The 288358-nt window shown below is 46.7% G+C and overlaps 1 protein-coding gene across 6 annotated transcripts; it reads left to right on the top strand.

Moving 5' to 3' along the window:
* The first annotated feature begins 132561 nt into the window (after positions 1-132561).
* SAT2 (spermidine/spermine N1-acetyltransferase family member 2) lies at positions 132562-248279 on the top strand. 6 transcript variants are annotated; one of them, XM_085637520.1, is made up of 6 exons: positions 132583-132878; positions 177064-177115; positions 178073-178156; positions 215903-216004; positions 243931-243971; positions 247500-248279. In XM_085637520.1, the coding sequence occupies exons 1-6, from the start codon at positions 132798-132800 to the stop codon at positions 247671-247673; spliced, it is 534 nt and encodes a 177-aa protein (XP_085493646.1). In that variant the 5' UTR covers positions 132583-132797; the 3' UTR covers positions 247674-248279. The 6 variants fall into 6 exon arrangements, with proteins under 6 accessions (XP_085493645.1, XP_085493642.1, XP_085493643.1 ...); XM_085637516.1 differs by lacking the exon at positions 177064-177115 and having other exon boundaries at positions 132566-132878; XM_085637521.1 differs by lacking the exon at positions 215903-216004 and having other exon boundaries at positions 132678-132878.
* The last annotated feature ends 40079 nt before the right edge of the window (positions 248280-288358 follow it).

Genomic DNA, 288358 nt, shown 5'->3' with positions numbered 1-288358 from the left:
GCTTCCAATGGTAATACAAAAAATCAAGTTTGGGAGAATGGATCACTTGTCCTGTGCTATCAGGGTCTGAGATCTTTGGAGTCTGTGTAAGAAAACCCTCATATGAGTACACAGGTCGGTGGCGGTGTATCTTGATTCTCCGCCTTCGTGTACTGTCACAGCATCATTCATTGGGTTTCTTTTTGTTAGGATGCTGTCCTCCACCTGGAGGTAGACCAGCTGATATTACAGTAGCGTCCAGATATCAAAATGGAGAGGGATGTGCAAAGTGCTCATGAGTGGTGAGGTTAAAATTCACTACTTCACTCTAAAAAATGCAGAAAAATTTTAATGAAAATACGAGTGAAGTGAGAAATTAAAATAAGAGTGATGTTATGATAGACAGAGTTAATAGTCTATTACATCAGTGAATAAGAACTGTGAATGAGGTCAACATGTTTCAGCCTTCTCGTGTATTCTTGAGGCTTTCGTCAGGACCAGAAAGTGAAAAGGGGGCCGTTGCGCCGCCTTTTTTTGTGATTAGGTGATCACAATTATATTAATTCCTTTAATGAGTTATTGGCTCTGTAATAAAAATTTTTTTGTAATTATACCCTCTTTACAGCATCAATGATACCATGACCATTTGTCTTATATAATTGATGGGGCTGTAACAGTAATTGTCTTACAATCATTGTGCTTCCAATTGAGCACTTCAACTAGGAAAATTACGCGCTAAAAACAACTGAGCAGTCAAGGAGAGATTGGCTTGTGGGCTACAAGAAGAGAATAGTCATGAAAGTAGTCGGAGATTCTAACTATGATTGTTCTGGTGTGATCACATAGAGTATTCGACTATTAAAATTAATAAACAATTAGACAGTCCGTAAGCGTCTAAATTTTCAAGACGGTAGAGTATGTTTTCCGTAAGTAATGGAGAGCGTACAATTAACCCATGGACATAACTAACTACCAATTGAAATGTTCGCCGATTCTTAAGGGTCAATCTTCCTATATTAGTATAAGTATAATAATTATCTTTTTTACCTTGCCCAATGTCTTGTATGAGCTTCCTCGGGACCTCAGAGATCAAGAAACCTGTTCCTGTAAGGTTAAATGTTATTTAGTTAGATGCTCTTACCGCGTTAGTCTTCTGCCTCGTGGTAGTGAGTAGCAAGGGCTTACCGGTTCTTCATCACGCACTGCTTGTGCTGACTCTGATCGCCGTGTCCCGGTTAACGCGGGGCCGCGTATCGGTCGTTTTTACCTGTTTGGGTTTAGAAACTGAGGAGAGACTCTTATTCCTGCATCTGGTTGGCAGAGCGGTTGGCAAAGGTCTTCGATGTTTAGGAAAGAAGACTCAGGTGCACGATATACATTGGCAAAGGTCATGTTAAAGAGAATTAATTGAATGACTTAAGAAATAGCGTTTAAAGGAGTTATGTTAATGTGAGCGCTATTATTGAGTTTTTTCATTCTTATTCTTTTGGGGAAACTATTCTTTCTAGGTGATAGCGTTAACGGTTTCTTTCAGATTGGCATCTGATTATATCTTTTCATCCAAATTATCACGCCAGTGTATGCCATGGGATAAAATCATTTAACCCTTCAATGTCTGTTTTAAGGCGATGTACCCAGCGCTGTTCTTTTTCGAAAAGGATGCGTTCAGCATTGTTTGTTGTTGCTGTCAGGGTTTCTAGTACTACCCACTTGAGATCTTCTGAATTGTGGTTATGCTCTATGTAGTGTTTACTCATTTTCGTCGTTGCTCTCTTGCAGTTCACATTGCTCTTATGTTCTCCTATGCGGAGTTTAACTTTACGGCATGTCATGCCGATGTACCTCTTTTGGCATGGGCAGGTGATCATGTATATCACGTGGCTAGTATTGCAGTTCGTATGATGTCTCAGGGTCCATGTGAGGTTAGGTAGCAAGTTAAGTTTTTTTGTAGTTGTGGTGAGCTTGCATACAACACATGACCCACATGGGTAATGGCCTGTAATGGGACTCATGTTCCAGAGTGATGTTATGTTCTCTTTTTTCTTGACTGAGGCTGGTCTGGTATGTACTAACTGATCTTTCAAGTTACGTGTTCTTTTGTTGGCAAACCTTGGTTTGGGCCATTGGAGGGTATTTGAGGTTAGAATCCTCCAGTTGCGATTTATTATTTTCTTTACAGTGTTGCTTGACGTGTTGTAAGTCGTGACACATGTTAGAAGGTCTGCAGGTGGTGTTTTAGGTGTTATTTCAAGAAGACTCTCCCTCGCTTGATTGCGTGCTCTCTTTTGGCATTTTTTAATAATTCTGTCGGGGTAATCACGTTGGTGTAGTTTTATTTCCAGAGCTTTAGCTTGGTCTTTGTAGTCTCCAATGGTACTGCAATTACGTCTCAGGCGTAAAAATTGACTGTAAGGTAAGTTACAAACCCACCTCACGGAACAGTATACTCTCCTACAACAGCTTCCATCCCCGGCCCTTAAGGGAGAACTTACCTTACAGTCAATTTTTACGCCTGAGACGTAATTGCAGTACCATTGGAGACTACAAAGACCAAGCTAAAGCTCTGGAAATAAAACTACACCAACGTGATTACCCCGACAGAATTATTAAAAAATGCCAAAAGAGAGCACGCAATCAAGCGAGGGAGAGTCTTCTTGAAATAACATCTAAAACACCACCTGCAGACCTTCTAACATGTGTCACGACTTACAACACGTCAAGCAACACTGTAAAGAAAATAATAAATCGCAACTGGAGGATTCTAACCTCAAATACCCTCCAATGGCCCAAACCAAGGTTTGCCAACAAAAGAACACGTAACTTGAAAGATCAGTTAGTACATACCAGACCAGCCTCAGTCAAGAAAAAAGAGAACATAACATCACTCTGGAACATGAGTCCCATTACAGGCCATTACCCATGTGGGTCATGTGTTGTATGCAAGCTCACCACAACTACAAAAAAACTTAACTTGCTACCTAACCTCACATGGACCCTGAGACATCATACGAACTGCAATACTAGCCACGTGATATACATGATCACCTGCCCATGCCAAAAGAGGTACATCGGCATGACATGCCGTAAAGTTAAACTCCGCATAGGAGAACATAAGAGAGCACGCAATCAAGCGAGGGAGAGTCTTCTTGAAATAACACCTAAAACACCACCTGCAGACCTTCTAACATGTGTCACGACTTACAACACGTCAAGCAACACTGTAAAGAAAATAATAAATCGCAACTGGAGGATTCTAACCTCAAATACCCTCCAATGGCCCAAACCAAGGTTTGCCAACAAAAGAACACGTAACTTGAAAGATCAGTTAGTACATACCAGACCAGCCTCAGTCAAGAAAAAAGAGAACATAACATCACTCTGGAACATGAGTCCCATTACAGGCCATTACCCATGTGGGTCATGTGTTGTATGCAAGCTCACCACAACTACAAAAAAACTTAACTTGCTACCTAACCTCACATGGACCCTGAGACATCATACGAACTGCAATACTAGCCACGTGATATACATGATCACCTGCCCATGCCAAAAGAGGTACATCGGCATGACATGCCGTAAAGTTAAACTCCGCATAGGAGAACATAAGAGCAATGTGAACTGCAAGAGAGCAACGACGAAAATGAGTAAACACTACATAGAGCATAACCACAATTCAGAAGATCTCAAGTGGGTAGTACTAGAAACCCTGACAGCAACAACAAACAATGCTGAACGCATCCTTTTCGAAAAAGAACAGCGCTGGGTACATCGCCTTAAAACAGACATTGAAGGGTTAAATGATTTTATCCCATGGCATACACTGGCGTGATAATTTGGATGAAAAGATATAATCAGATGCCAATCTGAAAGAAACCGTTAACGCTATCACCTAGAAAGAATAGTTTCCCCAAAAGAATAAGAATGAAAAAACTCAATAATAGCGCTCACATTAACATAACTCCTTTAAACGCTATTTCTTAAGTCATTCAATTAATTCTCTTTAACATGACCTTTGCCAATGTATATCGTGCACCTGAGTCTTCTTTCCTAAACATCGAAGACCTTTGCCAACCGCTCTGCCAACCAGATGCAGGAATAAGAGTCTCTCCTCAGTTTCTAAACCCAAACAGGTAAAAACGACCGATACGCGGCCCCGCGTTAACCGGGACACGGCGATCAGAGTCAGCACAAGCAGTGCGTGATGAAGAACCGGTAAGCCCTTGCTACTCACTACCACGAGGCAGAAGACTAACGCGGTAAGAGCATCTAACTAAATAACATTTAACCTTACAGGAACAGGTTTCTTGATCTCTGAGGTCCCGAGGAAGCTCATACAAGACATTGGGCAAGGTAAAAAAGATAATTATTATACTTATACTAATATAGGAAGATTGACCCTTAAGAATCGGCGAACATTTCAATTGGTAGTTAGTTATGTCCATGGGTTAATTGTACGCTCTCCATTACTTACGGAAAACATACTCTACCGTCTTGAAAATTTAGACGCTTACGGACTGTCTAATTGTTTATTAATTTTAATAGTCGAATACTCTATGTGATCACACCAGAACAATCATAGTTAGAATCTCCGACTACTTTCATGACTATTCTCTTCTTGTAGCCCACAAGCCAATCTCTCCTTGACTGCTCAGTTGTTTTTAGCGCGTAATTTTCCTAGTTGAAGTGCTCAATTGGAAGCACAATGATTGTAAGACAATTACTGTTACAGCCCCATCAATTATATAAGACAAATGGTCATGGTATCATTGATGCTGTAAAGAGGGTATAATTACAAAAAAATTTTTATTACAGAGCCAATAACTCATTAAAGGAATTAATATAATTGTGATCACCTAATCACAAAAAAAGGCGGCGCAACGGCCCCCTTTTCACTTTCTGGTCCTGACGAAAGCCTCAAGAATACACGAGAAGGCTGAAACATGTTGACCTCATTCACAGTTCTTATTCACTGATGTAATAGACTATTAACTCTGTCTATCATAACATCACTCTTATTTTAATTTCTCACTTCACTCGTATTTTCATTAAAATTTTTCTGCATTTTTTAGAGTGAAGTAGTGAATTTTAACCTCACCACTCATGAGCACTTTGCACATCCCTCTCCATTTTGATATCTGGACGCTACTGTAATATCAGCTGGTCTACCTCCAGGTGGAGGACAGCATCCTAACAAAAAGAAACCCAATGAATGATGCTGTGACAGTACACGAAGGCGGAGAATCAAGATACACCGCCACCGACCTGTGTACTCATATGAGGGTTTTCTCAGCTATTCATGGCATCATCATGAAAGAATATCTAAGGGGCAATGCAGCCCCAAAAGGACTTTGGGTACAGAACGCCCCTCGCATTTTTCTCACTGACATTGTTTTCCGGAAAGATTGGTCATTAATCTCCTGGAAATGTACCAGAGATTACCTAGTATTGATCATCAAGACCGCGACAAGATTAGTGGAGGCTCTGACTATCAAAATACAAGTAATTGAAGCAAAACTGAAAACAACAGTTCAGATCTCGGTCTACAAAAAGAGACTAGAAGAAATAAACAGAGAAATGAACGAGACAAAGGATTACATAACACAAAATAAGATCCAGAAATTGGGTAAAGACCTTAAACGCTTCTCGACAGAAAGAATGCACCCGTACACGAAGGAAGACTACATTGCTCCAGAACAAAATGAAGATGACTTCATGGGGGATTCTTCAAGCAACAATTCAGATTGGAGTAGCGATGATGGTAATTACCAAAGACGAGGCAGATCCAACTACAAACGGAACCAACGTCAACGAGGAAATAGATGGCAGACCCCTAGATACTTTGAACCACCACAACCGAACTTCCAACCCTACATGTCAAATTTTAATGGCTGGATGAATCCATACTATGCAGGCCCCCCAACAATGGGCCCCATGATGAATATACCAACTCCCCCCCCTCCTTTTTTAGGGAGGCGCCCGAATTCAAGAAGAGGACGAAGAAGGGGAGTCACATGGGACGACCAAGAAAGACAGATGCACACCCGCAGCATGTCGAAGGAACAACCGGGACCGAGCTCAGCAACTCGTTGGTAATAAACCTAACGGACGTAATTCTGACGACCGAAGAACTAAAAGTTCTCAATAAAGGTTTAGGTTTCGTCCCTACACCACCTTTGGACATTTTCAAGACACGCTGCGAAATTGCAGAATTCTGCAGAAAAATCAAGCTGAAAGCATTCTTTATGGATAAGGAAGAACAAACTTCCGAGTATGATACCAACTTGAGACCCAAGTCCACGTTTTGTCCACCAACACATACTGTTCCAGTGGAAATACAAGCCTTCGAACAGGCTGTAATGAAGGAAGTAGAGAACCTTAAAATCAAAGACAATAAACCCTATGTAAACATGAGCAAGAAAGAACAAAAAGCTCTGGAAGACCTACGTAACAACAGTGACTTGGTAATAAAACCAGCCGATAAAGGAGGAGCAATAGTGCTCTTGAGTAAAGAAGGATACAACAAACAATGTTTAGAACTCCTCGCAGATCAGAGATTCTATAAAAAACTCACAACTGATCCAACCACGAGACTGAAGAGAACTATAGATCTAATGGTTGAAGAGGCAGAAGTGAACAACTGGATCTCAAAAAACGAGGCTGATTTTCTAAGAACAGACAACCCAATAGTACCATACTTCTACTCTCTACCAAAAACGCACAAAGAGAGAGTACCCCCACCGGGACGTCCCATTGTTTCCGGTATTGGATCGGTATTGGAACCATTATCACAATTCGCCGACTATTTCCTCAAACCCCTGGTACAAAGCACTGCAACATACCTCAAGGACACACGAGATCTCCTCAACCAACTTGAGGGCTTGATTTACGATGAAACAACCATGTACCTAGTAGGACTTGACGTAGAGAGTCTTTATACTAGTCTACCCCAGAAGAAGACATTAGAGACTCTCGAAAACATTCTGTTCTCAAATACATGGGACTACCACACTCCCAGACATTTTGTACTAGAATGCTGCCGGATGGCACTTACGGAGAACTACTTTGCATATGAAGGGATGTTATTTGGTCAAATCCACGGTACTTCGATGGGTAGTACCTTTGCCCCTAGTGTGGCCGGGCTGTACGTAAGCACCTTTGAGCAACAGTTCATTCAGAATGAGAGCAACCCCTATCAACCACACATACGGTTCTGGCGTCGTTATATCGATCACATAATCATGATATGGGAAGACTCACAAGAGACTCTGAACTCCTTTCTAACATGGATGAATAGCAGGGATGATTGCTTGAAATTCACCTGTACGTCCAACCGGAGAGAACTGGATTTCCTTGACATAACCATCTACACGGTGAACAACACTTTACAGACTAAAACCTATTACAAACCCACCTCACGGAACAGTATACTCTCCTACAACAGCTTCCATCCCCGGCCCTTAAGGGAGAACTTACCTTACAGTCAATTTTTACGCCTGAGACGTAATTGCAGTACCATTGGAGACTACAAAGACCAAGCTAAAGCTCTGGAAATAAAACTACACCAACGTGATTACCCCGACAGAATTATTAAAAAATGCCAAAAGAGAGCACGCAATCAAGCGAGGGAGAGTCTTCTTGAAATAACACCTAAAACACCACCTGCAGACCTTCTAACATGTGTCACGACTTACAACACGTCAAGCAACACTGTAAAGAAAATAATAAATCGCAACTGGAGGATTCTAACCTCAAATACCCTCCAATGGCCCAAACCAAGGTTTGCCAACAAAAGAACACGTAACTTGAAAGATCAGTTAGTACATACCAGACCAGCCTCAGTCAAGAAAAAAGAGAACATAACATCACTCTGGAACATGAGTCCCATTACAGGCCATTACCCATGTGGGTCATGTGTTGTATGCAAGCTCACCACAACTACAAAAAAACTTAACTTGCTACCTAACCTCACATGGACCCTGAGACATCATACGAACTGCAATACTAGCCACGTGATATACATGATCACCTGCCCATGCCAAAAGAGGTACATCGGCATGACATGCCGTAAAGTTAAACTCCGCATAGGAGAACATAAGAGAGCACGCAATCAAGCGAGGGAGAGTCTTCTTGAAATAACACCTAAAACACCACCTGCAGACCTTCTAACATGTGTCACGACTTACAACACGTCAAGCAACACTGTAAAGAAAATAATAAATCGCAACTGGAGGATTCTAACCTCAAATACCCTCCAATGGCCCAAACCAAGGTTTGCCAACAAAAGAACACGTAACTTGAAAGATCAGTTAGTACATACCAGACCAGCCTCAGTCAAGAAAAAAGAGAACATAACATCACTCTGGAACATGAGTCCCATTACAGGCCATTACCCATGTGGGTCATGTGTTGTATGCAAGCTCACCACAACTACAAAAAAACTTAACTTGCTACCTAACCTCACATGGACCCTGAGACATCATACGAACTGCAATACTAGCCACGTGATATACATGATCACCTGCCCATGCCAAAAGAGGTACATCGGCATGACATGCCGTAAAGTTAAACTCCGCATAGGAGAACATAAGAGCAATGTGAACTGCAAGAGAGCAACGACGAAAATGAGTAAACACTACATAGAGCATAACCACAATTCAGAAGATCTCAAGTGGGTAGTACTAGAAACCCTGACAGCAACAACAAACAATGCTGAACGCATCCTTTTCGAAAAAGAACAGCGCTGGGTACATCGCCTTAAAACAGACATTGAAGGGTTAAATGATTTTATCCCATGGCATACACTGGCGTGATAATTTGGATGAAAAGATATAATCAGATGCCAATCTGAAAGAAACCGTTAACGCTATCACCTAGAAAGAATAGTTTCCCCAAAAGAATAAGAATGAAAAAACTCAATAATAGCGCTCACATTAACATAACTCCTTTAAACGCTATTTCTTAAGTCATTCAATTAATTCTCTTTAACATGACCTTTGCCAATGTATATCGTGCACCTGAGTCTTCTTTCCTAAACATCGAAGACCTTTGCCAACCGCTCTGCCAACCAGATGCAGGAATAAGAGTCTCTCCTCAGTTTCTAAACCCAAACAGGTAAAAACGACCGATACGCGGCCCCGCGTTAACCGGGACACGGCGATCAGAGTCAGCACAAGCAGTGCGTGATGAAGAACCGGTAAGCCCTTGCTACTCACTACCACGAGGCAGAAGACTAACGCGGTAAGAGCATCTAACTAAATAACATTTAACCTTACAGGAACAGGTTTCTTGATCTCTGAGGTCCCGAGGAAGCTCATACAAGACATTGGGCAAGGTAAAAAAGATAATTATTATACTTATACTAATATAGGAAGATTGACCCTTAAGAATCGGCGAACATTTCAATTGGTAGTTAGTTATGTCCATGGGTTAATTGTACGCTCTCCATTACTTACGGAAAACATACTCTACCGTCTTGAAAATTTAGACGCTTACGGACTGTCTAATTGTTTATTAATTTTAATAGTCGAATACTCTATGTGATCACACCAGAACAATCATAGTTAGAATCTCCGACTACTTTCATGACTATTCTCTTCTTGTAGCCCACAAGCCAATCTCTCCTTGACTGCTCAGTTGTTTTTAGCGCGTAATTTTCCTAGTTGAAGTGCTCAATTGGAAGCACAATGATTGTAAGACAATTACTGTTACAGCCCCATCAATTATATAAGACAAATGGTCATGGTATCATTGATGCTGTAAAGAGGGTATAATTACAAAAAAATTTTTATTACAGAGCCAATAACTCATTAAAGGAATTAATATAATTGTGATCACCTAATCACAAAAAAAGGCGGCGCAACGGCCCCCTTTTCACTTTCTGGTCCTGACGAAAGCCTCAAGAATACACGAGAAGGCTGAAACATGTTGACCTCATTCACAGTTCTTATTCACTGATGTAATAGACTATTAACTCTGTCTATCATAACATCACTCTTATTTTAATTTCTCACTTCACTCGTATTTTCATTAAAATTTTTCTGCATTTTTTAGAGTGAAGTAGTGAATTTTAACCTCACCACTCATGAGCACTTTGCACATCCCTCTCCATTTTGATATCTGGACGCTACTGTAATATCAGCTGGTCTACCTCCAGGTGGAGGACAGCATCCTAACAAAAAGAAACCCAATGAATGATGCTGTGACAGTACACGAAGGCGGAGAATCAAGATACACCGCCACCGACCTGTGTACTCATATGAGGGTTTTCTCAGCTATTCATGGCATCATCATGAAAGAATATCTAAGGGGCAATGCAGCCCCAAAAGGACTTTGGGTACAGAACGCCCCTCGCATTTTTCTCACTGACATTGTTTTCCGGAAAGATTGGTCATTAATCTCCTGGAAATGTACCAGAGATTACCTAGTATTGATCATCAAGACCGCGACAAGATTAGTGGAGGCTCTGACTATCAAAATACAAGTAATTGAAGCAAAACTGAAAACAACAGTTCAGATCTCGGTCTACAAAAAGAGACTAGAAGAAATAAACAGAGAAATGAACGAGACAAAGGATTACATAACACAAAATAAGATCCAGAAATTGGGTAAAGACCTTAAACGCTTCTCGACAGAAAGAATGCACCCGTACACGAAGGAAGACTACATTGCTCCAGAACAAAATGAAGATGACTTCATGGGGGATTCTTCAAGCAACAATTCAGATTGGAGTAGCGATGATGGTAATTACCAAAGACGAGGCAGATCCAACTACAAACGGAACCAACGTCAACGAGGAAATAGATGGCAGACCCCTAGATACTTTGAACCACCACAACCGAACTTCCAACCCTACATGTCAAATTTTAATGGCTGGATGAATCCATACTATGCAGGCCCCCCAACAATGGGCCCCATGATGAATATACCAACTCCCCCCCCTCCTTTTTTAGGGAGGCGCCCGAATTCAAGAAGAGGACGAAGAAGGGGAGTCACATGGGACGACCAAGAAAGACAGATGCACACCCGCAGCATGTCGAAGGAACAACCGGGACCGAGCTCAGCAACTCGTTGGTAATAAACCTAACGGACGTAATTCTGACGACCGAAGAACTAAAAGTTCTCAATAAAGGTTTAGGTTTCGTCCCTACACCACCTTTGGACATTTTCAAGACACGCTGCGAAATTGCAGAATTCTGCAGAAAAATCAAGCTGAAAGCATTCTTTATGGATAAGGAAGAACAAACTTCCGAGTATGATACCAACTTGAGACCCAAGTCCACGTTTTGTCCACCAACACATACTGTTCCAGTGGAAATACAAGCCTTCGAACAGGCTGTAATGAAGGAAGTAGAGAACCTTAAAATCAAAGACAATAAACCCTATGTAAACATGAGCAAGAAAGAACAAAAAGCTCTGGAAGACCTACGTAACAACAGTGACTTGGTAATAAAACCAGCCGATAAAGGAGGAGCAATAGTGCTCTTGAGTAAAGAAGGATACAACAAACAATGTTTAGAACTCCTCGCAGATCAGAGATTCTATAAAAAACTCACAACTGATCCAACCACGAGACTGAAGAGAACTATAGATCTAATGGTTGAAGAGGCAGAAGTGAACAACTGGATCTCAAAAAACGAGGCTGATTTTCTAAGAACAGACAACCCAATAGTACCATACTTCTACTCTCTACCAAAAACGCACAAAGAGAGAGTACCCCCACCGGGACGTCCCATTGTTTCCGGTATTGGATCGGTATTGGAACCATTATCACAATTCGCCGACTATTTCCTCAAACCCCTGGTACAAAGCACTGCAACATACCTCAAGGACACACGAGATCTCCTCAACCAACTTGAGGGCTTGATTTACGATGAAACAACCATGTACCTAGTAGGACTTGACGTAGAGAGTCTTTATACTAGTCTACCCCAGAAGAAGACATTAGAGACTCTCGAAAACATTCTGTTCTCAAATACATGGGACTACCACACTCCCAGACATTTTGTACTAGAATGCTGCCGGATGGCACTTACGGAGAACTACTTTGCATATGAAGGGATGTTATTTGGTCAAATCCACGGTACTTCGATGGGTAGTACCTTTGCCCCTAGTGTGGCCGGGCTGTACGTAAGCACCTTTGAGCAACAGTTCATTCAGAATGAGAGCAACCCCTATCAACCACACATACGGTTCTGGCGTCGTTATATCGATCACATAATCATGATATGGGAAGACTCACAAGAGACTCTGAACTCCTTTCTAACATGGATGAATAGCAGGGATGATTGCTTGAAATTCACCTGTACGTCCAACCGGAGAGAACTGGATTTCCTTGACATAACCATCTACACGGTGAACAACACTTTACAGACTAAAACCTATTACAAACCCACCTCACGGAACAGTATACTCTCCTACAACAGCTTCCATCCCCGGCCCTTAAGGGAGAACTTACCTTACAGTCAATTTTTACGCCTGAGACGTAATTGCAGTACCATTGGAGACTACAAAGACCAAGCTAAAGCTCTGGAAATAAAACTACACCAACGTGATTACCCCGACAGAATTATTAAAAAATGCCAAAAGAGAGCACGCAATCAAGCGAGGGAGAGTCTTCTTGAAATAACACCTAAAACACCACCTGCAGACCTTCTAACATGTGTCACGACTTACAACACGTCAAGCAACACTGTAAAGAAAATAATAAATCGCAACTGGAGGATTCTAACCTCAAATACCCTCCAATGGCCCAAACCAAGGTTTGCCAACAAAAGAACACGTAACTTGAAAGATCAGTTAGTACATACCAGACCAGCCTCAGTCAAGAAAAAAGAGAACATAACATCACTCTGGAACATGAGTCCCATTACAGGCCATTACCCATGTGGGTCATGTGTTGTATGCAAGCTCACCACAACTACAAAAAAACTTAACTTGCTACCTAACCTCACATGGACCCTGAGACATCATACGAACTGCAATACTAGCCACGTGATATACATGATCACCTGCCCATGCCAAAAGAGGTACATCGGCATGACATGCCGTAAAGTTAAACTCCGCATAGGAGAACATAAGAGCAATGTGAACTGCAAGAGAGCAACGACGAAAATGAGTAAACACTACATAGAGCATAACCACAATTCAGAAGATCTCAAGTGGGTAGTACTAGAAACCCTGACAGCAACAACAAACAATGCTGAACGCATCCTTTTCGAAAAAGAACAGCGCTGGGTACATCGCCTTAAAACAGACATTGAAGGGTTAAATGATTTTATCCCATGGCATACACTGGCGTGATAATTTGGATGAAAAGATATAATCAGATGCCAATCTGAAAGAAACCGTTAACGCTATCACCTAGAAAGAATAGTTTCCCCAAAAGAATAAGAATGAAAAAACTCAATAATAGCGCTCACATTAACATAACTCCTTTAAACGCTATTTCTTAAGTCATTCAATTAATTCTCTTTAACATGACCTTTGCCAATGTATATCGTGCACCTGAGTCTTCTTTCCTAAACATCGAAGACCTTTGCCAACCGCTCTGCCAACCAGATGCAGGAATAAGAGTCTCTCCTCAGTTTCTAAACCCAAACAGGTAAAAACGACCGATACGCGGCCCCGCGTTAACCGGGACACGGCGATCAGAGTCAGCACAAGCAGTGCGTGATGAAGAACCGGTAAGCCCTTGCTACTCACTACCACGAGGCAGAAGACTAACGCGGTAAGAGCATCTAACTAAATAACATTTAACCTTACAGGAACAGGTTTCTTGATCTCTGAGGTCCCGAGGAAGCTCATACAAGACATTGGGCAAGGTAAAAAAGATAATTATTATACTTATACTAATATAGGAAGATTGACCCTTAAGAATCGGCGAACATTTCAATTGGTAGTTAGTTATGTCCATGGGTTAATTGTACGCTCTCCATTACTTACGGAAAACATACTCTACCGTCTTGAAAATTTAGACGCTTACGGACTGTCTAATTGTTTATTAATTTTAATAGTCGAATACTCTATGTGATCACACCAGAACAATCATAGTTAGAATCTCCGACTACTTTCATGACTATTCTCTTCTTGTAGCCCACAAGCCAATCTCTCCTTGACTGCTCAGTTGTTTTTAGCGCGTAATTTTCCTAGTTGAAGTGCTCAATTGGAAGCACAATGATTGTAAGACAATTACTGTTACAGCCCCATCAATTATATAAGACAAATGGTCATGGTATCATTGATGCTGTAAAGAGGGTATAATTACAAAAAAATTTTTATTACAGAGCCAATAACTCATTAAAGGAATTAATATAATTGTGATCACCTAATCACAAAAAAAGGCGGCGCAACGGCCCCCTTTTCACTTTCTGGTCCTGACGAAAGCCTCAAGAATACACGAGAAGGCTGAAACATGTTGACCTCATTCACAGTTCTTATTCACTGATGTAATAGACTATTAACTCTGTCTATCATAACATCACTCTTATTTTAATTTCTCACTTCACTCGTATTTTCATTAAAATTTTTCTGCATTTTTTAGAGTGAAGTAGTGAATTTTAACCTCACCACTCATGAGCACTTTGCACATCCCTCTCCATTTTGATATCTGGACGCTACTGTAATATCAGCTGGTCTACCTCCAGGTGGAGGACAGCATCCTAACAAAAAGAAACCCAATGAATGATGCTGTGACAGTACACGAAGGCGGAGAATCAAGATACACCGCCACCGACCTGTGTACTCATATGAGGGTTTTCTTACACAGACTCCAAAGATCTCAGACCCTGATAGCACAGGACAAGTGATCCATTCTCCCAAACTTGATTTTTTGTATTTGCAGTCAGTACCTGTACCAGCAATTGTGGGTGAGGAACTTACTGAGCTTCAGTCTTACCGTGTGGAGCTCCTGGGTGCTTTACCCCACACTCTCCTTTATTGTTAATGTTGTTTTATATATATGTCTTGCATATCTGTCCTGTGTGTAGTTTATCTGAATGCTATATCACCTCTAAGGACCTGTCTTTTCTGAGCCTTAATGCTCTTATTCTCTTGTACAGAGGTTCCTCTTAGGATTCCCTTTCTCCTTTGACTCGCTGTGTGATCTTGGGCAGCTCTGTACCCAGTATTCTGCCTACTTTGTCTTCCCTGGCACCAATCACTGCCAGAGTCCCTGAACCATGCCAGTGTCCCAGACTGAGTCCTGACAGTAAGAAGCATACCTCATGTATTCGTATTACTTAAAATCAATGTACTGCCAATAACAAGATGTATTATAGCGGTGGAGTCACTGTCCACCGGCCACAACTGATTAAAAGCAACAGAAGGAAGAGGTCACCTTGGGAAAACAAGGAGAGTGTTACAGTACATTCATGTTATTATTTTGCAAATGGCTTTTTCAGTAATTTACAGGGGAGATTTTCCAAACCCTCACACGTCTCTCTAAAAGTAACTAAGTTATAAAACAATTCAGGAGATCCAACTCTTGCTCATTACACCCACCTTCCTACCCTTATTCCACCACACCGTTTTGGACTTGTAATCCTTAAAAAGCATCCATCCAACCCTCGTCATACAAGCCTCAAAATAAATCATTGAAACGCTAAGACACCTGTAGGTCTAGTGATTTGAATAATCCACTCAGCTTAACTGTAATGCACTTGACCCGTAAACCCCAACTCCCAAGATGAAATAAGCAGCAAATTGTAAGAAGGCATACGCTGGCATTTGACCTCTGTCTCTGAACACGGAGCAAATATGACAAGATATAAACAAGATTTAAATGAGTCTTTATTGCTCATTCACTTTCTGAATGAACAGAACACATGTTCCCAGAACGGACCAGTAGGAGCTAAAACTAGGCAGCCCTGTTAAAATCTGATTTAAGGAATGGCATAGTACCAACAGTTCGTTTTTGCACTCTAAACTCTGTCAATCACCATTTTAGGATTAATAGTTCCTCCTACGGAAGAGGTGTGGCGCCGCGGCCAGGACGACTGTCTCCGGAATCTGGGGATCACGGTTCGATCCCCGGCGGCAGATTAGCCCAGCACCATGTGACTCTGGGCAATAGCTTGCTTAATCTTCCCGACGGCCCCCAGCGCCTAGAAACCCTTACGGGTGATTGTTCGTGCTTTACAAATGTGGATTATTATCCTATGTTCTCCTGGACACCACTACTTCTCTTCTTTGCTCTATCACAAATCTGGTGTTTGGGAAGAGTCAGGGAATGAACATTTTTTCTCAGTTCTAGCCACCACCGGCCAGCAAGGTAGAGAGACTCCATGGTCATGAGTGACGGAAGGAGAGAGAATATGGATCAATTTATAAAGCGCACAGAGTGGAGTAAACAGCCCCTTGGCGTTTGATGTACTAAAGCTGAAATATAGATTCATCAGCATTCCTCTCAGGTTCTTATGTATAAACATGATAAAGTTAAACACAGATGTACATTGTTAATGCACTTTCCATACAGATCCAGAATTATAGGGGATGATCAGAGGGCAGGTTTCAGCCCTTTGGGAGAGACTTAAACATTCAGTGTCAGGTCTCACTCAGTGCCAAGCCCTTCGGTGCTTCTCCCTGGAGGCGCATCATATGCCAGTCCTCGCTTGTAGTCAGGTCCGCTGCCCCTTTCTTCATGTAGAAGCCCATGGCCGGTAGATTCCAGTCCAGGACTGCGAGCTGCAGCCAACAGACGTTTTGCTCTACGCAGACCTGCAGGAAGTAAATTAAACTGTTATTTGAGTATTAGCTTGGCATACCTGTCACCTAACTCCTTCACCCTACCTCTGTGCTTCTTCATACACATACATCAACAATCCACAACAATTCCACACTACTCAGCCCCAACCAAATCTATAGATACAATTACTCAATCACACGTTCCCACAATGAAATCACAGTTTCTTTAATCCTCGTTAGAGCCTGTTCTAGGATAGAGCACACAGCCATTTCTGTTCATGCCAAAAAAGCTGGATGAATTATCTATCACTGAAGAAAGTAAAAAAACATTCTACCATCTTTGATTGGCTCATTAGCTATGGTTACACAACACTCACCAGAAACAGATGGGCATTTACCATCATCAATAGGCAACCTGGCCACTGAGAAGACTCGTTTGATTCCACACTACCTTCAATGCCCTATCAGCACACCTCTCACTCCCACCCACACATTCCATGACCTCTCCTACAGAATCTGGATTCTCAATAGGACATCCACTGATGAATTCCTCAACTTCGCAGCCTGCCCATTGACGTTTACGGACTTCAATGTTCCAGGAGACCTAGGGCTAGATGTAGGTAAAGTCAGTTGTGCGGGTCCTTAACAGCGATTTTTACTGAATCGCTATTAAGGACTCGCAAAATGGAATGTATGTAGGAATCGCAAAAATAATTGCGATTCCTTAATATTCCTTAATTGCGAATTGCAAATTGAGATTCGCAATCAAGGAATACCTTCCCATTCATTCCTATGGGCCAAGAGGCCCTTAGGAATGAATGGAATTTGTGCACACAATTTGAAAGTAACCAAGAGGTACTTGCAAATTGCGTGCGCAATTTCAAGGGTGCAAGGATTCATAAAGGAAACACTGTTGCACCCCTGAAATGTGCACGTGTGCACATGTGGCGCACATACATGCCCTAAGGGCATGTATGTGTGTCACATGGCATTATTAAAAAAGTAAAAAAGTGCTTTTTTAAATGAAATCGCAAATTACCACCAACTTGAAGTTGGTGGTAATTTGCGATTCCTTAAGGCAAAATCGCAATTTGCAATGCCTACTAGCATAGCATTTAGGGAATCGCAAATTGCGATTCTCTAAATGCTGCGCACAATAAGGAATCACAATTTTTGCGATTCCTTATTTTGCGAGACGGTATTTGCCTACCTACATTGCACACAGCCAAATTGTGAAATTACACATTTCGACAAATTGTGATCTGCGAAAAGCGAATTTCAGCGTTTGCGATCCCAATTTGGCTTCCTACATCTGGCCCTCTGTTGTTGAAACTGTAAAGTAAGCCTTGCTGGAACCCCTCACCTCTCTAGAACTCACCATACTTGTGACTGCACTCAGTGACTTTAGGCCATGCACTGGATCTCATCCCCTCCACCTCCACGTCTCATGTCAGGGTTTCACACCCATGGCATGGATTGATTGCCATGCTAACCATTTCATTATTTCACACTACAGACCACTGCACAAAGACAGTAAATGTTTTCAAGAGCATCTCAACTAATAATCCAATATCTAGATCAACCAATACATGCAATAACTATCAACTTTAAACATGACCTTATGTCAGTCTCAAAGATTGCACATCTCCCTCTATTAATGAAGACAACAAACCCAAAGCCTTATCCCTTTCAAAGATATAAGCAGCGAACTCTACTAAAAGGGAAGAAATGGAAAAACAATGGTGCAAAATAAAAAGGCAGGAAGATCTTGCTGTGCAGGCAAACACTAAATCAGCAAACGAGAAGCAGATTTCTACTTGAAGACAATTACGTGGGCTAATAATGAATGCAAACCGTAACCAAAACAAGGTGATGGCTGGAATGGTTACATTATTCTCAGCCACTAGCAATTTCTCATGGCCACATTCCAATCCATCATTTTTTGCCCACTATGCCCCTTTAGGCAAAGAGCCACCTTATGCAAATCAGTACCGACTCTGCTCCTCATGGGAACAGTCCACCAGAACCTCCCGGCAAGAACTCCTCCAAAAGGGACCTCAGGCAACCCTCTGCAGGTTTCACTCTACGAGATTTCAAGCCGCCTATGGACAGCATGAGCTTCATAAAAATAGCATATTGTGATGTCTATAACACTTTCTTAGTTTGGTCGTCATGTGTTGTGGACTCATGAGCTTGTTTGCCTCTCTTACATAATACTGTCAAGCAAGATTCTTGTTTTAAAACAACCACTTTCGGTAATAACAAGTCCCCGTTTGACCAGGAAGGAGTCGCCACCTTCTACAACCGGACCTCTTTACTCTCTTTGACATTTTTTCGCCACAGAGTCTGAGTAATTTCACGATTCAGGATACCACCGATTAAAATTAAGAGTAGAGACATCCCAGCGACACTGTCCCCCCTCGCTCTAAGATGTTGAAAGCAAACTCGCTCACAGCTGCATCGGATCTGAGGGTGGAAACTTCTTGGATTGGAACACTTTTTATCTCAGCAAAAGATATCACATAATCAGGGTTCCTCCATTCATGCTCCCCCTTTAGGGTCTTGCCGGCGATGCAGCGCATGCGCTGCTTCGCCTTGGCGAGATCTATAGTTATTACTTTTCTGTACACGGCTTCTCTGGAAGCGGGGTTGGTGTCCGGCCTGTCGCCCTTAGGCCCCGCCCACCTGGACTGGAGATTTGGGTCACGCACGGCGTCTCTTCAGACACGCGTGTCTATTTAAGCGGCAGACATGCACGATGATGTGCATGCGCACGGCGTCTGTTGTGCACAGCGTCTCGTCATCTGCCCATTTTGAACGCGCTCCACCCTCACCACCCACCTCCATTAATGCCTCCAAAGCAACAGGATACTTAGAAGGCGGTCCCCTTTTATCATCCCAGAGAAATAATGATCTTAATGGGAGGTGCCCGAAACACCACTCAACTGCAAAAGGACTGACAAGCCCTACTTGAAGAACGGACGTAATAAAACCAAACAAACACAGTGGCCCCGTTTGACTCGGAGCTAATGCCCTGGGCTGTTGAATGATGTAGGATGAAACTCGTCTCAGCAGTCGCTTCTGAGTCAGCTGTACTTGAGCTCCAGATGGGGCAGACCCCACGTTGCTCTCAGCCTCACAGTCGCTGCGCCCAAAGGTGCTGCTGCCTGTCATAAATCACAGTCCATGCCGCCCGGAGCCTGTCCCCATCAGCAACCGGGCTGATCTAAGCTTTCCAATTTCAATGTTTTCCTGGGCTCGTCCATACTTGACTGCTCAAGTACTCTGGCACCTGTCAAAGGCAGCCACAAGCAGGCTACGGGTGGAGCTCTCTTGGATTGCCCCAAGCCTGCAACTGCCGGGCTCAAGTTGCCTTGGTCTTGTTGTTGCACAGACCCACGGTGCCGGAAATTCGCATCTTGAAAGCAGAGTCACCAAAGCGTACTGGGCAATGGAAGTTACATCATGCACACTTTGTCCCCACAGGTTGCATGATTGCATCAAATGGTAATGGTTGACCTTTTGCATCCCTCGAACATTAACAAGTTCATATTAGCTTGGTGGAAACTACAGAATGTAAACAGGGTCCTTTCACTCCATTTAATTATTCTTGGTGCCGATTTTTGACCTCTATCAACTATGGGTAGCCAGGGAAATATCAATAGTCGCAAGGAGCTTAGTAAGCGTTAGCTCTTGCTGCCCCGTCAACCTCTAATAAACGGGCATTCTTGCCAGCCAGTTAGTGACTATGTGACCAACAAGCGCCATGGATGTATGGGCAAAAAGTGCCACTGTCATCAATATTTTAGGTGACCTCAATACGTTCAAAAGTACCGTCCCTTCTGTAAAGGAGTCTCAGCTGTGTTTACCAACTGCTAAGCGCTGTGTATGCACAACAGCTTCTGGCACTGTTTGTCACTGATGCGCATCATATCCACCCATTTCGGACTGTACAAAGAGCCTAGAATAAACCACTTTTTTCTGGAGTCACCATAGGCCAAGAGGTACTGTTGATACCAGGAAGATATGAACCTAAAATAACAGATATTGAGTGTATGAAACAATAGCTCCTGCTTTTCGTACCCCACAAATTACTTTGAACCAGGAGGCATTATTCCGCTGTACGGCTAGCATGAGTTCACCTGTTGAGACAAGCATTTGCAATGCAATAGGTCTCGCATTTACGTAAGTTTAAGCTATTGGCATTGTAAATGACTATGCCTTTTATTTATATTTTAAAAACAAAAACAAAAGGCATTGTTATTTGCAATGTCAATAGCTCAAACTCGCATAAATGCGAGACCTATTGCATTGTAAATGCTTGTTTTCTCTGAGGCAGGCGTTCTTCAGAGCCCCACAAGCACACCGCCTGTAACTGATGCTTACCCAGCCCACTCCAGGGCGAGAGACTCTCCAGCTACCCTGAGGACAGCAGGTCATCCTCAAACTGGACAGTTCCTCAGACCCGGTCTCATGTGCCCTGAGCTCCTGCCTCCTAGCAGTGCGGTGGGGGATGTTGCACAACCACCACATCTCCACAAAACAAGGAATCTTCAGACTTGGAAACTAGACTCAATCCCATCTCACCACCCTCTGAGCCCAGAAACTTAAACCGCCTCCGAATACCACAAGAAAGCAGTGGAACCAGTTTGTGATTATGTAATCCAAAGTCACCATGTGACCAAATCTTCCTTCTTCAGTAGGGTGACGCTGTGTCCTATTCTCCCACATCTTCAGTCCTTGCAGAGGCTGTAGGCTACCACTGACTTGTTTTTCTCTGCCTAGACTACACCAACACATTCTACCCAGTGGCCCATGTCTTGTTCATAACAGACTCCAGGTCTTCAACAAGGAACCAACAAACAGCTTCCATACTTCATCATTGGTGACCGCCTCACGCCCACTCTTCCAGCTCTTCACTGACATCCGGATGCAAGACATACGTCCTTCATGGCACTCTGCACCAGGCCATCTACTGCGCCGGACCCATCTCTTCATAACGCTTACTCTGCCGCCACCATTTAAAAAGCATTCTCAGATCCAGACTAACCCTGCTTATGACCATCCCTAGGTTCACAAAGTATTGCTTCGGTTGAACATTTTTTTAGTGGTACAGACCACCAAGGCTGGAACCTCTCTCCGAACAAGGATCCTTCAGAACGACCTCATGTTTGCAAAGAGATTGACCATGCTTTCCACCCAAAATCACCCCTACACAGGCCATCCCACACCAAATTCAGATTCATCAAACAAATGATGGAGATGGTGCATAACCACTACAGCTGCTCTCTCACCCCATATCCTTCTGCTTCAAGGACGGTTGAGTCAAAAGTCAAATTTTCATATACAGAAACATCATCTGAAATAAATATCATGTCCTACATATTTATTGTAAAAATATCATCCCATTGGGGCAGGTTTTCTAATATTAACTGTGATGCAGCATTATTTCTGCAAACAATATCTTGTATACAATGTTTAAGTCAAAACATATTCTGACAAAAATGTTCTGGTATCAAACTCCTATATGAAGCTTCACATCTGCAGCAACACAGCTGAATCCCTCCACTAATCAACATGCACAACACCTGTTGGAAGGCGGACCCCGAGGAGTCGGTGAGACCACCAAGGGGGGGGGGGCCCTCACTTGCACGAAGTAGCCGAGCGCCGTCGAGAAGCCTCCTGAGAGATCCTTCTCCTATCACGTACTAGCACAGTAACACCACCACACCGGACTCAAGGAGGTTGTCTCAAGACGAGCAATTCTTTATCAGCATTTAAAGGTTTACGAGATCAATATTTACACGAAAGGGATCGAGGGAGCCACCAAAAGTCTCAGTGTCTCTTTGGAAGGGTAGGGGTAGCGGGACAGTCTTTGGCAGCTTGGGGTTCTCGCCCCGCATTTGCATTAACCACCGCAGGGGCCGGTGGTCGGTCTGGACCCGGAAGTGGGTACCGAAGAGATAGGGCCGGAGCTTCTTAAGGGCCCACACTACAGCGAAGGCTTCACGCTCGATGGTGCTCCATCACTGCTCCCGGGGCAGTAGCCGTCGGCTGATGAAGGCCACTGGTCGGTCGAGTCCCTTTTCATCGGCCTGGGACAGGACGGCCCCGATCCCATACTCGGAGGCGTCCGTCTGCACCACGAACTCCTTGCTGTAGTCGGGGGCCTGCAGCACAGGGGCAGTACACATCGCTGTCTTGAGGGTTTCGAAGGCTGCTTGGCAGCGGGGTGTCCAGTGCACCTTCTTGGGCTGCTTCTTGGACGTGAGCTCTGTGAGGGGGCCAACAAGGCTCCCATAGTCCCGGATGAACCGCCGGTAGTAACCGGTGAGGCCCAGGAAGGCCCGGACAGCTGTCTGGGTAGTAGGGGGTTCCCAGGCCTGGATGGCATCGATTTTTGGCTGGAGAGGGGCCACCTGCCCGCTTCCCACTTGATGGCCCAGGTAGGTCACGGATCCGTGGCCGATCTGGCATTTGCTGGCCTTGATCGTGAGCCCGGCCCGCTGGAGGGCGGCCAGGACGGCTTTGAGGTGAAGGAGGTGCTCCGCCCAGTGGTTGCTGTACACGGCAATGTCATCTAAGTAGGCCGCGCTGAAGGCCTCGAGCCCGGCCAAAACCTTGTTTACAAGTCTTTGGAAAGTGGCCGGGGCGTTCTTCATTCCGAAGGGCATCACCCGAAAGTGGTAATGCCCATCCGGGGTAGAAAAGGCGGATCTTTCTTGGGCGCCGGGGGTGAGCTGGATCTGCCAGTACCCGGCGGTGAGGTCCAGCGTGCTCAGGTAGCGGGCGGCCCCTAAGCGGTCGATGAGTTCGTCGGCCCGGGGTATAGGATGGGCGTCCGTCTTGGTCACCGCATTCAGGGCTCGGTAGTCTACGCAGAATCGTAACTCCGGGGAGTGGCCGGGGGCTGCGGCCTTTGGTACCAGGACGACAGGGCTGGCCCACGGGCTGTCGGAGGGTTCGATGACCCCCAGGGCCAGCATCTTTGCTACTTCGGCCTGGATGCATGCCCGCACTCGGTCGGGTACCCTGTAGGCTCGGTGTCGCACGGGGGGGCTCTCCCCGGTGTCGACGTCGTGGACGCACCAGTGGGTCACCCCCGGGGTGAGGGAGAAGAGGGCTGCGTAGTCCTGCAGCAGTTGTTGACAGTCGTCACGCTGTTCCGGGGTCAGGGAAGAGGCGAGTTGGACACCTTTGATGGATCCGTCATGGACGTTGGACTGCAAGAGGTCGGGCAGGGGCTCGGAGTCGTCCTCGCCCCCCTCGTCGGTCGCCAGTAGCAGGCTCAGTTCGGTCCGGGCAAAGTGGGGTTTGAGCCTGTTAGCATGTAGAACCCGGAGGGGGTTCCGGGGGGACTCCAGGTCGACTAGGTAGGTGACGGGGCTTTTCTTCTCCACTACCTTGAAGGGCCCGGTCCACTTGTCCTGGAGGGCGCCGGGTTCAACCGGGGCCATGACCCACACTCTCTGGCCTGGCTCGAATTCGATGGTAGAGGAGTTCCGATCGTACCACCGCTTCATGTCCTCCTGGCTGGCCTCGAGGTTGGCTTCGGCCATGGCTCGGAACTTGCGGGTCTGGTTTCGGAGGGTCAGGAGGTATCGGTAGACGTCAGGAGGGGCGCCTTGGAGCTTCGTCTCCCAGCCCTCCTTGACCAGGCTGAGCGGTCCGCGGACCGGATGTCCGTACAATAGTTCAAACGGGCTGAACCCCAGAGACTTCTGCGGGACCTCCCGATAGGCAAACAGGAGGCACGGCAGCAGGACATCCCATCTCCGCCTGAGGGGCTCTTCCAGGCCCCGGATCATTCCCTTTAAGGTTCTGTTGAACCGCTCAACCAGTCCGTTCCCCTGAGGGTGATAGGGGGTTGTGAATTTGTACGTGACCCATTGCTGCCACAGGGACCGCATGTATTTGGAAATAAAGTTTGTGCCCCTGTCGCTCACCACTTCGCGGGGAAATCCCACTCGGGAGAAGATCCCCATCAAGGCCCGGCCTACCACGGGGGCCGTTATAGTTCTTAGCGGGACCGCCTCCGGGTACCTGGTGGCGTGGTCCACGAGGACCAGGATGAAGCGGTGGCCCAGGGCGGTCTGGGGGTCCAGGGGCCCCACGATATCGATTCCGACCCGTTCGAACGGGGTGCTGACGGCTGGAAAGGGCTGGAGGGGGGCCTTGACCCGACCCCCCGTCTTCCCGCTGGCTTGGCAGGTCTGGCAGGACCGGCAGTGGTTGTCCACGTCTCTCCACATCCGGGGCCAGTAGAAGTGGGTCACCAGACGGCTGTAAGTTTTGTCTTGCCCCAAGTGTCCGGCGAGGGGCACGTCATGTGCCAGGTTGAGCAGGAACTCCCGGAAGCGGAGGGGGACCACCAACACGCGGCTGGCCCCGAGTTCTGCCACTTTCTGCTCACTGTACAACAGGCCCTCGGCCCAGTAGACCCAGTGGGTGCCGGTCTGGCCCCCGTTGGTTTGTGCAGACGCTTGTTGTCGGACCCCTTCGAGAGAGGGACAGGACTGCTGCTCTTGCTGGAACTGCTCCCGGGTGGAGCCCCCTTCGTGTCGCCATTGTGCCAGTTCTGGTAGGGCGCACGGGGAAGCAATCTCCTCTGGGGAGGATTCACTAGGTCCAGGGTCGGTGTCCGCCTCCCCTTCGCCGCCGGCGGGGGGTGGTGCGAGCCCCTCGGGCTGGGCGGCACCGGGGGCCGAGGACGAGCGGGGGGCCCGGGCGGTCATGGACCAGGTGCTGGCGCAGGCCCATTCGGATAGTCCCAGCATTCGGAGGTGCTCTCGTCGCTCTACTTGAGCCCAGGGGGAACTCTCCAAGTCGTTCCCCAGGAGGCAGTCTACGGGTGCGTCATCGCGGACCGTCACCTTTAGCAGGCCGGTCACCCCTCCCCACTCGAAGGGGACCAGGGCCATCTGGCACAGGCTTTCGCTGTTGTCGGACGTCCGGACGGGGCACAGCACATTGGGTAGGATCTGTTCGGGGGTCACCAGGTGGCAGCGGACAGCGGTGACACTGGCGCCGGTGTCACGAAGGGCTTCGGCCCGTTGTCCATTGACGGTGACCTGCTGCCTGTACTTCTGGGTGTTGCTTGGGATGGGGGTGCGGGGCACCATTTCTCGGCTACCCAGGCAGACCAGGGACATGGCTGCCGGCTCCCATTCGGTGGTCCCTCGGTCGAGGGTTTCTTCTTCCTCTTCTCCCTCTCCCAGGCCGCCGGCCCCTCTTCTTCGGTTCAGGGGGCAGACCAGGTCGCTGGCATAGTGTCCGGTTTGTTGGCAGCCGTAGCATGTTACTGGTGGCCGTGGTCCGGGTCTGGCCGGGGTCGCCCCCCTTCGGGCTAGGCTCGGGGAGAGTTGTTGCTGCGGTGGCCCTCGAGGGGGGCTCCTGGGGGCCCCGGCGGGGGGGTCCCGGTTCCTGTTCGGCCCTCCCCCTCCACCGCGTTGGCGGGGGGGTCCAGTGGGGTTCCTCTGGTACTCCCCCATTGAGTTCCGGGGGACCCGGGAGTTGACCCATCGATCGGCCTCGACGGCGAGTTTTCGTGGGTCGGACATCTTGCTGTCGAGGAGGTGTTGCCTCAGTTCCACGAAGCAATTGTTGGAGAGATGTTCCCACACGATGAGGTCGACCAGCTGCCCGTAGGTGGTGACTTTGCTACCCCTGATCCATCCTTCTAGGGCCCGGCTGAAAAAGTCCACATATTCCACCCAGGTGGTACCCGGGATCTTTTTGCAGTCTCTGAACCGCTGGCGGTACATTTCCGCGGTTAGCCCGTAGCGGGTGAGCAGGGCCTCCTTCATGTGATCGTAGGAGGTCATCACCTCCTCCGGCAGCTGGAGCAGTGTGTCTAGACCCTCACTCAGGAACCGCCCCCACAGGCCGGCGCCCCAGTCCTTTCGGGGCACCCGATGAGAGGTCATGGCCACCTCGTAGGCCTTGAACCATTGTTGGATGTCGTCATTCTTATAGTACTCCTTGACGACCTCTTTCGGGATATGTACCTTGGCAGGCGGTAGGGTGTCTCTAGTACTGGGGGTGTTGGTCCCCCCGTTCTTGGCCTTGATTTCGAGCTCTTTGAGACTTCGCTCGTGCTCCAGGGTCATTTTCTTTTCCTCCAACTCTCGGTGCCGTCTCTTCTCTTCTATCTCCTCTTGAAGCCGTAGCTGCTCTAGGGCCAGTTTCTTTTCCGCCAGCTGGAGTTCGCCGTCCAGCCGCAGTCGTGCGAGCTCTAGTTCGTGGTTCCGGACCTTCTCCCGCTCTCGTATTTCTTCTTCGGAGAGGCCGGTTTCTAGGCTCTTTCTTCCTCCGGTTGCCGGAGTCAGTGCGGTTGATGTGGCCTCAGTCAGGGGCAAGGGACCTTCTTCTTGGGAGTGGCCTGCCTCGGCCTCCAGCCAGGTCCTCAGAGCTTTCTGCATCTCCTCTTTGGTACCTAGGCTGGTGGTTGCAATGCCTTTGTCCTTGCAGAACTGTTTTAATTCTTTGTGCGTATATTCCTCCAACCGTTCGGGCTGGAACTCCATGGTCGCGTTATTTTCCTGGCTGCTCATGATTACTGTTTGACTGGATGGGTAGCTAGTGGGTACTGGCTGGTACGTACTGCGTTCGACTCGGATCCCGTCGCTGGCCACCAAATGTTGGAAGGCGGACCCCGAGGAGTCGGTGAGATCACCAAGGGGGGGGGCCCTCACTTGCACGAAGTAGCCGAGCGCCGTCGAGAAGCCTCCTGAGAGATCCTTCTCCTATCACGTACTAGCACAGTAACACCACCACACCGGACTCAAGGAGGTTGTCTCAAGACGAGCAATTCTTTATCAGCATTTAAAGGTTTACGAGATCAATATTTACACGAAAGGGATCGAGGGATCCACCAAAAGTCTCAGTGTCTCTTTGGAAGGGTAGGGGTAGCGGGACAGTCTTTGGCAGGAGCTCGGTATGAGGGTACCTGGGGCCCAGTTCTTATCCTCAAGCTGGAGGACCTCCGGATCTCGGAGGGGTCGAGCCGCGACGGCGTCAGCAGGGCTCTGGCGTTCAGTTCGTGGGGAGCCGCGATCAGGTCAGCAGGGCTCTCAAGATGGTTTCTGCTCAGCTCGAGCCGCGACGTCGTCAGCAGGGCTCCGAGGGAGGTTTCAGCGAGGTTGGGCCGCGACAGCGTCAGCAGGGCCCCGATGTTCCGGGGGGGCTTCAAGGTGTTCACAAGAAAGAGCCGCGACGCAGTCTGCAGGGCTCATGATAGTTCAAGCAAGAGTTCCTCTCCGTAGGGTCGGCCGCGATTCAATCAGCAGGGCTCTCGACTCCTGGATACAACTGCCGATCTGTGGCGGGGTCGCCCCAGATATAGGTCTGGAGCCCTTTGATGTCCGGACCCTGGCGCCCGGGGGGGGCGGAGAGGCCGGGTGGAGGTGGCCAGACGCCCAGCAGGAGAGGCGCCCGGCCCAAGAGAGTTGCAGGGCGATCACACCTAGGGATGGGAGGACAGTCGGGGGTCTCATCGATACTGTCCTCCGCCGGGGGCGGTGAATGGTTCATGTGGCACCCCCTGGCCAGTTCTTGGTGCCTCGATGTCGGGGCTTCGCCGGGGCCGAGGCCGGGTTGAGCGGGGTCGCGCCGGCTGGCGCACAGAGTCACGTTGATGCCAACAAGATGGCGGAGCCCCGAGGGGTATGCGACCTCGTGCGGCTCGGACTGAGGGGTCTCGGTGCAGTTCGGAAGGGTAGCCCGTGAAGGCCGGGGCGGGGAACGGGCACAATCCACGGGGGTAAGGACCACGCCACGAGGCCGGGTCCAACAACACCCAGTGCCAAACACAAGGGCCTCACTATAAACACACACTCCACCAACGACACACAGCAAGGTGGGCCGCCGCTCGCCCGGCCACCCAGGCCAGCGCTTGGGGCCACACCAGTGTTAGAAGGAAACATCATACTATTGCTATAATACAATAATCAATCGGGATGGAGGGATTTACTTCTGCAACTTTGCTAATGAGTTTCTTGCCCATCCCAGTTCCTGTGAAAACATAAAAAAGATTGGATTAGTGAGAATGATGGTGCAAAGAATTCTGATAACTGTCATGTCTCCACCATCAGCTATCTGGGAGAACCTCCAACATGAGTTAAGCATCCAAACAACCATTGATTGGTGCAAATATCTGGTCATGGGGTCAGGCAGTAATCAGCGCCAAATGGACATATCAGGATAAAATCCAATATCATAAGGTCACGGGGCACACGGATTACAATTATGTGTTACATGTTTTTTACGCAGCACACATTTCACAATGACTTGGCGCCTTAGCACGCGGACTCCCTAACGTGTCTGTGGCCTCAATGTTGCCCACGTATGGATCATACACAGGGCTACATGTCAATGGATCCTGCTCAGTGAGAAAGGCGTGATGTTGGTTATTCCCTGCAGGATGAGGGGAGGGATGGTTATAGGGACCTGCTGGCCAAACCCATACAACGGTGACAAGTTTTTAGGGTTGTCTCTGCAGGATGTACAGCAGTGGGGATTGAAGGTCATATGACCCCTTGTCAATGTCAGCTAATTCATATGTTTGGGGTCTTGGTTGACCTCGGGCTGCACATGGTTATATGAACTGTTCTAGGTGTCAGAGAAGTGTTTGAGTGTGTGTGTGGCACACATCAAGTACATTCCATCGATGAGAGGAGTTAATTTAATTCTAATGTCAAGTTGCTTGGTTGGTCTCTTTGTACCCTTGGCATCTTGCTATCACAGGTGTCCTTGGCAGATGGTGGCTCTGTGTGATGTCTCCATCCAGCCTTAGAAAGAGTATTCTGACAAACACATAAAGATATAAATATTGGGGCACCCAGTGGAATGACTATGGGGGCACCCAGTGGAATGACTATGGGGATACCAGTGGAATGAATATGGGGACACCAGTGGAATGAGGCTTGTAGCCATCTGAGATCATAGTGTGGGGATAAGAAGCCTTTCAGCTCCTCTAGTTTAGACCAAGGAAGAAGACCCAGGCCCAAGTGGCAGGGAGTTCCCTCGGAGATCACTGTACAATGGGACCTCCAGTTACCTTCTGAAGGGGGCACCACACTTCCACCAAGAGTCAAGGCCACCTCAGATGTTCATGTCTTACACAACATCCCCAAGATCAGACCACCGAGAGGAGTCAGAAAGCATCAAAGCTCCCCTAGCCCACAGAGATGCTGCAGCAACCAGACTGTTGGCTCTCACGTGCTGCTAATCAGCCACACGCCACCACCAATCTTGGCTCCTCTATAAACAGGGTTTGGACATTTCCTGTTATTCTTACTGGCGTGTCTGCCTCTGGAAATTGTACATACTGACAAAGTGTGGGCCAGTGGAAAGTCTGGAAACTGGTGACAAAAACCTGGATGTTCTCTGTGCTCTATGATGCAGTGAGTTGTAGCCAGAAGTGAGGGTTAGGTGATTACAGAGGCCAGTCAGCATGGCACTGCTGTTCCAATTTCTGTGTTTAACAAGGATTTCCTGGTAGTGCCTAAATGATGCAAGTCAGGCCTGATAATATGATAAGAGGCCACTAAAACATTACATGTTGATGTACCACCTCTGTCTTTGGTAATAAGTGGAATTAGTTAAACCAGATTAATTCCCTGGCAGTGGCCATTAGCTCAAGAAAGCCAAGTGGTAAGGGGTGGTTTGTCTGCTAAGGTGGAGGAGTGTAGTTCCACTCGCAGAGCATTAAAAAAAATTAAAATGGTAATAACGTTGTTATTATCATTTTATTTTTCTTTGCTACGGTGCTGGTTAGGAGTAGTTTGCACATGCCAAGTTGCATGACAGCTTGGCTGGCCATCTCCGGCCGGCCAAAGAGTCATGCACACTTTGGATCTCCCCCGCAAGGCTGTAATACACAGCCTGGTGAGGAACATACACGGACAAGACAGAAGTCCTCATCCTGGGACCATCACCCTCCGCATGGGACGACTCCTGGTGGCCCCCGGCACTAGGCACCGCACCTGAACCGACGGACTACGCACGCAACTTGGGCGTCATACTGGACTCCTCCCTATCGATGACCAGACAAGTCAACGCCGTCTCCTCAGCTTGCTTCCACAACCTCCGCATGCTCCGAAAGATCTTCCGATGGATCCCGACCGAGACCAGGAAGACGGTCACCCACGCTCTCGTCACCAGCAGACTAGACTACGGAAACACCCTCTACGCCGGTACTACAGCCAAGCTTCAGAAAAGACTTCAGCGTATCCAGAACGCCTCCGCCCGACTCATCCTGGACGTCCCCCGACGCAGCCACATCTCGTGCCACCTGAGAGACCTGCACTGGCTCCCTGTCAACAAGAGGATCACGTTCAGACTCCTCACCCACGCACACAAGTCCCTCCACGACCTAGGCCCAGGGTACCTCAACAGCCGCCTCACCTTCTACACGCCCACCCGCCGGCTACGTTCCGCTAATCTCGCCCTCGCCGTCGTCCCTCGCATCCAGAGAACCACCGCTGGAGGAAGGTCATTCTCCTACCTGGCAGCTAAGACTTGGAACTCCCTACCCGTCCACCTGCGGATGACCCAGGACCACCTGGCCTTCGGGAAACAGCTCAAGACCTGGCTGTTCGAGCAGTAGCAGACCCCCTTCCCCAAGCGCCTTGAGACCCTTACGGGTGAGTAGTGCGCGATATAAGTTCCATGATTGATTGATTGATTGAGACTCCCTGTACCTGTCTGAGCACCAAACTACGGCGCTCAGACCAATCACAACGCTGCATTGCAACATTGTGATTGGCTACGGGGAGCCTGGATTCTTCCTGGTTCGGACCTTACCAAGAAGAGCGGCAACGCGAAGGAGAGACGGCGGCTATTTGAAAGGTCAGTGTTTTTTTATTATTTGGTTTTTTTCAACCCCGACTCGCCACTCACGTTTCCTGCACGCCGCCACTGCAAGTGGTGAGAGTCTCACATCCAGATGGTGATGTTGTACATACACCCAGATAACCTGAAGCAGGTAGTGTTAAGAAGATGGTGGCATTTCTGTGGTTGCAGTCACCCCGAGCGATAGGGTGCTCTGCGACATCCATTGAGCGTCGGCAAAGAGAATCAGTAATTCAGTACTCAGAACCAGTTTGTGTTCGAATATGTACAAAAATTATGGTGCCCGCCTTTCTCCACTTTATAACAGACACTGTTTACAATCTTCGACTTTTGTGTGATAGCCTAATGCATTCTGGTGATCTCTTTTAGTTCCATTGAACTCAATAGAGTAACATACCTGAAATCAGTGATGTGATTTGTAGGGGAAATGTCAGGACTGCATACTGTATTCATTAATGACCTGGAGTGATGTGGTTATAAATATATACTATAGATATGCAGATGTGAAGAGTGTCATATACTATTAATTACCATTCTTGAATGTATACTATAGATATGCAGATGTGAAAATTGTCATATGCTATTCATTGCCATTCTTGAATGTATACTATAGATATGCAGATGTGGAGTGTCCCATGCTATTGATTACCATTCTAGAATAAATGCTATAGTTATGCAGATATGAAGAGTGTCATACGCTATGAATTACCGTTCTGAATATACACTATAGATATGCAGATGTGAAGAGTGTCATACACTATGAATTACCGTTCTGAATATACACTATAAATATGCAGATGTGAAGAGTGTCATATGCTATGAATTACCATTCTGAATATATACTATAGATATGCAGATGTGAACAGTGTCATATGCTATGAATTACCATTCTGAATATATACTATAGATATGCAGATGTGAAGAGTGTCATACGCTATGAATTACCATTCTGAATATACACTAGATATGCAGATGTGAAGAGTGTAATGTGCTATGAATTACCATTCTGAATATATACTATAGATATGCAGATGTGAAGAGTGTCATATGCTATGAATTACCATTCTGACTATACACTATAGATATGCAGATGAGAAGTGTCATGTGCTCCGAATTACCATTCTTGAAAATATACTATAGATATGCAGATGTGAACAGTGTCATATGCTATGAATTACCATTCTTAAATATATACCATAAATATGCAGATGTGAAGTGTCATATGCTATGAATTACCATTCTGACTATACACTATAGATATGCAGATGTGAAGAGTGTGATATGCTCTGAATTACCATTCTTGAAAATATACTATAGATATGCAGATGTGAACAGTGTCATATGCTATGAATTACCATTCTTAAATATATACTATAGATATGCAGATGTGAAGTGTCATGTGCTATGAATTACCATTCTTGAATATATACTATAGATATGCAGATATGAAGAGTGTCATACGCTATGAATTACCATTCTGAATATACACTAGATATGCAGATGTGAAGTGTCATGTGCTATGAATTACCATTCTGAATATAGACTATAGATATGCAGATGTGAAGAGTGTGATATGCTCTGAATTACCATTCTTAAATATATACTATAGATATGCAGATGTGAAGAGTGTCATATGCTATTTATTATCATTCTTAAATATGTACTATAGATATGCAGATGTGGACTGTCCCATGCTATTGATTACCATTCTTGAATAAATGTTATAGCTATGCAGATGTGAAGAGTGTCATGTGCTATGAATTACCATTCTGAATATACAATATAGATATGCAGATGTGAAGAGTGTCATGTGCTATTAGTTACCATTCTTAAATATATACTATAGTTATGCAGATGTGAAGAGTGTCATATGCTATGAATTACCATTCTTAAATATATACTATAGATATGCAGATGTGAAGTGTGTGATATGCTCTGAATTACTATTCTTGAATATATACTATAGATATGCAGATGTGAACAGTGTCATATGCTATGAATTACCATTCTTAAATATATACTATAGATATGCAGATGTGAAGTGTCATGTGCTATGAATTACCATTCTGAATATACACTATAGATATGCAGATGTGAAGAGTGTGATATGCTCTGAATTACCATTCTTAAATATATACTATAGATATGCAGATGTGAAGAGTGTCATATGCTATGAATTACCATTCTGAATAAACACTATAGATATGCAGATGTGAAGTGGCATGTGCTATGAATTACCATTCTGAATATACACTATAGATATGCAGATGTGAAGAGTGTGATATGCTCTGAATTACCATTCTTGAAAATATACTATAGATATGCAGATGTGAAGTGTCATATGCTATGAATTACCATTCTTAAATATATACTATAGATATGCAGATGTGAAGAGTGTCATATGCTATTTATTATCATTCTTAAATATGTACTATAGATATGCAGATGTGGAGTGTCCCATGCTATTGATTACCATTCTTGAATAAATGCTATAGTTATGCAGATGTGAAGAGTGTCATACGCTATGAATTACCATTCTGAATGTATACTATAGATATGCAGATGTGAAGAGTGTGATATGCTCTGAATTACCATTCTTGCATATATACTATAGATATGCAGATGTGAAGAGTGTGATATGCTCTGAATTACCATTCTTGAATGTATACTATAGATATGCAGATGTGAAGAGTGGCATATGCTATTTATTATCATTCTTAAATATGTACTATAGATATGCAGATGTGGACTGTCCCATGCTATTGATTACCATTCTTGAATAAATGCTATAGTTATGCAGATGTGAAGAGTGTCATGTGCTATGAATTACCATTCTGAATATGCACTATAGATATGCAGATGTGAAGTGGCATATGCTATAAATTACCATTCTTACTATACACTATAGATATGCAGATGTGAAGAGTGTCATATGCTATGAATTACCATGCTTGAATATATACTATAGATATGCAGATGTGAAGAGTGTCATATGCTATGAATTACCATTCTGACTTTACACTATAGATATGCAGATGCGAAGTGTCATGTGCTATGAATTACCATTCTTGAATATATACTACAGATATGCAGATGTGAAGAGTGTGATATGCTCCGAATTACTATTCTTGAAAATATACTATAGATATGCAGATGTGAACAGTGTCATATGCTATGAATTACCATTCTCAAATATATACTATAGATATGCAGATGTGAAGTGTCATGTGCTATGAATTACCATTCTTGAATATATACTATAGATATGCAGATGTGAAGAGTGTCATACGCTATGAATTACCATTCTGAATATACACTAGATATGCATATGTGAAGAGTGTGATACGCTATGAATTACCATTCTTGCATATATACTATAGATATGCAGATGTGAAGAGTGTGATATGCTCTGAATTACCATTCTTGAATGTATACTATAGATATGCAGATGTGAAGAGTGGCATATGCTATTTATTATCATTCTTAAATATGTACTATAGATATGCAGATGTGGACTGTCCCATGCTATTGATTACCATTCTTGAATAAATGCTATAGTTATGCAGATGTGAAGAGTGTCATGTGCTATGAATTACCATTCTGAATATACACTATAGATATGCAGATGTGAAGAGTGTCATGTGCTATGAATTACCATTCTGAATATATACTATAGATATGCAGATGTGAACAGTGTCATATGCTATGAATTACCATTCTTGAATATATACTATAGATATGCAGATGTGAAGAGTGTCATGTGCTATTAGTTACCATTCTTGAATACATACCATAAATATGCAGATGTGAAGTGTCATATGCTATGAATTACCATTCTTGAATATATACTATAGATATGCAGATGTGAAGAGTGTCATGTGCTATGAATTACCATTCTTAAATATATACTATAGTTATGCAGATGTGAAGAGTGTCATATGCTATGAATTACCATTCTGAATATATACTATAGATATGCAGATGTGAAGAGTGTCATATGCTATGAATTACCATTCTGAATATACACTATAGATATGCAGATGTGAAGAGTGTCATGTGCTATGAATTACCATTCTGAATATATACTATAGATATGCAGATGTGAACAGTGTCATATGCTATGAATTACCATTCTTGAATATATACTATAGATATGCAGATGTGAAGAGTGTCATGTGCTATTAATTACCATTCTTGAATACATACCATAAATATGCAGAAGTGAAGTGTCATATGCTATAAATTACCATTCTTGATTATATACTATAGATATGCAGATGTGAAGAGTGTCATGTGCTATGAATTACCATTCTGAATATATACTATAGATATGCAGATGTGAACAGTGTCAAATGCTATGAATTACCATTCTGAATATATACTATAGATATGCAGATGTGAAGAGTGTTATGTGCTATGAATTACCATTCTTGAATACATACCATAAATATGCAGATGTGTGTCATATGCTATGAATTACCATTCTTGAATATATACTATAGATATGCAGATTGTAACGCCCTGAACGTCTCAGGATCGTTTAACAGACACGACAATGAGGACGCAACCACTAGTGAAGGGTTAGTTGTTTTAATGAAGGCAAATATAATACAAAGAATAAACAAGTTATAGTCACTGGAATCCTCCAGGCTAAGTACGTTACCAGCCCACAGCACGGATGGTCCTAACCGTCCTCTGCATATAAACCGGTCCCGGCGTATGCCAACAGAGGGCAGAAATGAAATGGCCGACAATGCCAATCGGTAGGCTGTGAGGGGCACGAAGAGTGTTGGGGAGAATCGAGGAGTCAGGGAAACACCCAGCCGGGGTCTCTACCTGAAGGGAGCAGCCGCTCAACCTCTTCCTCAGACTGCACCGGGACGCGGAGTCACCTCCTGGTGATGCGTCACCGATACCCCAATCACAAGCAAGAAGACTGAACCGAGAGCAGCCGCTCGATCGATCCTGTGGACTTCCGAGTCTGTAACGCGGCAAACACCTCCTGGTGTGCGTTACAGCTGGCAGTCCCTGTGTCTCTGGTCGGGCTGGGAGTTACGACTCCAACCAGCAAAAGCGCCACTGCGCTTGGACTCAGCCGAGTCAAAAAGCGAAGCTCAATGGTTGACCGGTAGAGCTTCCGGGTCCTTCACAGGTGACGATGGGGCAAGACACGGCCCAGGGAGTAACGACTCGACCTACCTCCGTTCTTGCCTTACTGGAGCACCACTCCGGAACACTGCTCTTCACGAAGCAGGTACGTCGGTGTGAACACAATATCCGACAGCGTTGTACCTCCCGGTTCCTCCCTTTATAGGGCGTGTTTTCCTTGAGTTATGTAACAGCTCTCCTGTTTACATAAGGGCGTGTTTCCTTGAGTTATGTAACAGCTCTCCTGTTTACATAAGGGCGTGTTTCCCTTGAGTTATGTAACAGCTCTCCTGTTTACATAAGGGCGTGTTTCCCTTGAGTTATGTAACAGCTCTCCTGTTTACATAAGGGCGTGTTTCCCTTGAGTTATGTAACAGCTCTCCTGTTTACATAAGGGCGTGTTTCCCTTGTATGACAGGAATTCTTGACACAGATGTGAAGAGTGTCATGTGCTATGAATTACCATTCTGAATATATACTAAAGATATGCAGATGTGAAGTGTCATGTGCTATGAATTACCATTCTTGAATATATACTATAGATATGCAGATGTGAAGAGTGTCATACGCTATGAATTACCATTCTGAATATACACTAGATATGCAGATGTGAAGTGTCATGTGCTATGAATTACCATTCTGAATATACACTATAGATATGCAGATGTGAAGAGTGTGATACGCTATGAATTACTATTCTTGCATATATACTATAGATATGCAGATGTGAAGAGTGTGATATGCTCTGAATTACCATTCTTGAATGTATACTATAGATATGCAGATGTGAAGAGTGGCATATGCTATTTATTATCATTCTTAAATATGTACTATAGATATGCAGATGTGGAGTGTCCCATGCTATTGATTACCATTCTTGAATAAATGCTATAGTTATGCAGATGCGAAGAGTGTCATACGCTATGAATTACCATTCTGAATGTATACTATAGATATGCAGATGTGAAGAGTGTGATATGCTCTGAATTACCATTCTTGAATGTATACTATAGATATGCAGATGTGAAGAGTGGCATATGCTATTTATTATCATTCTTAAATATGTACTATAGATATGCAGATGTGGACTGTCCCATGCTATTGATTACCATTCTTGAATAAATGCTATAGTTATGCAGATGTGAAGAGTGTCATGTGCTATGAATTACCATTCTGAATATACACTATAGATATGCAGATGTGAAGAGTGTCATGTGCTATGAATTACCATTCTGAATATATACTATAGATATGCAGATGTGAACAGTGTCATATGCTATGAATTACCATTCTTGAATATATACTATAGATATGCAGATGTGAAGAGTGTCATGTGCTATTAATTACCATTCTTGAATACATACCATAAATATGCAGAAGTGAAGTGTCATGTGCTATAAATTATCATTCTTGATTATATACTATAGATATGCAGATGTGAAGAGTGTGATACGCTATGAATTACCATTCTTGCATATATACTATAGATATGCAGATGTGAAGAGTGTGATATGCTCTGAATTACAATTCTTGAATGTATACTATAGATATGCAGATGTGAAGAGTGGCATATGCTATTTATTATCATTCTTAAATATGTACTATAGATATGCAGATGTGGAGTGTCCCATGCTATTGATTACCATTCTTGAATAAATGCTATAGTTATGCAGATGCGAAGAGTGTCATACGCTATGAATTACCATTCTGAATATACACTATAGATATGCAGATGTGAAGAGTGTGATACGCTATGAATTACCATTCTTGCATATATACTATAGATATGCAGATGTGAAGAGTGTGATATGCTCTGAAGTACCATTCTTGAATGTATACTATAGATATGCAGATGTGAAGAGTGGCATATGCTATTTATTATCATTCTTAAATATGTACTATAGATATGCAGATGTGGACTGTCCCATGCTATTGATTACCATTCTTGAATAAATGCTATAGTTATGCAGATGTGAAGAGTGTCATGTGCTATGAATTACCATTCTGAATATACACTATAGATATGCAGATGTGAAGAGTGCCATGTGCTATGAATTACCATTCTGAATATATACTATAGATATGCAGATGTGAACAGTGTCATATGCTATGAATTACCATTCTTGAATATATACTATAGATATGCAGATGTGAAGAGTGTCATGTGCTATTAATTACCATTCTTGAATACATACCATAAATATGCAGAAGTGAAGTGTCATGTGCTATAAATTACCATTCTTGATTATATACTATAGATATGCAGATGTGAAGAGTGTCATGTGCTATGAATTACCATTCTGAATATATACTATAGATATGCAGATGTGAACAGTGTCATATGCTATGAATTACCATTCTGAATATATACTATAGATATGCAGATGTGAAGAGTGTTATGTGCTATGAATTACCATTCTTGAATACATACCATAAATATGCAGATGTGTGTCATATGCTATGAATTACCATTCTTGAATATATACTATAGATATGCAGATGTGAAGAGTGTCATGTGCTATGAATTTCATCAGCCATCGCTCAAAAATCACCTGCCATATTCACAACTTCTCCGATTAAAAAGGATTTCCAGCACCAATGAACTGTATGAGTCCAGTAAAAACATGTGTATTTCCAAATTTAAACAACGGAAATATCCAAGCGACATCCTTGATAAAGCAGTGTTGAAGACAGACAGATCTCCACGACAAATACTCCTCCAACCTAAACGACCCATATCTACACCACAGAGAATGACATTTGTGTCCAAATATTCCACCCAGAGTTTCACCATCAAGAAAACCATACTGAGATACTGGCCCATGTTAAGAACAGAGGCGGACTTCAACAACGTTTTTGAGACACCTCCCAGATTTGCATATCAAAGATCACGCAACCTCAAACAAATTCTTTCCAACACCAGAGATTCTACCACAAGCTCCTACAAAGGTACTCAGCCCTGTCTTAATTGTGGAAATTGCAATTGCATCATCAAGGGAACTACAATCCAACACCCACTACATGGTTACCCTATCAAGCTCAGAGTGACTGCAACCTGCAACAGCCAAAATGTCATTTACTTATTGAAATGCCCATGTGGCCTGGTATATGTGGGAAAAACTGAAAGAAAAATTCGTATTCGGATAAACGAACACAAAAGTAACATAAGAACTCAACAGGCCAAATCACCCATTGCCACTCATTTTCATGAACATCAACATAACATATGTCAACTCCGTTTCCTCATCCTTGAACAGATTCCTGTATTGAAAGGACGAGACAATAACAAATTCCTATTACAGAGAGAAATCTTTTGGATCCACAAACTGAATTCTACCCAGCCGAAGGGTCTTAATGAACGTTACGATTTAGGCTGCTACTTGTAACCCGATCTCCTATACTGTTGAGAAGATGACTGTATATAATCTGTACCTCTGGAATTCATTGTTAACCCATTTACAATCCTTGAAGCGACAACGATTTCCTTTGATGTGATTGACTTTGCTTTTTCCATGTATCATATTACTGTTCATCACGCTTCTTCTATGTGATATTTGCGATTACATTTTATTTCCATGTTATTTCTACTCCATTTTCATTTATCTTTGGCTTTTGCTTAGGACACCTTTTTTACACACAGGAGACATTCACTTGCTTTTCGTTCGTCCGACGAACTACCCATCTGTCTTCCATGTCTATCGTTGTAGTTCACGAACACGTACAATCACTTTCCTTTAACTGAATACGCCCCCTGATCACATGATTACGATCCACGAATCTCACTATCGCCGCAGCACCCGTGAGCGCTCTCTCGTTAAGTGATGTGATCTTGATTCTACAATTCTACCGTAAGTTGATGCCCGACTAACCACTCGCGCTAAAACCGCTTGATAACAGTTTTCTACCCACCCACTCTTGACTCCTGTGGTTTAACGGGTCTAAACCTCACGGATACCGGCAATATCACTCTTGTAACTCACCACCCACCGGGCGCCACAACCTTTGGACAACAGCATGTTTGTCCGTTATTAGGAACCCCTGACTTCACTGACGCGCTTACCAGCCAGCAGCACTACCTTTACCCGCACATTTACGTTAGTACACTTGGTGGTTTGTAAGCAAAGGACACACGTTGCACTTTGTACAAGTTCGCTTGTACTCAGCCTGTTTTTTCACTCTCGTTTCAGAAAACTTTATTGTTCACCATATTTTTTCACACAATCTACGTCTTACTCTTTCATGCTCGTTTAAACTGTGTATCATTCGATAAATGAGTCCTGCTTCCTTGTTTCCTCCACAGTGCCGCCCCTGATGAAGGGCTTGAACGGCCCGAAATGCATTGGGCATTTGATTAATGGATATTTGATAAATGAGTCGAGTTTGACAGAATGATGATAATTCTACGTCTTTGGATGAATGTTATGAATAAACTCAATTGACTCTGAATTACTGTTTCATTGTTTGGAACAAAACCCACGGACAAGGAGAACTTTGATTCTCTCTTTGAGTGCCACGAGTGACACCCTCCTCTCCCAGGAGTGTGCTTACTCAATTTTCATTTGATTCCCAACTCAGGGGGATATACTCGTTGGCACCTACTATTTGATTAATTTATCTACTATTTGATTAATTTATCTACACTGTTTAAACACGGAGTGCGCCCATTTCTGTTTCTTTCTTGATGTGCTATGAATTACCATTCTGAATATATACTAAAGATATGCAGATGAGAAGGGTGTCACGTGTTATGAATTTCCATTGTTGAGTGCGGGGACTGCTGTGACTCCCAAGAGGTAGGTTAGTGGGACAGCCTACGTATCTGCACCCTTGTTTTTGGTTTCTGCTTACAGGAGACTTCCAGTGTGCATCACCTTCCTGCTCACAATCTGGACAAATGCAATGGTTACACCAGTCTGTGATGAAATAGCAAAAGTGCAGAACTACCCAGAACAGGTCACAGAACTGAACAGTTGGTGGCAGAAGCGTCCAGTCAGTGTGCCAAGGTTTCTTTTCTGCAACCAGGGTTGCCACACAAGTGAAATTGAGAAAACCTTTGAGCTTGTGGGCTGGAGTATCCACTAACACGTGTTGCCGGGTTCTGCACCAGAAACCTAAGGACCTCTGCCTTGAACAGCCAAGAGGAGCTGCCTGGACTATACTGAGGAAGCGAGCTTAGCAGCCGCCTATGCTTGACACAGGCAGTGCCCTAGCAAAGGGAGATGCCGATCCAGGCAACTGAAGCCGAGAAGGACCAGAGGTGGGGCAAGACGAAGTCCACTGTGTGCCAGAGTGAGAATTGTGACATTTCAAGTTTAAAATCCGGGATGCCTTCAGGAGCCATGATAGTGTGACTCAATGTATACTCCCAAGATCGGAGAGTATCCGGGAACTTATGTCTACATCCGACCTTACCAAGAAGCCAACTCACTGAGATGGAGAGAAAAGCTGTAGTAGCTAAGAACTCATCTAAGGTGGGCACCTTGCAATTTGGGTGGCGAGTCAGTGTCTGGGCCCAAGAAAGAACTCTCAGGTGCAGAATACATTGAGGTCTCCACGGCTAATGCTGACAAAGGCCTGCCGCACCCTTGATATGTGTTGAGATGGAGATCTTGCTGCTCACAAACACATTGGGCTGGGAAAGGACTGCTGCTCCACCAGAGTCCGCGGCCGCGCAACGCAGACCATATAATCAACGCAAAACACAACATCTGGATATCTGGATGGTGACCAATCTACCTTTATGTATACGGTGATGTAATCTGAGGTTGGCTCTGTGACGTGTAGTATGATAGAGACTACTAAATAAATATATGTTTGGATAAATAAGGATAAATGTAAATCATATCTGTGAAATAAAAATAGTCTTTATAAAGTTAACATAGAGGTCTCAAACCTCACAAGCTGTAAATAAATGGATATCTTCAGAAATTACTGCTTAGGATTCCTTAGTATGGCGATACAGGATCTTTGTCAGCAGACTGGTTGACTAGATAATTCTATGTTTCATGTTTTCAGGTCTCCCATTCAATTAGCCATTTTTAACAGATTTTATTTTACCACAATATTTGATAGACCTAGGTGAAAAGATACAGGCACACAGTGCTGGCTGTATTTTTTTTTATTAAGCAACTGGTAGGATGGCGGCTCAGAAAGAAACTCTTGAACCATCCTAAAACCAGGGTAGACATTCTGCATTATGCTTAAATCATAACTAATATTTCAGAAACACAAGAGCAAGCCATATGTCTCTGCGAACTGGGTATTAGCTATATAGCTTGCAACAATTGTTCACAAGGAACTCATTCTAGGAAAATCACACTTTGGCAAGTTTATACTTTTGCAGAGACTCAATCATAAATCAGAGAGGTAAGTATAGAATTTGATACATTTTCTATACCTAGATCAAATAAATACATGTAGTATTAATCTTTACAAAACAAAGTAGTCCAAGAAGTATGCTGGTCTTACTCACTTCAGCCGAAATAAGTATCATGTTTATTCATTATTACAAAAAAATGTTTTTAAAGAAATTCTAAAACAATGTACACACACCCAGTATACATACAGTACATCAATATCAATTAAAAAACTTGAGACATTTGTTAACCCAGTGAAGTGACTTTAACCAACTTGCATTCAAGCAAAAGTGACTGTATTTTAGGAAGGTTATTGGAAGAAAGGATTACTTTGGATTGTGATTCAATTTGCCAGATCAAGGGCCAGATTCTTTTCAAGAGCTTCAAAAGACTATCTATTTTAGTTGTCGACGACATTTCGATCCAGCTGCGGGTACGGGGGTCGCTTCAGGACAGGGGATGTCTGGGGAACTCAAAGTGCTTGGGTATCTGTATCAGGCGCTGAATCATGGTCATTGAAGTCTCTGAGGTGTCACCGATTGGATTCCCCCATCGGCTCTTTGATTGCAATTCACGATCGCGAGACCTCGCCTTGACAAACCAGAGGTGAGTGTCAACTTTAAGCACCACGTATCCTTGGGTAATTAAACATAAGTTCACTTTGGATATTTCCACTCTAAAGAACAGGCTCTTTTGAGAGTACTATTCTCACACCTTCAACTCTGAGGATAGCAATTTCATGTTGGCTTACACGCGCCTTCTCTCTTCAGCACGAGGCTGACCCCGTGACATGGGAGGTCGCCCCACACTACGTGCCGATCATCGCGTCTATCCATTTAGGCAGTATGCTTGAATCGACCTTGGTGCAGGCGCGAAGACACGTTCCTACAATCAGCTGGGTCAAGCCCCCGGGCCACAACCAATACCAACGCAGGCACCCAAAGAAGGCGTGGCTGACCCAGAAATGCCTCACACTCTGCGGTGATGTGGAGGGGGATATTTAACCGGAACAGCCACACTCATTATCAAGACAAGCAGGGGAGCGGGGCACACAGTAGGTCGCAGTCAGGGACTGATCTTTGATGAAGTAAGTGCTAATTTCTTTACCAACAAGGCATTTGTTATTCAAAAAAGCCTCAACTGAGAATTCCTCTCGCTCTTTCATCCTAATATCAATTTTTCTCAAACAGTGTTTGACCATTTTTCCCCCTACCTACAGTGTGTGACTACAAGGCAGCCCTTTCATACTCCCGTTGGGAGCAGAAGCCATGTTAATGTGGGGTGAGTGCCTCCTACCGCTATAAATAGATTTTGCAAAGTCAAGAATGGAAATAGAACGCGCCATGTGACTGGGTTATGGAACTTGCCAGACTACCCCTAATCAAAAACGTTTTCGGTTTTGAAGACAAGGTCTACCTGCAGTGCCACGGAACATCGATGGGCAGTACTTTTGCCCCCAGCGTGGCCTGCCTGTACATGCGGTGGTTTGAAGATTACATCTGGCCAAATAACCCACACAACAACCAGGTACGCCTCTGGATCAGGTACATTGATGATATATCCTGGCACTCTGGCTGATAAACAGCAGCAGTACTGACTTCTTCAATGAATGGATAAATAAAAGGAACCCCTACCTAAACTTCACTATGGCACACAATAACACATGTGTCTTTGTTGGATGTTAACATCATGGCCGAAGAGGGTAAACTCCGTACTTCACTCTACACCAAACCCACAGATAGAAACAGTCTTCTACACTTTGAGAGTGTGCACCCCAGAGCACTAAGAGAAAACTTGCATGTAGGGCAATTCATGCGCATGAGACGCAACTGCTCTAAGACGGAGGATTATAAGGAGACAGGAAACCTTACCAAGAAACTCCGGGATCGGAATTACCCAATCCAAATAGTAAACAAAGCCAAAAAAGAGTGCGCAACAACCCCAGAGAGAGTCTACTTGAAAAAACAAACAGACCTGAAAAAAAAAAAAACAAATATGAGTCACAAGCTACAACTCAGGTTCCAACCAGATCAAAAGAACCGTATGCAAACACTGGCGCATCCTTACATCAAACAAGTTGACTTGTGAAAAACCATTATTTTCATTCAGAAGAAATCGAAGTAGCAGAGACAGGTTGGCACCAGCAAAACAACATACAGACAGAATACTCTTTGGGATCTACCACTGGTCACGGGCCATTTCCCATGTGGAAATTGCACTGTGTGCCCTTTCACAATGCATACCAAGACCATCGATCTGAGACTCAAAACTCCATGGGAACAGAGAAACCACACAAATTGCAACAGAAATAACGTGGTGTACTTAATCACCTACCCATGTGGTTTGAAATATGTTGGCATGACGACAAGGAAAATAAAAGTGAGCACAGAAGTACGATTAGATGCAGAAGGATTACGACCAAACTCACTGCCCACTTCTTGGATATCAACCATACTGACTCTGATATAAGGTGGACTGTCATAGAAAAAGCGACACAGCACAACAGAGCACACAGAACACTCCTTTTTAAGGAAAAAGATGGGTGTACCGCTTACAAACACACATCAGGGGATTGAATGATGATATAACCTGGAATCAGCTGAACAACGTCAACTGACGTAAATCAGTACACTAAATCGCTTAGGTGACGGTCATAAGATTGCCCTTGTGGTACTTTACCAAATATAAACTGTGGGATGACCGAGCACCTCAGACTTAGTGTTGAAAACCTACTCACAATCCTATATGCATGGAAATTTGTGAACCAAACTGCTAAATTCCCCATAAGGAATAGGACATTTATGTACACTTATCAGAGATATCAGTGACCTGTTCAAAAACCCACGGACCCCTCTTTTTTGAAGTAGTGCCATCTGCTGCACAGCTCCTTACTCAGAGGAGCCTCTGTTCTTTCTCTCCCTCATGTCCCCCACTTATCATTGAAACCAGGTCCCTATATAAAGGCCACGGACCCCTTCGGAGGAACACCCTCAGCCCGGGAAGTTCATAGACTTCAACTTTATCGAAAGGTTAACCTCTTTAATAGGAACTCTCAATGTAGCAAAATATGTATTTAAACAAACACCCGGTACATCCACTGAACATGGGAGTAATATTCTCACAAAGCAAACACAAGGAGATGATGGATGGAGTGCTGAAACTTTTCAAACACTCACCCCCAGTCACAGATCTGGGTTGAATCCATCATCATTCTTTAGCTCACTTTGCCACCCCAGTTCTGACACAGCTAGAAGCAAATCACTCTTGACCCTGTGCCTCATGGGAACAGTCCAGCCCAAACTCCAAGCCATGTCTTCCCTGGACCGGAAAAAAGCATCCTGGGACCGGTTTCAGGCTAACAGCCCTCATCAGCCCGGCTAGCTTGAATCCAGTAGCAAAGTGAGCAAGGGACCCACGTCTGAGCATGCCCTGCCAACTTAGGGCGAACAAAGCAAACACAAGTAATATTCTCACACCTTCAACTCTGAGGATAGAGGAAAAACGCTGAGACCAACAATTTTCACGTTAGCTTGCATGCAGCTTCTCTCTTCAGCACAAGGCTGACCCTGTGACATGGGAGATCGCCCCACACTACATTCCGATCATCGCGTATGTCTATTTAGGCAGTACACTTGAATCGACCTTGGTGCGGGCGCGAGGACACGTTCCTACAATCAGCTGGGTTGAGCCTCCGGGCCACTACCATAACAACCCAGGCACCCAAAGAAGGCGCGGCTGACCCGGAAATGCCTCACACTCCGCGATGATGTGGAGGAGGATATTTAACCGGAACAGCCACACTCATTATCAGGACAAGCAGGGGAGCCGAGCACACAGTAGGTCGCAGTCAGGGACTGACCTTTGACGAAGTATGTGCCAATTTCTTTACCAACAAGGCATTTTTATACAAAAAAGCCTCAAGTGAGAATTCCTCTCCCTCTTTCATCCTAATGGCAATTTTTCTCAAACAGTGTTTGGCCATTTTTTCCCCTACCTACAGTGTGTCACTACAAGGCAGCCCTCTCATGTCCCCGTTGGGAGCAGAAGCCATTTTAATGTGGGGTGAGTGCTACCTACCGCTATAAACAGATTTTGCTCACAATACCTGGATTAATTGGAATAGTAAATTATACTATTCCAACATCCCGCGCCCCCCCTCGCAAGTCGTTGTTATGACTTGCGGCATAATGGTATGCATGGTTACAACGCGGTCATTGTAACAACCGCGTTGTAATTCCTTGTGGGGAAAAAGCACGCGTTAAAAAGAGGTATATTCCATCAGATCAGAACACTGTCCGTTGTACCCTCCCTCAATACCAGCCGCCATCACATTAATTCCTTCCCCAGGGGAACAGCACTGGGAAGCTCTGCAGAAAAAACACGCCTCATTTGGCTTTTAAGCACAATGACTACAATTGTTATTTATGTGTAATAATAAATAAATAAACTAAAATAAAATAAATGCATTTTGTATGTTATTGTCCTTTTATTCCTCTACAGGTAATTCCTTTTAGAAACAGCAGCAAGTATTAGACTTGTTCCAAAATAACTTCTTTAAAATCACACATGCAAGTTGCAGGCCCACTCCTTCTTTTTCACTTACATCTTTGGGGGAAGTGACTTCATCGCATCCCACCCTGACAAAAGCCCCAGATCGTTGTTAGGCCATTAGGAAGGGCTGAGACATGCTGTTGTTCTAGTTAGGGTCATAGGACCATTACATCCTCTAGCCCTACAATTGTGTTTAAACCTTCCCTCCTACTCCACTAATAAAGGATACTTTAGGAGTGGGTGAGGAATTTTCTCTTTAAAGTTACGCCTCCATACACCAAGTCTTCATAACTGCTCCCCGAAATATGGTTGAGCTCACCTTGACCTTTAGGAGTTGGGGTGGGCCCGATGATGAAGCATGTCACTATTGGAATGAGTGAGGGATATATTAAGAAAAGGGTCTCTTTCCTTTCCCACCCACCAAAGTAGGTCAGCGAAAATCTAGCGTAAACATCCCTGGTGTCCTCTACAATTTACTTTCTAGAAGGAACCAGCCTGGTTCCAGAAGGGATACTCTTGTCTTTAGATGATCTTTTGAGTTGTAACCACAAGGAGCCATTGGTTATTATCCCAATCTGGATACAGAGATTACAGGGTGGCGACAAAGGACTGCCCCCTCTTGAACAATAACCCTGCCACCATTGGATATCAGGGTCGTGACCTTGCTAATTAGCAAGAGTGTGAATAATACTGATTCAGTGCCTGATACAGATACCCAAGCACCTCGAGCCCCCAGGAATCCCCTGTCCTGAAGAGATCCCCGTACCCGCAGCTGGGTCGAAACGTCGTCGACAACTAAAATAGATAGTCTTTTGAAGCTCTTGAAAAGAATCTGGTCCTTGATCTGGCAAATTGAATCAGAATTCGAAAGACATCCTTTCCTCCAATAACCTTCCTAAAATATTGTCACTTTTGCTTAAATACAAGTCGGTTATGGTCACTTCACAGGGTTCCCATTGGGAGTTGTCCCCCTGCGCACCACATAGTTTTACCCGTCGGTATATCCAAATAAATACAAACTCCAAACGAAATTTTGAAGAAAATCCTTAGTACTCCATTTCAATTTAAGTTCATTGAAAATGTATTCAACTTATTTCTCATTCCATCCAAAGGATTAATGCAACACATCCCTATGCATTTCGGGCATCACTTCCCCTTCGTCAGGGGAACATTCTGAGGAAATGTAAAAGTATGGGCTAATTAGGATAACATGTCAAGTGCATCTACATCGGAGTCATATAGAACGGAGAGGGGAATGTGAGAATGCCTCTACTAATAATATCTTCATAGCGTATGAAAGGATAGTCCCAAATAACCAAAGAAAATAGTCCCAATTAACCAAGACAACAATGTCCGATTTCAAACAAAACATACAAGAAGCCATAACATGTTCGCCTCACCGAAATCCGTCCGTTAGAGAAAAAAAAAAACGTGTAATAGTTCTACACGATAACACCGTGAATTACACGCAGTTCATCGACCTAAGTATTCAAAATATGCGGGCATAATATGAGAGCATCCACGCTCCGAGTACTTACAATTAGATGGATCAACCACAGGACGCATACGAACACGCGTTCCGAAAACATGTGCAACTTTCACTCAGTGCTCCTCAAATAAAATCACAGTGGTAGTAGAAACAAAAGATGGACTGAACGTGCTGACGCGAAGCGCCATTTTGGATAAGTCATGAGGCTAAACAGTAAAGTAAAGTGGATTGTGATGGCAGACATGATGTAATGAGCAAAACTAATCGAAACAAAACATCATACAAAAAATATGGATCAAATAGTGATGAATAACACCCATAATGTTCCATGAGACTCAAAGTCAAAGGTTTAGAGATAGCACAGAAATTCCATGCGGTCATTAAGCCCTGTAGGCTGCATCGTGCTGAGGAATCTGATCCAGAAGTTTTCGCGCTGCAGCAGTCTGTTTTTGGGGTTCACCCCCTCAACGATGTCCACGTTCTCCAGAACAGTAAATTGCAATTGGGCGACATTGTGTCTACGTTCACAAAAATGGGCGGCCACAGTGGATCTCATGTTTGCAGTGCGAATATTACTCTTATGTTCCAAGATTCTTATTCTTAGCTTGCGTTCAGTGTGTCCAACATAGCAGAGGCCACATGGACACTTGAGTAAATAGATGACATTCATGCTGTTGCATGTGGCGTTGACCCTTAGTTTAATATTGTAACCCTTCATGGGATGATGTAAAGAATTTCCTTTGATTGCGTTGTTACAGTTACTACAGTTGTAACACGGTTGCATACCACGGTATCTGGTGACAACATTGCCCTGCTTGGGCTTGGTTAGTAGTTCTTTTATATTGGGCCCTCTAGTGTGTGCAAAGATGGGAGTTTTTTCAAACAAGCCTTTGAAGTCAGGTTCCTTACTGAGTAAATGCCAATGTCGAAGTACAATTTTTTTGTAAGCGTTGCTGATAATGGAATATTTTGAAACAACGATCATGCGCTTGTTATCCGTTTTTGATCTAGTTTTCAACAGTTCTTCCCTTTTCAGTATTTCACATTTCTGTTCAGCTGCCGTTACCGCCTCCACTGGGTATCCGCGCTCATGAAATATTTGGCACATTTCCCTCATGTGTTTCTGACGTTCATTAAGATCTGAGACGATCCGTTTAACCCTCATTAGTTGCGATAAGGGCAAGTTGTTCTTCAAGTTCTGTCTGTGAAAACTATGATAGTGCAAAGTACTATTGCGGTCAGTAGTTTTTCTGTACAAAGTGGTTTGAATAGAATTGTTCATGATGTAGACCTGTACATCCAGATAGTTCACTATCTTGTTGTCAACGGTCCAAGTGAATTGTATCCGGTCATTGATAGTGTTGCAATGATTCAAAAATTCCAACAGTTTATCCTTTGATCCTGACCATAGCAGGAAAATGTCGTCAATGTACCTGATATACATCTTACCGTGTTCCAACCATAAAGGTAAACTCAAAATGTTGCTCTGTTCAAAATAATGCATAAACAAATTAGCATAGACGGGCGCGGCACCGTTGCCCATAGAAGTTCCGTTCAGTTGCAAGTAGCAAGAATCTTGCCAAGTGAAATAACTCTGGTAAAGTGTGAAATCCAGTAGTTCCATGAGAAAGGGTTGTAAGTCAGTATCAATTTCTCAATTCAAGATTACATGTTCAATAGCCTTTATGCCTAGATTATGCGGGATGGAAGTATACAACGCTTTGACATCAATCGTGCATAGCAGATAATTCTCCTCGGGTGATATTAGAATTTCAGACAATCTGTTGAGAAAGTGTGTAGTGTCTCTGACGTACGTAGGAGTTTTAACCACCAAAGGTTGTAAATGTTTGTCGAGTAATTTACCCACAGGTTCGTGTATGCTCCCCCTTGTGGAGACTATAGGTCTAAATGGAGGTCTTCTTAAATCTTTATGGACCTTCGGAAGCATGTACAATGTCGGTGTCCTTGGATATTCTTGTGTCAAAAAACGTTTGGTTTTGTCAGAGATGATTTTGTTCTGCACAGCTCTCATAAGTATCTCATCTAGAGTGGATTTAAATGCTTCTGTAGGATTAGTTGCCAATGGTGCATAGGTAGAAGTATCAGATATATGCTCGTTGACACTTGCTAAGTAAAAAGTTTGATCCATGATTACTAATGCTCCACCCTTGTCCGCATTCTGGCAAACAATCTCTGAGTTCTCAGCTATCTTTTTGAGTATGCATCTTTCTTTCATGGTAAGATTGTGATGTTTCAATTTCGACTGAAATGGTAGAGCTGCAATATCCTGTTTAACCAAATTTTCATAGGTGTCGATAATTTTATGACTCGTGGGAGCCAAGAAGGTGCTCCGGGAGCGTAAATCTAACAATGTTTTGTCTGGCTGATGTTCTACTGGGTTAGTGTTTTCAAAGTAATGTCTCAGCCTTATGTTCCTCAGGAATTTGAAAAGACTTACTTCCACTTACTTATTTTCTTTGGTTATTTGGGACTATCCTTTCACACGCTATGAAGATATTATTAGTAGAGGCATTCTCACATTCCCCTCTCCGTTCTATATGACTCCGATGTAGATACACTTGACATGTTATCCTAATTAGCCCATACTTTTACATTTCCGCAGAATGTTCCCCTGACGAAGGGCAAGTGATGCCCGAAATGCATAGGGATGTGTTGCATTAATCCTTTGGATGGAATGAGAAATAAGTTGAATACATTTTCAATGAACTTAAATTGAAATGGAGTACTAAAGATTTTCTTCAAAATTTCGTTTGGAGTTTGTATTTATTTGGATATACCGACGGGTAAAACTATGTGGTGCGCAGGGGGACAACTCCCAATGGGAATTGCATTATTGATGTTCAATTGAATCGCTGAGTTGTCCAGACAGCGAAGCCCCAGCTTGCACACAACAACTGTTTGAACTATTTACATATTGATTGACCAAGTGGTGGTGTGTGCCCAAAACTTCATTGCACTTCACAGGGTTCACAAACAGCACAAGTTTTTAATTGATATTGATGTACTGTATGTATACTGCGTGTGTGTACGTTGTTTTAGAATTTCTTTTAAAACTTTTTTTTGTAATAATGAATAAACATGATACTTATTTCGGCTGAAGTAAGTAAGATCAGCATACTTCTTGGGCTACTTTGTTTTGTAAAGATTAATACAACACATATTTATTTGATCTAGGTATAGAAATTCTATACTTACCACTCTGATTTATGATTGAGTCTTTGCAAAAGTATGTACGTGCCAAAGTGTAATTTTCCTGGAATAAATCATAACTAAAACTATGAAAACTGGTACGAGATAACGCTCCCCAGGCACGCAGATGCGGTACAATAAAAGCAACAGAAGTGCTTTGAAATAAGTGTAACTGTGACAAATACAGACCCGCTTGGCATGGTGGAAGCTGGTACATGTGCCCTTGGCTCCCAACCGCCAATCCGCAGCACAAAGTCAATTGTCCAGTGAGGCGACTATCAAACCTCGTGCCCTGACGAAATTGCCACGACAAGGCAAAGGCAATGAAACATGTTGGCCTACTTTGACAAGGTTTGCAACATGCAGTGCTTTTAATTTGAGTAAGCTCACGTTTGTGAATAAAGAGGGCAAATCTAACTGTGAGTCTTATCTCAATTTTAATTGAAGGGACACACTGCCCTGTATAAATCATGGGGTTTATTCTGTTTTGGATGTAGTCAATTTTTCTCTTCCACTCTTTCTGTCTTCTTACTGGACACAATTTTTGTTTTTTCAGTGAGTAAGTAACCGATGATAAACGTGGGCATGCTGGTGAGAACCTGCCGGTAGCCTCCCTGGTGTTGCGTACGTGAGGTGCTTTCTCACTCTTTCACTTATTTTTGTAGGTGTCCTATACTCACATTTTGTGGTTAAGGGTATGTGTTTGCGGATTGTCTTGACTCAGTTCATTTTAGGAAATTTAAATGTTTGGGGGATCTAGGACTGGCCTAAACTGGACAGATTGCCAGATACTGGGTGGAGGTAGAAACCCCCACGATATAAGCCTTTCCTCTGTAAAAAAATGTCTACCCTTTTAAAAGCCAGGTCTTTTGTTGTATAAATAAATCATAACTAAGACAAAGGCCCAACATGCTTCCTCCTGATACACAGACAGCAGCAGAGACAAAAACACAACTCGCACATGGATGTATGACAGTACAACGCGTGTCATTACAACGCGTGCAGTTACATCGCATGCGTTACAACGCATGCGATGTTACAACGCTATGCCATTACAACGCAAGTCTTTACATCGACGTGCGCTAGATGGCGTGCTAACATTAGAAAAGTGTAATTTACTATTCCAACTCCAGTCCACTTAACAGTAGGGAAGGTGTTGGGATAGTAAACTACACTATTTGTAATGTTAGCACGCCATCTAGCGCAAGTCGATGTAAAGACTTGCGTTGTAATGGCATTGCGTTGTAACATCGCATGCGTTGTAACGCATGCGATGTAAAAGCTGCGCGTGGTAAAAACCACGTTGTAATGGCTGTTCCCCCTCGCACATACCAACCCTACACGGGGAGACATACTTACAATGAATATACACATGAAGCAGATCATTTACATGATAAAATCCTGAAATGTCTTGGGAACATTCTCCTGCACAGGGACATACAAGTGCCCATCCCTCGTTCACTCATCACATTAGGCCCATTACTCTGCTCATCAGATTCCCTCACAGGTAAACCGGGCACAAATGGCAGCCTTGTAACGAGATGCAAGCACGCGGAAGAAATCACCTAACTTCAAGACGATAAACGTAGAACTTCTTTGTTGGCACTTGTATCACATTTTTCGAGCAGGATCTAGCCAACACATGTTTTGTCATACGGGAATAACCAATGGCTTCATCAGGGCAGTTAGTAAAGGTGATAAGCATTACTCCAAACTAAATAGTCAGCTGTTGTATTAAAAAGTGCCCTGTATAAACCTTCATGTTAGAGCCTTTTAGTTATGCATTATTGCTGTAGAAAGATATTTAGGTACAGCTCAAGCCAATATCCCTGGTATTAAAGTATGTCATCTGTGATTGTTCGAAGAAACTTCAGTGTCATCTGCAGGGGGGGCGGGATTAGCTCCAGGTGTTGTCGTGTCTCAGTATTTGACACCCCTTCTTTATTCCACCATTTACCATCCTGTATATGCACTACACAATAACTCACAACAACCACGACTAAGAGATGAACACTTGGACTTACCTTTTGGAAGAATGTCAGGTAATTTGGCTCCCACAATGCCATGCTCAGCAACACGCAGCTCACTTCCTTTCTTTTCAACATAAGTAGACTGGGAATTCTCCCTTTTTTGGAGACCTGCTTCATCTTTTGCGCTGGAAAATGGTGAGGAAAATGTGCCCATCCAAGATGTCAACAACATAGGACATGACATTCTTCCTCTCAAAAGCACAAAAGGGCATACAACTCTATATGCGTTGGGTGTAGCCCTAATAGACCCCAAATGCTTCCTCAATTCTTGCAAGCAATCTAAACCAATGATCAAGGACAATTGCAAATTATCTTTAATAACCCTGTTTCATCTCTCAACAAGACCATTGTTCTTGGGATGATACAACTAGGTCCTAATGTGTTTCACCTCCAAAACCTTTGAATTCAAGCGAAAACAAATAGAACCCACTGTCGGTCACAATTTCATCAGGAATTATCTCCCTGGCAAATACAGATTCTAAACACTCAATCACAGCAATACTAGTTACACAATTCACAAATTTGACTTCAGGCCAACAAAAAAAGTAGTTTACCACAACGATGCCATACTTATAATCTCCATTCATTACAAGAAGAGGCCCAATTATATCAAGTAATGACTTGCTCCAGCCTCTCTCAGGGACAAGTACTGCCGACACAGGACTGGGAATGTTAACTAATGGCTCAGGAAATGTATTCATGTACATAATGGTCTACACCCTTCTCTAGACCAGGCCACCAGCAATTCCCTCAAAGTTTTCTTTTTTTCGCAAGCATGCTAATGGGACCGTCATGTGCAAATGAAAGAATGTTGTCCCACGTGCTTGAAGGCACCACTAACAAATTTGAACGCCACATAATGCCATTTACCGCAGACAATTCATTGGAGACATACTGATATTTGGCAATTGCATCATCCATTTCCTAATTCCCAGGCCAGTACTGGGACACACAAACTTTAATTCTCATTAGTAAAGAACCTTTGTTGATAGCCTCCAACCACTTTGATAGGGCACCCTTCATGGAGATGCCTACAGTGAACACCAAGACTTGATCGAAGGAATCCTCAGCATTCCACTAACCAGACTGTGCTAATGGGAAGTGAGAGAAGCACATCTGTAGCTCCTTGAATATACCCAGCATGTTCATTATACTCTAAACAAGTCAACTAATGGCTTGTGGTCTACTTGAACCATGACCTCTGTGCCCCACAGATGATACCTGAAGTAGTCTATGCCTCACCAACAAGCAACGCTTTGAGTCCAATCACACAATGCGATGGTCCCGCTCCCCTAAGACTGCGCAAAGCAAACACAACCACTTCTTTTTCAATCGATTCATTAATAAAGTAACACAACTCCCGACTCACTCTGACTAGCATAAGACACAATGCTACTGGCCATGGCCGGCTTTAGCACTGATGGTGCCCGGTGCGACAATCATTTTTGGCGCCCCCACACCCCATTATCGCCTCCCCAGATTCTCTCACTACCACCGGGCAAAAGTGCCCCTCATTTCTACAATCATAAATTATTGCTAAACAAAGTGTCCCCCACTGAGGTCAGCGCCCCCTCCACAGGTCAGCGCCCTGTGCGGCCGCACCGGCCGCACTGCCCTAAAGCCGGCCCTGCTACTGGCACCCCCAGTGTAAAAAGACTTTCAATGAATAACCTGATCAGCCTCTTGCTTCGCTAAGTAAATTCTTGTTGGTGATCCTCATTGCAGACAAATTGGAAAAAAAAAATTGTAACCTACACTTCTTGTGGGTTTCTCAGCAGCTTTGGCACAAACGTAGCATAAACCGTCAATATTCACATACAAGATTTTAACTGGTGTTTACTCTCAGGACCAGGACGTTTATCAGTTCACTTTACCACACTTTCCTTTGGTTCCACTCATCCAGTAGACAGTTTATACGGCAAATAGTCTTTACTCAAAACCCCAAATTTGCACTTTACGAGTTTTAGAGGGACCCCTTGAACCTTCAAAATTGGAAGACACTTGGTGTATTCTGGAATCATGATCCATCTAGTCTCAAACTGTCGTCTTGGAAAGACATGGCACCAGCTAATCTTTTTTATATATAGACCTAACAACATTTCCCGAAAAACTGCCGAAGCAAAAGCCAACCCAAAAGGCATGTGTTTAAAACTCTATTCCCCTTCGGGAGTATTGACGGGCATAAGATGTTTTGAATTACGAAGGAGACCAATTTGATGACGAGCAGACGCTATATCTAATATGGCGATGATCTTGGCATCCTTCCAGGAAGTCAATGTCTCGGACATGTGGAAGTGGAAGCTTATCGATTCAAATCTTGGAGTTTAAATCCAGGGAATCAAGATACGAGTAGAGATCCATCGCAAACCAACACTACTGGAGCCCAACATTTCTATAACTTCATGAACACAAAAGTGTGTACCAAGTGTAAGATAAAGATTTATTTTGTGCATACAGATACTCGATTTTCCCAACTTGTCCTTGAACAGAGCAGGGCATTTATTGCTCTAGACAGGCACACTCACAGGATACACATCCCAGTCTTTCTTTGGGAGTCTTGCCTGGATTCATTAGGGTCTGACACTATTCCTAGGTTCCTCTGCTCCAAGCAGGCGAACAGACAAGATTCTTTCTCAGCTACACAGAGAACAGCATTAGTTAAGCTGTCATTGGAGTGAATGTCAGAGTGGCACCGAACTCTTCTCTACAGCCACAGGTTTTCCTCCGCAATCAATCGATGGAACAGAAACTCCCCACACTGGGTTAAAGAGCTCCCACTCGTTTTCGACAGTTAGGGTGAGTGAAGGACCTGAGTCAGCTCTAAGTCTCCCTTGGACCCCGAGAATTCCGATCATACAAACGGACATTTAATCCTGTTTGGACTGACCCCATCACTTTACCCCTTGGGACGCACTGTTCCCTTGTGAATGGAATGAGAAACCTTAGGGGGTACAAAAACTTTTCAACACTCGAATCAAAGTCATCAGTCATTATCTGCACCAGACTTGGGAGGCCTGAGCAAAAACTTAATTCAGGGCGCAAAGGATGCTCCTTCCTTGTTTGTGAGGCGCTAGAAGCGCTTGTTTCTAGCAATTAAAACAAGCATTTGCAATGCAATAGGTCTCGCATTTATTGAAGTTGGAGCTATTGGTATTGTAAATAACAAATCCTTTCTATTTAAGTATTCAAAAAGTAATCCCAAAAAAAATGCATTGTTATGTGCAATGCCAATATCTCAAACTCGTGTCAATGCGAGATCTAGTGCGAGATATAGTGCATTGCAAATGGCTGTTTTGAAATGCGAGACCTATTGCAGTGGCACAGATCTGAAAGCGCGCTGTGTGCGCGTTGTACTAAAACACTCACATGAATGGATCGGTTTGGCAGCGTGAAACCTATACAGCGTTTGTTAATATCCACCTTGGGCAGTGCCTGTGTATACCCATGGCGCGCTGTAATGAGCACCGGCACAGAACTGAAAGTGCGCTGTGTGAGCGTTGTACTAAAACACTCACATGAATGGATCGGTTTGGCAGCGTGAAACCTATACAGCGTTTGTCAATAGCCACCTTGGGCAGTGCCTGTGTATACCCATGGTGCGCTGTAATGAGCACCGGCACAGAACTGAAAGTGCGCTGTGTGCGCGTTGTACTGAAACACTCACATGAATGGATCGGTTTTGCAGCGTGAAACCTATACAGCGTTTGTCAATAGCCACCTTGGGCAGTGCTTGTGTATACCCATGGCGCGCTGTAATGAGCACCGGCACGGATCTGAAAGCTCGCTGTGTGCGCGTTGTACTAAAACACTCCCATGAATGGATGTGTTTGGCAGCGTGAAACCTATACAGCGTTTGTTTATAGCCACCTTGGGCAGTGCCTGTGTATACCCATGGCACGCTGTAATGAGCACCGCCACAGAACTGAAAGTGCGCTGTGTGCACGTTGTACTAAAACACTCACATGAATGGATCGGTTTGGCAGCGTGAAACCTATACAGCGTTTGTCAATAGCCACCTTGGGCAGTGCTTGTGTATACCCATGGCGCGCTGTAATGAGCACTGGCACAGATCTGAAAGCGCGCTGTGTGCGCGTTGTACTGAAACACTCACATGAATGGATGTGTTTGGCAGCGTGAAACCTATACAGCGTTTGTTAATAGCCACCTTGGGCAGTGCCTGTGTATACCCATGGCGCGCTGTAATGAGCACCGGCACAGAACTGAAAGTGCGCTGTGTGCGCGTTGTACTAAACCACTCACATGAATGGATCGGTTTGGTAGCGTGAAACCTATACAGCGTTTGTCAATAGCCACCTTGGGCAGTGCCTGTGTAGACCCATGGCGCGCTGTAATGAGCACCGGCACAGAACTGAAAGTGCGCTGTGTGCGCGTTGTACTGAAACACTCACATGAATGGATCGGTTTTGCAGCGTGAAACCTATACAGCGTTTCTTAATAGCCACCTTGGGCAGTGCCTGTGTATACCCATGGCGCGCTGTAATGAACACCGGCACAGAACTGAAAGTGCGCTGTGTGCACGTTGTACTAAAACACTCACATAAATGGATCAGTTTGGCAGCGTGAAACCTATACAGCGTTTGTCAATAGCCACCTTGGGCAGTGCTTGTGTATACCCATGGCGCGCTGTAATGAGCACCGGCACAGATCTGAAAGTGCGCTGTGTGCGCGTTGTACTAAAACACTCACATGAATGGATCGGTTTGGCAGCGTGAAACCTATACAGCGTTTGTCAATAGCCACCTTGGGCAGTGCCTGTGTATACCCATGGCGCGCTGTAATGAGCACCGGCACAGAACTGAAAGTGCGCTGTGTGCGCGTTGTACTGAAAGACTCACATGAATGGATCGCTTTTGCAGCGTGAAACCTATACAGCGTTTGTCAATAGCCACCTTGGGCAGTGCTTGTGTATACCCATGGCGCGCTGTAATGAGCACCGACACAGATCTGAAAGCGCGCTGTGTGCGCGTTGTACAAAAACGCTCCCATGAATGGATGTGTTTGGCAGCGTGAAACCTATACAGCGTTCGTTAATAGCCACCTCGGGCAGTGCCTGTGTATACCCATGGCGCGCTGTAATGAGCACCGGCACAGAACTGAAAGTGCGCTGTGTGCGCGTTGTACTAAAACACTCACATGAATGGATCGGTTTGGCAGCGTGAAACCTATACAGCGTTTGTCAATAGACACCTTGGGCAGTGCTTGTATATACCCATGGCGCGCTGTAATGAGCACCGGCACAGATCTGAAAGCGCGCTGTGTGCGCGTTGTACTAAAACACTCACATGATTGGATGTGTTTGGCAGCGTGAAACCTATACAGCGTTTGTTAATAGCCACCTTGGGCAGTGCCTGTGTATACCCATGGCGCGCTGTAATGAGCACCGGCACAGAACTGAAAGTGCGCTGTGTGCGCGTTGTACTAAAACACTCACATGAATGGATCGGTTTGGCAGCGTGAAACCTATACAGCGTTTGTCAATAGCCACCTTGGGCAGTGCCTGTGTATACCCATGGCGCGCTGTAATCAGCACCGGCACAGAACTGAAAGTGCGCTGTGTACGCGTTGTACTCAAACACTCACATGAATGTATCGGTTTGGCAGCGGTTGAGGGGGGGCTTGCTTAATGAGACAGTGTGAGGAGACATAGCCTGAAATATGATGTTGGTGCCATTCCGATAATAAACGGAGCCCATTAAAGTTTTAAACTTGTGCCTTTCCATTTTTTGGGAGGGTGGGGGAGGATGGGGGAGTTTGTGCTGAATATGCCAGTGCGACTTTGTATTCTCCACAGTTCACGGGGCCCACAGGCTAGAGTGCAATGGGCTGTAAGTCTGTAAGCAATAGAATGTGTACATTTCTGTGTTAGAACTGTGGCTACACGCAAAACTGTGCACGTGCTCTGTATATCAATGTATTGTTTTTTGGGTAGCGGCTTGAAACCCATTCAGTGTTTGTCATTAGCCACCTTGGGCAACGGCTGTGTATACCCATGGCGCGCTGTAATTCGCACCGGCACAGAACTAAAAGTGCGCTGTGTGCGCGTTGTACTAAAACACTCACATGAATGGATCGGTTTGGCAGCGTGAAACCTATACAGCGTTTGTCAATAGCCACCTTGGGCAGTGCTTGTGTATACCCATGGCGCGCTCTAATGAGCACCGGCACAGATCTGAAAGTGCGCTGTGTGCGCGTTGTACTAAAACACTCACATGAATGGATCGGTTTGGCAGCGTGAAACCTATACAGTGTTTGTTAATAGCCACCTTGGGCAGTGCCTGTGTATACCCATGGCGCGCTGTAATGAGCACCGCCACAGAACTGAAAGTGCGCTGTGTGCGCGTTGTACTAAAACACTCACATGAATGGATCGGTTTGGCAGCGTGAAACCTATACAGCGTTTGTCAATAGCCACCTTGGGCAGTGCTTGTGTATACCCATGGCGCGCTGTAATGAGCACTGGCACAGATCTGAAAGCGCGCTGTGTGCGCGTTGTACTGAAACACTCACATGAATGGATGTGTTTGGCAGCGTGAAACCTATACAGCATTTGTTAATAGCCACCTTGGGCAGTGCCTGTGTATACCCATGGCGCGCTGTAATGAGCACCGGCACAGAACTGAAAGTGCGCTGTGTGCGCGTTGTACTAAACCACTCACATGAATGGATCGGTTTGGCAGCGTGAAACCTATACAGCGTTTGTCAATAGCCACCTTGGGCAGTGCCTGTGTATACCCATGGCGCGCTGTAATGAGCACCGGCACAGAACTGAAAGTGCGCTGTGTGCGCGTTGTACTGAAAGACTCACATGAATGGATCGCTTTTGCAGCGTGAAACCTATACAGCGTTTGTCAATAGCCACCTTGGGCAGTGCTTGTGTATACCCATGGCGCGCTGTAATGAGCACCGACACAGATCTGAAAGCGCGCTGTGTGCGCGTTGTACAAAAACGCTCCCATGAATGGATGTGTTTGGCAGAGTGAAACCTATACAGCGTTCGTTAATAGCCACCTTGGGCAGTGCCTGTGTATACCCATGGCGCGCTGTAATGAGCACCGGCACAGAACTGAAAGTGCGCTGTGTGCGCGTTGTACTAAAACACTCACATGAATGGATCGGTTTGGCAGCGTGAAACCTATACAGCGTTTGTCAATAGCCACCTTGGGCAGTGCCTGTGTATACCCATGGCGCGCTGTAATGAACACCGGCACAGAACTGAAAGTGCGCTGTGTGCGCGTTGTACTAAAACACTCACATGAATGGATCGGTTTGGCAGCGTGAAACCTATACAGCGTTTGTCAATAGCCACCTTGGGCAGTGCTTGTGTATACCCATGGCGCGCTGTAATGAGCACAGGCACAGATCTGAAAGCGCGCTGTGTGCGCGTTGTACTAAAACACTCACATGAATGGATGTGTTTGGCAGCGTGAAACCTATACAGCGTTTGTTAATAGCCACCTTGGGCAGTGCCTGTGTATACCCATGGCGCGCTGTAATGAGCACCGGCACAGAACTGAAAGTGCGCTGTGTGCGCGTTGTACTAAAACACTCACATGAATGGATCGGTTTGGCAGCGTGAAACCTATACAGCGTTTGTCAATAGCCACCTTGGGCAGTGCCTGTGTATACCCATGGCGCGCTGTAATGAGCACCGGCACAGAACTGAAAGTGCGCTGTGTGCGCGTTGTACTGAAAGACTCACATGAATGGATCGCTTTTGCAGCGTGAAACCTATACAGCGTTTGTCAATAGCCACCTTGGGCAGTGCTTGTGTATACCCATGGCGCGCTGTAATGAGCACCGACACAGATCTGAAAGCGCGCTGTGTGCGCGTTGTACAAAAACGCTCCCATGAATGGATGTGTTTGGCAGCGTGAAACCTATACAGCGTTCGTTAATAGCCACCTTGGGCAGTGCCTGTGTATACCCATGGCGCGCTGTAATGAGCACCGGCACAGAACTGAAAGTGCGCTGTGTGCGCGTTGTACTAAAACACTCACATGAATGGATCGGTTTGGCAGCGTGAAACCTATACAGCGTTTGTCAATAGCCACCTTGGGCAGTGCTTGTGTATACCCATGGCGCGCTGTAATGAGCACCGGCACAGATCTGAAAGCGCGCTGTGTGCGCGTTGTACTAAAACACTCACATGAATGGATGTGTTTGGCAGCGTGAAACCTATACAGCGTTTGTTAATAGCCACCTTGGGCAGTGCCTGTGTATACCCATGGCGCGCTGTAATGAGCACCGGCACAGAACTGAAAGTGCGCTGTGTGCGCGTTGTACTAAAACACTCACATGAATGGATCGGTTTGGCAGCGTGAAACCTATACAGCGTTTGTCAATAGCCACCTTGGGCAGTGCCTGTGTATACCCATGGCGCGCTGTAATCAGCACTGGCACAGAACTGAAAGTGCGCTGTGTACGCGTTGTACTCAAACACTCACATGAATGTATCGGTTTGGCAGCGGCTGAGGGGGGGGCTTGCTTAATGAGACAGTGTGAGGAGCCATAGCCAGAAATATGATGTTGGTGCCATTCCGATAATAAACGGAGCCCATTAAAGTTTTAAACTTGTGCCTTTCCATTTTTTGGGAGGGTGGGGGAGGATGGGGGAGTTTGTGCTGAATATGCGAGTGCGACTTTGTATTCTCCACAGTTCACGGGGCCCACAGGCTAGAGTGCAATGGGCTGTAAGTCTGTAAGCAATAGAATGTGTACATTTCTGTGTTAGAACTGTGGCTACACGCAAAACTGTGCACGTGCTCTGTATATCAATGTATTGTTTTTTGGGTAGCGGCTTGAAACCCATTCAGTGTTTGTCAATAGCCACCTTGGGCAACGGCTGTGTATACCCATGGCGCGCTGTAATTCGCACCGGCACAGAACTGAAAGTGCGCTGTGTGCGCGTTGTACTAAAACACTCCCATGAATGGATGTGTTTGGCAGCGTGAAACCTATACAGCGTTTGTTAATAGCCACCTTGGGCAATGCCTGTGTATACCCATGGCGCGCTGTAATGAGCACCGGCACAGAACTAAAAGTGCGCTGTGTGCGCGTTGTACTAAAACACTCACATGAATGGATCGGTTTGGCAGCGTGAAACCTATACAGCGTTTGTCAATAGCCACCTTGGGCAGTGCCTGTGTATACCCATGGCGCGCTGTAATCAGCACCGGCACAGAACTGAAAGTGCGCTGTGTACGCGTTGTACTCAAACACTCACATGAATGTATCGGTTTGGCAGCGGTTGAGGGGGGGCTTGCTTAATGAGACAGTGTGAGGAGACATAGCCTGAAATATGATGTTGGTGCCATTCCGATAATAAACGGAGCCCATTAAAGTTTTAAACTTGTGCCTTTCCATTTTTTGGGAGGGTGGGGGAGGATGGGGGAGTTTGTGCTGAATATGCCAGTGCGACTTTGTATTCTCCACAGTTCACGGGGCCCACAGGCTAGAGTGCAATGGGCTGTAAGTCTGTAAGCAATAGAATGTGTACATTTCTGTGTTAGAACTGTGGCTACACGCAAAACTGTGCACGTGCTCTGTATATCAATGTATTGTTTTTTGGGTAGCGGCTTGAAACCCATTCAGTGTTTGTCATTAGCCACCTTGGGCAACGGCTGTGTATACCCATGGCGCGCTGTAATTCGCACCGGCACAGAACTAAAAGTGCGCTGTGTGCGCGTTGTACTAAAACACTCACATGAATGGATCGGTTTGGCAGCGTGAAACCTATACAGCGTTTGTCAATAGCCACCTTGGGCAGTGCTTGTGTATACCCATGGCGCGCTCTAATGAGCACCGGCACAGATCTGAAAGTGCGCTGTGTGCGCGTTGTACTAAAACACTCACATGAATGGATCGGTTTGGCAGCGTGAAACCTATACAGTGTTTGTTAATAGCCACCTTGGGCAGTGCCTGTGTATACCCATGGCGCGCTGTAATGAGCACCGCCACAGAACTGAAAGTGCGCTGTGTGCGCGTTGTACTAAAACACTCACATGAATGGATCGGTTTGGCAGCGTGAAACCTATACAGCGTTTGTCAATAGCCACCTTGGGCAGTGCTTGTGTATACCCATGGCGCGCTGTAATGAGCACTGGCACAGATCTGAAAGCGCGCTGTGTGCGCGTTGTACTGAAACACTCACATGAATGGATGTGTTTGGCAGCGTGAAACCTATACAGCGTTTGTTAATAGCCACCTTGGGCAGTGCCTGTGTATACCCATGGCGCGCTGTAATGAGCACCGGCACAGAACTGAAAGTGCGCTGTGTGCGCGTTGTACTAAACCACTCACATGAATGGATCGGTTTGGTAGCGTGAAACCTATACAGCGTTTGTCAATAGCCACCTTGGGCAGTGCCTGTGTAGACCCATGGCGCGCTGTAATGAGCACCGGCACAGAACTGAAAGTGCGCTGTGTGCGCGTTGTACTGAAACACTCACATGAATGGATCGGTTTTGCAGCGTGAAACCTATACAGCGTTTCTTAATAGCCACCTTGGGCAGTGCCTGTGTATACCCATGGCGCGCTGTAATGAACACCGGCACAGAACTGAAAGTGCGCTGTGTGCACGTTGTACTAAAACACTCACATAAATGGATCAGTTTGGCAGCGTGAAACCTATACAGCGTTTGTCAATAGCCACCTTGGGCAGTGCTTGTGTATACCCATGGCGCGCTGTAATGAGCACCGGCACAGATCTGAAAGTGCGCTGTGTGCGCGTTGTACTAAAACACTCACATGAATGGATCGGTTTGGCAGCGTGAAACCTATACAGCGTTTGTCAATAGCCACCTTGGGCAGTGCCTGTGTATACCCATGGCGCGCTGTAATGAGCACCGGCACAGAACTGAAAGTGCGCTGTGTGCGCGTTGTACTGAAAGACTCACATGAATGGATCGCTTTTGCAGCGTGAAACCTATACAGCGTTTGTCAATAGCCACCTTGGGCAGTGCTTGTGTATACCCATGGCGCGCTGTAATGAGCACCGACACAGATCTGAAAGCGCGCTGTGTGCGCGTTGTACAAAAACGCTCCCATGAATGGATGTGTTTGGCAGCGTGAAACCTATACAGCGTTCGTTAATAGCCACCTCGGGCAGTGCCTGTGTATACCCATGGCGCGCTGTAATGAGCACCGGCACAGAACTGAAAGTGCGCTGTGTGCGCGTTGTACTAAAACACTCACATGAATGGATCGGTTTGGCAGCGTGAAACCTATACAGCGTTTGTCAATAGACACCTTGGGCAGTGCTTGTATATACCCATGGCGCGCTGTAATGAGCACCGGCACAGATCTGAAAGCGCGCTGTGTGCGCGTTGTACTAAAACACTCACATGATTGGATGTGTTTGGCAGCGTGAAACCTATACAGCGTTTGTTAATAGCCACCTTGGGCAGTGCCTGTGTATACCCATGGCGCGCTGTAATGAGCACCGGCACAGAACTGAAAGTGCGCTGTGTGCGCGTTGTACTAAAACACTCACATGAATGGATCGGTTTGGCAGCGTGAAACCTATACAGCGTTTGTCAATAGCCACCTTGGGCAGTGCCTGTGTATACCCATGGCGCGCTGTAATCAGCACCGGCACAGAACTGAAAGTGCGCTGTGTACGCGTTGTACTCAAACACTCACATGAATGTATCGGTTTGGCAGCGGTTGAGGGGGGGCTTGCTTAATGAGACAGTGTGAGGAGACATAGCCTGAAATATGATGTTGGTGCCATTCCGATAATAAACGGAGCCCATTAAAGTTTTAAACTTGTGCCTTTCCATTTTTTGGGAGGGTGGGGGAGGATGGGGGAGTTTGTGCTGAATATGCCAGTGCGACTTTGTATTCTCCACAGTTCACGGGGCCCACAGGCTAGAGTGCAATGGGCTGTAAGTCTGTAAGCAATAGAATGTGTACATTTCTGTGTTAGAACTGTGGCTACACGCAAAACTGTGCACGTGCTCTGTATATCAATGTATTGTTTTTTGGGTAGCGGCTTGAAACCCATTCAGTGTTTGTCATTAGCCACCTTGGGCAACGGCTGTGTATACCCATGGCGCGCTGTAATTCGCACCGGCACAGAACTAAAAGTGCGCTGTGTGCGCGTTGTACTAAAACACTCACATGAATGGATCGGTTTGGCAGCGTGAAACCTATACAGCGTTTGTCAATAGCCACCTTGGGCAGTGCTTGTGTATACCCATGGCGCGCTCTAATGAGCACCGGCACAGATCTGAAAGTGCGCTGTGTGCGCGTTGTACTAAAACACTCACATGAATGGATCGGTTTGGCAGCGTGAAACCTATACAGTGTTTGTTAATAGCCACCTTGGGCAGTGCCTGTGTATACCCATGGCGCGCTGTAATGAGCACCGCCACAGAACTGAAAGTGCGCTGTGTGCGCGTTGTACTAAAACACTCACATGAATGGATCGGTTTGGCAGCGTGAAACCTATACAGCGTTTGTCAATAGCCACCTTGGGCAGTGCTTGTGTATACCCATGGCGCGCTGTAATGAGCACTGGCACAGATCTGAAAGCGCGCTGTGTGCGCGTTGTACTGAAACACTCACATGAATGGATGTGTTTGGCAGCGTGAAACCTATACAGCATTTGTTAATAGCCACCTTGGGCAGTGCCTGTGTATACCCATGGCGCGCTGTAATGAGCACCGGCACAGAACTGAAAGTGCGCTGTGTGCGCGTTGTACTAAACCACTCACATGAATGGATCGGTTTGGCAGCGTGAAACCTATACAGCGTTTGTCAATAGCCACCTTGGGCAGTGCCTGTGTATACCCATGGCGCGCTGTAATGAGCACCGGCACAGAACTGAAAGTGCGCTGTGTGCGCGTTGTACTGAAAGACTCACATGAATGGATCGCTTTTGCAGCGTGAAACCTATACAGCGTTTGTCAATAGCCACCTTGGGCAGTGCTTGTGTATACCCATGGCGCGCTGTAATGAGCACCGACACAGATCTGAAAGCGCGCTGTGTGCGCGTTGTACAAAAACGCTCCCATGAATGGATGTGTTTGGCAGAGTGAAACCTATACAGCGTTCGTTAATAGCCACCTTGGGCAGTGCCTGTGTATACCCATGGCGCGCTGTAATGAGCACCGGCACAGAACTGAAAGTGCGCTGTGTGCGCGTTGTACTAAAACACTCACATGAATGGATCGGTTTGGCAGCGTGAAACCTATACAGCGTTTGTCAATAGCCACCTTGGGCAGTGCCTGTGTATACCCATGGCGCGCTGTAATGAACACCGGCACAGAACTGAAAGTGCGCTGTGTGCGCGTTGTACTAAAACACTCACATGAATGGATCGGTTTGGCAGCGTGAAACCTATACAGCGTTTGTCAATAGCCACCTTGGGCAGTGCTTGTGTATACCCATGGCGCGCTGTAATGAGCACAGGCACAGATCTGAAAGCGCGCTGTGTGCGCGTTGTACTAAAACACTCACATGAATGGATGTGTTTGGCAGCGTGAAACCTATACAGCGTTTGTTAATAGCCACCTTGGGCAGTGCCTGTGTATACCCATGGCGCGCTGTAATGAGCACCGGCACAGAACTGAAAGTGCGCTGTGTGCGCGTTGTACTAAAACACTCACATGAATGGATCGGTTTGGCAGCGTGAAACCTATACAGCGTTTGTCAATAGCCACCTTGGGCAGTGCCTGTGTATACCCATGGCGCGCTGTAATGAGCACCGGCACAGAACTGAAAGTGCGCTGTGTGCGCGTTGTACTGAAAGACTCACATGAATGGATCGCTTTTGCAGCGTGAAACCTATACAGCGTTTGTCAATAGCCACCTTGGGCAGTGCTTGTGTATACCCATGGCGCGCTGTAATGAGCACCGACACAGATCTGAAAGCGCGCTGTGTGCGCGTTGTACAAAAACGCTCCCATGAATGGATGTGTTTGGCAGCGTGAAACCTATACAGCGTTCGTTAATAGCCACCTTGGGCAGTGCCTGTGTATACCCATGGCGCGCTGTAATGAGCACCGGCACAGAACTGAAAGTGCGCTGTGTGCGCGTTGTACTAAAACACTCACATGAATGGATCGGTTTGGCAGCGTGAAACCTATACAGCGTTTGTCAATAGCCACCTTGGGCAGTGCTTGTGTATACCCATGGCGCGCTGTAATGAGCACCGGCACAGATCTGAAAGCGCGCTGTGTGCGCGTTGTACTAAAACACTCACATGAATGGATGTGTTTGGCAGCGTGAAACCTATACAGCGTTTGTTAATAGCCACCTTGGGCAGTGCCTGTGTATACCCATGGCGCGCTGTAATGAGCACCGGCACAGAACTGAAAGTGCGCTGTGTGCGCGTTGTACTAAAACACTCACATGAATGGATCGGTTTGGCAGCGTGAAACCTATACAGCGTTTGTCAATAGCCACCTTGGGCAGTGCCTGTGTATACCCATGGCGCGCTGTAATCAGCACTGGCACAGAACTGAAAGTGCGCTGTGTACGCGTTGTACTCAAACACTCACATGAATGTATCGGTTTGGCAGCGGCTGAGGGGGGGGCTTGCTTAATGAGACAGTGTGAGGAGCCATAGCCAGAAATATGATGTTGGTGCCATTCCGATAATAAACGGAGCCCATTAAAGTTTTAAACTTGTGCCTTTCCATTTTTTGGGAGGGTGGGGGAGGATGGGGGAGTTTGTGCTGAATATGCGAGTGCGACTTTGTATTCTCCACAGTTCACGGGGCCCACAGGCTAGAGTGCAATGGGCTGTAAGTCTGTAAGCAATAGAATGTGTACATTTCTGTGTTAGAACTGTGGCTACACGCAAAACTGTGCACGTGCTCTGTATATCAATGTATTGTTTTTTGGGTAGCGGCTTGAAACCCATTCAGTGTTTGTCAATAGCCACCTTGGGCAACGGCTGTGTATACCCATGGCGCGCTGTAATTCGCACCGGCACAGAACTGAAAGTGCGCTGTGTGCGCGTTGTACTAAAACACTCCCATGAATGGATGTGTTTGGCAGCGTGAAACCTATACAGCGTTTGTTAATAGCCACCTTGGGCAATGCCTGTGTATACCCATGGCGCGCTGTAATGAGCACCGGCACAGAACTAAAAGTGCGCTGTGTGCGCGTTGTACTAAAACACTCACATGAATGGATCGGTTTGGCAGCGTGAAACCTATACAGCGTTTGTCAATAGCCACCTTGGGCAGTGCCTGTGTATACCCATGGCGCGCTGTAATCAGCACCGGCACAGAACTGAAAGTGCGCTGTGTACGCGTTGTACTCAAACACTCACATGAATGTATCGGTTTGGCAGCGGTTGAGGGGGGGCTTGCTTAATGAGACAGTGTGAGGAGACATAGCCTGAAATATGATGTTGGTGCCATTCCGATAATAAACGGAGCCCATTAAAGTTTTAAACTTGTGCCTTTCCATTTTTTGGGAGGGTGGGGGAGGATGGGGGAGTTTGTGCTGAATATGCCAGTGCGACTTTGTATTCTCCACAGTTCACGGGGCCCACAGGCTAGAGTGCAATGGGCTGTAAGTCTGTAAGCAATAGAATGTGTACATTTCTGTGTTAGAACTGTGGCTACACGCAAAACTGTGCACGTGCTCTGTATATCAATGTATTGTTTTTTGGGTAGCGGCTTGAAACCCATTCAGTGTTTGTCATTAGCCACCTTGGGCAACGGCTGTGTATACCCATGGCGCGCTGTAATTCGCACCGGCACAGAACTAAAAGTGCGCTGTGTGCGCGTTGTACTAAAACACTCACATGAATGGATCGGTTTGGCAGCGTGAAACCTATACAGCGTTTGTCAATAGCCACCTTGGGCAGTGCTTGTGTATACCCATGGCGCGCTCTAATGAGCACCGGCACAGATCTGAAAGTGCGCTGTGTGCGCGTTGTACTAAAACACTCACATGAATGGATCGGTTTGGCAGCGTGAAACCTATACAGTGTTTGTTAATAGCCACCTTGGGCAGTGCCTGTGTATACCCATGGCGCGCTGTAATGAGCACCGCCACAGAACTGAAAGTGCGCTGTGTGCGCGTTGTACTAAAACACTCACATGAATGGATCGGTTTGGCAGCGTGAAACCTATACAGCGTTTGTCAATAGCCACCTTGGGCAGTGCTTGTGTATACCCATGGCGCGCTGTAATGAGCACTGGCACAGATCTGAAAGCGCGCTGTGTGCGCGTTGTACTGAAACACTCACATGAATGGATGTGTTTGGCAGCGTGAAACCTATACAGCATTTGTTAATAGCCACCTTGGGCAGTGCCTGTGTATACCCATGGCGCGCTGTAATGAGCACCGGCACAGAACTGAAAGTGCGCTGTGTGCGCGTTGTACTAAACCACTCACATGAATGGATCGGTTTGGCAGCGTGAAACCTATACAGCGTTTGTCAATAGCCACCTTGGGCAGTGCCTGTGTATACCCATGGCGCGCTGTAATGAGCACCGGCACAGAACTGAAAGTGCGCTGTGTGCGCGTTGTACTGAAAGACTCACATGAATGGATCGCTTTTGCAGCGTGAAACCTATACAGCGTTTGTCAATAGCCACCTTGGGCAGTGCTTGTGTATACCCATGGCGCGCTGTAATGAGCACCGACACAGATCTGAAAGCGCGCTGTGTGCGCGTTGTACAAAAACGCTCCCATGAATGGATGTGTTTGGCAGAGTGAAACCTATACAGCGTTCGTTAATAGCCACCTTGGGCAGTGCCTGTGTATACCCATGGCGCGCTGTAATGAGCACCGGCACAGAACTGAAAGTGCGCTGTGTGCGCGTTGTACTAAAACACTCACATGAATGGATCGGTTTGGCAGCGTGAAACCTATACAGCGTTTGTCAATAGCCACCTTGGGCAGTGCCTGTGTATACCCATGGCGCGCTGTAATGAACACCGGCACAGAACTGAAAGTGCGCTGTGTGCGCGTTGTACTAAAACACTCACATGAATGGATCGGTTTGGCAGCGTGAAACCTATACAGCGTTTGTCAATAGCCACCTTGGGCAGTGCTTGTGTATACCCATGGCGCGCTGTAATGAGCACAGGCACAGATCTGAAAGCGCGCTGTGTGCGCGTTGTACTAAAACACTCACATGAATGGATGTGTTTGGCAGCGTGAAACCTATACAGCGTTTGTTAATAGCCACCTTGGGCAGTGCCTGTGTATACCCATGGCGCGCTGTAATGAGCACCGGCACAGAACTGAAAGTGCGCTGTGTGCGCGTTGTACTAAAACACTCACATGAATGGATCGGTTTGGCAGCGTGAAACCTATACAGCGTTTGTCAATAGCCACCTTGGGCAGTGCCTGTGTATACCCATGGCGCGCTGTAATGAGCACCGGCACAGAACTGAAAGTGCGCTGTGTGCGCGTTGTACTGAAAGACTCACATGAATGGATCGCTTTTGCAGCGTGAAACCTATACAGCGTTTGTCAATAGCCACCTTGGGCAGTGCTTGTGTATACCCATGGCGCGCTGTAATGAGCACCGACACAGATCTGAAAGCGCGCTGTGTGCGCGTTGTACAAAAACGCTCCCATGAATGGATGTGTTTGGCAGCGTGAAACCTATACAGCGTTCGTTAATAGCCACCTTGGGCAGTGCCTGTGTATACCCATGGCGCGCTGTAATGAGCACCGGCACAGAACTGAAAGTGCGCTGTGTGCGCGTTGTACTAAAACACTCACATGAATGGATCGGTTTGGCAGCGTGAAACCTATACAGCGTTTGTCAATAGCCACCTTGGGCAGTGCTTGTGTATACCCATGGCGCGCTGTAATGAGCACCGGCACAGATCTGAAAGCGCGCTGTGTGCGCGTTGTACTAAAACACTCACATGAATGGATGTGTTTGGCAGCGTGAAACCTATACAGCGTTTGTTAATAGCCACCTTGGGCAGTGCCTGTGTATACCCATGGCGCGCTGTAATGAGCACCGGCACAGAACTGAAAGTGCGCTGTGTGCGCGTTGTACTAAAACACTCACATGAATGGATCGGTTTGGCAGCGTGAAACCTATACAGCGTTTGTCAATAGCCACCTTGGGCAGTGCCTGTGTATACCCATGGCGCGCTGTAATCAGCACTGGCACAGAACTGAAAGTGCGCTGTGTACGCGTTGTACTCAAACACTCACATGAATGTATCGGTTTGGCAGCGGCTGAGGGGGGGGCTTGCTTAATGAGACAGTGTGAGGAGCCATAGCCAGAAATATGATGTTGGTGCCATTCCGATAATAAACGGAGCCCATTAAAGTTTTAAACTTGTGCCTTTCCATTTTTTGGGAGGGTGGGGGAGGATGGGGGAGTTTGTGCTGAATATGCGAGTGCGACTTTGTATTCTCCACAGTTCACGGGGCCCACAGGCTAGAGTGCAATGGGCTGTAAGTCTGTAAGCAATAGAATGTGTACATTTCTGTGTTAGAACTGTGGCTACACGCAAAACTGTGCACGTGCTCTGTATATCAATGTATTGTTTTTTGGGTAGCGGCTTGAAACCCATTCAGTGTTTGTCAATAGCCACCTTGGGCAACGGCTGTGTATACCCATGGCGCGCTGTAATTCGCACCGGCACAGAACTGAAAGTGCGCTGTGTGCGCGTTGTACTAAAACACTCCCATGAATGGATGTGTTTGGCAGCGTGAAACCTATACAGCGTTTGTTAATAGCCACCTTGGGCAGTGCCTGTGTATACCCATGGCGCGCTGTAATGAGCACCGGCACAGAACTAAAAGTGCGCTGTGTGCGCGTTGTACTAAAACACTCACATGAATGGATCGGTTTGGCAGCGTGAAACCTATACAGCGTTTGTCAATAGCCACCTTGGGCAGTGCTTGTGTATACCCATGGCGCGCTGTAATGAGCACCGGCACAGATCTGAAAGCGCGCTGTGTGCGCGTTGTACTAAAACACTCCCATGAATGGATGTGTTTGGCAGCGTGAAACCTATACAGCGTTTGTTAATAGCCACCTTGGGCAGTGCCTGTGTATACCCATGGCGCGCTGTAATGAGCACCGGCACAGAACTGAAAGTGCGCTGTGTGCGCGTTGTACTAAAACACTCACATGAATGGATCGGTTTGGCAGCGTGAAACCTATACAGCGTTTGTCAATAGCCACCTTGGGCAGTGCTTGTGTATACCCATGGCGCGCTGTAATGAGCACCGGCACAGATCTGAAAGCGCGCTGTGTGCGCGTTGTACCAAAACACTCACATGAATGGATGTGTTTGGCAGCGTGAAACCTATACAGCGTTTGTTAATAGCCACCTTGGGCAGTGCCTGTGTATGCCCATGGGGCTCTGTAATGAGCACCGGCACAGAACTGAAAGTGCGCTGTGTGCGCGTTGTACTAAAATACTCACATGAATGGATCGGTTTGGCAGCGTGAAACCTATACAGCGTTTGTCAATAGCCACCTTGGGCAGTGCTTGTGTATACCCATGGCGCGCTGTAATGAGCACCGGCACAGATCTGAAAGCGCGCTGTGTGCGCGTTGTACTAAAGCACTCACATGAATGGATGTGTGTGGCAGCGTGAAACCTATACAGCGTTTGTTAATAGCCACCTTGGGCAGTGCCTGTGTATACCCATGGCGCGCTGTAATGAGCACCGGCACAGAACTGAAAGTGCGCTGTGTGCTCGTTGTACTAAAACACTCACATGAATGGATCGGTTTGGCAGCGTGAAACCTATACAGCGTTTGTCAATAGCCACCTTGGGCAGTGCCTGTGTATACCCATGGCGCGCTGTAATCAGCACCGGCACAGAACTGAAAGTGCGCTGTGTGCGCGTTGTACTAAAACACTCACATGAATGGATCGGTTTGGCAGCGTGAAACCTATACAGCGTTTGTCAATAGCCACCTTGGGCAGTGCCTGTGTATACCCATGGCGCGCTGTAATGAGCTCCGGCACAGAACTGAAAGTGCGCTGTGTGCGTGTTGTACTGAAACACTCACATGAATGGATCGGTTTTGCAGTGTGAAACCTATACAGCGTTTGTCAATAGCCACCTTGGGCAGTGCTTGTGTATACCCATGGCGCGCTGTAATGAGCACCGGCACAGATCTGAAAGCGCGCTGTGTGCGCGTTGTACTAAAACACTCCCATGAATGGATGTGTTTGGCAGCGTGAAACCTATACAGCGTTTGTTAATAGCCACCTTGGGCAGTGCCTGTGTATACCCATGGCGCGCTGTAATGAGCACCGGCACAGAACTGAAAGTGCGCTCTGTGCGCGTTGTACTAAAACACTCACATGAATGGATCGGTTTGGCAGCGTGAAACCTATACAGCGTTTGTCAATAGCCACCTTGGGCAGTGCTTGTGTATACCCATGGCGCGCTGTAATGAGCACCGGCACAGATCTGAAAGCGCGCTGTGTGCGCGTTGTACTAAAACACTCACATGAATGGATGTGTTTGGCAGCGTGAAACCTATACAGTGTTTGTTAATAGCCACCTTGGGCAGTGCCTTTGTATACCCATGGCGCGCTGTAATGAGCACCGGCACAGAACTGAAAGTGCGCTGTGTGCGCGTTGCACTAAAACACTCACATGAATGGATCGGTTTGGCAGCGTGAAACCTATACAGCGTTTGTCAATAGCCACCTTGGCCAGTGCTTTTGTATACCCATGATGCGCTGTAATGAGCACCGGCACAGATCTGAAAGCGCGCTGTGTGCGCGTTGTACTAAAACACTCACATGAATGGATGTGTGTGGCAGCGTGAAACCTATACAGCGTTTGTTAATAGCCACCTTGGGCAGTGCCTGTGTATACCCATGGCGCGCTGTAATGAGCACCGGCACAGAACTGAAAGTGCGCTGTGTGCGCGTTGTACTAAAACACTCACATGAATGGATCGGTTTGGCAGCGTGAAACCTATACAGCGTTTGTCAATAGCCACCTTGGGCAGTGCCTGTGTATACCCATGGCGCGCTGTAATCAACACCGGCACAGAACTGAAAGTGTGCTGTGTACGCGTTGTACTCAAACACTCACATGAATGTATTGGTTTGGCAGCGGCTGAGGGGTGGGCTTGCTTAATGAGACAGTGTGAGGAGCCGTAGCCAGAAATACGATGTTGGTGCCATTCCGATAATAAACGGAGCCCTTTAAAGTTTTAAACTTGTGCCTTTCCATTTTTTGGGAGGGTGGGGGAGGATGGGGGAGTTTGTGCTGAACATGCGAGTCCGACTTTGTATTCTCCACAGTTCACGGGGCCCACAGGCTAGAGTGCAATGGGCTGTAAGTCTGTAAGCAATAGAATGTGTACATTTCTGTGTTAGAACTCTGGCTACACGCAAAACTGTGCGCGTGCTCTGTATATCAATGTATTGTTTTTTGGGTAGCGGCTTGAAACCCATTCAGTGTTTGTCAATAGCCACCTTGGGCAACGTCTGTGTATACCCATGGCGCGCTGTAATTCGCACCGGCACAGAACTGAAAGTGCGCTGTGTGCGCGTTGTACTAAAACACTCCCATGAATGGATGTTTTTGGCAGCATGAAACCTATACAGCGTTTGTTAATAGCCACCTTGGGCAACGTCTGTGTATACCCATGGCGCGCTGTAATGAGCACCGGCACAGAACTAAAAGTGCGCTGTGTGCGCGTTGTACTAAAACACTCACATGAATGGATCGGTTTTGCAGCTAGAGTGCAATGGGCTTGAAGTCTGTAAGCAATAGAATGTGTACATTTCTGTGGTAGAACTGTGACTACACGCAAAACTGAACAGTGTTTGTAGTGCGCCTCGAGGCGTGTGGGAGTTCTGCTCGGATTGAAAGTGCCACGCATGGCCCGGGGCCACCTGGCAGCCGTGACTCACTCCTTTGGGAAGCTTCTGGCACTGATGGAGCAGTACGTGCGAGTGAGAGCGGGAGGAGCTTGTGAAGTAGGAGAACGGAGAAAAAGTACGGAAGGTGAAAAGGAAGCAAGGAGAGGGAGAAAGGGGCAAAGAGGGGGCAAAAGGAGGGTGCAAGGGAGGTACATGGGGAGCAAAGAGCGCGACCCCATGAGGAGAACAGGACACATGGAGAGGGCGAAAAGACTGGGTGGGGTTACAGGTTATAGAGAAAGACCTAAAGCGAGCGCTTACGGGAACACATAAGAATGCCATTAATCAAGCAGGATGGCTCTGTCTCCCTTCATGCCCAGGGAGGAGGGAGATGCGAGCAGAGCATCAAAGGGCTGGGTGAGAAGGGAGGGGGGAATGCAAGGGTCAAAGCGGCGAAAGTGAAAGTACTCCAGCAGAGCATCAAAGGGCTGGGTGAGAAGGGAGGGGGGAAATGCAATGAGCAGAGGAGCAGCTGTGCACGTGCATGTGATCTCGTGCACTCAAGGTTTAGGCCAGCCAAAAGTGTGGGTAGCACTTTGAAATTCCCACATATAAAATGTCTCTTTCGAGCCTTTGGCTCGCGAGACCTAAAAATGCAGTCCAGGGAATGAGAACATGTGGGATCTTGGGGCTATCCATCGCTACAGTCACATAAGCTGCTTCTTTAATTAAGACGACAGCACTCTTGCCTTCACCTAAAAAAATATATAGCACGGGGCTGTAGAGAGTGCAGTGCGTGGGGCATCCTGTCCCCTCTGCCCCACAACCCTTGTGATGGCCCTGATACACACACCATACTCTGGTGAGTGCAGGCCACCATATGGAGCCGAGTTAACAGAGACAGTCCATCGGTGTTTTCTCACAGCGAGTCTCTAAGAAATGCTGAACAAGCACTAAAATAAAAAGACACACCGGGTGGCCTTGCGCTGTCTCCCAAACAATTACTGCAGGAGGAGTTGAGGAAGGCTGCATCTCTGCTCAGCCAAAAAACCTGCCCTTTACCATGGGCAGAAGGCTGTCAAACTGGTTGTAGCAGACCAAGGTACGAGGAAAAGACTCTCTCCTGCGCCGTCGGGAGACCGGCGACGCACAGAGGACACAACATGACGTGCTGCCATGGAAAGACAACCGCTATTTATAGGAAAACAAATACAAGGAAACAAACTGGAAAACTTCTCAGTTTTTTTTTTTTTTTTTTTTAAAGGGCACCCTTTGAATTCATGGCAAAGTAGCTATTCCCAAAAATGGTGTTTCTTGGGGTCTCTAAATGTGATGCTGCACATGCCACTTCCCTACGCTAGGGATCCTGGTATGCAAGAATTCAGATCAACTTATGCTTGTGCATTCAAGAGAGGGAGCCCTCCCCGCCACCCTTCTCCTGACATCTCCACACGTAGGCCCTCGTGTTAAAAGATTCTATTTAAAGAATCGTAAATTGCGACAAATAACAATTCTCAATTTGCAATTCCTTAAATCTAATATACAAAAATTGATTTATTAGAAGTGGTCGCAATTTGAGCACTGACTTCTAACGAATCCATTGGAATTTTGCAAACCGACCCATGTATTAATAGGTCGGATCTCTAAATACCAATTAGTAGTGGACCGCAATTCGACATTCCTCATTAATATGCATGTGGTAGGTCGCAAATTGTGACCCACTACGACTGGCTACAATGACAGCCAAGGCGGCCTCGCTGGGGGCTAGCAGACCACCATGTCTGTGATTGCTTTTGAAAACAGAAATTTAAAGGAAAACAGGATGCTTTTAAAAAAAAACAAAAAAATGACACAAACCTTTTTTAGGTCTCGTGACATAAGCAGCGCATGCGCTGCCCTCGTCTTACGAGGCTTCTTGGAATCGATACGATTCCAGAAGCCTCGTCCCAGCTCCGCCTTCAGTGTTGATTTGTGCGCGTCGTTTGGCGTCACAAGTTATGCTGAAGGCAGTGCAATGATTGCATGTAAGGCATGTCAATCGCTGCTTGTTGCCACCCTGTCTCTTTGTAGCCATGCCCACCTGGATTTCATCTTTTACTGGCGGCGTGACATTCTCACCTTTATTACTCCCGATGCACTTTTTTGTTTTCATTTCAGCTAACGCATCAATCTAGAAGGGCTTCCAATCACAGCAATTCCATGCTACATTATTTATGCATCCGCCAACTAGTAGTGCAGACAGCGTGTCTACAACCTGGGGCACTGGCATAATGGCGTTCAGCAGACCCCTGCATGTGCGGCCAAATAATTCACAGTTTACATCGGAGCGCGGTGCCCACTTTAGGGACACCACGCTCCATTTATTTATTTTACACCAGTGCCCCTGTGCCAGCGCTTCTTCTACCCGGGGAGGGATTGGCACGTCCAGCTCGCCGCCGTCTACACTTTGTGACAGAGGCATTCCCAATTCAATGGCTGCTCTCCACTCCAGGCCTCGCCGAGTCCTGGTGCACAGCAGCCGATCTTTGCAGGGTCCTGGCTCCACAACCCCTGCTGCATTAAACGTCAGTTTCTGGCACGGAGTCGGGGCTCTGCAAAAGTGGATTCCTATTCTCGTCTTGTAGGTTGCCCGATAGTCCTGGCTCAGCCCAGGATGACAAATATGTCACTGCTTGTAAGTTTGAGTCGCAAGGAGTGTTTGGTGGTTTCTCCCACATGCTAGCACTCGCAGCTGAGCAACAGATTAGTGGAAGTAGCTTTCGACTCATTGATCGTCCCTGAGGGATCATCATATTAATAGCGGTGCATGTGCCCAAGCAGGCAAACTGGGCTTGAGGGAAGATGAAAGCGTCGGCTGGCTTTCATAGACAGGCTAGTCAAAGCTCTGTGGTTTCCAAAAGTGCTGGAATGAGTTTCACAACAGGAGCCGCTGGTCAGTGGCCCCGCTTCACTAAAGTTACTTGAATTTTAAACATCCATGGTGTTATGGAACAACCACATTTAGAAAATACCAGACCCTTTCCAAGCGAGATTGCAACTGGTAAACTCTCCTTTGGCACGCTTGAAGAGAAACAGAGTATACAACAGGCTTTAAAACGACAGTTCTCCATAACATGAACTATGGAATGCACCTTTAGCGAGCACATTCATTTTTCTACAGCCATTGATGTTGTGAAAACAGCACAACTAGTGAAAAGCCATCTGTGTAATCTACAAATCACCTTTTAATCCCTTATTTGAAAGATGGCCCTAAAAGTAGCTCAAACCAAAGGAAATGATGGACGGAGTGTTGAACATTGCAAACACTCACCCCCAGTCAACTGATCTGTTGACTGGGTGTGAGTGTTTGATTGGTTCTGATGCTCCGTCCATCACCACCCCCTTTTGTATCGCTTTGTTCGCCATAAGTTGGCAGGGTATGCTCAGACGTGAGTCCCTTGCTCACTTTGCCACTGGATTCAAGCAAGCCTGGCTGAAGACGGCTGAAATGCCAGAAACCGGTCCTAGGAAGCTTGTTTCCGGTCCAGGGAAGGCATGGCTTGGCAGTTCGGGCTGGACTGTTCCCATGAGGCACAGGGTTAGACTGATTGCATATGGCCATGTCTGAACCAGGGTGGCAGAGTGGGCTAAAGAACGCAGATGGATCAAACCCAGATCTGTTGACTGGGTGTGAGTGTTTGATTGGTTCTGATGCTCCGTCCATCACCACCCCCTTTTGAACCGCTTTGTTTGCCATAAGTTGGCAGGGTATGCTCAGACGTGAGTCCCTTGCTCACTTGTGCACAAAGGATAAAGGCAGTGAGCGAAAACGTCCAAGAGCAGAGGATCAAAAAAGTCAAAGAGTCGTCGTCCTTCAGCACTGCCATGGGTGAGTCAAGAGATATAGGCAATGTGGCCAGTTATTAGTTGGTTTGTGGTTTTTGACACATTAAAATAATCCAAAAGAAGAGCTCATGTGCCATTTAGCACTACAAAGGTATACAAGAGTAGAGGATATACTGAACAGCATCTGTAACGTCTTTGAAACTTATCACATGGCATTAACCCATCTTGGCAGCACCTAAACTGGTGAGGCCCATGCCTTGGTAGGGCGTGAAAGATGCTTTGTGTCTCTGTTTGCAAAAAGAAGCTCACCGGGCATTTCATCCTAGACTACCGCTGCATCACTCATCAAGAAGTTCTGAACACAAACATGCACAAGAATAAAGCAAAGAGAATCAAATAATGGCCTAAACCTTGTCATGAAAATTGTTCATTTAATTTGTGCCAAACCCTTAACCATAAACTTGTTAAAGCACCGCTGCAGGATTCTGAGGCTGAATATACAGACCTCTTCCTCACACTGAAGTACGACGGCTGAGCAAAGGGAACGTTCTACGGCGGTTCGTAGCTTTACTTCCTGAAATTGAACAGTTTGTAAACAGTGGAGCTTAATCCTTCCCAGAAATGAATAATGTGAAACCGCTCACCATGCTCCACTTTCTTTCACAAATATTTGCGAATTTCAAGGCACACAATTAGGTGCTGCAAGGCAAACGACAGCTTGTGTTCTCTGTGATGAATGCCGTTTATTCATTTGAAATTAAACTCACCCTATCCATAGAGCACCAGAAGATGCTGATTTCACCCACTTTTTCCAACTGTTGGCTGTAACTCGAAGGCTGGAAAATGCTTAAGAAACATTGTTAATACTAAACCTTGGTGCATGACTTAAGGAACCTTCTGGGGAGATCCAAAGATGATTTTCTCCATTCGGAGATTGTTTAAGCCAATTGAAAATCCGTTGATGGTGAGTGTAAGGAATCTTGAAGGTGTTAACTTATTGGCTTGAAAGGGCACAGTCAGAAATGGAGCTGATTGACATGCAGCACAATTCAGTTCTTGAAGCAACTTTTTTGGGGGTGGGAACGAGAAGTCTGGAAAATTGTGTCCTCTGATATATTTCCTCTCCTTTTTACACTAGCCCAGAAATTAATTTTCATGTTTGGGTCAACAGAGATATGTGAAAGTTTGTTTTCCAGAAAGGGTATGTTTAAAAAAACACTCAGAACTAAAGTTACTTACATCTGTTACATCTGGATCAGCTCTTGAGTCTTGCAGTCTCTGGAATAGGGCCTCATTTATATCTTGACGGTATGGATTCTCCATCACAATAGTAACCAATTATCCATACCGCCAAGATCTTTGGTTTAATCACGGTGAAGACTACTCTGTGTCCTTCATGATTAAACCCCTCCTAGGGCCCGACAGAATAAGGGCCATTGGTGGGTGACCTCTGATTCCCCCCAACTAATTTGAATTGGTGGAATTAGAGGTCAGTCTCCCTGCCCCTCACCATCAGGAAAACTCTGGCAGTAGGGGGCAGTGAAAGCTACAAATTAGCTCCATCGCTGTGGGAGACGAGCATTGTCTTTTTTTTTTTCAAAAAGAAAATCCCACTTCTGGATTTTCTTTTTGAAAATAAATCAGAAAACATTTTGCCACAGAGCTCCTTCATGCTTGATGGTGCTGTGCCTCAAACTGCAAACAGAATTGGCAGGAACTGCAGTGAATGCCATTCCTAACAATGTTTTAAGAAATGACTCACAGCTTGGTGGTCATTTCATAATTTGTTGGGGGAGGTGCAGTCAAGTCGACAGAGTAAATTGCTCTGTCGCCCTGACTGCAAAACCTCTGTCCTCCAAATTATAAATCGACCCCATAATTCCGGGTTATTGGACATTCATAGGACATGAAATGTAAAATAAATTCATAATATATCAAGGTTGGAAAAGACGTCTCCTACCTCCTGGACTGCCTTTGTTAACAGTCTTCCACAGTGGTGGCTGGTGATTGTTTAATGTGGTGGGGCATATAAGTTCTTTCCAACTTTCACAGCACAAGAGCCGTACGGCCCCAAGATCTGAAGCAACTGCACAATGTGAAAGCATAAATCCTGGGATGAACCCCAGCTTCCCTCCGTGACCAAACTGTGTCATCCTAGGCAAATATTTCACCAAGCCTCCGTTTTCTTCATTATCACATATAAGTGCACCTTAAAATTGTCGCAGTCCAACGTCCTCAGGGTCGCACGATGCTGTAAGGGGTCCACCTCCCGATAACCCCTTGGTCTGGTATTTGTATGACAGACACAGAAGGGTGATCAGGCGAGGGAAGGAAAGGAAGGGAACTGCGGGGAGGGAGATCTGAAAGAGAAAGCACAAGCATTTTGGTTAGGACAACCCCTAAAACCCCCTTACTCCACGTGTTCCCTATTTTCCCCTGCTGTACCTGTAAATTAAAGAAGGCACTCCTGCCTGGCAGACCCGGAGAGCCGAGGATCAAGACTGTTCAGAACCTATAGAAAGGGACACGTTTTAGCCTGCGAATACCCCCTATAGGCTACAGCCCTCTGGTCCTCTCCCAGAACAAACGGACATACCACAATTCTGGAACCTCGGGTATAACAGGGGGAGGGGATGGACGTATGCCAGAAGTCTCCTCTCCGACCCTGTTTATAAGACAAAGAAACAATTGAGGTGCAGCGAAGCGTCAGACCAGAATGCTGCCTGCCGCTACTTCCACGGATTCTGCACGAACCCACAGCGCTATTCCCATACTTCTGGGAGGGCGCTAGCCAAAGGCAAAATCCCCTCAGCGTCTCGGGGGCAATTCCTCCGATAATCCAGCGGGCGTGCCTTGCACTGTTCCCCTGGAAAGATTCCCACTGTTGTATGAACAAGGGGCGACTCTGTTCCTTCGAGTCGCTATTTACAACTGAACATGACCATCATCAGTAGTTACACCGCAAACGGCGATTCCGCAATGCCACGGAAGGCTTCCAACGGAACCGCAGCGGTAAAGTCACACACTTGCTCTTCGCAAGGACCGGGAACACTACTCGCTACAATGTACAACACAATTAGCGAAAATGCAAGGTTGGTGCTGAGCACCCCTACCAGCACGCCAATCGTCCTCACTCGAACACGTCCTCGCGGGAACCTGGAACCAAAATAACCGGCACCCGCTCGATGCCGGATGTTCCCTTTTCTTCATCTTGGCTTCGTGCGTGATGACGTTGGAGCGTCATCACGCAATGCGCCCCGGGAATTGTAGTTCTTTCTCTCCCGTTTGCCACGGGCTGTCAGTGCTCTCCTGTGAGCCACAACAGTACATCCCTCCCCCGAAGAGCACTGACATAAGCAAGCTTTCGTGGGATGTTTTTTGTGGAACAGGGCAACAAGCCTAGGCGCGTGGACCTGGGATGCAGGTTCCCAAGAGTTTTCTTCCTCACCGTATCCCTCCCATGCAAGGAGATACCATAGCCTGTTGCGGTATATCTTGGAGTCAAGCACCCTCCTCACCTCATACTCTGCTTCGCTATGCACTACCACTGGGGCTGGTTTACGAGCGGGCCCCACTAGAGCAGGTTTCACCAGGGAGACATGGAATGCAGGATGGATTCGTAACGTAGAAGGCAAGGATAGTTTCACCACCACCGGGTTCACCAGTTTAAGCACTCGATAGGGACCTATGAATTTGGGATTAAAAATGCTGAAACGTTTGAAACGTATGTGCTTTGTGGACAACCACACGTAGTCCCCCACTTTATAAATAGGCCCTGACCTCCTGTGTTTGTCTGCGGATGCCTTGTAGCTGCGTTTTGCGGCCCTCAGATTGCTCTTTGCTATTCGTAGGTTTGCCTGTATGTGGTCTATTCTACTCTGCGCCTCAGGTACCTTCGCAACGTGTGCTGGATTCAGAAAGGGGGAAAACCAAGGATGGAACCCATAAGAGCAAAAAAAAGGTGTAAGTTTGGTGGACGTGTGCGTAGCGCTGTTATATGCCACCTCCGCTAACCATAGGAAATCCACCCACTCGTTATCTGAAGCGTTGGAGTAACACCTCAGGTACTGCTTCAGGGTTTGGTTAACCCGCTCTGTTTGTCCATCCGTCTGCGGGTGGAAGCTGGTGGATATGTTGGATTCGATTCCCAAGGCTGAACACCAGGCCTTCCAGAAATGGGCTGTGAACTGTCCGCCTCTATCTGAGACAATCTTCCTTGGCAATCCGTGTAAGCGTACCACGTTGTCCAGGAGCAAGTGCGCCAACTGACCTGACGAGGGCAGCGTCTTACAAGCGACGAAGTGCGCCATTTTAGTTAAGTAATCCACCACCACCGTGATCACCGTGCATCCTTTATCCCGAGGCATGCCCACGATAAAGTCTACCGAGATGTTCTCCCAAGGGAGGTCAGGTGTGGGGAGAGGTTGCAATAAGCCCGCTTGTTTGGTATGGGTTACCTTAATTTGATTGCAAACTCCGCATTCCTGGACCCATGTGATCACATTTTTCCTCACCGAAGGCCACCAGAACTGTCTTAGGATCCTGTCAAGTGTTTTGTCCCGGCCATTGTGGCCAGCGCAGGGCAGGTGATGGCACCATTTGAACGCTTGCAGCCTTAACGATCTGATGGGAAGGAGCAGTTGTTTTCCTCGTAGTGGGAGTCCCTGTACCTGTTTCCACTCTGGATTTTCGTGCAGCCAGTTCTTCCATTTAGTTGTTCGAACGTTCAATGCTACACTCCGTAAGAACGGATCCGTGCACGTAGCCCCTATGACATGATCGGGGCTGATGATGGCTCCTGTAGTACCAGCTACGGTGCTGTCCTGGGATGCTTGCCGGGATAACGCGTCTGCTTTCCTGTTATCCTTTCCGGGTCTGTAAGTGACAAGAAAATTGTACCCTGCAAAAAAGAGGGTCCTTCTTAGTTGACGGGGTGTGAGGTGTCTGGCAGCCGTCATAAACTGTAAATTCCTGTGGTCTGTGTAGACCGTAACCACATGTCTGGCGCCCATCAAGTGATGCCTCCATTCACTGAAGGCATTCTTGATGGCTAGCAGCTCCTTTTCTGCAATATTGTAGTTGCATTCAGCGGGGTTCAATTTTCGGGACATGTAAGCCACCGGATGTAAACGTCCTGTTTCTCAATGTCTTTGTGACAAGACGGCTCCCACCGCTGTATCTGACGCGTCTGCCTCCACTATGAAGGGGTATTCCGGGTGAGCATGAGCCAACACCGGGGCTGTCGAAAAGGCCTCCTTTAGCTCTTCGAACACCTTTTGGGCCTTGGCAGTCCACTGAAACGTCGACTGCTTACGCAGGAGCAACGTGAGAGGGGTCGCCAATTCCGAGAAGTGGTCAATAAACCGACGATAAAAGTTAGCAAACCCCAGGAAACATTGTACATCCCTGAGGTTCCGGGGGGTTGGCCATTCTTTCACGGCCAGTACCTTCCTTTCCGACATTTCCTGGCCCCAGGGGGTGAGGTTTACTCCTAGGAACTCCACCGATGTTACCCCAAATTCACATTTACTGATCTTGCAGAATAAGTGATGTCGTCTCAGGGTTTGGAGAATGGTCTTAACGTGTTGTGTATGATCTTGGGTGTCCGTAGAGTAAATCAAGATGTCGTCTATGTAACAAATGACAAAGTGGTCCAGGTATTCCCGTAGAACATCGTTTAAGAAAAACTGAAAGGCCGCTGGGGCGTTGCACAGCCCAAACGGCATAACCAAGTATTCATAGAGACCGAAGCGTGTTTTAAATGCGGTCTTCCACTCGTCTCCTCTCCTCATACGGACCAGATGGTAAGCCCCTTTTAGGTCAAGGCGCGTGTATATCACCGCCTCCTTTACCTGCTCCAGCAGTACATTGATTAAGGGAAGGGGGTAACGGTTCTTTACTGTAACGGCGTTCAAGGCCCGGTAGTCCACGCACGCGCGCAGCTCGCCGTTCGCCTTAGGAATAAAAAAAAGAGGCGACGCCGCGGGAGATTTTGACACTCGTATAAAGCCCAAGCTCAAGTATTTCTCCAGATACTCCTTGAGATGTTTATGTTCGGGCTCCGTCAGGGCATATACTCGTCCAGCGGGAACCACTGCTCCGGGAATTAAATCGATTTGACAATCGTACGATCGATGCGGTGGCAAGACCTCTGCCTTGTCTTCATTAAAGACGTCTTTGTATTCCTTGTATGCATGTGGCAAGGTAACAGCATGTTCCACTGCAGTCGCCACCTGATAACAGATAGCCAAGGAGGTGGCTGGATTCGTGGGTGAGACGTTGCAATTAGCTAAGCAGTAGGCTGAGGAATATAATAAGGTCTTCTCCTGCCAGTTTATGAGCGGGTTGTGGAGACATAGCCACGGCAATCCCAGAATTAATCCGTAATGGGGTGCGGGTATGACATTGAAGGAAATAAGTTCCTGATGCGCAGTCCCCTGTCTCATCGTTAATGGCCCCGTATGGTATCTCACTGGACCGGAATCCAACATCTTCCCATCCACAGCGAAAACCATCTCAGGCTTGCTTTTCTCCTGCAAAGTAATTCCGAGCCTTCCTACCTGGGCTTGATCCATAAAACACCCCGTGGCCCCTGAATCCACCAATGCGTTAACCGGGATCCACTCTTCGTCCACCAGGATGCGCACTTCGACGAAGAGATGGTGTTTGTTGTGCAATTGTACGTCTTCCAAAGAAGGGATATGCATGATGCTCAAAGGACTCCCTTCCTCTTCCCTTAAGCCAAGTCGTTTCCCACAGGGGAGCCTTGTGTTCGGGTTACCGCGGCCTTTTGTTCTGGTCGGGAGACCTTTGGCCTTAGGCCACACTCCCGTATGAAGTGTCCTTTTCGCCCACAGTACAGGCACAGCCCTCGCTTCCTCCGGTAGTCTCTTTCTTCCGCTGAGAGTGGGGAACGCACAGCGCCTATTTCCATGGGCTCTGTTTTGTTCTGCATCGCGGAGTTTGTTGATCTGGAGTAGTCCGCATTCGGCACGGGTTTCTCCCTCCTTCTGTGTTCCCCTTTTCTTTCGCTCATGCGATGATCCAGTCTTAGGACTAAACTAATGAGGGCTTCACAGGAGGTGGGCTGTGGGTCGATCTGAGCCAACACATCCTTCATGTCTTCACTCAAACCCTGGTGAAAGATGGCTGCATGTTTCCCTTCAGGCCACTCAGTTTCCGTGATCAGTCTCCGTAAGTCGTTGAGATAGGAGATGACATCCCTATTGCCCTGTCGCAACTCCAGGAGATCTCTGTCGGCCGAGAGCGTGGCCGCTCGTCGATTGAAGGTCTTCTCGAATTCAAACAAGAAGGCGTTCCAGTCATATAAGAGTTGGTCGTCTCTCCTCACCAAGGGAACAGCCCATTGTGCAGCGTCTCCGGATAAATAAGACAACAAGAAGGCGACTTTCGAATGGTTAGTGTTGAAAGCCCTGGCCTTACAAGTGAAATGCAGCATCACCTGTGTGAGAAAGACCTGTCATTTCCCGCTGTCCCCGCTATACCTTTCGGGGGTGGCTAGTGGAACCGGCGTGGGGATTTCAACCACCACAGGGGCAGCTGGGGTTGAGCGGAGGGGGCCCGCGTCAAAGGGATTACGCTCCAAGCGGTTGACCTGCGCCTGTAGTGTGGCAGTTTCTGTTCTCGAGGTGACTACCTCGGCCTGTAATAGGGCCAAAGCAGCCAACACGTCCTCTAAGGTGGCCATCCCACCGTGCGACTGGGAGGACTACTATTCGTGGGCCGGTTATTTTGTCGCAGTCCAACGTCCTCAGGGTCGCACGATGCTGTAAGGGGTCCACCTCCCGATAACCCCTTGGTCTGGTATTTGTATGACAGACACAGAAGGGTGATCAGGCGAGGGAAGGAAAGGAAGGGAACTGCGGGGAGGGAGATCTGAAAGAGAAAGCACAAGCGTTTTGGTTAGGACAACCCCTAAAACCCCCTTACTCCACGTGTTCCCTATTTTCCCCTGCTGTACCTGTAAATTAAAGAAGGCACTCCTGCCTGGCAGACCCGGAGAGCCGAGGATCAAGACTGTTCAGAACCTATAGAAAGGGACACGTTTTAGCCTGCGAATACCCCCTATAGGCTACAGCCCTCTGGTCCTCTCCCAGAACAAACGGACATACCACAATTCTGGAACCTCGGGTATAACAGGGGGAGGGGATGGACGTATGCCAGAAGTCTCCTCTCCGACCCTGTTTATAAGACAAAGAAACAATTGAGGTGCAGCGAAGCGTCAGACCAGAATGCTGCCTGCCGCTACTTCCACGGATTCTGCACGAACCCACAGCGCTATTCCCATACTTCTGGGAGGGCGCTAGCCAAAGGCAAAATCCCCTCAGCGTCTCGGGGGCAATTCCTCCGATAATCCAGCGGGCGTGCCTTGCACTGTTCCCCTGGAAAGATTCCCACTGTTGTATGAACAAGGGGCGACTCTGTTCCTTCGAGTCGCTATTTACAACTGAACATGACCATCATCAGTAGTTACACCGCAAACGGCGATTCCGCAATGCCACGGAAGGCTTCCAACGGAACCGCAGCGGTAAAGTCACACACTTGCTCTTCGCAAGGACCGGGAACACTACTCGCTACAATGTACAACACAATTAGCGAAAATGCAAGGTTGGTGCTGAGCACCCCTACCAGCACGCCAATCGTCCTCACTCGAACACGTCCTCGCGGGAACCTGGAACCAAAATAACCGGCACCCGCTCGATGCCGGATGTTCCCTTTTCTTCATCTTGGCTTCGTGCGTGATGACGTTGGAGCGTCATCACGCAATGCGCCCCGGGAATTGTAGTTCTTTCTCTCCCGTTTGCCACGGGCTGTCAGTGCTCTCCTGTGAGCCACAACAGTACATCCCTCCCCCGAAGAGCACTGACATAAGCAAGCTTTCGTGGGATGTTTTTTGTGGAACAGGGCAACAAGCCTAGGCGCGTGGACCTGGGATGCAGGTTCCCAAGAGTTTTCTTCCTCACCGTATCCCTCCCATGCAAGGAGATACCATAGCCTGTTGCGGTATATCTTGGAGTCAAGCACCCTCCTCACCTCATACTCTGCTTCGCTATGCACTACCACTGGGGCTGGTTTACGAGCGGGCCCCACTAGAGCAGGTTTCACCAGGGAGACATGGAATGCAGGATGGATTCGTAACGTAGAAGGCAAGGATAGTTTCACCACCACCGGGTTCACCAGTTTAAGCACTCGATAGGGACCTATGAATTTGGGATTAAAAATGCTGAAACGTTTGAAACGTATGTGCTTTGTGGACAACCACACGTAGTCCCCCACTTTATAAATAGGCCCTGACCTCCTGTGTTTGTCTGCGGATGCCTTGTAGCTGCGTTTTGCGGCCCTCAGATTGCTCTTTGCTATTCGTAGGTTTGCCTGTATGTGGTCTATTCTACTCTGCGCCTCAGGTACCTTCGCAACGTGTGCTGGATTCAGAAAGGGGGAAAACCAAGGATGGAACCCATAAGAGCAAAAACAAGGCGTAAGTTTGGTGGACGTGTGCGTAGCGCTGTTATATGCCACCTCCGCTAACCATAGGAAATACACCCACTCGTTATCTGAAGCGTTGGAGTAACACCTCAGGTACTGCTTCAGGGTTTGGTTAACCCGCTCTGTTTGTCCATCCGTCTGCGGGTGGAAGCTGGTGGATATGTTGGATTCGATTCCCAAGGCTGAACACCAGGCCTTCCAGAAATGGGCTGTGAACTGTCCGCCTCTATCTGAGACAATCTTCCTTGGCAATCCGTGTAAGCGTACCACGTTGTCCAGGAGCAAGTGCGCCAACTGACCTGACGAGGGCAGCGTCTTACAAGCGACGAAGTGCGCCATTTTAGTTAAGTAATCCACCACCACCGTGATCACCGTGCATCCTTTATCCCGAGGCATGCCCACGATAAAGTCTACCGAGATGTTCTCCCAAGGGAGGTCAGGTGTGGGGAGAGGTTGCAATAAGCCCGCTTGTTTGGTATGGGTTACCTTCATTTGATTGCAAACTCCGCATTCCTGGACCCATGTGATCACATCTTTCCTCACCGAAGGCCACCAGAACTGTCTTAGGATCCTGTCAAGTGTTTTGTCCCGGCCATTGTGGCCAGCGCAGGGCAGGTGATGGCACCATTTGAACGCTTGCAGCCTTAACGATCTGATGGGAAGGAGCAGTTGTTTTCCTCGTAGTGGGAGTCCCTGTACCTGTTTCCACTCTGGATTTTCGTGCAGCCAGTTCTTCCATTTAGTTGTTCGAACGTTCAATGCTACACTCCGTAAGAACGGATCCGTGCACGTAGCCCCTATGACATGATCGGGGCTGATGATGGCTCCTGTAGTACCAGCTACGGTGCTGTCCTGGGATGCTTGCCGGGATAACGCGTCTGCTTTCCTGTTATCCTTTCCGGGTCTGTAAGTGACAAGAAAATTGTACCCTGCAAAAAGGAGGGTCCATCTTAGTTGACGGGGTGTGAGGTGTCTGGCGGCCGTCATAAACTGTAAATTCCTGTGGTCTGTGTAGACCGTAACCACATGTCTGGCGCCCATCAAGTGATGCCTCCATTCACTGAAGGCATTCTTGATGGCTAGCAGCTCCTTTTCTGCAATATTGTAGTTGCATTCAGCGGGGTTCAATTTTCGGGACATGTAAGCCACCGGATGTAAACGTCCTGTTTCTCAATGTCTTTGTGACAAGACGGCTCCCACCGCTGTATCGGACGCGTCTGCCTCCACTATGAAGGGGTATTCCGGGTGAGCATGAGCCAACACCGGGGCTGTCGAAAAGGCCTCCTTTAGCTCTTCGAACCCCTTTTGGGCCTTGGCAGTCCACTGAAACGTCGACTGCTTACGCAGGAGCAACGTGAGAGGGGTCGCCAATTCCGAGAAGTGGTCAATAAACCGACGATAAAAGTTAGCAAACCCCAGGAAACATTGTACATCCCTGAGGTTCCGGGGGGTTGGCCATTCTTTCACGGCCAGTACCTTCCTTTCCGACATTTCCTGGCCCCAGGGGGTGAGGTTTACTCCTAGGAACTCCACCGATGTTACCCCAAATTCACATTTACTGATCTTGCAGAATAAGTGATGTCGTCTCAGGGTTTGGAGAATGGTCTTAACGTGTTGTGTATGATCTTGGGTGTCCGTAGAGTAAATCAAGATGTCGTCTATGTAACAAATGACGAAGTGGTCCAGGTATTCCCGTAGAACATCGTTTAAGAAAAACTGAAAGGCCGCTGGGGCGTTGCACAGCCCAAACGGCATAACCAAGTATTCATAGAGACCGAAGCGTGTTTTAAATGCGGTCTTCCACTCGTCTCCTCTCCTCATACGGACCAGATGGTAAGCCCCTTTTAGGTCAAGGCGCGTGTATATCACCGCCTCCTTTACCTGCTCCAGCAGTACATTGATTAAGGGAAGGGGGTACCGGTTCTTTACTGTAACGGCGTTCAAGGCCCGGTAGTCCACGCACGCGCGCAGCTCGCCGTTCGCCTTAGGAATAAAAAAAAGAGGCGACGCCGCGGGAGATTTTGACACTCGTATAAAGCTCAAGCTCAAGTATTTCTCCAGATACTCCTTGAGATGTTTATGTTCGGGCTCCGTCAGGGCATATACTCGTCCAGCGGGAACCACTGCTCCGGGAATTAAATCGATTTGACAATTGTACGATCGATGCGGTGGCAAGACCTCTGCCTTGTCTTCATTAAAGACGTCTTCGTATTCCTTGTATGCATGTGGCAAGGTAACAGCATGTTCCACTGCAGTCGCCACCTGATAACAGATAGCCAAGGAGGTGGCTGGATTCGTGGGTGAGACGTTGCAATTAGCTAAGCAGTAGGCTGAGGAATATAATAAGGTCTTCTCCTGCCAGTTTATGAGCGGGTTGTGGAGACATAGCCACGGCAATCCCAGAATTAATCCGTAATGGGGTGCGGGTATGACATTGAAGGAAAGAAGTTCCTGATGCGCAGTCCCCTGTCTCATCGTTAATGGCCCCGTATGGTATCTCACTGGACCGGAATCCAACATCTTCCCATCCACAGCGAAAACCATCTCAGGCTTGCTTTTCTCCTGCAAAGTAATTCCGAGCCTTCCTACCTGGGCTTGATCCATAAAACACCCCGTGGCCCCTGAATCCACCAATGCGTTAACCGGGATCCACTCTTCGTCCACCAGGATGCGCACTTCGACGAAGAGATGGTGTTTGTTGTGCAATTGTACGTCTTCCAAAGAAGGGATATGCATGATGCTCAAAGGACTCCCTTCCTCTTCCCTTAAGCCAAGTCGTTTCCCACAGGGGAGCCTTGTGTTCGGGTTACCGCGGCCTTTTGTTCTGGTCGGGAGACCTTTGGCCTTAGGCCACACTCCCGTATGAAGTGTCCTTTTCGCCCACAGTACAGGCACAGCCCTCGCTTCCTCCGGTAGTCTCTTTCTTCCGCTGAGAGTGGGGAACGCACAGCACCTATTTCCATGGGCTCTGTTTTGTTCTGCATCGCGGAGTTTGTTGATCTGGAGTAGTCCGCATTCGGCACGGGTTTCTCCCTCCTTCTGTGTTCCCCTTTTCTTTCGCTCATGCGATGATCCAGTCTTAGGACTAAACTAATGAGGGCTTCACAGGAGGTGGGCTGTGGGTCGATCTGAGCCAACACATCCTTCATGTCTTCACTCAAACCCTGGTGAAAGATGGCTGCATGTTTCCCTTCAGGCCACTCAGTTTCCGTGATCAGTCTCCGAACGTCGTTGAGATAGGAGATGACATCCCTATTGCCCTGTCGCAACTCCAGGAGATCTCTGTCGGCCGAGAGCGTGGCCGCTCGTCGATTGAAGGTCTTCTCGAATTCAAACAAGAAGGCGTTCCAGTCATATAAGAGTTGGTCGTCTCTCCTCACCAAGGGAACAGCCCATTGTGCAGCGTCTCCGGATAAATAAGACAACAAGAAGGCGACTTTCGAATGGTTAGTGTTGAAAGCCCTGGCCTTACAAGTGAAATGCAGCATCACCTGTGTGAGAAAGACCTGTCATTTCCCGCTGTCCCCGCTATACCTTTCGGGGGTGGCTAGTGGAACCGGCGTGGGGATTTCAACCACCACAGGGGCAGCTGGGGTTGAGCGGAGGGGGCCCGCGTCAAAGGGATTACGCTCCAAGCGGTTGACCTGCGCCTGTAGTGTGGCAGTTTCTGTTCTCGAGGCGACTACCTCGGCCTGTAATAGGGCCAAAGCAGCCAACACGTCCTCTAAGGTGGCCATCCCACCGTGCGACTGGGAGGACTACTATTCGTGGGCCGGTTATTTTGTCGCAGTCCAACGTCCTCAGGGTCGCACGATGCTGTAAGGGGTCCACCTCCCGATAACCCCTTGGTCTGGTATTTGTATGACAGACACAGAAGGGTGATCAGGCGAGGGAAGGAAAGGAAGGGAACTGCGGGGAGGGAGATCTGAAAGAGAAAGCACAAGCGTTTTGGTTAGGACAACCCCTAAAACCCCCTTACTCCACGTGTTCCCTATTTTCCCCTGCTGTACCTGTAAATTAAAGAAGGCACTCCTGCCTGGCAGACCCGGAGAGCCGAGGATCAAGACTGTTCAGAACCTATAGAAAGGGACACGTTTTAGCCTGCGAATACCCCCTATAGGCTACAGCCCTCTGGTCCTCTCCCAGAACAAACGGACATACCACAATTCTGGAACCTCGGGTATAACAGGGGGAGGAGATGGATGTATGCCAGAAGTCTCCTCTCCGACCCTGTTTATAAGACAAAGAAACAATTGAGGTGCAGCGAAGCGTCAGACCAGAATGCTGCCTGCCGCTACTTCCACGGATTCTGCACGAACCCACAGCGCTATTCCCATACTTCTGGGAGGGCGCTAGCCAAAGGCAAAATCCCCTCAGCGTCTCGGGGGCAATTCCTCCGATAATCCAGCGGGCGTGCCTTGCACTGTTCCCCTGGAAAGATTCCCACTGTTGTATGAACAAGGGGCGACTCTGTTCCTTCGAGTCGCTATTTACAACTGAACATGACCATCATCAGTAGTTACACCGCAAACGGCGATTCCGCAATGCCACGGAAGGCTTCCAACGGAACCGCAGCGGTAAAGTTACACACTTGCTCTTCGCAAGGACCGGGAACACTACTCGCTACAATGTACAACACAATTAGCGAAAATGCAAGGTTGGTGCTGAGCACCCCTACCAGCACGCCAATCGTCCTCACTCGAACACGTCCTCGCGGGAACCTGGAACCAAAATAACCGGCACCCGCTCGATGCCGGATGTTCCCTTTTCTTCATCTTGGCTTCGTGCGTGATGACGTTGGAGCGTCATCACGCAATGCGCCCCGGGAATTGTAGTTCTTTCTCTCCCGTTTGCCACGGGCTGTCAGTGCTCTCCTGTGAGCCACAACAAAAATACATAACTTAGGATATGCTTCTTGCAATAACATATATTTAAAAAAATTGTGTTGCTTCATAGATTAAAAGAAATTAGGCCACATGGACAGGCCAGAATTGCCTCTTAATTCAGTAATAGTATTGTTGTTAGAACAGGGAGGCAAAAATGTCTCCAAGTTCATGTTTGAAAAATATAATTTTTAACGAGGATCTGAAGTAAATGTGTGTACACGAGCAGTAGCTAATCTGTCTCAAAAAAATAAAGCTGTATTTTTTCAATGTAACTCGCTGTTGTCTGACACGGGTGCGATATGTAACCAGGGCATGCAAGTCTGCACCTCACTTATACTGATTGACATTGTAATGGGGCTCAGGAAAAAAACTATATGTTTAAAGCATTTACGCACCATACTAGTCCTGTGTTTGTTGAATTGTGCACGTTTACTGAATCCAGTTTTTCTCAAACTCATCATATTTAAACAGTTCTGTAAGTAAAATAAAAAGGTTTTTTTTAAATTTAAACACACTTTGTGCAGGTGCTCTTAGAGCCAAACACAGATCTTTGACTCGGTTCAATGTTAATTTGTTAGATCGACTCCAATTTTTGAGGATGCCTTTAGGAACTCTTCTCCTTCCCTCAAACAATGCTGACCTTTATTTTGCCTCTTTCTGCTCATTTCTGACCTTTATTCTGATGTCACAGCCACAGCGCTGAGATGCCCCTAGTGGTGACAGTGCTGCGCTATTCAAATGCTGATTGATTGATAGACTGATCGATTGATTGATGCTGTTGGTGATGCTGTGGAGTTATATCACATGAGACACGCAAAAGGTGAACTGTTTAATGCATGGGAAAAGAGTTTAGAAGTCTGCTGTTTCCCTCCATTGCGTCCTACAGGAGAATGAGGTCGGTTTTCGTGGTGATTGTTGATTCTATATTTTTCATTTCCTGTCTGAAAGTGAACTTGCCATTATGTGCTATGCTGTCGCACACATTCTTAAAACAGGAGCACGACTTCTTTAATATGAGTGCAAGAGAATTTCTAGAAAAAATATTTGGTAAAGAAAAGATTCTTATGTGTAACTTGATAAATGTCATTGCATTTCAATGTGAAAATAATGAGAATCAGCTCAGTCAACAAGCTGAGTTGAATCAGTGCATGTTACATCATTTTGGAATGCCTGCTTAGTTATGGGGATTATGCTTGGATTGATCTTCACAATGCTTTGAGAGAAGCAAACTCAAATAATGCTGGTATCAGTTTAAAAAATAAATGCAGTATTGAGCTCTATGCACCCAGCAAATGTCTGCAGGTCCATCAATGAGAGATTCCAAGCCCTACTTCAAAATAAATCCTGTGCTTGGCGAGGATGTTGACTACTACTGGATTAAGACATACCAAGCAAAAACAAGCCCCAAATATTCACCTGGGATTTTGGGTAAAAGGGGCGGTAACATTTGCAGAAGACACTGATGAATCTGCTTTGTCATTTATAATATTCCAAGTAAGTCTAGGGCTAAAAGACAAAGATAAATGTTGCTCATTCATTAGGGGCATATGTATCAAAATCTCCATTTGCGATTCTCAAATAGCGATTTTTTGAGAATCGCTATTTGAGAATTGCAAAACGGGATGTATTTAAAAATTCGCACATATTTTGCGAATTCTTAAAATTCCTTAATTGCGATTAGCAAATTGCGAAATCGCAATTAAAGAATACCTTCCCATTCATTCCTATGGGCCAGGAGGCCCATAGCAATGATTCCTGGCCCATAGCAATGAATGGGAAGTCTTTCTCAAATTGTGAATCGCAATTTACTAATCGCAAATTGAGAATAATTTCAAAGGTGCAAGGGTGTCATGATGACACCCTGATGCACCCCTGAAATTAGCATGTGTGCGCATACGGCGCACATACATGCCCTAAGGGCATGTATGTGCGCCACATGGCACTTTGAAAAATGCCAAAAAGTGCATTTTTCTAAAGAAATCGCAAATTACCACCAACTTGAAGTTGGTGGTAATTTGCGATTTCTTAAGGAGAAATCTCACAACTTGGGTGCGTGTTACATAGCATTTAAGGAATCGCAATTTGCGATTCCTTAAATGCTTACGTAAAATTAAGAAATCGCGAAATTAGCGATTTCTTAATAATGCGATGCGAAAATGGCAAATACATCTCATTTTGCGATTTTGTATTCGCAAACGCTGTTTTTTTGCAAATCACAGCGTTTGCGAATACAAAATCGTTTGATACATATGCCCCTTAGTCACACAAATGTGGAAAATACTGTTCTTGTAGATACAGAACAAAAAGGAACTACTGCACCAAATGTCACTTTGATTTCCCTAGGCATGTTATTTCTAAAGTAGGCCCCCAAAGCCATAAGAAAGGCTTGGGCGGCAGGATATAGTCATTTTTAATGTATATTGAATTAATAATCAATTGTTGTTGTGGTCACCTCTACATTAGCCAGACAGCGCCAGCTTCTGGCAGACTGTCACAAGCGCCAGTGCTGACAATTAAGTGCCGATGCCGAGCACCGGAAACCACCGGCTCAAATTAAGCACTGAGTAAGAGTAAGGAAATGCTTCAATTCAGCTTAGGTCTAGCATTAACATGAAAAAGAGTCTTAAAGTAATTTGCAGACATTTATGAAGACATTTATAGTTCTGACATAGGTAAAACTAACATGTTGGACACGCATTCTGAACAAAGTGCACATTTAGAGAACATATGTCTGCATGAAGTAGTTCAGTTCTACAAATACAGAAACAATCTTAAAGGAAATATAGAAGCAGTTGTTTTGCAGTTTCAGGCTGCAATACTTGTTTAGTGAGACACAAAAAAGGCAAGTCTCATTAACCATTGTAAACTAAGTGGTCAGACTGCAAAAAAAAGAAGCTCTTTGGAAATTATTGAAACCGTGGCATAATAAGGATGAACTTTTAGGCCAGTATGAGTTTTACAAGGATGCTTTTAATGCAGTTAAAGACAACATTTAGGACCTAATTACAATGTCGGGGAACACTGTCTCGGTCTTGGGACCGACCGACCTCCAGTCGGCAGTCCTGACTGCCTAATTAGGATGCGACCGAACACTCATTCCCTATGGGAGCATGCATTACGGATGTAAACTGTTCCTAATACATGCTCCAATAGGGAGATGGGAGGTGCATGCCCCCTCGGCACCCAACCAGGCGCCGCACACACATGAGGGTCCTGCTGGGGGCCCCCAAACACGGTTTCCGACAAGGTTTCCATGTCGTACAAACTGGCATGGAAATTATGCCGGATATCGTGCATCTTAATCCCAAGGGCGAAAAGGCCCGCCCTTTGGGATTACAAGCCAGTTCTGACTGGCCGACAGGCTCCTTGTGCCTGTCCGAATCCAGCCGGAATGACTGACCGGTTTCAATTCCGACCAGCTGATACTTAATCAGCCGGTCGTAATTGAAACCGACAATGGGGGTTGGAAAGCCTCCGACCAAAGTTCGGAGGCTTTCCGACCTCCATCGTAATCTGCCCCTTAGTGTACAGTCTTTCTTACTTATTTGAGAATGCTGAATAGCGAAATTCAACCAGAGGAGACAATTGCAGCTGAAATAGCCACATAAATATTTAAGGAGTCAAACTTCAGGCACAGGTAGTCAGGATACTCATGGTCAAACAATTGTTGAAAGTGAGGAAGCCCTAGCTATGAATGAAGTAGAAAATAAATGGTATGTATCATGTTGGAAATTATTCAATTGATTTAGATAGTGTTGTAGCACAACTTAAGGAAGAACAGCTGTATATTTTCAGAAACATTACAGCTTCAGTTCATTATGGATTTCTGCATGAGAATTTTCAATCTATATGCAAATCATTCAAACCTACTCTTCTCTGTGATGCTTGTATGGCAAACGATCAGGAGCAAAAAAAATTGCAATACACAAATATTATCACAAAAATATGGGAAACAAAATATTGAGTTTACATACTTTGTACAGCGCCTTGAGACCCTCCCGGGTGAGTAGCGCGCTTCAAAATTCCCTGATTGATTGATTGTATGTAAACTAAAAATATTTTTTCAATATTTTGGACCAGAATATCATCAAACAATAAGTAAGTGTATCAAAGTATCTATATACATATACAGCATTATATTGAAGTTATTTTAAATATTGAAGTTCAAAATAATATTATATTAAAAATAAATACAAACTATATTTAAAATAATAATTGCAAAAATATACATATAATTTATAAATTATAACGTAAAAATATAAAAATAAATAATTAATTGTATAAATATTTTAATAATAAAAATAAAATAGCAAACATAGGTTTAATACAAACATATATCAAATTATATTAGAAAAATAAGATGAAGACAAAAGCAAAAAAACTAAAATGTAAAAGAAAACATTACAAATATTATATTACTATTAACAATCATAACTAAACAATAGTAGGGAAAGTGTTGGACTTTGGAGGAGTCAGACGTATTATTCTCACTCCAACATAAACAAAAGAAGGGAAAGTGTTGGCCTTTGGAGAGGTCAGATTTACTATTCCAACTCTAACATAAAAAGTAGGGAAAGTGTTACATTTTGCAGTGGTCAAATTTACTCTTGCCACTGCAACATAAGCAAAAGCAGGGGAAGTGCTGGACTTTGGGGGGGTTAAATTTACTAGTCATTTTTAAAGTAATCTGGGTGTGCATAGATAAGTCATGACTGACTTTAATACCAAGGGTGCGGACAGAGGGGACAGGCAGAGGAGGGGGACCAAAGTAAAGGGGCCAGTGTACCGGAGACCAGGGATTGGAGGGGCCACCAGTAAGCACAAGTTCCGTCTTGTCCGGATTGAGCTTCAAGTGGTTGGCACTCATCCACTCAGAAATAAAGACTAAAGTGGAGACAAACTTAGAAAGGGAATCAGAGGAGGAAGACAGATCAAAAACGAGCTGAAGGTCATCAGCGTAATTATACACAGAGACCCCCAGCTCAAGAAGAGAGGTGACAAGAGGTTGGATATAAAGATTAAAGAGAAGAGGGGAAAGGGAGGAACCCTGGGGAACACCACAAGTGACCGGACGGGGAGGGGCAGAGAAGCCAAGAAGATGAACCGCCTGAGACCTCTCGCAAAGAAAGGACGCGAGCCAAGAAAAGGCAGCGCCCCGGATGCCAGCCGATCTGACACGGTCGAGAAGAATGGAATGGTCGACCGTGTCAAATGCGGCGGACAAATCGAGGAGGACCAGGGCTTGGGAGAGTCAGCTTTCCCCTTAAGTTCATCCAGGACCGCGAGGACCACCGCCTCCGTGGAGTGGCCCGGGCGGAAGCCCGCTTGATGGGATGCCAAAAGGCCATTCTCCTCGACATAGGTGGAGAGGCAGGAGGTAACATGGGCCTCAAGAATCTTACCCAGGTAAGGAAGAAGGGAAATAGGTCGAAAGTTAGAAAGAAGAGAAGGATCAAGACCTGTTTTTTTTTAAAATAGGAAGGACTATAGCAGATTTAAAGAAAGAGGGAACAGATCCGAGAGCCAGAGAAGAATTGAGTAGAGCAAGAGGAGGGGCAGAACAGTTGGTAAAAAGAGTTTTAAGAATGCGAGCCGGCGCGCACTCCGCGGGAGAGCCAGACTTGACCTTGACCAAGAGTTTGAGGAAAGATTCAAGGGAGATGGGGGGGAAAAGGGCAAAAGAAGGGGAGGGAGGAGAAGGGGAACAAGAAAAATTGGAGTGAGACACAGAAGGAATGTTAGCTTTAATCTTCAGAATTTTATCAATGAAGAAATCATTAAGTGAGGAACAGAGAGACTGAGAGGGGAAAAGGCTGGGAGTAGAGCGATCAGAGGAGACAAGATTGTGGACCAGAGAAAAAATTTCACGGGATTTGTTAGCGGAAAGAGTGACTCTCTCAGTGAAGTATGAGGTTTTAGCCGCTAAGATCGCTTTTTTGTAATCCGTGAAGAGAGATTTGTATTCGACGCGCAAGGAGGAACTATAGTTCCGTCTCCGGTGGCGTTCCGACCGCCTAAGATTGAGTTTTAGCGCTTTCAGCTCTGGAGAGAACCATTTATGCGCGTCATAGGGGCGGACCGCTTTGATCTTTCTAAGCGGGGCAACTAAGTCGCAGGAGGAAGAAAGCCAGGTACAAACAGCGTCAGCCTGGGATTCAAGAGAAAGATCATTGAGGTCCGGGGCGGAGGAGGCCAAGGTAAGCGAGAGGGAGTCAAGATCTGTCTGATTCCAATTTCGGGCTACATCAAGAAGTCTAGGATAATATGCCCACCGGCTTCACACACTTCGTACACAGAACCATCCATCAATGTAAATAGACAGAGACTGCAGGCAGTGGATCACTTCATGTACCTGGGAATTACCCTTTCCTAAGCAGTGTCACTCGACACTGAAGTAAATTGCCGAATTGTGAAAGCCAGCTCTGCCTTCAGCCTATTGTGCACCAACATTTGGGATCGTCCAGAGATCAGTCTACCAATGAAGCTGAGGCACTACTGAGCAGTGGTGCTTCCAACTCTGCTGCACGCTTGCGAGACGTGGACTGCCTACTTAAGTCACACACGACAGCTCACTCACTTCCACAGGTCCTGTCTGTGCAAGCTTCTGATCAGTTGGCAGGACAAAGTGCCGGACACTAAAGTCCTTTCCAGAGCCAGTCTGCCGTCAGTTCATACACTGCTGATGAAAGCCAAGATCGGATGGGCTGCACATGTCAGAATGTCAGATAAGCGCAACCCCAAAGAGCTCTTCTACGGAGAACTCTCTCAGGGAATGCGCTTCCATTGAGGACAAAATAAGCTGTTCAAGGACACGCTGAAGGCCTACCTGAAGTCCCTCGAGCTCAACCTTGCCACCTGGGAAATCCTCACACCGTACCATCTGGCATGGAGCAGCCTCTTAAAGGCTGCCAAACCTCCGAGGTGAGGAATACTGCTGAGGCTCAAAGAAAGCGTGAGCTGTGCATGTCCAGAGCTGAACGCATATCTTCGGCAGTGTCATCACATGTCTGCCCAACGTGTGCCAGGATGCTCCAAGCCCAAATTGGACTACTCAATCATCTTCGGAAGCACAGAGCCCGATCAACCAATCATTGAGATGTTGAGGACTTCATCGACAAGGATGGACGAACATCATTATCATCACATATATGTACAAAAAATATAAATATTTAAAATAAATACACTTCCCTGCCTACTACCCAAACAAATAAACAAACAACAACAAACTATTGAAATTAAAAAATATAAAAACATTATTGATAATTAATAATTTCTTAAAGAAAACAACTAATTAAACTAAAGCATCAATAAATTATACATGTCTTTATATATTGATTACGACCCCTGAAGAGGCATAGTAGCGCGTCTTTGTTTTTAAGCGAGAAGCACGCAATTCTAGAATCCATGATTAGTAGTTAGTAGGTGTAAGAAACTGGGTTACAGGTTGAGTGGGCTGAAACCCTTCTTAAGCAGCAACCACAATTCCTCTCAGGGTGAAGTCACAAGCAAACCCTAAATTAACCTGTGCTCGTCCCTCGGGTAGCTTGGCACAGAGCAGTCAGGCTTAACTTAGAGGCAATGCATTAAGTATTTGTGCAAAACTTCAAGCAGCAACACAGTGAAATAACACAAAAAAGGATCCCTCAACAGAGCTGGAAAAATAGAGTGATGTTTAATAAACAAGACAAGATCAAAACAACAAAAAGCCAATCAGCGGAACCGGAGATATTCAGATTTAAAGATTTTCATAAAAATAGCGCCAAAATGCATAAAGGACCAACTGTGGATATCTGTGGGGTCATTTACAAACCACTTGTGCCACCGGTGTGTCACTTTTTATATGGTAAAGGGTGACCTACCGGCAGTGCAAGGGGATTGTAAATAAGCCCCCTGGTCATGCCGGACTGCGACATTTTTCCACTGAAAACTGACACTATTTTTCTAATGTGGGTAGCTGTAGATTTTGAACCCTAACTCAGCCGGCACATAGGGAAACCTAGCAAACCTGTACATTTTTTAAAAAAATAGGCACCTAGACATATCTAGGGTGGGATGACTTGCATGGCTCTATCCAGGTTCTTTTACCCAGAACCACTTGAAAACCTCACACTTTGACTAAAAAAACTAATTTTCCTCGCATTTATGTGATGAAAAGTTCTGGAATCTGCAAGAAACCACAAGCTTCCTTCTACCCGACATTCCCCCAAGCCTCCCGATAAAAACTGTACTCCACTAGTGTGGGTAGTCCTAGTGCCCGCAACTGGAAACGGCCCAAAAGACAACATGGACGCATCAAATTTTTCTACTGAAAACTGACCCTTTTTTCCCCCAATGTGGGTAGCTGTAGATTCTGGGCCCTAGCTCAGCCGGGACCAAGCGAAACCTAGCGAACCTGCACATTTTTCAAAACTATACACCTTGGGGTATCCAAGGTGAGGTGACTTGCGTGGCTCTTAATTGTTTTTTTTAACCCAGAATCTCTTGCAATCCTCTAAATTTGACTAAAAATACACACTTTCCTCACATTTCTGTGATGGGAAGTTCTGGAATTTGCGGGGAGCCACAAACTTCCTTACACCCAACACTCCCCCAAGTCTCCCAATTAAAATTGAACCTCAGTTGTGTGGGTGGGCCAACTATCTGCAACAGGAAATGGCCCAAAACGCAACATGGATTCATCACATTTTTCCACTGAAAACTGATCCTTTTTTTGAAAAGTAGGTAGCTGTAGATTTTGGACCCTAGCTCAGCCGGCCACTAAGGAAATGTAGGACCTGTCAGCCCTAGGGTGGTCTCCCCGACTATTTTTGTATCGTGCCTCATTTTTTCCACCCTCATTTTTATGTTGGACTAGGTCTCCGGGCGCCTTTTCATTGCCAATCAGTGTTAAGGTGCAGGTGCTCCCTTCTCCCAAGATGGCTGCCACAGACCCCTGCTACTGCAGGCTGGTCGTTTTTCATAGTAGCACCCTAGCTGCCAGGAGCTGGCTGGGACCCACAACAATGTTGCGACACCAGCCCGCCTTTTTGTCCCATAGGTAGAGTGGGGAAGCTCCTGGAATGTGCTGGAACCTTCTAGAAGGGAGGTGGGGTTTTACTTTTGCCGCCTTGGCTAGAGGTCACCTGACCTAGGGCTACTTAAGAGTGGGAGGGAAACTTGTGTGGGGAGTTGGCCATTGGGGTGAAGCAGAGCTGGAAGAATCCACCAGGAGTGTAGGCGGTAGGGCCTAGCCAGGGACTTATGCCTCTGAGAGTGACAGGATTTAGGTACTGCCTCTTAAGTGAGTGAGGTGCCCTGTGAATCCCACTGATCTTGCCCAGTAGTAGGAGGACCCAGAGACTCTCTGCCAGCCTGACTAGGAAGGATCTAGTCGCCCTCTCCATTCCTACCCCCTGTAACAGAACCCCTTAAGGGCGCCAGATACATCTGCGCCACAAGACTTCATCTGTCAACTAAGAACTGAAACCTAACTTCAAGAACTGAGACTGCATGACAAGAGCGAGTTGTAATCCTTGAATGCCAGAGCTGAGACTGCGTGTCCAAGCTCACCTATTGAACTAATTACTAAACCGATTGCCAAGCCACCGGGGATCGACCAGGTACTAGCGCTGTGACCCCCGCGCTCCCTACCCTGGTCTGGGACCCCGGCAGCGTGCTCCGCTGAGCACTTTACCCCCATCCTTAATTTGAGCCCCCCCCGGCATCGACGAAGCCAGCGCACTCACCGCAGCGGCCTGGAGGCCTGGAGAAGTGCCCTGCTGTATCGCGAGGCCCAGGAGAAGCCCGGGGCCCCGCCGCTGCCGTCGCAGCCGTGTGAGGAGAAGCGCAAGATCGGGGCCGAGTTCCCCCATCGTCGTGAGGGCGGACGCCTGCTGACGCCGAGACGGAGGTAAGCCCGGAGGCCGGGATTCCCCTTGGTGCGCCCCCTGCTGGTCTGGGAACCTCACCGCACCCGGCCCGGGTTGTCCCCTCCGTGGGAGTTCCCCCCCCCTTGCCTGCGCGACGGAGAGACCCCGCCGAGGGATCCTTTCTGTGTGCCCACTTCAGGGTAACTTGGCGCGGTGCCTCACGAACTGCACCGGCACCCAGAGACTTGCTCCTCGAGTCTGGTGGCGCTCTCCGCTGAAAGCTCCACTCTAGAGAAACTGACTAGCCTGGATTATGGGCGGCGCTTGACTTCCCCTGCTCCGTTTCACCGTCCCAGGAGCCAGTGACTATGAACGTGATGCTTTACATATTTTGCCTGAAAGTATTACATGCCAGTGATTAAGAGTAGAGCGTTGCTTTATATGCTTTGCCTGAAAGTATTACATGCCCGTGATTACGAGAAGCACATTACTTTATATGCTTTACCTGAAAGTATTACATGCCTGTGATTACGAGAAGCACATTACTTTATATGCTTTACCTGAAAGTATTACATGCCCGTGATTACGAGAAGCACATTACTCTATATGCTTTACCTGAAAGTATTACATGCCTGTGATTACGAGAAGCACATTACTCTATATGCTTTACCTGAAAGTATTACATGCCCGTGATTACGAGAAGCGCATTGCTTCATATGTTTGGCCTGAACGTATTACATGCCCGTGATTACGAGAAGCGCGTTGCTTCATGTGCTCTGCTTGATCGTAGTACCTGTCCTTGACTACGAGTAGCGCTTAGTTTACATGCTCTACTTCCAAGGGTTACGTGTCACTGATTACAAGGAGCGCTTCGTTCTACAGGCTCCGTGTTGAAGTATCCAGTGTCACCCATCACGAGTATTGTTCTGTGCTAGATGCCCCGTTCAGAGAAACCTTGCTTAACGCGCGCAGCGCTAGAATCACCCGTGTCTAGCCATATCCATGAACCGCATGTCTAGATTAGGAACTGCATTCATCTCTCATGTATGGCCTGTGTATGCTTAATGTCTGTATTACAACTCATGCATCACACTGTTATCTCTTGAACTGCATCTAACCAGCCCTACTTGGATAAACTTGAAGTATTTGCATAATTTCAACGGTGTGGCGTCCCTTATTGTGTGTGTCCCTAGTCCATGAGAAGCGTGTGGTGTATGGTTGCTTAACACATAGCCCTCTGGTTGCCCGACCGGCTCGCGCCACGTTACCGCCTATAGGGCCTGGTGACCCCAGGTTCCTACATTGGTGGTAGCGGTGGGATCCTTAGGACCTGTGACCATACAGCACCCTTCCGTGAGGCGAAGGGCGCCACAATTAAACGCCTATCCTACATTTTTGTTCCAGGGCTCGACAACCATTGTTTGCTGGATTATTGGTTCCACTGTCCAGGTAGAGAGTGCAAGAAGCCTGGTTAGCTTTTAACTGTTGCCTACACCCTAGGAATTTTCTCCTTAGAGTCTAGGTCCCCACCTGCCAGAATGGAATTCCGGCTAGCTGACCTCGAGGGGTACACTGTGAAGCAACTAAGGGAGTTCGCGCAGGAGATGGGGGTGCCTGGGATGCGGAGGGCCAAAGGACCGGAACTCCGCACCGCCATTAGGGCATGGGTAGAAGCCCACCCGGAAGGGAGAGGGGAGGAGGGACAGGAGGTGCCAGATGCACCTCAGGAGGAGAGCGCCCAGGAAGTCCTAGACATCGTGAATGTAGACGTGTCCGAAAATGTGCCCCCAGGGAGTCATACTGGGGCCAGTAGTAGGACGGGGTCTAGGAGGAGCGCGTCTCCAGAGGAGTATGAGGACAGAAAGTAAGAGAGGCAATTAAGATGGGAACTAGCCAAGTTGGAGCATGAAAGAGAAAGGGAAAAAGAATGGGAAAGGGCCAGATTGGAACAAGAAAGAGAGGATAAGAAATGGGCAATGGAGGAGAAGAAGCTGGCGCACGAGCTGCAGTTAAAAGAGCTGGAGTTACGCGCCCTCCAATTGAACGCGTCCAATAAGGACAATGGTGGCAGCATACCCAGGGAACCTCAAGAATCGAAATTCTACCTACCCAAAGAAGTAATAGGCAATTACACAGTGGGGGACGACATCATGAAGTGGTTGGAGGCATACGAGGTAGCCTTAACGGCCCATGGGGTACCCGAGAGTAATTGGGGAGGCGGTCTCTACCGGTATATACCTCCCACTGTTAGGGACACCCTGCTATATTTGGCCAAGGCGGATCAGGTCAGGTATGCCCCCATGAAAGAGGCCTTGTTAAAGAAGTTTGGCCTTAACCCCGAGAAGTATAGGCAGAAGTTTTGTGGCAGCCATAAGCTGTCCAACCAAACATGGGTAGATTTTTTTGATTATGCGAGGAAGGCACTAGATGGTTGGGTGCGTGGCAGCGAGGTGCAGGACTACCAAGGGTTGTATGATCTTTTTTTAAGGGAGCACCTCTTGGATAAGAGCTTTCCGGAGCTGCGCCAACATCTGGTGGACCGCAAGCTGATGGATCCTCGAGAGCTTGCGGAGGAGGCAGATATTTGGGTGAGAACCCGGGTGTCTCACAAGGGCCCCGGGGGAGATGGCTCAAAGGGCGGACAGGGTTTCCCCCAGAAGAAAGAGGGGGAGATAAAAAGGTAGAGTTCTCGAAAGGGCCCCAAAATAAGTTTGGGAAGGGAGTAGGAACCCCACCCCCGTCCAATTCCACAAGACCCACTTACCCTGACAGGAGTCAGCAGCCAAGGATTGTGCGGTGCTACGAGTGTGGGGAGATTGGACACTACAGAGGAGATCCCAAGTGTCGCAAGCGACCCCCAGCCCCATTGGGCGGGAAAAGTCCCGGGGTGAGTAGTATAGCGCTTGGGGTGGAGCTGCCCTTAGATAGGGAAGGGGAGTGGACAGGCCTGACGCTGGTTTCACTCGGGGATAGAGAGGTGGTCCCCGTAGTGTCCCTGCCCCCGAACACTGCTAAATATCAGCAGAGGGTGAGAATTAATGGGGAGGAGGTGGAAGCTCTGAGAGACACAGGGGCCAGCATGACCACTGTCGTGCGGCGGCTGGTGTCCCCAGACCAAGTAGTCCCCGAGGAGTTCCATCCGGCCGTATTGGCTGACGGCAGTGTGAGTCACTATCCAGTGGCTCGTGTTCCATTCGAGTGGGGAGGAGTCAAAGGCCTACTGAGAGTTGCTGTGAGCCCTGCCTTGCCTGTGGGGTGTTTGCTAGGGAACGACCTGGAGCACACCAAGTGGAAGGATGTCGAGTTTCACGCTCACACCGAGATGCTGGGATTACCAGGGTGGACTTGCGTGAGCACGCGGTCCATGGCTGCCCGGCATGGAACTCACCCGGGGTTGGAGCCTGGAATTATGGCCCAACCCACAGCCAAACGTGGAAAGAAGAAGGTGGTGGAAGACATGCCTCGTGAGTCGGATGGAGAGGCCGGAGAGGTGCCCCCGCAGTCCGCGGAGGTAGATGTCGTTCCTGTGGAGGACTTACCGACCCTTGCTGACTGGCATGAGGAAGGGGGGCCTACCCGGGAGGAATTTTGTCAGGCACAAAGGGCGTGCCCCACGCTTGAAGGCATGCGGCGGCAGGCCAAAGCCCAAGTGGCCAGTCAGGAACTGGGAGGTTATCACGTGTATTGGGAGGATGGTCTCCTATACTGTGAGCCCAGGGTGCCGGTACATGGATCTTCGAGGGCCATAGTGGTCCCCCAATGTTACCGGGCCTTTCTGCTGGAGTTAGCGCACGAGATACCCTTAGCCGGACACCTGGGCCAGGACAAAACCTTTGCACGGTTAGTCCCCCATTTTTATTGGCCCAGATATGAGGATTGCCTCAGACACCTTTTGCAAGACCTGCAAATCTTGTCAGGCTAGTGGCAAGACTGGGACTAAGTTGAAGGTCCCGTTGGAACCGCTCCCCGTGGTCGGGACCCCGTTTGAGCGGGTCGGTATCGATATTGTTGAGCCATTGGACCCTCCGACCGCGGCGGGACACCGGTTCATTTTGGTTTTGGTGGACCACGCCACAAGGTACCCAGAGGCTATTCCTCTGAGGACCATCACTGCACCGGTGGTGGCGCGGGCACTGTTGGGAATTTTTACCCGAGTGGGATTCCCGAAGGTCGTGGTGTCGGACAGGGGCACAAATTTCATGTCGGCCTACATGCAGGCCATGTGGAAGGAGTGTGGAGTGACCTACCGGTTCTCCACTCCTTACCACCCCCAGACTAACAGACTTGTAGAGCGCTTCAATAAGACATTGAAGGGGATGATCCGAAGCCTTCCAGAGGGCTTGAGGCGTAAGGGGGACGTCCTCCTCCCCTGCTTGTTATTCTCCTATCGGGAGGTACCGCAGAAGGGAGTCGGGTTCAGCCCGTTTGAATTGCTCTATGGCCATCCCGTTAGGGGTCCCCTCAGTTTAGTGAAAGAGGGGTGGGAGAAGACTTCACAGAAGCTTCCCCGTGACATTGTTAGCTACATGCTGGCGTTCCGCAGCCAGATGGCCAAGCTGTGGAAGGCAGCCACAGAAAACCTGGAGGCTAGCCAGACCGTGATGAAGGAGTGGTATGACCGCAACGCTCGGACGTTCGAGTTAGACGTTGGACAGAAGGTGTGGGTTATGGAACCTGGGGAGCTTTGTGCCCTCCAGGACCGGTGTACTGGCCCGTTCGACATTGTGGAGCGGCGAGGCCCGACCACGTACGTAGTCGATATGAAAACCCCCCGTCAGCCCCTCAGGGTGCTCCACGTCAACCGCCTGAAGCCGCACCATGAGCGATCAGAGCTTGCTCTCCTTATGGTGACGGATGGGAGCGAAGAGGAAGAGAGTGAGGCTCTTCCTGACCTTCTAGCGGTGCAAGAGAAGGATGGTTCGGTGGAAGGTGTAGTCCTCTCCCCATCCTTGACCCCAGAGCAGCAGAGGGACTGTCGCCATGTCCTGGGACAGTTCGCCTCGTTGTTCTCCCTCACGCCTGGAATCACTCATTGGTGTACCCATGATGTGGACACAGGGGATAGCCCCCCGGTGAAGAACAAGTCTTACCGGCTTTCTGACCGAGTGAAGGATAGCATCCAGCGTGAGGTGGCAAAGATGCTGGAGCTGGGGCTGATAGAACCTTCCAGCAGCCCGTGGGCTAGTCCAGTGGTGTTGGTTCCGAAAGCGGCCCCACCGGGTACGACACCGGAGCTTCGGTTCTGTGTGGACTACCGGGGGTTGAACTCTGTCACGAAGACAGATGCTCACCCCATCCCACGCGCAGATGAGCTGGTGGACCGGCTGGGAGCAGCCCGGTACCTCAGCACCATTGACCTGACATCCGGATATTGGCAGATTGCCATGGCCGACGGAGCACGGGAGAAGACTGCGTTCTCCATCCCAGAGGGCCACTACCAATTTCGAGTGATGCCCTTTGGGCTCAAAAATGCTCCGGCCACATTCCAGCGGTTAGTGAATCAGGTACTATCTGGCCTGGAGTCCTTCTCAGCAGCCTACTTGGATGACATAGCTGTCTTCAGTAGCAACTGGGAGGACCATCTGCAACACCTCCAGGAGGTATTGCAGGCGCTGCAACGCGCTGGCTTAACCATTAAAGCCAGCAAGTGCCAGATTGGACAGGGATCTGTCGTGTACCTGGGACACCTGGTGGGCGGAGGTAAGGTGCAACCCCTCCAGGCCAAAATTGAGACCATCTTGGCTTGGGAGCCCCCCAAGACCCAAACAGAGGTCCGAGCTTTCCTCGGCCTCACTGGGTATTACCGCCGGTTCGTCAAGGGTTATGGTACCATCGTGACCCCCTTGACGGAGTTGACCTCAAAGAAACAACCTCGCAAGGTCATATGGACAGCTGCATGCCAAGAAGCCTTTGATACGCTGAAAGATGCGATGTGTACTGCTCCAGTACTAGCAACACCCGATTTCAGCAAGGAATTTATTGTACAGACCGATGCCTCAGAGCACGGCATAGGTGCGGTGCTCTCGCAACTCAACACCGAGGGCCAAGACCAACCTGTGGCCTTCATATCTCGAAGACTCCTCCCTCGGGAACGGCGATGGAGCACCATTGAGAGAGAAGCCTTCGCGGTGGTATGGGCTCTGAAGAAGTTGAGGCCATACCTCTTTGGCACTCACTTCCTTATCCAGACCGACCACCGCCCCCTTCACTGGCTCATGCAGATGAGAGGCGAAAACCCCAAGTTGTTGAGGTGGTCCATTTCCCTACAGGGGATGGACTTTCGGTTGGAACATCGGCCCGGAGTTGACCACGCCAATGCTGACGGTCTCTCCAGGTTTTTCCGCCTTAGTGAAGAGAACTCCCTAGAGGTTGGGTAGCTCTCCCCTCTTTCGGCTGGGGGGGACGCATGTTGGACCTGTCAGCCCTAGGGTGGTCTCCCCGTCTATTTTTGTATCGTGCCTCATTTTTTCCACCCTCATTTTTATGTTGGACTAGGTCTCCGGGCGCCTTTTCATTGCCAATCAGTGTTAAGGTGCAGGTGCTCCCTTCTCCCAAGATGGCTGCCACAGACCCCTGCTACTGCAGGGTGGTCGTTTTTCATAGTAGCACCCTAGCTGCCAGGAGCTGGCTGGGACCCACAACAATGTTGCGACACCAGCCCGCCTTTTTGTCCCATAGGTAGAGTGGGGAAGCTCCTGGAATGTGCTGGAACCTTCTAGAAGGGAGGTGGGGTTTTACTTTTGCCGCCTTGGCTAGAGGTCACCTGACCTAGGGCTACTTAAGAGTGGGAGGGAAACTTGTGTGGGGAGTTGGCCATTGGGGTGAAGCAGAGCTGGAAGAATCCACCAGGAGTGTAGGCGGTAGGGCCTAGCCAGGGACTTATGCCTCTGAGAGTGACAGGATTTAGGTACTGCCTCTTAAGTGAGTGAGGTGCCCTGTGAATCCCACTGATCTTGCCCAGTAGTAGTAGGACCCAGAGACTCTCTGCCAGCCTGACTAGGAAGGATCTAGTCGCCCTCTCCATTCCTACCCCCTGTAACAGAACCCCTTAAGGGCGCCAGATACATGTGCGCCACAAGACTTCATCTGTCAACTAAGAACTGAAACCTAACTTCAAGAACTGAGACTGCATGACAAGAGCGAGTTGTAAGCCTTGAATGCCAGAGCTGAGACTGCGTGTCCAAGCTAACCTATTGAACTAATTACTAAACCGATTGCCAAGCCACCGGGGATCGACCAGGTACTAGCGCTGTGACCCCCGCGCTCCCTACCCTGGTCTGGGACCCCCGGCAGCGTGCTCCGCTGAGCACTTTACCCCCATCCTTAATTTGAGCCCCCCCCGGCGTCGACGAAGCCAGCGCACTCACCGCAGCGGCCTGGAGGCCTGGAGAAGTGCCCTGCTGTATCGCGAGGCCCAGGAGAAGCCCGGGGCCCCGCCGCTGCCGTCGCAGCCGTGTGAGGAGAAGCGCAAGATTGGGGCCGAGTTCCCCCATCGTCGTGAGGGCGGACGCCTGCTGACGCCGAGACGGAGGTAAGCCCGGAGGCCGGGATTCCCCTTGGTGCGCCCCCTGCTGGTCTGGGAACCTCACCGCACCCGGCCCGGGTTGTCCCCTCCGTGGGAGTTCCCCCCCCCTTGCCTGCGCGACGGAGAGACCCCGCCAAGGGATCCTTTCTGTGTGCCCACTTCAGCGTAACTTGGCGCGGTGCCTCACGAACTGCACCGGCACCCAGAGACTTGCTCCTCGAGTCTGGTGGCGCTCTCCGCTGAAAGCTCCACTCTAGAGAAACTGACTAGCCTGGATTACGGGCGGCGCTTGACTTCCCCTGCTACGTTTCACCGTCCCAGGAGCCAGTGACTATGAACGTGATGCTTTACATATTTTGCCTGAAAGTATTACATGCCAGTGATTAAGAGTAGAGCGTTGCTTTATATGCTTTGCCTGAAAGTATTACATGCCCGTGATTACGAGAAGCACATTACTTTATATGCTTTACCTGAAAGTATTACATGCCTGTGATTACGAGAAGCACATTACTTTATATGCTTTACCTGAAAGTATTACATGCCCGTGATTACGAGAAGCACATTACTCTATATGCTTTACCTGAAAGTATTACATGCCCGTGATTACGAGAAGCACATTACTCTATATGCTTTACCTGAAAGTATTACATGCCCGTGATTACGAGAAGCGCATTGCTTCATATGTTTGGCCTGAACGTATTACATGCCCGTGATTACGAGAAGCGCGTTGCTTCATGTGCTCTGCTTGATCGTAGTACCTGTCCTTGACTACGAGTAGCGCTTAGTTTACATGCTCTACTTCCAAGGGTTACGTGTCACTGATTACAAGGAGCGCTTCGTTCTACAGGCTCCGTGTTGAAGTATCCAGTGTCACCCATCACGAGTATTGTTCTGTGCTAGATGCCCCGTTCAGAGAAACCTTGCTTAACGCGCGCAGCGCTAGAATCACCCGTGTCTAGCCATATCCATGATCCGCATGTCTAGATTAGGAACTGCATTCATCTCTCATGTATGGCCTGTGTATGCTTAATGTCTGTATTACAACTCATGCATGACACTGTTATCTCTTGAACTGCATCTAACCAGCCCTACTTGGATAAACTTGAAGTATTTGCATAATTTCAACGGTGTGGCGTCCCTTATTGTGTGTGTCCCTAGTCCATGAGAAGCGTGTGGTGTATGGTTGCTTAACACATAGCCCTCTGGTTGCCCGACCGGCTCGCGCCACGTTACCGCCTATAGGGCCTGGTGACCCCAGGTTCCTACAGGAAACTTATCAAACTTGCACATTTTTTTAAACTAGACACCTGGGGGAATCCAGCATGGGGTGACTTGCATGGCTCTCACCAGGTGTTTGTACCTAGAATCCCTTTGCAATCCTCAAACTTTGACAAAAAAACATATTTTCCTCACACTTCTGGAATCTGCAGGTAGCCATAAACTTTCTTCCACCTGGCATTTCAACAAGTCTCCCGATAAAAATGGTATCCTACTTGTGTGGGTTGGCCTACTGTCTGCAACAGGAAATGGCCCAGAACGCAAGATTGACACATTTTTCACTCAAAACTGACACTTTTTTTTGCAAAGTGGGTAGCTGTGGATTTTGGACCCTAGAAAAGCCGGCACCTAGGGAAACCTAGCAAACCTGTACATGTTTTAAAACTAAACACCTGGTGGAATCCATGGTGAGGTGACTTGCAAGGCTCTCACCATTTTCTTTACCATAATCCCCTGCAATCCTCAAACTTTTACTAAAAACACCGTCCCTAAACACACTCACCTTACGGTGGCCAGCCCACCGGTGTACCCTTGGGTGGCAGTCCTCTCCCTGGGGCAGTTTCTTCTTTTTCTTCTTGCCAGAATCCTCTGGAGAGGATCTCTGGGATGGGATATAGTGCTCTATCCAAGATGGCAGTTTTTCCATTCCTCTCTATAGGACGTTCCCAATATAATATGGTGGTCTAACTTTCTGTGAGAGTATTGCTGTCCTGGACCTATTTGAGGAGGGGCTTTCTATTCACGTCTTGCTTTGCAAGGCTTCCAGGTCTCCTGTGGGGGTTTCCAGCACTCCGGTCCTTCCTTAGCTTCTCTAGGAATTGACTGTCTCTTTTCTGTTTGATTGCAGTTTGTCTCCAGTCATCAATTGTTGGTTGGTCTCTCTGCCTTGTTTCCTGCTTTGACGTTTCATCTGCGTCCAGACGTCATCTCTGAGGTTTTTTTCCCTCTGGCTGTTCCATCCTTTCTCAGGCCAACTACAGAAGGCATGTTCTGCTTATGTGCTTGATGTGTCTGCAGCAACGTGGCTACTGGAAGGGGTCGCCCATACCTCTGGCAGTCAAGAACTGTGAAAACCTGGGACTCCTGTCCAACCCGCATCCAAATATTCTCCGCTAGGTGTCAGCTTAGTGACACCCAGGGGCCAAAGTGCATTGGGGTTGGGGCAGCGCCAATGCGGCCAGGCACTGCGGCCAACCCCACACTGTGCATGCCCTTTGGCTGTGTACGTCGTGGGGCTGGCTGCCTGCTGGGGGTTAGCCACAGGACCTAGCCACAACCAAATGCTGCGCACAGCCTTTTGGGGTCGAATCTTCTTATCAGCTCCTGGTCGCGGTTGCGGGGACCTTTTGGATTTAGGCTGCAGGTGTCGGCTGGAGGATTGAGGCAGCTCGGGGGTCACCAGATCTTGGGTCAGGATCGCCGGGGTGACCTCCTCGTGGTGTTTGTCCACTCGAGCTTGGGCCGTGGATGGCGGGTGCAGAGTGGGGCGGATTTGTGGTGTCTGGCCAGAGACAGAGGCTGCAGATGAACAAATCCGGTGTTCACAGGAGACAAAGTCTTTGTGCTTGAAGGCAGGCAGGTCTTCTGAGGTTTTCAAGGTTGCTGGCTGCAGGGCACACTGGGATTTTGCAGGAGCAGATTAGAGGGGGAGACAGGCCGGTAGGGCTGGGGCCAAGTCAGTGGGCGTCTTCCTCTTGTTAGCTGCTGCTCAGCTGTTCAGTCCTTCTTCTCCTTCTTCTTGTAGTTTCTTCTTGTCTGCCAAAGCAAGGTTCAGGGGTGCCCCTCAATACTAGATTTAGGGCCGTTACAGGTTGGTAAAAGGCAGATACCAATGGGTCCCTTCCCTGGGGTGCGTATACCCCCTTTTATGCCACCCTCCAGTGGGAGGGGGGCATGAGCCTGTCTCTGGTTGGCTGAGTCCCCCCATCTGCAAGATGGCAGGGACTGAGAGTTGTACTTCACCTTATCTTCCCCACCTGAGGGGTGGTGTTGACAGAGGTGGGCACACCTCTCTTCCTCACTTGTTTGTTTCCGCCGGTTATCCCACCCAAAGTGGGGGGTAGAATCAGTGGGGACCAGTTGCTAAAAGCAGCAAGTGGTCTGGAGAAGCTCACAAAGGCAGCATGCCTTTGAAGCTTCCCCTTCGTGAACCCTGCCCATCCTGGGGGAGGAGACTTGGCACCTCGTCCCAGGATGTTCATTGTTTCAGGCCCCCGAGAGCAGCAGGCTCTCGACCCAGGGGTCCAGAAACATGTCTGGTGGTGGCAGCTGAAAGCAGCCACTCAGCCTGCACACTAGTGGTATGTTAGGTTTTAGAGGGCATTTCTAAGATGCCCTCTGTGTCCATTTTTCATTAAATCCCCCACTGGCATCAGTGTGGGTTTAATGTGCTGAGAAGTTTGATACCAAACTTCTCAGTCTTCAGTGTAGCCATTATGGTGCTGTGGAGTTCGTAATGACAAACTCCCAGCACCATATACTCTTAATGGCAGCACTGCACTTACGATGTCTAAGAATGGACTTAGACACTGTAGGGGTACAAGGCTCATGCACCTGTACACTCACCACTGGTATAGTGCACCCAGCTAGAGGGGTGACTCATCTGTGCCAGGGCAGTGGGTTGTTGGCATGGCACACAGAGGTATGTGCCATGTCGACTCTTCACTTTGTTCTGCACCAAAACACGCAGCCTGCAAAGGCTGTGTGTGTGTGTGTGTGTGTGTGTGTGTAAAGGTACAGGGCCTCTAAGGGTGGCGCAATAAGTGCTGCACCCCTTAGAGGTCTTACCTGGTCACAGTGCCCAGGGTATCTGTGGTACTATTTACCAGGGTCTGACCTGTGGCCAGAGATGCCAATTGGGTTAGTTTTGGGGGAAGGAACACAGGCCCTGGGAGCCTGATTGGCAGGGAACCAGGGCACATCTAGTGAAAGTACATCAGTAGTCAGTCAAAAAGTGTGGGGGGGGGGTTACTGCAACAGAAACTCACTTTCCTACACTAGGGTAACTATAACTCGCACCCTCACCATGCACTGCTAGTAACCCCACATTTTACAACTCTCATGACATCTTCGATGACATCATTGATGATATTACTGCAACATTTGCAATGAAATTATTAATGAAAAAACTGTGCATGGCGGGGGCACGTGTCATAGTTACTTTAAAGCACGGTTCATAGTTACTTGCAATCACTATAACTGCTGAATTTCTGCGGTTTTGTATGTTTAAAATGTAGTTACACTGTCACTGAAGTTTTCATCTAACTATAATGTTCCTTTAACCTTTGCTTTTTTCAGTCATATAAATATACATATTTGCACATTCAGGCACGTGCACAAAAACTCTCTACAAGATCCCTTTCCATGTAGTTCTATCAGTTTTAGCAATGAACCATTTTGGGCCCGCCCCACCTTTCTTCCCTAATACTAATAATTTCTATAGACGACAGTTGTGGTTACTGCCAGTGCATACAGAGAATAGCAGGGTCGGACTGGGACAAAAATAAGCCCGGGAACCAAAATAAATGTAACCCCTGTTAGCGAACCAGATAGCTGAAAAAGTGTCTCACGTTTGCAAATCAGGCCAGTTTAGAGCTTGTAAAGGCACGTGTTTGGGTATTGTGCAAAGTGTGGGAGACTGCATGCATTTGTGCTGGCTTCGGGCAATGGTTTCGTAATATCAGGGAATTCAACAGTAAAAACCGGCCCAGCAGATCATAAAATAGGCTCAAAAGCTGCAAAAAAGCTGGCCCACATACTGATCTCTGAGACCAAGCCATCGGGCCCTGCATGATTGCCCTAGAGGCCAACCCGACCCTGGACAAAAGCTGTTGCCTGTTCTGTCTTTCTGTAGCTCCTGTGGGGGCATTGCCATATCGCCCTACAGCCCAACGCGGATAAACAAATAATGACCTCATTTTGGTTCTATAAACAGGGGTTTGTTGATGTCATACATTCAGTATGGGTTGTTTCTCTTGTGAATTCCGTCATAGGCACACTTACCATTCGACAATAGTGGCTTCGGGTTGTATGACGGTACAGCGCATGCTTTTACCCCGTATGCCGTTACAATGCAATTTTTTACCCCTACTTGCTGTTGGAGGTGCACTGGAGTTTGGAATAGTATAATTTACTATTCCAATTCCAGTCTGTGCAACAGTAGGTAAGGTTTTGGAGTTAAATCCAACACCTTATACCCCCTGCAGCAAGCCATTTTCAGTGTAATTGCATGCGGGGTAAAAGCATGCGTTATAATGAATGCGTTGTAACGGTTGTTTCCCATACAAACACAATTTGCATGGTGCTTAAGTTGTAAATACTTAAAGCAGGGGTGCCATGGGCATAAAGCAGGCCCCTGCATCTCATGTGGTGCATGGGGGCTTCCATCCCTCCAGGTGACACCCCCAGCCCTTCAAGGATACTCTATTCAGCCAAAGGTCAATGAAGATCTGTAAAATACGGGCGACTCAGGGGCCCTTTGTCGCATTCTGCAAGGGGCCCCAGGCAGCCTGTATGGCGTAGTAGATGAAGGTCTGCTTACTTGTGAGGCCCAACTGTTCATTAACAGCAGCATTTTGCACACACAACAAATTGGTGTTAGTGCGCTCTCTGGGCGGCACCGCCCCTGCACCCCCTCCCCCGATGTGCACTAAGGCACAGGGCTGATGCAATAATAATCGCTGCTTTGGAATCTGGTGGGGGCTGTGACCCGGCTGTGTTTTTTGCTGTCATGACCAGTATTTTAATGTCTCAAGTTCACACCTGGTAGCAGAGTATGATGCTAACCGCACACACGATAACTCGCGAGGCAGTACAGGGCAAAGTGTGCGGTGCAGTCATACAGGAAGATATGGAAGTGGGTGCTCCTGTGGACCGTGTCCTTACCACCTAAAGAGTACAAAACAGAGGGTGGTCAAATGCCACGCCCAATGCACTGCGAAGACGGCCCAGAGCCCACCATAGTGGTGTCCACAAGTAATCTAACCGTAATTACAGTAGAAAAAGCACCTAGACAGAACCAGTAATGTAGGACAGTGACCAGATGTGATCAAACGCTTCATAAAAGACAGTTACTGGTTCGGTAACCAGGTGTATGTACACCTTGAAAGCATCTTTAAAAGAAAAACACAATCCTCAGTAACCAGGTGTTTATACAGATTGAAGGCTTCTTAGCAGAAAGATACAGCCGACACGTTTCGTCCACGTAACTTTTTCAAGGCTGTAAGATATATACATGAATCATAGTTGGCAGATAGGCATTGCCAACGACAAAAAGGGGGGGAAGAGGTGCATGGTTCTCAAATGTAATGCAAAATTGAGAAAGAAAAAATAATGCTACGCCATGTACTATTAGTTAAGAGAATACCCAGAATAGATACGTGGATGTAGAAAGCTGGGATAGAATGTGCTATAAGCAGTGGTCGAAGTGGGCGGGATCAGCAGGGCACGGCGTGCCCCTACTTCTTTAATTCCATAGATTCCATTCCCCTACTTTATATTTTGAACATGCGTCCCAGGACAGCAGAAATAGCCAAGGCCTATACACAAGGCTCGGTGTTCGTGGCCGTTCGGGGACAGTTGGGGCGGGCAGAGAAGGAAAAGGACTCTGTCTTTACCTTCTTGCCCAGAGAATACAAGGACAGTGCCCACTTCTGATCTGCCACTTCAGCTGTCCCCTTTCTTTCTTCCTGTTATTCACTTTATTTCTGTTTCGCTCCTCCTCGCTTACTGAAAACCGTGACTTCAAGAAACAGTTCTCACCCTCTCTTGACTTCTTTCATTTATTTGAAATGGATACAAAATAGAAATACACTTTTGTGACATTTTTCTAGTTTACAGTGCAGCCTCTGGACTAAAAGGTTCAAAATATGAAAAATCTATAACTAAATAAAGCAAGAGAGTGTTTGCAAAGTGGCCTGATTGATTTTATTCACACCCAATCACATTAGCGCCACTTTACAGAGTTTGTCAGTGAAGCGCTACTGTTGTTTTCTTGTCTTTCTTTGAACAGCCTTGTTTTACCCGGGCGGGGAACTAGTGCACCAATCCTGGAGGTACTGCTATGCGTGGATTGGAAAACAAAATGTGAACTGCGGCTCTGTGTTCAGGGATGGGGTATTTTTACTATACTGCTTACGTTTTGTATGGATATAAGCAATGGATATTGAAATGGGTCCCTTCCGGGTCCTGTAGTCATGTCCTTAACTTTTCAGGCAAAAGCACTCACTGATTTCTGAATAGTGAGTGTAAAAGCCTTAAGGTAACTATGTTGTTCCTGCTTACATTTCACATGCTTTACTTAATCTTGCATTCCCTATGAGTGTTTGCTTTTTCCAGAATGTTGTCTCTTTTTTTATGTAGGCAGCATATTGCTCTTGTGTAATGAGTAATTTAAATTGAGCCGCATCCAGGTGTTTTCAGCAGAGCACAACTGGGTTGTAGTTGAAGGCAGTGCAAGTTTCTCTCTGGTCATTGTCAGAGCTGCCAAATTTGGAACTGGATAACCAGGTTCAGCCTTCATGACCAGTCCGCCTGACCACTCTCTTCAGGGGGCACATTCCCATGCTAGACCTTAGAAGGCCCCACAAGACCTTAGAAGCCCTGATGTCTTGGCACCAGCAGGTGGACCCTAGCGGTGGAAAGTGTGGGATAACCTTCAAGGCTTGTCCACCACAATCCTAACTGAAGTTCACCTCCAGTCTTGTGGGCAGGCCTATGAAGCAGCACACCCCAGAGTTACAGTGACTCTATCACTGAGGTCACAGGACCCTTGAGAAGGGCGTTGCGACTGGTGTAACCGCACCAGGCGCTGACTTTGGGGGGGAGAGGGAGGGGGCATTGTGCTTGCAAGTATATTATGGTTTTAAAAGTGCTTGCTGCCTCCTTCCTAGACTCCAGAACTGTTCTGCAACAATAACAATTTCATGATAACTCTGGTGAATAATATTCTACCTAGAGAGAGATCAGAGTTTTGTCTAGTGGAAGTTTGGACTCATGCAAAGGTAGCACAGATGGTTAATGTGCCTGCTGCAAAGAACATGTACCATGCAGATCACATAAAGTGCACATAAAGTGGGTTACTGCTTTTGTCAGAGATACCCTTTTGTTGCTTGCAGTTTATAAGTTACAATCCTAACATAGAACAGGGAGCTATTAACTGTCATCTAAGACTGCAAGTTATACATTGGAGCATTTTGTTTTTCCCCCAGTCTTTGATTATTCTAATGTTGCAAAAAGTGTTCTTCTGGATAGAAATCAATTCTGATTATTAAAGGGAACCCCCAACCATGGTATTAAGTTTTAAATTCTGAGTTTGTGTTTCTCCAGACCAATCACTATTAAACTATACTGCCTACTAGTATGGTTGTCATGTGACTCCTCCACCTTGTAGTCCTTAGTCTTATGTAACATTTCTTATACAGTGATTTACACACGTATGATTGTCTCTGTGTAATAGGTGTGATGTAAAGTGCTCTGACACCCTTCATTGGTATCAGTGGCTCTGTAAATCAAATTAAATGCATCTGAGAGAGTGTGGTTATGGAGACTTGAGGGGCAATGTTAAAGGGTGGTAGTGAGGGAATCCATGGCAGAGGTGGTCATAGGGGGGCACTAACAAACATTGTTGTACAGAGCGCCACAAGCACTAAAGCCGGCCCTGCCCTTTAGGCCAGTCTGCCTCACCCATTGGTACCTCCATTGGCTTTGTTTCAGCTAGTAGTAGATGCAACTCACCAGGGATAGTCAATGCAAGATTTGCACGCACACCACACTAAGTTTGCAAACTTCACAGTATCTCTGCTTCATTCACAAGCACTGTTAACATGTGCTTCCTGCTTTGGGGGAACTGGAATTATGCAGCAAAGAAGGACAAAATTATACCCCAGTATTAAATATGCAGCAAAAAAGGCTGCAGCGTAATGCAGTACATTTTCTGATATTTTATTATTCTGACATTTGTACACAAGCTAATAGTCCCTGGAAAGATTTTGCCTTATTAGTACCAGTGTAACATACAAATGCAGCAGTGAGAAAGGTTACCAGTCAACCTTTGCAAAGGGCCTTCCACTTTGAAGCAGCACAAGTCACATTTGTTTGTTACTTTTGATCCGTTTGAGCTACAAACAATTTATTAGTTAAAATTGTCAGAATGGAGAGGGCGTGGCTTGAACGCCGAGGGAAGATGGCGGACCCTGCTTGAGCTCCGCTTCGTCGCGGGACTCGGATCCTGCTAATACCGTCGTTTCGGCAGTGGTGCTGCTGTGAGGGACTGCAAGGCAATGGGGACATCGCGGTGAGTCTTTTGACCGCCTCCGCTCCAAGTTTCCACACATTTGGCGGCTTTTACTCGCATCGGCGGTTTCTCTCCCTCAGAGATGCGAGCGGCCGCCATTTTGTTCCGTTTTTTGCGGCGCTCGCTTCTCCCTCTTCAGTCTTTGTCGACTGCTAAATTGAGGCTGTGTTGCCTCCAACCAGTTTCTTTGTGATGCCTGAAGCCCACCTCTGGATTTATTATTGCTATTTTTAGCCGTTTTTCACCTCTTCCTGATACTGCAGTGCACTGGCCCGCCTCCTACGTCAATATGCAGTGCTTCTCCTCACATGTGCTGTACTTCATGAGGTGCCTTTGCGGTTAGTGTTTTCTCCAATTTCTGCTGCTTTTACCAGGTGCTCTTTGTCTATTATTGATGGACTATTTTCATTCAAGGCTTGGGTCCACCGTTTTTTATTACTTTCATCAGTGCATTGTCCTTGGGGTACCTCGGTCCTGTTCAAGCCCAAGCTCAAGTCCATTTCCAATCGCCAATCCCTGAGCTGATTCAGTGCACCTGCGTGAGAGGCGTACTTACCTCCTTACATTGCAGTTCCGTCAAAAAATGTTGCTGCTTTGGATTTACTTTCTCGTTTGACTTTCTGGTTTGACTTTTCTGTTGTTTTTGATGATGGCTAGCGACCCCCACTTGTCCAGACCATCGGTTTCTGGCACAAAGCCGAAAAGGCACAAAAATGATCCACCTTCACCAATTTTATCATCGCAAAATCCAATCCTGGATACCATTTTGGATGAGGTTCGAGGCCTGCAGCCCTTCATGACTGCCACCAATGACAAGCTTAAGCAAATTGAGGAAAGATGGATTGTTATGGAAAGTAAAGTTCTTGATCTTGAGCAACGAGTTAGTGACATTCAAGATATCTCTACAAAGATTCCTCTTCTTGAACAAGAAATTTCGAAACTAAAACTCCACACTGAGGATCTTGAAAATCGCAATCGTAGAAACAACTTACGCCTTTTTGGCCTGCCGGAAAATGTTGAAGGGTCTGACCTGGTCTCATTTCTACAGAAATTTCTTCCAGAGCTTTTGGACCTTCAGACATTGTCTAATCCTCTCAACATACAAAGAGCGCACCGCTTGGGTCGGCTTCAGCCATCTGCTAATGAACCTCGTGGCATTATAATGTTGTTCTTGGAATTCACCGAACTCATGCAAGTTTTGAAGGCTGTCAGATTTAAACGTCGCCTTACTTGGTCTGGTCATAACATTTTCATTTCTCAAGATATATCTAATGCTACTAACGCCAGACGCAAAGAATTCCTTGCTCTTCGGCCTCAATTGCGACAACTCAACATTCAATATGGAATCCTTCATCCCTGCCTATGCAAAATCACTCATGAGGGTCGCTCTCGCTCCTTTGAGGATCCGGATAAACTCAAACTTTTTCTTCATAACTTTTCTTCGCATGGCATGGATACTGGCTCTTGATTTCATTTACATTATTGGATTGTTCCTGCTTTAATTGTTTTATTGACTTGCCTGTTTTCTAATGTTGATTTTCTGTCCTTCTTTATTCTTGTGAGGCTTATAGCCCATTTCTTATTTTTTCTTCTGCCCCTGCTTTCATTGTGGTCCGCGTCCTTCGGTGTCACTACGTTTCCCTGCTCTTAGATCTTCTTTCTTTTTTCAGATCTGGATGTTCATCCTTGGTCTGTTTACTTTTCTCTTCCTCCCTCTTTCACACCTCCTTCCTCTTCCTCTTCCTTCTTTCTATTTTTCCTTTCTTCGTTCTTCCTCATTTTTAATCTTGTTATCTAGGTCTGGCTTATTTCATAAGACTTGTCTTTCTGTTTTACTTATTGTAACATGTCTTTCCTTTTTTCTTCTTGTCAATCCTGCAGTTTTATGGTCCTATGTTCGTACGTTCCCCTGTTCCCGGAAATATGGTTAATGTCGTGTCGTGGAATGTTCGTGGTCTGGGTCACCCCGTCAAGCATCAAAAGGTATTGTCTTATCTAGCTAAACTTAACACCCAGGTTGCTTTTTTACAGGAAACTCATTGCAATGATAAAGAATCACTCAAACTTAAACGTCAATGGGTCAATCAGATTGTTTTCTCTCCTGCCAATGACCGACACGGTGGTGTCGCTATTTTATTTCATAAATCCATTAATGCTCAAATCCTATCATCTGAGTGTGATCCGAATGGTCGATGGATATTGGCTGAGGTTATCATTAATAAACGACAACTGACTTTTTTCAATATTTACGGGCCTGTTAAACCAGACATTGATTTTTGGAATTCTATAAAATTGAAATTATTATCAATTCCCAATTCTAATATTGTGATTGGTGGTGATTTTAATAATTGGTTGGACCCGTTCACTGATAGGCAATCCAAATGCAAGTTCAAACCTGACAAATCCCACAAATCCTTTCAAACAGCCATTTCCTCTCGTCCGCTATTCGATACTTGGAAAACATGTAACCCTGATACCTCAGAATTTACTTTCATTTCACCTGTACATCACACTAGATCTCGTATTGATTATATTCTTATTTCTAAATCACTGCTACCTTGTCTCCAGTCATCTGAGATTGGATCTATTTTTATTTCTGACCATGCTCCTGTCTCCACCCATATTGACTTATCTCTCACCACTTGCAAACAAGGTAGATGGCGTTTTAATAACTTTCTTCTATCAGATCGCACTTTTATTTCAGAAGCGACCTCTTTTATTAAGGAATTTTTTTCTTTTAATAAATCTTTAGATACCTCCCTACACAACAATTGGGATGCTTTTAAAGCATCTTTCAGAGCTTTTACTATTGCCTATTCTTCAAAAAAGAAAAAATTGCTGCATGCTAAATATAAAGAAACTTTAACCCACATAAAAGCGTTAGAGCATAAGTATTACTCTTCCAAATCCTCCTCATCTCTACAAGAGTTAATCAAAGCTAAATCCACCCTGAATAAGATTGCTACAACGGAGGCCTGTAATATTCTCCTCAAGGTTAAGTCGAAATATCACGGAGGCCAAAATAAAGCCGGGAAAATGTTGGCTAACTATCTAAGAATTAAATCAGAACGAAAAGCTATTGGCCCAATCCATTCAGAATTTGACGACTCTCTCCTCTCATCTGATTCAGATATTATTGACACATTTCAATCGTATTACAAGCTCTTATACACAGAAACCACCAATCCCTCTGAAGATGATTTTGCTACTTTTTTCAGGGATATCCCTAAGCCTCAAATTTCCCAAGATAATTTTCAACCCCTTGAAGATGAAGTGTCCTTACAAGAATTATCTGATGCACTTAAATCTATGAAGAAAGCAAAAGCTCCTGGCCCGGATGGTTTTTCAATTGAATTACTTTCTGCTTTCTCCTCAATTTTTGCACCCAAATTATTAGAACTTTTTAATTCTTTTATCTCCAATTCCCAAGCCTGTGGTTCTTTTTTGGAAGCTCTTATCATTGTAATCCCCAAACCAGATAAAGATCCCTCCTATTGTAAAAATTTTCGTCCTATTTCATTAATTAATTATGATTGTAAAATCTTTGCAAAAATATTGGCTTCTCGTTTAGAGAAAATTATTCTCCTTCTCATTAATCCTGACCAAGTTGGTTTTGTTAAAGGTCGCTTGGCCTCTGATAATGCCAGAATGTTTTCCAATATCCTTGCTCTTAGTACAAAATATCCCTCCCCATTAGCTGCTTTATCCCTGGACGCTGAAAAAGCCTTTGACCGTGTTAATTGGGATTTTCTGCTTCACACCTTACGATGGTTTGGCTTTGGCCCAAAGTTTATTTCTTATGTTAAGTTGTTATACACCAACCCCAAAGCTTGTATTTTTGTTAATGGTCTCTTTTCCCCTTATTTTTCCCTTCAAAGAGGTACACGCCAGGGCTGCCCTCTTTCTCCATTACTTTTCCTGTTATGTCTAGAACCATTTCTGGAACGTATCAGAAGTAATCCTCTCAACAAATTAAACTGTCCGCTTATGCTGATGATGTTCTTATTTATATGTCTAATCCTGTATCCTCCCTACCCCCCTTTTTGAAGGAAATTGCATCATTCGCTAAGGTTTCAGGTTACAAATTGAACTTCTCTAAAACTGAGATTCTACCTTTAAATCCTTCATGCTACAGATATATGTTTGAATTGTCTAATTTCACATGGTGTCCCCAGAAAATACCTTGGTACATGGTTTACCCCCACCATTCGTGATACACTTGCTCAGAATTTCTCTGCCTTAAAACTTAAAATTACTAATTTGTTAAATCTCTGGTCTCCGTTGTTCCTCTCTTGGTGGGGCAGACTTGATACAATTAAAATGATGATTGTTCCTCAGATTTTGTTTATATTGTCTATGTTACCCTTCAAAATTCCTAAATATTATTTTTCCCATATTAATTCGCTATGCACAAAGTTTCTATGGAATAACAAGCATGCACGCATTGCTATGGCTAAATTGATTCGTCCTAAAAATGAAGGAGGTGTAAGATTCCCTGATTTTAATTTGTATCATAATGCATTCTTGATTCGTCAATTTTTTGCTTTGTCTAGGGATTATCAAGACTTGCCTAAACCCTCTTGGGTTAATGTTGAATGTTCCTTGCTTAATGAATTTTCAATACGAGATGTTGCACACATGACTAACTGTACTTTTATTTCCAAATATCCTATTTTGAAACATTCCCAAATGTTGTTACACACACTTTTCTTTCAGAACCTGAATAATTATGAATCTTTTCTAGGGTCATCACTTTGGTTTAACAAGTACATTAAATTTCGCCACAAGTCATTCTATTACAAACAATGGAAAGAAAAGGGCCTTCTTTTTGCACATCAACTAATTGTCAACAATGTAATTCTCTCTTTCCATCAGTTACAAGTTTCCTTCCATCTTCCTGATTCCTGTATTCTGCAATATGATACACTGGCCCCAATTCTACAGGAGTGTCTACAGAAATTCTCTTCTCCTCCAACTCCTCCTTCCTCTCTTTCTGACTCTTCATTATTTCACACTTCTTCCGATACTATTCCTAGTGCCTCCTATATCTATAAATCTCTTTCTACTCCTATCTGCACACGGGTTAAATCTAAGGTGGAACTAGAGTGGGAGCATGACCTTTCCTTGACTCTGTCAGTTTCACAATGGGATAAGTTTTGGCAGAAACTATTCAAAACCTCCAAAGCTGCAAATCTCACACAATCCCTCTTTTTTATTTTTAATAGAGTCATCATTACTCCTCTTTTGTTACATAAATTCAATCACTCTGTCACATCATCTTTTTGGTCTTGCCCTAATGCTGAAGGCTCCTTAATACATTTATTATTTTATTGTCCTAAAGTTTATGCCTTTTGGAAGGAGATATGGTCAAAATGTACACGGATCTTTCCTAACAATGTACAGCTTAATATTCAAAACGTATTTTTGGGCACTGTTTCGCCAGATTTTGATCTAGCTACTCCTGCCTCTCCGCTGTTAGACTTATTCCTTGCTGTGGCCTTTAAAGTCATACTCACTTGCTGGAAAGACTATTCTAAATTATCCTTTCTTCATTGGTGGAACTATATCTGTGACGAACATAGAATTGCATCTATCCCTCAATCCTCCATTCACGTACAAATTAAATCCGACCTACTATGGCTACCCTTTACATCCTTCTTATCATCAACATCATAGTCTCTATCTACTCTTAACATCTTGTTCTTCTTCCTTTTCTTTCTGTCCTCTCTCTTTCCTTTACTTCTCTTTTCTCTCTCCGCCTATCCTTTTCCTCTTTCTCTTTCCTTCTCTCCTTTTTGATAAAAATTGTTCACTCTTCTATTTAAATAGTATATTCGCATTATTACCTTTTTAGGAGTTTTATATTTCTTTGTGGTATACTATGCCTTGTTTCTTATTGCCTGTTCTTAGCAAACTTTTAAGTTTTACTGTTTATACTGTTTAAATTCTGTTTCCTTCTTTCGTAGTATTAGCCTATTGTATAGTCACCATCTATATTTGCTGGCGTGTTTTACAATTTACTTACTCCTACTGGCTAAATTTGTATTTGTTATCTTGTGTGTTTTTATCTTCAATAAAAACTACTTAACTAAAAAAAATTGTCAGAATGTGCATCAGATCTTGTATTATGTGTCAAATATGGCAGAGCCATAATTATATAGAAAACATTTGCAAACTAGGATATTTTGCCATTCATGTTTGAGCTGCTCTTGATGAAAAAGGGAGGAGAAGTGTGAGACAGAAACTCCATGGTTCGGAGACAAATGGCTTGCAATTCCACTTTTAAGTGCATTTGGGACATTCTGTGATTGTAAACATATCCCACTTTGTGAATGTATTTTAATGTCAATAACTCATATTAAACCTTAAATAATCATGTGTATCCAAAGGTTGAATTAAATAATATATTAAGTTGTAACTGGACAGTGAAATGCTAAACAAATACTAAAACTTGAGATGTTTTGCTCTTTCTGGCCACACCGCTGACCCCGCCCACTGATGCAATCCTTGGGTTATTCCCACCCTATGATTCTCCGCCCATAGTTCCACTACTTTCCCCCCCACTTCGACCACTGTCTATGAGCTGAGATAAGTGTAACCCCACAGCCCGGATGGTAGTGGTGCCATAGATGAAAATAGTGACCAATATTAACTCACCAGCCTCACCCAGTGTAGTGCAAAAGGAGTAAGATATCTAAGCGGTGTAAGTACCTTGAATCCATTATTGGGCGAGTAAGAACGGGGAATGTTTGTGGAGTAAAAAGGTACTAAAATAATATAGGAAAATATTATTCTAGAGTTCGGTAACAATAAATAGATAGTGAGAACGAATATATAAAACAGTGTATTGACGACATTGAAAATGGTGCTCAATGCAGGTGGTCGAAAATTACAAATGGAAAATTGTATTTGTACAAAAAGTGTTTCAATTCACTGTTGTCAGAGCGCAATTCCAAATCTAATTATCTTGCCCGATGTTAGAAATGGAATCTCTGGTTGGCTATGGCTTGCGCCAAAGCCAGGCAGAGACCACCACTCTAGTCAGGGCAAGGAAGTTACACGCCAAAGATAACCCCTGCTCACCCCCTTGGTAGCTTGGCACGAGCAGTCAGGCTTATCCCGGAGGTCATGTGTAAAGCATTTGCGCACGCACACAGCAACAACATCCCAGGCCCACTACAAAAGGAACTCCACACAAGGTTATATATAAAAATAACCTTTGTATTATCATAACACATTAGAATGGTAAGCACATATTATACATGGTGCCACCTGGCACAAGGTCATATTTACAAGGGATTATTTACACCTTACAGGGCCAACTGCACCACTGTCAGTACCATCACAAAGTGAAATTAGTAAATGTAGAATTTATCATAAACATAGAACACAACCAGTACTACTGGTAATCACTGTACTTAGCATCAGCCTGCAACATAAACTACATTATGCACAGTATCACATCAGGCACAAATTACATTCTGCGCCAACCTCACCAGCATAAACACCTTATGCAATTCTCTCAGAAGTCTAAACGCATTAGACCCTAACCTCCAGAGTACAACTACATTAGGGGCATAATCACACAGTGGAACCTAATTTCACTAGCATAAACCATGATATGCAAAACAACCTCATAATCATAAAACACATTTAGAGGTATAACACAGGGTGCGTAATCCTACTACATACATCACATTTCCTAGTACCACATCACATTAGGGCCTGGTGCCCTATAAACCTAACAATCCCCCTGGGCAACTGGCCATCTCCAAAGGGGCTCAAATGCCCTCTGTCCAAAAGTCAGGGCTGCTGCCAATGCAACGACTGTCAAGGGTGCGCACTTTGCGCAGGCCTAAATGTAGCAGCTGGCACTAAGTGCTGCGCAGCTGTGAAGGAAAAGATGGGGGCGAAGGAGCGTGTCTCACTCCTGCATTAAGAACATGTCCCCTAAAAGAAAGACCTAAACGGTGCAGCTGCCCACTGCTTACTGGGCAGCTGGAAATAGGGAAATGAGGCACGGGCTCTCAGTGGCCCTTCAAACAAATGTGCCCAACGGTGGAGCCATCTGGCTCTGAAGATATACATACCCCCAAGCACTGGGGAAAGGACACGGCCCCTCTGGCCCTGTAAACAATTATGGCCAAGTGATGGAGCCACGGACGGGCCCTAAAAATAAACATGTCCACGAGGTGCAGCTGCCCTCTGCGAGTGGGCAGCTGCTAGAAATGCGGCTATGGGCCTGGGCACCTCTGTGCCCTCACGTTGGAGCCACACGGCGCTCTAGAACAATTATGGCCCCCAAGCCCCCACGGGGACTTTAAACATGAATGGTGGCCACGTTAGAGCCGTTTAGGCTCTGGAGATAAATATGCCCAAACGGTGGAGCGGCCCGCTGCAAGACGGTGACGCTCCGGAATGTAGCAATGACACTGTGCCTCGATACAGGAAGCAGCACGGACCCCTCTCAAGCCCCCACTCACCAGCTCTGGGGGCAGGATTCCTCCGTCTGCGCTTCGCCCGGTCCCTCTTCTGGGACCGGGACTTCATGATGGAGCCCGCAAGGCTCCTGGCGGCCTGAGACACTCAGCACACCATGCGGTTTCCCGTCAGAGAGCAGCCCTACTCACCGAGCTCTCTCTCTGGACTCCGCTCTTCACCCGGGCCCCCTCCTGGGACCCGGGGCTTCTCCTTTCCGGCAGCCGCCACCGCGGGGCTCTCCCTCGCTCTTGGGAGCCCCGCCTCACCCCTGGCACCGACTCCGCTCTCGTGGGGCTTCCCTTCCGTCCCGGAAGCCCCGCCCACAAAGGCACAGCCTTGCCTGCCTTCCGGGTCGCGCTGGACAGCGGCCCGGAAGGGATTCGAAGTGCGACTCGGGTCGCGGCGGTGATTCTGTTTCTCGTGGCACAATGAGAGGTAGGCTCCCTCTTAATTAAATATATAAAAACGGGGTGGGAACCCACTCAATCACTAAATAAAGGCAAAGTCGCGGGTGGGCACCCACGCATGAATTAGAAGGGCATCGAAGATGCAGGGTGGGCACCTGCGAGGCATGAAAGGAATGCGGAGTAGGCACCCGCTAGGGAGCAATAACAATGCCGTGATGCAGGGGGATCCCAACGCCGGGGATTCCCTCCAGGGTGATCGTAGTGCTCCTCCTCAGCTGTAGGGAGCACAGCGCCAGGGAAAGCGCTTTCAGGAAAATAAAAGCAAAGCGCTCACAGGGCACTAGAGGCCAAAGCACAAAGTGTCCTAAAGAAGAGTCCTTGAGGAATCAAGGGGGCAATGCAGGGCCCAGGGGCCAGCACACAGGGCCCTCCAGCAGGGAGTTAGCCCCCATGGCGGTCCCTCCTATGCCCCACCAGCAGCAAGCCCCCTCCTGTCAGGATCCAAAGCAGAACATTTTCATGTGGTCACAGCCTCTATATTTATACCACTATTTCCTTTGTCTAAAAGGTGCAGGCAATGGGAGAACCAGATACAACTTGTTCAGGGGAGCTTTGGAGCACTTTGTTTTGCTCAGCTCCTCTCTCCCTTTCACAGGACAGGCTGGGTGCTCAGACGCACCACAGGGGGCGGAGCCAGCATTGTGGAGGGATGGCACAGCCCTATTCAGGTGCCAGGTGCAACTTCTCCCTCCCATCTACATGCAGATCTCTCCATTCACCACCGGGCAGACTCACCCTGGCTCCTGGGATTCCCTAGCCCTCTCAGCTCCTGTCAATCACAAGCCAGACATGCAATTCACATCACACAGCAATACCAACTTCTAAAAGTGGCATTTCTCCACTAGTCACCATAAATCTGCGCACACCATTGCACAGCATTTATTCTCACGAGTTTGCATATACTAAACTCGACCCTGCACTCCTCTCATACTAGGAATTACCATGGACACACATATCCCCCATGCATTCCTATGGGAGGGCAGGCTAATCTCACCACACACACTCAGCGCGCGCACGCACTTTACACTGGGCCACAGTGCTAAAGTGCGCAGAGGCCAAAAATCACTACCAATATTTCAGAGCTTAAGGCAAAAAGTTCACGGGTGAACCTGCCAGAAGGGCGAAGTCCAACACCCAATGAGCTCCAATGTCTTGGACTGGGAAGGGTGTGGTCCCTTAATGGACTACGGTGCTGCCCAGTGGACCCGTCTCTGCTTGATTAAATTAATTAATTGGGAAGGCTGTAAACATTCTCAATAAGAATGACAGACAAGGACTAGAGTTTGAAGGTTTACTCAAAGAATATTAGTACAGAAATGCATAAACTGGACCATCAATCAATTGAGCATATAATCAATAGGTGGAGATCTCCGCAAAGTGCCACAGAAAATCCATCATAGATTCACCTCGTAAGAAAGGGAAAAGGTGAACTCTCCTAAAGAGGAACACAGGTCCTTTTAAAGGACTTTAGGCTAAGGATTTCATACATTTACAACACAAGTGCGTGGTTGGCAGGATATGCACAAATGGGGAGCAAGCAAGAAGAAACATTTTACTACAAAATACATTTGAGGGTTCTCTCACAATACAACTCCTTTAGACTCGAGCATTCCCCGAGCCTGTTGGTGTGACATGACTCGTTACGTAGTAGGTTTCTTGCCCTGAGACAGCTCGGCTGGCCTTCATTAAGAACATCACGTTCAGTGTGACTGGGAACACCTCGGTTTCTCAGTGTAAAGCCCACAACTTGTTATCGCAGCGGAAAACAACAACAGCCGTGATTTCGTAATATGTTACCATGTCGCATCCTAAATGGAAGGAAAGTGCAAAGTTTCCTTAAGTTCGCATGAGTTTAATTTCTCTTGTGTTGAACACTGCAAATCAGAAAGGAGCAGATTCCACAACGTCCGCACTTAAATCAGCAAATATGAGAAGAAAGCACTTTCAATGTGTCCTAGGGCTGCCTTAATGCTCCACGGCTGATAAACAGAGTAAAGGAAGACAGCACAGGGGTGATAAAATGCCCTTGAGACCCTTGCGGGTGAGTAGTCGCGCTTAACAAACACCTGATTGATTGATTGATTGATTGATTTATAGACAGTCCTAGTTACGTATTCTGTTCGGGCCTCTGCACAATCGTAAAAGATGAACACAAAATGTCTGGTATGTTTTTTTCTGGGAAAGGCGACAACCCTAAATCCGGTTTGAGTCGACCACACTCCTTTACAAGAAATGCGGTGTGAATACTCATGTTATAAAGTTTACAAGCCCCGTGATGGGACTTCCACCTCCGAGGGCAGGTCTTTGAACATCGGCTCCACCCTCGGAACGTACCACCACGCACCGTTTGGCGGGGGGAGGTATCATGGCAGGAGTCGATATCCCGTGCACCAGAAAGCCACGCGATCCGTTTTATTCCCACAGTAAAACGTCACGACTGGCTGCCCGGGTTGGGGAGTACCCGGGGGCTCCGCAGGCGAGAAGCACAGCCCCCGGCATCGCAGCACACCCCTCCCTCTGTGTTGGTATCGGCCGGAGGGAGCTCTGTGCTGGTGTGAGCTGGGAGAGGGTCCCTCTTGTGAATGGAAGCCCCCACAGGCATGGAGTACGAAATCCGCCCCGCAGTTCCGGACGACTGTGTGGACATCATGCGTATGATCCGGGTGAGCTCAGTGGGTTGGGACCCAGCTGCGGATGTTTGGGTGAAGCCCGGAGGGAGGTCGTAGCTTGTAACCCCAGTGAGGTTAATGCACTTGTCGCATGCGTCTGGCTGTCAAGCGCCTAGGGTTTACAGGCTGCAGTCCCAGCTAGAGAGCACGCTTGGTTAATGCACCGGAAGCATTGTGTTTATTTATTTTTTAGATGTATATTGACTTTTGTTGTTTTATAAAGTGCAACATGATACCTTTGGTTAATTTCAGAGAGCTGCTGTGTGTGAAGCATGTATATCGCAGTGTGTGTGAAGCCTGGAGGTTGCAGGGTTTAATCCCAGTAGCAGACCTCAGGTGCTCAGGTGGTTAAAACCCATGGTGCAAGCATCTGTGTAAAGCCTGCAGGTCATGTTTCACCCTAGGTAAGAGTTAGTGTCAATGCACTTGCCGTAGATTTCTGGGTGTTAATTCCGCAGTTCGCAGTAAGATAGCCCAAGAGGTTAATGTACCTACGGTAGATGCACCTGCTGCAGGTATGTGTGTCAATCCTGAAGACTTCAGGTTCTACTCTCAGTAAGAGCGATCATAGGGTTTATGCGCCTGCTGCAGAGGTCCGTGTGCAACTGACTAGTCACAGGTAGACGCAATCTTACAGGGATGCTCTGGGTGGCTCACACACGCTCAGCGGGGACCTCTGTGTAACCTGGAACCCACCGGTCGCAATATTAATAAGGGAGGCTTAGAGGGTTAGTGCACGTGTTCCTGCAATACACTTTTGTGTGTGAAACCTGCAGGCCGCATGTTCTGATCCCAGTGGGAGACCTCAGTGGGTTGAAGTGCATTGAACAAAGGTTCCGTTTGCAGTCTATTTCCCAAGCGACTTGTGCGTTGCACAGCAGTCTGCGGCACCTTTGTTAGCCTGGCGTGTTCTTTGCTGGGGTTGAAACCTGTGCCCTGCAGTCAAGTCAAGTCAAAAAAGTCTTTATTGCGAGTATTTCATCATAAAAGACATACTAACATTTCATCATATACAATTAATTAAAAGTGATCGGAATATAAATTGGCACAATAGGCATAATAAACCAGTTAAATAAATAACACATTAAAATCAGTAATAATAAAAAGATATTAAATATACAATTTTTCAAACGACTTGAATCTTTTAAAACCTATACCACGTTAGTCTCAGCATTATTTGGGGCCAGATAGTTAGGGACTAATCCTCCGGTTCCGTAGGAGCCATGCCCAACTAATAAATTTAGCCACACCAATAACCACAAGTATTGATGTATCAGACTTCAGTATTCTGCTGGCAGCCTGCGCTGATCTAACGCCCAGTTCACGGCATACAGGGCGCAACCACAGCCGTCTTGGTTGGAGATACTCTGGGCAAACAAGGAGAAAATGATCGACTGTTTCAATCTTATCCTCACATAGGGGACATTTATCATTACCCGATGTATTCCAACTTTTTGTAAAACAACGTAACGGAAGGGTGCCAAGTCTAAACTGATGATAACATTTTCGATCCTGCAGCTTTGTTATTACGTCCCAATACACTTCATAAAAAGGAATCATCCTTGACAGCCAGATATGTTATAGTCAAAGAACTACCAGTCAGGGAAGCATGACGCTTAACTTTAATCCATTGCCAATAGGTGTCCCTGAAGATCTTTTTCGGGGGGAAAACAGCCGTCTCAGGGTTAGTCCATAACTCACCCATTCCCATGTCAATCAAAATAGTTTTGATTTCAGACAGCCCGCTGATCCTATGAGAGCCCCCTACAGTCGTCACACTAATAAATCTGCGGTGGGTGGGATGTTTGGCCTAGTGGCTTGGTTACTTCCCTTCTCCCCCAAAGATCGGCTTCTAATGTGGGATTGAGATCAAAATGATGTAATTTTCAGAATAAGAAACCCCCTTATCTCCCCTATCCTCGTGCTGTACATATTTGCAATGTAAAATACGTGTTAAATAAACCTTGATACAAGAAGTCAACTTTCTTTTTAGTGGGTTGGGCCTAATTTGCGTAGTCGCGCTACGCAAAGTTCTGCAAAGCTCCGCGAAACGGTAAAAAATCTCCACGAGCACGGAGAGTTCTGCCAACACGCTTGTTCCGCCAGTTTGCGATGCTTTTTTCCTGTTCGCGAACACTGTTTGCATGCTCGGGGGGAATATCTCGCAAACACGCATTTTGAAACCACGAACAAGCAAAAAATTCCACAAAGCTGCGGATCGTGGAATTTTTGGCAATTCCGCGTTCTCTGTGGAACGCAAAATTACCCAAATTCCACGAGCGGAACGGAATTTACCGCCCAGGCCTACTTTTTAGTACTGTCTCACATTTCCCACCGCCTGGTTTCAGCGAATTTATTCGAACCCTACAGCACATAGACATGTACGGCTACACATCAAGCGCTTCTCTGTACAGCACTCCGTGTTTGAGAAGCCCTCGTGCGAGTAAGATGTTGTGAGGATTGTGGTGTATTTTATGGTCTGGTTGTGAGATCTCACTGTGTAATACACTCACAAAGCCATCTTGGTTCCAGTCAGGCTCTTTTGTAAAATGCTTAGCTTAGTCCCCGTAACTGTGGCGTTGAGCAATCCAGCTTAAGCAAAATACCAAGTGTAAGTCATTTAGAAGTACCAAAATCAATGAAATAATAAAGTCACACAACACAAAAGAAGTCCAACACCAAAATATGAAAATAGACCTTATTTTTATGAATGTTTAGACACCAAAGTGAACAAAATCCCCCAGAGGTTTCCGGAGATATAGATTTTTAAGTAAATGTGAATTACTGCAATTCACGCCCAAAAATAAACAAGCATTGGTAATTACAGCACTGAGGGGAAACTTAAGAAACGTTGTAAAACTTTTATAAAGTTGTGTTCGGGTACTCTGGCTCACGTTGAGTGGCCAACACCAACAGGGAGCAAGGCAAGGGGACAAGTAATGATCCCTGTAAGAGACTTTACATGTGTCATAGACATACTGCAGAGATCTGTGTCCATTCTACCGGTGAAACCTTTCAATCGTGGTAAAATAGCTTGGTGAGTTAATGTGCCTGCTACAAGTATCTGCTTGCAACCTGCAAGACAGCCCTAGCAATCCTTACAGGATTGATTCATCCTTTGAACTCCCCAAGGGCGTTGCAACGCTGGGTTGTTTATTAGCAGAGAACTGTTTAGTTCAGGGTGGGAGGGTCCAAAGTCCGTTTCCATGATCTAACTCGTTTGACCTCCTTGAAGGGAAGGGGCTGGACTCAGAGTCCCTCAGGCAGGGGCTCGCTCTGCCTCAAGGATCGAAGTTGACATGACAATCTGTAAAGCGCACGTTCACCTGGAAGGGTATCTTGGTGCTGAATCAAAGATGTATAATGTTACCCAACTCTATGGTACTCATTGTATCGACCTCAGAAGGATGAAAGGCTGAGTGGACCCACCGGGATTTGAGCTTGTGACCATGAGGTGAACAAAGGCCCCTGCACTGGAAGCAGTAGTCCACTAAACCACTGGATCCCGCTGGTTGGTCGCACAAGGGGCTTGACGTGCACAACTGCAGCTTTGTAGGGCCCTGACACTGGGAATTTCTCCCATACAAATTTTCATTGTCAAAAGTGAAAAAGTAGATTTTTCATTATTCGTTTTAGGATCTGATATCAGAGATTCACCTCAACCCTCCAGTTCTCTGTATTCTTTATTTGTTGCCTCGATTCACTTTGCGCACGATCTGAAATAGAAATTTGAAGTGCCAGTCCTATGAAAGCTGAGAAGTGCGACACTTACCATTAAAGTGCAGTATGCTCGGTCCCAAGGCGTGCTGGTAGCATCCCTTTGAGCGTATAGCATTCCCGCAGGAAAGCGCTGGTACTGCAGCCCCGCTGAGAAGTGCTGGTGCTGCCTACTAAAAAGTTAGTCCAATTGTAGAGGGGTTCTGGTACTGTCCCAATACAAGTATTGCAGTGCTGCTGGCAAGTTCTGGTACTGTCCCGTTCTATGTAAAGGGTTCCACATTGGAAGAAGTTGAGTCTTTCAAACATTTGGGGCTAGCACTCAACAGAAGCTTTAATTGGACCACTCCTATCCAAACCACCTTAGAAACAGCCTTGGCTCTGGTAAGGCTGGTAAGGAAACATGGGCGCTGCTTTTCCAATCACAGAGACAAACTGTTCCATACAAACCTAGGAAGTCAAGTCTCTTAAATGGTCCTTGAGCAGAAGCAATCCAGCAGTTCCATGCAGATGTTTGTGTGGTGTCTTGGAGGGCATGTACCCTTCCATGTTGAACTGTAATCTATAGAATACCATAAAACGGAGGTCACCCAACAAGCTCTTGCGCGGAGAGCAGCTGAGAGACTCGGGTGGACACATTTATTGCCTCTGAAGCGTCCTTTCAGGGTATGAACTGTACGACTGTATGTGAGGAGAACCTGGCGCCGCCGCTCGAAGGGGAACGCTGCGGCCTCCACCCCCCCCCCCTCCGCCTCAGAATGAACAGTGCACGGATCAGCAGAACATGCCCCCACCCCCCACCCCACCCACCGCGCTTTTAACTAACTCTGACCGGCTAGAGCAGGATTGTGGCGAACTGGGGAAGAGCTGGCTTCCAAAGTCTTGAATGTAGAGTCTTTTATGTTGGGTAGTTTTTAGTTCTCTTTTTCATCTCGTTTTTAGACTTTATTATGTGTGAAAAATTGTTTTGTTGGAAAGTCAGCTCTGCTTTGTATTGTGGGCTGAAAACACTTTCAATGAATCTGGATCCCAGTATATGCACAGCGGCCCTGCTGAGGGGTTCTGGTACTGTCCCAGTATATGCATAGCGGCCCTGCTGAGGGGATCTGGTACTGTCCCAGTATATGCATAGCAGCCTTGCTGAGGGGTTCTGGTACTGTCCCAGTATATGCACAGCGGCCCTGCTGAGGGGTTCTGGTACTGTCCTAGTATATGCATAGCGGCCCTGCTGAGGGGTTCTGGTACTGTCCCAATATATGCATAGCGCCCCTGCTGTGAGGGGTTCTGGTACTGTCCCAGTATATGCATAGCGGCCCTGCTGAGGGGTTCTGGTACTGTCCCAGTATATGCACAGCGGCCCTGCTGAGGGGTTCTGGTACTGTCCCAGTATATGCATAGCGCCCTGCTGTGAGGGGTTCTGGTACTGTCCCAGTATATGCACAGCGGCCCTGCTGAGGGGTTCTGGTACTGTCCCAATATATGCATAGCGCCCCTGCTGTGAGGGGTTCTGGTACTGTCCCAGTATATGCATAGCGGCCCTGCTGTGAGGGGTTCTGGTACTGTCCCAGTATATGCACAGCGGCCCTGCTGAGGGGTTCTGGTACTGTCCCAGTATATATGCATAGCGGCTCTGCTGAGGGGTTCTGGTACTGTCCCAGTATATGCACAGCGGCCCTGCTGAGGGGTTCTGGTACTGTCCCAGTATATGCATAGCGGCCCTGCTGAGGGGTTCTGGTACTGTCCCAATATATGCATAGCGCCCCTGCTGTGAGGGGTTCTGGTACTGTCCCAGTATATGCATAGCGGCCCTGCTGAGGTGTTCTGGTACTGTCCCAGTATATGCACAGCGGCCCTGCTGAGGGGTTCTGGTACTGTCCCAGTATATGCATAGCGGCCCTGCTGAAGGGTTCTGGTACTGTCCCAGTATATGCACAGCGGCCCTGCTGAGGGGTTCTGGTACTGTCCCAGTATATGCATAGCGCCCTGCTGTGAGGGGTTCTGGTACTGTCCCAGTATATGCACAGCGGCCCTGCTGAGGGGTTCTGGTACTGTCCCAGTATATGCATAGCGGCCCTGCTGTGAGGGGTTCTGGTACTGTCCCAGTATATGCACAGCGGCCCTGCTGAGGGGTTCTGGTACTGTCCCAGTATATGCGTAGCGGCCCTGCTGAGGGGTTCTGGTACTGTCCCAGTATATGCATAGCGGCCCTGCTGAGGGGTTCTGGTACTGTCCTAGTATATGCATAGCGGCCCTGCTGAGGGGTTCTGGTACTGTCCCAGTATATGCATAGTGGCCCTGCTGAGGGGATCTGGTACTGTCCCAGTATATGCATAGCGGCCCTGCTGAGGGGTTCTGGTACTGTCCCAGTATATGCACAGCGGCCCTGCTGAGGGGTTCTGGTACTGTCCCAGTATATGCACAGCGGCCCTGCTGAGGGGTTCTGGTACTGTCCCAGTATATGCATAGCGCCCTGCTGTGAGGGGTTCTGGTACTGTCCCAGTATATGCACAGCGGCCCTGCTGAGGGGTTCTGGTACTGTCCCAGTATATGCATAGCGCCCCTGCTGTGAGGGGTTCTGGTACTGTCCCAGTATATGCATAGCGGCCCTGCTGTGAGGGGTTCTGGTACTGTCCCAGTATATGCACAGCGGCCCTGCTGAGGGGTTCTGGTACTGTCCCAGTATATGCGTAGCGGCCCTGCTGAGGGGTTCTGGTACTGTCCCAGTATATGCATAGCGGCCCTGCTGAGGGGTTCTGGTACTGTCCTAGTATATGCATAGCGGCCCTGCTGAGGGGTTCTGGTACTGTCCCAGTATATGCATAGTGGCCCTGCTGAGGGGATCTGGTACTGTCCCAGTATATGCATAGCGGCCTTGCTGAGGGGTTCTGGTACTGTCCCAGTATATGCACAGCGGCCCTGCTGAGGGGTTCTGGTACTGTCCCAGTATATGCACAGCGGCCCTGCTGAGGGGTTCTGGTACTGTCCCAGTATATGCATAGCGCCCTGCTGTGAGGGGTTCTGGTACTGTCCCAGTATATGCACAGCGGCCCTGCTGAGGGGTTCTGGTACTGTCCCAGTATATGCATAGCGCCCCTGCTGTGAGGGGTTCTGGTACTGTCCCAGTATATGCATAGCGGCCCTGCTGTGAGGGGTTCTGGTACTGTCCCAGTATATGCACAGCAGCCCTGCTGAGGGGTTCTGGTACTGTCCCAGTATATGCGTAGCGGCCCTGCTGAGGGGTTCTGGTACTGTCCCAGTATATGCACAGCGGCCCTGCTGAGGGGTTCTGGTACTGTCCCAGTATATGCATAGCGGCCCTGCTGAGGGGTTCTGGTATTGTCACATCAAAACGACAGCAGGCCTGCTGATACGTTCTGATACTGTCCTATTAAAGGTATAACTGTCCCACTGAGAAGTGCTGTTGCTGTCACATTAAAAGGCATATCAGCCTTCCTCAGAAGTTCTAATACTGTTGCATTAAAACGACAGCAGGCCTGCTGACACGTTCTGGTACGTTCTGGTACTGTCCTATTAAAAGAATAGCTGTTTTACTGAGAAGTGCTGTACTGTCCCATATAACCGTCCTTCTAAGAGGTGCTGGGGGAAGCTGAAGCTGTCGGTGCCCTGCCCTCAACCACTCACCTGAGTTCTGCTGCTGCCTTGTGGTGGGTCCCTCTGCCGCTGCTGCCGCCGCTACATCGCCTTGCGGCCCTGGCGAGGGGAGACCACAAATCCCAGGCGCCCTAGCGCCGCCCGACGTCACCAAAGCGCCCGGAGGCGCTTAAAAGATCGTCGCTCCTGCGGTGGAGCGGGAAGCTTTGAAACCGGAGTCCTGAACTAGCGAAGGGGAAGCTGAAGCTGTCGGTGCCCTGCCCTCAACCACTCACCTGAGTTCTATTGCTGCCTTGTGGTGGGTCCCTCTGCCGCTGCTGCTGCCGCTAAATCGCCTTGCGGCCCTGGCGAGGGGAGACCACAAATCCCAGGCGCCCTAGCGGCGCCCGACGTCACCAAAGCGCCCGGAGGCGCTTAAAAGATCGTCGCTCCTGCGGTGGAGCGGGAAGCTTTGAAACCGGAGTCCTGAACTAGCGAAGGGGAAGCTGAAGCTGTCGGTGCCCTGCCCTCAACCACTCACCTGAGTTCTGCTGCTGCCTTGTGGTGGGTCCCTCTGCCGCTGCTGCCGCCTCTACATCGCCTTGCGGCCCTGGCGAGGGGAGACCACAAATCCCAGGTGCCCTAGCGGCGCCCGACGTCACCAAAGCGCCCGAAGGCGCTTAAAAGATCGTCGCTCCTGCGGTGGAGCGGGAAGCTTTGAAACCGGAGTCCTGAACTAGCGAAGGGGAAGCTGAAGCTGTCGGTGCCCTGTCCTCAACCACTCACCTGAGTTCTGCTGCTGCCTTGTGGTGGGTCCCTCTGCCGCTGCTGCCGCCGCTACATCGCCTTGCGGCCCTGGCGAGGGGAGACCACAAATCCCAGGCGCCCTAGCGGCGCCCGACGTCACCAAAGCGCCCGGAGGCGCTTAAAAGATCGTCGCTCCTGCGGTGGAGCGGTAAGCTTTGAAACCGGAGTCCTGAACTAGCGAGGGGGAAGCTGAAGCTGTCGGTGCCCTGCCCTCAACCACTCACCTGAGTTCTGCTGCTGCCTTGTGGTGGGTCCCTCTGCCGCTGCTGCCGCCGCTACATCGCCTTGCGGCCCTGGCAAGGGGAGACCACAAATCCCAGGCGCCCTAGCGGCGCCCGACGTCACCAAAGCGCCCGGAGGCGCTTAAAAGATCGTCGCTCCTGCGGTGGAGCGGGAAGCTTTGAAACCGGAGTCCTGAACTAGCGAAGGGGAAGCTGAAGCTGTCGGTGCCCTGCCCTCAACCACTCACCTGAGTTCTGCTGCTGCCTTGTGGTGGGTCCCCCTGCCGCTGCTGCCGCCGCTACATCGCCTTGCGGCCCTGGCGAGGGGAGACCACAAATCCCAGTCGCCCTAGCGGCGCCCGACGTCACCAAAGCGCCCGGAGGCGCTTAAAAGATCGTCGCTCCTGCGGTGGAGCGGGAAGCTTTGAAACCGGAATCCTGAACTAGCGAAGGGGAAGCTGAAGCTGTCGGTGCCCTGCCCTCAACCACTCACCTGAGTTCTGCTGCTGCCTTGTGGTGGGTCCCTCTGCCGCTGCTGCCGCCGCTACATCGCCTTGCGGCCCTGGCGAGGGGAGACCACAAATCCCAGGCGCCCTAGCGCCGCCCGACGTCACCAAAGCGCCCGGAGGCGCTTAAAAGATCGTCGCTCCTTCCGCATCGCGGAACGCACGCGGGCGGGTGCCGGACGAAGCCCGGACAAAGGGCGGGCCGTCTGAGGCCGTCCGAGGTCGAGTGAGGCCGGGACGGGCCACATTATTGTCGTCTGTGCCTACGTGCCACCTCCCTTGGGACAGATACTTTACAGGTACCACTGTTGTTGAAACTAGTTGACGCTTTGGGTTACTATCTCTAGATTCATCTGCAGCCTGTATCATAGCATATGGATATAATGTCTAAACAAAGGAACCCTTCAACGACAAATACCATGGACAATTACCTGGTCCAGATTGTTAGTAAAATCAACAATGACAGGAGGGCATCATTGGGGCTAACATGTTCTCCTAATTCCCCACCGTTGATTCCTTTGTTTGGCTTACCGTTGGACTCTCCTTCACAGGCTACTAATAGCATATCCTCCGATTCAGTGATTCCAGATAGTGATATTTTTGATTCCTGCGTACCCCTAGCTCCTAATTCGCCATCAAATCCTGTCTTAGACATAGTAGAGGCTGATGAAGGGGCTGACCCACAGTCTCCCTCCCTTCCCTTGAGAAGCAGGTTAGTTAGAGCGTGTAGAAAATCCCAGTTCAAAAATAATGGGACTCGTTTAGGGAGGAAAAGGGCAACCACTGTGAATAAAAGCGCTAATAAAGAAGATGTATCAGGGTCGCTTTCCAACAAAAATCCTGAGATTGAGCTCTCTGTGAAGATTGTAAACATGATTGATACTAAAATAGAAAGTATCATAACACCATTGGTAGCTAAAATTGATCATCTTATGGCTGAGGTTGCTAGGTTGAACGCTATAATAAATAGACCAGTGGACGAAGTTACTAGAGTAACACCATTATCTCCAAATGCATGTATTATAAATGGGGTGCCCTCAATTGGAGGACAAAGTATTGTTGCAAATGAGAAAGTTAACGTCCCAATCCAGCAACCTGAAATCAATAAAATCCTCCAGAAGGCAAGCATAGATAGTCATAAAGCCCTAACACAGGCAAGTGACCAATTCCAATGTATCACCGAGGCTGAACCCCTTACATTGGTTCTTGCCAATGCCCCTGCTTTGACTGTTGATAAAATAGAAACTACATCTTCTTTGATCAGTAAATCTTTACACTGGTTGGTGAACAACATGAAGATGTCTCCTTGGGGTGAGCAGAAATTAGCAGGGGAAATTATTATGGCTAGAAGGGTTCAATGGCTAGGGCACCATCCAAAATAATTTAAAGGAGATTGTGTGGTCCTCAATTTTTCTAATCCTGAAGTCCTCCCAAATGTTTTGGCTAATATAAACCCCCCGCAGCGAAGACAGGGTGTTATCATCCCGCTAACCCTCAAATACTTTTACCATAAGAGAAATAGAGATATGCATGGAGTATCACTGAGATCAGGGAGGACTCCGTCCTTAAGCAAAGGGGGTAGGAGTGATCTCACTAGCAACTGGAACATTAGTCTAGGAAATAGGTTTGGGGTGTTATCTGACTTAAATGCATGTGATTGACTTGATGATGGAACTAATTTGGTGAACATGAACATAGTATTGCCCAATACTGTGGCCACCTCTACAACTTTTGTTAGCCCCAGAGATATTGGGGCAGTAGGGAACCAACAAGAAATCCAGGTTGATGCTATTGAATTATTGGGGCCTACATTCCCTAACAATCTTGGAGGGGCGAGTTCAGCACTTGATGTATTAGTAAATGTTGCACCAGGTACTTTAAGCTCTACTATTGACTGTCTGGGTAGGACAACTGGTGAAACACAAGGCATATTGACTAACAACCTTCCTTGCCCTCCTGCAATTGATCCAGGATTGACTATCCTGTCCTGGAATCTTGCAGGTATAATCAATAAGCTACATTCTGGCGTATGGTGCAGCTTTGTTGACCAATTTGATATAATTTTATTCCAAGAACCGTGGTCTCTGGTCCCAGTCTTTCGTACTGGATTTCTCAATTTCCATATACCTGCTACTAAAAAAGCAAAAGGCCGACCATCGGGTGGTTTAATAATATGGATACGTCAATCATTATGTTGTAAAATCACCCAACCTTCCATCCAAAGATATTTTGTCTTTAAACCTCACTTGGCCCAACGACCAGGGTATGGCTATTTTTAACACCTATGCTCGAGGGATGGTTGGAGGAACTTTGTCTGATGTGACAACTATTTTGGATTACCAGCTTGCAGCGCTCCCTCCTGAAATGATAAAAATCGTAGGAGGAGATTTTAACACGACTTTTGAGCCTCTTGGCCCTGAGGACCAATTTCTTGCTGTCGAAGAGGACAATAGGTGGGTTATTCCCCAGCTGGATCTTCCCCCAGTCAAGAGATGGTCCGCTGCTGCCATCCAACTTAAAGCTCTTTGTCTAGAAAGAGGGCTTAGAGCTGCCAATGGGCGCACTAAGTCAGATCGCCTGGGCGTAAACACGTTTGACAATGGCAGGTTTGCTAGTCGTATTGATTATTTCCTGGTGGATGTTAGAGCTTGGAATAGACTGAATGATATGTCCATAATTCCACGGGATGAAAGTGACCATAATCCCCTGTGTTTGGAATTACAATTGTCAAATACCCCTAGAGAATCCAAAACTGAGGGGGGGAAAATAACCCTGGACATTGTCGTATCGAACAACATGCGACATGTTAAATGGGGTAGATTTATAGAGAAGTTGGGAAACTTAGAGGACCTTAAGAAAGTGACTATTTGTGAGGTGGCCGATTTAAGTTCCAAATCAACTAATACCAATTTCCATCTAACTATGCTTGAGGCTCATAACATCTTTTTCTCAAAACTCCAAGGGTTCTTTATGAAGCCCTCTAGTATTGGAAAAGCTATTAAGGAATGTCCACCAGAGGAGGGATGGTTCAACAAAACCTGCAAAATAGCTCGTCAGAATTTGAGTGTTGCTCTGAGATCAAGAGACGCGGAAGATGTGAGATTAGCCAGGAAGCTATATAGACAAGCCCAGCTAGTAGCTAAGAAAGACTGGGATGAGAAACAGTGGCAGGATTTGAAACACGCATGCTTGGCCAAAGACCAAAAACGATTTTGGGCTACAGTAAAGTGGGATAGAGGTGGGTCTGCACCTTCCCCTCAAAATAATGTGGCAAAAAACCAATGCGTAGACTTCTTCAAACCACTTCTGCCTCATCCGTAGGAGAGCATCCACTTCCCCCTATCATCTATTTCCAAACGCAGGTGTTTTCAATCAAAGAAGTCAACTTAGCTTTGGATAGTATAACAGTGGGCCGAGCACCGGGAATGGATGGGATACCCGCGGATGTGTTTTTAACAGATAAATTATCTTGGTGCCAATATTTTCAATGGCTAGCCAACTCAGTAGCCATGGGTGCACCCATTCCTTCTTCATGGAAAGGGGCGGAAATAATTCCGGTCTTTAAAAAAGGGGACAAATCACTCCCAAGCAATTATAGACCTATTAATCTCATAGATTCAGCACAAAAACTAATAGGTCGACTAGTGCAAAATAAGCTACAATCTTGGGTTGAAGACAATAATATTTTATCACCATATCAAGCTGGGTTTAGACCTTGCACCAGCTCTATCGACCAAGTCTTTTACTTCTTAGCTCTTTACTGGAGGAATGTGAAGCTGTCCAAAGGGACCCTTTACGCGGTCTTTATAGATTTGAGATCAGCTTTCGACCTGGTGCCTCGTTCTAAACTTTGGAGGGTCCTCGCCCAAGTAGGTATGGCCCCGGAACTGCTAACCTTACTCGTCCGCTTACATCAGAACAATTATGCACAAATTAGATGGGGTAGCCAGGGAGAGGTGACTGACCCATTTCCTGTCGAACGTGGTGTTCGACAGGGTTGTGTCTTGGCGCCCACGTTGTTTTCCTTGTACATCAATGGGATAGTTGATCACCTTGGACGTTCCCCCACGGATGCCCCTATACTGGCAGGATCCAGAGTGCCTGTTCTCATGTTCGCGGACGACACGCTGTTGGTTTCGCGAACTCCAAGTGGATTACAGAAAGCGCTAAATATATGCTGACTTATGCCAAGAACGGGGCCTTGAGATAAACACCTCCAAAACTAAATTTATGTGTTTAAACCAGCGACAAAATTTTAGAGGAGTGATTAAATTTAATGGTATTCCGCTGGAGCAGGTTGAGGCTTTCACATATCTAGGAATATCCCTTCAGAATAACATGAAATGGTCAAACCATATTGACATGACTGTCTTAAAGTTTCATCAGCTAGCAGGTGCAATCATCTCTAAGCATAAATCCTCTTTGACCAAACCAATTAGACCCGCCCTGGAAATTTACAACATGAAAGTCATTAGTGCGTCCCTGTATGGCTCGGAACTATGGGGCTTCGCCAACCAGAATTGCTTAAGGTTGGCTGAAAACAAGTTCCTACGTAGCCTAACAGGTGTTCCCCAAAGCACTCCAATGATTCCGTTAAAATATGATCTAGGAAGGAAAAAAGTTGAGGACCTGGCGCGATTACGTCCACTTTTGTATTGGCGGCGGATCTTGGCAACGCCAGAACTTGCACACTACGCTATTGCCCTGAAAGATATAATTAGGGCTGACCGCTTTCACTCCATCTTATGGCTCAAAGAAATTAAGAATTTGCTTATAGGGAGGAGCCAAGATGGCGACCGGAGCAGTCGCTTGAGCGCCCGGCTCCGTCGGCCCTTGGCCTCGGACTATCATCCTGATTCCTATCCTTGCCGATTTTCGAGGTGCAACGCGTGCGACGACGCGCTGACTGCGCCGCCGCTTTCCCGAAGTCTTAGCCCGCCCGGATGCCGGAGTTTTTGGTGCCTTTGTTCCCCGCCCTGGACCCTTGCTCTACTGTGGCCTCGGCCGGCCCCCTGGAATCGTTGCAGTCACCGGACCCGCTGGTGCAAATCTGAGCCCGAGGTCCCGATCCCGCCTCACGCCACGCGCGGTCGCCAGAAGAGCCGGGAGAGAGACGCCCGGACACCTCCTGTACCCTGCATCTGATGGGCTGGAGCCAGAGGGTAAGCCCCGGTGTGGCGGGTCTCCTACCCCGCTCTGTGGACCACGCTGTAGAAGGCTGCAGACCCCCTTCTTATATGGTCTAGTCGGCTGCAGAGAGAGCCTGAGGGAGGGGAGGAGACTGCTGGCTTTCACCTGTTGCGGCGCAGACCTGTTGGGAATTGCCTCCTTGTCACGATCCCCCCCCTGGCCACGGTACCGTTCAACGGTAAAACATGGCGCTGATTGCCTGCTCGCTGCTGGGGGGTGATGCTCCGGTCTCGCCCGCTGCCCGCTTCGCCCTCTCTCTACCAGACTCCAGCTCCCCAGTGCCGTCCCGGATTGCTGCCGTTGGGGGGACGCAGCTTCCGCTGACATACGGCTCCGTTCTGGCTGCCCTGCGGGACTTTAGTCTGCAATTGTGTGTCGGCTTGCAAACGCTGAGTGAGCGGTTCGACTCTACACTGTCTGCTGCGGGCCGTGAGCGCCCCGTTTGTGATCAACAAGACGTGAGTCTGCCAGTGCTGTGGTCCTCCTGCGGGGAAGCAACGACTGGGTATAACGGTGCTACACTGGTGTCTGCATTTGGCTTTCCCGGCGCTCAGGATCAATCGCTCTCCTGCTCAATGGCAGATACTTTGTTTCCCCGGTCATTGCTGCCTGCTTTGTTGTTGCCTGCCTCACCGTGCCCGCAGGAGTTTCCAGCTGAACTACACCTGGCGACCTCGAGGAACTGTTCACGGTGGCCTACGACTCCTTTTATGTGGAACTCATGTACTTTACAAGCCAGGTCTGGATTTTATATGGTGTGCAAGGGGACCTCAATAGATGATCGGCGGCCATTTTGTGACTCTACTTCTCCATCTTCTCCCAAGTGGCCATATTGTCTTTGTCTGTTCGGGATGCGGGGCATTCACGAGGGGGCGGGTCTAATCGTACGCCCGCGATCGGGCCAGGGCTAGATTACTTTCTATCATCATGGCTTCACGGCCGGGCTGGACTGGGACTGGAATTGTCTACTTATGTTGTGCGCACTCGTCGCGATCTGTCTGCCTTCATTTCCGTGGTGTTACATGCTATCTTCCCACGACCGCCTTTGGGTGTAGTGGGGTTTCAGTGTGTGGAGGCTTGGTTGGCCGGTGGTGTCGGGCGCTCCTGAGGATACGTGGGCTCCTCCCCGCCTCCTTTCTTCTTTCTTCTCTTAGTTTCTTTACTCTATTCCTACTTTCTCTCTCGTCTATATTTCGGGTTCATTGGGCGACAGGCACTATGCTGGGGGGGGGGTAGGCCATAGCCTCCGCATTGGTGTAGGGTGGGGGGGTAATTTACTGTTTCTTTTTTAGTTCTATGGGCCTCTTTCTTTCATGTCTCTGCGCTATACTTGTTTCGATTCGGGGTCCGGGTGTGGGGTGGATTGAGTGGGGGCGGCTTTTAGGGGGTGCGTATTTACTACTGTGATGATCCTGTTATCTAATTGCATCGCCTTACTGTATGAGATTTTCTATGGCTGTTTTAATGATGCTGCTGCTCTCCAGTGTATGAAGCCGACTTGCGGACTCGAATCTCCTTGTTTCTATCCTTTACTGACTTTTTTTCCCGATAAAATTTTTTTTGAAAACCTTAAAATTAACCTTCACTTCTCCTTCCCCCGGTGTCAAGGATCCCTCCAGTGTATGAATCCTGAATCGTTGCTAATCTTGACCTTGACGCACAGGGGATGTATTGTTTGTCTCTGTGCTCAACCGTATTGTGGCCGGCCTGATGGTTGTAGGCCCGTATTTGTTCTTTTACTATGCACAAATAAAGGTTTTTAAAAAAAAAAAAAAAAAAAAAAAAAGAATTTGCTTATAAAACTGGAGCTAGGGCACCTATGGAATGATCCAAACGGTTCAAATCTTCCATCAAAGCCAATCCTCAAGAAATTGTACTGGGATATGACCTTGACATCTGCCTCGCGTGCTGGCCAAGACTCCAACTTGACTGGTCGTTTTTTTGATATTAAATCCTTACCATCTTGTGAGGCTTTTTGGGACATTATAGAGAGGCCCATGGATAGGAAACTGTATTTCCAGTTCAGAATTGGGTCTCTCCCTGTAAAAGCTTTTACCCATAAATGGTCATCTTCCCAGGACGACAAATGTCATTATTGTTTAGACTTGATTGAGGATATTGGTCACTTATTGTTTGTGTGTCCGTTGTATATTGCTCCCCGCCTTAGGTGGTTAAAGCCAGTATGTCTAAATCTGGGTACACGTAGCTACAAGGAAGCCCTAAGAATTCTAGAATCTGATTGCACCCCCTGCTTGGCTATTGCTGTTGCAAAATTTCTGGGGTGGGCATGGATATTACGTCTTCGTGCCCTGAAATCCCTCGGAACTGATCAATGAATGTTTTGTCACCAAGAAATGTCTAACTTTTTATTCAGTATTTGATCTTTTTTAAATTCTTATATTTTGATGTCGTTCTTATCTGATGTTATTCGCCAGCATTACGATTTAATGTATTTTTATATTATATTTTAGCTTAGTATTTATGAAATTGTCAGGATGTACTTGCTTTTATGACATGCTGTTGAATAAAGCTTTTGAAACTTGAAACTTGTATATGCATAGCGGCCCTGCTGAGGGGTTCTGGTACTGTCCCAGTATATGCACAGCGGCCCTGCTGAGGGGTTCTGGTACTGTCCCAGTATATGCATAGCGGCCCTGCTGAGGGGTTCTGGTATTGTCACATCAAAACGACAGCAGGCCTGCTGATACGTTCTGATACTGTCCTATTAAAGGTATAACTGTCCCACTGAGAAGTGCTGTTACTGTCACATTAAAAGGCATATCAGCCCTCCTCAGAAGTTCTAATACTGTTGCATTAAAACGACAGCAGGCCTGCTGACATGTTCTGGTACTGTCCTATTAAAAGTATAGCTGTTTTACTGAGAAGTGCTGTACTGTCCCATATAACCGTCCTGCTAAGAGGTGCTGGTTTTGTCCCATTACATGTGTCGCAGATCCGCAGAGAGTTTCTGGTACTGCCCCCTTAAATGCTTAGCACACCTGCTAAGAAGTGCTGGTACTGTCCTACTAAAAGTACAGAAGCCCTGCTGAGATGTTCTGATGCTGTCCTATTTGAAACTCTAGAAGTGCTGGTTCGGATCCTTCAGAACTGTATTGGCCCTGCTTGATGAAAAACTTCTGATACTGTTCCATTAGAAGAATAGCAGTCCTGCTGAGACCTTGGGGTGGTGTTCCATAAAAGGCATAGCAGTCCTAATGGGACAGTGTCAGCACTTTTTAGTAGACGTATAGCAGCCTTGCTGAGAATGTCTGGCACTGTCCTGTCACAAGCATTGCTGTCCTGTCCAGAATGTCCAGTATTAGAAGTATTATAGCCTTGGTGAGGTGAGAAGTTCTGGTACTGTCCCAATATATGTAAAGCAGTCCTGCTGAGAGCTCTGATGCATGTCCCATTCTATGCATAGCAGTCCTGCTCAGCACTACCCCTACTTCCTTCCCTTACCTGGAGCCTCCTGAAACGCCCATCGGCCCCTTTGCCCTTCTCCCACTGGCCTCCCGGCCCTTCTACATAGGAACTGCAGACCTCTTGTTTGACTTTTGTATCATTACATGTATCACATTCTTACTGAAAAGTGCTTGTTCTGTCCTTTTTATAAGTATAACACTCCTTCTATGAAGTGCTGGTACTGTCCCATGATATGTATAACAGCCTTTCTGTGAAGTGCTGGTACTGTCCCATTATATGTATAACAGCCTTTCTGTGAAGTGCTGGTACTGTCCCATTATATGTATAACAGCCTTTTCTGTGAAGTGCTGGTACTGTTCCATTATCTGTATCGCAGCCCTGCTGCGAGGTGCTGGTACTGTTCCATTATATGTACCACAGCCCTGCTGAGAAGTGCTTTCAAAGCTTTAACCTCCTTCATGTGACATGCAAGTGCCGTCCCACTGACCAATATGGTACCCTGCTGCAAATTGCTGTTCTGATCCTATTATATGTATGGTCTTCATGCTGTGAAGTGCCAGTAGTCTCTAGTAAAGTGCAGCACCCCTGCTGAGTAGTACTGGCACGGTCCATTGCGTTGCAGCCCCAGCATTTGTATAATGCGCCTCTACAAGTGGTATGGTATGGTCGCCTTCTCTCAGGCACTAGTCTGGATTGCAGCGAGTCATGTGTAGTGTTCTGTAAGGGTTTGAGTACTGGTGGATCACAAAAGTGCCTGCAAATACTTGAGTGGTTGTGGATGATACAGCAACCGCAAGCACCTGAGTAACTGGGACAAAGCTGTGATTGTAAACAGTAATGGGGACATCTTGTTCTCTCCCATTAGTTCGCTAACACCTCATGGTGTGAAAAAGTTGCTAAAATAACAATGACATTGCCCCAGTCTAAATCAGACTTCGACAGCGCCAAGACGCCCTAGGGCATGAGTTCACGCTTTATCGGTCACATTTACATTATATTTACAAAATGGAGGATGGGTGCTGTCCACAGCAAAGCGATTATCTGGCCTCCCACTTATTCTTCTACTCCAGGGAGTCTCCCGGATGTGAGAGACAAAGGTCCCACCTCCCTCCCTTGAGTGATTCCTGTTTTGTGGCATGTCAGCAGGGCAACCCCAGTGTGTGCTGGAAGCAGGACGGGCCTGCTCGTCCCAGCACAGCTGGCATAGCCTTTAAATGTAGACTCATCCTCACTAGCTAAGGTTACAAATTTTGAAATTAGCATTGGCCTTGATTGGCAGTGGACTGCTGCCAGACCACTCTGGACTGTAAATAAAAGGCTCCACAGCTCACCGAAGAACTTCAAAACTACCATGCTCTGCTGGGGCTTTTCTGGATGTTTGGAGCTGCGTTGCCTGTTTCTCGGCTGGGACCAAGTTTGGAAGTACAGAGCTGCATTGCCTGTTTCCTCTCGGCTGGGAACAAGTCTTGAAGTGCGGAGCTGCATTGCTTGTTTCCACTCGGCTGGGACTAAGTGTGGAAGTGCGGGGCTGCATGTCTGTTTGTTCTAGGCTGGGACTAAGTCTGGATGTGTGGCGCTGAATTGCCTGTTTCCTCTCGGCTGGGACTAAGTCTGGCTATGTGGAGCTGCATTGCTTGTTTGCTCTCAGCTGGGACTAAGTTTGGACGAGAGGAGCTGCGTTGCCTGTTTGCTCTAGGCTGGTACTAAGTCTGGACTGATGGAGCTGCATTGCCTGTTTGCTCTAGGCTGGGACTAAGTTTGGACGAGTGACGCTGCGTTGCCTGTTTGCTCTATGCTGGGACTAAGTCTGATGTTTGGAGCTTTGTTGCCTGTTTGCTCTAGGCTGGTACTAAGTCTGATGTTTGGAGCTGCATTGCCTGTTTCCTCTCGGCTGGGACTCAGTCTGGACGGATGTAGCTGCATTGCTTGTTTGCTCTAGGCTGGGACTCAGTCTGGACGGATAGAGCTGCATTGCTTGTTTGCTATATGCTGGAACTAGGTCTGATGTTTGGAGCTGCATTGCCTGTTTGCTCTAGGCTGGGACTGAGTCTGGGCGAATGGATCTGCATTGCTTGTTTGATATATGCTGGGACTAAGTCTGATGTTTGAAGCTGCGTTACCTGTTTGCTCTAGGCTGGGACTAAGTCTGATGTTTGGAGCTGCGTTACCTGTTTCTTCTCGGTTGGGACTAAGTTTGAACGAGTGTAGCTGCATTGCTTGTTTGCTCTAGGCTGGGACTGAGTCTGGACGGATGGAGCTGCATTGTTTGTTTGCTCTAGGCTGGGAGTGAGTCTGGACGGATGGAGCTGCGTTGCTTGTTTGCTCTAGGCTGGGAGTGAGTCTGGGCGGATGGAGCTGCATTGCTTGTTTGCTCTAGGCTGGGAGTGAGTCTGGGCGGATGGAGCTGCATTGCTTGTTTGCTCTTGGCTGGGAGTGAGTCTGGATGGATGGAGCTGCATTGCTTGTTTGCTCTAAGCTGGGAGTGAGTCTGGACGGATGGAGCTGCATTGCTAGTTTGCTCTAGGCTGGGAGTGAGTCTGGGCGGATGGAGCTGCATTGCTCGTTTGCTCTAGGCTGGGAGTGAGTCTGGATGGATGGAGCTGCATTGCTCGTTTGCTCTAGGCTGGGACTGAGTCTGGACGGATGGAACTGCATTGCTAGTTTGCTCTAGGCTGAGAGTGAGTCTGGGCGGATGGAGCTGCATTGCCTGTTTCCTCTCGGCTGGGTCTCAGTCTGGACGGATGTAGCTGCATTGCTTGTTTCCTCTCGGCTGGGACTAAGTTTGAACGAGTTTAGCTGCATTGCTTTTTTGCTCTAGGGTGGGACTGAGTCTCGATGGATGGAGCTGCATTGCCTGTTTCCTCTCGGCTGGGACTGAGTCTGGGTGGATGGAGCTGCATTGCTTTTTTGCTCTAGGCTGGGACTGAGTCTGGGCGGATGTAGCTGCATTGCTTGTTTGCTCTAGGCTGGGACTCAGTCTGGATGGATAGAGCTGCATTGCTTGTTTGCTATATGCTGGAACTAGGTCTGATGTTTGGAGCTGCATTGCCTGTTTGCTCTAGGCTGGGACTAAGTCTGATGTTTGGAGCTGCGTTGCCTGTTTGCTCTAGGATGGGACCAAGTCTGGACGAGTGGAGCAGCTTTGCCTGTTTGCTCTAGGCTGGGACTAAGTCTGAACGAGTGGAGCTGCGTTGCCTGTTTGCTCTACGCTGGGACTAATGTTTGGAGCTGCATTGCCAGTTTCCCCTCGGCTGGGACTAAGTTTGGACGAGTGTAGCTGCATTGTTTGCTCTAGCCTGGGACTGAGTCTGGACGGATGGAGCTCCATTGCTCGTTTGCTTTGGGACTAAGTCTGGGCGGATGGAGCTGCATTGCTTGATTGCTGTAGGCTGGCAGTGAGTCTGGACGGATGGAGCTGCCTTGCTTGTTTGTTCTGGGCTGGGACTGAGTCTGGACGGATGGAGCTGCCTTGCTTGTTTGTTCTAGGCTGGGACTGAGTCTGGGCGGATGGAGCTGCATTACTTGTTTGCTCTAGGCTGGAACTGAGTCTGGGCGGATGGAGCTGCATTGCTTATTTGCTGTAGGCAGGGAGCGAGTGGACGGATGGAGCAGCATTGCTTGTTTGCTCTAGGCTGGGAGTGAGTCTGGACAGATGGAGCTGCATTGCTTGTTTGCTCTATGCTGGGACGAAGTCTGGACGGGTGGAGCTGCATTGCTTGTTTGCTCTAGCCTGGGACTGAGTCTGGACGGATGGAGCTCCATTGCTCGTTTGCTCTGGGACTAAGTCTGGGCGGATGGAGCTGCATTGCTTGATTGCTGTAGGCTGGGAGTGAGTCTGGACGGATGGAGCTGCCTTGCTTGTTTGTTCTAGGCTGGGACGAAGTCTGGACGGGTGGAGCTGCATTGCTTGTTTGCTCTAGGCTGGGACTGAGTCTGGGCGGATGGAGCTGCATTGCTTATTTGCTGTAGGCAGGGAGCGAGTGGACGGATGGAGCAGCATTGCTTGTTTGCTCTAGGCTGGGAGTGAGTCTGGACAGATGGAGCTGCATTGCTTGTTTGCTCTACGCTGGGACGAAGTCTGGACGGGTGGAGCTGCATTGCTTGTTTGCTCTAGGCTGGGACTGAGTCTGGGCGGATGGAGCTGCATTTCTTTTTTGCTCTAGGCTGGGACTGAGTCTGGGCGGATGGAGCTGCATTGCTTGATTGCTCTAGGCTGGGACTCAGTCTGGATGGATGGAGCTGCATTGCTTGTTTGCTCTGGGCTGGGACTGAGAATGGACGGATGGAGTTGCGTTGCGTGTTTGCTCTGGGCTGGGACTGAGTCTGGACAGATGGAGCTGCATTGCTCGTTTGCTCTAGGCTGGGACTGAGTCTGGACGGATGGAGCTGCGTTGCTTCTTTGCTCTAGTCTGGGAGTGAGTCTGGACGGATGGAGCTGCATTGCTCGTTTGCTCTAGGCTGGGAGTGAGTCTGGATGGATGGAGCTGCATTGCTCGTTTGCTCTAGGCTGGGACTGAGTCTGGAATGATGGAGCTTCGTTGCTTGTTTGCTCTCGAATGAGACCGAGTCTGATGTTTGGAGCTGCATTGCTCATTTGCTCTAGGCTAGGACTGAGTCTGGACGGATAGAGCTGCGTTGCTTGTTTGCTCTCGAATGAGACCGAGTCTGATGTTTGGAGCTGTGTAGCTTGTTTGCTCTCGGATGAGACCGAGTCTGATGTTTGGAGCTGCGTTGCTTGTTTGCTCCAGGCTGGGACTGAGTCTGGACGAGTGGAGCTGCATTGCTCGTTTGCTCTAGGCTGGGAGTGAGTCTGGACGGATGGAGCTGCATTGTTCGTTTGCTGTAGGCTGGGAGTGAGTCTGGACGGATGGAGCTGCATTGCTGGTTTGCTCTAGGCTGGGAGTGAGTCTGGGCGGATGTAGCTGCATTGCATGTTTGCTCTAGGCTGGGAGTGAGTCTGGACGGATGGAGCTGCGTTGCTTGTTTGCTCTAGGCTGGGAGTGAGTCTGGGCGGATGGAGCTGCATTGCTTGTTTGCTCTAGGCTGGGAGTGAGTCTGGGCGGATGGAGCTGCATTGCTTGTTTGCTCTTGGCTGGGAGTGAGTCTGGATGGATGGAGCTGCATTGCTTGTTTGCTCTAAGCTGGGAGTGAGTCTGGACGGATGGAGCTGCATTGCTTGTTTCCTCTCGGCTGGGACTAAGTTTGAACGAGTTTAGCTGCATTGCTTTTTTGCTGTAGGCTGGGACTGAGTCTGGACGGATGGAGCTGCATTGCCTGTTTCCTCTCGGCTGGGACTGAGTCTGGGCGGATGTAGCTGCATTGCTTGTTTGCTCTAGGCTGGGACTCAGTCTGGACGGATAGAGCTGCATTGCTTGTTTGCTATATGCTGGAACTAGGTCTGATGTTTGGAGCTGCGTTGCCTGTTTGCTCTAGGATATGACTAAGTCTGGACGAGTGGAGCAGCTTTGCCTGTTTGCTCTAGGCTGGGACTAAGTCTGATGTTTGGAGCTGCGTTGCCTGTTTGCTCTAGGATGGGACTAAGTCTGGACGAGTGGAGCAGCTTTGCCTGTTTGCTCTAGGCTGGGACTAAGTCTGGACGAGTGGAGCTGCGTTGCCTGTTTGCTCTACGCTGGGACTAATGTTTGGAGCTGCATTGCCAGTTTCCCCTCGGCTGGGACTAAGTTTGGACGAGTGTAGCTGCATTGCTTGTTTGCTCTAGGCTGGGACTGAGTCTGGACGGATGGAGCTGCATTGCTTGTTTGCTCTAGGCTGGGGAGTCTGGGCGGATGGAGCTGCATTACTTGTTTGCTCTAGGCTGGGACTGAGTCTGGGCGGATGGAGCTGCATTACTTGTTTGCTCTAGGCTGGAACTGAGTCTGGGCGGATGGAGCTGCATTGCTTATTTGCTGTAGGCAAGGAGCGAGTGGACGGATGGAGCAGCATTGCTTGTTTGCTCTAGGCTGGGAGTGAGTCTGGACAGATGGAGCTGCATTGCTTGTTTGCTCTACGCTGGGACGAAGTCTGGACGAGTGGAGCTGCATTGCTTGTTTGCTCTAGGCTGGGACTGAGTCTGGGCGGATGGAGCTGCATTTCTTTTTTGCTCTAGGCTGGGACTGAGTCTGGGCGGATGGAGCTGCATTGCTTGATTGCTCTAGGCTGGGACTGAGTCTGGATGGATGGAGCTGCATTGCTTGTTTGCTCTGGGCTGGGTCTGAGAATGGACGGATGGAGTTGCGTTGCGTGTTTGCTCTGGGCTGGGACTGAGTCTGGACAGATGGAGCTGCATTGCTCATTTTCTCTAGGCTGGGACTGAGTCTGGACGGATGGAGCTGCGTTGCTTCTTTGCTCTAGGCTGGGAGTGAGTCTGGACAGATGGAGCTGCATTGCTCGTTTGCTCTAGGCTGGGAGTGAGTGGATGGATGGAGCTGCATTGCTTGTTTGCTCTAGGCTGGGAGTGAGTCTGGATGGATGGAGCTGCATTGCTCGTTTGCTCTAGGCTGGGACTGAGTCTGGAATGATGGAGCTGCGTTGCTTGTTTGCTCTCGAATGAGACCGAGTCTGATGTTTGGAGCTGCATTGCTCATTTGCTCTAGGCTAGGACTGAGTCTGGACGGATGGAGCTGCGTTGCTTGTTTGCTCTCGAATGAGACCGAGTCTGATGTTTGGAGCTGCGTTGCTTGTTTGCTCTCGGATAAGACCGAGTCTGATGTTTGGAGCTGCGTTGCTTGTTTGCTCCAGGCTGGGACTGAGTCTGGACGAGTGGAGCTGCATTGCTCATTTGCTCTAGGCTGGGAGTGAGTCTGGACGGATGGAGCTGCATTGCTAGTTTGCTGTAGGCTGGGAGTGAGTCTGGACGGATGGAGCTGCATTGCTCGTTTGCTCTAGGCTGGGAGTGAGTCTGGGTGGATGTAGCTGCATTGCATGTTTGCTCTAGGCTGGGAGTGAGTCTGGGTGGATGGAGCTGCATTGCTTGTTTGCTCTAGGCTGGGAGTGAGTCTGGACGGATGGAGCTGTGTTGCTTGTTTGCTCTAGGCTGGGAGTGAGTCTGGGCGGATGGATCTGCATTGCTTGTTTGCTCTAGGCTGGGAGTGAGTCTGGGCGGATGGAGCTGCATTGCTTGTTTGCTCTTGGCTGGGAGTGAGTCTGGACGGATAAGGCTGCATTGCTTGTTTGCTCTAAGCTGGGAGTGAGTCTGTACGGATGGAGCTGCATTGCTTGTTTGCTCTAGGCTGGGAGTGAGTCTGGGCGGATGGAGCTGCATTGCTAGTTTGCTCTAGGCTGGGACTGAGTCTGGACGGATGGAGCTGCATTGCTCGTTTGCTCTCGGATGAGACCGAGTCTCATGTTTGTAGCTGCATTGCTCGTTTGCTCTAGGCTGGGACTGAGTCTGGGCGGATGGTGCTGCGTTGTTCGTTTGCTCTAGGCTGGGAGTGAGTCTGGACGGATGGAGCTGCGTTGCTTGTTTGCTCTAGGCTGGGAGTGAGTCTGGGCGGATGGAGCTGCATTGCTTGTTTGCTCTAGGATGGGACTAAGTCTGGACGAGTGGAGCAGCTTTGCCTGTTTGCTCTAGGCTGGGACTAAGTCTGAACGAGTGGAGCTGCGTTGCCTGTTTGCTCTACGCTGGGACTAATGTTTGGAGCTGCATTGCCAGTTTCCCCTCGGCTGGGACTAAGTTTGGACGAGTGTAGCTGCATTGCTTGTTTGCTCTAGCTTGGGACTGAGTCTGGACGGATGGAGCTGCATTGCTCGTTTGCTCTGGGATTAAGTCTGGGCGGATGGAGCTGCATTGCTTGATTGCTGTAGGCTGGGAGTGAGTCTGGATGGATGGAGCTGAAAGGCTTGTTTGCTCTGGGCTGGGACCGAGTCTGGACGGATGGAGTTGCCTTGCTTGTTTGTTCTGGGCTGGGACTGAGTCTGGACGGATGGAGCTGCCTTGCTTGTTTGTTCTGGGCTGGGACTGAGTCTGGACGGATGGAGCTGCATCGCTTGTTTGCTCTAGGCTGGGACTGAGTCTGGACGGATGAAGCTGCATTGCTTGTTTGCTCTAGGCTGGGGAGTCTGGGCGGATGGAGCTGCATTACTTGTTTGCTCTAGGCTGGGACTGAGTCTGGGCGGATGGAGCTGCATTACTTGTTTGCTCTAGGCTGGAACTGAGTCTGGGCGGATGGAGCTGCATTGCTTATTTGCTGTAGGCAGGGAGCGAGTGGACGGATGGAGCAGCATTGCTTGTTTGCTCTAGGCTGGGAGTGAGTCTGGACAGATGGAGCTGCATTGCTTGTTTGCTCTACGCTGGGACGAAGTCTGGACGAGTGGAGCTGCATTGCTTGTTTGCTCTAGGCTGGGACTGAGTCTGGGCGGATGGAGCTGCATTTCTTTTTTGCTCTAGGCTGGGACTGAGTCTGGGCGGATGGAGCTGCATTGCTTGATTGCTCTAGGCTGGGACTGAGTCTGGATGGATGGAGCTGCATTGCTTGTTTGCTCTGGGCTGGGACTGAGAATGGACGGATGGAGTTGCGTTGCGTGTTTGCTCTGGGCTGGGACTGAGTTTGGACAGATGGAGCTGCATTGCTCGTTTGCTCTAGGCTGGGACTGAGTCTGGATGGATGGAGCTGCGTTGCTTCTTTGCTCTAGGCTGGGAGTGAGTCTGGACGGATGGAGCTGCATTGCTCGTTTGCTCTAGGCTGGGAGTGAGTGGATGGATGGAGCTGCATTGCTCGTTTGCTCTAGGCTGGGAGTGAGTCTGGATGGATGGAGCTGCATTGCTCGTTAGCTCTAGGCTGGGACTGAGTCTGGAATGATGGAGCTTCGTTGCTTGTTTGCTCTCGAATGAGACCGAGTCTGATGTTTGGAGCTGCATTGCTCATTTGCTCTAGGCTAGGACTGAGTCTGGACGGATAGAGCTGCGTTGCTTGTTTGCTCTCGAATGAGAGCGAGTCTGATGTTTGGAGCTGCGTTGCTTGTTTGCTCTCGGATGAGACCGAGTCTGATGTTTTGGAGCTGCGCTGCTTGTTTGCTCCAGGCTGGGACTGAGTCTGGACGAGTGGAGCTGCATTGCTCGTTTGCTCTAGGCTGGGAGTGAGTCTGGACGGATGGAGCTGCATTGTTCGTTTGCTGTAGGCTGGGAGTGAGTCTGGACGGATGGAGCTGCATTGCTGGTTTGCTCTAGGCTGGGAGTGAGTCTGGGCGGATGTAGCTGCATTGCATGTTTGCTCTAGGCTGGGAGTGAGTCTGGGTGGATGGAGCTGCATTGTTTGCTCTAGGCTGGGAGTGAGTCTGGGCGGATGGAGCTGCATTGCTTGTTTGCTCTTGGCTGGGAGTGAGTCTGGATGGATGGAGCTGCATTGCTTGTTTGCTCTAAGCTGGGACTGAGTCTGGACGGATGGAGCTGCATTGCTCGTTTGCTCTAGGCTGGGAGTGAGTCTGGGCGGATGGAGCTGCATTGCCTGTTTCCTCTCGGCTGGGTCTCAGTCTGGACGGATGTAGCTGCATTGCTTGTTTGCTCTAGGCTGGGACTCAGTCTGGACGGATAGAGCTGCATTGCTTGTTTGCTGTATGCTGGAACTAGGTCTGATGTTTGGAGCTGCGTTGCTTGTTTGCTCCAGGCTGGGAGTGAGTCTGGACGAGTGGAGCTGCATTGCTCGTTTGCTCTAGGCTGGGAGTGAGTCTGGACGGATGGAGCTGCATTGCTAGTTTGCTGTAGGCTGGGAGTGAGTCTGGACGGATGGAGCTGCATTGCTCATTTGCTCTAGGCTGGGAGTGAGTCTGGGTGGATGTAGCTGCATTGCATGTTTGCTCTAGGCTGGGAGTGAGTCTGGGCGGATGGAGCTGCATTGCTTGTTTGCTCTAGGCTGGCAGTGAGTCTGGACGGATGGAGCTGCGTTGCTTGTTTGCTCTAGGCTGGGAGTGAGTCTGGGCGGATGGAGCTGCATTGCTTGTTTGCTCTAGGCTGGGAGTGAGTCTGGGCGGATGGAGCTGCATTGCTTGTTTGCTCTTGGCTGGGAGTGAGTCTGGACGGATAAGGCTGCATTGCTTGTTTGCTCTAAGCTGGGAGTGAGTCTGTACGGATGGAGCTGCATTGCTTGTTTGCTCTAGGCTGGGAGTGAGTCTGGGCGGATGGAGCTGCATTGCTCGTTTGCTCTAGGCTGGGAGTGAGTCTGGATGGATGGAGCTGCATTGCTCGTTTGCTCTAGGCTGGGACTGAGTCTGGACGGATGGAGCTGCATTGCTCGTTTGCTCTCGGATGAGACCGAGTCTGATGTTTGTAGCTGCATTGCTCGTTTGCTCTAGGCTGGGACTGAGTCTGGGCGGATGGTGCTGTGTTGCTTGTTTGCTCTAGGCTGGGAGTGAGTCTGGACGGATGGAGCTGCGTTGCTTGTTTGCTCTAGGCTGGGAGTGAGTCTGGGCGGATGGAGCTGCGTTGCTCGTTTGCTCTAGGCTGGGAGTGAGTCTGGGCGGATGGAGCTGCGTTGCTCGTTTGCTCTAGGCTGGGAGTGAGTCTGGGCGGATGGAGCTGCGTTGCTCGTTTGCTCTAGGCTGGGAGTGAGTCTGGGCGGATGGAGCTGCGTTGCTCGTTTGCTCTAGGCTGGGAGTGAGTCTGGGCGGATGGAGCTGCGTTGCTCGTTTGCACTAGGCTGGGACTGAGTCTGGACGGGTGGAGCTGCATTGCTTGTTTGCTCTCGGCGGGGACTGAGTCTGGACGGGTGGAGCTGCGTTGCTTGTTTGCTCTCGGATGAGACCGAGTCTGATGTTTGGAGCTGCATTGCTCGTTTGCTCTAGGCTGGGAGTGAGTCTGGACGGATGGAGCTGCGTTGCTTGTTTGCTCTAGGCTGGGACTGAGTCTGGACAGATGGAGCTGCACTGCTTGTTTGCTCTGGGCTGGGAGTGAGTCTGGAAGGATGGAGCTGCATTGCTCGTTTGCTCCAGGCTGGGACTGAGTCTGGACGGATGGAGCTGCATTGCTCGTTTGCTCTAGGCTGGGACTGAGTCTGGACGGATGGAGCTGCGTTGCTCGTTTGCTCTAGGCTGGGACTGAGTCTGGACGGATGGAGCTGCGTTGCTCGTTTGCTCTAGGCTGGGACTGAGTCTGGACAGATGGAGCTGCACTGCTTGTTTGCTCTAGGCTGGGACTGACTCTGCAGCTGTGCTTGATGCCTAGCTGCACTCTGTGGCGCTGTTAGTGACTGCAGGTGAATGGATCTACAGCTGAGTGCATGACCCCTGCATTGCTGAAGTATTCTAGCAGCTCTCACAGACAGCTCATAGCAGTCTGTTTGAAGGTCACGCACCGGTGTGAGCTGGGCCTCTTTGTCACTTTCTCAGCCAAAGGATGACAAAACCGAGGCAGAAACTGTTTGTTGATGTCGTGTTTTTCCTCTTCTTTGATGTGATGCTTTGGCAGAAGGGCTCCCTGGGAACTCGTCCCACGTTACGAGAATTGTATTCTGGTTGTAGTTCGGGATGAAACAAAGTTACAATGTGTAGATTGTGTTGTATTGTAGTCTTCCTTGACTGAGAGGATGTATCTAGTCTGTTAGATGGCGCTGGCTGCACAGGTATGATGTGGGGTGGGTGTTGTTGTCTGTGATGTAGCGATTGTCTTGTGCTTCTGGAGGGCAGCATTCTGCCATCTGTGTGCCATCAGGTCCTCTCCTGATTAACGGAGAGAATGATGTCAAAACATTTCGAGTTGTGTTGTAGTGTTGGTGTTATTTCGGATGGTTGGTGTGGTGGGCTCGAGGTTTGAGGTTTGTGGCTTTCGGACTGTGTTTAGAGTTGCTGTAAAGTCACATGTTCCCACCTGCTTGGTGTTTGGTGCAGTGTTTCTTGCATGCTGGTGGTGTGCAGCAGCTGTGCGCCATCTGTATGGCGCTTGTGCTGGACAAGTTTCATAGAGGTGCGTATAGTGTTCCTTTATGGTTACAGTGTTGTCGGTCGAGGTGTAGAATTTGTGGGCTCAGAGGTGTGCAGGTGGACACACTAGATGTCTTACATTACCCGATTTCCTTTGAGTAGACCATACTTTGTGTTCAGATTTGTACCCACTTGCAAGTTGTTTGGCCCTTACACATGACTCTAGTAATATGTAGTGCTGTTGCGGGCACCATCGTGATGTGTGGCTTACGGGTCAAGGGTCGACAGGTACGGGCATGTAATCCTCCAAACACCTCAGGCCAGGTTTATTTCGCATCATGAAGCGTGCACTACGAGGCAGTGCCTGGCACTGAAACTACAGTTCCCAGGTGTTGTGTCGTAGGAAATGACTCACACCAAGACTGGTAAGTGGTTATCGATTTCTTTATTCTTGATGTAGCTCCATCAATCAATCAATCAGGGTACTTGTAAAGCGTGCTACTTACCCGTGAGGGTCCCAAGGCGCTGAGGGGTGGGGGGGGGCGGGGGGTGGGTGCCGCTACTGCTCGAAGAGCCAGGTCTTGAGGAGTCTTCTGAAGGCGAGTAGGTCTTGGGTCTGTCGTAGGTGGGTTGGGAGGGTGTTCCAGGTTTTGGCGGCGAGGTAAGAGAAGGATCTGCTGCCGGCGGTCATACGTTGGATGCGGGGGACATCTGCGAGGGCGAGGTTGGCGGAGCGGAGCTGGCGGGTGGGGGTGTAGAAGCTGAGTTTCCTGTTCAGGTAGGCTGGTCCGGCGTTGTGGAGTGCTTTGTGTGCGTGGGTGAGGAGCTTGAAGGTGATCCTCTTGTCGATGGGGACCAGTGCAGGTCTCTCAGGATGGGGGTGATGTGGCTGCGGCGGGGGGCGTTGACGATCAGTCGGGCGGAGGCGTTTTGGATGCGTTGTAGCCGCCGTTGGTGTTTGACTGGGATTCCTGCGTAGAGTGCGTTGCCGTAGTCCAGTCTGCTGCTGACGAGGGCCTGTGTCACTGTTCTTCTTGTTTCGGTCGGGATCCATTTGTAGATCCGGCGGAGCATGCGTAGAGTGTTGTAGAGGAGGAGGAGACGGCGTTGACTTGCTTGGACACGGAGAGGGAGGAGTCGAGGATGAATCCTAGGTTGCGTGCGTGGTCGGTTGGTATCTGTGCTGTCCCCAGGGCGGTCGGCCACCAGGAGTCGTCCCAGGCTGAGGGGGTGGGTCCGAGGATGAGGACCTCTGTCTTGTCCGAGTTCAGTTTCAGACGGCTGCTCCTCATCCAGTCGGCGATGGCCTTCATGCTCTCGTGAATGTTGGTTTTGGTGGTGTGAGGGTCCTTGGTGAGGGAGAGGATGAGCTGGGTGTCGTCGGCGTAGGAGATGATGTTGAGGTTGTGGTGGCGGGCCACTTGTGCGAGGGGGGCCATGTAGATGTTGAACATCGTCGGGCTGAGGGATCAGCCCTGGGGGACGCCGCAGATGATGTCGGTAGCTTCTGACCGGAAAGGTGGGAGGCGGACGCTCTGTGTTCTGCCGGAGAGTAAGGACGTGGTCCAGTCAAGGGCCTTCTCTTGGATTCCGGCTCCTTGGAGGCGTGTCTGTAGGGTGCGGTGGCAGACCGTGTCGAATGCGGCTGACAGGTCCAGGAGGATGAGGGCTGATGTTTCGCCGTTGTCCAGTTGGCGTCTGATGTCGTCTGTGGCTGTCTCGGTGCTGTGGTTACGTCTGAATCCGGATTGGGACGTGTCCAGGATGTAGTTGTCTTCGAGGTGGCGGGTCAGTTGAATGTTGACGATTTTCTCGATGACCTTTGCCGGGAACGGGAGCAGGGAGATGGGTCGGAAGTTCTTGAGGTCCGTGGGGTCCGCCTTGGGCTTTTTGAGGAGGGCGTTGATTTCAGCGTGCTTCCAGCTTTCCGGAAATGTCGCTTTTTCGAAGGAGATGTTGATGACCTTCCGTAGTTGGGGTGTGATGGCCGCGTCTGCTTTGTTGAATACGTGGTGTGGGCATGGGTCTGACGGAGATCCTGAGTGGATGGAGTTCATGATCTTGCGTGTCTCGTCGTCGTTGGTGTTGGCCCAGGATGTCAGGCGGTTGGTGCTGTTGGTGATCGCGGGGCGGGAGGAGTCGTGCATCGTTGGTGCGGTCGAGGAGTTGAAGCTGTCGTGGATGTCTGCGATCTTGCGGTGGAAGAAGATGGCCAGTGAGTCGCACAGTTCTTGTGAGGGCGGGATGTCGTTGGCGCTGGCGTCGGGATTGGAGAGTTCTTTCACGATGCGGAAGAGCTCTTTGCTCTTGTGTGCGTTATTATCCAGGCGGTCTTTGAAGGAGGATCTCTTGGCAAGTTTGATGAGGTGGTGATGTCTGCGGGTGGCGTCCTTGTGGGCTGCGTGGTTTTCTGGCGTTCGTTTGTGGAGCCATTTCTTCTCCAGCTTACGGCAGGTTAGTTTGGAGGTCAGGAGCTTGTCGGTGAACCAGGTGGCTCTTCTGCTGGCGTGGCTGTTGGATGGTATCTTGAGTGGGGCGAGGGTGTTGGTGCAGTCGTCGATCCACTGTCTGAGGTTGTGGGCTGCGGCGTCGGGGCAGGTGGGGTTGATAGGTGGGTTCTGGGCGAGGGTGGTGCTCAGTTGGTCTTCGGTGACTTTGTTCCAGCAGCGGCGCGGCAGCTGTTGGGTGCGATGGTGCGTGGTTGGTTTTTTGAATGTGAAGTGGATGCAGCGGTGGTCGGTCCAGTGGGGTTCGGAGGTGTGGTCGAAGGCGACGTGGGTGCTTGTGGAGAAGACGGCGTCCAGTGTGTGGCCTGCGGCGACGAGTTGTCTGAGGCCGAGGTTGCCGAGGTTTTCGTTCAGAGTGGCCGAATTGGCGTTGTTGAGGATGTAGTCCGTGGAGGCGAGTGCGTGGGTGCTGGCGAGGTCGGCGATGGAGTCGCTGAACTGTGCTCGTGGTCCGGGGGGTCTGTAGATGAGGGTTCCTCTGAGGGTGGTGTTAGGGTCGGTGTGGATCCGGAAATGCAGGTGTTCGGTGGTGTTGAGGGTGTCGTCTGCGTGGGTGGTGACCTTGAGGGTGGACTTGTAGACAATGACTATTCCTCCTCCGATTCCATTGGCGTGGTCGCTGCGGGTGATCTTGTAGCCGTCCGGGATGGCTATGGCGATGTCGGGTGCCAAGGAGTCGTTCCACCAGGTCTCGGTGAGGAAGGCCACGTCTGGGGCGAAGGTGTCGAGCAGGTCCCAGAGCTCGACGGCGTGTTTGCGTGCAGAGCGGGTGTTGAGTAGAATGCAGCGGAGGTGGTTGGGTCCAGTTCTTGGAGGTTTGGTGGGTCTGTCGCAGGTGAAGCTGCAGGTGCGGCAGGAGAAGGGTCCATTTCGGGGCGGCCTGGAAGCAGGTGTTGTGTCGGCCGGCGTTGAGTGCGTGGAGGGAGTCGGCGTCGTATCAGAGTCTGGCGTCATGGCGAGCGTGGGGTCCAGGGGTTCTGGCGCTGGGCGTGGTCCAGGCGCGGACGGGCACAGACGGGCTTGCCTAGATAGATAAAGTGGGAAGAATGGAGAGACATGTGTCCGTCCCCATCACTACGTCTCTTCAATCGGTCTTTTTGTCTTTTTGTTCACTCTTCTTGCACAAGTCCCTTTTTTTCCTCCTGTGAACACTCTTCTTGTCCTTCACTCTTGTCCGTGCCTCTTCCTTCATTGTCTATTGCTCTGGTTCTCTCCTGTGCGCTGATGTTCACTCCTTTGAAGTGAGAACTGTTTCTTGTTATTCGGTAGGTGCCCGACTCTGCCGTGATCATCGGCCCCTTGACCTCTGTTATAGTTAGATGGTCCTTTGAAAATGGACTGTCAGACTTTCTCCGTTGTCACTGACGCACCACCACTTGGTCCCCTTGCTTGAGGTGCACCTGAGTGGCATGTTGCCTGGCGTCCGGGTACGTTTTCATCTTCTCCTTTGCCTCCTGGTCCCTGACAGCAATGCTGCTGTGATCTGGTGGCCTCTTCCCCTCCCCCCCCTAGCTCTGGTAGCCTCGTTTTGCTTGCCCGCCCCAGTACTAGTTCAGCTAGACAGTGTCGTGTGGAGCTATGGGGGGTGTTTCTATAGTCTCGTAGTACTTGACAGAGTGCCAGTCCTATGGAAATTTGTGCCAGCTTTGCTCTTTGGACAGCCTTCTTTATGTTGCCCATGAACCTCTCCACCATGCCATTCGATTTTGGCCACAGAGGCGTTATCTTCCTGTGATGAATGCCTAGGTAGGTCATGAATTTCTTTAACTCCTCCCCTGAAAACAGGGGACCGTTATCTATCTTATGTGTCTCTGGTGATCCCCAGGCTGCAAATATGTCATTTAATATTGTTAGTTTCGCAGTTGCTGATGTCGAGGAGGTGTGGCGTACTATGGGAAACCTCGAGTATTCATCAATGATCACGAGCAGGTAGTTGACCGTGTCTAGCGGCCCATAGAAGTCTGCTGCCAATGTTGTCCACACTGCCTTTGGAAGTTCCGACATTTTGTAATGGTTCCGGCTTTGCTGGCTGGCCTGTTTGGCAGATGTGATCGCTCAGGATGGTGTCTTCCACCATTCTGTCTAGGCCAGGGAACCATATCTTCTCCTGTAGCATTTTCTTTGTTGCTACCATGCCTCTGTGTGACTCATGCGCTAAGCTAACAGTCCGTCGACGTAGTCCCCTTAGTATTACAATCCCTGTTCCGCGCATTAGTATACCATTTTCAGTCTCTGATAGTTCTTCATGTATCATTTTGAATGCTATCATTTCTTCCTTGCTTACTCCATCTCCTATTGCGCAGTTGTTGTTGATGTGTCTTCATCTCTGCTGTCTTGTTGCTGCTTTCACGGCTTGATTTGTGTCGTCCTTTGCTGTCTCCTGCTCTAGTTCAGCCAGTGTTATTGGGGCCGGCGTGTTCTGTCTTAGTACAAAGTTGAGATATTCTTCTGCCATTGAGGTCTTCTCTAGTGTCTGTGGTAAGGGGTGCCGAGACATGTAGTCAGCAGGGTTGTGTTCTTTGCCCTGCTTGTGCACTATCTTGAAATCGTACTCCATCAGTCTTGTGCCCCAGCACTCAATGGGAGGTAGCATCTTTGCATTCGGATTGCCATATATTTTCACCAGGGCCTGATGGTCAGTTACGATAGTGAATGGTTTGCCGTAAATGAACATGTGATAGTGTTCACATGCCCATACCACTGCTAATCTCTCCTTTTCTGGTTGGGAGTATGCTCTTACAACATCAGACAGACTTTTTCTTGCGTATGCAACAATGTTTCATGGTGAGTCTCTACCTGACAGGCGTCTACGGTCAGCTCGATGAATAGCAATGCATCGAAGTAGGCAAGATGATCTATGGCCATCACAGCATGTCTGATTGCTTCAAATGCCCAACTGCACTCTGGTGACCAGATGAACTTCTGACCCTGCTTTGTGAGGGCCCGCAGTGGTGTGCTCACCGTGGCAAAATCCTTTATGTAGCGGGCACAGTAGCTGGCAAGACCAAGAAATGACCTTACTTCTGCAACATCTATTGGAGGATTCGCCTTTTTCAATGTCTCTACCTTGCTGGGGTCCGGCCTCATTCCTTTCTTGGAGAAGATGTGCCCAAAGAATACCAGTTCACTTCTCCCCAGCTCACATTTGTCAGCGGTCAGTGTTAGTCCTTATTGTTCCAGCTGCAAGCATAGTTCAGGCAGGGCACTGTCGTGTGCTTCATCGGACCAACCAAACACCAGGATTTTGCCGCTGTAGTTTAAACTGTTCTTCGCCAGCCTTATTACCTGCCTTATCGTTTCCTGAAATATCTCCACAGTTGATGATATGCCGAAACTCAGTCGCTTGTAGAGGAACAGGCCCATGTGCGTGGAGAACGTGGTAATGTACCTAGATTGCTCGTTGAGCTCCAGTTGATGGTACCCTTTGCACAGGTCCAGTTTCAAGAATCAGCATGCCCCAGTGAGACAGCTTATTTCATTTAGGTGTGGCCCAGGGTGTCGCTCTCTCTTAATGGCTGTGTTTGGTATCCTCATGACCATGCATATGCGAATCTGTGAGGTGTATTTTTTCGGAACCGCCACTATTGAAGACACCCAGAGAGTCAACCCTTCTGCAGGCTCGATGTCCTGTGCCAGTAGACTTTGTATTTCCTCTTTGACTTGAGTTTGTAGATGTATGGGCACTTGCTGGTGGTGCTGAGCCACAGGTTTGATTGCCTCGTTGATGTGCAATGTTATTTGTTTCCCTTTTAGTTTTCCTAGCTCTTGTAGTATGGCGGGATGTTCTTGTAGAATGTTCTGCTTCTCTGACATGTCATATGTCATTGCCAGGAGGCCCATAACCTGCGCCATGACATTGGTTAAGAGGCATGGTGCTGGGATGTCTCCCCTTAGCACATGTATCTCTTCTCGGCATGACCTGTCCTTGTATGTCAGTGTCTCTGTGAACTTCCCCATGTTTTTCACCGGCTTCTTCGAGCCCCAGGTGAAAACGTAGATGGTGATAGTGGTGGTCTTATCTTCATCTTCACATACTCCCGACGTGCACATTATGTTGCACGTGGCCCCACTATCAAGCACAAACCATGTGCTGTGACATCCTACTTCATCTCCACTGTCGCTGTTTTCTTGATCTGAAGCTTCTCCACAGTGTTAATGTGCTCTGGCATTCTTTCTTCCGTGCGTGCATCTGACATCAGATATGGTCGTTCCGCCCTTTCTGATGCAACTGTTCCTCCTGATTCATTTGAGGAGCTGCGATTTGCCGTCTCTATGTGTCTGGCATGCCTGCTCGTTACTGCTCGTGGTCTCGCCGGTCTTCCTCGCTCACTTTTAAACTGTCTACTCATGCAGGCACTCGCAAAGTGATTGTCTCTGTTGCACTTCCTGCATTTCTGGCCCATTGCCGGGCATGCACTGAAGTGTGGGAACTGTAGCACGTTCTTTCCTGCCTTTTTGTTGGCGGTGGCGGTGTGCTGTCTTTTTTTCTTGCTGTTTCCCATTACGCGGTTCGCTTGCTCCACCATTCTCTCTTTACCTAGCTCCATCTGTTTAGAATGTATCGTTGCACTTGCTTGGGCCATTGTCAGTATTTTCTCCAGCATCGTTGGTTCCTTCAAGATGCGTGCACGGAACTCCACGGACTGGCAACCTTCAATGATGCGCAGTCTTATCGCTTGTTCATTGCCGAATTTGTCAAACTCGCAATATGTTAATAGTTTTCGCAGTCTTGTCGCGAAATCGACAAGGGACTCCTCTGCTCGTTGACACGCAGTGGTAAATGTGTATCTCTCGAAGTCGATGTTTCTTTGCGGGTCGAACTTCTCTGTGAGGCACGGTATCAGTCCCTTGTACGTCGCTATTCGATCGCTGGGGAATGTTGTGAGCAGGTCTCCACTTCTTCTCCTACAGAGTTGAAAAGGTCAACATGTTTGGCCTCTGCGATATCTGTAGCTCGCATGTAGCGTTCGAATTGCCGAATCCAGCGTTTCCACCTGATGCCTGTCTGTGGTTCCTATAGGCTGAATGGTAGCAGTCTGCGAAATATTGCCTGTGCGCTGGTCTTGTCACTTTAATTGGCCATCTTCCTTCCTTCCTTTACCTTTCCGTCCTCTTTCTGTTGCTTTGTTCCCTATTTCCTTTTCTGTGTTGTAATGTCCCTTTTATTTCTTTCTTTTCTTCTTTTCCTATGGCTTTTTGTTCATGCCTGACTTCAAAATGGCCGCCTGGCCCTCTCTAGCCTCTCATTCGCTGTCCCGCCTGACTCTAAGATGGCTGCCGGGACTTCTATGGGCGAGATTTGCTATCCATTGCATTGCTTGACTTTAAAATGGCCGCCAGGCCTTCCTCAGCTCTTCATTGGCTGTCCCGCCTGACTTCAAGATGGCAGCCGAGCTTTCGCAAGATTTCGGGTTAAATCTCAACGCAGGACGCTCGGGCTCTCGTTTAGTCAGCGGGCGGCTTTTCCACGATCGGGTGCCTGTTTTTGCATTTCCCTCACCTCACTCTCCTTGATGCGGCCGGGGTGGGCTCCCGATGTCGCCGTAGATGCCGCACACGGACCAGGGTGGGCTCCTGGCTCCATTTCCTTTGTGATTGGGGTGGGCTCCCGATTTCGCGTCTTCTTCTTTGGAGCCCAACGGACCAGGGTAGGCTTCTGGTTTCGTCTTCTTCTGTGGCCAGATGTACTCCTGACGTCGTCTCGTCAATCGGCGGACCAGGGTGGGCTCTGGCTCCGCGTGGACGTAGTGGGCGAGGCACGCTTCGTGTCACTTCTGGTGGTGGCTCCTGATCCCACCTGCTCGTCTCCAGGTGTCGTAGGAAATGACTCACACCGAGACTGGTAAGTGGTTATCAGTTTCTTTATTATTGGTGGAGCTCCGTGCATGCATGCACGTCTGTTCCCTCTGCCCTCAAATCCTGTAGTCCCGCCCCACTCCCTGACCGGAATTGGTGTCCGGTCTCTGTCCCCTCCCGTTGGTTGAGTGCAGGGTCCTAGTGCCCCTGACCCAGGTCACTATACCAGGTATCCTTGAACTCTGGATGTTTGGGTATAAATGTCCTCATGTTTCACTGTGTCCTTCCTAACCAGATGTGATGCAATGTTGTTGCAGTCAGGACCTTGAGATTAGGGTGACCAATCGTCCGTAAATTTAATTGACCGCCGGTAATTTGGACCTTACGTCTGTTGTCTGTGAGGATCCCTTTTACGGACGCCTTTTGTCTGTAATTTTGGGCCTTGCAGGGAGCAGAGCTGTTCCCCTGCCAGAGGCCTCCGCTCAATGATGGGGCCGCCGCGCACTCCTCCTCTGAGCACAAGAGAAGCCCCACCCGGCCATTATCATTCTGCCTGCGGCTGACTGCCCATTGTCATTCTGTATGTGACAGTCTGGACTGTGCCTCTTCCTGCCGTGGTCTAGGGCAGGGCATTCTGTTAGGGCTAGATGGAAGAAATGTACAAAACATATGTACAAAACGCCGATGCTGTCATGTGCCAGTTCATGAAAAGAAGCTGGCGAAAGAAGTTAAAAAGAGGAGGTTATAGTTCTTACACAGTGTCCTCATTTCAGAGCTGAAGCATTTTTAATATTATATACTCGAAGCCATAGTTGCTTGTTTTTTGTTTATTTTATGCAACTAACATCCATTGACAAAGCCAATAGTCATGGCTTGCTGTAGGTCTAATGTTACTGGATGCAATGATAGAAGCAGCAAAATACCTGTCGGGCAGCACGTTATGCAAATATCTGTCGGGCAGCAGGTTATGCTCCGCACATATTTTTAGCTTGGGTGTTTTAAGCAACCCTCTTAATTACTTCAGACACGCCCCTTGTAGAGACCCCTAGTTTTTTTCATCCCACTGAAAGCCCTGAAAACAACACCATGCCACAGTCACCTCATGTCCTGGCACTGTGTATCATGCATGACTTCCAAGTTTTCAGATGGCCTATTTGCAGGGGCATAGTGAACCCACCCTCATCCCACCACACCTCTTGCTTTAGGAACTACAGCGAGGGTGACATTCTTTATGGGCCTCTTCTGTCTGGAACTCAGTAGACAACGGCTCAACTCATAATGAATGTGAAAAGGTGGGTGAGTGAAGGAATGGGTGAAAGTCTGGATGGATTAGTGAAAGGATAAATTGATGAGTGAAAGGGTGAATGGATGGATAATGAGAGAAAGGATGGATGGGTGAGTGGAAGGATGGATGAGGGTATATAGATGAATGTATGGGTGGAAGGCTAGATGGATGGATAAAATGGTGGATGGATCAGTGAAAGGATGGATGGATGGATGAGTGAAAGGGTGGATGATGGGCGAGTGAATGGGTGGATGGATGAGAGAAATGATGGACGGATTGATGAATTGATAGGAGAAAGGGTGAATGGATGGATGACTGAAAGGGTGGATGAAAGGATGGACGAGTGAGTGAAAGGGAGGGTAGATGGACAAAAGGATGGAGAGATGAGTGAAACGGTGGATGGGTGAGAGAAAGGATGGCTGGATGAGTGAAAGGATGGATGAGTGATGGGCCAATGGATGGATTCATGAGTGGATGAGTAAATGGATGAATGGGTGGATGGGTAATGGGTGGATTGAAGGATGGGTGGCTAAGTGAAAGGGGAATGGAGAGAGAGAAAGGGAGGATGGATACATGGATGAGTGAAAGCATGGATGAATGATTGCCGGAATAGATGGACGAATGGGTGCATGAATGAGTGAAAAGAACAATGTAAAGTTGGATGAGTGAAAGAATGTATACATGAGTGAAAGGGAGGGTGGACGGATGAGTGACTGGGTGGATAGATGAGTAAGTGAAAAGATGGCTGTATTGGTGAAAGGGTAAATGGTTGGATGGTTGGATGGATGAGTGGATGGATGGGTGGAAGAGTGGATGGATGAGTGAAAAGATGGATTGGGTGAAAGGGTGAAAGGGTGAACGGATGATGGATGATGGAAAGGGTGGATGCAGGGATGGATGAGTGAAATGATGGGTGGAAGGATAGATAGGTTTGCAAATGGTTGAAAAGGTTTGGATATGGATGGGCACACAGATGGAAGGACAGAATGAATGGTGAAAGACTGAATGATGGATGAAAGAATTAATAAATGAAATGAAAGAGGCTTTTATATAGCGCATGGCTACCTGGAGGCATCCCAGCGCAGATGACAGAATGTAATTTTGAAATGGGGGATATCAGGGGTCTGATGGAAGGATGAATGGCTAGGTCCTTGGACAAGAGAGCTCTTCTGGGGAGGGTTGTAATGACTTACTTTGCTTTCTTGGTGCCAGAAGAGCTTTAATTCAAAGTGGGAGGTATTTACATTTTCTGGCCACTCCTTTGCCTATGTGTTACTATTCTGTATTTGCTGTGTGCTTATGTGTGGGATCTATACATCATGCATATGATATTTTGAGTGACACCCAACTGCATCTTGAATGTTACACTCGTAATTGTAAATGTTTGCATGTTTTGTTATAGGTGAAAGGTTTTAGGGATAGCCTCATAGTGACATGAGCAGTGCTTGAGATGTATATTGTGTTTGTAGCAATAGACAAGGCTTCAAAAATATTCTATGTAATAGTGTATGGGCAGTGCCTTCTTTAAGAAAGTGCCAGGGAAAAGCACCTTTGTGACTTCCATCAGCTGGTGCAACTCTCTGCGAAGCCCCCATAAGCAAAGTCAGATTCCATATTTTAAGTTCCACTTGCTGAAACACCCATAATACGTTCTTCATAGTGGGTTCGTCACAGCAATCCTCCCTTTAGTTAACCTATGTGTGCCACTTTGCATCTCACAATGGCACTCAAACTCAAAAAAATCTTTATTTCAGTCAATATCAACCATAAAAGATGCATATTAATAACACTCTTCATTTTAAAATAAAATTAATATAGATCTTTTGGTACAATACAATAGGGACGTTTTAATAAAATGGCAATTATATAATTCTATTCCAGCTACGCCATTAAAACTTATTTACTACATAAATTCAATAAATACAATAAAATCAATGGAAACAAAATGAGGCGACATTGTCTTAGAACATAGCATTTTTGTCCATGCATGCGTCCAATACTGTTTGCATGTCGGTTCCGGTTGTGCAATTACATGCAATAAATCATTTCGGAATCAAATTCCCTAATAAACAACCATAGATCATAAAGTGCAAGTGCAAAGCTCTCTAACAGCATTTACTGAATTTTACATATTCCTCGACTGTTATAATTTCAGTCCAACCTTTGCTCTAATAAGGGTCACATTGAATAAGTATCTATTAACACTAAAAACAATCCACTGTGAGATATGTTTTCAATATGCATTCTGCCTCGCTACAACATCTAGTAAACCAGTTTATACAAACTGGTTTAATCAATTTTTTCCTTGGTATGTCGTATGCGGGACAGAAGAATTAGTATATGTAGATCGTTTTCCTTAATCTCAAGTGTACACAGTTCGCTACTTTTACCATCATAATTGTTAGCCCATCTGGATTTATTTGCATTTGTTTGAAGCACCCCATATCTAAATTTCATAAACCAGGATTTCGCTAATTGGGGACGTACCTCATCCAAAAAGGGTTCAAACTGTGCTACATCTTTAAAAAGAAGGAATCTTGATGTTAGTGACCCAATGGAAGAACTATGTAGCACGCTATTGCTAATGTGAGCCCAGAAGGTAGACTTTAGCAATTTCTTGCAAGCCGGTAGCAATTGGGATGGTTCATCCCAGAAATTAGATAAATCCAACTTTATCATCCATGATGCAACGTGTTTGAGCCATGGAATCTCCCTGCTCTGATCAATTTTCATGATCTCCTCCTAAGCCTTCATTATAATGTAATAGCTCAGGGGTTGTCCATAACCTCACCCAGAATAGGAGAGGTCTTAATAGATCGTGATGGTTGGTGCGTTTGATGTTTAGGTCCGTGACAATCGGGATTAGGGGTGTTCTAATCGGGAGATTTAGTAATTTTCGGAAAAATTTATTTTCTCCTAGTTCCAAATCCTTTTTGCAGTAAGGCTCCCCATATTTCAGCATCATAAAGAGAAGCTGATTGAGCTTTGTGTTTAAATACTTCCAGGTCAGGGGACAATGCTTTCGAAATACAGTCCCCATGTTTCGTTAAAATAGGGAATGAATTTTGAAGCAAAATTATCTTATTTTTTTCCAGTTGTGGTTTCCAGGATAGTTTAGTGTCTAGTGTGATGCCTAAATAGTTGAAACTTTGCACATACTCTAATTTCTGATTATTAAGCGCTAAATTCTTTTTGAATGATCTATGAGGGTTTATTGACATGTATTTGGTTTTACCGGAATTAATTTCAAGCCCTGTCATGGTACAATACGTATAAAAGGAATCCATTAGACGTTGCAATCCTTTTGGGGTTTGTGAGATTAAAATGGTATCGTCAGCAAATAGGAGTGCTGGTACCCTATCATCCCCCCCCCCCCAACTTAGGAGCGTAGTTTAGGCAACCATTCAAATAGTCAGGGATGTCGTTTACATACAGTGAGAACAGGGTGGGCGCCAGCATGCACCCCTGGCGCACACCCCTTCTCACCGGTATTGCTTTAGTAAGTTCACCCCTTGGGCCCCATCTTACTTTAGCAAAATTATCGTCATGGAGCCTAATTATTTGTACAAGTAACTCGCCTGGCGCCCCTTGGCGTCTCAATGAATCCCACAGTAAGTTTCGGGGTACGAGGTCGAATGCTGCCTTTAAATCTACAAAGGCAATGTACAAATGGCCCTTCCTTAGGTTTATGTATTTTCAGCACAGACATGTAAATCTAAAAACCTGGTCAATCGTGCTGGTTTTGATTCTGAATCCTGCCTGAAATTTTGAAAATACCTTATTCTCCTCAATACACTCGCTTAGTCTATTTAAAATATACCTAGCGAAAAGTTTTGTAAAATATCTATTAAGCTAATAGGGCAGTAATTTGCTGGGTCATATCGATTGCCCTTCTTGAAAATTGTAATGATTTCTGCCCCTTTCCATGTTTCGGGTATTGGTGTACCTGAAACTATTGCGTAGCACAAAAAATGTATATATGGTCCCCAAGCACTGATACCCTGTTTCAGTAGGTCTCCTGGGATTTTATCAGGTCCAGGAGCTTTTCCCGATTTAACTGTCTCAATTGCCAATGTTGTTTCCTTCAAGCTAAAATGTAAGTTGGCAACCTTGGAGGTAATCGCCAAATCTTCAGTGATTGTAAGTTGCTTGCATTCACTATCAGAATAAAGGTGGGAAAAATGATCGAACCAGGTAACCCTTCCTGCCTTGTTCCCTTTCACTATCAGTCTCCAAAAACCTGACTGATCCTTAAACTTAGGCATTAATTAGGTCTGACCAGGTATCATCATCCCATGTTTTTTTTTAGCATTTGCAAGGGCTCTCTTGTGTTTGATCCTCTTTTCCCTTATTGCAATTATGTTTTTTTTTTTAATTGCCTGGATGAGTTCTTCTTTTGCTACCCGGCAATCTTTGTTATACCAGGGGTTTACTGCCTCATATAGTTTTTTAATTCCTGCTTTATACTCCTTGGGTATATTGCTAACAATCGGAGTTAGAGCATCTACAAGAGTATTATGTAGGTCTAACGTTGGAATTTTATCTACTGGTAAGTGCATGAAAGATGCAATCATATCTGCAAAAATATTATAAATACTTGTCATAGACTGGCTGTTCCCTAGAATATGAGGCCACTTTACAGCTCGTCGATTGTTGCTTAGTATAGTGTCATCCTCATACATGCTATTATCTCTGCCACCCATAAGAGTGGAATAGAAAGGTTGGGGCGCTCAGATATGAGATGCTTGTAACAAACTCTATCAGCCAAAGACCAACGAATATGTGTGACATATGGGAGACTTGAGGGCCCTTCGTCACATTCTCCGGGGGGGGGGGCTTCATTTTGTGTTCTGCCACTGCTCCTTAGTAGCGGGGTCTCAACTAGTTCTATCTAAGAGTTGAGGTTGAACTAATTGATAGTCTAAAGATCTATACAGCCAAGTACCTGTCCTATAGAAATATGTCCCTACAAAAGTGTAGACCTGTATTTAAATGTATGACTCCTGCTAAACTCACTTTACACCTATTGGAGGGCTGGCTAACATTCTCTTTTAACTCAAACTCCGCTTATTTGGGAGCAGGTGCTTTACATTGACTTTACCTTTAAATCCATGTTTTGGGAGGGAGATATATTAAGTACTTCAGATTTTTATTCAGTAGATGTGTTCGAGTCTGTGTGTGTGAAGCCTTGTGTATTTGCAATCTTAGCTTTGAAAAGCTGCCATCTCATGTAGGCATTTCAGGATAAAGTCTGATGTTTGGTGTGTCTCTATTTATTTTTAGGAACTGGCTGAATATGAGAAACTAGTCGATAAGGTCCAAATCTCAGAGGAAGGTACGATTGAAACACATTTGGTGAGACGTGGAAAGGTCCTGTGTCAGGGTTTGGGGGGTCTGTGGGGGGCTCTGCCATGGGTTGCTTCATTGTAAAGCCAGTGGGTGCTTCCAAGCTCTTACAGCAGCCCTCCGGTGGCCCCAGAGAGTGTCAAACAAAGCCCCACCAGTCTTGTTGGAGCACAGAGGTACTCCGTTACCTGGACCTGTGGCCAGTGGAAATGTATGAATTATGAAATGATTGATTGATGCTTGGAATGACCTATTTTGCTAGTAATAGTTGGGTTTTGACTTTCCCATTATTAGCTGGACATTGGCACGAACATAGATGTGGTAGATGTTTTGTACCCTAGAATACCAGTTATGTGGCTGCCAACAGAGTATCCTGTAATGTCATATGTTAACACATGAATTATTTAGTGCATTAATCAATGAAACTCACCACCCCCTCTTTTTCTCTGTAGCTCGTGAGTCACGTAGCCAAGGGTCTGATTGTTCACATTGTCTCTGGACATGACTTGTATTGCCTGGTTGGACAAGTACAGCATTTATAGGGTGCATTAAGTGGGCTTCCAGGCACTTGACTTGTGACGTATTAAGCAGGGCTGTGACTCCTTGGTGCTGTGGTATATATCCAAGATTGGTCCTTGAAGGTGAGAGTAATGCCTTATTTCCAAGACACCCCCCATGAGATCCGATGAATCTAAAAGGAATCATTAATGCACTGAGAGGTTAAACTGAAATTGTACGGCGATGGTGGCTCCCAGCTATCTCATCGGAGACACCTGTCCTAAATGGTGTATCTTCACGAACTCAAGACATCGTGTCTACATTTCAAGGATCTCGCGAATCACGCCCACTCACTTATGACCACCTTATCCATCTTTCTTGATACAGCCCTGGCATCAACGATGGTGGACCTCCCTCCTCACTGTTGCTTGTGTCTCTTTCTTTGCAGTGCTGAAGAAGGATGGCTTCGGTGACAATCCCTTCTACAAATGCTTTGTGGTGGAACTCTGCTCCGGACAGAAAAGTAAAGAAGGTACTTGCAAGGCTGCTCTTACGTCACTTTACCCTGAACTACACACCCACCCACAGTTCCAGGCGGGGCACCCCTCCGCCAGGGCTCCACAGTGCTAACTTGATGAACACCCCTGTAATTCGCCCACTTACATCTCTGCCAGTGTACCATAGTGCTAACTTGATGTACCCTCTATAATTCACCCACTTACATCTCTGCCAGTGTACCATAGTGTAACTTGATGTACCCCCTATAATTCCCCCACTTACATCTCTGCCAGTGTACCATAGTGTAACTTGATGTACCCCCTATAATTCCCCCACTTACATCTCTGCCAGTCCCCCCCACTAACTGCAGCAGCACCCCTTGCTATTCTTGTACTGAGAGACCCACTCACACCCTTGCCTTACCTCTTCACCTCAACTGTAAGTTACTACACACCTTGCTGCTCAAGTGTAAATGCCCACACAAAACCCTGCTGATTTCCCCCCCCCCCCTTTCCTGACAGCATCTCTTGCTTTCTGGTACTACCACGTACAGGCTTCCCGATGCTACCCAAAGGGGATTGTGACCCCGAGATAGTCCACCAGCCCACTCTGTTCCAGTAATGGGACCGCCATAATTCTGCCAGCACACCTTGCTTTATAGTGGACCACTGAAGCAGGAACCCACACCAAGCTCTACCAATGCCCCCACCTAGCCCCTCATCCGTTTCCAGTGGTGTGGTCCTTGTACAGCCCCCTCAAGGCACCTCATACTTACCTGCTATTCAAGTACTGGGACCCAAACAGCTTTATCGATGCTTCTCAGCACTGACCAGAAGCACCACCCCCTCCTGTAGCGTCCTTTGTGCAACCTGGAGCGTCTGATGCTATTCTAGCTCTGGGCCCCCCACAGAACACTCCCCGGGGCATCTCAAACTCACCTGCTGCATTCCTTGCCATTCTAGTAAGGGACTCCCATATTGTTCATCCAGCACACTTCTAGCCTGACCTACTTCACTACCCTCCTATTCTAGCTCTGGGACCTCATTGCTAGTACGGACCTCTCAGTGGTAACTTTTATCACGCCAATACTGGGGCCCACACACTGTCCAGCAATCACTTTAGTCCTAACCAGCATCTTCCTAGATATTAAAATACTGTCCCACCCACACAGCTTTCCTAGAGCATCCTCCGTGTCACCAATGCGCCTTAATATGATCAGCTGGGCAGCCTGTGTTCCTACAGACGGGCAAACCAAGATTCTCGTAAGTGGAAGTAAAGATCAGTGGAAGTTCATAACCAGCATTGGCATAGCGAATAGGTCTAGCCTTTGGGACCATATAAGTGTTTAGTTATCCAGCACAATATCCTTGGTGCAACAACATCAAGTGTTGCATGGCTAAACACTTATAAGATCCCAAAGGCGAGACCTATTGGCTATGTCAATGCTTGTTTTGAGTGAGCGGCTCGTGCAGGTATGTCACTGTGGGGTAGAGATGCTGCGAGTGCTTTTACAGGAGCCCCTGTGCATTGCGCCTCTTCAAAATGTATCTTGGGTCTGGTGTAATACTTCTAGCCCCTATTCCCGTCTTCTTGCATCCAATGCATCCTTAAATGTCCCATGTACAGCCAGGGTTGACACTCCTATTACCCCTGCCCTTCAGTGACACCTTACCTGTCACGGGTGGTGGTGGTGGTGGATATGGTGGTGGTGGACTTGGTGGTGGACGTGGTAGTGGTGGCGGACGTGGTAGTGGTGGTGGACGTGGTGTTGGTGGTGGACGTGTTGGTGGACGTGTTGGTGGTGGTGGACGTGTTGGTGGTGGTGGACGTGTTAGTGGTGGTGGATGTGGTGGTGGTGGATGTGGTGGTGGTGGATGTGGTGTTGGACGTGGTGGTGGTGTTGGACGTGGTGGTGGTGTTGGACGTGGTGGTGGACGACTGTTGGGTAGGTGGGTGCTGGCAGAATGCGGATGGAGAGGAGGATCTCGAAGGGGGCACATGGGAGAGCAGAAAGAGGCCGAATATTAGATACAATAAGCCCTCGGCTGAAAAAGAAGGCGAGGTTGTTTTAAAAAGAGCCTCTTACTGAAAAGAAAAAGAGCAGCACACCTGAAACTGGCACTGCAAGAGCATTGAAAGCATGGTGTGCTGCGCGGGAACTGCTTGGCGGCACATCAAAAAAAATTATGAAAAGTGCACTCTCGAAAGAAGTTCTTGGTGGCACATGAAAATAATGAACAAGCGTGAGGGAGCGTGGCGCGGACCCGCGGCCGCGAAATGGCAGGCAAATGCACTCGTGCTTGGGCTGGCATCCGACTTGCGGGCGCGAGCAGCGGCGGCACGAGAGCCATATGTTTTCAATGACCACGCGCGCCGCTGCTCGCTTCCGCAAGGTGGATGCCAGCACAAGCACGAGTGTGCTTGAAAAGGAGCAGACCGATGGCTAAAGGCCCTCCTAGAGCAGCGCATGCGTGCTGCCTAGGCGAGACCTAAAAATGTTCCTAATGAGAAATATCTCAAAGGGGGTTAATTTTGACCTTGTTCTTCCCTCTTCACTGGTTATGGAGTGAGATGCATGATAATTAATGGTATTAACGCACATGTTGTTAGAGCCTGATTTAGACATTGTTGTGAACGTAAAATCTCTGATTTCTTTAGTAATTGATAGATGCGCTGTTAGATAATATTGTCCTGTAACAGTGCCTACAAGGATTCTTTTTGGTGCGGAAGTCCAAGGTAGTCTTAGAAATAAATGACAATAGAGCACCGGAAAGATGGCTGAGTTATGGTTGCGCAGTGTTATGTGACAGTAAAACAAATCCAATAGTAGATAGCTCAAAGGATATGGTAACGGCCATCCAACATTTACCAATTAGGGTAGAAAAACTACACCATTAATGTATACAAACAAAATATATCCTGAGCTTGATCAACAATAATCCAAAGTCCTTAATAAATCAACATGGAATAGGTCTTCTTTTATCTTCTTTTATTTCAGATCGACTCTTCCAAATAGATATAGCCGCCATCACGTGTTTCGTCTTATGGGGTGTAAGCCACAGACTTTATCAGGGCTAAAAATCATAACACATATGTGTATTATAACAGATTCATCTCGATATAATTTTTTTTTTTTTTTTAATTGTTTTTATTCGTCAACGAACACATATATTGCCGGCCCCTGTAGCCCCAGAGGTATCAGCCCAAGCAACACATTGATCATGACATTGACAATTTTATCATAATAGGATACTTTGAATGCATTTCAGATGAAAAACAACTTCCCCAACTCTACCCCCCCCACCTCCCAACTCCCTCCCCCCCGACCGCACCGTATTGCACCCAACCAACGACATCCTGTATTGAGCATAAGCCGGACACCTCCATGGCCAGTCCCTGTGTGTACCCCCCCCTTCCGGGGGAAGCTAGATGCGCCCCTCCTCCCGTTCCTCCGGAACTGGCTCCAGGGGGAGACCCCTATAGTCTGCCCACCTCTTCCAAATCTTATAATGTTTACGGGGGCACCCCCTAGCTGCAAACATGGGAAGCTCCAGGCCCATATTGAAGTCCAAACCCCTCTTCCACACATTCAGCGAGGGGGCAGTCGGCGCTTTCCATGCCCTGGCGATATCCCTCTTGGCCAGTGTGAGACCCAGCAGTAATAAGTGCCGCTTGTATATGTTGCCACCAATGTCCTCCATGATATGCAGGAGTGTCAGCCTGGGGTCCGCGGAAAGATCCCACGCCAACACCCCTCTCCAAAACCGATACAGTGACCCACAAAGCCACACGGTGTGAAAGAAGGAACCCTCCTCCCGTCTACAGCGGAGACACTCCGGAGAGGCAGTCAATCCCGCCCGCCACAGCCTCCGCCGGGTATAGTAAGCCCTATGCAGATATTTAAATTGTATAAGACGGAGTCGGATAGCTATGGCTGCTCCCCGTGGCGAGGCAAGTACATCTGTCCAGTCCGTCTCATCAAGGGGCCCAACATCGTTCTCCCATTTCCCTTTGAGCTGCTGGAGCGACGGGGCACTGTGGATAACTAGCGATCGATATATCTTAGAGATTTTCTTGTCATGGAGGTCCCCCATAAAAAGCTTCGCTTCCAAAGGGCTGAAGTCTGCTATGGAGTCTAATCCCACTAGACTGGGGGAGAGTGCATGGCGCAATTGTAGATATCTATAGAACTGCGTCCGGGGCATGCTGAACTCTTGTTGAAGATCCTGGAAGGACTTCAGAACACACCCACGCACCACATCACCTATGGTGGAGATGACAATCCGATCCCACCCCTCAAACCCTGCCAGGGCCGTCAACTGCGGTAGCTGCCCATTGTGCCACAGTGGGGTCTCCCGCGTGAGCATGCCCCACCGCCAATGCGTGTCAGCACCTGACGCCAAAGTTGGAAAACCACGTCACCGGTGGCAACCGCGCCCGACGGACCGCGGAATAGAGCAAGTTGTGAAGTGAGTGTGGGGCCATGAGCCACCGCTCCACCGCATACGCCGGGTCTTCCCCCCCCCCCCCCCCCCCCTCCCATACCACCACTCGTTCAGCACCAGCAAGTGGGAGGCATGATAATACGAGAGCAGATCCGATGTTGCCAGACCCCCAGTATATGTTGAAAGGAAGCACGTCCGTAAGGCTACCCGCGCCACCCCGCCCTCCCCCAAAATCTGCCCTAGAGTCGTGTTCACCCGACGAAACCACTCCGGCGGGATCGTATAAGGGTGATTCTGCAGCTGATACAGGAGGCGGGGAAGAGCCACCATCTTGAAAATCGCAGACCGGCCATAGATAGTGAGTGGCATGCGAGTCCTCAACTTGATGTCCCGACAAACCTGTTCCCACACGGGCACCACGTTTTGCCCCCATGAAATTGCCGGAGCAGGTGATAAGAACACCCCCAGATACTGAAGCCCCCCCTCCGCGATCCGCATCGAGGACGCCCATTCTTGCACCGGAGTCGGACCCCCAAGTACCCACAGCGTGGACTTCGGGGATTCATAAAGAGACCCGATGTCTCACCGAAGATTTGCATGATCCGGAGCAGCCAGGGCCCCGTACGATCAAGGTTCGTCAGAAAAAAGAGGACATCATCCGCGTAAAGGGCTATCCGATCGGCCAAGCCAATTTCCCACTCAAATCCGGAGATCTGCGCGTCCATTCGCACCCATACCGCCAACGGCTCCATGGCCAGGGGGACACCCCTGGCGCGTCCCCCGCCGTATGTGGAACGGCAGCGAGGACGCCCCCGCCACCCTAACCGAGGCTGTGATCTCCGTATAGAGGAGTCGCACATAAGACAGGAACCGTGGCCCAAAATGCAAGCGCTGCAGCAGTAGGAACAAATCGCGCCAACTGAGGGAATCAAACTCCCTGTCCATATCTGCCAACAATAGGGCTGCCGGGACCCCCAGTCGCTGCACTTCAGTAATCGCCACATGGGCCCGCCGTATGTTATGTCGCGTGGCACGGGAGGGCATGAACCCCGCCTGATCCGGATGGACCAGCGAGGCAATGTACGGCAGTAGGCGATTGGCCAAAGCCTTCGCCAGAATTTTAGCCTCCACATTGAGGAGGGAAATCGGATGATACGAGGCGTGCTCCTCCGGGGGCCTACCCGGTTTGTGGAACACTACAATCTCAGCATGCCTCCAGTCCCGGGGCAACAACCCACGCTCTCTGGCCTCCTCCACTACCGCCGTATAATGTGGGGCTAATGGTAGAAAGTACTTCTTAAAAAACTCGCTCGGGAACCCGTTCGGGCCCGGAGCCTTGCCCGGGTTCAGGCCACCCAGAGCCTCCCCCCAACTCCTCCACTGTTAGCGGATGATCCAATGCTGTACGTGCCGTTTCGGATAACCCTGTGACCGGGTGATCACTTAGGAATCGCTCCACCGCCGTTTCCATGAGGCTCTCACAGGGGCTATATAGCCCAACATAGTAGGTAGCAAAACTATTGGCCAGCGTCCCGGGGTCCACTATGAGTGCTCCCCCATGATCCACTATCCCTGGGAGGTCCTGAGCATGATACATCCCCTGACACAACCTGTGCAGCATTGCACCCGACTTGTCTGCCCACTGATACACTCGACTCCTAGTGGCTAGCCACACCTGACGTGCCTCGTCAAGCAGCATGGAACCATATGTCTGCTGCGCATAAAGTAACTGCCGACAGTGCACCGCACCTCCCTCTTCCCGGCCCCTACGCTCCAGCTCCAGAACCTCAGCCTCCGCTCGGGCTAGCCCCGCTCGACGCTCACGGCGGGCCGCCGCACAGAAGGAGATATCCACGCCGCGAAGTGTCGGCTTCAGGGCTTCCCACAACGTATCCGCCCCGGACTCGGAACCCACATTCCGCGACAAATACTGATCTACCGCCTCAGTCATATGCACTCTATAGTCGTTCTGCTGCAGGTGCCACACCGAGAGTCGCCAATGAAACGACCCCCCCCCCCCCCCACTCCCCCATCTGCAAGACCGCTGACACCGGGGAGTGATCTGAGAGCCCGCGCGGTAGGATCTCTGCCGCATTCAGCCGAGACATCGCGGCCCCTGATCAGAATATGTAGTCTAGCCGGGAGAAGGAGCCCTGCACCGCCGACAAATATGTGTAAGCACTAGCCGCACCATGACACCGCCTCCAGGCATCCACCCACGCCAGGCCACCCACCAGTGCGTGAAGTTTCGTCTGTCCCCCTCCCCCTCTCTCCTGCCCCCTTGACAGCCGGTCCCCATGCAGATCCATCACGTCATTCCAGTCCCCTCCTATGATCCCCGGGACGTCCGGGATGTCCACCCAACGCGCCATGAGCTGCTCCTCAAATGACCAGGACAAAGGGGGGGGGGCGTACACACTACCGAACACCACCCGCTCCGATCCAATCCGGCCCAAAACAAAGACATACCTCCCATATGTGTCTGCCCACGTCTGGGAATGTACAAACGAAACCCGCTTGTGAACCAGGATACCCACACCCCTGGAGCCCTGAACAAACCCTGTATGAAACACCTGTGTGTAGCCATAGCGTTGTAGGCATAGCACCCTCGTCCCCAATAGATGTGTCTCCTGTAGAAGTAACACGTCTGCCGATTCCCTTTTTGCATACTGCAGGATCGCCCCTCTCTTGATCTTATCAAGGGCACCCCGAACATTCCAGCTCAGCACCTTGATTGTAGCTAATCGCCCACTAGTCCCCATGGAGCCGGTCACCATAGAAAGCATATCCAAAACATAGTGGCCACTCAGGGACTCCGACGTCCGCCCCCGCCCATCCCCAGTACTGTACTGAGGTGCGGTCAACCCCTAATCTAAAACCCCAACTTCCCAACCGTCCCCCCACCCCCACCCCCACTCCCCCCACCCCATACCTCACAAACATGGAAGTACCTGTCGCGGTGAGAAACTTCCCCAGGCCCAAACCATGAACCTCAGTAGTCCTCAACCAATGGATCCCCAACATGCCCTTCCACCACCACTTCCCAAAGACCCCGCCCGCAACTGGCTACGGCAGTGGTCGCCCCCCACATCTGTCCCCCGGACCAAAACAGCCCCCTGCATCTAGGAGTGTAGAGCAGCCGGCGGCATGTCCATGATGCGAAGACCAAGAAGACTCGCCCCCAAGGAACCTCCGGACCCTCAATGTCCGGTCAGCGGATGACTCGTCTCCGGGCCAGCCCCCAGCTGGGCTCCCCCGGACTTATGCCGGCGGCGGGATCTGGAGCGCAGCTGCTTCTTAGCAATCGTCCCTGCCACCTCATTTTGGGATGAGTCCGATTCTCTACCCGGGGGTGTATGAGGACGCAGCTTCACAGTCTCATCTGTCCATTTAAATACTTCCTCTGGCGATTCGAAGAACAGTGTTCGGGACTCATATACAACCCTCAAGCGCGCTGGATAGAGAAGAGCGTAGGATAAGTGGAGTTCCCGTAGCCTGGCCTTGGCCGCCAGGAAGGACTGACGCTGCTGTTGGACCATTCGTGTATAGTCCGGGAAGATAAGTATGCAGGAGTTTTCGAACTGCAGAGGCTCCCTCTCTCTGGCCTGGCGGAGGATGACATCCCTGTCGTGGTAGTTTAGGAGTTTGGCGATAATCGGCCGGGGACGGGCCCCCACCGGCGGCCTCTGAACCAGAGGACTCTTTACGATATACGTAAGTTTGCTCTGTTTTCCCAAATATGTTAGATTCTGGACATGTCAGTAGGTTTTGTATTACTAGCTGCATGTCTCTTTCCAATCCCCTTAGTGAAATTAATGACTGGTAAAGCATTTTATTCCGATTGGCACTAAATGTTGATTTACATTTGCCATAGTACCAGGATATTAGTTTTTTATCGCCCCTTAATTTTTGGACATTTCTTCATTATCGTATCTTAGGTTTGTTTACGATAACATTCGAGATTTAGCTTGCAATACGATAACGATATATTCCGCAATAGTTACGACCTTAGGTCCATTGCAGATAATATAGCAAATGACGTTTAGGATGAAACGTCAGCTTATTTTACTGTTACGAGTCATTTTATTAATACGATGATATGTACTGTTTCAGGATAAATAAAGGACATATGAGAGGCCTAAATACGACTTTCTCTTAACATAGGATAACACGAACTCTTGATTAGACCCACTTATATTGTAGGACCTTTATATGCGCATTGCTCAATTCTGGTTCTCATTTATTTAACTTTATCTTAGAACTCTGGTTCGTCATAGCTGATAAACGCCGATTTCTCTATTCTGTTTAGATTTTTTTACAAATATCGGTGAGTCGCCTTCAAGGCTTCTCTTACTATATTATTAGACTCAATGTTCTATCTTGGTGTTGGGTTTCTTTGTTTCACTTGTATTTTACTAGGATCACGCGTCTTCCCTTTTCCCTTCGCTATTTGGTTGATCTGTTTTCTCTTCTCTCTCGTCTACTAATACTCATGGTAGGTCAAGAGAAAGAATTTATGGATCTATTCCATGTTGATTTATTAAGGACTTTGGATTATTGTTGATCAAGTTCAGGATATATTTGGTTTGTTTAGAAACCAATGATCTTAAGCCCTATTTAGTGGCTTCTTGTAAATAAATTACAACATTAATTTTTATTCTTCAAAGCGATTCTATCGTAAAACAGAAAGAAGCACAACAGAATTAAACAATACAGAACGGGTGTTTACTTTTACACATTTATGTGAAAAAACAGTGTTATGCAAAAGGGTACAAAAATACAACTCGCATACAAACAAAAGCGACTTAGCTGGACATTCTTGATTCAAACTATTTTCTCATGAGCACTTTTGCCATAACCCATTTCACATATTAGAAAACAGGGAAATCATCATTGAGTATACAAGGAACAATTCCTGAGATGATGGTTACAACTAAAATGGGTTGGCTTGTCGACGTTTCAGTCTTGCATGTGATAACATCTATAAGACCTTCTTCAGGACCAAATGCTCTTATGTGGATTGAAGACCCCTGTGTGGATGGAATAATCCAGAAAGTTGTACATCAGTTAAAGATTTCATAGGTTAAAAAGTGATACACCCGTGATGAAAGAGAATTATTTTTTGTATGTGGCTAGAAAGAAATTAAAAAAGAACCAAAAACCAGATATTACTGTAGATGGTGATTTATTGATATAGAATAACTGAAACCTCTACCAACTTAATGCAAAAAGCAGGTTGCAAGAATTTACTGGAAAACTGAGAACATAACCATATGTTCAAATGCAAAGAGCGATTCAATGCAGGGATGGAGAATTGATAATACTCCAAGAATCTACAATGGAAGAGTAGGGTTTAAAAAGTAATACTGTTTTTAACCAAGATGACAGTGACTTAAACTAAGTCCTGCTTTTACATTTCAGATGAAAGAAAACTATCAAGAGAGTTATGGGCGATGTGGCCCATCCGCTACAGACTCCTTGATGATTGTTATACACCTTCCAAGATTTAGGGAGAATGCTAAATCTAGGGCCGGTTGTTTAAACAGCTTTATCGAATTTCACAATGTATGACCACATGTTCTAATTAATACCGATCTCAAGCTACAGGCTTGGATCTCATTAAATTCAGGCCAGGAAACAAACGTCATTTTCTTGATTATTAAACTTTATAAAATCCGAAAATGCTTTACCCAAATTATTATGCTATTTAGAACATATCAATCCATTAAAAGCTGAACCCCTACTGGAGAGAGGCCAGTGTTAAAGAAAACGGTTTGCTGAGGGAATTATATAGTCGTGTTCATCATGCTAGAGACCTTTAGGATAAAATGGCCCCCTGTGGTGTGTATCAGTTTACCAGGTCTTACGTAGTGGCAACCGTCGTATTACAAGCATTCACCACAAGGCTATAGCAGTCCTTCTTAATGGATAACACTCCAAGTTCAGACGAGTAGGTTTGCAAACAGGCAACTATCGCACTCCGGAGTAAAATTAAAACGAGCAGAGTGTGTTTACACGTAGCTCAACCAACTCAGCGTGCGCTTGGGCACGACGTCTAGCTGTACTCACTTAGTCAAAATTCTCCGGGGTAGTGTAAGCAATGTTACCTGACATTGAGTTTGTGTAACCCAAGCCTCCAAGAGTTTATTGGGTTGCCCATTTTCCCACTTAGTACTGTTGGATAATACGTCACAAATACTAGAAGGGTCGATGCCGGCAGCCAAGGCTCTCGCACAGAGCCGAGTGTACTGATAGAATACTAGGCAATCACAAAGTAACTGATCCAGAGGAAACGGGGAGTAGGGGTAGGTAAAAAAGAAACACTGACCTTAAAGCACTCGAATACCCCGTATGCAAATCCACCATTTAGGTATACAGAGTCCGAACGACTATTGTCAGTTATATGAATTGTCAACATGTGGATATTATAAATATACAGCATTAAAAGCAACCATCTGTGCTGCCCACCGTTGGCCGTTTGGAGAGCGTAACTCACAGGGTGACGTTGACAAGCTCCACGATGGCGGCCAATGAGAAGACCGTGAGAACAATGGAGCACTAGGGTGAATCTGAAGAGTGAACAAAGAAGGAATCAAACTGTATCCTGGAGCATCAGAGAAGGTAAGTACCCGAAGGAACGGTGAACCAAGCGAAGGTGCACACAATTGGAAACTGGATGCTTCATGGGACAGGATGCTGACAAACCTCACCAGGGGAATATTTGCAAAGCAGCGTCTTATGCTAGCGCCGCTGGTTTTGACCATAAAGTTACTGTCTCAGTCGTCGGTGCCACATTGGGGTGGAAAGAAGACATTCAGGCTTCGTGACCATGCTGCCATCTTGGATTGGGAAACATGCAGAGACAATTGCCAATAACTTCAGGGTTTGCATACTGTATGGAACCTGCGGGGCTGTTGTTTTTCACAAGATGTAGTAGCAACCAAGAGGCCCCATCCTTTGCAGACATGCCAGAATATGCCATAATATTGTGGTTTATTCTTGTAAGAGGGGAAGGTGGCACTCTAGTTAGATGGTGAGTAATTGCATAGTTTGGAACTTGGCACTGTAGTTGGATGGTGAGTATTCTCACAGTTCCTGACAATGTTTCAGCAAGTAGACAATTTTCTGTTTTAATTACTTCCACCATGTTGTCCGTGTGGCAGGGGAAATTTTACCCGTGGATACGAAACTGGTGCAGAATCTTCAAAGCGAAGGACTTCCAACTTCCCTAACAAATTGAATGAATGTGTGTTACCCACCTAACTTAAAAAAAATATTAGAATTACCCAAAGAGAAGGCTCAAATAGCAATGAAGTTTTCTGCCCAGGCACCCCGATATATTGCAGTAAATTGTCTAGACACTCCAGGTGCAGTTCCAACCAACCACCTGTATCTTGCATAATCTTGTGTTTGCGCTGTACCAATAATTTATTTCTATGCTGATCGCGCCTTGAGGCAGTTCAGTTTGCATTGAGGCACCTTTCATCAGGGCGCTGTTTGATCACACTCTCACTTGAACAAGAGCCTTTAAATTGAAGACATAGAACTAAAACCTTTCAACATGGCATTGCTTGTGGGTGAGTTCGCTATTTTCTCTTCACTGTCTTAGGGCAAGATTTTGACTATGGCGGTCCCAACACCGCCGTACCCGTGGTGGCAGTCCGATCACCCAGTTACGATTATGGCGGCATGGCCACCACATAACCGCTGCCACCGCCAGGATCCTGGATCCTGTGGCGGCGGGAAATGGAGGTGGTTCTGATTCGGGCACCGCTGTGCTAATCACACGACCTGCATTTCCGCTGACCTTTTCATGGTGGGGACATCGCCATGAAAGGGTCAGAGGAAAGGTATGGAATGGGCCCCAAAGAGTGCCCCAGGGCGTTTTTAGCCCATTGGGAAATGTGGCTGGGGGCACATTTTGTACCCCCCCTTATGCCTGCACTGTCGTGCGCCCAGTGTGTGCCATACATGACATGGTGCATGGCAACAGTGCACACACGATGTAGTTCCGGTCTCTTTTTCCAGAATTGGTTCATAAACTTGCATAAATATTCAATCCATCAGAATCTCTGGGAAAAGACCTGACCTCTTCCATCAGAGCTGTGAAAAAAATAAAGTGCCAAAAAAGTAGGAAAGTCCATGACAGGTTATCACATCACAAATGTTGAACTAGTAGCAACGAAAAAGCTGCAGCAAAGGATATGCTTCTGATAAGACACACTAAAAACTATAAATGAACTGGACGTGGTGAATTTCTTTGCTGAAGATCTGGCACGCCAACTCCCAGCTGGAAGATGCCTCTGCCCACACCCATACACAGACAGGGGAGCAGACCGGTCTCTGCCCAGACTTGCCCCACGCGTTCGCCCAGGAGCAATGCAGTAAAGATCTCTGTAAGAAGGTATCGAAGAGAACCAAAAGCCAAGCGAAGGACTGTTGAAAAGCAAAGACCGTGCTTATCCGATGCCTTTTCTTTGCTGGTTCGATTAGAACGAAAGTGCCTGGTCCATTTCTTCCCACATTATGGGCGCATCTAATTATCCTAAAGTGTCTATTTCAAATTTCTGTTCCAAACCAATGTCATAATATGTATTTCAATGATATCCTTGAAAATCAGCAATTCCTCCCTGAAAAGCGACTGGAAATTGGAAAAGGCAATTAGAGCAATTTGTTAAACGTGATCATCAAATTTACCCCAGTCTCCTTACCACCATGACTTTCTTTCTGACCCTCTTCTTATGAGCCCGCGTTAGGCGTACCAACTTCTGGTGTTGAGTGATGTGTCTTGAAAGTGGACCGCTGATGCAGGATAGTTCACTCGTTCAGATCCTACAGCGTCTAGTTTAGTCGTACGAACCACCATCTCTTTCAGTCACTGGTCTAGTAGGGCTGGTCTAGTAAGACTAGTGAGCTGCGGAGAGTCCTTAAAGGTCATTCTTTCATGGACGCGTGAAGGGAAGGAAGCCATTTTGGCTTTTCTTGGACTTGGGCATCAGGCATAAGGGTTGTTAATTTTAAGACCGAGGCAAACCAGAAACCCTCCAAGGGGTGGAGAACAGTGCCTGTATATTCTGCCTACTGAGGTAGCCGAGTAAAATTAAACAGCATCCCTCTGGTGGTTCATATTGCTCAAAATGTTATAAAATGGGGCTAAGTGATGCACCGGTTTGTTTCGAACAAGTTAGACTTTTGGGTTCTATGCCCAAAAACGCTGAAAATGAAGTAGGAAGTGCAGAATTTCTGTTCCTGGCCTGGCAAGGGCAGTTCCAGGATTCCAAGTGGATTTGTCATAAAATGTTTTAGTTTAGAACCAAATATCTTCTAAAAGGTGGGAGCACCATCCTAGTCTGTCTTTGCTATTAATCATAAAGGAAAGACTATAGGAGAGCCAGAAGCAACTTGCCGTTAACGTACATGCTTTACTCAGTCGCACACGTTCGTAGGGAGGTGTGCAGGCGTGGTGTTCCTGCCGTATGGCATGCAAGGGGGGGGCAACGCTAGGAACCTCAACCAAGGCGTTGACTGGAAGCATCAGGTAGATTCGCCTGTGGTTCAGAATCCAGACCAGGATGCACACCACCTTTAACAACTTGCCTACTTCTGTACATCCCTCCGCAATTAAACCCAAGGATAACAGGGTGGCATCACACATGCATCTGCTAATATAGACTGTATTTCTTGTTGTAATTGTATTGTATTGCATCATTTATATAGCGCTTACGACCCCCATGTGGGACGCTGAAACGTTTGTCAACATTCTACACCATGTAAGAGGTGTGGTTGGAAAGATGTTGTTTTTGTTTTGATCCTATGTAGGAAGCGTTTCCATGTTGTGCGTGATGACCACAGAGGTGGGGTTATCGTGTTCTGGGACACAGCACGTTGAGCGATGAAGTGTAAGAGATAGAAGTGCAGTTTTATGGTTTTCAGTAAGTTGCTTGCTTTGAGCAGCTCTTCAGGTCCCTTTATTGTATTTCACATGATGTAGTCTGCTTAGCTGGTTACTGCGCTGGTTGTCTAATCTAAGATGCTGTGTATAGTTGTGGTCCTGAGCTGGTATGGTACAAGGAAGAGAGGAAAGGAGAGATCTGTAGGGAGGGGCATTTTTATTATCCTCCCATATCTGAGTTTTTATGTGAGACGTAAAGATGCTCCTTGCTGCATTTTTGTGCCACGCATTGTCTTACAACTGACACCATTTAAGTTAAATAAATAAGCTCTCAATCCCTCAATAGGTAACCAGCGAGTGGTCTTATTAGGAGCAGCGTGTCTCAGCCCTCAGAAAGGTGGGGACAAATTGCAAAATGGGGCACTACAGGGTAGTGAAACGTAAACCCAGAAACCCGTCTTGCATAGCTCCAGCCCCTTTAGTAAAAGGAAAGACCTCAGGAAACTCTTCACAAGGGATGCAGGGCCAGAGGTGCTTGCAAAATACTGATCTCAATTTACGAACAGTAATCATTTTCCAAACTGACCTTTGCACAAATGTGTCCAGCCAGTGGTGTGTATGGGTATCCACGCCATGTATATTAGATGTGTCATGGAGCAGCGCTAGGTGGGCAGATGGAGGGACGGAAGGGGTAGGACATCGTTTTAGGTGGAGCCACACAGATGTTTATTATGATTGTAGGGCAGGGCTGATCCAGAGGGTATTGTGTGATTTGCAGGCTCCTGTAGCACTTTTCCAGCAGTGATTGTGGGGTAACGGTGGTGCGCGTAACAGTTTCTGTGGGAGTCAAGTACCAATCATGGGGATTCTTAAAGTACAGGAATATGAGCTGAGTTTCGCCAAGGACTTTATCGTGGCCAAGAATGAATGTCATCCAGTCTTCAGGGGAGAATTCCCTACCCAGGCGTGTCAGCCATGTGAGTCCAGATAGGTTTGTAGTGGGAACCGATTGTATAACCTTAATAAGGGTTCCACAGAGGCGGGAGACCATACCTCTGAATTAGTTCCATAGCCCTAAATATGATATGATGGGGGATTCCAGTAATTCCTCCGGAGAAGGGCCGAGGACAGCTCGAAGGCTGTGAGCCAGCTGACCGTATTTTCAACTGACCGGTGGGAGAAGACCACATTCTTCTCTGAGAACCAGGTACATTTTGAGGGTGCCTCACCGAACATCTGATCTACATATTTCCCTACCTTTTTTCGACGAGTCCCAATAAAAAGTTTTTTTTTGGCTATACACAACACTGTATTGTACTACAATAGGGCCCTGCTACGGAGAAATGGGCTAATGCCTGTGAGTTTGTGTGAAGCCTGCTAAGCCATGTGGTTGCATGCAGGCCTGAGTTCTGAGCTGTGGTCAGGTGTGAGGGTGGCAGGTAGACTGGGTGGAACATATTGGAACCTCCCAAGATATGTTGTTCCATTGGGACCCAAGCTGGGGCATCTTTTAGGTCATCAAAGAAGTATGACAACTGCAACAAGTGGAAGCCAACCCACATGAAGTCATGCAGTAGATGATAGTATTATCTTTTCTCGCAGTCTAGATGCTCACTGTCTGAGTCAGCCGGAGAGGCAAGAGAAGTCATTGATAATGGACATTACTTTCCCAATCAAGAAATCAAGATGAGACAAGAGATCCAGGATGATGTCCGCGAGTGATGGATTTACTTCCCCATCACCTTTTCAAGTGCCCTTGTGATTGACTTATTGCTGTGGATAATGGCTCTAGGGCCAGGAGGAAAAGAAGTGTGAGGGGAGGGGAGAAGAGCCCTGTTGGGTTCCTTGGTGAATTTTTAAAGTATCAGATAAAAAGCCCCCACAATTGACATCAATCATGGAGGAGTCGTATAGAAGACATACTTTATGTATGAATTAATCACCCAAGCCTGTATTTGACATCACCTGGAAGTGTTATGGCCATTCTACACGGTCTAAAGCCTTCTCCGCATCCAAGAATAAGATGTATTTTTCCTCGGAGTCATCTTTCACATTCCAGAGGATATGAGCCAGAGTCCGAAGATAATTGTGGGAGCAACCTCCCGGTACGAACCCCACCTGCGACTTACGGTTTAATTGAGGGATGATGTTACTCAGCTAGGTCGGCAGAACTTTTATGATGATTTTGAGGTCAACAAACAACGAGAACGAGCTCAGGTTTAACTTGGATAGACCAAAAGGTTACGGTCATCAAAGAAGTCTCCCTTACAGAAAACCCATTAGATTTATAAAAGAACCCTCATCCACCAACCCAGTTGGTGGCATGCTCCATCATTGGGTTCCTACCTAGGGGGCCGTGTGCCTCCTAAGTGTGCTTCGACACGAGTAAATGGAATGTCGGAGTTCAGCTTTCTACTCTGGTTCTTTGTAGGCAAAATCTTTCATTGACCACCTGATAGGTAGGTATGTCAGTAGTCTCAAGTCTAAGTCTAGTTGGCCTGGGCTGTGGTCAGAGAGACTTGCCCAATATGTTATAGCAGGTCACAATGGGGAGTAGTTGCCTGTGAGAAGTTGGCCTGGTATATGATGCTCACTAGTTAAAGTGATCACCTTGTACCATGCCAAGCAACCCTTATGGTGTGGTTGTAAGTCAACCTTTTCGGACTAGCTGCCCTAGTGGTAGCGTAGGCTAAGCAGTCTTTGAGGCTAAACTCGTGAAGCGTGTTAAGCCAGCTGTTTTACCAAATGCAACCCCCTTTTATACCAATGAAAGGACACCACACAGATATATATTCAAAATATATATGTATTTATTTCTCAAAGTAACCCCTAGTCTCTTTATGAGCACAGGAGCACAAATCGTCAAACAAGATTATCACAGAATACACAGAAGTTGCACCTTATATGGATAGGCCCTGGTGGCCACTCGAACCATATACTAAAATAGTGGTATAAGTACCACGAACAGAAAAGGGAAAAGGCCTAGGGCCTCTAGAATCGCTGGGCCTACAAGGAGCTAACTTCAGTTAGTGACCAGGAGGTCCACGGGTGGCGTGTGCAGAGCAAATAGTCACACGCGTGCTCCCATAGGTTTCAATGGGTGCGTAAAAAGTACAAAGTTACTGCAAAGAGGATCTTCCGGATGGACTAGGAACTCAAGATTTGGAACACAGGCACTAGAGATGTAATACTACACTTGGGCACAGGTGTGCCAGCTTTACCTCACCCACAGGAAGCGGGTGCATAGGCCTCGAAGTGCGTCGGGTTTCTTCTATCTGTTCCGTGGAGCCTGAAGACAAAGATGCTGCAGGCGGTCGGTCCGGGAGAGATGCAGTGGATCCAAGAGTGGATCGGAGATGTTGAAGACCTGTAAGCAGAGGGGACAGTGTTCACAGTCACTAGCCAGTGACCAGCGTGGCACCAGGTGGGTACCAGGCAATGTCGGGTGCAAACAGGAAGAAAGGTGTAGCTTGTCTCTGCAGCCACGTGGTCCCTGGAGGTCGACGACGTCCAGGAGTCGGTTCACGAGCTGTCCCACGCAGGCTCTCGCTGTCGGCGGTGTCGGCGACTTGATCGAAGCAACCAAGCCTTGGCAAAAGCAATTGTTGTAGGAGATGAAATAAGCTGATGGTTCTGACCAGCAAGGTCAGAAGGACTGCTCCTTTGGAGGGGAGCAAGGGCCAGTCTGGAGCAACCAGACCAGCGGTGTATTTCGTAGAGTTCGTCGCCAAGATGGCTACTAGCCAGCGGGCCAGCAACCGGTTAGGCGCGTCGAGTGGCAAAATGCAGAAGGGCCCCACGCAGATCGTGGAGATGCTGGAGGGCTCACCTTTGGTGCAGATGCTGCTCGGGTGTTGGGCTTCTCAGATCCCAAAGCACAACTTGGAGGGAGCCTCGGTTGTTGCACTTGTCAGCTTGTCGTAGTCGTTCCAAGATGGCTGGCTCCACGTGTCTCGGTGCCTCCACGGGTCTCCTCTTTTCAGGGACTGTGGATCGGGCGGTGAGAGGTCTGGAGGTCCAGGTCTTGTCAGTCTCTGGGCTCGGGCTCCGGCGGGAGGCGGCGGCAAAGCAGACGTTGATTCGCTGGATGGTGCTTGCGTTAGCAAGGTGGTCACTCCCTGACCACAGGGGAGATTGGCTTCAGTCCTCTGTGCAGCAGAGCGTCGAAGTTCCCGTCTTCTTCTTAGTGTTAAGTTGATTCCAGGATGTCTGAAGTCTTAGGACACAGCTCCTACCTTTAAGCGGATTCTAGGGGCCGGACTACCTGCTAGGTCCCTCCCTATGGGTGGGACCAGGAAGGGGGGTGGTTACACCCCCAATCCTTTGTCCAGCTCGCCCCAGGCCCGGGACTGGTGTGCCCCAGGACCGGTTTGAACTGGCATATGCACCGAGGCTCCTTGTGAGCCACAGGCATGTCTGGTTTCTTTCAAGCCCTACCTGACCAATACACAAAATCCTGTCTGGGGTGGTGCACGCACCTCCCCTGGCAGGAAACCCTTTGTCCACACCTCCCAAGCTGGAAGGACTCCCAGCAGCAGGAGGGCAGACTTGTGTCTGTGGTGGCAGCATCCATTTTGTGGAGCTGAGGCTATGTCTGATTTTACCCGGGTTTCAGGTACTGTACATGTCGTGTCCCTCTAGAAGGGTGGAATGCTAACCCCGTCGCCAGAATTGGCGAGGGGTTAGTATTCCAATTCGTATGACACCTTACTCGACATGTTTTGATAAAGCCAAACCAAAGATAGCATTTAACCGCGAGGTTCATAATGCACTTAAGAGTATATGGTATGACGATATCTGGAAACAGTAGAAGGAAGTTGTTCCGACCACTGCAGACAGGCTCAGCTCATGCCAGAGCACCATCTCACATGGAACCAAGCACTCTGCCTTCAGGATTGTTAAGGCCTGCCATAGGAGTGACTTATAGGTTACCAGGTGTCCCATTTAAGGTTAGGTATAGGTATACTACACCTAAGTAAGAGGTGATTACACCAACTTACCCCAGCTGAGTGATCAGCCAGTTGTGTCAAATTGTTAGGCCAAGCCTGGGGTGGCATAATACATGCTTCAGCCCCTGGCAGGCCTTGGGTACACCAATGCCCTGGGTACCTACTGTACACTGGTACAGGGGCTGACAGGGTGATCCACTTCCAATTGGTTATGCACCTAGGGTGCATAGTTTTAATTTAGTAGAGAGAACAGCAGGCTGGGGGTCTGATTGGCAGGCCCACAGCCTCAATATGTCAAAAACCAGTGAAGCAAAAAGCAAAAATTTGGGGTGACCATAGGATAGCAGACCCTACTCTCCTACATTGCCCCTCGAGGAAGAAATGCTCAATACGGAACTAGGTGCCATGCGTGCAGGAAAGATACATGTAGTCCCTGTCCACAGGATTCAATAGACATCACACGCCAAATAATGCGTAATCGGCCATAAGGTCCCGTAGAAGTGCTCTACCCATCTGATTATGGGAGTAAAGTTATTCAGACTTGTCTAAGAATGGGTCCGGTTGAAGGCTCTAGTCCCAACCATGGGAAGTGGGGTGTGTCCGAACACTGAAAAATCTAGAGAGACCAGCCATGAATTGGGTCTTACCTGCACTGGGGGCATATATTGATCCCACCACAACGGTCTTATTTCAGGTGCTCAGTTTGGCAAATACCCGTCGGCCCTCGCCATCCGTTCCAAAGTTTAAGAACCTTAAATGGGTGCTGCATCCAATTAGGATGGCCACTCTGCCTTTCTTAGAGGAGCTACGGGAGGGGGATGATGCACACTTTGTCCCTACTTGTCTGCTTCTGCTTATGACGGTGCCTACCCGGTCCCCTTTCAGTTTCTGGGACTCCTGCGGGGAAAGGTGCGTTTCCTGGATGAGGGCAATGTCAACATGTTTTGTGTGTAAATAGTGCAGGATCACCTTATGTTTAACACACAGTCAGACAACTTTATTCGGTCTACTACTGTAAAACCATAAAAGTTCACATGTATAAAAACACTAATAAAAATTCATGAAACCATTACACAATTCATTACATCAAAAAGCCAATCCATGAATAAAATACCCAGCAAAAATACTTAGACCCATAGGGTCAGGTGTTCAAATAAACCAGTGATTAAATAGAACCCGGGATCCTGTAAGTAATTGTATCACATGCAGGGGGCTAAATTAATGAATGGCCCTCACAAATGCTGACATCTTTTCAAAGGAAGCTCTACATTTTACTGCAGATTTAAGAAAGTTAAGAACAAATAGCACAGAATCTTCAAAAAACAACTGTAGGTAAATGAGAGCTGGGCGAGCCTGCCTGAACTTCAATCTCCTTAAAATCAGAACAGTACATTTTTTCCAGGGGATCACATAAAATAAATAAATAAATAAACCTGCAAAAGAATAGAAAATGAAGCAAATCCTGTGGAGACAGACCGTCACAGCCACAGGATGCTAAAAGCTGTCCTCTAGTGCATCCCCTGGGGGAAGCTAGCTGGAGATGGAAAAAACCCAGCGGGAACCTAGTCAACAGAAAGCGATCATATGTGCTAAAAGAACCCAAAAGATAATGCTCTGTGGTTAGTGTCTCCCGGTTTTACTATACGCGGATGACGCGGTCCTTTTATCTAGGACCGCTATGGGGCTACAAGCCCTGCTTGATTCATTTTCCTCTCGTGATGCAGATGGGTAACCGCACAAAAAATACCTTTCAGTTGAGGGTAGGTACTGCAAAGGTTCCCCATACCGAGGTTTTCTCGTATTTGGGAGTTACTTTGGATGAACATCAAAACTGGGGCCCATTAAAACAGAGAAAGAGTGGTGACCTTGTGTGAGCAAATGCGGCTATTTTTAACTTTGCTACCAAACTTGGTAAAAGACCTGTAGCTGCACTTTTAAAGATATATCAGGCAAAATGTGTCGCGAAGGCCACTTATGGTAGTAAAATATGGAGGCAGGTAGTTATGGAAGATTTACAAGTGGCCAGGAATAAGTTCCTGAAGCGTTTATTGGGTGTCTCAACTGGAACTTCAAATATGGTTGTGCATGATGAACTGGGGGTCCCTTATCTGAGTGACACATTGGCTCTTCGACCACTAACCTTTTGGCTGAAAATATGGTGGAACGATGAATTGTTACTGACCCAGTTGATCCTGAAAGACTGTATGTCTCTGGATCAACGGCATCGTATACCTTGGCTCAGATATATAAAGACCAGTTTTGATAGATTGGGCAGACCAGACTTATACGCCAAACCCGAAATGGCAGCAAAAAAGGATTTGGCGTGGGTCAGGGTGTCTTTCTGTAGTTTAATGAAATTGGAGAGGGAAGAGCTGGAACTGCAGAAACCCAGTGTGCGAAAATTTATAAATTTGAAAACAAAACAAACATAACGCACTGTCACAAACCATTAACATTTAGGGTTGTTAGTGACAGGCGTTTGGATATCTCACTACTGTATTTATTGGAGAGTCTCTGAGATCAGGTTACATTTCTGAGAGGGTAAGAGCCTTGTGGAGCCCGGAAAATCAGCGATCATGTCCCTAGAGACGGTACTTTTTTGTTCAAGAGGGAATGTGGTTAGGGGTGGTTCCCCTTACAGGGATGAGGGGGAGGGACGGGTCGACAGTAATCCCGGACGGGAAACTCCGCTCCGCCAGCAGAGTTTCCGGAGTTTTGCCAGCGCAAGAAGTGCAATGTACGGGTTTCCAATAGGCAAGGACGGCGAGGATGAAGAATGACAGCGGCTATGGCGAGGAGGAGGCAGCAGGTAAGTGTCTTTTTTTCAGGAGGGGGGAGGGAGCGGAGCTTTTTTCCAACTCCGTGGAACCCCACGTAGAGGCACTACGCCAGCTCCGCCCTGGTAAGGAGAGTGAAGAAAACCTTTGAATCTTGAGCTAACACTCCCCCCCCCCCCCCCCCCTCACCCCCCACCTCAATAAGGAAATGGGAAATTACCTGTATGAAAAGGGCCGGCCCACTTCCAGTGTGTATGTCCTTGGTAAATAGTGGTGGAGTCTGCGAAAGGATGTTGATGATAAGATATAGTCAGGGCCACTGGAATTATGCGCCAGGAAAGGGCCTAATTATGTAGCAGGATTGAGTAAATTATGCGGTAAGTAAAGCCAAGTTATTTGGCATAATGCAGCACATTTTGTAATGGCAGTACTTCATTATTTCAACATTTTTAAACTTAATAAAACTCTGTGGGCGTTACTTGCACCCCATTAGTACCAGTTAAAAAGTCTTCCACGTGTCATTGCATTTTTAGTAACTTTTGAATTGTTTGACCTAGAAACAAACATTTTTTTTGTTAAAGTCTGCAGATTATGCAGCTGATGATGGATTATGTGGCAAATGCGTCAAATCTGTAATCATGCAAAAATTGGCGTGGCCGCACAATCGCATTATTCGAGTGGCCCCGGATATAGTGTCTATACATGATGTAAAGTGCTACATTCTATAGTGTGGGATAGTGATATGGATGGTGGATCCCAGGCCATCTACCATATGTTGTAAGCCCCAATATCCCTGATGGTGCTAAACCAAGCCCCCCTGGAGTCCCGGGGGCTAGAACAAGGGAAGCACTAAGGCAGGGAGAGGGGCATGTGTGGTGTGTAGTCGTAGAAAACAGATTATTTTCATACAGTTCTGCTCCCATGGTTCCGACTGCTTCTAGATATCATCTTTCTCGTGCAACATTCCCTCTGTTGCCTGTTTAGGGGGGCGATCTGGATTCACCTCTTTCTCTGTTTATATGGAGGGACCCCACCACCCTATAAAGGCCTTCTCAGTCAGATTCTCGATGTGTTGGACTGGGTGCTTGCAACTTTATTGGATAGCGAGACTGTCTCACAGTAGTTGTATCGGTGGAAATGGGTTCCGATAACCCTGGGATGTCTGTATCCATGTTGTCATTGAGTGCATCCGGATAAGGTTCAAAGTCCTAAGGCTCAAAGAAATGTTTGGTCTTCCCGTGTATAGTTAATATCATACGTGCAGGAGCCAACAAGCCATATTTAAATCCCATAGAACAAAAAGATGCCGATGCTGCACTGACTTTAAGGAGAAGTTTTTTGTCAAATGAATAGATCAAATCAAATCCATTTAAACCATTTAATGGCTGTTTTTAATCAGAAAATATATTTAAGCAAATTTTTAATTTTTGCACGGTAGAATTTTAGAACATTTGAACAATATAGGTGAAGATTAAGACAATACATCAAAAAACATTTCGAATATTTACATGACAATGCATAGACACATCCATATTATCACACCACTGGCATACCTCAAACATTCAGACAAACACAACATAGATTTAATACTTCTATATACACAATAAGTCCATAAGTGAGAGTGAATTGCAATCTTTCTAAAACATATATTTTAGATCTGTTTTGGCAGTTTTTTTAGAATCTGAAGGCGAAGACAAGTCAACGTGGGTCAACGCGTTTCGAATCCCTTCACCGGGGATTCTCATCAGGACCAAAATTATCTAAGAGAAAGAAGAAGAACACTAAGTTGGACCAACAACCCTTTAGTTATAACCAATTCAAAGCCGCTATATTCCAATGATAAACCTTACCAAAAAATGACGAAGAAAAAGCTCTAAATGGATGGTAGAAGGGCTTTACAACCAGGATCTGTAACCATTAGAGTGAAAAAATAGTTTTAGACAGAGATTTTAAAAGCAGAGTGAAAAACAGAGTGAAACACAAGCAATGTTGTCCCTTTGTATGGTCACTAAACACTGTATTGTACTTACAGTCAAATGTGCGTATAGTCTTCTACACACGTCTTAGGCCCCTTAAAATTCATCAGGGTAATCTCAAGATGCTTGAGTGCGAGGTTACAGGTCAAGGAACAATTCGGCGACCGCAATCTAAATGTAAACGAAGAGTCGGTGTGAAACACTTGAAGTGTCTGGCTTTAAGCGGTGTTCAACACGCACGATCGAGACGTCTGAAAAGTATCTAAATGACAGAATACCTGGTAATTCGTGCTAATCCCGCGTCCTTGGGGCCGACGTGAACCGTGCACCTGGATCGGTGATTGTAACCTGAGCTTGCGGCCATTTTAACCACATCGCGAGAATGGCTGCCCTAGGGCGGTACTAGAAGGAATTCTGGGACGTGTAGTCTACTTGCAACAGTGTCCCTTGAAAGTCCACGGACCCGAATATATCGTATTTCTAAAAATCGTATTTCTAAAAAACGGGACCAATTAAGGAAACGGTTCTCCAAATTATCAACGGCGCCGAATTCAGCTATGTTCCTGGTTAGTTTTTTATCTATCAATAAAACTTTATTGCACGGGAGTACAATAAACTTCAAGATCTTACCCATTCCCGTAGGTGTTTCTTTTAGGGTAATTTGTACGCACGTTCACAATCTATAGATAGCGACTAGCAGAGAAGAATTAGATTCTTATTCCGAAGGGGCCCGTATTATTAAGATAAATGAAACATGCAGTTTAGTGACAGTCCAGATTCGAGTGAGCATAACTCTTAGGGTGGACTGCTCGAATACTTCCAGTGTGCAGCGATGAGTCGTGTTCGTTGCCATATTCCATACGCAAGTTGGAACGTCAACACATATCTTCATATGTGAAGTGGAGCATTATCAACACAATCAGAGTGTGCACAGGAATAATTACAAATTGAAAATCTCGGACAGCTCATTCAATCCTACAACTGATGTATTAAACTTAATGATGAGCATCGCCTCTCTTTTCACAAGTTTTGCATCAAGGTCGCCTCCTCGGTCATCCTGTGTGACTTTTGAGATCACAGTCCATTTCACATCTCTTTCTGTGTGGTTATTGAGATGCCAATGATTCACCAATGGAGCATTAATCACCTTCTTGCGTATCCTCGATTTATGTTGCTGAATTCTTGTCCGTACTTCCTGATTTGTTTTCCCGATGTAAAGTTTGTCGCAAGGACAGAGTATCCCGTATACAACAAATTTTGTTTTACAATTTGAAAAACAATCATGTTTCCAATGTACATCCCTATGGGTGAAATGATTTCCTTCGATTGTGGAGTCACAACAGACGCAGGTCCCACATTTGTGATGCCCCAGTATTGGGGGTAAGTTCAAAAGGCTTCTTATGTCCGGGCTCTTTGTTTTGGGTAATGCAGCTCGGACTAGCTGGTTGGCAATACTTTTGTCCTTTTTGAACGCAAATAACGGAACTTCTTTAAGTGAGGAATCAAGGTTTTTAATGAGATGCCAATTTTGAGATATGGTCTTCTTGAGCCAATTTGCGGTAGGACTATAGGTCGAAACACACACAATCCTGTTGGTTTTTGATTTGTCCTTTCTTTCCAACAATACATCTCGGGGAGTCCACCATGCTCGTTTGATGGCTTTTTTTAATAGTTTCTTTGGATACCCTCTGGATAGTAAGTTATTTTTTAAAATGTCAGCATGATGTAGATATTCGTCTTTAAAGGTGCAATTTCGACGAATTCGTAAAAATTGGCCGTATGGCAGGTTGTCTCTTAGACTTCTTGGATGGTTGCTCGAATAGTGCAGAGCCTTATTCCTGTCAGTTTTTTTCTTGTATAATGTCGTAACCAAGCAACCGTTGTTGGGATAGATCTCCACGTCTAAAAAGGAAATCTTACATTTAGAAAAGTTCAGACTGAATTTTATATCTGGTGTTCTGTTGTTAAGCCAATTCACAAACTCTTGGAGTTGTCTTTCATCCCCTGTCCATGTTAGGAAAACATCATCGATGTATCGGACCCAATTTGTGATATAAATTGCAAAAGGATTGTTGTTATAGACAAATTGGTCCTCGTATTTGGACATGAAAAGCACTGCCAACTCTGGGGCAAAAGGACACCCCATCGCAACTCCTTTGATTTGCAGGAAAAAATCATCTTTAAAGCAAAAGTAATTGTTTTTGAGGGCAAATGTGGCTAGCTCCATGATAAAATTCGTGGGAACTTTTTCTGGTTTTGGTCTGCTGTTCAAAAATGACTCCAAGACTGCCAAACCCTCGTCTTGAGGAATCTCAGTGTAGAGCGAAGTGACATCTAAAGTTGCAAGGATATGTACGTTTTCATCAAATTCCATTAGATTTAGTTTGGTCAGGAAGTCTGTTGTATCTTGTATGTACGACTTCACATCCTTCATAAAAGGTTTAAGGAAGAAGTCGACGAACTTTGATATTGACTCGTTCAAAGACTCACAGCCCGAGACTATCGGGCGACCCGGAGGATACCTTTGATCTTTATGGACTTTTGGGAGAACATAAAAAATTGGGATCCGAGGATTTTTGTTCCTTAGAAACTCATACTCCTTTTTGCCAAGAAAACCTTGGTCGAAGCCTTTTTGTAAAATGTTGAAGAGTTTTCCTTGCAGTTCCGTAGTGGGATCTTTGCTTAGTTTGCGGTAGCAGAGCACGTTGGAAAGTTGTCTCATGACTTCTGTTGTATATCGCTCGGTGGCCCAGATGACAATTGAACCACCTTTGTCGGCCTGTTTAATTACTATCGATGGGTCGTTCTTGAGTGAGACCAGCGCTTCTTTCTGTGCTTTTGTGATGTTAGATCTGACAAATCTCTTCCTTTTGTTTTCTGTTTCAGCAATAGCTGAGAGCACCACTTTCTCAAAGAGTTGCACTTCTTTTGGTGTTTTCGCAGAGGGGGGGCAGAAAGTAGATTTTTTCTTCAAGCCCGTTGTTTCACTGCTCTGCTCCGTTGGATTGTCTGAAAAGAACGTGATTAGGCGTATCTTGCGGCAAAATTCAATGAATTCCGTCTTTAGTAGAACAAAATTTGTTGGTTTGGACGGCACGAATGATAAACCTTTTTCTAATACTCCCAGTTCATCCTGTGACAATATTTTATCTGAGAGATTGAAAATCGGTGAGGTGGTCTGTAACTGAGGTTCACGTAAAGGCAAGGCTATGTGTCTGTTTAATTCTTGTAGTTCTGGCGCCTCGTGGACATTTCCCACGGCTGGTTTGTAAATCTTGCTCTGCCTCGTTGTCTCTGTCGGCCCCGTCCTAAAAAAGACGGTTGTTGGTAGTTTGGTTGATAATTCTGTTGAAAATTGCCACGTCTGTTAGATTCGCCTCTTGTGGAAGTATTTTCCGTGTCACTTCCACTGGAGGATGACGTGGTGTCAGAAAAAGTGATGAACTTTTGTCTAGATCTCCCTTGGAAATCCGAAAGGAATCTACGTGAGTCCGGTCTGGTGTAGAAATCCAGTTGTAAATACGGGTAGACCTTTTCAAGTGAGAAGGATTTTCTATCTTTTTCAAACTGAGTGCTTTTTTGGTTGATTGAAAAATCCTTAAACTCCAAGATGTCCTTATCGACTTTATCAAGCAAGGCCTTAGCGTCCGAAATCAATTGGTTGGATTTTATCTCGTTTTCAAGAATAACAATTTCCTCCAGTTGTTGTTTCGAAAGTCTTTGTGCTGTTTCTACAGTTAACACCATAAGATCTCTGCTACACTTCGTCTCGATCTGACTGTAGCCTTTTTTATAGATAGGATCCTCCGTAAAAATTACCGGGACATTCCGTATTTGAAGGCCGCCTGGGATAGTGCCAGCCCGCAGATGTTCAACTAAAAAATGCCCGTGTAGGTCAGTCCTAATTTGTTTTTTCTTTAGTCTGATTAGTTTATCCGATTCGTTGTTGATTTTAGCTGTTGTGCTCAATGCAGCAGCAGAAAATGATGGGGGGTCATTGATCAACTTCTGTATGTGTTCTTCGCTGTATGCAAATGTGTCACTTGAGGACATGTTAAAATAAAACCAAAACGAAGAAGAAAAAAATGAATAAATAAAACACAGTGAGAAAGGATATAAAGAGACTAAAGAAAACCTATTAAAGAGTGTCTCAGCCGAGACCAACCGTGAAACATCAAAAGCTGCAAACAAATGCTGTCAATTTAACGTGAACAAACACCTCACGACCAATACGACTCAATTGGTGTCCAAAAAACCTCGCGGGTATGCACCCGCCAGACAACTAGCAAGACAAGCTTGGGTTTTGACTCAAAAGCAGCAGGGCCAAGTCAAAAATATTCAATAGAACAAAAAGATGCCGATGCTGCACTGACTTTAAGGAGAAGTTTTTTGTCAAATGAATAGATCAAATCAAATCCATTTAAACCATTTAATGGCTGTTTTTAATCAGAAAATATATTTAAGCAAATTTTTAATTTTTGCACGGTAGAATTTTAGAACATTTGAACAATATAGGTGAAGATTAAGACAATACATCAAAAAACATTTCGAATATTTACATGACAATGCATAGACACATCCATATTATCACACCACTGGCATACCTCAAACATTCAGACAAACACAACATAGATTTAATACTTCTATATACACAATAAGTCCATAAGTGAGAGTGAATTGCAATCTTTCTAAAACATATATTTTAGATCTGTTTTGGCAGTTTTTTTAGAATCTGAAGGCGAAGACAAGTCAACGTGGGTCAACGCGTTTCGAATCCCTTCACCGGGGATTCTCATCAGGACCAAAATTATCTAAGAGAAAGAAGAAGAACACTAAGTTGGACCAACAACCCTTTAGTTATAACCAATTCAAAGCCGCTATATTCCAATGATAAACCTTACCAAAAAATGACGAAGAAAAAGCTCTAAATGGATGGTAGAAGGGCTTTACAACCAGGATCTGTAACCATTAGAGTGAAAAAATAGTTTTAGACAGAGATTTTAAAAGCAGAGTGAAAAACAGAGTGAAACACAAGCAATGTTGTCCCTTTGTATGGTCACTAAACACTGTATTGTACTTACAGTCAAATGTGCGTATAGTCTTCTACACACGTCTTAGGCCCCTTAAAATTCATCAGGGTAATCTCAAGATGCTTGAGTGCGAGGTTACAGGTCAAGGAACAATTCGGCGACCGCAATCTAAATGTAAACGAAGAGTCGGTGTGAAACACTTGAAGTGTCTGGCTTTAAGCGGTGTTCAACACGCACGATCGAGACGTCTGAAAAGTATCTAAATGACAGAATACCTGGTAATTCGTGCTAATCCCGCGTCCTTGGGGCCGACGTGAACCGTGCACCTGGATCGGTGATTGTAACCTGAGCTTGCGGCCATTTTAACCACATCGCGAGAATGGCTGCCCTAGGGCGGTACTAGAAGGAATTCTGGGACGTGTAGTCTACTTGCAACAGTGTCCCTTGAAAGTCCACGGACCCGAATATATCGTATTTCTAAAAATCGTATTTCTAAAAAACGGGACCAATTAAGGAAACGGTTCTCCAAATTATCAACGGCGCCGAATTCAGCTATGTTCCTGGTTAGTTTTTTATCTATCAATAAAACTTTATTGCACGGGAGTACAATAAACTTCAAGATCTTACCCATTCCCGTAGGTGTTTCTTTTAGGGTAATTTGTACGCACGTTCACAATCTATAGATAGCGACTAGCAGAGAAGAATTAGATTCTTATTCCGAAGGGGCCCGTATTATTAAGATAAATGAAACATGCAGTTTAGTGACAGTCCAGATTCGAGTGAGCATAACTCTTAGGGTGGACTGCTCGAATACTTCCAGTGTGCAGCGATGAGTCGTGTTCGTTGCCATATTCCATACGCAAGTTGGAACGTCAACACATATCTTCATATGTGAAGTGGAGCATTATCAACACAATCAGAGTGTGCACAGGAATAATTACAAATTGAAAATCTCGGACAGCTCATTCAATCCTACAACTGATGTATTAAACTTAATGATGAGCATCGCCTCTCTTTTCACAAGTTTTGCATCAAGGTCGCCTCCTCGGTCATCCTGTGTGACTTTTGAGATCACAGTCCATTTCACATCTCTTTCTGTGTGGTTATTGAGATGCCAATGATTCACCAATGGAGCATTAATCACCTTCTTGCGTATCCTCGATTTATGTTGCTGAATTCTTGTCCGTACTTCCTGATTTGTTTTCCCGATGTAAAGTTTGTCGCAAGGACAGAGTATCCCGTATACAACAAATTTTGTTTTACAATTTGAAAAACAATCATGTTTCCAATGTACAACCCTATGGGTGAAATGATTTCCTTCGATTGTGGAGTCACAACAGACGCAGGTCCCACATTTGTGATGCCCCAGTATTGGGGGTAAGTTCAAAAGGCTTCTTATGTCCGGGCTCTTTGTTTTGGGTAATGCAGCTCGGACTAGCTGGTTGGCAATACTTTTGTCCTTTTTGAACGCAAATAACGGAACTTCTTTAAGTGAGGAATCAAGGTTTTTAATGAGATGCCAATTTTGAGATATGGTCTTCTTGAGCCAATTTGCGGTAGGACTATAGGTCGAAACACACACAATCCTGTTGGTTTTTGATTTGTCCTTTCTTTCCAACAATACATCTCGGGGAGTCCACCATGCTCGTTTGATGGCTTTTTTTAATAGTTTCTTTGGATACCCTCTGGATAGTAAGTTATTTTTTAAAATGTCAGCATGATGTAGATATTCGTCTTTAAAGGTGCAATTTCGACGAATTCGTAAAAATTGGCCGTATGGCAGGTTGTCTCTTAGACTTCTTGGATGGTTGCTCGAATAGTGCAGAGCCTTATTCCTGTCAGTTTTTTTCTTGTATAATGTCGTAACCAAGCAACCGTTGTTGGGATAGATCTCCACGTCTAAAAAGGAAATCTTACATTTAGAAAAGTTCAGACTGAATTTTATATCTGGTGTTCTGTTGTTAAGCCAATTCACAAACTCTTGGAGTTGTCTTTCATCCCCTGTCCATGTTAGGAAAACATCATCGATGTATCGGACCCAATTTGTGATATAAATTGCAAAAGGATTGTTGTTATAGACAAATTGGTCCTCGTATTTGGACATGAAAAGCACTGCCAACTCTGGGGCAAAAGGAATTCGTCGAAATTGCACCTTTAAAGACGAATATCTACATCATGCTGACATTTTAAAAAAATAACTTACTATCCAGAGGGTATCCAAAGAAACTATTAAAAAAAGCCATCAAACGAGCATGGTGGACTCCCCGAGATGTATTGTTGGAAAGAAAGGACAAATCAAAAACCAACAGGATTGTGTGTGTTTCGACCTATAGTCCTACCGCAAATTGGCTCAAGAAGACCATATCTCAAAATTGGCATCTCATTAAAAACCTTGATTCCTCACTTAAAGAAGTTCCGTTATTTGCGTTCAAAAAGGACAAAAGTATTGCCAACCAGCTAGTCCGAGCTGCATTACCCAAAACAAAGAGCCCGGACATAAGAAGCCTTTTGAACTTACCCCCAATACTGGGGCATCACAAATGTGGGACCTGCGTCTGTTGTGACTCCACAATCGAAGGAAATCATTTCACCCATAGGGATGTACATTGGAAACATGATTGTTTTTCAAATTGTAAAACAAAATTTGTTGTATACGGGATACTCTGTCCTTGCGACAAACTTTACATCGGGAAAACAAATCAGGAAGTACGGACAAGAATTCAGCAACATAAATCGAGGATACGCAAGAAGGTGATTAATGCTCCATTGGTGAATCATTGGCATCTCAATAACCACACAGAAAGAGATGTGAAATGGACTGTGATCTCAAAAGTCACACAGGATGACCGAGGAGGCGACCTTGATGCAAAACTTGTGAAAAGAGAGGCGATGCTCATCATTAAGTTTAATACATCAGTTGTAGGATTGAATGAGCTGTCCGAGATTTTCAATTTGTAATTATTCCTGTGCACACTCTGATTGTGTTGATAATGCTCCACTTCACATATGAAGATATGTGTTGACGTTCCAACTTGCGTATGGAATATGGCAACGAACACGACTCATCGCTGCACACTGGAAGTATTCGAGCAGTCCACCCTAAGAGTTATGCTCACTCGAATCTGGACTGTCACTAAACTGCATGTTTCATTTATCTTAATAATACGGGCCCCTTCGGAATAAGAATCTAATTCTTCTCTGCTAGTCGCTATCTATAGATTGTGAACGTGCGTACAAATTACCCTAAAAGAAACACCTACGGGAATGGGTAAGATCTTGAAGTTTATTGTACTCCCGTGCAATAAAGTTTTATTGATAGATAAAAAACTAACCAGGAACATAGCTGAATTCGGCGCCGTTGATAATTTGGAGAACCGTTTCCTTAATTGGTCCCGTTTTTTAGAAATACGATTTTTAGAAATACGATATATTCGGGTCCGTGGACTTTCAAGGGACACTGTTGCAAGTAGACTACACGTCCCAGAATTCCTTCTAGTACCGCCCTAGGGCAGCCATTCTCGCGATGTGGTTAAAATGGCCGCAAGCTCAGGTTACAATCACCGATCCAGGTGCACGGTTCACGTCGGCCCCAAGGACGCGGGATTAGCACGAATTACCAGGTATTCTGTCATTTAGATACTTTTCAGACGTCTCGATCGTGCGTGTTGAACACCGCTTAAAGCCAGACACTTCAAGTGTTTCACACCGACTCTTCGTTTACATTTAGATTGCGGTCGCCGAATTGTTCCTTGACCTGTAACCTCGCACTCAAGCATCTTGAGATTACCCTGATGAATTTTAAGGGGCCTAAGACGTGTGTAGAAGACTATACGCACATTTGACTGTAAGTACAATACAGTGTTTAGTGACCATACAAAGGGACAACATTGCTTGTGTTTCACTCTGTTTTTCACTCTGCTTTTAAAATCTCTGTCTAAAACTATTTTTTCACTCTAATGGTTACAGATCCTGGTTGTAAAGCCCTTCTACCATCCATTTAGAGCTTTTTCTTCGTCATTTTTTGGTAAGGTTTATCATTGGAATATAGCGGCTTTGAATTGGTTATAACTAAAGGGTTGTTGGTCCAACTTAGTGTTCTTCTTCTTTCTCTTAGATAATTTTGGTCCGGATGAGAATCCCCGGTGAAGGGATTCGAAACGCGTTGACCCACGTTGACTTGTCTTCGCCTTCAGATTCTAAAAAAACTGCCAAAACAGATCTAAAATATATGTTTTAGAAAGATTGCAATTCACTCTCACTTATGGACTTATTGTGTATATAGAAGTATTAAATCTATGTTGTGTTTGTCTGAATGTTTGAGGTATGCCAGTGGTGTGATAATATGGATGTGTCTATGCATTGTCATGTAAATATTCGAAATGTTTTTTGATGTATTGTCTTAATCTTCACCTATATTGTTCAAATGTTCTAAAATTCTACCGTGCAAAAATTAAAAATTTGCTTAAATATATTTTCTGATTAAAAACAGCCATTAAATGGTTTAAATGGATTTGATTTGATCTATTCATTTGACAAAAAACTTCTCCTTAAAGTCAGTGCAGCATCGGCATCTTTTTGTTCTATTGAATATTTTTGACTTGGCCCTGCTGCTTTTGAGTCAAAACCCAAGCTTGTCTTGCTAGCTATATTTAAATCCCAGCGCACTAGTTGTGGTCGAAGCACAAGGAATTTTTTACGTTTGATGTCAGCTGAATAGTCTGCCAAGAAAGATATGGGAAACCCCCCAAAAAGTTAAACTGGCCTGAAGAACATTTAATTGCCTGTAACATGATCATGGTGTGCTGATGACGTAGTGAGCAATCTATGATTGGGCATGGAGACTTAATCTGTGTTGTGGGGCACTTCTGGACACGGTGTGCTCTCTGTAATTCCAGTGCCTCCCTGAAGTGGATTCCAAGGAGTTTGGGCAGCATATCTTGCAGAAAGGCCATCATGTTGTGCTTCTCTGCTTCCTCAGGGACTCTATAAATACAAAGGTTGTCACGCCGTGCCCTTTCTTCTAGATTTGTAACCATGTGCTGTAGGAAGTCGATGTCTCTGCCCCCAGTGTGGCATACTCTGGTATTGGAATTGAATCCGGTACACAGTATCGAGGTGGGACTAGAAGCAAGATGCCTCCTGTCTCCTTTACTTTATCTTTGCTGTGAGATCTCTCATCTTGCTGTCCACAACAGATAAGGTTGAGTCTGTCATTTCCTTAAGTAGAGGGTCTATGTCGGGTCTGGGGGGTTCCTTCTATCCGGCATCTGAGTGGGTCTGACTGGTCACTGCTTTGGAGAACAGCAGTTTTTCTGGCTGCCTCTTTGTAGAACGTTATGGAGAAAATGGAGTATTATGTGGTCGTATTGAGATATCAGACCGGCTCAGTCTAGAAATAGGCCTTAGAAGTTGGGCGTTCGTGACTCTGACAGTGGGTTCAGGGCACCCAGTCAACCTGTCCCGCAGCTATACGAGTGCTCCCCTCCTATAACCCACAGGAAGGAGTCAGTCTGTCTGCGCAACTGGTGATAAACGCAGCAGGTACTCGCTTAATCTAGGGTACAAGGATAGAAAATCTCAAGGTCTGTTCAGAGTGTAGCCCTGTGGGAAATTTGGGGGTCCACCCGATGTCTTCCTTCCAGCCCCTCTGACAATGAGCCACAGTTGAGTATGTTCCCCCTGGGGAGAGTTCTAGGGCCTATCTTAGCAACAACTGCACTGACGCCTTAAGAATGAGGTCTACATTAACATATCCCACTATCTGGGTTGCTAAGGCCCCAATCCTGCAACTTTATTGTGTCGTGCAGCTCCCTTAAGGTCCAGTGAAGTGCGAGGGGGAGATATCCAGTACCCTGCGTTCTCTGGTATAATTTTTTAAACTGTCCCCAGCAGCCTGGCCGGCCATGTACGAAGATGGAGTTGGCTCATTCTCACGCGAATGCGTGTGATTTCTAGTGAGTCTGAATGGTAAAGTGTCTCTTGGTATCTCTTGATGTGGCTTCCAACCCACCAGCACTACAGCTTAGGGGCACCCGTAGAGGAGACAGGCTGTCTTCGCTATGCTGCAGAGGTATCAGAGTCCATGGGTGCCCTGGCAAAAGGAGCTGTTCCATCCCTGGAGATGGGGGCAGTTCTAGGATTTTTGGAGCCCCTGGCAGAAGGGGAATGTGGGAGGCCCCTCTAATTTGCGTACAGCGTGAGACATCGAGGGCTGTTTGCATCTCTGTAGATGTCCCTGCTCATGAAGCTGCTTTATGCAGACCCCTCATGGGCTGCAGCCCCTCCCTCTCAGCCACCTACAGGGACCTGTTATACAGCTTATAAAGGGATGCAAGTGTGAGTTTTGCTTGTAGGCTGAGAAGGTTAAACATAGCATAGAGGCCCAGGAGAGGAGGGGCTTCTCCTGTGGGCTCAATTGCAACAAGACCCCTTGCTCTCAATTAGATGAGCAGGGGTTACAAGAGGACCAGTGTGCCGGGGTCTGGTTGTGGCCTCCTGGAGCGGGACCCATGTTGGTGTGCGGAGTGCGGGGACCTGGGCAGCTGCCCATGCCTAGCGCTGGCCCTGCCTGGAGAAAACGGGGCCCACACACACACACTGTCAAGCGCATCTGGTTCCCAATGCGTATGGGGGTCACTGCGTCTCCCAGCACAACCTCTCAACCCACTGAGTAGGTGAGCAGTGAAGGGGCAAGGGTGCCCGAAGGAAGAGCATGCTGCTGCTGTCCTGCTGCAGAGGTATGAGCAAAGTTGTACACGTCTAGGTTGCCAGACTGACTCCGTGCCCCCAAAACAAGGTGAGTGAGGGTGATCACATCCATCTGGAGTTCCCTGGTCAGGTGTGCGTCCCGGCATGCATCGCCTCTGTACTCTGAGCCATCTCATCTAAATCCCCACCAGATGACTCCTAGATGGTCCACAGGGAGGCAGTACACCTCCCATTCTCTGCTAGTGGATGGTCTTGTATCTGTACCATGAGGCAGGGGAACTTAGCGCCATAGCTGAGCTTTAGCAGGGAGAGGCCATCTTAGTCGGCTCTTAGCTCCGCCCCCTCTGCGCCGGCGTACCTAAAGGAGCACCCATGTTCTAAACTTGTTTCGGCTCTTGAGTTGGGTTGGGATAAGACACAGGGCATCGCACCCCTGTAGCAGCATACTTCGCAGAGCTGCAGATGTGCCCTTCATCATAATGCATCCCTGGGTTGAGCACTTTTTAAATAGTTGTTGATCTGAAAAAGGAGCAGTAGGCGCGGAGACCTTGAGCAGACAAGCGTAAGGACGTGTTCATACCCTGTGCCCATCACACCCTAGCTGTCCAGTGCCAAAGTTGCTAAGCTTTGTTAAATGTGCAAGATACACATATAGATTTCAAGGAGACTTTGAACTGTGGATATTAAAGTCAGTGTGCAGTGCTAAGGACTGCTCCAGCTTAATATGAAGGATATTTTATATATCTTTATCTGTGATCAGTTGTCTAGTTTATAACTCTTACAAACGTCTATGTCTGAGCTCTGCTAATCAAACTCCAACTAGTGTGCAATAGACAGAACACATCTATAACACTTCAGTGGTGTATCTGTTGTCTGGTTGTTGCATGAATATTGAAAGAAACTCTGTTGTAAATATGGTAGCACAAGGTCCTGTTATTAATTTTGAACTGTTTTATAATACTGATGTGCTATAGGACATTCCCATTACTGATGCTGGACAGATAAAGTGCCAAGGTTTATGTTTAAACGTTTACATTCTGTATCTCCGCTTTCCTAAATCTCTGTATAATTTACATTATGTATACATTAATTTGTACATCATAAACCAGGTGCTGGCAAGTGTTCCTGAGTTACTATGCCTTGGACGAAGAGTTGTATTGCGAAGCAGCTGTGTGTCCCATTCAGTAGCATTGAAAGTCCAGACCAGGGTTCTCCTCACAGTAATTTTAAAAGCTGCACCAAGATCCTGAACAAGGCTGATATCATGGGGGTGATGGGTATTGTCTGTGTTGATTTGTAGAGACAGAAGGGAAGGAGCTATGTTAAGTAGCGATTAATGTAGGAGACATTTAAAATTGAGGTTAAGAAAAGATTCTGATTGGCCAGTTCATCCATTAATATCAAAAGGTAGGTTAGACTGAAAAACAAAAACAGACCACTCAGCTCTTTTGTTCACCAAGAAAGTCTCAGACCTAAGGGATGTCAGGGCAATGCCTTACACCTGATTCATTGGGCAGGATTCACCTCTGTGGAATGGTGTCCTCAGGTGGTTGTCTGACTCCGCGATACATCATCCTTTGGGGTGCGGATTCACGTAAATTGTATTATCATAGTTTGGGAAGTGCTGAGGACGGAGTGTGGCTAATTGGAGGTTCTGTGACTAGTGGCACGATGCAGAAGAGATGTTTTGACTCAAAAGGAGACATCTGCCAAAAACCATACGAGAAGTTGACATGCGCTTCTGGAATTTTTAGTTTGATGGGTGCTTTACCTACTGCCACCTTAGTATTGTCAGCCAACTTAATTTGTCATGCTTGGATGTGAGGACAGATAAAGTTAAAAGGAAAAGCCCCAGAATTCAAAGGGCTGCTGACTAGAGAGACAGGACAGGCTGTGGAAGGCCTTCGCGACATAGGCCCGTTTGTCAGTTATGATCTTTGTTTTCGCTTGTAGCTGCTTCCCAAAGTTACGAAGAACAACTAACTTGTGTGCCTCTCTTTCAGGGTTCACTGTAGTCGGGTATGCCCTGTATTTCATCGTCTACAGCACCTGGCAGGGCCCATTCCTGCACTTGGAGGATCTCTACGTCATGCCAGAGTTCAGAGGTAGGAAATCCAAAGTTGAGGCATCAGGAGAAAGGCTGTGGGCAGTCTAAGAAGTACATGACCCCTTTAAGATCTTAGGAGTTGAATAATGTACAGATGATCATTCGCACATCTGGAGGAGATGTAAAAGAGTGGTTAGGTGTCCAGCTGTGTAACCTCCAGAATAGAATTCTGATCTTGGCCTGACCACACTCTGCTCCTGGGTCAAATCATTTTGTCCTTCTCTGTTCTTCAGTTTCCTAAACATGCCAACATTTGAACCACTTTGAAAATTGTTTAACGCTTGTGTTAAGCTTGCTTGAAAAGATTTGTGCCTGGTCTGATTAGACATCTGCATTCTAATTAATAAAAAGTTGTCTACTCACTTGAATTTTTTTAATTATGCTTTCGGCACATACCTTTTCAACAATACTAAATTTAAAACATGTGTTAAGGCGTGCAGCTTGAAAACATTGTAACTCTTCTCCAGTCCGACTGTCCGTTGAATAACCACCACGGGTGGATGGCATCTTGGTCGTGATGACAGTGGGTCTGATTATGAGTTCGGCTGATGCAGAACCGTAATGCCAGTTGCCTCTGGACATACGTTTTCCTTGGTCCACCCAGTGCAGCGCCAAACCTGGCCCGTTGTTCCCTCACTGCGCTCTGCCAGGCAGTCAGGTTGGCATTTCATTGTCTTCTGGGGCGCTGTGCAGAGTATTTCCCTTTGGGCTGGGTCAGCATCACATGCAGGGAGATTTGGGGCTGGTTGTGGGCAGTTGGAGCTAACAGGTGGGTAGAAGCACGATCCTTTTCAGGTCTAGCGTACCAAGCAGCTTTTAGCTGTCCGTTTGCGAAAGACCTCTTGTAGACAATGTGAAAAACTTACAGTGGGCTTACAGCCGGCCCGTTGCTTACCATTGTCATTGTCATTATCATTTGCCGGCTTCTTATCCAAAATCTTGCCTTCCTCTTCTTGTGCTTATACCACATTTGGATGACTTGTTTTCTTAAACTACTCACATTCAGTGAACTACTTATTTAGGTTTTGCCTACCAGACAGAGCAAGCTGTCTGCTTGCAAAAGAGCAATTTTGAACTGTGTTTACAGCTCAGCTATTACTTACCATTGGTCCGCTTTACTGTCACTCTCATTTGCCTGCTTCTTATTTGATGGCTTGCCTTCCTATTTTTGTGTTTATCCCTCCCCTGGAGCATAGCCTCTTTAGAGTGCTCTTGATTGGCTAACTTGTATTGTTTCACTGCTCACTTTTGGGAATGTACTTGTTTTCTTTTTTTATGCTCCACTCCACGAGAGATAGATTGATAAATTGTTTGTGTGATTATTTAAAATCATTACAGTAAAAGACACAGATGCATGTTTATATATAAACCTAATGACAAATACTTATATGGGCCTAATGAGAGGCTTAAAACCTACACCAGTTAGAGATCGCAAACATTTGGAAAAAAGTGATTAAAAATCCCTGTACATTTTTAATAATACATAAATAATAAAGTGCTAAATATTAAGAATACTTGAAAGGATCTAAAGTGCAATCTTTGCTCCTAAATGGGCTACTGACCCCATAGAAGAACATGTGATCTGGTCGAGGAGGCACTTGTCAATGCTCAATACATCTAAACTTACCCCATCATAGAGCATGTGATGTAGTCAAAAAGGCGATTAGCCATGCTCAATATATCTAAACAAGGCCCAACTTAAAGTGCAACTACTTAAAAGTTTCTCAAAAGTATGGAGAGCTAGTCTTGTCGCAATTAGCCTGTCTGTGGAGCAAAAACATGTGGGGCCCACTTAAAGAATTGAGCATTTAGAGTAATTGGTGCTTTTTAGCGGTTTATTGAGGGTGCAACATCTGGTGCATGAGTGGGTAATGCCAGGGCCGCTTTCAGGCACTGCAGGAATCGTGCTGCCAGCTGTGAAGACTCACTTCTCAGGCATGCTTCCACAGCTGCCTGGCGGGATCTAATGTTTAGAGCGCGCCTTATTGGGCGCAGCCAGAATATTCTTAGGTGGAGCAGCTTTTCACAGATGCAGAGGATATGGATTAGTGATTCCTCCTGCTTTGCACTGAAGCGGCAACGTCTATCCTGCTCATCAAAGTTCCTCCGGCCACACCAGTACGATTTCAAGGGAACTAGCCCCAATCTCAGCCTCCTTAGCTCCTGCTTTCAGGCCAAGCTGAAGAGCAGGGAAAGGTAAGTCTGCAGGGCACCTGGCTCGTACAGTAATGAGGCCTATCTGCCCTGGGCCAATTTCTTGAAGGTCTGAGTGTCCTGTTCCCTTGATCACTTTTGCCATCTTGGTTATCAGTCTGGAAACTATTGGTGTTGGAGACCACTTGACCATATCTCTCGTGCCTCTAGTGTGTCTAATACCAAGTCGAGATACTTGTGCCAGTTAGTCGAGGGATTTCTTGTTGTTTCCCAAATTATGCTTTTCAACGTGTTTATTTTTGCTTCTTTAGCTTTCACACAATAGATTAACAAGCATTTGCAATGCAATAGGTCTCGCATTTACGCGAGTTTGAGCTATTGACATTGCAAATGACAATGCCTTTTATTTTTGTTTTTTTAACATAAATAAAAGGCATTGTCATTTACATTGCCAATTGCTTAAACTCGTGTAAATGCGAGACTATTGCATTGCAAATGCTTGTCTAATGGGTCGATAAGGTGGGGCAGACTGCACGAAGCAAACCAGCACATAAATTATAGAAAGCCCATGTAAACATGATCCTTACAACATTGACTGTTAACCCAGGCACTGTTTGCTAAGCAATTTCTTTTTTTAAATTAAGAGCTTCAAAAGTATCCCAGACAACGATCAAGCCAAGAAATGCAAGTTTTAGCAACAAGTTGAAATTATAAGAAAAAGTAATGTGCCGGTGCACAATAAATCTCATGTAATGGATGCTTCATTTTGAAAGAGTTGATAATTCATCACAAACTCTAACAATATGGTGAGAAGGACATGGCGAGTGTTTGTTTTTAAGTCGGAAAGCAATCTGGGTTACGTTAGAACAAGCGGCCGCGAAAGTGAAAGCAAATGGTGTGCAGGCTGCCAAATGGTGCGCGCGCCCGGCGCACATGCACTGTATTTGGAGGCCTGAAAGCACTCGTTTGCATTTCCAGATCCCCCATTTACAAAAGCTCTCGCCAGAGCAGCGCTAAAGCGCTGGCTCAGGCGAGACCTAAAAACTATTTGGTAGAGGGAAACTATGAAAATCTTAATGTGACCCCTAGTGGTCAAAGTAAAGAATACGCCCAAATGGTTATGGAAGACTTACCCAAGGTTGTATTCACCATCTGCCCTATTCACGTTGGTGGAAGAAATCTTACAGGTGACACAGGAAGTGAACATTGGAGACAGGAATTCAAAGGCGATTAAGCTTTCAAGGAGTGCATCACAACACTTCAGGAAAATTCATCTCGCTTCGCCCACTTGCCTTTCATTCCCGTGTAGTTCTCGTGACTGTTTTATTTTTTTTATTTTTGCATTGCCTTTTTTTCTTCTTCATCTGGTGTCATTATCACCTGGAAGAAGACCCTGAAGTCCTCTCTTCTTGACACTTTGCGTTTGGCCTCACAATGCAAACTTCTGTTGAGAGTCAGCCCAGTGGCGTCAAAAGAAAGTCCCCCTAGTCACCCCTCCATGAACACCTGCCAAAATGCAGCAGTTGCCCTGTCAGCCCTGTTTAGAGTGCAAAGACGTATGTGCATTCTAAAAGGGGCATTTAGTACATTTGCCTCTTTTTGGGCAGATCTGATGAATCCTCAAAACTTTAGATGAGGCCCACATGGACCTTAAGCCTCACTCATTCTGAGTGAGACGCACCCATTTGGAGGTCAGGTGGATCCTTCTATCACAGCAGGCTAAATGTCACACTTTCTGAGAAAGACTAGAACAGGGCACTCGAAATGTAACTTTGTTCAGAGCTCTGATGTGTGCAGAGAAGCCTTTGGGAGCTGCAGAGGATTCAGGGCGCCACGCCACCAAAGGCGAAGCCCTCCGATACACCCCTTCAGTTGACGGGAAAAATTGCTCTGGAAATCTCAGTCCTCTCCTACTTTTGTAAGCCATGACACCACTTAGTGAAGTTTTAGTGTTTTTGTATTTGTTTTACATTTATTTTGATTTGTTTTTACCATTGCACCAATCTCACTTTTTGTGTTGTCATTAATGTTAAAGAATATGTGATATCACTTACAGGGAAGTCATCAAATATGCTAAAAAGAAATCGCGCCCAAGATATCTCAACACTTGGGGTGGGTCCAAGGACGAGGACCTCGGTCTTCTCTAAGTAGAGCTTCAGGCAGCTGTTGCTCATCCAGGCTGTAACGCCTTTTATTCCTTCCTGGAAGCTGAGTCTTGAGTCTTCGGGGTTCTTCGTGGGGGAGAGGTTGAGCTGGGTGTCGTCGGCGTAGGATACTATGCTGAGCCCATGCTGTCTGACAATGACGGCGAGAGGGCCATGTAGATATTGAAGAGGGAGGGGCTGAGCGATGATCCTTGGAGTACTCCGCAGTTGATCTCTGTGGGTTCGGAGTGGTAGGGTGGGAGTCTGATCCTTTGGGTTCTGTCTGCGAGGAAGGAGTGGATCCAGTCGAGGGCGGTTCCCCGAATGGTGGTGTCGTGGAGTCCGGCTGCCAGAGTGTGGTGGGAGGCGGTGTCGAAGACTGCGGAGAGGTCTAGTAGAATGAGCGCTGTGTTGTGACCCTGGTCAAGCAGCATGCGGATGTCGTCAGTGGCTGCGAGGAGGGCGGTCTCGGGGCTGTGGTTGCTGTGGAATCTGGACTGGGAGTAGTCAAGGATGGCGTTCTCTTCGATGAAGGTGGTCAGCTGGGCGTTGACAAATTTCTCGGTGACTTTGGCTGCGAAGGGAAGGAGAGAGATGGGCCAGTAGTTTTTCAGGTCCATTGGGTCAGCCGTGGGTTTCTTGAGGAGTGGCTTGACCTCAGCCCGCTTCCAGTCATCGGGGAAGATGTCGGTTTCGAAGGTGGTGTTGATGGTGCGGTGTAGTTCAGGTGCAATGGCGGCTCTGTTGAAGATATGGAGAGGGCACAGGTCCATGGGGGCTTCTGAGTGGGTGCTTTTCATGGTTGTGGTGGTGTCTTTGATGGTGACCGGTGTCCAGGTAGTGATGGTGGGTTGTCTGTTATTGCTGGAGGGGAGGGTGGTTTCTGGGGTCTGTTAGCTGAAGTTGTCGTCGAGGGCCTTAAGTTTCAGGTGGAAGTAGGAGCCAAACTTGTCCTGGGATGGTGTGATGTCTGTGGCTTCGCTGGGGGGGGGGGGGGGGTTTGGTGAACTGCTGAATGATGTTGAAGAGTTCCTTTGAGTTGCTGGCATTGGTGAGGATTTTGTTTCGGATGAAGGTCGTCTTGGTGGATTATATGAGTTGGTGGTATTCTGTTATGGCGTGCTTGTAGGTGGTCTGGTCTTCGGTGGTTTCGCTGTTTCTTGAGATGTCTGAAGGAGCATCTGCCTTCTTGGAGGTCGGTGGAGACCCAAGCGGCTTTCAGGGGGCGACGTGTCGGTGTGGCAGAGGGGAGCGAGCTTGTCTGCGCAGCTGGTGATCCAGCCGTGTAGTTCCGTTGCTGTGGAATTGGCATTGGTCTTGACGGAGGGGGTCGTGGATGAGGGTAGAGTTGAGGAGCTCTGCTGTGACCTTGCTCTAATTCCTTCGGGGAGTGCGCGGGCGGGCTTGTGTGCGGTGGTGTTGCTGAAAGAAAAGTGTACGCAATGGTGGTTTGTCCATTGGGGCTGCGAGGTGTGGCTGGAGTGGTTGTTTGTCCCTCCTGTGAAGATGGGGTCGACGATGTGTCCTTGTGGGTGGGGGTGGTGATGAGCTGCTTCAGTCCAAGGTGGGTGAGTTTGTCCAGGAGGGCAGTGGAGTCGGGGGTCGCTGCGGTTGTCGAGGTGGAAGTTCAGGTCTCCGATGAGTATTTAGTCCGTGGAGGATATGGCGTGGGGTGCGATGAGGTCGGCAGTGGCGGTGGTGAAAGGAGCGCGAGGCCCAGGGGGTCTGTAGGCGAAGGTGCTGCGCAGCGTGGTTCTGGGGCTGGTCTGGAAGTGGAGGTGTTGGGTGTTGGGGAGGTAGTTGGTCGTGCTGGAGTGGCGAGTCGGAGGGAGCTCTTGTGTGCGATGGCAAGTCCTCCTCCAGGGCGGTGGGGGCGGTCTTTCCTCTGGATTATGTAGCCATCGGGAATGGCTGTGGCGAGGTGGGGTGGGAGCGTTTCTCCAAGTTTCCGTGAAGAAGGCGACGTCCGGCGAGAGGGTGTCAAGCAGGTCCCAGATCTCTACGGCGTGTCTGTGCAGGAAGAGCACGTTGAGGAGGCTGCACTTCAGGGCTTTGGTGGTGCGGGCATCCGGCATGGTTGCGGAGGTCTTGGGGGTGCTGTGGATGGTGAAGGAATGTCGGCAGTGTCGGCAGGAGAACTGGCCGTGGGTGGTGTTCGGCATTGAAAGTGTGGGGAGGACTGCTGGGTCGTAGCAGTGGAAGGTTGGAGATCCAGGGTTCCTGGCACTGATCGCGTATAGGCGCAGACGGGCTTGCCTTTGGCGCGCCAGCAGCGCGGCCACCATTAAATCGGGGAGAGGAGTTGGCCTAATGGCCAGGGTGGTCGACTTCGGATCTGGGGAACTGGGTTCAAATCTCTTAATCACTTAATCTCCCCGTGCCTAACAAAAAAAAGTATGTGTCCTCAGTAACGCAACTGGTGCTATGTAAAGCGCTCTGATACCCGATTCGGGTCAAGTTTACGCTGTATAAAACTCAGAAAAATAAAATAAAAAAATTAAAATTAAATAGGGGAAGGAGGGGGGGTGCAGCTAGGTGGGGGGAGCGAGAAAACTGGTGGGGGGGACGTGCCGTGGGGGCAGCAGCGGCAAAGAACGGGCAGGCAAGAAATAAGGTAAGTAAAGAAATAAAGAATAAGGCAGAGTAAAAGAAAAACAAAAGAAATATGGCGAAAAACTAAACAGTCCCAGGGACACAATACACCCAATATGGACTCGAACCTCAGTCAGGCGCAGAGGTGAAAAGGGCAGCAGCGGGGAGGCTCAGTCAGCGAAGCTGCACCGGCGGGGAGCTGGGTCTGTGACCAGGAGGTCAAAGGTACTGCATGTGGAAGGAGTATGTTGTAGGCATCTCTTACAAATACAGAATCAGTATTTAATGCATCAATATTTTGCGACTGAAATCTGGTTGCAAAAATATTGATATTTTACTAACACCTCAAAGGAGAAGGTGATGCATTTGGAAATGGGAAGGGGTCCCCTTGGATCTTCTTCCACTTTTGAATGTAAAAAGAAAGCTTGTTGTAGAGTAGGCAGTGGTCCTGGGATTGCTGTCAACTCCTAACCAAAAAAGTGAACTTTTCCTTTAAGGAAATAGGCCGTATTACAAAAAACAGTTCACCTTTTTGAACGGCAGTCACAGGTATGGTGGTCTGCTGATCCCAGCAGGCCACCATCCATGTGATTGCCTCCAACCGTACTGAGTTATAGTTTGTAACCTACCTAACCTACCTAATTAATATTCATAGGGTATGTCCGATTGCAACACACTAGGATGCGGATAATGAAGAACTGACCTATTTTTCCCTTAAACGTTTCACAGTTTGGAAACCATTGGGTGGATAAGGCTGTGTTCCCATGGACCACTGTGCCCATCGCCCCCCCCCCCCCCCCCCACCTCCTCCCCTCCAACCCCCAAGGCTGCCTGCATCATTCACAAAGGGAAAAGCACAACCTCTCCAATTCTCTTTTAGGTGACATAAGCAGCCATCAGTGGCACTGATGCTATAGCTGACCAGAGTGAATGTTAGGAGGAGCACTTTTAGTATGTAGCAGTTTTGTTGCTGAGAAAGAAGATTCCAGCACTCTCCACCAGGAAGGTCAAGCGGGGATGCTCAAAGTATCTCCTGAAAGGCTCGAGGGTATTGAAAATCATGAATTGGAGGTGCATGGCCCCCAGATGACTTCTAGATAACCAGTTACAACATTAAAAAGTGCAGCTTCTTAGCCAGGTGCCTCTATATGCTAATCTGGGCACATACCATTAACTCTACAACATTACCTCTGCTGACCAGTGTGGCTGCAGGTAAGAGAAGGGTCTGCATTGGGTGATACCTGATCTTCACTGCCACCAGACTGTCGCTGCAGCAGTGATCAGGAGGAGATAGAGGCTTAAGAAAGCTGATCATTTGATGGGGGCTTTAGCCTGGATGCAAGTGTGATGTCCACAACAGAGAAATGTGGCATTTGTAATGATGGGCGTAGGGTGGAGCAACATGCTACCTTGAAATTAATTCGTCTTTCACCACTATTTGAGAGGGCTTTCTTGTGGCCCTGGAAGGAAAAACCGTTGAAGAATTCTTTGTGTTCGACCAGCAAGGAGACTGTAACAGACACCACACCTAAGCAGTGAGCCTCCAGCAGGGCCACCTTACTGGCTTAGTCACTCAGAGCATCCCTCCGGCCAAACAGCACGTGGACCAAACTGAAGCGTGCTCTGGCAGCTCAAAGGAGCAGCCACAATGCTGCTGGTGTTGGGTACAGCTCTAAACGAGACATACATAGGGGAGGATGCTGCTGGTGTCTGGTACAGCTCTAATCAAGACATGCATATTTGAGGATGCTGCTGGTGTCTGGTACAGCTCTAATCAAGACATGCACAGTTGAGGATGCCACTGGTGTCTGGTACAGCTCTAATCAAGACATGCATAGTTGAGGATGCTGCTGGTGTCTGATACAGCTTTAAACAAGACATACATAGGGGCGGATGCTGCTGGTGTCTGGTACAGCTCTAATCAAGACATGCATATTTGAGGATGCTGCTGGTGTCTGGTACAGCTCTAATCAAGACATGCACAGTTGAGGATGCCACTGGTGTATGGTACAGCTCTAATCAAGACATGCATAGTTGAGGATGCTGCTGGTGTCTGATACAGCTTTAAACAAGACATACATAGGTGAGGGTGCTGCTGCTGGCATCAGGTACAGCTCTAATCAAGACATGCACAGTTGAGGATGCTGCTGGTGTCTGGTACAGCTCTAATCAAGACATGCATAGTTGAGGATGCTGCTGGTGTCTGATACAGCTTTAAACAAGACATACATAGGTGAGGGTGCTGCTGCTGGCATCAGGTACAGCTCTAATCAAGACATGCACAGTTGAGGATGCTGCTGGTGTCTGGTACAGCTCTAATTAAGATGTGCATGGTTGAGGATACTGCTGGTGTCTGGTACAGCTCTAATCAAGACATGCATATTTGAGGATGCTGCTGGTGTCTGGTGCAGCTCTAAACACGACATGCATAGGTGAGGATGCTGCTGCTGTCTGGTACAGCTCTAAACAAGAAATACATAGGTGAGGATGCTGCTGGTGTCTGGTGCAGCTCTAATCAAGACATGGATAGGTGAGGATGCTGCTGGTGTCTGGTGCAGCTCTAATCACGACATGCATAGGTGAGGATGATGCTGCTCCTGTCTGGTACAGCTCTAAACAAGACATACATAGGTGAGGATGCTGCTGGTATCAGGTGCAACTCTAATCAAGACATACATAGGTGAGGATACTGGTGGTGTCTGGTACAGCTGTAATCAAGACATACATAGGTGTGGATGCTGCTGGTGTCCGGTACAGTTCTAGTAATAAAGACCTATAATTAAGAAATACTACGGTGAGAATGCTGCTAGTGGTACCTGATACACCTCTAATCAAGACAAACAGGCGCATATTCACAAATGTAATACTACATATATAGATGTACTACAAGTGAACTTACTCTTACACTTTTGTGTAGCTTTACTTTTTTTGGCTACTCAACATTTAGACGTGTAAAGTTACTCAAAAGTGTAGACTTGTATGCCCCAGCTCCCTGAAAGAAGAGGGAGAGTCAGTAAAACTGTCAAATATGACCATAAACTTACTACTAGTAATGGCATTACGCCCATGATCGACGTTCCGCAGACTTGGTGGAGTCCCTGGCAATCCGGGCATAAATCTCCCTGTGGTAAAGTACAGAGAATTGTTTTAATGCTTATTAAACTTTAGCAAAAAAATAATAATTTTTACATGTAGACCAATAAAAAATGTTACAGCATTAAGAACTTAATTTTACATTGCAAATGTAATTATTTTGAAAATAAGTTAGATCAAAATATTTTTCTTACATTTAAAAAATCCCCACCTAAAGTAAAAAAATCTGTATTTTTATATTCAGAATTAAACATTATTAAAAGTTCCTTATACAATTACTTAATATTAGTTTAATTATTTTAATAAATGTTAATGTTGCATTAATTGTTAAATTTTTAAAAATATAAAATATTTTAAAGTAAAATAATAATTTTGATTCATTTATAGACCAGTATTAAAACATTAAATACAATTTATATAAATATATATTTTTTAATAGTTTCAAGAATGTAATTTATTTTAACATTATTTCCTATGGGTTGGTTTTTAAATTCCCTACTTACATTATTTTTAATGGGAGGATGTTGCATACAAGTGGTTGGCCAAGTGTGGTACTGGACTTGCACCAGCTCTAAGCTGGAGTATATTTGCATACTGTTTTGGGTCTTTTTTGGCTGTTGTAACTATAAAAGGGCAGTTTGTGGAAAGCAGTGAGCTCACTTTTTTGTGGGTGGGTACATGTCCCTCCTTAAACCCCTCCCATGTAGTAGTAAGTATTCTCCATTTTCCAGCCATCCCACCCCCCCACAAAATGTATTACTATAACGTGCGTGTGCAAAGACCTCTGCACATAGATTTGTGAATAGCATTGTGTAGTATGTTAGCAGTGCTATTGCAGTAATAGTAAATGTACCACAAGATGCAGTTTGTGAGTAGGCCCCATAGGCGTCAGGGTGATGCTGATGGTGTCTGGTAGAGGCCGAATCAAGACCCACAGGGATGAGGATGCTGCCGGTGATGTCTGGTACAGCTCTAGTAGTAAAGACCTGTAGTCAAGACATACCATGGCATGGAGGATCGCATTAGCACGGAGTATGGAATAGTAAATAGAAGTGGAACATGTTCATGTCCATTAACACACACATAAAAAGAGATGGCACATGGAAACCTTCATTTATGACAGGCAGCCTGTCTCCAAGACAAAGACAGTTCTCATAGTACACAAGTCAGGTGTGTGAGCTAACGCTTGCCCGCCCGCTGAGAACTGCAACCCACACAACCCAGCCCCACCTAACAAGGCCACCATGAGGGAAACCTGTGTTTGGCATTGCAGTAAGAGCCCTGGCACACTTGAAGGTTCCTGTGCACATTGAAATGCAGGCTCATCTAGGCAGTGCCCTTATCCATCCCCTGTTTCTAGGTGAAACCTTTACCATCCCTACACATTCTGACACTCTGCCACCTGCAGGGCAAAGAGGAAACATGCATGCAGGCACTTGTCTCTGTTCTATACTACATGCCTGCAGCCTGGGTCAGTATGTGCTCGTCATGCACCTAGTTTGGTCACTCGCCAGTCTTTCTGTGAGGTGGGACTTGCATACTACATACAGGAGGGCTCTGTGAGCTGGCACTTTGCCTCCGACGGCTGCATTTGTCTGAAAGTCACACATTCCTTTCCCACTAAGGGGACTCAGACTCCTGGTTAAGTCAGATCACTAGATTGGTGGGAGCATCTATTCCATAGAGCATTTACATACACCCCCCTTGTAAACAGCAGACAGACACTGCTGTTAGTGTTGTACAATGAAAGGTTATTTGGCTTGTACAAATCATTTATAAAACGGATGTAACACAATTATAGTAATTGTTATTAAAATCTCAGTAGAGCCAGAACCAGCCCAGGGAAGCTCCAAACCTGCCTCATCACACCTCTGTTTCTGATAGTCTCAGATCCCTGTCTGTCATCTGAAGCATCTTTAACCACATCATTGTTTAGCTGTGTCCCCACTCTAATTCACCCCACATGCCTGACTTGGCTGCTGGGCCTGTAGTTGGAAGAGGCCTTTCAGCTTGTCCTTCTCAGCATCTTCTCCATGTGTCTCAACCCTCCCTTTCTAGCTTCTATTGATACCTTTCCTTCCAATGCTTTCCTATGGAGAGGGGGGGGGGGCATCTCTTCTCAGCCATTTGTTGCTACTTTTGTACGCAAAGAAATGCCCTATTGAAGAAGTGCACAGCAGGCTGCACATCAGGCTGCTATGGAGCAACTTTGCTTCCTTTGAAGCTAATTCTATACAAGGCCGGAAGGCCTTGTGGCTGCAAGCACCGCAAGCAGCTCAGAGAAACCGAAATTACTTCTCCGCCTTGTTTATATGAGCGCTGTCAAAATGGGGTTTAAAAAATTAAAACATTATGATTGTGCACAAATCTGTTAACATTACTATAAAAAAAGTACAACAGTTACTATTAAAAACTGTTTTCTAGGCCCTAAATCTCTTAAACTCATACTCTACTAATGTATTAGTGGCCTATGATATCATACTATAAGGCCTGACTTGCAACACATCGGTATTACCAGGAAATCCCTGCCAAACACAACAAAGGTGTTGCCTGGGCTCTGTAACCACCCGACCCTCACTTCTGGCAAAACACCTCACTGCATCATAGACCAAAGAGGACATCACCAGTTTCCAGAGTTTCCACTGGCCCACACTTTGCTGTATGTACAACTTCCAGAGGCAGTCTGGCCAGTACGAATAACAGGAAATGTCCAAACCCTGTTGCTAGAGCAGCCAAGATTGGGAGTGGCGTGTGGCTGATCTTCAGCACGTGAGAGCCACCACTCTGGTTGGAATTGCCGCAGCATCTCTGTGGGCTAGGGGAGCTTTCATGCTTTCTGACTCCTCTCGGTGGTCAGACCCTGGGAATGTTGTGTAAGACATGAAAATCTAAGGTGGACTTGACTGGTAATATTTCGTTACCGGTACTATTTTTTATGCGGTAAAATCAATTAAGAATAACTCAGTAAATATAAGAGGCAGAATCCGTGGTATTAGAGGTTTTAAAAGGCTTTATTCCTATACAAAGGAAGACAATTCGAATTGTGGGCCTTCTGTTCCATCACCACGAAAGTTCAGGAAGGAAGGGAGCATATATTATTGACAGTTAAGCAGTTTTATAGAAAATACATTACATTGAAACAGATGCAAGAGGCGTGACAGCTGATAGTACAGAAAAACTGTGCATACGTAACTAATAGAGGCGTAAACATGGGTATAACTAAAATACGTCTTTAAACATGATGTCACAAGTGGGTGGATCCATAAAAGAATCCTGCAATGTCAGCAGAAATGTTTGGCAAAGATGCGCACGCAGCCGCATGACGTGTGATTGACGTGCAACTAGAGGGTGAAGGAGACTTGACATTTAGCTCTACATGTGGAGACAGAAGTCTGGGGTTATGTCAACCTAATTCCAAATCATATCTAATATCCTATGTTTAAAGAACTGTGTTATCCAAAAGGAGAGGTCTCTTAGGATAGAATCTTATTCTATACTGACTATACTGACTGTTAGTGCGTGTACAAGCGTCTAAGTGTCTACACTAGATGCGAGGGGGTAGGAATATTCCATGGTAACGGGGCTATGAATTATTTGCATGAGGGCAGCGAGGCCTGGCCCTTTGCACGGGAGCTGGAAGAATGTTTACCTAAACTACTAGACAGGAATGCATCGGATGAGGAGCGAAGGAGATAATCTCGAAGGTGAAATACAGTTTTTGGCAGGCGACAGGCTGGATCAGGCACCGTTAGCCGCGCAAGGAGTAAGGCAAAGTTCATGGTCACAGATGCAGGCTCAGACTGAAGCTTTCAGAGGCAGAAGGCAGTAAAAGGCTTGATGACAGAATTCGGGCCTACTCGCCTGAATCTGTGAAATGTGGAAAGTGAACCACATAAAGTCGGTGGCCTTTCATACTTAGGAATGGAATATCTGACCCATTCATGGCGGATCTGAAAGAGGACATGTTGACGGTGGACGCACATATGTTTGCGTCTTCAGAACTGGAGCGGGAGGGAACATACATGTACTTATAGCATGCACATGGAGCCGTTGGGGTCTACGATAGGGGACATAACTGATCACAAAATTCATATTTCCTCATTCCCTCCTTGTCCCCTTCGGACCCTCAGGAGATATCGATCTTCATCAATCCATCGATCTGTTCATATAGCATCATTTGTTCTTCTTTCTTCTTTCGGAATCTCGAACGAAAACTTGGATGTGGGATACACGAGGTGGCACACAGACCACAAATCGCTGGCCCACATTGTAGACATAAGCAGCAACTGAATAGTATGAGAAAGCCAATACCTAGGAAGGATAGGATTCTCCATCCCCAGGCTGACAACACGCCCCAGAACCAACCGGACCAAGTCCAGGTGCCTGGACTCTGATGTATCTGGCTTACAATCTTATGAAGGCGAGTTATGGCTTTATATACTGACGGCGAATTTTCTGGGATGAAAATGCAGCAACTTGATCCGATGACCCTACAAGCTCCGCCCCTATCGGCCAGGATGACGTCAAGGACAAGACGGTTTTGAAGCACAACAATCCGCATAGCAGACTGCTCTTCTGTTAAATTGCCTAAGGCGGAAATAGTTTCGTTCACTACTGCTTCAAGGGTTCTGGTTAATCTACGTATCAGCTTACTATTAGTGACTGTACCTATATAGGGAAAGAAACCTTTATTGAAATCTGTGTATTTCTCCCATGCTGTTTCAGTGTAATCGACAATTGGGAGATCTCTCTGCTGTCTATTGTGTACTAAATGGGTATTTCTATGATAATCAGGAGGAGCTAGGAAAACAGGTGGCAAAAGGAATGCTATGTAACAGGTACCATCCCAATCTAGAGGTAGACATATATATGCGGTCTGGCCACATATGAAGTAGGAATGATGGGAAGCTCTAAATGTAGACTTGCCTTGATCACTGAATTTTATTACAGTGGTGCATTTACTATGGCCCATGTGTATGGAACCATTCTTTCTGATACATAATTCCCCTTTTACTGGGAATACTGACATGGCGGGCAAGATTGGTGTAGCTTCAGATTCAACGTTCAGGATCATGAGGTTAAGTGTAAAGTTACCTAATCCATATACTTCATTTTCTAGATCAGTTCCTGTTCTTTTGGGAAGTCCCTCCTTGTTAGGGTAGCAGACTTTAAATAAAACTAGGTTCAGGTTTCCCCATACCCAGTTGTCTTGATAAACTGCGGAATTTGAATCTAGGGTATTAATCAAACTAAACCATGCTCCACAGGAGCCATTGTGTGTGAACGGATAGGGAAAGAGGGGCAAAACTCCCTTATAGTTCTGATAGGGAGGGAGTCGGCCACATATCCAACAATTTGTGGCATTGCTGGTTTGATGGGAATGATGTAGCATACTAATGAATGTGTTGTTGCGCAGCGCAAATCTATAGGACAACTCATGCGGAGGAAATTCACTAAAAGAATGTTCTGCAGTTATATTGTAAGCATGTTTAAGAATAGGGTAATACATATGCAATAGTATACTGAAAATAATGATCAGAAGACTTAGAAAAAACAAAATTAATAATGTTACTGTACAGTGACTACGAAGTGATTTACAATACGCATGCTTTTTCAGCTGCTTTCGCTGATTTCTTTCTCTATTCCGGTCTAGAGGATACATGTCGGAGACAAATTCAACCGATTCACCTTGGAGAGGACTTAAACAATCAAATTGTCTGACTTACTAGACCTCAATTTTAGTTTATAAATTTCTGAGTTCGATTGCTCAACCAAGGGGAGCTTTGAGTCTGTTTGTGAGGGAATACAGCAGTGGTTCCCAAACTTTTTTGACCTGTGGCTCCCTTGACCTAATTGGCAGTTGGCCGTGGCTCCCCACCATTGTTTTACCGGTGGGTGGGATGTAAGCCCGACCTCGGAAGTACTTCCCGTTTTCTCCCTATAATTAATTGGGATGAAGCTGATGAAGGAATGTAAAAAAGACAAACTACAAGCCCAAGAATGCCCTTTTAGCAGCTAAAAAAGAGCCAAAGAGCAGCTATATGCGTGCCTGTTCTGTGCTGTAAAGGAAGCTTGCATTTTTGCAACCTGTTTTATGGTCAGTTAATGACGCTTTGTGAAACTTTCAATTATGACAAAGCCTGTTAAAAGCATCTTCTATTGATTCCCTCATCATTTTTGTTTCTCCACCTCTTGAGCTGCCTTTCCTCTTCAGACATTCTTTTGCTCCCCTCTCTCTGCCTTTATGTCCTGCTTTCCTTCTCTTCCCCTTTGATTCTTTCACACTTTCTTTTACCCCGTGTATTCCTTCTTCCACCTGTTGCTTGCCCTTATTTTCTTAGACTTAAAGTATTAGTGACACTTTTAGTTTACTGTATTTCTCATCCCTCTGTCGCACTCCTCTTCCCAGAAATAAAACATGTGGGCCAGTCTGGGGTGATTTAACAGCCTCTCCGATGCCCAGTTTGCTGCAGTCTGAGCTGCACTTATATCAGCGCTGCGATGTCTCGTCCGAGGTAGTAAGGAAGCGCTAGCTAGTGTAAGAAATAGGGTAGTACCAGTTCCAGATGAGGTACTGATACTCATTTAATACCTGCACCAAGAAAGTGTTGAGCTATAAGACTGTCACAAGAGAACTACTACTTTTTGCAACTATTTTAATATAAATGAACGTGAATGCTATATGTTCATCGTTTATGCTGCATGGCTAACAAGAAAGATCAATAAATATATATTGACATGAGCAGCACAATCTTTCTGAATAATTTATTGAACAACACAGCTAATCAAAGTAAACAGCTGAAAACATCACGGAGTTTTGGGATATAAAATAGAGGTTTGAAGTTCAGCCTTCCTTAAGCAATGAAGAGGGAATAGAAAATAATTTTCTTCGAGTGAAGATTTGCACAGAGGAGCCGTCTCGTTTTTTAGCTGGTGACTACAGTCTCCTATTGTCAGTAATATGGTGAAATATACGGAGGGAAGAACGAGAAACTGCTTTCACTGAGGCTGAAAAGGAAACCGGTTATTTCAGTTTTATTACATGCTTCCTGTCCGGCCTTGGCAGAGGGTCAGTCAAGACTGGGGCTGGGCAATTAATCCTGGCTGCAATATTTCCACAGCGAGTTTGCCCACTGTAATTTCTGTCTTATAAAATCCAGCGCTCGTTTCTTCATACGAACAAAGTGCGGGAACAACAGCCAGCATAAATAACTAACGTGCTGTGTGAAGTTGGATCTGTATCAGTATTTGAAATTTTTCTCTTGATTGAAAATGTCACCAGTCTGTGTTTATCCCCCCACATAACTCTTGTTCCCCCAGGAAGCTTTACTGCACCAGAAATTTCATACATAAAACCTGTTTGTGTCATTTGTTCTGCAAGCCGCCGTGCTCATTAAGAATGCTGTCCTGTTCACTGACGAGACTGCAGACCACTGCACATTGTTAAACAGTAACTGTGTATTTTTGTCCCTTTTAAACTCGACATGTCAAAATAAATGAGTCAATGAGACAGCAGTGTCAGCCCTCTTACCTACTTGTAGTGAAGAGGGTCCCCAGAGGTGCGGCAGAACAGGGGCAGCAATAAGTCAATCATAGCTAAGAATGCGGAGGCTACGTGAAAGTGCGAATGGTGGCCGTGCGCTCCTGGGCAAAACCATGTTGCCGGATTATGTAGGAGGCATTTGTAACTCTCCCGTTTTTTGCTTCGGCTGGAATAAGCTTCACTTGCAGCCTTCAGGCTGAAAGGTAGGGTTTCAAAAGATGCACACTTTTTTTCCGAGCCCACATTCTCACAACAGCATGATTCCAAGCTTCCTCTGCATACGGCCTCATGGTATCTTTTTCCACATTGTGCGCGGCGCCCCTGGCAGCTACTAACGGCGCACCGGGGCGCCGCGGCGCACAGTTTGGGAACCACCGGAATACAGGGTTGAGTATCTACACTGGGTGGTAGTCCATAAAATTTCTTGATATGACTCGAGTGCAACCACCCTTTCCTTCCTTCGATTTTCACGGCTGTCCTTGTGGTGAGTAGAACTAACTTCGGTGACTTCCACCTAGGATCCAGTTGGGTCTTCCGGTCAAAGTTCCTGACCAGCACCAGGTCACCAGGAACCACGTCATGGGGCTTCACCTCAGTATTGTCGGGAAAAGCTGCGGATACCTGTGAACGACAAGATTGTAGTGCAGACATCAAGGAAGCCAGGTAATCTGTCAGCATATTACAGTCAACGTCAGTGATTTTGCGAGGTATAGGCGTCCCCCACATATTTGGTGGTCTACCGAAGATCACCTCATACGGGGATAGCCCTGTTCGAGAATGTGCTACCATTCTCATGTAAAAGAGCGCAACTGGTAAGGCTACTATCCAATCGACTCCTTTTTCTCTACATATTTTGGACAATCTAATTTTCAAAGTTTGATTATGGCGTTCTACGAGTCCTGCTGCCTCGGGATGTCGGACACAGTGAAACTTCCATTGATAGCCTAATAGAAGGGAAACGTGTTTCATTAGTTCGGATGAGAACGGCTGGCCGTTATCTGAGTAGACAACACGTGGTAAACCGTACCGTGGGAAGAATTCTCGAACTAACTGTTTGGCAGTAGTCGGGGCAGTGTAATCTGAAACCGGGTATGCTTCTGTCCAACGGGAAAGAGCACAGACAACTACGAGAACATATTTGAATCCTCGACATCGTTCCATCTGGATATAATCCATCTGGAGGACTTCAAAAGCATGATTAGGAGTTTGAAATCCACCCTGCTCTACGGGGATGCTTTTACCTGGATTAAACTGACAACATATCATACAGGTACGAACTTTTTGTTTAGCTGCGGCTCGCAAATGTTTGTTGAACCAAATGTGTTGAATGCTGTCTAGCATAGCTTTTTCTCCTAGGTGCGCTGGACTATGTATAGTGTTAATGATGACTTGGACCATTGAGTCGGGAAGAAACCATATAGATTTTTCCTTCGTCATCCATCCTTGATCTGTTTGGATCCCTCCTAATTCAGTCCATTTCTTTATTTCTTCTGGTGTAGCATGTGTCTGTATGTCAATTACATCAAGGGCGGGATCCTTAACTGTCATGCAATGTGTTGACGTCGGAACTATTGTCTTTGTCATGTCAGTTGTGTGAGTCTGATTCTGAACAGTCTGTTTAGCTGTTCTGTCAGCTAGGTCATTACCCTGAGAAATAATATCAGTAACTTTTGTATGGGCTTTGCATTTCATAATCGATATTGCAGTAGGTAGATGAATCGCATCTAATAGGGCTTGGATAAGGGGTCCGTGTTGGATGTGGGCACCGTGAGAAGTTAAATAACCTCTCTCTCGCCACAGTACGCCGAAGTCATGGACGACTCCGAATGCATAACATGAATCTGTGTATATGTTGACTTTCTTATTTTTGGCTTGGATACAGGCTTGTGTCAGAGCGATGAGCTCTGCTGCTTGAGCTGACAAAGTGTTAATACGATTTGTTTCAATGACTTCAGTGTCTGTTGTGACTGCGTAAGCGGCCACTAGCTCTCCTGTACTTGCTCTCATACATGACCCATCTACATACAATGTCAAGTCTGGATCTGACAAAGGGATATCTGTCAAGTCTTGTCTGGGTTTCGTCGTGATAGTAATAACTTCGACACAATCATGTGCCAATGGATCTGTTCCGCCCACTGGTAACAGTGTGGCAGGATTTAACGTATTGCAACGTCTGATTTCTATATGTGGCTGAAACAATGTTAATTCGTAACCGGTGAGTCTCGCTATAGTCAAGTGTTGTGTTTGTGTGCGGTTCAAGAGAACCTCTACTGCGTGTGGTACTTGTACTTTCAATTGATGTCCTAACACTATGGCATCGCTTTGTCTGATTGCTAAAGCTGTTGCTGCCACCGATTTCAGGCACGCAGGAAGAGCCTGAGCTACTGGATCTAATGTACTAGAGAAATAAGCACATGGTTTATGTGATCCTGCTTGTTCCTGAGTGAGTACTGACAAAGCAGTACCTTCGCGTTCTGTAACGAAGAGTGTAAACTGTTTACTGTAACATGGTGTTGCTAGGACTGGTGCTTGGCATAAAGCTTTCTTTAAGCTTTCAAAGGCGTGTGTATGTTCTTGAGTCCAAGGGAGGACAGTCGATGTGGCTGCCTCCTGTGTTGTCAACTGGATGAGTGGTTTTGCTAGAAATGCATATTGAGGGATCCACTGCCTACAGTATGAAGTGAGGCCTATAAAAGCCCGCACCTCCTTTTGTGTCTTGGGTGGTGGCATGTTAGCGATTAACTGGATGCGGTCGGATGTAAGCTGCCTTCCCTCCTTGGACAGCGAGTGCCCAAGGTAAACAACTCGCTGGACACAGAATTGCAGCTTAGAAGGGGACACCTTGTGCCCCTTGTCGGCCAAAAATTTTAAAACCGTCAGTGACGCTTTTTCACATTCAGGTTCGCTTCGAGCGGTGATCAGCAGATCATCGACATATTGAAGCAAGGCAGTGTTAACTGGCATGTGGATACTGTCAAGTTCTCGTTTCAGTGCTTGACTATAGATGCTGGGGCTTTCTGTAAATCCTTGAGGTGCGCGTGTGAATTTAAAACTTCGTCCATTTAAACTGAATCCGAACAAATATTGACTTTCCGGATCTATTGGGACACTAAAGAAAGCATTCTTGAGATCAATTACAGTGAAAAACGTTGCTTCTGAGTCAATAGCTGTGAGTAATGAAGAGATATCTGGGACCACAGGGTATTGTGGCACAATACATTTATTTAATTCGCGCAGATCAATAACTAATCGATATACTGGTGGAGCTTTTGGATCCGTTCTTTTAAGAATCGGAATTATCGGAGAATTACATACATTGGAGTCAGTTTCGACAACCACTCCTTGTGTAATGAGCTCGTCAATGATTTGCAGTAAAGCCACAGCAGCATCGGGTGGTAACTTGTATTGTCGTATTCGTGGTAGTATTACTCCTGTTTTTAGTGTGACACGATATGGTGTAATATTCATGCAACCGACATCAGTGGGGCCTTGTGCCCATAAATGTGTAGGTAAATTCTGCAGTCGGTGATCCATGTCTCTGGATACGTAGTGACCTTTAAAGTCACGTAGAAATAGTCGTACTCCTTCCGGGGAACAACATATTATAGCTCCTAGAGCTTTCAATGTCTTTATGCCTAACAAGTTTTCTGGACATGATTTAGTAAGCAATAAATCTGTAGTACGTGTCAATGGACCGACTGTAAGTGGAAGAGGTTGTGTTACGTCATTAATTATAGGTTTTCCTGAGAATCCAAGGGAAATATTCTGTGAGCCTGAGAGGGGTGCCCCTGGAACTTCACTGCGTCTTATAGTCGTTCTGCTTGCCCCTGTATCAAGTAAAAACTTTCTGTCTTCCCCTAATAGTTCACTATGTACATAAGGTCCCTCTTGGTCTACAGGAACCTCAATAAGGGGTAAGCCAACTTCCCTCTCTAGGCTATCTCATGAGTATCGCTGATAATCGGGATAATCTGCTTGTGCATACTGATACATCTGTTGTGTTGTTGCTTGTGTGGCAGCAATAGGCTGCGCTTGTGGTGGTGCTACGATCTGTTGTGGAGCTGCCTGTTGCGGAGCTAGTTGTTGCGGAGCTAACCTAGGTTGTGCATGCTGAGGGATTTGTTGTTGGTTCTGATCCTGTCTAGGTGGACGTGGTCTCTCATGTGTTCTACCTGTAGCAATATTATGTTTCAGGACTGGACAATCGTGTATATAATGACCTGGTTGTTTACAATAGTTGCATGTCCCTTTCGCAGGGCCTGCGGAATCACCCTTTTGATGACCATCGGCTGGAACTGACTGTGCAACAAGCATTTTCATTTTTGTATCTTTCATACGTCTTTGTTCGTGTTCTTGTTCTTCTCTAATTCTATTGTGATGATATTGTAACATCTGGAGCATCTGTGATGGGGTATTACCTTGCCAGGTACTTTCGAATTTCAATACTCTATTCTTAACTTGTAGTAGAGAATTTTCAACTAATTTTGTCACAAACAGGTGTGGGTATGACTCACTACTGGCTTTTATGCCACTATTTATACCAAAACATTTTTCAAATCGGGAATAGAAATCACTAGTGTCTTCGTCTGGCTTTTGTTTACAGGCTGAGATTGCACCCCAGTCTTCCTTTTTCGTAGTTAATAAACGTGGCAATACCTGTATTAGTAATCCTGCTAGTGCTGTAGTCTTTTCCCCAAGCCCTGCTCCTGCAGCTCGGGCCTTTTCTTCGTTTTCTAATGCTGTCCAATCTATCTTTTGGTCTCCCACCTCCCATTCTTTTTCTTTAAGTTTTTCATAAACACCTGCGGGTAATAGGACTTTTAATATTTTCATAATGTCGGGGTAGGTATACTCTCCCATGAGTAACATGTCTTTTATCTCACGGTGGAAACCTGCTGGGTCTTTGTCATGGCTGGGTACTACTTTCTTCATTTCTAATAATTCTAGTTTAGTTATAGGCGTGTACACAAACACGCGTGTAAAATTATCACCGGCACCTCTGATCGGGTGCACTTCGCGTAACGGGTTCTGTCTATCTATGTGATACATTTTTCTTCCCATAATGGGAACTGGAACGTGTTCTGGGCATACGAAATTTAAATATTGGTTTCGGGATTCTAGTATTTCCTTAATCAAATCAGTACCTGACCCTCTCCATATATTCGTGAGTAGTTCTGTCAATATGTCAGGTAAGGGTCCTGGATCGGAGTGTTGGCTTTTATATAATATAAGGAGGTGTTGAATCATGTATATACTAGCTAAACGCTGTTCATATGGGTCTAGGTTCCGAAACGTGTGTGCAAGTACATCATCATTGTATTCGCCGGGACTGTCAGCCCATTGTACTGCTGACCTGGCTAATTCTTGTTCGTCCATGGAATCAAGCATGTGGTACCCCCTTCGATCTCGGAGTAATTTATCAGCGGCTTGGAATAAGTGTTCGGGGGATTTTGTATTTAGCATAGGGTTTGGAAAATGTCTATTACATTCTGAACGTATTGGACGTATTGGGTCGTTAAAACCTCTGGTATTATTATGGGGTCTTCCTTTACCTACATAAGCTATCGTGTCTACTTGCTCTGATTCTTGCTCCTCCTCCTCTCTGTTTAGGTCAGCGGCGTCTACCTCTAATCTTTCTTCGTGTATTCGTTCTACCTCTTTGCGGATCTTTCGGTACATAGCTACTATACATAACTGTTTATCATGTCTTCCTTCTGATATATTCTGGCCCCAAGTGACAAGTTTTTGCATTTCTTCCGGATTTACCCCAGGCCGGTCTTGATTTCTGATTACACAGTTTATGAGGAAACGTAACAGTTGTCCCTGTACCTCCGCTTTCTGGTACTCCATGGCTCTGCTAATACTTTCAGGACCTCGCCCCGACTGGACAAAGTGATATATATTTTCTAAATGTGTATTCATCACTGGTAGCTTCGTTAAATATATTGCAGCTCGTCGAATACGTAATGATGACAGCAGCATTTCGTCCCGTTTACCGGGCACAGGATCATATCTACAATCTACTAGAAGTTCCTTAAGCATGTCAGGAGTGGCTAATTTAGGCGTACGTTGGTGTGCTAATTCTCTAAGGGAAAATTTATTTCCTCTGGGTGGCGTAGAAAAAATGTCTGTCGTACCTCCTGTAGCACCGTCTGGGGTGCTGGACGTGAAAGGATTTGTTGAGGGTGAGACAGCAACCGTCGTTGCGGGAAAAGCTGTAGAAACAGATGTGCTTGTCGGAATGTGTGTCGAAGCGTGTTGTTGCGGAGGTACAGACGAATGTTCTTGGCGATGAGCATCATCGGCAAGCGGTCTATGTGGTGCGGTATTAGCATACTCGGGAGCTGCGTCATCTAAATAGCGGGAAAGGAAAACATCTTCTGCGGTTCTGGGATGCCCCTTGGGATGTGCTTTTATCGGAAACAATGGAGGTGGCAAGTCTTTTGGTATTTCCGGAGTAGCCTTAGGTAACCCTTCGGCCAGAAGTGGATACATACCATTCATAAGGGCGTTTCTTTGTCTATCTACTTGTTCTGATTTTACTCGGGTACCTTCCTCAAGTAATAGATTTTCTCGGACTTTATTTGAATTCTCCTTACCCTTATTTTCCTGTCTGAGTGCTTTTTCTGTGCGTCTATACGATTCTTTACGCCATAATTCAATGGCATCTTTCTGTGACTGTCTGGCTTTCTTTTTCCATAATTCTTCTTCTACTCTCATGATGCAATCTGCATCCCAGGTCCCCGTTGCGGGCCATCTCTGACTCTCTGGTAATTCTTTGGTGTAGTCCACCCATAAATCAAGAAATAATACGGCATCTAGGCCATGCTTATGATACATAAAGTATCCTGGAGTGTCCCTAGGTGGGATGGGAACAGCTTCTTCGAGTACACCTTTCCTAGTTTTGATCTGTCTTAGTTTCGAAAAGAGCGGCATTTTTAGATCTTGTTTCTAGAACACACTTTATACAAGAAAACACAATAATGAACAGTCATTCAAACCACAATATATAAAACGTATTTAAAACATTTAACGCTTAACAGTTTTACGAACAATGATAACTAATAGAAAACTAGTTACTGACATTATACTGACACTAGATAATACTTATTTATATGCAAAACATACTATATATACTGCTAAACAGTACAGATACACTGCTAAAACAGTGCAGACCGGATTTGTGTACCCAAACCCGTCTTGACCGGCACAGACTATGTGCACGTAAAATGCCTCCCCGGTAATGGTACTCACCGGGTAGCTCGGAACGGAAGGCCTCGGAACGGAACTGAAACTGGACCGGACTGGACTCGACTCGACTCGGAACTTCGGAACCTGGCGGGTCTCTGTATACCTCGGATCTTGCTCTCTCAGCTAGGCTCTGGTCGGGATACTTCGCACTTCTCACCGCCTCGCCTGGGTGTTGATCGCAGCCTCAGTCGTCCCCGCTTGGCCGGAGGGAGATACAGGAAATCCTGCGGGTACGCGTTTTTGTCCGTTCAGCTGTGGCAGGAGACCGGGCCTGCAACGCACCGCCGGCGCGTGAGATGAGAAAGTGTCCCTATTCGGGCGCCAATTTATGTGGTAAATATTTCGTTACCGGTACTATTTTTTATGCGGTAAAATCAATTAAGAATAACTCAGTAAATATAAGAGGCAGAATCCGTGGTATTAGAGGTTTTAAAAGGCTTTATTCCTATACAAAGGAAGACAATTCGAATTGTGGGCCTTCTGTTCCATCACCACGAAAGTTCAGGAAGGAAGGGAGCATATATTATTGACAGTTAAGCAGTTTTATAGAAAATACATTACATTGAAACAGATGCAAGAGGCGTGACAGCTGATAGTACAGAAAAACTGTGCATACGTAACTAATAGAGGCGTAAACATGGGTGTAACTAAAATACGTCTTTAAACATGATGTCACAAGTGGGTGGATCCATAAAAGAATCCTGCAATGTCAGCAGAAATGTTTGGCAAAGATGCGCACGCAGCCGCATGACGTGTGATTGACGTGCAACTAGAGGGTGAAGGAGACTTGACATTTAGCTCTACATGTGGAGACAGAAGTCTGGGGTTATGTCAACCTAATTCCAAATCATATCTAATATCCTATGTTTAAAGAACTGTGTTATCCAAAAGGAGAGGTCTCTTAGGATAGAATCTTATTCTATACTGACTATACTGACTGTTAGTGCGTGTACAAGCGTCTAAGTGTCTACACTAGATGCGAGGGGGTAGGAATATTCCATGGTAACGGGGCTATGAATTATTTGCATGAGGGCAGCGAGGCCTGGCCCTTTGCACGGGAGCTGGAAGAATGTTTACCTAAACTACTAGACAGGAATGCATCGGATGAGGAGCGAAGGAGATAATCTCGAAGGTGAAATACAGTTTTTGGCAGGCGACAGGCTGGATCAGGCACCGTTAGCCGCGCAAGGAGTAAGGCAAAGTTCATGGTCACAGATGCAGGCTCAGACTGGAGCTTTCAGAGGCAGAAGGCAGGAAAAGGCTTGATGACAGAATTCGGGCCTACTCGCCTGAATCTGTGAAATGTGGAAAGTGAACCACATAAAGTCGGTGGCCTTTCATACTTAGGAATGGAATATCTGACCCATTCATGGCGGATCTGAAAGAGGACATGTTGACGGTGGACGCACATATGTTTGCGTCTTCAGAACTGGAGCGGGAGGGAACATACATGTACTTATAGCATGCACATGGAGCCGTTGGGGTCTACGATAGGGGACATAACTGATCACAAAATTCATATTTCCTCAGGTTGGAAGTGTGGTGCCCCCAGAGAGGGGTTGGCCTAACAGCTGGGGCGCTCGACCTCGAATCTGGGGAACTGGCTTCGAGTCTCGGCAATGACGCTGAACATCCTGTGATTCTGGGCAAATCACTTAATCTCCCCATGCCTAACAAAAATGAATGTGTCCTCATGTAATGCAACTGGTGCTATGTAAAGCGCTCTGATACCCGATTCGGGTCAAGTTCACGCTATATAAAACTCTGTAAAAAAAAAAAAAAAAAACTAACGGTCACACGACCCTGGGTATTGTACCTTGGCCTACACAAGATGGCCTGAAGGGCTTATTATCCCCCAAGATGGCTACAAGCCTCATTCCACTGGGTGCCCCCATACTTATATGTTTTTCTGCCATAGCTTGGTCAGTAAGATTACAGGGGTGAACTTCAGTTTTTCCAACTATCACGCTGGCATATAATGTTAAAATGCAATATATAACAAGCGGGGTGTTTGAGAGGGCCTCAGGGGCAGTGGAAAGGGAGAGGAATATGGACTGGTATGAGTATTATGGGAACCAAAAGACAATATTTTGAGAAATAAGCAATATTTTTGAGAACTTTCAAAAAAAAGGAAGAGAGTGTGTGTGCATTTTTGTCTGTGTGTAAAAATTCCTGGTGAAATCTTACAAACCCCTCTCCATATTTGACTGAAACACCTGTACCTAACTATTTATCAGAAAATACATTTATGAGGTGGGTGTAACACCCCAAATACCCCCATCCCCCGAAGCTACATGCCCGTTTATCTGTTGCCAGAATTTGTTTTTCACAAGACTCTTTCCAAGGCTGGGTGGAGACATCACACAGAGCCACCATCTGCCAAGGACACCTGTGATAGCAAGAGGCCAAGGGTACAAAGAGACCTGGGAACAAAAGACTCCGGATTAGGGAGTTCACCAAGCAATCAACCAGACATTAGAACTAAATTAACTCCTCATCGATGAAATCTGACCCATGTATGTCACCCTCAAACACTTCTGACACCCAGAAAAGTACAGTCGCACCATGTGCAGCAAGAGGGTCAGCCAAGACCCCAAACATGTGAATTAGCTGACATTGACAAGGGGTCATATGACCTTCAATCCCCACTGATGTACATCCCGCAGAGACAACCCTAAAAACCTGTCACCCTCGTGTGGGTTTGGCCAGCAGGTCCCTATAATCATCTTTCCCCTCATCCTGCGGGGAATATCCAACATCACGCCTTTCTCACTGAGCATGATCCATTGACATGTAGCCCTGTGTATGATCCATACGTGGGCAACAATGAGGCCACAGACACGTTAGGGAGTCCGCTTGCTAAGGCGCCAAGTCATTGTGAAATGTGTGCTGTGTAAAAAACATGTAACACATAATTGTAATCCGTGTGCCCCGTGACCTCATGATATTGGATTTTATCCTGATATCTCCATTTGGCGCTGATTACTGCGTGACCCCATGACCGGATATTTGCACCAATCAATGGTTGTTTGGATGCTTAACTCATTTTGGAGGTTCTCCCAGATCGCTGATGGTGGAGACATGACAGTTATCAGAATTCTTTGCACCATCATTCTCACTAATTCAATCTTTTTTATATTTTCACAGGAACTGGGATGGGCAAGAAACTTATTAGCAAAGTTGCAGAAGTAAGTCCCTCCAGCCCGATTGATTATTGTATTATAGCAATAGTAAAATGTTTCCTTCGAACACTGGTGTGGCCCCAAGCGCTGGCCTGGGTGGCCGGGCGAGCGGCGGCCCACCTTGCTGTGTGTCGTTGGTGGAGTGTGTGTTTATAGTGAGGCCCTTGTGTTTGGCACTGGGTGTTGTGCATGTTGATCAATGGAGGGATTCAGTTGTGTTGCTGCAGACGTGAAGCTTCATATAGGAGTTTGATACCAGAACATTTTTGTCAGAATATGTTCTGACTTAAACATTGTACACAAGATATTGTTTGCAAAAATAATGCTGCATCACAGTTAATATTAGAAAACCTGCCTCAATGGGATGATATTTTTACAAAAAATATTTAGGACACAATATTTAATTCAGATGATATTTCTTTATATGAAGATTTGACATAAGACTGAACCATCCGTGAGGCAGAAGGATATGGGGTGATAGAGCAGCTGTAGTGGTTATGCACCATCTCCATCATTTGTTTGATGAATCTGAATTTGGTGTGGGATGGCCTGTGTGGGGTGATTTGGGGTGGAAAGCATGGTCAACGCATGGTAGTTCTGAGGGATTCTTGTTCAGAGAGAGGTTCCAGCACTTGGTGGTCTGTACCACAAAAAAGATGTTCAACCAACTTTTCGAACCTGGGGATGGTCATAAGCAGGGTTAGTCTGGATCTGAGAATGCTTTTTAAATGGTGGCTGCAGAGTAAGCGTTATGAAGAGATGGGTCCGGCGCAGTGGATGGCCTGGTGCAGAGTGCCATGAAGGACGTATGTCTTGCATCCGGATGTCAGTGAAGAGCTGGAAGAGTGGGCGTGAGGCGATCACCAATGATGAAGTATGGAAGCTGTTTGTTGGTTCCTTGTTGAAGACCTGGAGTCTGTTATGAACATGACATGGGCCACTGGGTAGAATGTGCTGGTGTAGTCTAGGCAGAAAAAACAAGTCAGTGGAGGCTTGCATCCTCTGCAAGGACCGAAGATGTGGCAGAATAGGACACAGTGTCACCCTAGTGAAGAAGGAATATTTGGTCACATGGTGACTTTGGATTACATAATCACACACTGGTTCCACAGCTCTGTGTGGTATTCAGTGGCGGTTTAAGTTTCTGGGGTCAGAGGGTGGTGGAATTATACTGAGTTTACTTTCCATGTTTTAAGATTTCTTGTTTTGTGGAGATGTGCTGGTGCAACATCCACCATTTCAAAAAGTGGAAGGGAATAAGAGGGAATTAGCCAGAGGTGTGCCCATCCTTCTTTTAACCTATGTGTAAAAAATGAGAGAGCCCTACTGTGTACATTTTGGTAAATCACCTACAGGTGAAACAAGCTCAAGGCTTTTTGTTGTATAACCCTGACCCACCAGGGTTACCCCTTGGAAGCATGCTGCATCAAAGGGCTCTTCCCGTTCTGCTGCGGAACGGGCGTGCTGCTACCAGTGGAAGACACGGGAGCACTTAGATGGTAAATACCAATTGATGGATAGATAGGAGTAGGAGGGTTTTGTTTAAAAGGGAGTTACAACTACCTACTGATAGGGGAGCTATGCTTTATTCCGTCCTCCAGAGGGTATGATTAAAAAGGGAAGACAAGTGGAGGGTATGAGTGGTTTTAATGAACATACCTTCTAATAGGCTTTGGGTTTGATGTATTTGTTAATAGTTTCCACTAATCAGTAGGAACTGCATATTTGCGGACAACATAAGCTTAGACTGATTCCATGCCCCCCTGCAGGATATGTTGTCCCTTGGACCAGCTAGTTCACAGTGCCACTGTTAGCCCCTCTAAACCCAGAGAGGGAGCGAACAATTCTGGCAACTACTTAACATGACAACCCTGTTCCCTCCGGAACCGTGGTGAGAGATCTAGGACCTTTCGCTCACACACTCCTGCTCTCTTTCGCGCAGAGAAATATACAAAGAATACACGCAGGGCAATTTTTCAAAATTTACTGAACCAAAGTGATTCTTGTATAGAAAATATGGGCTGAAATGATCAATAGACAGAAGCAGACAAAAGTTATAATAAGTGTTTAAAATAGAGTTCCACCATCTTGCTGAGACAACTTCTATCTGCATACATATACAGTATTATAACAACCTAGTGCATCTAAGATGCAAACCCTAACCTACGAATCTAGGGTGTGAATGATTGGTCTGCCAAGAAACCCCCTTCTGGATGATCTAACCCCTTTACCTGATGGGTAAGGATGTAGGACTCTGTCTTGGCCACAAATTGGACACCCCTCGCAGAGATGTCAGTCAGATGCTAGGCGAAAGCTGCAGCATGGAGGGACCCCTCAAAGTCAGCAGAAGCGTCTCTTCTGATTGTATTTGGAAACAAAAGAATATATATATATATATATAGAAACGAGCATCCTTACCTCAGGCTGAGATTGTGATCAGGGTGCCATTGTTTGTATTCTACAGATAGCTGTGTCGCCATATGGACATAATAACAAACACATTTGTATCATGCACGTGAGAGCCGTGCACATAACGCCAAGGCAGTGTGATAGTGTTCTCACAAAGTTCTTCATGCCAGCGAGGTCAGTGTTTCTTAGAAACAAACCCAAGTGTCACAAATGCAAATGTGTGTTAAAAGTCGGTGTGACAAAGTGAAGGCAACTTTAGGAAAGAAACGTGTACGTGTAAAATGGCCCTATTTCCTACCAGGCCCAACTCTGGCACGTGACAAGGGGATTTGTTGAGATGTTCTTGAAAAGATTTTTTGTCTTTGTGCAGTGGTCTGTAGTGTGAAATAATGAAATGGACGTCATGGCAACCGATCCAGGCCCTGGGTGTGAAACCGTGACATAAGACGGTGTGTAAGCTGGAAGGGACTAGATCCAGTGTATTGCCTAAATCCATTGAGTGAAGTCACATGTGTGGTGAGGTCCAGAGAGGTGAGGAGTTCTAGAAAAGGCCTACTTTACAGTTTCAAGTATGAAGTCGCCTGGAAGTTTGAAGTCCACAAGAGTCCGTGAGAAGGCTGCAAAGATGAGGAATCCATCGATAAATGTCCTGTGGAGAATCCAGGGTCTGTAGGAGAGGTCATGGAATGTGTGGGTGGGAGTGAGAGGTGTGTTGAGAGTGCATTGAAGGTGGTGGTGTGGACTGAAATGAGTCTTCTCAGCGCCTATGGATGATGGTAAATGATCAGCTGTTTCTAGTGAGTGTTGTGTAACCATATCTAATGTGCTAATCAAAGATGGTAGAAGTGTTTTTGACTTCTTTCAGTGATAGCTAATTCATCCAGCTTTTTTGGCATGAACAGAAATGGCTGTGTGTCAAATGCCAGAACATGCCCTGATGAGGATTAAAGAAACTGTGTTTTGATTGTGGAGGCGTGTAATTGAGTTACTTTATATATTGATTTGGTTGTGGCTGAGCAGTGTGGAACCTTTGTGAATTGTTGATGTAGGTAAATGCACAGAGGTAGGGTTACGTGGCAGACGGGGCAAGCTAAACTTATTATCAATTTAATTTACTTCCTGCAGGTCTGCATAGAGCGAAACTTCAGTCGGCTGCAGCTCGCAGCACTGGACTGGAACCGGACGGCCATAGACTTCTACATGAAGAAAGGGGCAGTGGACCTGACCACAAGCGAGGGATGGCATATGATGCGCTTCCAGGGAGAAGCACTGAAGGGCTTGGCACTGAGTGAGACCTGACACTGAACCTTTATGTCCCTCCTATAGGGCTGAAACCTGCCCTCTGACCATCCCCTATAAGTCTGGATTTGTATGCAAAGTCTATAAAAAAAGGAAAAACTGTGATTACCTTTATCGTGTTTATACCTAAGAACCCCAGAGGAATGCAGATGAATCCATATTTCCATAAGCGGCAAGTGGCTGATTACTCCGCTCTGCGTCCTCGATAAACGGATGCACATTCTCCCTTCCTTCATCACTCATGGGCACAGAGTCTCTCTACCTTGCTGGCCGTTGGTGGCTAGAACCGAGCAAAAATGTCCATTCCCTGATCCTTCCCACACACCAGTTTGTGCAAGAGGAAAGAAGTAGTAGTGTCCAGGAGAATTTAGGACGCGATACAATCCTTCGATGGTGATTGACAGAGTTTAGAGTGTAAAAAAAAAAACAAAGTGATGGTTCTATGGCAGTCCTCAAGGAATCTACTCGCCCACTCCCTGTGGCGAGTCGGATTCTATCAGGGCGAGCTAGTTTTAGGCCTACTGGCCCTTTCTGGTGAGCTGACAGAGATCATGTGCTCTATTCACTCAGAAAGTTAATGAGCAATAAAGATGCCTTGAAATCTTGTGTTTATCTTGTCATATTTGCTCCGTCTTCAGAGACAGGGGTCAAATGTCAGCGTATGCCTTCTTACAATTTGCTGCTTATTTTATCTGGGACGTTGGTTAGTTTTGTTTCTCTGACTGCAAACTGAGCATTTTGTAAAGTGTACACAAGATTTAAATAGCTCAAACATGAACTGTACAAACTTTTCAAAATACATTTCATTAGTTGTGAAAGCACATTTTTTTAACTGTGTGAAGAAAAAAGGATTTTAATAGGACAAAAACAAATCAGAACACTTTACACGTGACGTACAAAAATGCGAATTATTTTTGCAGAAACCCAATTTCCACAGTTTATTGTCTATAGGGTATATAGTTTTGTCAGTAAAACTACATGTTAGTGGGAAGTTTGTAGCCATTTCAAGGAAATGGGCTGTTTGTAAATGACAGTGCGCTCTCGCATCATGCTTCAGTAATATATTTATGACAAGTGAGTTGTTAAACATAAACTGAGAGACATTCCTGCCCTGGCACTGATTACCATGCTATTAATGATGCAAGAGGCAAGTCATGGGTTGTGTGGTCTAGATTCTTATTATACATGGTGCAAAAGTTTAGTCTAATAAATCACACAAAAGAGTTTTTTGTACAGCAGAAATACTGAACTTGCATATTTAAAGGTGTTCTCATATGTGATAATGAGAAAAATGCAGTTCTGTAAAACAAAATGTTTGCCTAGGATAACACAATTTGGGACCAGTGTACGGGTCAAGTACATTACAGTTAAGTCAAGTAGATTATTCAAGTCACTAGACCTACAGGTGTGGTAACGTTTTAATGATTTTTTCGAGGCTTGTATGACTAGGTTGGATGGATGCTTTTTAAGGGCTACACGTCCAAAACGGCGTGGTAGAATAAGGGTGGGAAGGTGGGTGTAATGAGCAAGAGTTGAGTCTCCTGAATTGGTCTATCTTTTAGTAACTTTTATAGAGATGTGCGAGGGTTCAGAGAATCTCCCCTGTAAATTCCTGAAAAGCCATTTGCAAAAAAATAAACAGAATGTTCTGTAATGCTCTCCTTATTTCCTGAAAGCCAGCTCTTGCCTCTATTGGTTTGAATCAGTTGTGGCTGGTGGACAGTGGCTCGATCTCTGTAATACATCTTGATATCAGCAGTACATTGATTTTAAGTAATAAGAACACATGAGGAATGCTCCTTATGGTCTGTTATGTGTCATTTTAGGATTTCACCTAACAGGAAAGGTTAACTGAACCCGTCTACCTTACCGTCATTTTCTGTATCTTTTAGGTCAGGGATGCTTTTGGTATTTAATTACACTAATGGACTCATTACAAGGTCCCCATTGTATTCACTGTTGTGATATTAGTAACATTGGTAACTCTGCAGTTTTCCCCATAAAAATGGTGTCAACAAAAGGTTTGCTGTGCTAAAAGCACCATCTTCCCAGCTTTTAGGAACATGCAGAGCTGTATCAAAAATATTTTCTTTACCATAGTTTTGGCATTTTTCTAAGAGGCAGCCCATTATTCCTATTTTTTGTGCTTTCAACCTACTTACAGTGTGGTGTAAACTGATGTGAAACCTTGGATGATCTCAGAAAGCTGTACATTTCTGAGAAATAGACAGAATTCTGAATTCAGCAAGGGGTCATTTGTGTAGATCCCTCAAGCTTTTCTCGAAGAATCTAACTGTTGAAATAAAAAAATATAAGAAATGAGTAGAAAAAACCCTTTTGTTTTCATCTGTAACTTTTTGTAACGATGTCCAATTTGCCAAAGCAATACACCGGTACGTCTGCTAAACTTTTCTGGTCGTGAGAATATATAGGGTTTGTAGGATCTCCAAGAAACCGAGGTACCCAGAGCAACTGAGCTGCACAATGGATTTTCATTTTTTACAAAGTATAGATCAATTTGTATGGTTAAATATAAAAAATGAAAAATGGGTGTGAAGGAAACCCATGTGTCTGGTACGTCCTTAGCACCAGAGGGGTTAATGAAAGCAATATTGTGAAAACGATATATAAAAAAAAAAGAAATCCTTTCTTGCGTCTATCACTAGTTGACCTGGTCATGTGCATCTGCCGTGAAGTACCTTGAACTTGGGTACTTCTGTTTCTACTACGCAAATGAGTAATAATTTTGTATACGGAAGCACTACTCCCAGTTAGGATAGCATTATCTACACCGTAGAGTGAGAAAAGTCCAGGTGGAGTTGTTTTAAGTTTTGGAAAACCCTATCAACATTAACCAGGGTCCCTGGAATGTCCTCATTTTGCCTTGTCAACTCAGCTTTCAGATTTAAAGAGCTACATATGTTGTAGTGCTTGAAGGTAAACTCTCTACCGGCGTCCAGAATTCTGAAGGTGGATGTCTGCGTGATGCGGCCGCCTCCTTTCCTTCCTCCCCCATTCCTCCACAAGTGAATCTAAAGAGGTGCAGATCTCTTTTCGTACTGTGTGAAATATTTGATCATTCATTTGTAACACTTTTCTGACCATCAGCCAAATGACGCGTTAAATGACCTAGAGATGTTTCTGGGTTTTTTTAAACACCAAGCTTGGCACTTTCAAAAATCTGAAGTGTGGTGCTAAAGAAAGATCTTCTGATCCTGTTGCATCAGGGGTGAGGGTCTTTGCTGTGGGTCTTCTTGATACAGTGATGACCGTCTACTCCCTCTCCCAGGAACTGGAGTTTGGTAGGATCAGTAGACACGGCAGAAGGCGTTGGTAGTGCTACCTACTTCTTTTTTTTCTTAATACCTCTTTATTGATTTTCGTGAACAAAAGATACACATCAGCACCATAAAGTTTGCAACACTGTACACTCGTCGTAAATAAACTGTGGCAACAGCATGAGACATGAAAAGCACTATAACAGTGGTTCCCAACCTTTTGACTTCTGCGGAACCCCACTTAATCACTACTGGAATCAGGGGACCCCCCACAAGTTATTACAGGAGGACGGGGACCCGGCCTAAGTATTATTGATGATTTGAACCGCAAAACAATACACTAAAAATGCAGAAAAAGCTTTCATCAAACAAATACACAAATGATGACACCTTTTATTTGATTCACAAACATATAAATACAAATCAAATAAAAATGTAATTTTAATGGAAAGGTTGGAGCTTTTCTAAATTCAATTGAGGCCGGTCATCACCCGTACTATATTCTGTTTGATGTACCAGCACCGCTCCCATGAATCAATCTGAGGGCATTAACTTAATATTTAGCCTCCAGTTTCGAATTCCTCCACATTTACAGTACATTTTAACCCTTTCGATGCTTGTGACGGAGCGGTTCCGTCATGCGCGTCGGTCGCGCTGTGCGGATGACGGAACCGTTCTGTCACGGCCCTGACCGCGCACGAACCCTTCCGCACAGCGCGGTAATCCGTGCCGCGCTGAAGGGGTTAAAATTATCAGTTGAACATTTAGCTTCTTTACTTGTATACACTTTATTAATCTATTCATTTTTTTTTTTGACAAACTTTATTGTGCAAACTAGCAGCATTACAAATATGGGCCTACAACCACCAGGGCCGGCCGCTAATATATGCATGTCAATTGCTTAACGTCACAAAGCAGCGACTGATCCCCAGAGGCTCAGCAGGGTTACAGGAGGTATTCTCGGCAACTCAGAGGCTAGGCAGGATACAAACATTTTACATTTTTTAAAAGAAAAGAACAAACAAAAAACAATAAAACAAAGCTCAAGGCGTGAAACAGTCTAGACGGTGTTGAGCGCCTACCGGGGGCACCCCCTGTACCAGGTAAAGCAGCAGGAGGACCATAGAGATAACCAGGGGGGGGAGGCAGCGGGGAAGTCAGAACAGTCAGCCAAAAGGGTACAGTATTCCAGGAACCTCAGGATCAGGGGGACAGAGAAATGTCCGGAGTGTCTACAAAAGAGGGCGTACAGATGTTACCTCGGTAGGCGTTCCACTGACCCCAAATTCTACCCCACGCCCCAGGCTTGCCCCGAACCAGATACACCGTCTTCTCTCTGAACATGCACCAGTCCATGTTATCCTTCCACACTGACACTGTGGGAGGCCGTCGGGAACCCCAAAGCTGCGCAATATCCCTCTTTGCAATCATGTTCCCAAGTGCCGCCCACCGGGCCTAGGCGACGTTATAGTCATTCGGCTCCCATACATTCAACAAACATCGACGAGCCTCAGGCAACAGAGCGACCCCAGTGACACACTCCATTACAGCATGCACACGGTGCCAATATGCCGCAACCTCGCGACACTCCCAAATGATGTGAAGGAAGGTGGCGCTCATTCCACAGCCGCGCCTACACAACCCATCCGAAACAAAACCCATCCCAACCAAACGAGGACCCGTCACATAAACACGGTGAAGAATTTTGAGCTGGACGAGACGGAGACAGGCAGGAATGGCAACCTCTTTCGGGGAGGACAGTGCGGATTGCCAGTCTTCATCATCCAACTCCAACCCGTCTCCGGTCCAGGCCTCCCTAAGACGCACAAGGAGGTCCGCACGATTGTTGATTAATTTCTTATAGATCAAGGAGATCGTACTATCGGGCAGATGACCATCAAGTATACGGTCCTCGAGTGGTGAAGATGCAGGGACTGTGGTACCGGCCTCGAAGACCGACAGCAAAGCGTGGCGAACCTGCGCATATCGGAAGAACTCCCTCTCACTCAACTCATACTCACTCTGAAGCACCGCAAAGGATTTGACCGCACCTTTTACCCAGAGATCACCAACTCTGCTAATGCCAATCGTATCCCAGTTCTCAAAACCTTTCGTTGTCCAGAGGTATCCCAATCTGTCCGATGCAAACAAGGGGGTCGCTCGTGTCAGGCGATCATTCCTTCCCACAGCCACACTGGCATCCTTCCACACACGTACTGCAATCTTAGTGGGTCCCGTTAGGTTCCTCCACGCAGTCCGAGAGTAGAGCGCTCTGTTGAAGTTGCCACCAGGCAACTGATATTTATCCATCTCGAAAGCCGGATTTGGACCGGGTGCATACGTAGCATGGTTGATGGCGGACAACTGGGAGGCCCAATAATACCTCCTGATGTCCGGGAGCGCGATGCCCCCGTCATACCAGGGGAGAGTCAGTTTTGCAAGAGCGATACGTGCGCGACCGTCCCAAACAAGTCTCCTCTGTAAACCCTCCACCTCCCGGAAGTAGGCCGCCGGAATAATATCAATGGAGTTCTGGAGTGTATAGAGAAATCGGGGCAGGGACATCATTTTAAAAAGTGCCGCTCGACCGAGTGGCGACAACGGCAAGCTACGCCACCGAGCCACGTCCAACTTCAATCGCCGGAGAGGAGGAAGGAGATTATGCTCGTGGCGGACCGCCGGGTCCAACGATACGTAGACCCCCAAGTACTTGAAACCGGATCGCGAAATGTGAATGGGAAACCTATACGGTAAGGGGGGAAGGCCACCTGAGATAACATACACACACGATTTAGACCAATTAATAATCAAACCGGAGTTTTTACCGAAAGAAGTGAGGACATCAAATAGGACGTTAAGGGATTCCCGCGGGGAGGTGAGGTACAAGAGAATATCGTCGGCGTACAACGAAAACCGGTCTTCAAAGTCAGGGGCCCACTGAATGCCCTTTATCGATGGTTCCCATCGGAGCCAGGCTGCAAGCGGCTCCAGGGCAAGAGCAAAGAGCAGAGGGGGACAACGGACACCCCTGCCTAGTACCCCTCCCGAGAGCGAAGGGCTGGGACACCCTACCATTGACAACAACCTGAGCTAGTGGATCCGTATATAGAAGTCTCACCCAACTAATAAATCCCGCACCGAAACCGAACTTCGCCAGAGTGGCCCAAAGATATGGCCATTCTATCGTATCAAAGGCCATCGTGGCGTCCAAGGAAGCCAAGATGGCTGGCTCAGAGAGAAACTCCGCCCTGGCGAGAACGCCATGCAAGCGCCGCAAGTTGAGAGCGGTGTTCCGGTGCGGAATGAAACCCGATTGATCCGGATGAATCAGGCCACAGATAACAGCGAGTAAGTGATTAGCAAGGACCTTGGCGAGAATCTTCGGTTCAGCATTCAATAGGGAAATAGGCCTGTATGAGGCACAACGATCACGAGGCTTGCCCTCCTTAGGAATCACAACTATAGTGGCCAGACGCTGGTCACAAGGGAGGGAACCAAGCTCACGCGACTCCAGAAACATATCACGGAGAAACGGTGCGACTTTATCCGGGCGCAATTTGTACAATTCAATAGGCAATCCATTGGGGCCATTGCTTTGCCAGAACGAAGGGAACGAATCGCGGTAGCAATCTCGTCGGCCGACAACGATGCATCCATGCGCTCTCGATCCGCTGCAGACAGGCAGGGCAGCGCAATGTCCCTCAACAAGAAACGAGAGTCATCCTCATCTCTATCGGACAACTGGGAGTAGACCACACGAAAATAGTCAGCAAAACACTCCACAATCTCGCCAGGGTCAGTCACATGCACACCGTCAGAATTCTGGAGCACAGGGACCACACGGTTCGCTCTCTCCTTCTTATCAAGCCATGCAATCAATTTACCCGCCTTATCCCCGACATCATACAGTCTACCTTGCTGTTCCCTGTACATTGTCTTGGCAGCATCCGTAACAAGGGATTTATATTCAAACTGTTTCAAGCTAAGGGCGTGGAGCCTATCCTGGGTAACACCCAAGTCCAGATCAGCCTCCAACTCCAGTATTTCGGCCTCCAGCTTCACGACCTCCTCATTCCTAGCTTTCTTGGCCTCGACTATTAAAGAGAGGGCCTGTTCAAGAATAACAGTTTTGAAGGCTTCCCACAGGGACACTGAGGACGAAACAGACCCCTCGTTCTCCAGGAAGTAGTGGTCGAGCGACTTAATGAGGCTGTTGCGAGTCTTGGGGTTGCGCAGATGCCAGGGGTTAATAGGGGCGATCCGCCCTGCGGCTTGCGTCCCTGTGTCGAAAAGAAGCCACACAGGGGAGTGATCTGAAATGCCCCAGGCCAAGTGTCTTACCTCCCCAACGTGGGGGGACTGGGCCGCGGGCATGAGGAAGTAATCAAGCCTGGAGAGACTCCCATGTGCCCCGGAGTGGAAGGTGTATTGACATTGCGTCGGATGCATTAACCTCCAGCAATCCACCAGACCAAAGGTGTCCAAAAACCCACCAAGCCATGATTGGGAAACGGGAAGGGCCCTGGGGGGGTGGCGATCCAGATCGCCGGACAGCACGGAGTTGAAGTCCCCACCCATGAGGAGAAGACTATCGGGGAGTTCCAGCAACATCCGACCAACATCAGAGAAAGTGGAGGTCTGGAGGCCTGGGGGAACATATACCGTGACTAAGGAAAGAGTCTTACCCTCCCACCTACCGGTCAGGGCGGCATAACGCCCTCTGTCGTCAAGGATGACATTATCAATCTCTAGAGGGAGGGAAGACCGGACCAGAATACCAACCCCTCTGGACCCAGTGGTGAACCCGGAGTGTGCAACCAATCGGTACCCCCTAATCCGGTGGTTCCCAAACTGTGCGCCGCGGCGCCCCGGTGCGCCGTTAGTAGCTGCCAGGGGCACCGCGCACAATGTGGAAAAAGATACCATGAGGCCGTATGCAGAGGAAGCTTGAAATCACGCTGTTGCTGTGGGCTCGGAAAAAAAGTGTGCATCTTTTGAAACCCTACCTTTCAGCCTGAAGGCTGCAAGTGAAGCTTATTCCAGCCGAAGCAAAAAACGGGAGAGTTACAAATGCCTCGTACATAATCCGGCAACATGGTTTTGCCCAGGAGCGCACGGCCACCATTCGCGCTTTCACGTAGCCTCCGCATTCTCAGCTATGATTGACTTATTGCTGGCCCTGTTCTGCCGCACCTCTGGGGACCCTCTTCACTACAAGTAGGTAAGAGGGCTGACACTGCTCTCTCATTGACTCATTTATTTTGACATGTTGAGTTTAAAAGGGACAAAAATACACAGTTACTGTTTAACAATGTGCAGTGGTCTGCAGTCTCGTCAGTGAACAGGACAGCATTCTTAATGAGCACGGCGGCTTGCAGAACAAATGACACAAACAGGTGCATATGTATGAAATTTCTGGTGCAGTAAAGCTTCCTGGGGGAACAAGAGTTATGTGGGGGGATAAACACATACTGGTGACATTTCCAATCAAGAGAAAAATTTAAAATACTGATACAGATACAACTTCACACAGCACGTTAGTTATTTATGCTGGCTGTTGTTCCCGCACTTTGTTCGTATGAAGAAACGAGCGCTGGATTTTATAAGCCAGAAATTACAGTGGGCAAACTCGCTGTGGAAATATTGCAGCCAGGATTAATTGCCCAGCCCCAGTCTTGACTGACCCTCTGCCAAGGCCGGACAGGAAGCATGTAATAAAACTGAAATAACCGGTTTCCTTTTCAGCCTCAGTGAAAGCAGTTTCTCGTTCTTCCCTCCGAATATTTCACCATATTAGTGACAATAGGAGACTGTAGTCACCAGCTAAAAAACGAGACTGCTCCTCTGTGCAAATCTTCAGTCGAAGAAAATTATTTTCTATTCCCTCTTCATTGCTTAAGGTAGGCTGAACTTCAAACCTCTATTTTATATCCCAAAACTCTGTGATGTTTGCAGCTGTTTACTCTGATTAGCTGTGTTGTTCAATAAATTATTCAGAAAGATTGTGCCGCTCATGTCAATATATACTTATTGATCTTTCTTGTTAGCCATGCAGCATAAACGATGAACATATAGCATTCACATTCATTTATATTAAAATAGTTGCAAAAAGTAGTAGTTCTCTTGTGACAGTCTTATAGCTCAACACTTTCTTGGTGCAGGTATTAAATGAGTATCAGTACCTCATCTGGAACTGGTACTACCCTATTTCTTACACTAGCTAGCGCTTCCTTACTACCTCGGACGCGACATCGCAGTGCTGATATAAGTGCAGCTCAGACTGCAGCAAACTGGGCATCGGAGAGGCTGTTAAATCACCCCAGACTGGCCCACATGTTTTATTTCTGGGAAGAGGAGTGCGACAGAGGGATGAGAAATACAGTAAACTAAAAGTGTCACTAATACTTTAAGTCTAAGAAAATAAGGGCAAGCAACAGGTGGAAGAAGGAATACGCGGGGTAAAACAAAGTGTGAAAGAATCAAAGGGGAAGAGAAGGAAAGCAGGACATAAAGGCCGAGAGAGGGGAGCAAAAGAATGTCTGAAGAGGAAAGGCAGCTCAAGAGGTGGAGAAACAAAAATGATGAGGGAATCAATAGAAGATGCTTTTAACAGGCTTTGTCATAATTGAAAGTTTCACAAAGCGTCATTAACTGACCATAAAACAGGTTGCAACAATGCAAGCTTCCTTTACAGCACAGAACAGGCACGCATATAGCTGCTCTTTGGCTCTTTTTTTAGCTGTTAAAAGTGCATTCTTGGGCTTGTAGTTTGTCTTTTTTACATTCCTTCATCAGCTTCATCCCAATTAATTTTAGGGAGAAAACGGGAAGTACTTCCGAGGTCGGGCTTACATCCCACCCACCGGTAAAACAATGGTGGGGAGCCACGGCCAACTGCCAATTAGGTCAAGGGAGCCACAGGTCAAAAAAGTTTGGGAACCACTGCCCTAATCTATTCATTTTATTTAATTTTCTGAGTAGTTGCAGACCCCCCGGCATCCCCGAACCACAGGCTGGGAAGCACTGCACTATAACCATCCAAAAACTAGGGGAACATAACCAATTAAACCAGAGATGAGTTTCTCGCCTCCATCATCAGCTCACTCCCGCTCCCAGGATCCACACTGCACCCAAGAGAACTCGAGGTAAGTGACAAGTCCACATCTCGAGCCCACCGTGTGCCCAAGCTCCCCGCGAGGCCAGCCTGTGCTTCTTGTTCTGCTCAGTCTGAATGGCCATGTGCGTGGTTGTGGGCTGGTAAAGGCTCACACACATTCGGATATGAATCTTCGTTTGCAATTTGTGCAGCTGGTTCTCTGAACAAAAAAGACTTGTGTTTAAATTTTTTCACTTGTATTTAATGAGGAACACCTATGAAAGTACACCTCCCATAGTACACTTTTTATATGTCTAATATAATAATGAATTGATTTTTTTCATAACATTTTTACCCAAATGCATAAGTATCAAAAATGTATTAAATATGAGATTAAAAAAATATAATAAACTGTGTTAACTTACTAGGAGTTGTCACTGGGACTGAATTGACAATGGAACGGACACCACCAATGTGTCTCATTTTAAAGGTGGGTGTACTCATCTCCTGCAGTGGTGTGGGCAAGTGTTCTGTGCTGCTGCCTCCTTCAGTGAGACTCATATCTGACCTTCTGGAAGCCAAAGGTTCTTTGATCCTTAAGTGCAGTTTTCCTAAATTTTTTGGTGGTCCTCCAGTTACCCAACTACTTTCATTCACTTACGGATCGTGGACCATATTCATTCCTTTGTGGCCTCAGGCACGTTAAAGGAATATTTCTCAAAAAGCTTCTCATTTTCTGATACACAGTCTTCGATCAGTATTTCTAGTTCAGTGTTGCTGAATTTTCTTTTCCTTGCCGCATCATCATGCGAGTCCTGCTTTACCATATCTATGGTATATTCTGTATTAAGACAAACCAGGCCTTTGCTGCTCCTCTCACTTCAGAAACAAAAAACATCTGGCTCCCTTCCTGTTTATGTCCCCACCGACTGGTGGTGCAATATTCGCAGTTTCCAAATTTGACCAATTCAGATTTTTTGTTTTGATTAAATGTGACTGTGAATCAGAACGATTCATTAATAGCGATTCATATTTGGCGGGTCATGATTTTTTGCTACTTACAAATCTTTCTTTTTAACTTTTGTACTTGGGTATCAAGGTCTCATTTTTAGAGTGAAAAGAATCTAGAAGTTTTTCCATTTTTGCAATCGTAGGTGGGATTAAAATGTTATCTTGACCTGCAGCAAACATTGGGTCTTAGAAGTTAGAACCGGTAAACCCTTATTTGAAAGCACATCTAGGGCTGTATAACAAAGTGCCCCGAGGGCTCAACGGGCTTGTGTGCCGCATTCTGCGCCCCTGGGAAACTTTGGTATTACAGAAGGCGCCTCGGACAGTTGCACAGCCCTTTCAGCACCCGACTCTGGGTGTGTGCTGGCGCGACGCAAGGGGCTGTTACCTCATTTGCATGGGGCGTTGCCCTATGCAAATGAGGATCATTTTTCTCTGTGATGCACAGGAGGAGTCAAAAAGCGCACTGATAGTGTGCTGAAAGATGTAGCGCTCACTCAGTGTGCTCCCTGATGGCACTCATTCACAGGAGGGAAAGGGAAGTTCCAGTAGCCCCCAAGGGACCCCCTATAGTTAGCTGCGGGCATTCACTGCACCTGCGGCAAGAAAATCTTTGACCCCCTTTAAGATGTAGACCATGTCCCCGCCTGCATTCGGTCTATAGTGGAGGCCATGTTGTCTTCAAGAAACCTGGCGTTCGATAACACCCCTAGTCAATGGGTTTGGTTACTGCTCTCTCTTAGTAGCATTTGTGGGATTAGAAGCCCAGAGAAAATAATAAGGCGCTAGATGGGAACCAAGTCCTCTCTGACATTTGTTTTTAATAAATCGAGGATGTGACCTCAAGGGTCTTGCAGTAGGTAGAGATTGGCCCTACATTCTATAAATCGTTGTAGAAACACCACTGCTATTACCCCATCATTCTGATTGCTAAGGTACCAAAATCTAAAGTAAAGTGTTATTAAATTGTTTGTACGGTACCATCAGTATATGGGCAGTGAAACACCCTTTTAGAATTGAATAATGATGAAATATGCCCACCTCTGGAAGGGTACTCTTTGCAGCATTTGTAGCTCACAAGACTACGTTTGACAATTATTAGGTCACTGTATGCTGACAACTATGCACCTGACAGAGGTGTCAAGGTGCTTCTTAATAAAACAAGGTGTTAGTCAATGTTGTTTAGTGGCGCCCCAGCTCTTTAATGTGTTTATTAATGAAGTATTTGAATAAATACATGTGGCACAGTGTGATGCACCTTGGGCGACAGGGTTACCGATACTAATCTTATTGCTTGTAGATGGCGCAGTCCTACAGTCGCGAACCATAGGGGACTGTAAATCCTGGTGTATTTTTAATTATTGTAGCCATAAATCCTATACCAAAACTATACCAATGTTCTTTAATCCTAGAAAAGTAGTATTGGTTGATTACCTTGGCATTAGATTGAGCTGTTGATGCTCCTCTCTGGAACAGCTGTTGATGCTCCACTCTGAAACAGCTGTTGATGCTCCTATCGAACAGCTGTTGATGCTCCACTCTAGAACAGCTGTGGATGCTTCACTCTGGAACAGCTGTGGATGCTCCACTCTGGAACAGCTGTGGATTCCCCACTCTGGAACAGCTGTGGATGCTCCTCTCTGGAACAGCTGTTGATGCTCCACTCTGGAACAGCTGTTGGTGCTCCACTCTGGAACAGCTGTTGATGCCCGCTCTGGAGCAGCTGTTGATGCCCGCTCTGGAACAGCTGTGGATGCTTCACTCTGGAACAGCTGTTGATTCCCCACTCTGGAACAGCTGTTGATGCTCCACTCTGGAACAGCTGTTGGTGCTCCTCTCTGGAACAGCTGTTGATGCTCCACTCTGGAACAGCTGTTGATGCTCCACTCTGGAACAGCTGTGGATTCCCCACTCTGGAACAGCTGTTGATGCTCCTCTCTGGAACAGTTGTTGATGCTCCACTCTGAAACAGCTGTTGATGCTCCTCTCGAACAGCTGTTGATGCTCCACTCTAGAACAGTTGTTGATGCTGCACTCTGCAACAGCTGTTGATGCTCCTCTCTGGAACAGCTGTTGATGCTCCACTCTGGAACAGCTGTCGATGCTGCACTCTGGAACAGCTGTGGATTCCCCACTCTGGAACAGCTCTTGATGCTCCTCTCTGGAACAGCTGTTGATGCTCCACTCTGGAACAGCTGTTGATGCTCCACTCTGGAACAGCTGTTGATGCTCCACTCTGGAACAGCTGTTGATGCTCCACTCTGGAACAGCTGTTGATGCTGCACTCTGGAACAGCTGTTGATCCCCGCTCTGGAACAGCTGTGGATGCTTCACTCTGGAACAGCTGTTGATTCCCCACTCTAGAACAGCTGTTGATGCTCCACTCTGGAACAGTGGCTGCTATGTTACTTGTTGTCAGTCCACCGGACTTAAATCATTCAGCTTCGAGAACTGCCTGTGGACCATTAATGTACATCTAGGCTGATTAGATGTACTAATACCAAAACAACACTTCAGAATTGGACTGGAAAGGTTGTCTGCAGTATGTACTCCCATCAGTGGACCCTTGAAGATTTACGAAAGGCCTCAGTATGATACGGATTATTGGCATGGGCCTAGGTTTTTCATATGGGCCAATTCATTAAAACATGCTGCAATGTTTGGATTATGTTTGTCCTAACTTCCTTTCCACCTTATTTCATGTACAAATGTAACATTTGTGTGCAGCCTCTCCACCTTTGGCCTTGTGCTCAAGATAGCGTGGTATGTTTTAATCACAAAGATCTATTGAATCCGGCATCTTAACAGATGATGGAATTGTAGCCAGTAATCAGTGATTTTCATAGTATTATAAGGGCACCTCAGGTTAGGGTAAATCCATTACTAAGCAATTCTTCATGAGTTAGGTACACACAATTTCTCGCCCATTATGAGTGTCTACGTGTTTCAGTGCTCCCACAGTTTTAGAAACAATTCAGTGCCTTCTTCAGAACAAAATATAGCTCCTTACTAAGTGCACATGAGGGAGCTGTTATAATCATTTAGGCCCTGACTGCTGCTTTCTGCATCAGTCAAGGAGCCACCAGTCCTTATGAACTCCAATATATTGATGGTGTCAGAAAAAAGAAACAAGTAACACCTGCACATGGCAATTGCCGTTATCTTATTTCAAGAGAACACGTTACACATCAACTCAAGTACTTCAGCAATATCAATGATGGGTTCATAGTGTCCAAAATCCACTACATGTCATGCAAAAAATAATCTTGTGCCTAACAATCTTACCAACAAACGGCTCTTTGCAGTAAATTCCCAGAACATTGGTGACTTTCAGCCCTCACAGTTCTCGGGGTAGAAATCTGCTAGTCTACACGACCAATGTAGAAATTCTGGTGCCATCCCAGCAGTAGATGCACAATTGTGCACATCTACTGCACTTGTTTCTTCGAGTGTAGAGACACTGAACTGTTAGACTGACAGATAGTAGATTCATGTTCAATCACTGCCCCACTCATCCGCCAGGGAAATGCTTTAAACTAGAAATGCATGAACTCTGAGTTCTGATCTCCACATGGGCACACCTAGTGTACTTCAAGAAACCAATGGGGGTAAGCACCAATCACACACAGTGACACAAGCAAGTGTGCTATTCCTTTAAAAGATCAGGTGGAGAGAACACTGTTGAGATATACTGGGGGGATGGTTTGCATCTCTGAAGACACTAAAATGACAGACCAACAGTAGCACTTAGAATGCCAAAAGAGATTTTTATCAACCCTTCTTACACCTGTTTTTGCACCTCTTATTCAGACATGTAAAGTTGGAGCACAGCTTAGTGCCTTACCGGCTGGCAAAGTAGGCATGATAAATTAGGCTGCATAATTACTTATAGGGGCCTATTCACAAAGGTAAATATACACATGAGTAAATGTACGCTTGTAAATTTACTCTTACTCTTGGTAGTAAATGTACTACTTTGGCTAGTCACTATGTCTGAGTGTACCTTTACTACAAAGTGTAGGCTTATATGTTTCCATCACCAGAAATAGGAGGTGAAGTCAAATTTACGAGTGTAAAGTTACTACTTGTAACTTTTCACATGTAGGCAGACCTCTCCACCACAGGGGGGAAAGCCCCTTGGTAAAGCATATGGAAAATTTAAATTGTTTATTTAAGAAACAAAACATGTTGGTTAAAAATATTTTATGTTCCATATTAATGTAGATTCTTTTTATAAATTTATTTTAAACATAAAGCAAAATTTAAAAATCTACAGCACTACTAAATTATGAATTAAAATGTTAGATTATGTGTATTAATTTGAATGAGTTTTTTAAAGAATTATTTAGAGCAAATATCACTTAAGCCAAATATTTATATGTAGTTATATAATAAAATGTGTTAAACATTATGTATAACATATATTTAAATGAATCAATTACTTTTGAAAAATAAATTTACATTTATTTTTAAATTAAGGGTGAACAAATGTTATAATAAAATATTTATTTATATACATAAACTTTTAACATTACACTAAATGTTATATATATTTTTTTAAAGTCGAAATAAATTAATTAATGTTAACATTATTTTCTAAGGGGTTCCCTGCCTTCGTTATTTTCAATAGGAGGGTATTTCAGGAACAGTGGTTGGGCATGTATGGTGCTGAACTTACTCCAGGCTTGCGAAGGAGTATATTTACGACTATTTTGTGACCTTTTTGTTGTAGTTATTTTAGAAGCAACTTTTTCAAAAAAGAATGGGCCTACTCTTTTTTAGGTAGGTGCATGCCTCTCCCTAAACCTCTCCGTAAACCCCACCTATTTAGTCATAAGTATTCCCCATTTTCTAGCCACTCCCTTGTGCCTCTAACATTTAGCATAAAAACATAAACAATGTATGTGCGCACATGTCGGTTTGACAATAGCATTTAGCAGTATGTAGGTAGTACTATCGTAGTAATACTAAACATACTACATTATTCAGTTTGTCTGTGAGGGCATGTCAAAACAAATAGTAAGAACTTCATAATACTTCCCAACGTACAACACAATGCACATTTGAGCACCACTGCTCATAACACTGCACTTTGAGACCAAAAGGTACATTCCACACCTCTCGCTCTCATGCTTTCAAATGCACATTCCACACGTTCTGTTCCTGGCAGCTGTTCTAATCTGTGACAGCTCTCACTTTAAGACTGCAATATTAAACCTTCAAGTGAAAAAAGGCATATGCAGGATGTCGTACATTCAGGCTAGGGTCAAAAGACAATTAAAATCATGGTAGTCAAAGGTCATCACGAGGTGTCAAACCATAAGAGTGCCTCTAGCATTACACTGTGTGTGCTGAATTTGGGGTCAGACATCCAGAGCAGTTGAGTATCATCAGCATAGGAGACCGTAATCACCCAAAGGATTCAATGAGTTTAGCTAGGGGTGCCATATAGATGATTAATAATGTGCGGCCGAGTGATCACCCTTGCTGCACTACATTAATTCCCTGCTAGTGGACGCCAGCCAAATAGCCTACTCTCCTTCCACCAAATAGGATTTAATTCAACTCCAGGCCCATCATGTGATGACCAGCTCTACTACACATGGAAGAAGAATCGGTGGGAGGCGGTATTGAATGCTGCAGATAAATCAAGCAATATAAAAGCAGCACCTTTACCTTCATCCTGAGTACATGTAATGATCTCCGATATTAAAGCTGTCTCAGCACTATGCTGTGGACAGAGGTCCCATCGAATGTGCTGCAAAAAATGGTTCTCTTCCAAAAAGTTGGATAGCGGATCCATGTGAGATGGTGTTTCAGAGGTAAAGAGCCAGACCTGTCTCTTGATTAGTTGGTTCCTCTGGAGAGGATGCTCTGGTGCCGTCAGATCAGAGCTTGACTTGTTTCCAACCTGTAGAAAACGTCAGTGTCTGATGAACTTGCCTGATCAATTTAACTCTAGCTTTGTAGATAGTATTTTCTGTGTTCCCTGGGTCCAGACCTAGCAAGTTTTAAGTGTTCTACAAACTGTCTCATACTGTCGACCATCGTAATATATTGCTCTGCAAGCTCAGATCTCTCCGCTCAGAGGAGGATTTGTTTTTAAATAACTTGAGATATTTAGGTGAAACAAGTTGAGGTTATGCCAGATTAGGTAGAGTGTAGCCTCTTAATGCACATTCAGGTGCCACCCATTAGCTGTACACCTGCTAACTCGCACCTCACTCACATCTACAGTCCCAAATGTTTGAGTGGATGTTGGTGGTAGAAAGGTTGGTCATAATGGATTTCTTGAAATAATCATCCATTTTGCTGGCTGATAGCCTGCCTGACGATGAGCTACTGCATGTTACAGGTCTCTGTCGTCATATGGTATTGAATGGTCAGAGGTCTGCTTGAGGGAGGGGACATGGAACTGGGTGTTGGGGACCGACATATACTGCATTTAGTGCTTGGCATTAATGCCGCTGTAAGGTGACCCCTTTTGCCATATAACTATCTGCACCTCAGTGATCACTTCTGGGGTAGTTTTCGGTGCGCTAGTTGGCCTCCTCTAAGGCAGCTTCATGGGCGTTCTTGTCTTGGGCTGCCTTTTCTGGAGTGGGCATTTTTTTCTGTTATAGTATTTGTTTCTGTCTATTCGTGCAGAGGTCACAGATCCATGCAAAGTCCCATTTGGGTGTGTTTGCCCTTTCCAAAACTCATTGCCTGTGGTGATTTGATCCAATTACCTCCATGTGGGGTCACAAAAGTTAGTTAGAGGGGACTCTATATTTTTTAGATCTATATGGGGCACCTGACTGTAGCACCTATGAAATGATTGTGTTCTGGTGCACAGGAGAAATGCCATATATCATGAATGACTGTGACAGTCAGCCAATGGCTTATGAACATAAGCCAGTCAATATGTGAATGACACCTGAAGCAACCAATGGCTATAGGGAACTGACCTATTGGCCCTCTTGCTGCTTAAATCATACTGTGTCTCAGAGGAAGCTAAATCTCAGTGTAGACAGACCTAAAAAAGAGTCCTTAGCACATATTCTTTATACTCGGTTTGTATCATTTTCAAAATATATCTTAAAACATACTATATGAATATATTTTCCTTTTAGCTTTATTCTTTGGCTGTAGTAAAGTTATTCCCTACCAACAACTCACCTTGTATCAAAACTCCGCTCACCACTGACAACTCCTGACTCGCCAGTTGGTAATATTCCGCATTCATCAAAGTTCTTCCTTTAATCGGCCACTCTTCACAAAGATACCTTTCAACTTCAAGATACGCTCTGTCTTTCTTCATGGCCTCCACCCATTCCTCATGAGATATTCTTCCTCCTGTTATTACATTCACATTCACACTCACCACCATCCACTCATCTTCCTCGCTCACAGAACTCACCACTTCGCCAGAGGACAACTGGGACAAGCAATTGGATAATACATATTTTTTCCAGGAACATACCCCTTGTGAAAGTTGTACTGTAGCATACTCATATTTCATCATGCTATCCTGGGAGAGGATCTCCTTCGAACATTTGCTTAGAAAACATCCACCAATGGACAATGGTCAGTTCTTACTGTAAAACTGATTCTCACACATACATTCTAAATGGTGTATCACTCACCACACAGACAATGCTTCACTCTTAATAGAGGAGTAATTTTTCTCTGCATCTAGAAGCATAGGCAAATGTGACATCCATACTATTCCGCCTCTGTAGTAGCACTGCACCTAATCCAACCAAGCTGACATCAGTGTTTATTATTATTGGATAATGTATATCAAAATGTTTAAGTGCTTGCGCAGTGGCAATGTTTGTTTTCAGTTCCTTGAATTCATTCTCACATTTATCACGCCAAACAAACTTCTCATTCTTAACCATGAGCTTGCACATATGTTTGGTTGTGTCTGCAAACATGGGGACAAACCGAGAATAATACTCTGCCAACTCCAAAAACGATCTTAACTGGTCTTTACACGCAAGAGAAGGAGCCCCCTCTATAGCAGAAACTAGTTTCAACCTAGGAGCTATCCCATCGCCACTGATCCAGTGGCCGAAATACTCCACTCCTTTTACTTTAAACTTGCACTTATCTTTCTTGATTGTCAAGTCACTCTCTTGCAAAATTCTCAACATGCTTTTCAATGTTTTATCATATTTTATTTCATTTTCCCCAAATTCCAGGATGTCGTCCGAGAAATACATCCCATTTGGTTTATCTTTCAACAAATGGTGTCTAACTCTCTTAATCACTGTGGCTGCTGAGGCTAAGCCGAAAGGCATTTGTTTATACCTATATGCTCCCTCAATCGTGACGGAAGAAGGTAGAGGTCAAGAATCTGGTTGCAGCATGATCTGGGGGTAGGCAGAGGAAAGGTCCAAAGTGGAAAACTCTTTTGCTCCCTTGATGGTGGCAAACATTTCTCCTATGTTGTGAAGGGGAGACCTATCCACCCATATTGTCGCATTTAAAGACCTTAAATCTATGTGCAGCCTGATGTCACCATGACCCTTCTTAGCAATCACCATTGGAGCTAGCTATTCCGATGATTCAATTTCTTTGATTATCCCACCCTTGCATAACCTCTGCAGTTCATGATGCAGGGGTTCCCTCATCCCCAGTGGAACACCTTGAGGTTTGAGGGCTTTTGGAATCACACCTTCCCACAGCACAATCTTGTGCATAAGCCCATTGAGAGTTCCCAAATTATCATCAAAACTTCAGGGTACTGTGTGACATACGACAACCTTGAATCTACAAAACATACGTCTGACTGCTCTGCCAACACTTGATCAGGATGGTTCGGGTATAACCAGATGCCCAAATCCCTTTGTTGAGGCCAAGCCAATAAACACAAACAATCCTTGGCAAAGTACACATTGAGATGTCACCATCATTTGTTGAAACTCCAATTTTGCTTCAATGAAACCCACTAATTCAACTGGCCTGTTACCATAGGCCATCAACCTCACATCCAGACTCTTGAGCACATAATCAGGAAATTTGCTTGGGTATTCCTGTTCTATAAAAGTATACCTGCCATCACACTCACACTGTCAAATTTGCTAAAATGACTGTCCTCAACAACCCCAACTATATGTTGAATTTCAAAATAACATCATGTCACTCCTCCTCATTCTCTGGGGGTGAATGTTTTGATTTGTTCTGCATTCCGTCCATCAATTGTGTGCCTTTTGTTCCCAGGACAGAGTTCGACAATCCAGGCAGGAACTTCCATGCTCCTCCAGGGCGTTATGCTCTACAAGATCCCTTGACCTTGATTTCAGCCACCGACCGGAGGTGACCTCCATACCCTGGGCTGACCTCGAGAAACCTTGCCTTTTCCATAGGGCAGGACCTGCAATGACAGCCCGACAGAGGCCTAATGTGTCTGCTTGCACATCTGGGAATGGACGATGGTTCGGGCTCCCGCCACCAACTCAAGATGACCCTTAGCACCCAGGGCAGAGTTCCAGAAGCCCAGCAGGGACTTCAGTGTTCCTCAAGAGTCTCCAACTGTGTCACGACCCCAGTTAGAGGTCCAGAAGGACAATCTTCTGACTGTTAGTCTTAGGCGTGGTCCCTAGATCTTGGCCCGAGTCATTGTCTGACTTAAGATACCTTTCTGTATCCAGGACAGATTTCCACAAGCCTTTGGGAGTCTCAAAGACTCTTTCAAGGCAAAAAGTTTCATAAAAGGGGCGTGGCTTGGCAGGCCAATATGGCGGATGCGCTTTAAGTAAGCTCCGCCGGCCCGAGCCATAATTGTAACAATCTGTACAGAATCCGGACCCCAACACAATAACCCAGTCATTAGAGGAACATCGCAAACTAGGCTCTACGACAATCCGTCAACAAGCCCTGGAAACGCCGCAGAAGGGACGCATTGGGAGGCGGATCAGGCCAGCCCGCGCAGCCTAAGCTGACGTCCCCATCGCGCTGAGGGCTAGACCGCCGGATCCGTGGAGAAACGAAACGCCTTGTGGAGCGCAGCGTCAGGTGAGGGGCTCCGACGACACAACCTGCAGGGGTGAGCACGGCTGTAGGAAGGTGGATTCTGACTGCATGGTTGCCCCCACTTTTTGCCTGGTGTTTTGCTGGTTTTCAACTTTGTTTGACTGGGATCCTGCTAATAAGGACCACAGACTATCTGCTTTCTCCCTAAATTGGTTGTTCATGTACTTTAGGTACACTCCAGATCGGATTCTGGCGTATCCTTATCAGTCCCTAGTATATGGTATACTATGTACTCAGGGCATAGGTACCCCCAGAGGCTTCGCATGGGCTGCAGCATGTATTATGCCACCCCTGGGAAGCCATTCAAAATTACACAACAGGTCTGCTATAGCAGCCTGTGTTAGGTGGTGCATGCACCCCTTACTTAGATATAGGTTCACTATATCTATCCTTATCACTGCACATATAAACCTAGCAGTCATCCCTATGGCAGGCCTTATCAATCCTGAAGGCAGGGTGCTGGGTTTTATGCGAGAAGGTGCCCATGCATGAGCAGAGCCCCTCTGCAGCCTTTGGAACCTCTATTCCGGGGTTGTTTGTGATGCAGCCAAACCATATATACTTAAGTGCATTATAACCTCGCGGTAAATGCTAACTTTAAAACGGCTGCATGGAAACATGTCGTGTTTGGTGTCAAACATCTTAGAATCATACCTCCACACCAGTAACTGGTGTGGGAGGTATGATTCCACCCTACGAGAGGGAGAAATATGACAGCACCGGTACACCCGGTACCAGCTTTACAGAGCCTGGCATCACAAAATGGATGCTGCCAGCCACAGACACAAGTCTGCTCTCCTGCTGCTGGACGAAACTCTGGCAGGGGACGGCTGGACAATAGGTTTCCTGTCACAGGGAGGTGTGACCACCTCCCAGACAGGCTTTAGTGTATTGGGGCTGGGTGGGTGCACTCGGAGAGTGCTTTGATGTCTGCACTGGGGGCACATTTGGTGCCCCTGTGCATAGTCCAGATCAAACCGGTTGCAGGGACTATCAGCCCCTGCTCAGGCGCGAAACTGGACAAAGGACATGGGTGTAGCCACACCTCTGTCCTGACCCTCCCATAGGTGGGTCCCCAGAGTTTGTTCCACCCCTTCCTTGGGTATAAAGTAGGAACCCCTGGCTACAGGACTTATGATTTACCTGAACGAAACTCTGCTACAGAAACCAAGTACTTCAACTATCTACACTACGTTGGATGACCGAAGAATCTCCCTTGGAGTAAAGGAGTTACTCCCCTGCAAGGCAGGCACCTGAAACGCATCTGACCGGTTTGCATCTACGCAGCCCTGAAGGACTCAGAAGATTTTGCAACACAGGAGGTGGGTTTCTAAGCTTCACCGAGGCCGACCAGTGCTCTCAGCAAACCTGAGACCCGCAGCCCTCGTGGGGACCATGCAACCCGTACCCCTGGACACCGGACACATTTGCAGCAGCAGATGCTTTTTGGCGATCCCGGAGCCTGTGCTTTGGGATACTTGTAGTCCAGACCCTGAGCAGTGATTCCACCAAAGATTACTGGCCTACACTCCACGAGTGTCCCGTGGGCTGGTATTTTGTGATTCCTCTCGAGGTCCCTTCGCGATCTCTGGTCTGTCGACCTGTGGGTCCCTGAGAAGGGAACTTTAACTTTCAGTGGGCTTTCCTGGTTGCTCCAGACGTGCCCCAACTCTCCATTGCTTGGGGAGTCCCCAGGACCTTGCTGGTCCACACCGAAGCATCTTTTCTCTGACTGCGTGGGTTGCAGTTGCCATGGCTTGTTGGTCTCCAATCCGGACACTGAACCCCCCCCCCCCTCCCCCAGCACTCGACATCCTTCGTGGGACAGCTCGCCTGTAGACTTTGGTCGTCGTCGTCGTTTCCAGGTCCCCGTGACTGCCGAGTCAAGCTTCACCTCACCGCGCCTGAAACACCCGACTGATGGGCATTGGTTTACTGTGCCCCTGGTCACTGTGAAGTGGCCCTGACTCTGTCCCCTCTGCTTTCAGGTTCTTCTCAGCATGATCCAGGCTTGAATCACACTGGACACTTCTCATCTTCCCGGCAGCAGCACTTTGCAGCATCACGCCATAGAAAACGATGAAGATTCCTGACACCATTTGACACCTATGCACCCGGCTTCCCTGGGTCAGGTAACACGAGTACTCCAGTGCTCACATGGGTGCTGGCCTTAGAACCTTCTTAGTTTGAAAGGGTTTGCTCAAAGTCCTCTCCTAAGTGTCCTTAATCTTTAAAATTCCAACAGCTACTTTCCCATAGGATTGTACGGAGCTCGCGCCTGTGTTCTCACACTGCACGCGTCCCCCGTGGGTCCCCTGTGTCACTACCTTGGGTGGTTCCTTGGGGACCCAGCGATTCTACGTGCTCTAGGCACTGCGTCTAGTCAAGTCGTGGTTGTTATACCACTTTCTTAGTATATGGTTTGGTCTCCCCCTGTTGCCCACTGTGTATTGTGCTATTTACTGTCGTTCTCGTCCTTTAATATTGTGTACCTTGTTCTCTAATCTCATAAAGAGGTTAGTAGAGAGTGTTTAGAAATAAATACATATATTTTATATATACCTTGTGTGGTTCTCCTTTCATTTGGTCGTTCAGGAGGTTATAATCTGGTAAACCATTGAGACACAGCGGCTGCAGGGCTGAAGGTGCGGCCCAGCATTTAGAACTGCATTGGACGCCCCAATGCCTATAACTACCGCTTGAGACCCGGGCCGGTCGGGTGATCACGTGGGCCTCTATTTGCGGTGTCAGGCCCGCGCAGGGGATGTGTTGTCCTGGGGGTACTGTGACATACAGTACACTGCCTGATATTGAGGTGCCCCTTGCTGACCAGTGGCACCTGGTGAAACCCCTGCAGTCTTGCACTTAGTTGGGCGCTGGGAGTTCTAGTTCCCCTACTAACCACCTGGCATAGATCTTGGTGAACAGACCACTTGCACTTGCTGATCTTGTCGCTTCCCCGACGTGGCCCTACAATATACTCCCTGCCTGCTAGGCCCAACCTGCTGCAGCTGCGCCTTCGGACTGCAAAGACACCTACTCTCCAGGGCTGAAAACAGGTTGGGGGGTCCAGCGAGACATGTCCCTTTAGGGCGCCTACTTGACCAGTCTCCTTAGGCAGCAGAAGCGGCTGAGGTAGGCTCGGTGCAGCTTGTGGTCTGGGAGGTAGATTCCATGACCGTGCCCGGTGTGATCCTAGAAGATACCTTTGAGGCATGTGCCTCATTTGATTGCCCTCCTTCCCCCTCAACGCCCTCCCAGCCAACATGGAATGGAATGGAAGGTACATTTATATAGCGCAGCTACCACTCCAGGGAGCATCTTGGCGCTAGATGTCAACATAGATGGAACATGTTGGCTACTGCTGTTGTTCGAGTGATCCTGTGCATATTATACTAAGGCTTTGTATGCAGTGTCTGTAAGGGAGAAGACCCAAGTCTTCAGGGCTTTCCTGAAGAGTTTTTCTGTTGAAATTTGCCGAAGCTGAGGTGGTAATTTGTTCCATGCCCTGGAGCCGATTACAGCCAGGGATTTTCCGCCCATGCCGGAGAGCCTGAATTTAGGGATCACTAGGAGATTTTGATTAGAGGACCTTAGGCTGCGGGCAGGATGATAGCGCCTAAAGCTGTTTGACAAATACCTGGGTCCTTGCGAGTAAAAGGCTCTGAAAGTGATGATCAGGATTTTGAAGAGGATACGCTTATGTATTGGTAACCAATGGAGAATAGTGAGGGCTGCCGATGCCGATGACTTTCTAGGCCAGCCCAGGACTAGACGGGCGGTTGCATGCTGGACCATCTGTAGTCGGTGGAGTACAGATTTATTTGCTCCTGCATACAGGCTGTTACAGTAGTCCAGTCTGGATGTTATAAGTGCAACCGCTACCGTTTTCCTTGCTGGAAGGGGAAGGAGGTCAAAAAACTTTCTGAGGGTTCTAATGATGTGAAAGCAAGTGCCAGCCACGGCCACTGCCTGTTGCTTAAATGATAAAGCATCATCGAACTTGATGCTTAGGTTACGGGCAGAGGAGATGGTGTTTGGGGGGGCTTCGGCGTCTTCAGGCCACCATTGTTTGGGTGAAAACAAATTTTGTGGGCCGAAAGGCAAGATTTCTGTTTTCCCCGAATTGCATTTAAGATGGTTGCACTTCATCCACTCAAAAGTGGCGGTGAGGCAGTTTTTAAGGCTCTCTTCAGCTCCAGGCAGCTCTCTGTCCAACACCAGAATGAGCTGCGTATCATCGGCGTATGAGATTGTGCTGATCTGATAGGAGGAAATAAGCTCGATCAGGGGAACCATATATAGATTGAAGAGTACAGGGCTAAGACTAGAGCCCTGTGGGACCCCTGCACTGATATATTTTTCCTCGGAGCTGAATTCCCCTAGCACTGTGACTTGACGTCTGTGGCCAAGAAAGTTCTTGAACCAAGTCAACGCCACCTCTCTTATTCCTGAGTTGAAAAGACGATCACTCAGGATGGAGTGCGAGACCGTGTCGAAGGTTGCCGACAGATCAAGCAAGATCAGGACAGTCTTCTTCCCTTGGTCCAGAGCCGTTCGTAGGGTCTCTGCCGTGAATAGAAGGGCAGATTCGGTTGAATGATTAGCCCTAAAGCCAGATTGGTTGGCATGCAAGATGATGTTTTTTTCCAAAAATTCTGTAAGTTGCTTATTGACAAATGCTTCAGTCAATTTAAACAACAGCGGGAGCAGCGAGATGGGACGGAGGTTAGAGAGGATAGTCGGATCAGGCAGGGGTTTCTTTTGAAGGGGCTTGACAGCTGCTAACTTCCATTCACTAGGGATTTCAGCCGAGGAAAGTGAAGAATTAATAATAGTGTTGATGACGGGGTTTACCTCGTTAACCAAAGCTTGTAGGAACGAGGGGGGGCAGGGATCAAAAGAAGATCCGGATTTACTCAGAAGAATAGCCTGATGAGACTCTTCTAGGGTGATGGGGTCAAATACATTTAGACAGGGCATGTTGATATTTTCCTGGATTGGCTCACTCCTTCCAGTTTCTAAGGCGGTCAGTATAGGTTTTGGGAAATCCTTGACCAGGTCTTGGATTTTCTTTTCAAAATAGTTTGCAATGGAATTACAGAGGCAGGGATGGTGGGATTTCCTGTGAGAGGACTTTGGGGTTAGTGAAACTTAACAATTTTAAAAATTGCTTTTTGGCCATTCTATGAGGAGGAGATTGCCTCTAGGTAGTAGGCTTTATTAGCCCGCTTGATTGAGATATGGTACTGTCTCCGTGCTGTTTTATAGGTGAGACAATCGTTAGCCTCATAGTTTCTGCACCACCGGCGTTCCAGCGATCTAACTTCGCCTAGTTCCAATTTTAACGCATGTGAGAACCATGGGGCACTCTTTTTGTTTTTGGTGGATCGGAGATTATTATTTGAGCTTGTTGGACCAGAGGATTTGCTAAGTGAGATGATCCATTCACAAAACAACTGATTGTCTATTGAGGTGTGGCCAGTTAGTATGGGTTTGCTATTTGTTACTTTCTCTAGGAGATCAGGCTAGATAAGTGTTTTTTTCCAGTCAGGTTTAGAGCTCCTGGTGATTTTCCTAGCGATTATGCTAGAGGCATTGTTTCCCAGTGACAAGTCAAATGGGACAAATTTATGGTCTGACCAGGTTTGAGTGCTAGGGGGTTTAATTGTCATAGCATCAGAGTTAGAACAGATACAGTCCAATATATGTCCTGCAGTATGAGTGGGTTCCCGTGTCAACAGTTTCAGGCCAAGAATGTTGATTATGTCCATGAAGCAGGCTACCCCTAGTCCTTCCGGGGAGTCCAGATGGAGATTAAGATCTCCCAGTAGCGTAAAGTGAGCGAATCTGACCGTAAGCTCGCTCAGAACGTCACCAATGCTATCCAGGAAATCATTAGGTTGACCCGGAGGACGATATATCAGGGCACCAGAGAATGTAAAAGAATCATGGATATTTAAGCAGAAAGCCAAAGCCTCTGCACCCTTAATATCTGGTAACTCAAATGTAGTACATTTCAAGGTATCACGATGGATGATGGCCAGGCCCCCTCACCGTTTATTCTGTCTATCCAGATGTTGAATCAGAAAACCTTGCGGGACGGCCAGTGCTATATCAGGATTACACCATGCCTTAAGCCAGGTTTCTGTGATGAGGAGCCAATCTAAGTCCCCCTCTGTGATCAAGTCATGAATGTGTAGGGCATTTTTACATAGTGACCTAACGTTAATGAGCCCCCCTTGCAGGACAGAAGGCCGTGGGTTAACATTAGGTACTGGTTCCGGGGCGCATATGGCTTTACAGTACTGACAGCCAACTGGGCCTACCCATGTATTGGGATTCAGAGCGTTGTTGCAGAGTGTAGGGTGTTTGTTAAAAGCAAGAACGTGTTCCCTTTACATACCGGGGTGTGTTTGTTGGTGAGAAGTATACCTGGGCCCTGGCACCCTCCTGGCGCTGACGGGCGCTGACGGGCGCAGACGGGCAGGACTCTGGCACGACTCCGGCGCAGACCTGGCGCGACCGCTGCTCGCGTCCGCAGCGCGGAAGCATGACCTTCCTCTTTTATACTGTCCACTGGGGAGCGTCTGACGCTTTCCCCAACCTAAAATGGCCGCCGCGGTTTTGATCACGCCCGGGGATGGAAGGTGTCCTCAGCGCCTAAGTCGGCTGGGACGGACCCGGCAAGCGTGCAGATATGGAGGTGAGGAGGTGCTGGGACCGCGCTAGGGGGTCAAAGCAGGGTGGGGGATAGCGGATTGTAAAGGGTGCAAAGTAAAAGGCTTTTTCAGTCAAGCCACACGTTACACACACAGCAATATAAAACAGAGAGCACACAATAATTATAAATGGCACAGCTACCTCCCGGCTTCCGCCTCAGGAGGGAATCGAACGCGCAGTGGAAGGCCCAGCACGGGAGCCTCTTTTATACTGTCCACTGGGGAGCGTCTGACGCTTTCCCCAACCTAAAATGGCCGCCGTGGTTTTGATCACGCCCGGGGATGGAAGGTGTCCTCAGCGCCTAAGTCGGCTGGGACGGACCCGGCAAGCATGCAGATATGGAGGTGAGGAGGTGCTGGGACCGCGCTAGGGGGTCCAAGCAGGGTGGGGGATAGCAGATTGTAAAGGGTGCAAAGTAAAAGGCTTTGTCAGTCAAGCCACACGTTACACACACAGCAATATAAAACAGAGAGCACACAATAATTATAAATGGCACAGCTACCTCACGGCTTCCGCCTCAGGAGGGAATCGAACGCGCAGTTTTTACATGGGTAAAGACAAACAGGCGACCGCCGGCTCCAAGCAGAGTACCATGGATAACTATACGACTGCTTCCGCAAGCTCCCGAGGCGAAATGGTTGGCAATCCGGCCCCCGATAACGCGATGTTGCTGGCGGTGATCAATCAGTCACGAGAAGCTTTGGAGGCGAAAATAGGTGCTGTGGGATCCGAAGTATCTTTCCTGCGCCAAGACCTTCCCAAAGCAGTAGACCGCATCACTGAAGCCGAAACCCGGGTCTCCACGGTAGAAGATACAGTGGCCTCCCTTAAAAAAAAGTAAATAAGCTCACAGTAGTGACACAGGAATTAGTGGCCCGTGTTGAAGACGCAGAAGGCCGTTCGCGGCGAAGCAACTTAAGCCTGGTAGGATTTCCGGAGGGCTGTGAGGGACCATCAATGAACGACTTCCTGAGAAAATGTCTGTGATCTTTGTTGCCAGGTGACTCCTTATCCTCCTGCTTCATAGAAGAAATAGCCCATCGGGCGTTGCCAAAAAAGCCCCCTCCCGGTGAGCGGCCGCGACCGGTGATAGCTAAACTACTGAACTACGCAGACCCGGACGCAATATTACAATTCGCAAGAATACATAAAGGTCGTCTGCTTTTTGACTCACAACCAATAATGGTGTTCACGGACTACCAAACTTGTACAGCAATAGGGACAGTTGTTTTCCACAACTAAACGCCGGCTCCGAGAGCTTAACATGTACATGTTAGCCTACCCATCCCAGATGAGAGTGATCTATAAATCAAAGTCATACTTCTTCGACTACCCGGAAGCGATATTCTCCTGGACTGATGAAACTCTACATCTTAGGCTGCATACCCCGCTGCCAATAAATTAGACTCCTCGCAAGGTTCGCAAAGAAACGGCGAACTAGAAGTAATTCCAAGCGGCCACACAGATCTCGATACAACTGGCTCTCTCACGTCCTAGGCGAAGTGCCATAAAACTGATACGTTTGGCTGACAGGCGGTCCAGATGGTATGCTATGCCAACACCGAATAACTTCCAGATGCAGACATGTGGGGTCATTCGCTCTAGGCCCCCAATGGAAGCTGCTACGCCCCTAGACTGTTATTGTTATATTTAGTAAATTGGGGATGTTAGGATCCAGTTGGTGGAGCTCCTTGGGTCCCCCTGTTGGGGACCCAATGACGTCTCCGCCGCAACAGATACTCCTTGTTTGTGGATGTATGGGGGTGGGGCAGTGGGAGGGAAGTTTTATACTGTTAACTTTTTACCGTCGCAGACACTGCATACACACAGAGAACATACTCCGACACCGGGGCAACGGAACACATTGACATCCAATGGCATCACACACCCCTAACTCCCAGCTAGGGGAGTTAAACATAGTGACTTGGAACATCAGGGGTCTACTCAACAAAATCAAGAGAGGGGCGGTGTTGAAATTAGCTTACCGTTATGAAGCCGACGTTCTTCTATTACAAGAGACACACCTCCTGGGCAACAAAACCCCATGCCTGCACCAATTTGGATACACTACAATTGACCATTCGGGTTTCACAAGAGGATCACGAGGCACTGCAGTGCTGGTGCACCGCCGGGTCCCATACACCATCTCCAAGCATTGGTTGGACCCTGGAGGTCGATAAATCCTTGTTACCGGCACACTATTGGGAGAACAACTAACCATTGGCAGTAACTATGCCCCGCTCCCACTGGGGCAAACGTTCATAGACAAGATTTCCCAGGTGTGGGGGGAAATCCCTGAGGGTTTAACCATACTGGGGGGGGGGGTGATTGGAACGACGTGATGACACACCGAGGCCGCTGGCGCACTTCGGGACAGGTTCATCATACCAGTAAGTCCAAACTCAATCTCCTAGCCGGCACCCTGGGGTGGTCGGATGCATGGCGCGTCCATCACACCTCCGAAAGCGGGTTCACATATACTTCAGCCATACATGACACTCTATCTCAACTAGACTATAGTTTCCTACCCCATAGCTATATGCATAGGGTGTCCTGTGTCTCCATCCTTCCCAGAGGGCTGTCCGACCACTCCGGTTCAACTTAAACTACACCTAAAATCTCAATGGCCCCTCTATTTATTTATTTGCAGGTTTGTATAGCGCTGGAATCAACTCCGGATGGAGTATCTCTGCGCTTTAAGGAGCCGGTAAAACAGAGGAATGAAAAGGAGCTAGATCTTATTTTTAAACAGTACAGTTTTCAGGAGTTTCCTGAAAGTAAAGTGTTCTTCACACTGTCTCAGAGAGAGGGGAAGTCTATTCCACAGTGTAGGACCGGTGATTGATAGTGTTTTACTCCAATGTCTAGATTTTTTTGCACGGGGAATCACCAAAAGAAGACTGTTGCTAGACCTGAGCGGACGAATTGGAACATAGGGAACAAATTTATTTTGAAGGTAGATTGGCCCTTGTCCATTGAGACATTTATGAATCAAGCAGCATATCTTGAATTTTGATCTCTGGCGGATTGAAACCCAGTGTAATTGCTCCAGAAGAGGTTTGGAAGCAGTTCTCGGCGGAGCGTTAAGGACAAGACGAGCCGCCGTATTCTGAATGACCTGAAGCTTAGCCAGCACGCCTTCGTTGGCAGAAAGCAACAGGCCATTACAGTAGTCAATGCGGCTTAAAACCAAAGTTTGAACCAGAGTTCTCCTAAAGGAGTCAGGTAGTAAAGGAAACACTTTGCGTAACAGACTAATAGTATGAAAACATATTCCTGAAATATAGTTGACATGCTCTCCAAACAAAAGATCCTGATCTAGGCGGATCCCTAAATTCTTCACGACCTGTTTGGGTTCAGGAACTACTCCCAGATCGGGTGGCCACCAATCAGGGGTCCATGATATTTTGGCTTCTCCAAATAGCATTACTTCAGTTTTGCTGACATTACACTGAAGATAATTGGAGGACATCCAGTGTGCCACCGCCTTCATGCCTGCAGAGAAGGAGCTTTTTACTTCAGCGGAGAGTCTTGAAAGGGAAGAGGAGCTGAGTATCATCAGCATATGATACTGGGGTGAAACCGTAGCTACGCATCACTCTTGCCAGGGGTGCCACATAGATGTTAAAAAGTGTTGGGCTTAAGCAAGAGCCCTGTGGCACCCCTTTTGAGATCTCAACCTCCGCTGAGCGATACGTGTCCATGATGACTCTCTGAGAACGATCGGATAAAAAGCTCTTTAGCCAGCCAATGGCTTTGTCCTTGATGCCAGCGTTCGACAACCGGTCAATAAGAATGGTGTGTGACACGGTGTCGAACGCTGCTGATAGATCTAAAAGGACCAGGATCACTGAGCAGCCCTTGTCCTGGTACATATGAAGATCATCTGTGACAGACAGAAGGGTGGACTCAGTGCTATGTTTCGGCCTGAACCCTGACTGAGAGTAGTCCAGGCCGCCAGCAAGTTCTATGTAATTGGACAGATGGCGATTCACATGCTTTTCAATCAGTTTCCCTAGAAATGGTAATAGGGATATGGGCCTAAGATTGGCTAGTTCGGACCATGGGATAGTAGTATTTTTCCTAATAGGTCTAACAAGAGCTCGTTTCCACTCTCTTGGGACAGTACCTGAGCCAAGAGAGAGATTCACCAACCTTTCGATCGTGGGGCAGAGCTGTTCAGTCAGGACAGGCATAATCCTAGCTGGGATGATATCATCTGGACTGCCACTTTTAATCTGTGATATTAGTGAAGATGTTTCTTGTAAGGAGATAGGTGGAAAAGAGTGTAGCATATATTTGTTCTGCTTGGATTCAGAATCGATCTTCAGGAATACCGTATCTGTGGACGAACTTCTATTGGCGCAAACTATTTTATCATAGATTGTGTCTATTTTGTTAGTAAAGAAGCATGAAATATCATCACATAGCTGTTGAGAGGCTAATTCGGAGGATTCACATGCTACCGGTTTAATGAAGGTTTGTAAAACTTGATAAAGGACCCTTGGAGAGTTCCCTGCAGCTGTGATTTGTGCTGCGATGTGAGTTTTACGGGCAATGCGAATGGCTTTATGGTATGTGGATAGTGAGTCCCAATATATATTCTTATCCTCTACCAAGTGAGAGGTTCTCCACCTCTTTTCTAATTTCCTGGCATTTAGTTTTAGTGTCCTTAGATGATCAGAGAACCAAATTTCTTGTTTCTTTGCCGCTCTAGGTTTAAATTGTTTGAGAGGGGCAATCTTGTCTATAGCTTCCTTGGTGGCTTTTTCAAAGTTTTTGATAGCCGTATCAATATTTTCTTGAGAAGAGAAAGGGGAAAAATAAAAATTGTTTTTAAAAGTGGTGTCGGTAATTTTGTGCCACTGTCTGCGTATACTCGGTAATAAAATGGGACGTGAGGAAGTGCACTTAGGGTAAGGAGTGAAAAATTCAACAATATAATGATCTGTCCAATTAACCTGTCTTGCAGGAGGACAGGAGACCAACGAAAAATTGGAAAGGATCAAGTCAAGGGTATGACCTGCCTGATGTGTAGGCCCAGAGTTACGTTTTATAAGGCCTAGTGTGGCTAGGTCAAGTAGTAAGGATTGAGCCTCACTACAGTCCGGCTTATCGCTGTGTACATTAAAATCTCCTACTAAGATAAACTCGCAATCATTGTTGACATGTGGGGCAAGTAGCTCCATCAGCAAACTAGAAAAGTTATTACATGGTCCAGGAGGTCGGTATACTAGGGCGCCTTTTTGATTTTCTTTGGGGGACCGTGTTATTTTAAAAATTAATAATTCAATTTCTGGGGTACTAATTTCTTCTAATATCGATATGCTGATTTCTTGTTTATACACAATAGCGATCCCACCACCCAATTTAGTAGGGCGATCCAATCTAACTTTTTTGTAGTCACTTGGGACTCCCAAGGTTATAGCAGGAGTGGAATGTCTCCCATGCATCTTAAAGTTCCCAATTACCAGGAAGCCCTCCTACGAGCTTTCACAGACTATATTTCGATAAATACAGACACAGTTCCATCCACAATTATCCTTTGGGAAGCCCTCCAATCCACAATCCGGAGTGTAGATATTAATTTTCGGTCAGGCAAAAGACCCAAACGCCTTGCCCACATAATAGACTTAGAGGATCGTCAGCAATTGTTAGAGAGGCAACTGATAACCAATGCCACCCGAGACTGCGGCGCAACCTCCTCCAGACTCAGCAAGAAATACATATACTCATAACAAACAAGGCACAGGAGACTTGGCTGGCAACACAGCATAGGATCTACCAATGGGGTGACAAGTCAAGCAAAATGCTACACGTCTCTGCCAGGCTAAGACGGCCCCTATCCCTGTTCCAGCACTACTCGACGCGGAGGGCGAGCTATGCACTTCCCCAGCAACGGTTACGCAGGTCCTCGCCACATAAAATGCCTCCCTCTACCAACGAAGAGAATATATATCAGAAGCTCTCATTGACAAATTTCTTTCAGACATACCCTCCTATAGACTCTCCACCTCCAGCGTGACACGTTAGACGCCCTAATAACTCTTGACGAGCTCGGGGCGGCACTAGCCAACACTCAGCCTGGTCGCACACCTGGTCTCAACGGATTCCCCAGTCGTTTTTCAAAGCCACATATGACAACATTGGGCCCACACTTTTTAGCGGCCCTTCACGAAGCACTTGAACAACATATCTTACCCCTTGACTGGCGCCACGCTGAAATTGTGGTTTTCCTGAAGCCTGGCTGCCCCCCCTGGAGACCCCGCTTCACACCGTCCTATCTCTCTGCTCAACTTTGAGCCCAAACTACTCGGTAAAGTCCTAGCTGATCGCCTCAGGTTGTGTATTCACGACCTCATCCATCCAGATCAGTCATGCTTTATGCCACAGCGATCCACCAGACAAAACATTAGACGAGTTCACAAGGCCCGAGATTTAGGTCCGCCTGCGGCCATCCTCTTAGTAGACACAGACAAGGCGTTCGGTTCCTTAAGCTGGAAATACCTTTTTAAGCTCCTTCTACTTTGGACCCTGTTTCCTAGCGTATATTCAACTGCCGTATACAGACTTATCGGCCTCAGTGTGAGTGGCAGGATACCGATCTTCCCCCTTCCCTATCCATCAGGGCTGCCCCCAATCCCCCCTTTTATTCGCCCTAGTCATAGAGCCTCTTGCCATTTGGGTGCGCCAAGGCCCATTGATCCGAGGATTTGAATGGACCACGCAAATTCTCAGATGGAATAGCATTATATGCGGACGATGTCCTTTTTGTTCATGACTGACCCTTAGTCCTCGGGACCCCGCATCCTTCAGATCTTGTGGGTGTTCGAGTAAACCTCTGGATTAGGTGCTAATCCCTCCAAATTGTTCCTATACCCAGTGTGCGGCGACCAGAGTCGCCAGACCTAGGCAGCACAACTATCCCATGCTGTTGACAGGTTCAAATACTTGGGAGTTTTCCTATCATCATGCCCCACGATCTCATGGACACGTAACATCACCCCACTACTTCCTGCGGCGTGAGAGGAAACTGCAACCTGGTCACACCTACCCGTACCATTATATGGTCGATCCACCATCTTCAGGATGGTTTCTCTTTTCCGTTTGTTATATAAATTACAAAATTTCCCATACCACATTCCACGCTCATGGTTTGCCCAACTGAATGCACTCCTGAAAAAATTCCTATGGCAGGGAGGAGCGATTCGGGTGGCTCTAAATACATGTATTCTGTCGACCTACTGCTGGGGTATTGCTGCGGCAGATACTTACGCATATTATGGTACCATCACCTTGTCATAAACGAATGGTGGCATAGCCCACAATCGGATGCAGCCTATGCTGCAGAACGACTAGCAATGGCAGGCACTCCCTTGCAAAAATTCCTATATAGTCAGATCAGTCTAGACACCCTCCCCCCCAGCCTGCAAAACTGTTATACTACTGTGGCGATGCATAGTGAAAACCATGGGCTGGATGCGACTCCACTGTGGCAGGGCGCATATATACGTTCTGTCTCTGCTTTGACAGGCTTTCATAAATGGGACCTCCTTGGAATATCCGCACTAGGGGACATCATGCAGGGTTGTACCCTTAAATTCTTTAGCAGTTGCAAACAGTTTCAACTACATAAATCACAGTTTTATAGATATTTACAATTGAGGCACGCCCTAAACCCCCAAATCAGCCAACTAGAGGAGCTGCCCGAATTCCACCCCCTAGAGGGCTGACTACTAATGGGAGATTTGGCGGCGCATAAGATCAGACAAATATATCAGACCTTGATTACTCATACACGCAATACACTGCACAAGATCAGGCCAGCCTGGGAAGTAGATTTGGGGTTATCAAATCCCCCAAATTCCTCCACTGTGCGGAGGCTGAAGGCACTTTCTTACATACGGTGTGGAGCTATGAGGTGATCCAGCAATTTTGGCGGAGAGTTGCGTCCTATCTTGAGCAAGTCCTGCGATGGACCATTCCCAATGACCCCAGACTGATCTTACTTCATAGCACGAATGAGATTGGTGGAAACCGCTACAAATAGCACCTGCTGTTCCTGGGTCTCACATTGGCCAAAAGAGACATAGCCCAAAATGGAAAACAACTGATCGGCCGAGCGTGGGGGGATGGAAAAAAGCCATGGACAAATGTATGAGTGCCGAGATTGTGGTCTTCCAAGCCCGGGGCTGCCTGCAGAAACACTGAAAGAACTGGTCTAACTGGGCGACATAACGCGGCATTGAACTACCCCCCTTGTCACACCCTGACCTTCCATAAAGCCTCTAGTAACGCATACAACACTTTAAAATGCCATTAACAGACAACTAGGAATATAGATCAATATACAGCTCATTGCACGCAGCCAGGAGTTACCAGTGAAGTGCGGTGCGACGTATCAGTTGATCGGCCTGATGTTCCACAGGCAACTTGTATTAGAATAAAAAAGCATGGTACTTTCAATATGGCTGGTTAATTGAAATATACCTGTTGGGTGTTGCCCATTCTGTACCTCTAAAAAACAAAAAAAAATCTGTTGTGAAAAAAAAAAGAGTTCCATGGAAGCTTGACACTGAGCTCCCAGATGCCCCACATTCATATCCACAGTGCATCTGAGGCACACATGCTTCAGCCACCAAATCAAGGTATCCTCTGTGCTAAGTGAGAGCTCTACGAGCCCTGCTCAGACCTTGGCTGGGCCTCCAAGAGGCCCCTTTGAATTTATAGGTCACTGCTCTTGGACCTGAGGTCAAAGTTCCACAATGGGTGTGGACTTGATGCACCTCTGAGTTGTCAAGCTCTGATAATACCTAGTTAGAGCTACAGGAGCTCACCTGCACACATGTAGATATGGGCCCTTTACTTAAGAACCAGCCACAGACCCAAGAAATCCCTTTAATCCCTAGGCAGAGTACTACAAACCTAGTGAAACTAGTGCTCCTTTGGGCATCATATTTGGTTAAAGTTCTAAGACCTCAAGTGCATGTCAGGGGCAGAGCTATGTATTTGGGGTCCAACCACTGACATGAGATGCCCCTTGGTACCCAGGCCTTGGTTCAACATGACCTGCTATCACTCCGATGTTACTGGATGGGTGTCATGCTCTGCCAAGACCCTTGTTAGATCGCCAGGAGGCCAACTCAGACATTACTAACATGGTTCCTGAAGCTAAGCTTCAGCCAGTCTCCCATGATGTATCTCTTTTCCACTGAAAGAGTTCTTCTAACCATGAAAGGACTCCCCAACACTTCTACAGCAAAATGCTACATTTTCAGTCAAGACAGCCATGTGAGGATTTCCAGACCTCTGTGGGGCAAGAGGCTCTAACTGCTGGCCGAGTTAGAGCTCCTGGAGTCTTCCATGCCTATCCACACAGTGGGCACTTTCAGAATCCTCCAAGATGAAAAGCTAGACCAGGCCTGCCGTCACACCTCACAAGGTCTGCCCATGGGCTGGTTGGGCCTTGTAGCGTGGCCCCTCGTGCCATGCTCAATATCGGTGATTTCACCAGCTGCCTCACATCAGTTCTTGCGCCAGAGGAATGTATGATAAGACCACATATCCAGCCTGCTCTGAAAGACCAGATTATAATAAAACAAAATGTTTGAGAGTTTTATATAGCGCGAACTAGACATGAGGCATCGGGTATCAGAGCGCTTCACATGAGCACCAGTTTTGTTACAGATGGACACATTCATTTTTTAGGTCTCGCCTGACCCAGCGCATGCGCTGGGTCTGGCGAGACTTATTGAGAGGGCTCCAAAAAGTGCTACCAGGCCAGCCCAGAGCTAGAGTGCATGTGCGCGGGCGCGCGCGCCGCGCTTGACCGTGATTACTTTCACAGCCGCACGGCCGCTTTGATGTTTGATCGCGATCCCTTTCACTTTCCAATAGGTCTTGCTTTTGGGACCTTATAAGTATTTAGTTATGCAACTGTTGCATGGCTAAACACTTATAAGGTCCCAAAGGCGAGACCTATTGGCTATGCCAATGCTTGTTTTTGCTAGTCACGGGGAGATTCAGTGATTTGCCCAGAATCACAGGGTGTTGAGGATCGATGCCGAGACTCGAACCCGGTTCCCCAGCATCGAGGTCGACCGCTCTAGCCTTAATGCTACAGATTAGAATGTTTTAAACATTTTTCCAGTTGGGTCAAGGAGGTCGGATACATTTGCTCAAATGCCCTCCTCTGCCACCACGTGTATACAGGTTACAACAAAGTTTAGCCAACTACCACTGGATCCTCTGCTTTGATCTATTTTGTTGTCTTTTGATTGTATAATTACATACTAGCCCGACCGAGGCACATTTGTGTATGGTCAGCTTTGAATCATACCTGTGATTCACCTGGCAGTTGTTGTTGCTGAAGTTGCGCAGGAATCGCAGAATACAGTGCAGGATGCAATAGCGTTCGATGGCTGCAGGACAGCCAGATGGTGACATTTTTTCCACCCCAGCAGGCCAGTTCCTGTTCTACAAGGGAGAAGCAGAAGTATGGAGCAGCTTACTTGGAAGGTCTGCCTGCTCAGGAACAATCTACCCAGTTCCATTAGGTGCACTGGCTCTACATAGGAATGGAATATTTGGTCAGCAATGGCCAGCTGACTCATATATGCCTTTGGTCAGGTGGCTCTAGGCTTGGATGCTGTGTGGCGTCTGGGTCCGATATGCCATGCTGTTGGCCTTTTTCACCACATATATTTACCCATTGAGTCAGAATGAACATTCCGTGGGGTGTCCCTGCCATGGTGGTGGTGAGAGACCAGAATCCCCAAGTCTTGCTCAGGCTCTACCTTGACCTGCATCAATCATCCCCTGTGCCCAACAGGCTAAGCTCCTAACACCCACATGCCTGTCCCTGCTCTTGTGGGTGAAGGTCTTGCACCACGGTGCACTCCACTCTCTCATGGCACCACACTGTGCATGCACCTCCTCGCACTGTGGGATCCAAAGGTGAGTAATAGTCCCTCAAGGGTGGCCGCATGATGAAGTGCTGGGACCAGCACTGTAGCTACATTGGCATAGGCAGATGAACCAAACAACCGAAGGGGAGCTACTGGTGACTGGCCGGTCAACAACATCAACCATCTGACTGAGCAGAGCACGATGGAAGGTACTACTAGGTATCTGGTCAGTGATTACATGAGCACACACTTTGCCCTCGCTTCAGTGGACAACCAGGGTTCTCATGGACCAGAGGATGAGGGTGGACAACATTTGGCTCATCAAGGCCTGGAAGGACCTTGAACTGGTCACTCCTAGGGAGGCGAACTAGAACTAAGAAACACGCTTAGGGTTCAAATGGGTATATACCTAGTGTGGTGGGGGACACCTATGGTCGTCCTAGACTTGAGGATAAGAGAGAGGCAGCTGTGGTCTCAGAAAGGTCTGCACAGATGTCAGGGTTGCTACCCTCAGGGTATGCCACCCGGGACCCAGTGCCTAAATTGAGCGATTGGTCCTAACTGGGACAGAATCACTGACAGCCACAGGAAACATCCAGGTGTGTATGTACCAGATGACGTTGGAGAACTGACGAGCCTGTAAAGTTCCCTTTACACATCTCTAATCCTATATGACTACAAATGTGTATCAATCAGTTCATAGGTTTTACCCATAAATATACCTGATTTGTGTCCAGAAGCTATAATCTTTCTGGTGTACTGTGTACCATTTGCCAACAAGGGCTAACTTTGTCAAGCAGTTCTTATAAGAACTTGGGGGCATATTTACAAGGCGGCGATAGAAAATTAACGCCGCTTTTGCGTCCGTTTTCGGCCGAAAAGCGGCGATAATTCTATCGCCTAATTAGCAAGGTCACGCTAACGCGTGAAACCTTGCATTCGCGCACAAATTCTTAACGCCCAGCTTTGCATCTCTAATGGGATGCAAAGTGGGCGTTCCTGACCTGACATGACAAGAGACATGTCGTTAAGCGACATTTCTCCTATCATCAAGCCCCACGCTATAAAGCATAGCGGCAAGAAAAGTAGCGATAACCCCTGTTATCGCTACTTTCCTTACGCCTGCTTCAGGACTGACTTAGCCATGATATCCTATGGAAGGTGGATATCATGGCTAAGTTTGTGGGGCCCTATCAACAAGCTAACGCCACATTTCGTGTGATTATCGCTGGGTTTCCAGCGATAATCTCACGTTAGGCAGTTAGGGCTAGGATTTTTATCGCTGGTGAGATAAGCGTTGCTAATAGCACGCTATCTCTGCGATAAAAATCCACGTTAGCCGGCGATAATTATCCTAGCGCTAAGTGCGCTTAGCGATAATTATCGTCGGTTGTTGCTGATATGCCCCTAAGGGAATCGAGCAGAGTTTAGCAAAGCTTCTATATAGCCAAACTCACAGTTCCTTTGCTCTTTTAGACTGAGGAGAATCATTGGGTTTACACTGTGTGAGCCACAGCTGCCTTGGAGCGGGTAAACCTTTCATTTGACGGGACGTCTGCCACTGAGTCTTCAGGTCATGGTGATGGATGCCTAACTGGGGCAGGTCCTGGGTAGGGAAAATATATTGGCCAGGCCCCACTCTGGGAG

The sequence above is a fragment of the Triturus cristatus genome, chromosome 12, assembly GCF_964204655.1.
Source record: "Triturus cristatus chromosome 12, aTriCri1.1, whole genome shotgun sequence".
Taxonomy (NCBI): Eukaryota; Metazoa; Chordata; class Amphibia; order Caudata; family Salamandridae; genus Triturus; species Triturus cristatus.
The sequence above is the reverse complement of the archived record's forward strand: the minus strand, read 5'-3'. Positions and strand labels throughout refer to the sequence as shown.

What these genes read in the sequence shown, in the direction of transcription:
- SAT2 (XM_085637516.1), top strand. Translation starts at nt 132,581, where the DNA reads ATGGCAGGAGTCGATATCCCGTGCACCAGAAAGCCACGCGATCCGTTT. An exon ending in CGTCATGCCAGAGTTCAGAG is followed by an intron (nt 216,005 to 243,930) that starts GTAGGAAATCCA and finishes ATATTTTCACAG; the next exon opens with GAACTGGGATGGGCAAGAAA. An exon ending in TTATTAGCAAAGTTGCAGAA is followed by an intron (nt 243,972 to 247,499) that starts GTAAGTCCCTCC and finishes TACTTCCTGCAG; the next exon opens with GTCTGCATAGAGCGAAACTT.